The sequence below is a fragment of the Prosopis cineraria genome, unplaced genomic scaffold (genome assembly GCF_029017545.1).
Source record: "Prosopis cineraria cultivar Desert tree isolate PC_DT_omini unplaced genomic scaffold, ASM2901754v1 PC6, whole genome shotgun sequence".
NCBI lineage: Eukaryota > Viridiplantae > Streptophyta > Magnoliopsida > Fabales > Fabaceae > Prosopis > Prosopis cineraria.
The window spans coordinates 973,662-1,250,048 of record NW_026555337.1 but is presented as its reverse complement, the minus strand read 5'-3'; the positions used below and the strand labels follow the sequence as shown (position 1 = coordinate 1,250,048).

Genomic DNA, 276,387 nt, shown 5'->3' with positions numbered 1-276,387 from the left:
GGGAAATTCACAAAAAAAATTGAAGTTGAACAGGTCTATATTAGACCAAGAGGTGAGGAGAGAATAATTTATATTAAAAAAAACTTCAATTTTGAAATTATTTTAAAAGAGTCCAAGATCAACTATTTAAATTGCAAAGCAAAATGCTAGTAGTGGCCAGAAAAATAAAATGGTAAAGGTATTGAATTAAATATTGTGGTTGAGTGGTTTTAGTGATTAGCAATTGTATAAGCATGAAGAAAGATAACAAGAGATAAAGGATTGCATTTGGGAATAATGTTGCTTTTCAAATACACTCCAAATCATGGATTGAATCCAAAATATATGATGATGATGATGATCTCATACCGTGTGGGATTTTAATAATAATGACAAGAGAGGAAATATTTGTGTTTTATTTGTTGTGTAAGGTTTTAAAAATCTCCGCAGGCATTTAGGATGATTTTATATTGTGTAAATTAATAAGATTTTACAAGTGTGAGGATCAATTTTGTATACATTAAGCATGAGTTTCAATGGCCCATCATTAAAATTAACTCTCTTTTTATAATTTAAATCAATAAAATATTTAAATCTCATGAGATTTCAAGAATCTTCTTAAATAATTAAATCAAGTGCATTATCATGTGGGATAATAAATTCTCATAGATATCATGATTCTCAATTTATATAATAAATAAATAAATTATTTTGTAAATAAAATAGTAAACTTTTTTAATAATATTAATTAATTAAATTAATAAATTTAAATTATAATCACATTTACTAATGAGATCTTTTGGTCACGTGAGAATTTTGAATCTCTATAGACATCTAAAATAATCATATTATCACGTAATCACGTAAGTTAATAAAACTCCGTAGGTATAATGATTAGGATTTCATATAAAAAATATACATTATGTATACATATATAACAAATCAATTAAACTAAAAATATAATTAAATGAATACTATTTAATCCTTTTATTGTGTGAGACTTTGAATCTTTATAGATATTTAAGATAATCATATTATCGTATAAATCAGTAAAGCTGTGCAGGTATGATGATCAATATGTATATACACGCTTAAAGAAATTATTATTAATACATAAGAATATAAATAAATAAATTAAGTTATTAAAATCTTTTATCATGTGAGATTTCAGAATATTCATAAATATTTAGAATAATTGTATTATCATATAAGCCAATAAGGCTTTGCAGATATAGTAGTTAAATTTTTAATAACAAAAATATAAAAAATATTTTGAACTCTTTTCCTTTTTCTTATCTCAAAATTCAAAAAATAGAAAAAATAATTAAAATTAAATTATTTTTTGTAATTTAAAATGCACATATCAAAACTTCAAAAAATTATTTTATTTGTAAAATGATAAATTATTTTTAATTAATTTCTCTTAAAAAAATTTCACCAACAAACTTTAAATCCCGAACTACGTGGACTTTGATCCCCGTCATAGAGTACGTAGGCCTCAGAATCTGATTCTAAGTCAAATCCTCCCTTGTAAGTAAATAAATATTTTTCATTTAATTATTATCATTTTTATGTCAAACACATGAATAAGGAAGGGATAATTAAAATAAATTTAAAACTATATTAATTTAGCATAACAAACTTTATGTAACCATTCTTACAAATGGGTGTTGTAAGATGCCTAACACTTTTCTAATATTTAATCAACTCCCGAACCTATTCTTTAATTTCATAGACCATCGTTACTTCCTTTAATTTGTTGCTTATGATTTTCTTTAAAATTTTGGTAACGACTCTTGTTGTGCCGATTTTCTCTCCGAAGGTTGAAACCTCCTCCGCTCAAGTGCCGTCTGCGTCTCATTTTCGGGTACGACAATGATAAGTAATCATAATTGATGATGTTTGAAGAGTTTATGATAAGCATGTATATTTGTGATAAAATGCCTGATGACTATGTTTATGTAGATGTTATGTGGTATTTGAAATATAAATTATGAGCCTGAATTAGCTATGGGTTGATTATATGACGAGCCATTATAAACTATGATGTGTGAACTGTGATAACCACGTAATTTCTAGAAATTATGATAATGACGAATTACTACAGTATGCATTAGTTTAGATTCTCATTTGTTCATTGAACTTGCATGATCATAATAGGTGGGAGTTCATCCTAGTATAGTAGAGGAATTACGATGGGCAATCTATATGGTATGGCCTCCATTGAGTTTGTACATAGTGGTTGGTATATTTCATTACTATATGTGTTTAGTATTATAAACAACTAATGAGTACGGCAGGGTCAGGCACAATGCTCAGTATCATTGATCCTAGATTGGACGGTATGGGTCTGAAACTTATAACACCCTAAAATTCGAGTAGGGGGAATTCATGTTCCAAAAGTGAGTGTGGGAGCCTTTGATCAGATGACCCCTTATAATTGGAGAGTGAGGCTAGTCCAGTCACATGGGCTAGACTTATATGAGATAATAGCCCAATGATCTAGTCAAATGATATAAGGAGTGGTATTAGGCGGTTGCATTTGATCATGCAAAGTACATTATAATTATGCATTGTGAATCATGTTGGTTTTCCTTATGTGATATTTGATGCTTAACTGTTGTGAATGTCATACTTTAATATACTTGATTAAATTATTTGGTTACTCTGAATTACTTATCTCACTCCTGTAATTACAAGCGAGGGTCAAGCTAATAGAAAAGGAGAGGTCGTTGAAGCTAGAAATTGAGTAGTTAATTGTAATGTCTCTAGTTTCATCATTTATGTGTAATTTAAATATAATATTTTTCAACTAAGGGTCTTTCATATTGACTTATGTTTATTTGAAGTCCACTTGCATTTGTAGTTTTAAACATCAAATTTAGGCATTTTTGTTGTTGTTTTGGCCATGATAAGGTCTAAACCCCTAATCTAACTGTGATAGTGTGTTAAAATAGTTTGAATAAGTATATTTTGACAAGTTAAATGATTTTTGTATGATTTGGATGATTATTTAACTTGAACGCAAAGAGTTGCATTTTCACCCCCTCTTTATGTGCGTTATGGTGATTAGGTGGTTAAATCTTGAATTATGATTTGTTTGATGTATGTGATTGTTTAGACAAGTATATTAAGACTTATTGAGTCTAGTTCAAGCCCTTGTGTGGGCTAATGGCTTATGATGTAAGATTTGGACACTTGATTGATTATTTTAGAGACAAAAATGTAAAATTATGGCCTCGAGTATCCAAATTCTTTGTTTGATGTTAGACTAACATGAGATCAAAATCATTAGCTAGATTATAAAACTATTGATGTGTGGTGCTTCAATCACCTCCATCGAAGATCCAAATTAAAAGTTATGCACACCAAAAGTTCGTAGTTGGTAGCTGATATGATAGCTTTGGCCGCGGCTTATAGATTATTGGCTATAGCCAAAGGAGTTTTTGAGACCATTTGGCCATAGCCAAATCTTTATTGAAAGAATTGGTTGTGACTTAATGTTCTCTAGCCACAGTCAAGTACCCCTATTAAGAAAAAATGACTAATTTTTTCTCATTTTGACTTATTTTCAACTGTAATTAATTTTCATGCCTTCCAAATACTTTTACTTTGATTTGTTGTGGTTAAATGACTTCTAAAACTCCATTTTGAGATTAAATAATTTATGGGATCCTATCTCTGTAGGGTTTTCTTACTTAGCCTTTTGAGTTTTTATATAGCTAAAGTTGACCTTTTTTCCTTCCATGATATCTTCTATTATTAATTAAATTGATTGTAATTACCATTGTAATTCTACCTTAGGTCAAATGGGTGCTAATTATGTGTTTAAGTAGAGGTTTTACACACTACACAGAGGAGGCCATGGCATGACAGGATACATGTAAGCCGCGGTAGGAGCTCCTATGATTGAAAATTGTCATTTTAATTTCTCTTTTAAACTTATGTTTTTGAACATATTAGTATCTGATGTTTCTAAAAGCTTTCAACTCTGATTTATATTTGTGCAGGTGTTTTGTCATGTATTAATTAAATTGACATCTTGGGATCCTAATAATTTGCATTTGCATTGTTTGATTTTAAATTTTATATTTGTTTTAAATAATCATAGTAGACTTTGAACCCGGGTCTTTTTTTTCCTACTATAGCTAGTTTTACTTAACTACTATCGTTTTTTTTTTTTTTACTATGATAAGGTGATTAGGATGATTATTTTCCTAATTACCATAGTAATTTAGTGGTTTTTATGGTTAAGTCTTGTGGTAAATTAGGCAAATTTTACATCTTGCGTTCTAAGGTTTTCGCTCTGCTGGTATCATACTAGGGGCTCGTACTCGAAGGCAGTGGATTTCTCTGTGGCTTTCATCTTCTTGTGGTCCGTCAATACTCAATAGACCCACTTCGGGTGAGGGCATTCTGCTCATTAATAAGCAAAATCAATATACGATAGAACAAAGATCTCTTTTACCAACCAATAATGTGTGAATGGGAACATTATTATCTTGCTAGTCCATTTGGTTACATCCCTCTATATCTGCTTCTCTCTGGATCAATCATGATTGACAAAGTTTTTAGTTATTCTACATCTCAAAATTAATTTTCATCTTCTTGATGTTAATGGACCTTAAATATCTAAGGTATTTTCAATCCCCCTCTTAATGAAGCAGATTGATAGCCACACCACAAAGTGAGAATGCAATCATGTAGAAGTGTGAGAAACTAGATTCTTGCTGGAACTAATATCTTAAGCCTTATTATAGGCGTCTCATGGTCTACTTCAAATAGAAAGTACTCAGGGATTACTGCTTTGATTTTGATAGGGTAAATTAAGGAAGGGATAGGAAAACGCAGTAAAAAGGCTCTCTAAAACTTCAACTTAAGGCCTTGAAGAGTTCAAAAATGAGGTCTCACTTAACAGCAAAAGTGCAACACGTCAATTTAGTTAGATCGTTTCCTCTTCGATATATGTCCCCTATTATCTGTTTTTTCATTTCCAGCTTTTGCTTTGCAAGCTAAAATTGCTTTGCCTGATGCTGAGGGTTCAATCTGCAACTGAACTCAATTAAATATTAAATTTGAAATTGTTGCAAAATTCATTGTTTTCTTCAGCTACACATTTGAGTAACTAATAATTCAGAAATTGATCTTGATATGCATATATAACATAGAATTTGTGTATATTGATTTATTGTCATGTGAGTTTTGCATGCTTTTACCTTAATTCTTTTGTAGGTATTGATTAAGCACCTCTAATGTTCATTGTCATTGAAGAATTTATGTTCTACTCACTTTTTATTGTTGTTTTTTTTCTTGTACAAATTAAGGATCAACATAATGAAAACTGTTGTTAAGGGACTAAAGATAAATGGAGATGATTTTTGGATTAGAGGGTAACAACTATGACTAGAATGGAGAAGCAAGCTCATCTCTAAGCCCATCAAATTCCAAGATATTTGATCACTTTGTTGGAATGAGATTTTAAAAAAAAAAATAGTTCCAAAAGTAATTCAAGAAAATGGGAAAGAAAATGACATTAGACTTTTTTACTTCTACCATGAAAATGTTGCATTTACACTTAAAGGTGTTTGGCAAATAGTATCTAGATTCTTTTATTATCTTATTGTAATGAAATATAATTTATGTTGTTAAAGGATATGAAAACATGTTATTATTTGATGATAAATGAATTTATTGGTATTCAATTGTTGTTTTTCATACTTTAAGATGGTGTGATTAAGCTTTACATATAACAATAGTGACCATAAGAATATCCTTTGATATTTTTTATGAAAAATGAGTATATTTTCACAATAAACATTTGTATTTTTAGAATATTCATAGATATTTTCATGAAAAATAAAAAAAATTAAAATAATCATTTACATTTTTAAAATATCCATACTTGTTTTCATAAAAAATTAGTAAATTTTAAAAATAATTATTTACATTTTCAAAATATCCATATGTATTTTTAAAATATTCATAGATATTTTTATAAAAAATAAGTAAATTTTTAAAATAATCATTGACATTTTTAAAATATTCTGACATTTTCATAAAAAAAAAATCAAAATATTCATTTGTGAATTGTGATATTCAAATAAGTTTAAAAATTTTAAAATATTAAAAAATATTATCTAGATAAATAAAAGTTTCCTTACACGTAATTAAAATTTAAATATATATAGTAAAAGAATCGCTATATATGACTAAAAATTCTAACTTTTAATATTTTAAAATGTTTTAAGTTAATAATTTTTATAATATTAAAAATTATTATTTAAATAAATAAAATTTTTTATATATAAATGAAGTTTAAGTGTATATAATTTTTTTATTATTTTAAATTGATATATTAACACACAAAAATTTTATATTAAACGTTGACATAAAATTATTAATAATAAAAAATTTATAATATATTGAAGCGAAAAATCTTTTTTGAAATACTGACAACTAAAAATCTTGCTCAACTTTTACTTCCACTTCTCATCAATAAAGGCATTTTTGTCATTTTATCCTCAACAATTATTGCCAACCAAGAACCTCAATTCTAAATCTCTCCCAACTCATTTTCCGCAATTAATTTGATAGTTAAGTCTTTTATGGCAATTTTCCCTAGTAATTAGTCACACAAACTTAGCAACAATTACTTAAATAATTATAACAGTCTCAAAATTTGAAGAAAATACAATGCCGGTAGCAAAACTACATAGGCCATTCAAAGTATAGTTTTGAAGCGAAGGGCTACACAAAATTTAGTTCGTCCTCGGCGTGGCCCATTCAACTCTAAGGATCAGGTTGTCATAACCGTATCCATTCAGTTTGCTAATCGCTCGCTGGGCGTCTTCCCTGTTCACAAAGTTGACAAAGCCAAATCCTCTGCTAATGCCTGTCTTTTGATCAACAGCAACATAGACCCTGCTTACAGCACCAAAAGGGCGGAAAAGTTCAAGCAAGTCAGGCTCTCTCGTATCTTCAGAGAGATTGGTGACCCGTACAGAATTTTCATCATTCCTTCGTCGCATATCTGATCCAGTTCTCTCTGCACCTGCTCTTAGACCAGGAGGAACATATGCTCCCTTGGTTGGACCAGAAGCAGCAGTCGCAGCTTCTGAAGCAGCAGGCTTATCAATAAAAGATTCTATTGGCTGGGCAAGATCCTTGTATGGACACCTTGAAGTCCAATGGTCACCCTTCTTCCCACAAGTTCTACAAACCATGAGAACAGCACCCTTTTGGAATTGAGCCAACGGGTCTCCAGCAACCTTTGGTTCTTCTGGTTTGCTACCTGTTAACAATGGTATTGTTAGAGTTGATGGATCACAGCTCTATCAAGGCAGGATAACAATACAAACAATATGCAATAACCACACAGATTTCAATGTAACACCACTTCTCAAACGGATCAAATTCACACAAAATCAATATATCAGAAGCATAAATTCAAGACTAATAAAGTTCACACATATAGAATTGCATCCTTTTCTTTGAACCAAAAGAATGTAAAGCCCATGTCACGTATGGTCACTTGTACTTGCAGGTGCATCAAAATTTCTAGGGTCCCCATGGCTTTACATATCAGGTTATATGCTCACAGATACATTTTGTATGCACTTTAAAAAAATATCAATGCCAAGAAAGGCAGAAGCTAATGACAATAGGAGATCACAAGTGACATTGGGAATTCAAAGGGATTCCCAAATTTGCTTGATATTGAACTGTGAACTGAATCAAGCACACAAGCCATTTAAATAGAAGGAAGAGTCCTCTGAGAAGTTCCCGAGTTATGGGATAAAGTTAAAGGAAGTGCCATCTGAGCAGTTCCCAAGTTATGGGATAAAGTAAAGCTGTTGACGCACCTGTATTTAGCAATCTCCCCACAAACCTCCGAAACCCCAACACAAGCTAGGGAAAAATACATCAAATGATCCAAGCTAGAGATTGGCATGCTGAACAACACACGCAACTTACGTATAGTCATTAGTTTACCACTCAAAAGATCAAATGTCCAACTTCATAGCAATCAAATAAGGGATGGATGGTGAAGGATTGACCAAGCTACCAATTAATACAATGTACACAATTTTTTAGACTACAAGATTAGAGAAAACACCATTGCAAGGAGAACATACTCTCTAATTTTCTTCAATTTTTCCCAAGGATACCTGAATGAGGGAAGCTACTTTGATTGGAAATGTTTTTGTATGCTCTTTCTCCAATCCATTATTTACCAATCAAAAGAAACTCAAAATAAAGGATGTAAAAACTTGTACGCTTAAAGTTTTACAAGTATATTCTATATGACAAGAAGACTCAGAATCAGCAATATATTTTCTTATTGTCCAGCGAAATTCATCTAATGTTGATTAGAAAAGGGACTTTGAAAAAGGGGGAGGACATAACCAACTTAAAACTCACAATCAATCATGATTCTCTGTAAAAATATTATGTTCAGCAGGAGAGAAAATATGCTTAGTAATGTATTATAAGATGAGCTTACGATGTGTCAAGCACTTTACATTCCATTCTCTCGATCTCAGAGTATCGCTATTTCATGTCTCAATATGTAATTAGAAGCCAACGCATGGGCACACAAGCGTAATAAATGCCTTACAAAACAAAATGAAACTGATGCAGTGTCCCACCTTAATCCTCATCAAACAGAATTTGACGCAAAAAAGGAGAAAGGAAAGAGGAAAGGAAATAAATTTAATCACTAAACAACCAAGCATATGAAAGCAGAAACAAACCCGGAGCCCTAGGTCGCTCGAGGAGAATCTCTTCGGTGGACACCATAGTGAGCCTGCTGCCAACATCCTCGTGAACGGCATCGCCGAACTTAGCCCAGGATCGCCTCTCAACGGCCCGCTTACTGAGGCGAGCGTTAGCAAGCTTACGAGTACGAGTGGTAGTAGTGATCTTCACCTTATTCCCATCTTCGTTGAATTTGTACTCGATCACCTTCTTTATGCCGTTCTCGTCGGGGCCTATCACCTGTCGCGGCGGCAGCAAGAAATCAAGATCCTCGCCGTCGTCCTCATCTAGTTCGCCCCACCGTAGTTTCGCCGGTTGAGAAGGATTTTGGGCCGCCTGGACGGGACCTACCGTTTTCGGGAACGCCATGAACCTCCAACAGAACAGAAACGGGAGCGATGGGTGCTAGGGCTTGGAAATTGAAAATCACAATGCGTCTAGATCCTCCAGGTGGGAAAAATCACCGATGCTGTTGTGTTGATCGAGGCCGTTCAATTCATATGAGCTGTGATGCGGAACGTATTCCTAGGGCATGCCACGTGATGTATAACATTTTGGGCTTAACCCAAAGCCATAGATCGGGCCAGATAGAGGTTAGCCCGGAAGGTTTCATGCCATGAGTTTTTCTTTTTTTAAAAAAAGTAAATAAATTCAATTTTTTAAAAAATCATAATATAATTTCTCTTGTAGAGTAAATAAATTTTATTTATGTAATGTAGTTAATTATTTTAAATTATTTGCACGTTATGACACGAACTTAAATGAATTATTGAATTTTAATTTTTTATTGTGGTATAGTTTTATTATGTAAGCTTGTATTTTTATTTTTTATTTTTTATTTCGCTAGTGTGTGGCTTGCAAAATCAGCACATGTCTTCAAGTCCATAGAATTCAAAAAAGTCTTCGCCCTTCGTTTCTACACCCGTCCAGCCAGCAGTGCCAGGTCAACATCGAAAGGCATCGCAGTCATTGCCATGGAGAGTGGCATGCATGGCAATCGGCAAATTTAATTCGTAACTTGATTAGGTGTCACGGGACTGGTTTCTCAGATGCAGAGTTGATAGGGTTACACCTTTCGTGGATGAGATTGTCTGCAGCTCAATATCAAGAACATTATTTTGGATGCAGCAAGCAAGCAGTCGATAACATATCGAAGAAAAGCTTCTAATGGAAACTCTGATTCGGTAAGATCCTTGGGCCCCGTTCCTGCAAGTTCAAAATTCTGTTTTCCTCTGATTTTTTATCCTGTCCGTTCCAAATTGGAAGGAAAGATAACCAAATAGGATTCAGTGAGAAGAGAGGCGACAATAACAGCACCACAACAGATTATGAATATACAATGAACGAACAAACAAACAAACACCACACACACACACACACACAAACTCTGTCTCTACTGAATGTAATAATATCACAGAGCAGAAGCAACAGAAGGAAGACCATTAGAATGCAAAACTTTGTTGCTTTATGATATTCTGCTCCTCACTTATCAAACAAAACCGTGGGAATGGGATGCCGTCAGTGAATTCCTCGAAACCCCAGGCTGTCCACATTAAGGGGATTAATTAACAGAGACATATGACAACACGCCTCCCTTGATAGCAACGCGAAATAGAATAGCAGAATACCACCAGGAAAATAACATAATTTCACGATCACCCGCCACCATCACCACCACCATAGTCACCCCCGTGACCATGAGAACTGCCACCTTCATCCGCACTAATTGCTGACATGTGTGCTGCACTCACTCCAGCAGCAGTCACTCCGGCACCAGCAGTGCCATCGGTTGTGGTGGCTCCGGGAACGCTACCATCAGCATCGTCAACCGGAGTAGCAGAGGCGTGCCCTCTGCTTTTTCCCTTCTTCCGGGACTTGGGATGATGATCGGATGTTTTTTGCTCGGAAAGCTTCTCTGCATCTCCCAGCTCGTTTTCCTTACTCTTTTGGCTCCGGATTTGGATGCAGAAACAGATGTTTTTGCTTTTCATGATTGAAAATTCGAAAGGTCGCTGAACTACGCACATTGATGGGCTTGATTGCGCTCTGTTATAAAGGGTTAGTGAAGCTAGCATAGGCGGGGAAAAAAGAGGCATGATTGACGAGGTCCTATCCCATCATGTTTTATTCTGTCCTTTTCTTCTTTACTTTCTTTCTAAGTTAGGGGCACTAAGCATCATTGCTTGGTTGATAAGTATTCTCGTCGTTAATTATGGAATTTTACCATCGTCCCCCTCTAAGGGAGATGTTTCAGAACTTGAGCTTCACCGATTCTTTCCGAGGTTGGTCCAAAGTATTAAAGTGATTCCCCAGCCTTAAATCAAGTGCAAGTTTGGTTTGAATTTTCGAAAGGTTTAACCGGTACGGCCAAGAATAAAGAGAGCACAGACCCTGTGAATGATGCTTTCAAAATATTGAAATGGCCCATATAATTATAAATCAAAGGCATGAGCGTTGGCGGAGAGTTATGTATTGGGCAGAAATAGGTGGATGTTAATGATAGGCGACATGGTGTCTGTAACAGTTCGTTTTTATCGTTTTATGTTTTCACTGATAGGGTGTCGGCTAGATTTAGCCGTGAAAATTTGTGCTTTTTGAGATCGTATTTTATTGTAAGCCGCATTAATTTTTTTTTTCTGCCCCACATTATTTATAAATGAGTTAGTTTGCTTTTTGGCCGTGAAAATATTGTGCTTTTTCAATGCCATTTCAAAAGGAATTACTTGTAGTATTAATATTGTTATCACATACAAGTTGGATAATTTATTTTACAAGGGATTTTTTTTTTGGGGGGGGGGGCTGAGAAAGGGAGGTTGAGAGTTGAGACACTGTTGATTTTCATAATGTTTACCTTCTCGTTTAGGTAAATAGCGAGATATTCTGCTTGGATACCCGGAGTAATGTATTATAAAATGAGTCTTTGGACCAACAATGTGGTTAATACAAGATTATCGTCATTATGATCTTTAATAAACCTCGATGCTCTGATTCTTGTTCTTTACCCGTTAATGATGGTGCAGAAAAAATGCCATACGCTTTACTAGTACACGCCTACGACTCCAGAAGGGATAGTTCTCACGCGCGACTCCGCGTGACAAATGGTTCTCATCCCGAGTATCATTAACAAAAAAGGGGGGCTCCCGGCCATCATCGCACAGCTAGAGAACCATCTTGCTTCATTTTTATAAGACAACTTTCAATGTGGCGCAGCACCGGCTTATAGCTGCAATATTCATAGATCATATTTAAAAAAGATACACTCGGACAACAGAGAGTAAGCTTCAGTCATTGCCTGGGAAGAGAGGAACTTACAAGCGTGCAAGACCATCATATGCTTGTTTGACTTGTTCAAGTTGCACAGAAAGCCGCATGACTTGTGCGGATAGTGCCTCGGCTCTGCTCTGTTCTTTCACAAGTTGGCCCTTTCAAAGTAAAAAGGAAGGGGAGGGGGGTTAAAATTCCGTCAAAGCATAGAGAAGAGAACTGTAATCCAATAATAGCCCTTGGGGGAAAAAAGATTACTCTCGTAAGCTCAATAATTTATTTCTCCCGTTGTTGTGCTAGATAACATGAAACGTGGAGGAACAATGCGCCATGCGCCGCTTAAGCTACCAACCTTTAAGGACACCATTTCTGCTGTAGATGCTGAGGAAACAACCGCATGTGCCCCATCGCTAGATGAGTGAGGTAAGCCCCTAGCGTGTTCCATTCTCAATTTATCTAGAATCCCACGGAGCTCTTCATTTTGCTTAAGACACTCCTTCACCTAAAGGATTGCACGTAAGCACACAATCATTAATGAAAAAACGGAAAACTTCATAGTCTGGCACCATCAACGCCTTATAATACAGGTCATCACGGACTCAACACAGAACAGATGCCAGCATACAAAATGAAATACTTGGCACGAATGAAATCACTGATTATTATCTGATAACTATATAATTCTCTCCAAAAGAGAAAAGATGTGAAGGTGATGGTCTCCGGTTCAGAACCAAGTTTTTTCGTCAATTTTAGATAGCGAAGAGATGAACAGGCTCAGTGCCTATGGCCCGTAATTTTATTGAAAATAAAGACTTACAATAAAACTTGGTTAACAAAGATGATACCCTAAACCAGTAACCACACACCATATCTTGTCAAATGCCTGGCCATTGATTGTTACCTGATTTTCCCATCTCATTGCGGCACCAATCGCTTCTTCATAAGAACTTGAGATGTTAGAGTTTTCCTCAAAAAGCCTCTCTATTTCAGTAGATTGTGAGTCAATCTGCCAACATAACAAACCAGCTACCCCATCAGACTATTAATAAAGGGTTAAGGTGCAATTTTACTCTTAAACAATTCTCAGAGGAATAATGTTACTCTTAAACTATTCATCATAGTAATGTTACCCCTAAACTAATCAAATTGAAGCAATGTTGCCCATGCCGTTAAAACATCCGTTACGGTAGCTAGTGGGACCTACATTTTATGAGCTAAGGTACAATTTTACCCCTAAATTATTCTTAGAAGAGCAATGTTGCCCTCACGGTTTAAAAATCATAAAATTAAATAAAAATAAAATTATAATAATATTGAATAAAAGAATATTAAATGTATATATAAAAATAAAATTATAATCATGTTAAATAAAAATAATATTAAATGTATATATAAAATAAATATAAGAAAAAATATAAATTATAATTTTATAACTTGTCAAATATAAGTGGATCTTGATTAAATTAGAAATAAGTAAACTCAAAAGTACTTACATTTGCACCTATAACTATCGACATCTTTATAAAAAAAAAAAATCTCAAATCCTATTTTATACGTATGAATTGTTCGAAAAATAAAATTGGCTTTTAGTATGATCTAATTTTTAAGCTTTTTTTAATATTATATTTAAAACTATTCGGTTTTCTAAAAACCGCTCTGGTTCCCACTTCAACTTCAGTTTTCAACTTAATAGTCGCTTAACTCTTGTCTAATCTAACTCAATCATGAAGACAATTCGGTCCAAATCGAGTCATTAATGACAACTTCGCTCGATAATTATTGATACAAATGCAAATACTTTTAAGTCTACTCGTATCTAATTTAACCAAGATCCACTTATATTTGATAAGTTATAAAATCCTAATTTATAATATTATTAATTTATGACATTTTATTAATATACTATAAATTTTTTTCTTATATTTATTTTACATATATATTTAACATTATTTTTGTTTAATATTATTATAATTTTATTTTTATTTATTTTTATGATTTTTAAACTGTGAGGGCAACATTATTCCTCTAAAATTAGTTTAGGGGTAAAATTACACTTTAACTCATCAAAAGTGCGCCCCACTAGCTATAATAACAAACGTTTTAACGGCAAGGACAATATTGCTCCGATTTAATTAGTTTACGGACAACATTACTATGATGAATAGTTTAAAAGCAACATTACTCTTCCGAGAATAGTTTAGGGATAAAATTACACCTTAACCCATTAATAAAATCAAAACTACTTCATTGGATGGGATATACATGACAAAGTAGCTAATCTATGTCCACATAGAAAATACCTCCATTAAGAGCTTCTGCCTACTGCTTTCCAACCTCTCAACAGCTAAAGCCATATCATGCAGCTGATTCTCTAGTTTCAGCCTGTCTTCCTGAAATTAGAATATTCCAACAAAGAAAGATTAAGAACGGAACAATACAAATTTCCAATTCACTCATCATTTGATCAATATAAGAAAGAGATTAGATGAGCAGTACACAATAATTATGAGAAGGACGAGATTTAGATGAAGTTGCTTGGGTTAACGCTATGAGATTTCCAAGAAAACATATACAAATATTGACCATACGTAATCACCCCAAGAACAAGTCTCAAAATAAATTCAAGGTCACCACCTAGGACTTAAGAAGTTCACTAACCACGGAAAATTTCTTCTCCCCTACTTTTTCTGGGACTTCTGCATCGAAACAAACTAGGGTCAGCATCATCACACGGCATGCCAATTCAACAAGAAATGTTAAAGAGAGAAAAAGAGGAGATGATGACAGTGATGAATTCTTTAAGGAACTAGCAATCATGACTCTGATGAAGAATCTATGGAACTTATACAAGGAAAACGTGAATCTACATGATTCAGAGTTGGGGGGGGGGGGGGAGGAGATTGAGTCAAGCAAGTATTATATTTGGATTTCTTGACAAGAACAAGTCAACAAACTAGCATTTCCAACCCCCGCCCACACTTTTTCTTTCACAAAAACAACATAGTGGCAGTACCAAAGAATTGATCAGCAAAAGAACATAGTGTTTTGATCAATCTCTTCTGTAGCTTCTGAGGAAATTAAAATGCAGCAATGGCACAAAACACCCAAGAGCAGCCGCATGCTAAACAATTACATTAATGAAACAGCATCCACAGTTTTGTTACCTGCGGCTTTTCTAGAAATGGAGTTAAATTTCTCCTCCAGCTCCTGCTTTTCAGAGATCAGTGCTGCAATGCGGGCTTGCTCTATGGCTAGTTGTTGCTGTTCCTGCTGCCTCAACAGCGATTCTCGCTGAAGATTGGAAACACCATTAGAAAACCAAAAATAAACTAAAGAAAAAGGACCGAAGATGTCAATAACATAAATTAACCTGCCACTCTGATCTCAAAATTGCCAACTCATTTTCTAATCTTTGAATTTGTTCTGGAGGAATGCCAGGTAGTGAAATTGTACCACCCGTGCTAGTCATTGCTTGTTGCTGAATCAAGTTTAATTCTGCTCTCAGAGCAGCTGCATCTTCCTCTGCCTAGAACAAGATAAGCAATAAAATATTAAGAAGAAATGTCCAGCATTTCATAGTTCTTCAGGAAAGTAAGACTCCCATACACGATATTGTTCGTCTTCGGCTTCCTTTAAGTGTTTCTTCAGTGTACGAAGCTGGGCTGAAAGATCCTCCTGCAATATAGAATCATATGGAACATATTTAAAATTTAAAAAAAAGGAGGGAGGGGCAACAAAATATTTAGACATAAAAATTACCCGTGCAACAACTGCAGCATCTTTCTCCATTGCAACATCCTTGAGAGCTTTCCTTAGAGATGGCAAAGTGCTTTGCTCCTGTTGACCAAATAATTGGCTTTAGAACTAAAATACAGAATCAGTGAATGGCAGAATATCTGTACAACCAAAACACAGCATAAAAATTCAAACTACCAAGAACAGAGGCGACATCACAAATAAAGCATAACACAGTTTCTGATAATAATAGCAGGGCGACCAATGTGGCTTAGCTATTTTCCAAATCTACAGACTGGAGCTTGCAATGCAATCAATCAAACCAACTAAGCAGCATGGTAGGTTTGGGTTTAGGAGGTAATCTGCAGTATCATACATGCAAATCAAATAAAAAAATCATACAATGCTTTTGACTTACTAAGTCATTCAGCTGCTTTTGCATTGCACTGTAGTCAATTTCCATTGTTTGAAGCTGCAAAATGAGACGAATATATCACTAAACACGTTCGTCTTTTAGTGCAATTATAGTTGTAATTCAATAAGTTTACCTTTAAAGTTATTTTCTTGTTTTCTTCCTCCAAATCAAAGTTCTTTTTCTGCAGGTCTTTTAGTTGTGATAGTAAAGAACTAATATCCGTCTGTAAGCAATTGTTCAATATAGATTATTAAAGAGTAAGAAAGAAAGATGAGGAGATGAAGACATGTGAATAGAAATGTTTATTACATCGGAAAGTTTATTTGTGCTCTCCGACTTCTTCATTCCCGCAATTTCTAAGGACAAAAGGGAAAAGGAAAGCGATTTCATTCCACAAAATATACAATTGAATGGTAACAGATGCACATCGAAAGATAGACGTAAGAGATTCTTTTCCCCAACAACACAGACCAGCGGGGTTCGGGATTTTGCTCAGATCTTGTCCCGAAGAAGTTTTGCTTAATCTATCAGCTGCCCTTTTTTGACGAATCTCTTCCAACTGTAGGATTGGCATTCAATTCAATTAAAAGCGAACAATAAGCATAAATTGATATAGAAATCACCACGCTGAATCTGACAAGGTGAAAAATAAAAATTGATGATGACTTGAAAAAGACAGGACCAGTTTCCAGTATACCGAAGGCGATGCGTAAAAGAGCAGCGTGGATATCAAGAAAGACAAGGATGAACTATTTACCGTACGTCGACCCAGGGACGCATGACGTGCATCCATTATTTCAGATTTTCAGTCGTTCGATCTTCGTCCAGGCTCTCGCAGCAGCCCTGGTGGTTTTCTTTGTAAGGATGAAAAACAAAATGATTTCATAATAAAATAAATAATTGAGATCACATTTCGTCGTTGTCTGGGTGGTGTAGTTGGTTATCACGCTAGTCTCACACACTAGAGGTCCCCGGTTCGAACCCGGGCTCAGACAACTTATTTTGCAATCCGCCTGCTTGTGTATTCTTCCATCGTCAAAGCTTCTCCTCACTCAACCTCAATGACATTAGAATTATGTTTTTGAACAATACTAGTTTATTTTAAACATTAATTTTATCACTTAAAAAAATGTGCTATTGTTTTTCCCTTTTCTCGTCAATATGTCTCAAGCTATAGCACAAAAAATTAATAATTTCATCTCTAACCAATTGAAATTGAAGAAAGGTAATTGAATCAATAACTTAATATAAATTGACTAAAAAAATAACTTAATTTTAAAAAAATAAAATTTTCATTTTAGCTGTATAAAAAAATAAATTTGCATAGCATTTTTCATTGATAATTTATTTGAAAAGGGTAATATTGGAAAATTTTGACTAATACCCCATTAAGTGACTATCTCATAAAAAGTGCCTTCTGATAATAATTGAAAAGAGTATAGTAGAAAATGTTAAGTTTCAAGGATCAGATGTAACTTCCTAATTTTTAAGTTATAAATTAATCGTGCAAATTGAGGTTTCAATTGAGGATGTATAATTAGGGTTGATGTTATTTTGAGGTTTGATTTGGGGAATAAATTGTAATTAAGGTCAATCATGTATTTGGGTATCAAACTATGACTTAAAACAGGCCTAGAATGATATATTTGGGCTAAATGAAGTCTAAGATAGGTATTAGGTTGGACTGGACCTAAATAATTGGGCTTAAATAAAGTACTATGTTTCTGTTTTATATGTCACAATATATGATGTGTTTGTTGTGACACATGACCCAAAAATTCTATTAAGTGTTTGTTAGTTGAACAAATGTTAGAGGGAGAGAATTTTGAGTGTTTTTGGGTGATTTTTAGGGTTTTGGAGTTCTTAACCCTAAGGTGCATCTTTGAGGCTTAAATCACTCAAGATAACATTTCTAAACCTTCTATCATCTTTTGTTCTCTTCTTTAAAAGGGTTTAAATGATCCTTGAGGTAAGGGTTTTCATTTCTGATAATGACAGCCCTTAGGTCCAACTTAAATGAGTGTTTTGAGGATATATATATATATATATATAAGTGTTATTTAGATGATATTTAAGGTTGTTTAAGGTAATAGGATGATTAAATTTGAAACCCTAGAAATTGTTAGGTGATTTTAATGACAATTTAGATATGTAAGGGCTAAATAAGTTATGAGTGGGTATAATGATAATGATTATAAGTGTCTTAGGAGGTTTGAATGGTTGGGGACAGTTATGGATTAGTTAGACTAATTAAAATTTAGGATCAAGATGTGACTAGTATATTAACACTTTGATTATCCATTGTTAGCATGGTATTGATTATAATTAGTGTCACATTATTTGTAAATCATAATATTGGCACTGTTAGAGATGAAAAACCACTTGTTCTAGAAGCTCTATTTTCAAGGAGAAAAAGTAACCACTATTAATGTGTGATTCTATGTGTTTTGTGATTTGCTACGTGTGATTTTGATATGTTTGGAAAGCATATTTGGTGTTTGGAGAATTAATTGTTGATTGGGATACTATATATATATATACATACATATATTTATATATTGTTCAGTATAAAATCTTGTGTTCAAAAGCATGAAAAAGTGTTCAATTATGTTTTTTCTTGTTTAGATATATGTTAAATATGCATGACTCATCAAGTTTGAAATGTGTTAGGGATTTTGTTTGAAGGTTATTTACCACTTGGTATGCCCTTATTCAACCTAACAAGCGGTACTTAGCTTAAACTGACTTACCTTTAAGTAGATTTATTGGTTACAGGCATGATGTATGGAGTGATATAATGTGTAGTCAAGCATCTTGTTTAAATTATTGAATATTTTGTGTTTGGAAACATGTTTTAATATACCCACTTAGTAAACGTATAGTTAATTGCATCACATCTATCATCGTATATTAAATTTGATTATTGGGACCTTTGTGTCTCATCCTTGTGATTAATATTTTTATAAAAAAGAGTCCAATCGAAGAAGCATCGGGAGAGTAGTTGGTGTGTATGGACACTACTTGGCCTAGTAAGCCTTTATTTCCTTAAGTTGCCATGTAATTGCCAACCTTAAGGCATATGTCATGTAGTTGAGCATGTAACTCCTATATTTTTTATTAATCTCTTATTGAATGCCATAAAATGGGTTTTTGTGACATTCATGGCCTTATTTGGTTAGAATTAAATGAATTACAAAGTATTTGAAGTAGATAACTTTATTTATGCTCATTTATAATGTTTTTTCATATTAATCGTATTGGATAATTGTAATCAAACTATAAAGATTGCATGCAATGTAAATGAATGCTTGTGTTTAAGGTGTTGTATGACATGTTCTATGAGTGGTCAACTATAACATCCTCAAATTGAAGAACTTAAAATCTTGAGGATTTCATAGGGGTAAAATAAAGCATTTATTGAATTAATGGTGTTTCCAAACTACTAATAGGTTTGTTGGATCTTTGAACAACCTTACAAGCAGAATACGATTGAGTTTATGCTGACTGAGCTTAAAAGCAAGACTAAATTTTGAGTTAGCCTCACTGTGCCATCTGTCATGACCTATAGACCATACACTCAACAGACAAGACAAATTTCAATTAAATGTATCACCAGTGTAGCATGAAAATAGAGAGGAGGAGAAAGAAATGAGTGAAGGATGATCAAAAGAGAGCTTTGATTGTTAGGGCTTTAGTATTTGACTACTTTGGAGGTATTCTAAACTAGAGCATCCATTGGGTAAGTTTCATATTCTTCCCCCTCTGGCCTATTCAAATTTTTTAGGGTTTTAGATAAGTTTAGGTGTTGAATCCATCTCCCCTTGAGTAATGCTCGAACCTACTAAGTTCTTTGAATTTATAGGAAGTTAATTAAAGCTTCTATATTCAAGTTTGATGATTATATGGTGATTTGAAGCTTTGAGCTAAGGTTTGGACAAATCCTAGACTTAAAATGGAGGATAGGAAGTAATATGGGTATTAATTTAATATTGTATAAGCTTATAGATGTTAAATAAAGTTGATGGATTGTTCTTAGAGTGTTGGTTGGCCTAATGATGAATTTTGGAAAGTGAAGGCAATCTATCTTAACTTAAAAGTGTATTTATAAGAGTTGTGATTTGATGATTAGTATTTAATCTTGCAGAAAAATTATGGTGCGGACATTTTTGAGCTAGTGGAAGCTAAGGGAGTAGATAACTGTGTAACATCCCAATTTAAATTTTAATAGTTAATTTGGGTTAATAGAAATTTAAAAAAAAATAATTTAGAATTATATCCTAAGTTAGATTTAATAATCATCTCCTACTAATTTGCTTACCTCTAAATATTTTTTTAAAATTTCTATTAACCCAAACTAACTATTAAAATTTAAATTGGGATGTTACAATTCTCCCCTCCTTTTAAAAATTTTGTCCTCAAAATTTGAAGTTAGTAACTATTAACTACTTATTTAATCAAAAAGATGAGGATAATCACGTCGCATACTGTCCTCAGTCTCCCACGTAGCATCACCTGAAGTTGTGCCCTTCCAGATTACTTTAACCAATCTAATGGTCTTGTTTCTTAATTGCTTGTCCTTATAATCCACAATCTCTTTCGGTTCAGCTCTGAATGTTAAATTCTCCCTGAGTTCAATCTCCTCGAGTTCAATTATATGGGAAGGATCTGGTTGATACTTCTTCAGTTGTGATACATAGAATACATTATGTATACCAGCAATTTGGGGTGGTAATGCTACTTGATACGCTACTGGTGCAACTCGTTTTAAGATCTCAAAAGGCCCCATAAACCTTGGTGTCAACTTCTTAGCCTTAATAACTCTTCTAACACCAGTTACCGGAGAAATTTGCAAAAATACATGGTCACCTACTTCAAATTCAAACGAATACCCATGGCTTCCTGTAATGACTTCCAAAAGTTTGATGTGAACCTTGGATCACAATCAGATACGATATTTGTCGACACTCCATGCAATCTCACCACTTTTCTTATGTAGATTTTAGTTAATTTTTCAAGAGAATACGTGATATTGGTAGCAAGAAAATGAGCTGATTTGGTGAGTCGATCTACGATTACCTATATAGTGTCATGACCAGAAGATGTTCTAGGCAATCCTGTAATGAAGTCTATAGAAATGTTATCTCATTTTCACTTTGGAATATTAAGAGACTGTAGCATTCTGGCTGGTTTTTGATGCTCAATTTTGACTTTCTGGCAAGTCAAACAAAGAGTTATATGTTCAGTTACATCTCTCTTCATCCTTGGCCACCACTAACCACGTCTTAAGTCATGATACATCTTAGTTGCTTCTGGGTGAATGGTATATCTACTCTGATGAGCCTCCTCAAGTAGGATATTTTTCAATCGAGCATCATTAGGCACACACACTTTACCTTTATATCTTACGACATCATCATCGGTCACATCAAAATGTTTAGCCTTTCCAGCCCCAATCTCTACCCTAATCTTATTCAAATCATCGTCCTTCTGCCGCGCAATTCTAATTTCTTCCCAAAAATTATTCTCAAATTCAGTAATGTGTAGAGCAGCCAAACAATTCTCGACTACTTCTACATTTACTACATGAAAACTACTCCATAATTCATGTTCTCTAACCATCATGTGAGCAATATGTACAAGCTTCCTGCTCAGAGTATCGGCGACTACGTTAGCTTTCCCTGGATGATACTTCAACTCAAAGTCATAATCCTTCAAAAACTCAATCCATCTGCGCTGTCTCATGTTGAGTTCCTTTTGATCAAACAAATATTTTAAACTTTTATGATCACTAAAGACTTCAAAGGAAGAACCATAAAGATAGTGCCTCCAAATCTTCAAGGCAAACACCACAGCAGCAAGCTCCAAGTCATGGGTAGGATAATTTTCCTCTTGAGGCCTCAACTATTGAGAGGCATAAGCCACTACTCGATCCTCCTACATTAATACACAACCTAAACCTTTCTTAGAAGCATCAGTATACAAGGTATAAGGAGCAATTGGAACAGGTAAGATGAGCACAGTGTAGTGGTCAACCTCTTTTTTAGCTCCTAAAAGGAAACTTCACACTCGTTCGTCCAAATAAATGAAACATCTTTCTAATCAACTTAGTCAAGGGCATTGCAATTTGTGAAAAACCCTTAATGAAACGACGATAGTAGCCTGCAAGACCTAAGAAACTCCTAATTTCTGTCACACTTCAAGGTTGTTCCCATTTCATCACTGCATCTATCTTACTGGGGTCCACTGCTACCCCTTCTTCTGAAACAACATGGCCTAAGAACTTAACTTCTTTAAGCCAAAAATCACATTTGCTCAGCTTAGCATAGAGCTTGTGCTCTCTTAATATCTTCAAAATAATTTTAAGATGTCTAGCATGGTCTACCTCATCCCGAGAATAAATAAGTATATCATCAATAAAAACTACAACAAATTCATCGAGATAAGGCCTGAAGATTTGATTCATATAATCCATGAAGACAGCTGGGGCATTTGTTAACCCAAACGGCATCACCAGGAACTCGTAGGGCCCATATCTAGTCCTAAAAGCAGTTTTAGGGATATTCTCTGTTCTAACCCTCAATTGATGATACCCTGATCTTAGATCAATCTTAGAAAACACCGCTGAATTGACTAATTGGTCTAACAAATCATCAATTCGAGGTAAGGGGTACTTGTTCTTGATAGTTATCTTATTCAATTGTCTATAATCAATACACAATCTAAGGCTTCCATCTTTCTTTTTCACAAACAGTACCGGTGACCCCCATGGCGATATACTCGGTTTGATAAACCCCTTCTCTAACAACTCTTCAATTTGTCTCTTCAGCTCAGCTAACTCCGATGGAGACATCTTATAGGGTGCCTTAGAAATAGGCCCCGTACCAGGTATGAGCTTAATCGAGAACTCAACGTCTCGTTCTGGAGGCAAACCGATCACTTCAGTAGGAAAGATGTCAGGGAATTCTCTCACTGCTGGAATCTGATCTACACCTTCTTCAATCTCTGCCTTGATTGAGAAGAAAATCATAAAAGCTTGATAGCCCTTTCTTATACACTGTTCTACTTGAGCTGCAGACAACAACATAGGACTTTGGGACTCTACAGGGGTTACAGTAAGAGCTGAGAGTGATACACTCTTTTTCTGACAATTAAGTACAGCTCCATTTGCAGATAACCAATCTATCCCTACAATAACATCAATCCCAGACAAAGACAAACAAATGAGGTCTATGGTGGTCTTTTGACCCTCTTACTCAACCTCTACATTTAAACATGCCTAGCAGTCCTTACAGTCAAACCAGCAGGAGTAGAAATCTTCACATCAAAAGGTAAGGTGCACACAGGCAATTTACATCTTTTCATACATTCATCAGACACAAAAGAGTGTGTAGCACCCAAATCAAACAAAGCACAAACATCATTATCAAGGATTCGGATTATACCTCGAATAGCATTAGGGTTGTTAGCAGCCTCTGGCCCAGAGAGGGCATACACTCGTGCTGGCACTGTAGGTCTCTGATCATTACCCCTATTCTGATTTTGATAGCAGAATCGAGCAATATAACCAGGCTTCTGACAGATGTAACAAACCCAACAATCACCAGAATGAAACTTCCCACACTTACTGCATGCTTGATTACTAGCAGCACCGGAAGTAGGAGTAGAGGTTGCTGGGCTCCTGTAGGACCCTTGACTCCCACTCTAATTCCCTCTGTAGCTCTGGCCCTTATGGTAGTAGCCCTTCTTCTTTTGATTTTCAAAGCCTCCAAAAACTTGGCTGCTCCTCTTCCCTACTCCACCAATGGGTCTAGGGTGGATAGGGGGCTTCCCATTAGATTCTTTCCTCTTCTCTCTATCAGCTTCTAATCGAGCTTCTCTCTTCCTCCGGGAGACTATCCGAAGCTTATTGCACATTTCACTAAATGTTTTGATCTCAAAAGGGGCTAACTGTTCCCTTAGATCAGGCCTCGCCTTCTCTAGCAATCGTTCAGCCATCCACTCTGTATCTTCATGTTTCTGAAGGTAAATCGAGTATTTAGATAATTTTAAGAATTGTTCAATAAATTCATCCTCATCTAGATCACCTTGGCAGAATGCATGAAACTCGGCCTCCTTTTCTGCTCTTAGTGCAGTAGGAAAATAATTCTCGAACAATATGGCTTTAAAATCTTCCCAAGTAAGAGAGGAATCATCATTTGGTCCTGATGTTTCCCACCATTTCTTAGCACTCTTCTGTAGTAGGAATATTGCCAGCTGCACTTTCTGATTAGAAATGCATACAACCATACAAATAATAATCTCCAATTGATCTATCCATTCTTCAACCACCGCTGGCTTAAGATTTCCATCAAAAGTAGGAGGATTAAACTTACGAAAGTACTCCAGATCTTTGTGATCGTGGATGTCTGTTGCTTAGAGTGGAGACTCACATTCTTCAAGCTAGACTCATGGTGAGAATAGGAAGGTGAGCCTTCATCAGCAGATTGGCTCACATTGTATATCTTGGTACGGCTTCCTTCTTGTTGGCCATTTCCCTCTCGATTGGCATTTTCCTTATATTGTCTTAAAGCGGCCAACTCTTCTTCTTGCCTTTTCATACGGTCATTAAGATTTTGCAGTAGATCCATCATTTGCCTTATGGTTGGCTCATCTTGCTTGAGTTGTGACTGTATGGGCTTGCCCTACCCCATTTGTTATTGTGTGGGCTCTGGTTATGACAGTAAAGGTATGTCATTTCCTATTGGCTCTATAGAATCACCGGCAATTTCGCCACCTCTTCTAGTTTTGGACACCATCTCTCCCTCCTAAAGGATGGAAGTCACATAATTAAGTCAACACTAATCTCAAGACAAGAAAAATAATGGAGAAGCATTATGATTTAATAATGTATATTGCCAATAAACTAGGTTAATATATAACAACTTCATAATTTATAAAAATCTTGAAACATGTAGCTCTGATACCAAGATTGTAACACACCAAATATTTTTTTTTAAATAATTTAACTCAACCATAGTGGGTTACAACCACCCAACACATTTTTATATTAATAATTTTAATATAAAATATTTTATAATTGGCTTCAACTCACACAATATAACATTTTAGATAAATTTTTACCTCCCACATGCCACTAGGCTAAATCATATTTGTCCATCCTTATACTCCCAATAAGAAAAATAAACAATTTAGTTAATTTTCAACACAAGCTAGTTATTTGGCCTCATAATCATGTCATTTTAACAATCCAAAGTAAACTAAATATTAAAATTACAGTCATCCAAATTGTAACAAAAATAAAAATAGTTTGAAAGGCATGATTACATTTATATATTCATATAATTGTTAATAAACAAAAAGCCCTAATATTTGCAATATAACACATTATAAATCATAAATCAAATACCCAAAAGAGACAGTGGATCTATGCCACTAAGCCTCTGGAACTCCTCCACGTGTCACTCGTGGCTCTCCTCCTGAAAATTGTTAACCACATAATGAGACTCAAAAGTCTCAGTAACCAAAGCCAATTTATAATAGTGTGTACAAACAGTTAAGTGTGTGCTTACTAAGTGGGAACCAAAAAAATACAATTCCAACAAAATATAAAAAATATTATAATACACACAAACAACCATCCTTATATCCCTCCATTAACCTCGAGTCGTAACTCTCACTCGATGCTAAATTACCTGGTTAAAGGTAGATTAGCCCGAGTCCTTACAAGCCACCTATTGAGCTCCAATAGGGGCGTACCACGTGGCATATAAATACAACAATAACAAATCTCCCAACATCTCCCACAATAATCAAACAAAATTCATAACAATATCACACAATTATATAATATTACAAAATTCATAATTTTTCAATAATCACCCAATTAACATGAAGTAACACTAATCACAAATTAAAAGCATGGTTACCTTGTGGCTTTTTCAATAAATTATTCCTTATAATTTCTCTCCCACCACAATCTTCACCAATAACACAATCTACAAATAATATATTATTTATAAATATTAGTTTCAATTATTGAAACTAATAAAATAATTCTAATAATAGAATTAAAAAATATAACATAATTCCTAATCTCAATCTTAATACAAATTTAGAGTTAATACTATTAAATAAAATTTTTAACTCCTCTTTTACTCACCAATAAACATTAATAATCTAAAAATCAAATTTTAAACTAATTTCTATTATCAAAATTTTCTTTTTATTTTATAAATTCGCACTAAAATACTCAAAAATTAAAAATTGAGTCTCTAGCTTAGAATCATAATCCTATAGCCATAATAATTCATTTCTCATCCCAAATAATCATCTAAATCTCAATAAATCAACATATATTTTCAAATCTAGTTTAGAATTTGATCCATAAGCCACAAATTCAAATATCATCAATAAATTTATACTCTAAAACATTTATTATACTACTAACAACCTCAAAAATTATATTTATTCAATATAAATTCATCCCTCTTCCAAATCCTAAATTTTTTACCACCACAAACTCAGAAACCAAAGAGGAAGGATCACTAAAAAAATTTTTAGAACGCATACTTAATCTTAAAAAGCTTGAAATCACACCCTAAATATCTTATTAAAAACTCTTACCTTAAAACCCAGCACCAGCGAACTTGTTATGTAGGAGAGGTTGGAGGATCGAACTTGGGGAGGCTCTCTGAAAGGGAAATAATCCGTATACTACTGTGGGAAAACCTTTGTCTCCTGATGATCACCGAAAGGGGTGGGGTCGCCCTGTTGTAGGGCCTGGAGGGAGAGTGTCCAGCCCCGTAAAAGACCTCGAGAAGGCGGGGTGAGCGGAGGGCTGTTACAAACTATTATTGGTAACCCTTTTGTCACAAGAAAGTCGAGATGATTGAATAATTTAATCCTTTTACTTATTTGTCTATTTGTGATTTTAGAAACTTATGTGAAGTAGGATATATTTAAAATGATGCATTTATACCAAAAATATGTTTTATATTTTAGCCTAAAATGACAAATGTTATGAAAATTATTGTGAGAGACCGAAATATTAGTGCAATTGTTAAGATGAAATTATGCTTTTACCACTTGTTTAATGCTAATTTAGAGTTTGATGGCCATTTTGCATTAAAAATGGTTGTATGAGTGTTTATTTGTTCAATCAGGTACATTATGGTCCATATGAGTTGGTTTAAGTGATTCTTAAGTTATTGGCACATAGTTAGTAGTTTTGACTACCCTTGTGCCTATTTTAAAGAGAAAATGTGACTTATTGCATATAGGTGTCTAATTTGTAAACATTGATGTATTTTGTTGTGAAACTAGTGTCAATAATTAGGTGGCTTAATTAACTACATGTTGACATTTAAATTGCTCAAATTAAATGTCAGATGGGGCAACGTGCTCCGAAAGTTAGTCCCAAAGAGCTATCATTACATCTCAATGTAGTCATGACAGCAAGGTGCGTCGCGGCATATAGCATAGCAAAAGGGCTTTTTCCTCCTATGTTATTATTGTTACAGGTGACACTTGCACTACGGCAGATGGAGTAATTTAGAAAGAATGCCTAATTTGCCCTTGTTGACATCTTTTGGTTGTCTTTCTTGTTTGTCATACTTTTGTGACTTCTTAAATGATAATTTAAACTTATGTTTAAGCCTAAAGTCCCAAACACTTTCAAAAAGGGTTTTTCTAAGTTCCTAATCTTTAAAGTTAATTCTAGTAGCTTAATATAAGGAATTGCTCAATCCTAATTACCATGATAGCACTATGCGGAGTGTCTTGATAATGTCAAGTTGGACATTATAAAGTTGTCTACACTTAGTTTATGACTTTAGATTTGGAAGTATAAGTGTTTGGAAAAAGTGTGTTCGGATCCACCATGAGAATCAGTGAATAAAATCTTTATTTGAAAGAATTTATGTACTAAACTAAAGCTAGTAGATAGTTCTTTTCATAAGCTTTGTGTGGATGCTTAAATCACATAAATCGAATATGTATGCTATAAATTATGCACGTTTGAAGTTTGATTTTACTATGAAATATGTCATGTGCTATCACAAGGTTGTGGGCGCCTATGCATGTGCATTTGCCATGGCATATGGCACAAAGAAGGAATTCCTTCTTATTTTAGGTGTTACGGCACATGGCATATCTTTAGTAGAAATGCCTCTATCATCCTTTTTTTTAATTGCTAGAATGATCTCTATTTAAATTATTTTTGGACAAATAAATCCTTGGAAACCATGATTCACTTTTAATTACCTTTTTTATCATTTTATTGATTCTATGTTATTGGTTTTCAATGTGATTTCATTAGGTATAAACTAATTAACTTAATTTTCCATTTATTATTGCTAATTTATGTTACTTACTTCTTAAATTATCATGGTAGATTTATTTTATTTTGTTGAATCTTTTCTACCATGGTAATCCAACTTGAGAAATTCTTTTAACAAGCAAAGCTCTTTTTACCATGGTAAATTTTTATAAGATGATTTGGGTTCTTAATTACTATGGTGGCATCTTTTCTATCATGATTGGTCTTTGAAATGATATCTAAAGTATTTTCTATTATGGTAAACTTTTAATTATCATGGTAGATGTTTTGAAAAGTTTATTGTAAAATGATATATAGATTATGCTAAAAATCAGTGAAAATTTTAGAATGTTATAGTGGATAAGTGCCAGAAAGAAATTAGGATAACATAGATCATGAAATTAAATTTCTATATGTAAAAAAGATTAGGTAGTATTTATAATAATAAAAGATGTTTGACAAAATTTGAGCATACACAAGCAACATTGTCATAAGCACTAATAAAAGGAATTATTGTCATTAGTCTTTAAAGCAAGGTAGATAGAGCTAAAAAAATAAGAGGTGAGTTGGTTAGCTAACTCATCAACAATGTACATTTTTACCTCGATCCCATCACTTACTCACCTATATTTCTTTGCCTTTATCCATGTTCATTTCACATTTGCCTCACTCTCTCAAGCTCGTGTTCTTCCGTTTCTCTATTTAAATTAGGCTCTCATGCTAGCTTTCTCCCCTTGAGGTTTTTTTATTTTATTTTCGCTTCTTCCTTTTCCATGTTGCATCTTCTATGGCTTCTCCTTTCTGTACTTGGTTAGTGGCTGCTTGTATGTCACTCAACTATAAGAGTAACTATTCTAGAAGCCCATACCTACTTTAGTGTTCAAGGAAAATGATCAGCTACTTTCATTAAAGGAAACTTGTGTCCAAATGTGCTGATAGAAGTTTTGAATTCAATTAGGGAACAATTTCTTCTTCTAACGAACCCATCATTTAAGGTCTACTGAACTCTTGTCTCACCTTTAAATACTGTGATGAGAACAATAGCTCCAAAAGTTTTCCTTCTTTAGGTTTATTTGGTGACAAGGGGTTTTCTTCATTGCTCAGATTGAAGATTTGTTATATCAATCACAGATAAAGGTGTTTCTATCAAACAGTCCAATCTGATAATTTTGTTTATTTAAAAAATATGAGCAGGCTAGCTTGCCAACTAATAAATTACCCTATTATGAATTAAGGTTATGCAGTGCGAGCCATAATAGACCCACATCTAAATGAACCTCATTTTACCAACTCAACTCACCACTTTTTTAAAGTAGAAAGAGACTAAAATCAAATTCACATTATTGAATGGAATTTCTTAATTGATATAACATCTAAAGAAATTGCAAGTTTAAACTTGTTTCAAGTTTACTTGTTATTATATATTTTTAAAATAAATAATTGATTATTAACTATAAAATATTGATACTTCAAATTGATTGATGTATTCATGTTGGTATCCGATACAATATTGATATATGTTGATACTTTTTCAATGTGTATATGAATAATGTCAAAATATGTCTTTTATTTTTTTTAAAAAAATTATTATGTAGCTAATACTTCTAGCAAACAACATTTCAAGATTATTCTTCAAAATCATTTCTTGCAAATTAAATTTTGTTAAAGATTATTATCGCACTCGAAAAATGCGACGCAGACGACGCGAGAGCGGAGGTTTCAACCTTCGGAAAGAAGACTAAAGAAATGGAGGTTGCCGCCAAAATTTGGAGAAAAATCTTGGAAAACCGTTTAAAGGAGGATAAGGGTAGTCTGCAAAAGCAGAAAATAAGTTTGGGAGTCGATTGAGTGTGAGAAAGATGTTAGGCATCTTATAACACCCGTTCATAAGAACGGTTACCTAAAGTTTGCTGTGCTATATAAATATAATTTTAAAATTATTTTAATTATTTTTTTTTATATTCATGTGTTTGATATAAAAATAATAAGAATTAAGTGAGAAATATTTATTTACTTACGATGGAGAACTTGACTCAAAATCTGACTCTAAGGCCTACGTACCCTGTGATGAGGATCAAAGTCCACGTAGTTCGGGCTTAAAAATTGTTAGTGAAAATATTTATTGAAGAGAAATTAATTAAAAATAATTCACCATTTTGTAAATAAAATAATTTTTTAAATTTTGATGTGTATATTTTAAATTGCAAAAAGTGATTTAATTTTAATTATTTTCTCTATTTTTAAATTTTTAGAATAAGAAAAAGGTAAAAGGTTTAAATTATTATTTTATTTTTTTATATTTTATAATTGAAAATTTAACTGCTATACTTGCAGAGTTTTATTGGCTCATTAATACAATTATTCTATATATCTGCGGAGAATCCAAATTCTCACACAATAAAAGAATTTAACAACTTAGTTTATTTACTTAAATTTTTAAATATTAATAATATCATTATTTTTTAGTACATTCATACATATATACTTTTTTAAAAAAAATCTTAATCATCATACCTGCAAAGCCTTATTGACTTTTACGGTAATATAATTATCCTAAATATCTGCGGAGATTCAAAATCCTCACACAATAAAGGAATATATATTTTAAATATATTTTAATGTGTAATTATACAATTTACATTTTTAAACATAGAAATTTTAATCGCTATACTTACGAAGTCTTATTGACTTTTATGGTAAGATGATTGTTCTAGAAGTCTATGAATATTCAAAAATCTCATATGACCAAAAGGTTGAATACCTTAATTTGATTAATTAATTTTATTAAAAACGTTTATAATTTTATTTATAAAAATTATTTATTTATTTACTATATATACAAAGTGATAATCACATCATCTGCAAGGATTTATTACCCCACATGATAATATATTTAATTTAAATATCTACAAAAATTTTTGAAATCTCTCATTAGACTTAAATATTTTATTGATTTAAATTATATATATGTATATATATATATATATATATATAAAGAGTTAATTTTAATGATGGGTTTTGAAACCTGTATTAATATATACAAGTTGGATCTTCATACCTGTAAAATTTTATTAATTTACATGATAGGGGATCATTTTATAGGTATTCTAATTTTCTCTTACGATGTTAGTTATTCAAGAATATCCTTATTATGCTGCCTATCATCTAAAATTTATTGTATTTGATTCTACAAAGGAACTCTAAAAATCTTGTAAATTTTATACATTAAATTGTACATGTAGAGAAATATAGATAAAAAAAATTTAGCTCAAAAGTGCCTTCGTACAAGAAGCAAAAAGTTCACCAATTAAGTTGTAAAATTAACATGAGGTTAATCGACAAACTCTTAGAAACCAATGTAATTGAATAGATAAATGAGATCTAAAAATTTTAAGAATTTTATGTCTCAAACAATAATTAGAGAGTGTCATGGATACAAAATTTTGGACTAATTTCACCTCTGTATCAGCACATAAAAACGCATTACTCAGGCTATAACAAACTGATAGAGGAAAAATTTTCATGATCAGTTCCAAAACCAACATATTTGACCTTGCAAATGGGCTCCAAAAGTCATGAAAATTTTATACATCAAACAAAACAAGAAGATAAATGTTTATGCAAAATTTCGTGCAAGGATTACCTAGGTATAGTTGGAGAAAAATCAACAAAGTGAGCTATTAGGATGACAGAAAATTTCTCAACCAGCCTTTAAAACATAGTATACTTAACAAGGAAAACTAGATCTAAAAATCAAGAAAATTTTATGCCTCAAACCAGACTTTAAGGAGAGGTTGGGTACAAAATTTTAGGTCAAAATAATATCTACAACAGTACATAAAAATCCATGAAGGCAAGAAATAGAATTAAGAAATGAAGATAAGTAAATCTAGGAATCAAGGCAAAGACTTTCATACTCATAACAGTAGTAACCTCATTAGAGAAATCATGGCCACATAAATGCTCTTTATCTTAAGCTATAACAATTTCAAGAATGGCTGATTCCAAAAAACTAAAATTTCAAGAATGACAGGTACACATAATTCATCAAAATCCAGAGCAATATGTACCTAACAATCATCAATCCACAGCAAACAACTTTGATAAATATCAAAGGAAATGTGTTTTCAACCTCCTAATTCATATATCCATTCAAATTCATGATCGAAAAAGAACAAAGGGATTTCTATATTTAGGCAACATCTGTACAGATCCATTTGTGCATCTCAACATCAACATGAACTCTATGAAATAAGATATAGAGATAGTCTAAAAATTGAAATGTTAATTAAATTAGACTCAAGATTGGCTTCGAACCTTTTAACAGAGATGGACATATTCAATTGTTCCTTCTCCCCTATTGAACGTTTGGTCTTTCCCTCTGCCATGTTCTGCTTCCTTCCTCTAGCTCTCAATCATCCTCTTGCCTTCAACTCTTTCTGCCTCAAATTCTCCTGTGCTCTCTTAGTTTTCTCTCTCTCAAAGCTCTCAAAACTCTGCTCTTCTCCCCCAAAATCACTCCCACCTCTGTCTCCTCTTTATATTAAGACCAGAAGGGAAAATAAATAAATACCTGGGTAGTGTGAATCTGTAGACTCTGACTCGATTCTGCTTCTCCTTCCTCACATGGCACCGGATTTCCTCTGCAACGCCACCCTTCTTTAACGTGCGAATCTGGTCTTTTTCTTCTTCCTTAACTTCACCGTTTTCCAAAAAGTAGAAGCAGGGAAGTACACTTCTGAAGCTTGTGTGTTCCCTTTCTCTCTAGTCTTCTGTGCTTCTGCTCTTCTTCTACGTACGTCTCTGCATTTCTTTTCTTCTTCTGCGTGCATCTTTGCATTTCTTTTTGGCGTGCGTGTGTTTGCAGCATGAACTGAAAAACCTTCATCTTTCGGTGCCTTTTTTCTTTTTTTATAACCCTTTTCTTTTTTAAAAAAATGAAATACTATATATATATATTACTTTAATTTAAAATGAGAATATTTAATATGAAGGATCTGTTATTTCAAACCTAAATTTTTCATTAAAATTTAAAGGAAATTTTTATTTAATTAATTTTTAGGATTTTGTTAGGTTTGTTTTAACTACCATTTTTAAATTTTGATTTATTCTTTTATTTTTTTAAAACGAAAGATCATCTAAAAAAAATATTTTCTTAATCCTAAATTTTCTTAATTGATAAAATTTAAGATAAAATATTTTTTAAAATTTTTAATTTTTTTAAACTAATTGTTTTAACTAATTAAACAAAATAGAATCTTAGTTAACAGAAGATTACCTAGGCTAAAATAAAATCAAATCCTATTAATTAATTTTTTATTTTAAAAATATAATCCTAAAAAGAATTAAATCTTATTTTTTGTATTTTTATATTTTTGACTGAATTTAAAAAATGCCTGGATAAAATACAGTATTCAAAATTATTATGATGTTTAAATTCTCATTGCTATAATAGTTTACTCTTTCAGATTACCTTTCACTATAATTATAAATTTTTACCAAGGAGTTACTAAAACGTGAGACATTATAGAAAATGCATTAGTTTTTTTTAATGGTATTGAATGTTTTGGAGTGCTAAACAAATGTTTTGATAAATCAAACATAAGAGCTATTCTCTCTCTCTCTCTCTCTCTCTCTCTCTAAATCAAACATAATAGGTTTGAAAGGGGACATACATGCAACACTCATATACTTGACATGCAGCATGCAATGCCTACATGTACCCACATACACTTTCACCAAATTCTTTTTTAAATCCCTCACATATAGGGTCACTTGGAATAGAATTTAAAGTTCCTTACTTTGAAAAGAGAGTTAATACCATTGAACTAAATGGTTATTGGCAAAGTTGTTCCTTTTTATACATGAACATTCGGGAGAGGAGACTACTAGTCTATCACTGTTCCTACTAGCCAACACTGAGAAATAAGTAATAAGGGATTGATCATGTTAAAAATATGGTTATGTATTTTTTTTTTTTGTTGGTGCTCAATAAAATAACTTATAATCACACTCACATTTTGGATTGTTTGGATTGCAGTTGTATGATTGATTTTTTTTTTAAATATAAAGAGTATAATATCAATCTAATAATTAATTTCTATAAATATTTATACATATATAGTATCTTACATTTTTTTAAAAAAAAAAGGCATCGACATATTGAATATATGTATTCCATTCACTTATGATATATTGATTGTTAATATAACATGAAAAGATCAAGATATGATAAAAGGAACTAACACTTATTGTGGATAAGAATTGTTATTGTTGGTAAGTAATTTAATCTCCTCACCATAACTCTCTTATGACTCATGATAATCATAAAAAGACCTGATCTTCTTGGGTTTTTCTTTTTTTTTTATTTATCTTTTAGGTCATACTTTTGGCAGCGATATTATTCACTAATTTGTTGAAGATTACATTACATATCTATAAACCAAGTAGTGATATATCGCAATAATTGCCTTAGCCAAGGGAATTCCAGGCACTCCATGATCTGCAGGTGAATTTTTTCTGAGATCTATGAGAGCCTTTTTTTCTTTATATTTATTTATATTTTTGCTTAATTTGCTATTTTTAGCAACGTTTTCTGCGCTGCCGGCCTGTCCCTCTTCTCGAGTCCGAGATAATGTCTCAGCTATTTACGTCCGCGATTATGGGGTCGTCGCTCTTTCACTCTCGCGAGATCGACACTCCGTTTTCCCAAACCCTAATCCCCCATTTCCTGCTCGTGACATCAGCTAATTCTTTCTCTTGCTCTCATCTTCAGGTACCTTCTTCCATGCCAACTAATTTGTTCGATTTCTTCTTTGTCTTCGTTAGTCTTCACATTACTCTCTTGATCTTGTTAGGACCTCGGAACAATTTTCCTTTTTTTTCCCCCTTTTGTTAGGATTTCTTCTTTGTCTTCGTTAGTCTACACATTCCCTTTTCCCCCCTTCTTATTATTATCCTAGAACTTTCATTCTTTTTTAGTTGGTTAGATAAGGACAAAACTCTAGTTACCCTTTTCAGTTCTTATCAGGCTGATCACGCGGGTCTCTTATATCAGTGTACGGCCTACGAATATTTTCCAGACGCAACTAAAACCAGATAAACATATCATAATTTTTAATTTTGTCAGTTCTGATTACTTCTCTTTTTCCCTGCTGAAATGATTTTAGCCGATTACCATGTCGCTTCGAACTTCACAGCCATGATTCAACAACAAATTTTTTGTGTTGCTGTTAGCTGCCTTCTCGTTCGTTCTATCTGAAATTGTCAACCCCGTCGGTAACCTATCCACCTTAATTTAAACATTTTTACCCCGCGTCGCCAAGTTGACGTGGTCAAACTTGTCCACATTCCGCCATCCATCACTGATTTAATTTTGCGTAAACTCAGTCTAATGTATGAAAATTGGCTCTCAATGACTAAACAGATGATGCTGATATATAAGCGCTAGGTTCTAATGACTCCTGTTGGATTCGTTTTCCGGAGTAAATGACCAGGTTGTTGAAGCAAATGGAACACGAAAAAAATCCTGTCCTAGAAGCAAGTTCCATGCAGGAGATAGAGATAACGGTTGCCTCTGAAAAAATTGATCTTCTTCCCGTAGCAACTGAGTCATCTTGCAGTTCTCTTTGCCCTTTTTCCAAACGAGAACATAGCCTTCAGGCATCCGAAGAGTCATCAAAGTCGGCAAAGAAACTTTGTGGACTCATAGTTTTCTATGCTATGGTTATGCTTGTAGAAGCTGTTGGTGGCTTGAAAGCCAACAGCCTTGCTATTATCAGTGATGCTGCGCATTTGCTTTCGGATACTGCTGGATTCTCTATCTCTCTATTTGCGGTGTGGGCATCAGGTTGGGAGGCAACACCACAACAGTCTTTTGGATACAATCGGCTTGAGGTTCTGGGTGCTCTTTTTTCTGTTCAGTTAATCTGGCTAATATCTGGCTTTTTGATGTATGAAGCTGTGGGGAGACTTTTTTACAGAAAGGCCAGGGTGAATGGCATGCTCATGCTTTCAATTGCAGCACTTGGATTTTCTCTTAACTTAATTATGGTTTTATGGCTTGGTCATGATCACAGTCACCACCACCACCACCATAGCTGTGGAGACTTAAATCATGATCATGGAAAGGAGGAGCTGCATAATAACATGACTGATGAAAAGGAGCTTAGTCTAGTCTCGAGTAGTCCTAGAAAAAGAAATGTACTGAACATAAATTTGCAGGGGGCCTATCTGCATGTCATGGCTGATCTGATCCAATCTGTCGGGGTGATGATTGCTGGAGCTGTAATATGGGCTAAACCAGATTGGTTAGTGGTTGACCTGATTTGTACTCTAATATTCTGTGTTATATCTCTGGGAACTACAGTGCCAACGCTCAGTAACATTTACAGCATTCTGATGGAGAGGACACCAAGTGAGATCAATATCACGAAGCTGGAAAGTGACCTCAAGGGTATGAAGGGAGTGGAAGACATCCGCGACTTGCACATCTGGGCCATTACTGTTGGGAAAAATGTTCTTTCTTGTCATGTAGTTGCTGAGCCTGGGATCGGTTCCACTGATTTACTCAACAGGATTAGGCATTACTGTGAAAAAGCACACAAAATTCATCATGTAACCGTACAAATTGAGTAGGGATGCGGCGTCTCCCCTTTCTACTTTACTACGGTTGTGGTTGTTTAGCAAAAGCTTAAGTTCATTCAAAAGCTGATATCTGACACCCTAAACTATGGATTTTGTATGATTCGATCCCACCGGCAGCCTTTACACTTCTGACAATAGCAAGTCCATTTATTTGTGGCTTCTCACCCCGCTAAGAGAAGCACATGCCTTTCAAAATCGAGCAATTTCACCCGTCTCCACAACTTAGGGCACGAAAGGGTGGATGCTCTATGCATCGTATTATTTTCTTCAGCTCAGCCACGACAAAGGAAAACGTTAATAAGAAAGATGACATCTAGCTGCGTGTTTTCTTGAACTCTTTTCCTCTTTTTTCTTGAATACCTTCAAATTATCCTGTTAGTATGACCTGAATACTGATTCAATGAGATCAGTAAAAGGAAAAAAGAAGTCATTCAAGATTAACTGATTTGCACTGTAGTTTTGCTCTATCGAATAAGATCTTATTGGCAAGGCAATTTGATAACATTAGAAGTAGTGCACGTTAAACCAACTTGAACTGATGGAGGGAAAAAAAGAACCAGGCTGAAAGTCGTAGACCCTTATTTTTCTCCTTTGATTTGTTTTAGACCTCTATAAAGAGTCACGTTTACTGTATTCTTGGTCCTCAGTCCTCACAAGAAACCTAAGCACTTTTCCCCTCTTTTTGCAAAGTTTTCGTGGTATATAATATTTTTTCTATTGCTGTTTAACGTTGTTTGGTAGGATATATATTTGTTAGGCTGCTATGAAAACAAGCAGTGATAAAAATAGGAAAATTTTGGGTTTATTAAAAATAAATGATATTTTGATCCGATCAATGTTCTACCTAAACTAGTGAAAAAAGATGTAATCGAACGATTTTTTGTAAAATAGTATGAATGGACTTTATTCCAAAAAAAATAACGCTGTTCACAAATATTGCAATGAACTGCCTTGTTATAAACATGAAATTTAAAAGTTATAATCAAATTTTTGAAGAAAAAAGTTTATTGAAAAAAAAAATGAATGGACATGAATTGGGAAGTTAAAATTCCATGCATTTCAACTTATATCTCCATCTTCTTCAGCACCACTTTAATATTAATTAATCAAATTAAATTAAAAAATAGAGAAGTGAAATTAAAAGATTTTAATTCTTCTTCCTCTTGATTTAAATATCCTTTTTATTAAAATTTCATAACTTCATTAATCTATTTTTTAGAACCATTGATTTTCATTAAAATTTCCAGTCCCCCACCTCTGACTAATCAAGGAGTCAATGGATGGAAATGCAAGGCTTTGAATTTCTAATAAATTTTCAAATATTACTTCCCTTATTGAAAAATATAAATTATTTTTAACCGAATTTTTAATAAAATAATTACTTATTTTTAAATTAACATTTTTTATATTTACCTTCATTTAATAAAATATTTTACTTTAAAATAAATATAAAATAATTTATTTATTATGAATGCTTTTGAAAAACACATGCTAATTACACATTCAAATATTAAAAATATTTTATATTTTTTAACATCTAAGTTTCTCAACAAATATTCATGGAAAGAGTATATGGTAAAAAGAGAACGAAAAACCGAAAAAGGCTTCCAATGTTTACATTCAAGATTCATTTGGTACATCATGATAATGAAAAAGAGAACGGTAATGGGATGACTCTCCCTTAAAAACACTAGAAACTCTATTTAAAACATCACTTTGTCATTTACCGAGTCTAGAAAATAACTCACTTGAAGGTAAAGAAAAAAAGAAAAAAGAAAACAACTTCCCTTTACCTTTGCCTTTCCCTCAATTCAATTTTCATGTACCAAACACAACCTTAAGCCGCTTCATGGTCCCTCCAGAAGTTGCCCCTTGGTTTGGGAACATTGCAACAGAGGTGATCATATGGCACCTCAAATACTTTCAAAGCAGGAATACCAAGACAAATAACTCAACCAAACCCAAGAAGCAAATCCAAACTAACATTGTCGCGATTCCCATTGACCACACTATATCATTTATATCAGCTGGTTCCCATTTCCGATGAATACATGGGAAACTAGCTTAACCTCGAAGTAAACATTCAAAGAAACTAGCAACACTAACTTTTAAAAAGGGAAAAAATTACTGACTCCCTCAAGACAACTCAATATAGTAATAAATGCACCCATGTTTCTCGCCTATTTAGAAGGAAAAATAAATGGGAAAGGAGAGGTGAAAATAGAATTGAACCCAAAAAAATATCTACTAGCAACTTCTTTCATTCCTTAAATGACGAATTAGGTGGAACAGCAACTTCTTTTGGCACTCCCCGATGCATCTGCAACATTGATCGTGGTTCCTTGTCCAGGAAGAGTGGTGTTCGCTGCCGCTTCCTGAGCCGCCAGTGCCTTTTTGCTCACAATATGATAGATCTCTGTCAAAATGGTTTGGAACGCCTTTTCAACATTGGTTGCATCCAGAGCAGATGTCTCCAGAAATGAAAGACCTTCCTTCTCTGACAATGCTTGGCCATCATCCTCTGAAACAGCTCTAAGGTTGTTTAAATCAGATTTATTTCCAGCCATCATGATTACTATATTAGAATCTGCATGGTCCCTCAATTCACGGAGCCACCTTTGAACATTATCGAATGTCTGTCGCTTAGTTATGTCATATACGAGGAGTGCACCAACAGCCCCTCTATAGTAAGCACTGGTGATGGCACGGTACCGCTCCTGACCTGCTGTGTCCCAGATTTGTGCCTTGACAGTCTTTCCTTCCACCTGTTGAGTAAAATAAAGCTATAGGATCGGTATATCAAAAGAAGTTGTCCCAAAATACTCTCATTGTGGTGTTCGAATGATCAATGATTCAATATAACATAACAATTGACTACCAGTTTCCACTGACATGAGTTTAAGATCAATTTATCTTCTCTTAACCCTCTTCAGCAATGTATAATTTTTTTTTTAAAATACAAATTAGCCTAAGTTCTCCACCAAACTACTCAGAAGTCAAATCTGTCGTTACTGGACAACACCTACAGGTTTTCCTCGTTGTCACTTCTACCCCTGCATATTCACAATAATATACTGAGAGAAAAGAGAAGTATGATCTACCGCCCCATAACGTAACATTCCATAATATTTCAAACCCATCAAAAAGGTGTTTGGGCGTAGAATCCAAATTTTTTATCTGTGAAATTATTCACCTGAAACTTCACCAATTACCATACATGATACACAGTCCTTTTTCATTAAATCCCACCAACGAGGAAAACACGCTCAACAATTACGGAAAAAATAGGGCTGCATTGAAACTGTTTTTACTATTTTCACAAATTGTAAATTTGTCACAAAGCTCTTCCTGTTTATTCTGTATTAACAAAGAGGCGAAGGTAAACAAGACACGTGATCTTGTATTGTTGCTTCCACTTCAGTCGATGCTCGTCACCTGATTACTAGCATAAAGACCTTGGTCGTTGAGTTCAATTAGATGAAATATCGGCCATCTACCACAAAGCATGCACACTCTATGATTTATTTGTTCTAAAGCATACACCATAAATAACTCATCACGAGATCCTTGTCAGTAAAGAGCAAAAGATATACATCTGAGTCCAAACCCATGGATTACAGTGTTTGAGACTTCAAAGTAGAAAATCGGGATAGAGGAAGCACCTGAAGAGTTCGCGTAGCGAACTCAACCCCAATCGTAGATTTGGAGTCCAAGCAAAATTCGTTTCGAGTAAACCTGGAAAGAATATTGGATTTGCCCACGCCAGAGTCCCCAATCAAAACGATCTTGAAGAGATAGTCATACTCTTGGTCTACCCTATGCGCCATAGTCCTGTTCTCGTCCCTGGCGTCTCAAACACATCAGATCGAACCCGGATCAATCTCGAACACAAATCGAGCATCAATTCAGAAGGAGCGAAACACGATTGGGACGAAACAACTTACCCTGAGGCGGATTGATCGAGAGAATGGATGTCGTGCTTGGGCGAGTTGTCAGTCTTCGGGTAAGATAAACTAGAAAATTGGGAGAAAGGTTGGGTCACCGAACGAACCGCACGGAGCAGCAGAGGAGAGCAGGCGACTTCAGGAGAAGGGGGCCAATGAAAGAAGACAGAAATACCAATGACAGAGAGAGAGAGAGAGGAAGGAGATACTCCTTGTCGCTACCAATCTTATCAATGTTATACATATACGCACGGAAATGAGAGGAAAAAATATATATAAAATTTTTATATATCATTATATAATAAATTTTAAAAATAATGTTACATTATTATTTTATTTTATGAAAGATCATTTTTAAAATATTATTTAAAAAGTTATATCATAATTTATAAATATAATTAAATAATTTTATGTAATGTGCTTTATAGATATGATTAGGGAACACAAAATAAAATAAAAATATTTTATAAATTTTATTTGCCAAAGAACAGGGTCGCGTTGGAGAATGGGACAACCTCTTGCGAGGCATTGAGCTGGCTCTTACTGTTACACGCACGCAGCCTGGTGGCGTACTGTCCCTGCTTCTTTTATTCAATGTAATTAAGTTAAGTCATTAAAACATGATATATTTTTTTAAAAAAATATAATTTTTAATTCATGTATTTAACTCATAATCCTCACACTTCATTTTGATATTCTGAATTTTTATATTTTTATTTTTATCATTTTAAATTTTTTCAAGATTCCTACACTTTATTCATTTAAAAATTTAAAATATTAAAAAATAAAAATTAAAAAATTAAAACCCAAAAAAAATACAGCGATTTATTAGAAAATATATAGACTAAAAATTATGGTTTTTTAAATTACTTACCAAACAAAATATGTACCAGTACTTTTAATTACATGACCTTGGGAACAATACAGGGTCTTCTAAGCTGCCATGTTGATTTGTGAGCGTATTTCATCACACTGTTCAGGTCTTCCAGACAGTTGGGACCGGGGAGACTCCGCCAACGTTGGTAAAGCAATTATGGTTATACATAATTGATTGTTAAAATATTATAGTTTTTATTTGAAAAGTTCAAACTCAAATCTCATACCTTTCTGGTAGCTTTGCCCTGGTCAGAACAATCGTTTGTTTTGTTTTTTTTTTTTTGTGGGGGGGGGGGGGGGAATGTTAGCTCAAATTTCAAAGTGAATGAACAAAACAACCATTAATCCGTTAACGCTGTAGATAGATGCAGATGCTTTATCGGAGAGCATATCCCAAGTTAGAGCTCGATCAGCCTACATGGACATTATTAAGCATCGGTCTGCAGCTCGGGGGGCTTCCAACTGCCCCGTTGACGTGGTTCCTTCCCAAGTCTAATAATAATGCTTTGATATGGCGGCTTGGTGCGTTGAAACTATGAGCAAAATATTGAGAAAAATTAGAGGTAGTTTTCCCCTCTTGAGCAGAGAAAATGAAAAGCTTGTATCTTTTCTTTGTTCTTTTGATACTGGTTTCGTTTTGGTAAATATAATTTGACAGTAATGGCCTAATTCGTTGGAATATTATTTATAAATTAGCATTAATTAATAAGTTTAATAAATTAGTCTTTATGATCTTGTATGGACCGTAATAGGTGAACCACACAAGTGAGCCCAATAGACAGAAGCCCAACCCACAATTCAGTAGCCGTCAGTTATTTTCTATTTTTTAATTGACTGAATCAGAGATAATATATAATATACTTATTTAATTATTTAATAAGGCGGTTACATATCTGATATATATAAGACGATTAGTCGATAACCGCAAACACACGACTCATTTTCTTCTACTTTATTATCTCTAAACTTTCCTAAGGTTTTGGAAACCTGTGAGTTGTGTACCTGTTTATACTCGAGGTAATCGAGCTTTTTCAAGCACTCATGGATTCTTCAGATACGCATATATCACCTTACTTAATTATATATGAATTGAGATATCAAATTTAACACGTGGCATCATAGCCTGGTTAAGGATTATATGATCTGTAGTGTATCAATTTCTTTTTGTTTAGGTTATATGATATCTCATGTAAATGATGGCATTTGCAACTCTTGTGATTTATAATTTTATTTGTTTAAACGAGAATATATATGTATATATATATATATAAATCTAGTCTTTTTCGTCCAAAACCAATTGTCTCTTGCTGGGAAATTACCATTTGGTTTTCTTGAAAAGATATTCAAGATGAACATTATATTCATATACACACACTTGAGATCGCCGATGTTCTTCAGTTGGATATGGCTGCTGCTGATGTCGCCATTATCACAGTCGTTGAAAGTCACTGCTAGTTCACGGTGTCATGGTCATGAACTACTCATATAATCGCCAGGAGTTGCTAGTTCGCGGCAATAGGAGGTTGCTGTGATCATAGCTGTCAAGTCACCGGAATCTCCCAGCTGCTATGTTCTGGTCTGCAGAGTCGTTTGCCCAGGAAACCGGGTCGCACCACTCACCCGAATCGGGTTTTAGGGATCCGAATAAGTGAGGAAGAAGAAGCCTATGTTCTGGGCCATTAAACCTTCTAGGCCCAGCACTTGTTTGGTGCACAACATCCAAAAAAAAGTGTAAAAGGAAATGGGCCACGTTCACTTGAGGAAATTAGTTCTGGGCCCAAAACGTATTAGCCCCCAGTATAGTACAAAAAAAAAATTTATTGTTTCAGTTAATTGCATTTCAGCCTCAATTTAAATTACCTCTAATGGCCCATAATTTCTTGAATTTATCTATAGACCCCACAAATTTTTTGAGAATTATAATAAGTCCCTTAACTTTCAAAAATTTCAATTTTGACCTAAATCTCTTACAGAATTACTCATTTACCCCTAATCACCTTTTAAAATTTCACTTAAATCCTAAATTTGTTCCTTAATTCCCAAAAAATTCCAAGGACTTTGAAATTATTTTGTTTTATCTTAAAGTCATAAAATTTGTGACTTTATGAATTATTGATGATATTTAGGATCTTGTAACATTGATAATGGACCATACCCCATAGGTGTGACATTATTAATGTGTTTTTTATGGTTAGTTTTGAGGATAGGCTAATAACACTCCTTTAATGTGTTAGATATTTGTTGAATATTTAATGCATTATTTTGTATGAACTTTTGTATAAGCTAAATTTTTATGGTATATGAGCCTTTTTGATATATGATTATAGTTGCATAATTGATAATCGCTTATTGAGAAATTTGTTTTATAATTATGTTATGTACGCATAATTAATATTTCTCAATTTTTGTTTTGTGATTTCAGTTTCTGCTTTTATACAACTATCATTTGTGAAGGCTCTCAATGAGACTAACTATGATAATTGAAAAGAGTCCCTTAATATGTATATGACCATTTTTAAGAAAGATTTAGCTCTAAGAGAGCCCAAGCCTGCGGATCTCTCTTCTAAGTTCAATGCTTCTAAAATAGCTTTCCATAAACAATGGAGTGAGTCCAACCGAATCTGTCTAGCAATCATCAAGTACACAATTGAAAAGGAAATTAAGGATAGCATTCCTGAAAATGATACTGCAGTAAGTACTTGATTGGTAACAAATACAAGAAGTTTGACAAGACTTAAAAGAATTATTATCTGTCACTTCTTGACAGTACTCGATATGACGGAGTTTTTGGTGTTAGGGAACATATTCTAAAGCTTGTTCATTACTATAATAAATTTAAATCATATGAAATTGATTTGAATGAAAGTATTTTAGTTTACCGTATTTTTCAATCACTGTTAGGACACGGAGGAGGGATGACATGCATATCGGGAAACGATCGTATTTCTATACTTTGGAAGGAGAGCTTCTTTCGTTACTGTCAATTGGGATAATGCTATTTCCCAGCACATCTTCTTTGCAATTTTAGTTGCTTAGTTTTTAAAAAACGTGTTCAGTAAAATTAGAAGGGAAAAACAAACATTTTAACGGTGAGTGAGTTCTTAAGAATTGGACAATTAAATATATTTTTTTTAAAAAAAAACTGAAATCTAAACCAGACATGGTGATGGTGAAAGCAGCACCCCCTAGTATCAACAAAAGATCCATTTCCACATTTCTAAGTTTTTCTTAACGTTTTGAATTTTGGCAAATGTTTTTTTGGGTCAAAAGATAATGACAGCAATTATTAATTGCTCTTTATTGTGGCATTTATTCACCATCCATTCTTCCATTTTATTGTAAAACTGGACGGATCGGAAGTCATATGCTTGCATGAAATTGGGAAAATGAGCTCTATTATTCTTACCGGCCTTCTCAATAATTTGGCAGCTTATGAATTGTGTACTGATTATTTATATAATATATGAAAACAATAAATAACTAAATATGACACCCAACCCAAAGTCTTCAATCCTCTAGGCAAGGTGCAAAAATAATTGCGGTTTAGCACAACTCCAGCAGAATAGCTTTTCAAAATTTTGCAATGACTGGCAGAAACTTCTCCGGACCAGACAGTCCTGCTCAGCACGATAGAAGAGATGAGCTTGAACATTGAAGAGATGACGAGATGTTGAGATGGGCATGAGAAGCTTGAACACTAAATAAAAAGCCCTGGCCTTGCTCTTGGAGATGGAAATGATTGCTGTTTTCAACGATCCTGAGCACTAGCAGGGGAGTTTGTTATAAAATAGACTAGAATCGAGACTCAATCATGCGATTATTAATTATTAAGCAGATAAGGCCATGTGCGTCATTTGTATGACAACTCTGTTGTATTTGCTCCCTCCCTCTACACATGGACGGACCTATTTGTAACATAAACGAGGCAATTGCCCATGCAAGCTTAGAACAAAATGCGTGAAGTGATTTTAAATATTTCATTTGCCTCCATTCAAAATTTTCAATTACCCTTACCCCTTAAAAAAAAAAATTCATGTGACCATAAAAAATTTCACTAATTTTCTAAAATATTTATTTAACCAAGATCTCATTTATGTATTTTAACATTAAATAGAAAGAGTTTTAAAAAGAAGGAAATGATAGTTTAGAAAATAGTTTTCTTTAATTGTTTAAATTGAAAATTTTATTACACCCATCTTCATTAGTCAAAACTTAAAAGAGTTTAGTTTATATGAGAGAGATTTTAGGAGATTATGAACTAAATACTTATAAATCAAACCCATCCTTATTGGTCAAAACTTAAAAGAGTTAAATTTTATTAATTAAAATAAAAGGTAGAATTCTAATAGATACTATATAATTGTTATGTTATTGTAATTTTATATTTTATGTATAGTTCTTTAATAGCATTTAATTTTAATAAATTTTATACTTAATATAATTTAATAAAAATTAGTTTATTGATAATATTAATATTTATCTTATGTACGATTTTTCTGAGCGAGTCACTGCCTCTATGTATTTGTATTGATGACTTTGCTGTAACCACACTGTACCGCATAAATGAAGGACGGGAGACAGACTCTGGGTCAAGGCTCGAGCTATTTTACAATCCTGCGCGGGTGTGCCTGATCTTCAATCTGAGTTGCATTGTATCTCATGGATTGGTGTCTCTTTGTTTTTACGACTACTATTTTACTTTCATCTTTCTATTTTCACCTAGTTAACAGAATTCGTCTGGTCTTCTATTTTAATATTGGGCACATCAGACATCAATTTCTGTCCCTTGCTGTCGCGTACTCATATTGCATTAGCGGTTCGTTTGCGAAGTTAAAGGGAAAAAAAAATATGCACCCTCACTATTTTTCGGCTATAATTATAATTTCAATGAAATGATTCACTTTGCCACGTTCTTTCATGATGCTTCGATTTCTTGAGTGTTTCAAAAACTAAACGCAAACTTGAGGGCTAGGAAGTAATCCATTCCGGATGTTTCAGGCGATGCAACAACAACGATTAGTTCGAGCACCATGTCTAACCTTGCAAGTTACAAAGACTTGATTATTGCAGTGGTAAGAGATTTAAACTTATGGACGAAGTAATGCAATTATGGAAACGAGTGAACCACATCAGTGCTTCCTCCGGATGCAATGAACAGATATGCGGGCATGAAGAATTCTCCAGATCCTCCACAGGAACTGACATTCAGAATTTTGTTTAAAGGACATGTACCATATCCTATTTTGAGCAGCATAAGGGAAACAAGATTTTTTTGAGACCTCTCTCCGGAGGAGAACAACATCGATCTGATCCTGCTACGGGATATATGACGTCATGGTTTGCTCCTTTGAAAAAATTAAGGTGGTAATGATTTTCAAGGTATTTATAGGCATATCAGACAACTAAATTTATTTGAATGCAAGAGGTGGTTGGTTGGTTGAATTCATTTTGATCTGCTGTTTTCAACAGTGATCGGCATTGAACACATCAGCGGCACCGACTGAGGACAATAAGAAAGAGATGAACTGGAAGATGAAGCAGCGGAGATATGAAAATTCAGATTCACCATGGGTATTAATGCTGAGCCTTAGAACCACTACAAAATCCATTACTAATTTAAACCCAGTCTGTCGGACCATCGTAGTTACCAGTTGAAAGTTATACTAGTATATACATAATCGACCATCAGATGCTACCTGTTCTTTCCTTTGAGTTTGGAAATTTGCTCCAGAACATCGCAAAAAGGCGCAATAAACACGGAAGGAATTTCTCTGGAAATCCTCAGCGAGAAAAGGCGTAGAGCACGAGAACGATGTAGATGACAAGTGCCATGGGAACGAGAAAGAGCAGGGGACCAACAGCAGCAAAAGTGTAGTGACTCCCACAACCCAGAGTTCCCAACTTGATCTGCACAAGATTCACCAGAGCCATGACCAAGAACCCACATCCAAAAACCGATCCAATGGCCGAAACGAGGATCCCCGTCCTGAGAGCCAAAATGTCAACTTTGACGACGAAGCTCAAGGCGTCATTGCGCACACCAGCAACGCCCAGAGCATCGGCTTCCTCCACACCCTTGCTGATGTTGATGGCCTGTTTGAGAGCCATGGCGATGAGGCTGGAGAAGAGGAAGCAGCTGAAGGAGTAGACGTGGTAAGTAATAAGGCCTTCGGCAACGGAGGGTCCGGCTGCGCAGGTGGTGTCGGCATCGACGAGGGTGGAATTGATGTTGGTAGATGTGATGCCGAGGAAGAGCGCCAAGGTGAAGAGTGAGTTTACGTTGACGATGCCATCTAAGGCCATTATGTGGATGCTTGTCCTGGTTATTCTGCGGCGTAACACGGCGGACATTTCTTGAGAGCCGGTGGAGGAAGAGGTGGAGGCAGGAAAAGGAGGAGGATCAACATTTTTTTGCTTTTCAGAGGGGGATTTTGCGTCTTGAAGAGTGTTTGCTTGTAATAAGTTTGATGGTGGCGTGGAAGATAGAATCTAGGATCCAATAACTTGCTTGGCCCGGCAAGGAAGCTGCACGAACTCGAAGCGCGCGGAAGGTTATAAAATTAAAAACTAAAAAGAAATTTAAAATAGAAAGTGAGAATGGGGTGGAGGATAATAGAAAAACGCCGTTGCCGGGGATCGAACCCGGGTCGCCCGCGTGACAGGCGGGAATACTCACCACTATACTACGACGACATGGTATTAAAAGCTTATAATTTAATAATTAGACAGCAATCAGGACTAATCATCTGCAACCCATAGTGCCGACTAGAGGCGAGGCTTCTTGGTGGGCGGGCAACCCTAAATAGAGCTAGCACTAGAATTGAAAGGGACTCGATATGAATGCAGCAAAGTATGCCTGAAGTGGTGTTTATTCCTCCTGACTTCTTAGGACTAACGTGTAAATCAATTCATCAAAAATTACCTGTGCTTATTCACATTGGGAATCTAATTATGGGGTCTATCATCATTCTTGAGAAAGTAGATGAGACATGGAAAAACAATCCCCTACCACTGAAAGATCCTCGAGATGAAGCCAAGGCCTCATTTTAGACTGAAACCCTGTATGAAACATATCAAGGTATTGAATACTTAATTTAGAAGAATTGGCTTCAAAATACTGTACTATTTGTTTTTATTTTGGGTTTGTAGTTGGTTTGCTAATGGAAACAAGGCCATATTTTGACGCAGGAATGAGTTGTTGAAAATGCGAAACAACGTGCTTGGGGAAAAGAATTTATCTGAATTCAAAGATAATGCTATTGGTTATTCAAACATTGTACTGTTCCCTTTATTTTCCAAATGAGTTGCAAAGTTGAGTACTATTGACATCTTCAATCAGTACTGTGCGAAGATGAAAAGGAATCGAATAATACACTATATTGAAATAAGCCTCTTGGGCTGAAGAGAAAAACACCTAATATGGGCAAAAGCCACACATGGTTCAATTAACCTAAACAGGCTTCAAGACAACATATATAGCCTATATCTAAAACAAGAAAAGAAAAACAAGAGTGAAACCTCAAAATAACTCAATGCAGCCCATAGCTCAAGCCCAGATAAAATAACCAACCTACTACACGGACTAAACTTTAATTCTCAACTAAGTATTGTCCCCTCTAAAAGCATGTCTGGATTACAGGCAACTCCACCATCAAGCTTCCCATTCTGCATCCAAACAGAGATACATGAAATTGCCAACAAAGGCAGGTTCTGGACTCAACCATCAAAATCAATTCCACCTACAATTTAAAAATAAACTTCTCAAGTTTTGAGTTTGGTAGATGTGAGTCTCCGATTAATGCACATGCCTTATCAAACATATTTTTGAATCGTATATTTTTTATTTAAGGCTGAATTATTTACTATTGGCTGAGTAAATTGAAAATTCTCCATCAAAGTTTATCGGGGCGGTCATTTCATATTGACTTGTCACAAATTAAATCCGTGTGTTAGGCTTTTAACCCAAAACAAAACAATGTTGAAACTTAAGTCTTGAACTTTATCCACTCAGTCCATCCATTATGGATCCCATCTTCGGTCAACACCACTCTGAGGGTTTAACGTTGACTTTGATTTTGGTCGGGCGGTTCTGGCATTTATCTATGAGAAGTTGCATAACTTTCTCTTGAAATTGAAACATAACAGATGTATTTAAAAATAAAGTGAAGTAGATGTATAGACTGCGCGCGAGTGCTGCAAACTTGTAGTTGTAGCTGTAAAACGGAAATTAGTATGTTAAGAAGGTTAAGAAGTGGAATAAGTTAAGCGAGCTGTGGTTGCTTGGGATTTGGTTGAATGTTAGATGGAGCTTCACCAGTCTTATCTGAACTACCATCATTTTTTGTTTGCCATTGTACCTGGGGTGTCTGTCGCCACTCGCGTGAATCATTCTCTATCAGCTACTGAACCATGTACTAAAGTCACGAATCTCACTCTTGAAACTTAAAAGTTATCCGTATTATAGTACGTGGTCAATTGTTAAATTTAAATATGTCCTTGTTTCATATTAATTTAACCCTTCTGCGGAGTGGCCGGCGAGTACGGATAGGTAGCGAGTCATCTTTCGATATAGCATTAAGAATGATTTGGCGGGGTGTGGTCTTGGGGGATGGTGGGCAATTAGTTGTGAAGGTTTGACAAAGATCCACCATGATATGTGGAAAACTCGAAGTTATACCCGTTCCCATCTTTGCTTCTGAATATTCAAGAAGCAGGGGCAGCTTTGGGTTTTATGGGACAGTTGTTTTTAATAATTATTAGATTAGATTAAAGTGGGAAGGCAATATGCATTCAGTGGCTCGCACCTAATCAACAATCAGCTGACTTTATTGACTTTGAAGAACACACGCATGGCATGAACGCCAAATTTAACAGCTAAAACCATCAAAACTAGAGACGAAACCCTATTTCTGGTTATACAAATAAGTGCACACCCCCCATGTCCCTTGTCATGTCTTCTTGTCACTTGGAATTTTCTCTCCGTGCTTAACAACTCCTATTTTTCCATACATTGGCTACAAAACATATATTTACATCCCGAGACACTTCTTGTCGAAGACCTAGACTTGCAATTTTTTTTTTAAATAAGACTTGGTTTAAATTAAAAATTTATTTAACTTGATTAAAAGACGTGACTTGGGAACATTAGCATCCGCAAAAGGACTTCCTTTCTTCTCGTCCCATTAAAAAAAAAAAAAAAAACAGAACTGTGCCAACAAACGTCTGGATTTCAACTACGCATTATTGTTTCCCATCTACCTCATAGGCTCATACATCGAAATGAATGCAGTTAAATAAACACGAGAAATCCACGAGGACGGTTATGGCACTAGTGTTTTCGATTAGAATCAGAATAACTGGGCCTCGTGTTTCTATATTTTAGTTGGTAGGGTATTCTGGAGGAAATATGAGTGGAATTACTCTGCCGGGGGTGGCCTCAGATGCAACTTCAGATGCCAAGCCTTGTAACAGATGGCAGGTGAGGCGAGTCGGACAGCTGTGAACTGTACGGCCCAACTACTAAAGCCGATCCCTGCCTCTCTCAAACCAACTGACTCACTCTCTCTCTCACAGAGACATTACCGCTGGCCCCACCCTAGCCTCGCCCCTTCATCACCGACTCCATCTCCTCTCATCCGTCCCGTCCCTCCTCTTTCGGCTTTATGCTCAATTGCCTCCCTTCAAAATCCAACGTTTTTCTAAATTCACCCAGAGCCAGCCACCATCCTTCCAGTCCTCCTCCTCTTCCCTTCCAGCTCTCGCGGAAATCAACTACTTATTGTAGCTTCTACGACCAGTGACAACCATTATTCCCAATCATCCATCCCCTCTGGCTTCCACCATAACCCCGCTTCCCTTTTCATGATGGCTGTTGACCTACAGTCTGGAGAATCGACGCTTCCTTCTCACTTTCTTCCTGACCAGGATCATCATGTTCTCTCTGCATACCCAACATTCTCCGACCACACACGCTCTGCTTTCGACCCCCACGAGTTTGGATTCCATATATCTTCTCCCGTTCCTACTGCCGCCGCGCAGAGCAGCGACGACAAGGATGACGATTTCATCTTCGAGTTGACACGCGAGATGGCTCACTTCATGTTTCAGGACGACGACCAGTCCCACTTATCTGGCACTGGCTCTAGCGATTTGGAGATGGTACTGTTTTTAAATTCATCCCCTCTGCTCATATATCCAACAGGAAAATATCAATTTATTTCTTGCTTTTATGTTCCTTCTTTGGCAGCTCATCGTAATCTGTAGCACTTAATTCTTTTTCTTTTTTGTCCTGTCGTCTCCTTCCTTATTCTCAAGTCATGGGATTCCACTGATTCGTCCCAGTCTACTCTCTGGTCGCCGTTGGGCTCGAACCAAGGGAGCCCGGAAGGCCCTTCTCTGGAACCAACGCCGCCGGCTACGCCCTGTGATGGCAAAGACTCTTGTCGGGAGACCGCACACGACGTCGTCGGGATGCTTGAGAAGATGAACCTCGACGGAAGAGGGCATTCAAAATACCTCCACGGTTATGGGAATTGCAGCTTCAACCAAGCTCTCATTGACCAACAAATTCGAGCTGTTCAGGTAAGAACACACCGTCATATCCTTATGTTCTTGCTTGGAATATTGAAAATTACTCAGCGTTGTAGTGATAACTCCCTTCGTCAAATGGTTTATTTACCTGAAGCAGTTATCCCGCCTAAATCAACAGCAGATTATGAAGCGAGCACTCGCTGACTATCCGGCAAGCCAGGCCCAAACTGAACCCGGCGAACAGATTCAGCAAGTCCAGAAGAAAGGTAAAGGCAGCAGCGTCGGGTTGGGTAATGCACGTAGGAATCGCCCGCTACCTTTGTTTACTTCGAACAACCAAGCGGCTCCCCTGCAGGAGCCACAAAACCAGCAGCAAGCATCCGGATCGGGCACGCGAGCAGTTTTTCGTGGAGGGTCGGGTTCGAGAACCGGGTCCTGTGGGACCGGCGTGTTCTTGCCTCGCGTGAACACTGCTCCGCCTGAATCGCGCAAGAAGTCAGGTAATACGAAGATATGAATTTGGTTGGTTGAGTTGCTTCAAGATTTGGTTGTCCATTCTTTAGTTCTGTAGTCGTTGAAGTAGTTGGCCCTGAAATGGAATATCAACCGTCTTAAATTATAATTTAACCGTTTATCGCGAGTTTTGGTCCGAATTTGTTTTCTTCCCCCTTGAAAGATGCGTTTTAACCTGGAATCCCGACCGTCTGCGGGAGATGGAATATTCTATTAAATGCAGCACATGCATGCTCGATTCAAAAAGTTAGATTCTTTGGGCATCATAAGAGAAGAAAAATAAAAAAGAAAAAGATTTTAATTTTATGGCAGAAATATAAGATGGGGTTTGGATATTTGCATCTAAAAAGGTGATGCATACATGTCAGGTTGCTCCACTGTATTGATACCGGCCAGAGTGGTGCAGGCATTACAACTCCACTTTGACCAAATGGCCGCCACGGCCGGACCCAAAGCCGGCGGATTCCCTCCCTTGCAAGGTACCCAACTTGTTACCTGCCATCACAATCTGTTATTTATTATTTAACCACTCATATTGGCCTTCATTGAAAGTCCCTTGAGGGAAAAGCCAGCTCAGATTAGAAAAACTGGGGAGCAGTCTCAGAAGAGTGAAAGAGTGAAACTAATACGCTCAAGATGTGGCTACCGTTTGACTAACAATTGGTTTTGGGATCACGTTATTTGCAGAAGTTCTGGTGAGTAACAAGGACGGCATGTTTTCGTTGCAGAAGCGACAATCACGGAAGGAGCCAGCAAGTTTGCAGAACGAGACGAGGCTGCCTCAAGAATGGACCTATTGAGGGGCGTGGCCATGTGACGTGGAGGCGACTGCTTGAAGGATTTCATGATGCTGTTTTGGCAGTTTTTGACTGAATGAAATCAATACTGTGAGGAAGAGGGGGGAATCTTTTTGGATGGACGCTAGGAAGAATCGAAGTGAATGGTGCTGGATTGAGAATATTTCCTGTTTTTGTTTGGTGGGGTTAGACCCCCAGGTCAGACGGAAGAAAATAAGAGAGAAAAAGGGTGGAATGAATTTGACAGTTAGAGGATGATAATAAAGCTTTGGCATAAAGATGGAAAGAAGGGAAGAGACCAGTGCAGGGCAGTGGTACGGGTAAAGATTGTGGCTTTACAATTAAGGATGCCTTTTAATAATCCTTTGTATTGTGAATAAATAAATAAATAAATATGCTGAGCCTGGCAATCTCGACTTTAATCGTAGTTACACCACTTCAAGTTGCGAGGGGTGGATTTAGCAAACTTAGTTAGCATGCAGACACAGTTATATTTTCTTCCATATAAAAGTAATGACAATGTACACATGGTGGAGTGTGGACGCATGTATTTTTCGCTTGGTTTCTTGTCAATTTATTTTTCATTTTAATGTTTGTTGAGCTTCATGAGCTGAGAAAATTATAAAAGTAAAGAGAGGGGATATTGATAACAAGTCGAGTATTGACTTTGCTTTCATGTATCAACTGTCGTTTTCAAGAGAGAGAAAGTGATAGGAGGAACATGGAGTGGGTTGAAGTCAAACATAGGGTGGGGAGTGGGGAACGAGGGAAAGTGGGTGGAAGTGGGGCGTGGGATTGGTGATCACCGTCGATAAACTCCAAGTCTCCAACTGCTGCTCCTTTCGTTGAATCTTTCCCCACCCCTCCCCATCGTTGTCCATTTTAGGACTATCCTTTGTATACTAACTTCATAATTCATACTTCTTTTTTAATATTTGGAATATGCTATGACACATGAAATCTTTTATTATAAAAAAATTCAGAAAATATTTTGAATAAAATGTATTCCTATAAATTTAAAAATATTATTTATAAATCACATCATTATAATTCTATTAAAAACTATCCTTTTTCTCTTGCATTGAAAGCTTTTAAATCTTTAATTTATGCTGCATACATATCCTGAGCCTGCATCATAAAATCTACCCTCTCTCTCTCTCTCTGTTTTTTTTTTTTGGGTCAAAACACAGCCAACTCAACACTCTCTCTATATGCCCAAATAATACAATTAAATGTAGCTCCTTGCCAAAAACAATTGTAATTACTCCTCATAAACTTTGAGAATTAGGCTACTGATGACCATCATCCATTGAAATCTTAACAACAATTACTAAAATAATCATAAACTTTTATACATCGTTTATTATTAAAATAAAGTTGCAAATACGGAAAGATTTGTTTGAAATATGCAATTATTTGTTGATGTAGAATAATTCAAAATGAAATAATTTAATTGGGCTACACCTCAAGTCAGTACAAAGAGTTTTGGTAAAGCTCAAAAACAACAAGACTTGTTTGGTATGTAGGCCTAAACATAGGAGAATTTGGATTTAAAGTGAAATAGGTATTGAAAATAAAGCTTTAAAATTATGTTTAGTGTGAAATAATAATTTTAGGGAATACTTATCTTTATTTTATTTTACAACTAAACATAAATTATGAAAAAATTATAATATCCCTCATAATTAATAAAAAAATTGTAACCCTAAAACTATTTTCTCTAACAAGATAGAACCTCGACCCTCCCTTCCCCCTGCCAGCTACCCCAACCATCTCCTTATTTGCTTCTCACCAATGTTAGTCTCATTTAAGTTTTCTTATGGCATTAATCTCACCAGTGATCACCCTATTCATCTACCCTTCTCGCTACAGGACCCAATTCTACACTGGCTCATTTAAGAACATTGGCTCCAGGTCACTGACGTCAATCTCGTCCAAGAATGCTGGCCTTTCATTTCAAGTTCTTGTCTACATCAATTCTCCACAAGATTTCAACATGCTCAAGCGACACAAGAAAAAAGGGAACTATGTAAAAAGGAGAAGAATAAAACTATAGAAACTTACAAGCTCGATCTTAGTCATTTGTTGCTTGTTTGTCAATAAGGGAGGAAGTCGTCGCCACGTGTTTGAGAAAATGAGGTGAAGGAGATGAGGACAAGTCCAAGCATTCTTCAAGAGGGTATATTTGTCATGAAAGTTTCAACCCCAAGATTAACTTTACCGCACTATGGGGTGGTAGGTTTGAGTATTCTCACCTAAGGCTGAGCAATCTCAAGTATTTGTGAATTATTCATACTAAATATATCAAAGGTGGTATTACTTTAACATGATTCCAATCCCTACCTTCCAATGCTACATATTAAATAGGGCCTAATTATTTTTGTACCAAGTTGAGAATATTTCCTATACTTGCCCAGCCTTCATTTTGCCAACTAATTGTTACCTAATTAGTGTTCAGTTAAACTTAGCTTTCACTCTAAAAGGTTGTTAATAATCACACCCCAATTGTTCATTTCGTGCTATTCTTGCATTAACAATCCTAATTAGTAGTATTAGTTGAGTATAATTGATTATAACTAGCTAGCTAGCCATCACTGCATTTAGGCCCAAAAAGAAAAAAAAAATTACCCAAACAGACTACTAAAAATTTGTTTGCTCATAAAGACCGAGGAGAGATTCAAATTTGATACCCTTCGCTGACATTAATACAGAGCTTCAAATGACCAAAATATCTTAACCAAATCCTCTCCTCTCTCCTCATCATTGCCCATCGCGATTTTTGACAACGACCTCTACACCACTAGCAACGCATCTTCCTCTCCTTACTCTTTCATCCTTCATCCTTCCTCACCTCCTTCTTACCTGATTATTCTTCCCTATTCTCACCTCTTTCCTCTCCTTCCTCCTCCTCCTCGAATCTAGGCTTGCAGCAGGACCACCAAAGTTGGCCTCTTCAAAGCTACTCTCTGCCCCTCCCTCTCCACATTCCATCTTGCAAGATTCATGTCGGCCTCTTCAAAACTGCAGTTCTATGCTCTAAAGCTGGTAATCAATATTGCTCTAATTACTGGCTTCCTTTTTTATTCTTTTCTATCTTTGAGACATCTACTTTCTAATCATTGCATCTATCTTGCGCCTTTAACTTATGGGAATTATACTTGTTATCAGACAGACGTCTTATAGTACTTGGGGTAGTGGGGGACTGATGCTTCGGATTGTCGAATAGGCATTTACAATTTCCTTAGGTTCCGAGGTTTACTTAAAAAACAATAACCGTACTTTTTCTTTGACAGTTGTATTCTCTACCATTTCTTCAGCTGAGAAGGTAAAGTTATATTTGCAAAGACTATGAGATGTGCAGGTTTACCATTTCGGCTGCTCCTAAGTTGCTTTAATGGTTGAAAAGATTAGATGAGAAGAAGAAGATGATGTTCATCTTAATAAGCACCATCTCGTTCCCTTCCTTCCTTCAAATTTTCTCTCTCAATCTTTTTGTCCACCCGTTTGACCTATCTCAAATTTTCCACCCTTTTCTTTTCCTCCTCTTACTATTCCTTTTATGGACCCTACTAGGGGTTTTTTCTAATCAATTACCCGATCATGTCAAATCAAAACCTCAATAATTGTTACTTGACTTTTGCTTTCATTATTTCAAATTTAAATTAAAAAATTTAATTTAATAAAATCATTATTGTGGGGATTTGAAGGTCACAAAAAATAAAAATATTTTTTTAATTTGAATTATGAAAATATTTTTTATTTTCTCCGTCTCAAATTATAAAACACTTTTAAATAAAATATCACATATTAATAAAGATTATTAAATATACTTTATAATTTTATTTTTTTTAAAAAAATACAAACTTTTAAAATTACATTTATTTAATACTTCATTGATGAAAGATTATTGAAGGGAGAAAATATATGAGAAAATAATATTAAAAAAGTATCATTAATAAAACTTTATTTTTATCAAAGTGTCTTATGTTTTAAAATAATAATTTTTTTTAAAGTGTTTTATAATTTGAGAAAAAAAGAGTATGTTTTATTATAAAAAAAAACCCATTCTTTCATTTTCATTTTATTCATTTAATTTTATTATATTTTTTAATTTATTTTAATTTTACATATAAAAATCCAGATAAAATACAATGTTTACATCCTTTTCAACAATTTTCTAGGGAGAAAGAGAGAGAGATTATCTATACTAGACAGCTAAAGTGTATTTTTTAATCTTCTAACTGTATATAAAATTTTAATTTAGTCATTTAATTTTAAAAAGTATATGTTCCGTTCTCTAACCCTAACACTACTGTTAGTTTTAAATAATTATTTTTTATACACTTAAAAAAATTAAATTAAATATATCAATATTTGATAATGTTTTATCAAAATTTGATAGTTTAATGTACAAATTTTTTGTGATGAAATTAATAATATTAGAATTAAAAAATTAAAAAATGCTTTATAAAAATAAAGAATTAAAATAAAAACTTATATGAAGCTAAAAAAATTAAATATACACTTTAACCGGCGGGCGTGCAAAAGACGTGGTAACGGAAAACTGGGAACCACGCATGTTATTGAATTTAGAAATATCCATGAAAGAGGCAATCATTCGTTCCTCATGAAAAAGGCATGAAAAGGCAAAGGAACAGTAGCGATATGGTTTTTGGAAGAAATAACATCGTTAATTTTGTGAATACCAGGCGGTGCCTTTCGTAAAATTAATTTGTACCAACCTTTCGCATTGATTATTGCTGCACAGAATTAAGAGTCAGAACTGCGCTAGCGAGTTTAATTTCAAAAAATACTCGCAAATGAGAATGTTAGTGTGTTGCTGTTGCGTGACTCATTTTGCACCTCAAAAAACACAATTACGTTTTGCATTCTCACTTCTCAGAGGTGCACCATCCTTATTTTATTTATCACCGAAGAAAAGGCACGGCTTCATTCCATTTCATTTCATGTGCACTACTGTACAGTACTTTATCTATAATACTCAATCGATCCATTGCAGACTCGCTTGTACGTTCGAATGCATACATATATATTTTAAATTTTATCAGACAAGCTTACTTGAGGTTTCAAATTAAAATTTCATTCATGTGTTTTTCTAATCTTCTTGAGAAGCTGTCTCTAATAAAATAAAATCCGAATTAAAAATAGTCATACAAGCCCAGCAAAGATGGTGAAGGTGCGGAGGAGTTAACACATCACCCTGGTGAGTAGGATTACAACATCTAAGGGCATCACGAATTAATTATTATTATTATTATTATTATTCCGATAAAAACTTGAGCGCTGATCCTTCTCGCGGTTTACGTGTGAAGAAACATAATTAATGAGAAATTCATTGGATGCCGGATCAATATTCAAAATCACTTCGCTGTGGCCCTGTGGGCCTCCCTTTCTGAAAAAAGAACCTCCCATCTAACACTGAATGTGAATGTCGGCGTTCCGTGTAAATGTTAACTACCATTTTTTTTTTCAAAGAAAAAAGGAATCAAATTCCTCCACTTCACTTGACGATATGACACAGATCCTTTCTAGTCTGGTGGGTTAGAGGAGTATCTTTTGCAAGAGATTCCACCAATATTTCAAATATTTCGACACGGTTGGTTGGTAATGATCCTGAATGCGATTGATTTGATTCCAGAATTGAAATCAAAAATAAATAAATTAAAGATTGGTAACTCCCAATTGCATGCAATGCAAGGCATGCTATCACAATAATTTGGTTTTGTGGTGTCATCGTGGATTGCGAGAAAACGAAAGGCAATTCATTATTAGAATGTCACGGAGTTGTTTCCTTTGCCATGTGGAATATTATATCCGACAAAATTTATCTACTTAATTAAATTAATACGTAGCTATCATTCATAAATTATTTATTCTATACTGTATTATTGTTATTAATATTACCAATACATTAAAATCTATTTACTTTGATTTAATTGGGTAAAAGTATGTTAAATATACGAGGTTAATATCATATCATATATAATTCAAGTTACTCAGTTTTGATTAAAAAAAAACAGTTAATAAATCATATTCGCTGCCTTGATTAAATGATACGCTTCCTATTTGTCCGCAACCAGAGACCTCATGCTCGAACATATGGATGACATCATGACATATATCCGGATTTAGGTGAATTATTCGAGGGAATGATATTTGACCAACAAAAAGCAAAACTAGTTTCGGGGCAAATATTAAATATTTAAGCTGTCCTTCAAGAGAACACGCAGTCGTTCCTAAAATCGGGAATAAGGGTCGGGCTTGAAGGGCCGCCCGTTTAAGCCCATTTTTATAAGGATTTGGGCTTGAAAAATTAGCTATTTTTTAGGAAATCGGGCTTCTGAGCCCGACCCTTTTAAGCCCTGAAAAAACGAACTCGGGCTCGGGCGGCCCTCCAGGCTCGGTTTCTTTTTTTTTCTCCCCTTCTCCCGGTCTCAGATCAAAACGGTGTTGTGACTCGTGACTCCTAACTCGTGAGATTGACTTCAAGTCTTCAACTCCTGAGTCCTGAAGACGCAACACGCAAGCCAGCAAAACACTCACGCGATCACTTTGTTCACACGACCGAAACAAGTTGTGCCTCAGCATCAACAATCAGCCGTCAGTCCTCACACTGCAAAACCCTAAGCTTCAGATTCAAGTCACCGTCTCGCCGAGATCGCTTATCCTCGTCCTCGTCCAGTCGCAGCTCCCCAGTCGTCCTGTTCGTTGCTCTCATAACTCCTAACCTTCAGATTCAGGTCGCCGAGGTGAGATCGCTCATCATCGTCCAGTCACTGCTCGCCAATCATCCTCTTCTTTGCTCTCATAAACTTCAGATCAGCTTCGGTGGCTCGTTCAGTTGTCCTTTTGCTCTCTTAAGCTTTAGATTCAACTTCGGTGGCTCATCTTCTTGCTCTTCTAAGCTTCAGATTCAGCTTCGGTGGCTCGTCCTCTTGCTCTTCTAAGCTTTAGATTCAGCTTCGGTGGCTCGTCCTCTTGCTCTCCTAAGCTTCAGATTCAGCTTTGGTGGCTCATCCTAAGCTTTGCGCTCACTCAATCACACTCTGACTCCAACAACTTAGGATTCAAGACTCTTCATCAGCCTTCAGGTGCGTCTAGTTATCTGTCTTTCTCTGATTTTGCTTTACATATGAAAAGTAGGTGACACCCCTAAGTTGCTTCAGCCTTAAATTTACATCTAAAAAGCTGTGTTGCTGCGTTATTATTCATGTGTCTGCAATTTGATGTGTTGCTTGAATTTGATGTTAATATTACTGTGGTTGCTGGGTTGCTGACTTGCTGCTATGTTGTTTTATTTTTTATTTTAATTCTGGTATTCATGTGTTGTCTACAGTATGTCATCATCTAGTGCCAAAACTAATGATAAGTCAGTGGATGGGGATGGTAAAAGAGAATTAACTCCCTCCAATTTTACTACATTTAGTCAAAAACCACCTAAGAAAGCTAAAAGTTATACCTCGGATGTTTGGAAGTCTTTTTCTAAGGTGGTTAATGAAGAGGGGGCAACTAAGGCAAAGTGTAATAGTTGTGGCACTTTATTAGCATGTGGTGGAAATCATGGCACTTCACATCTAAGTCGTCATATTAAACAATGTGTAGCTCTTCCAAAGTTTCATAATATTGGCTTGATGATGTTGGATAATGAAGGCAATGTTAGATCTAGACAAATCAATAATCCGCGTATACGGGAGTTGTTGGGGATGTTGATTATTGAACATGATTTGCCATATTCCTTTATTGAATTTCCTCTTTTTAGGCAAGTTCTTAAGGAATGTAATCCCGATGTTAAGATTATAAGTAGAAAAACTGCTGTGTCAGATATTAGGAGGTTTTATGAGCTACAAAAAGACAAGTTGAAGGTGATTTTGTCAAAGAGTCCTAGTAGAATATGTTTGACCTCAGATTGTTGGACTGCTGTAACATCTGAAGGTTATACATGCTTGACAGCACATTTTGTGGATGAAAATTGAAAGCTTAACAGTAAAATACTTTCTTTTTGTAAAATGGAGCCTCCACATTCTGGACATGAATTAGCTAGCAAAATTTTTGAGAGCTTGTGTGATTGGGGGATTGAAAAGAAGATTTTTACTGTTACTTTAGACAATACATCTGCAAATGATTGTATGGTTGAGATCTTGAAAAAGAGGTTGATTTTGCAAAATAACTTGATTTGTGATGGGGAATTCTTTCATGTGAGGTGTTGTGCACATATCTTGAACTTGATAGTTCAAGAAGGTTTGAAGGTGACAAATGTTGCAATAAAAATAAAATTCGAGACAGTTTAAGTATGTTAAGGTGTCTGAGTCCAGGATGAAGATTTTCAGGCAATGTGTTGAGCAAGTTAGTGGTATTGACACGTCGATAGGATTGCAATTAGATGTGCCTACTAGATGGAATCCACTTATGATATGCTTGAAAGTGGAATTAGATATAAAAGAGCCTTTGTTTGCTTGTCTTGTCGTGACACTAATTTTAAGCATTCCTTATCAAATGAAGAGTGGAGGAGAGCAGAGGAAATGTGTTCTTTCTTGCAACCATTTGTAATGATCACAACTTTGATTTCTGGCACATCTTATCCAACCTCAAACATGTATTTTGGACAAATAGCAAAAATTGAGATTTTGTTGAATGATGCCATTAGCAATCGTGATCCTGTGATTTCTAATATGGCAACTAGAATGAAAGAGAAATTTGACAAGTATTGGAGTGACTATAGTGTGATCTTATCAATTAGAAGCGTTTTTGATCCACGAGCAAAGCTTGAAGCAATCAAGTTTTCTTACTCATTGATTGATCCTGTGAATTACTACATGAAAGTTGATCACATCAAGCAAAAGTTGTATTATATATTTGATCAATACAAAGATATGGGTAGATCTTCCAATAATCGTACATCAAGTTCAACTCCAACACCAAGTCAACCAAGCTCAAGCACAAGTGGAAGGATGGTAGAGAAGAAGAAGGAGCCGGCCATGTCTTGGACTTAGCTTTATGGTGTAAGTTCTTATTTGTTTAATACACATTATCTTATTTTTATTGGTTTAAAATTCTTTGTTTGATATGTTTTGTTTTATTTTGTAAATATAGGATTTTCTTAATTTCAAGAGTAGGGATGTTTCTTTCGTTGGTAAATCTGAATTAGACTATTATTTGGAAGAAGCTTCCCTTGATGGTCACCAGTTTCCAGAGTTGGATGTGTTGCAATGGTGGAAGACCAATCAGCAACGATTTCCCAACCTTTCAAGGATGGCATGTGATATTTTAAGTATTTCGATCACTACAGTAGCTAGTGAATCGGCTTTTAGCATAGGCTCTCGTGTTTTGACAAAGTATCATTCTAGCCTCCTTCCAGACAATGTGCAAGCTTTAATTTGTACCCGCAATTGGTTACATGGTTTTGTGCCCCCATTATATGGTAATTGTAACACCCTCAAATTTACAAACTGATTTTTTGCAAATTATTAACTCAACAAATCATTTTTTTTCTTTTTTTCATTGAACCTTTATCATACCCTTGTCATGGTAGAAAAATTTCTACCATGATACATCCAAGACAATATACCACAGGTCTTAAAATATCTCAAAAAGCAATTAGAACCATGAGGGACAGACATGATCCTCATAGCATGTTATTCAAATTAGGTCATGAATCAAAAGGGACAGACATAATCCTCTTGGACATATAAATGTATTTAGTAAAAAGGATTAGAGTTTACATGCTCCACACACAAGATATGTCCTAAGTTGGCACAAGATACATTGTATAATCCAAAATAAGAGGCAACGTAAAAGATGGTGTCTCATACACCATAATTACACCTCTGATGCTTTCTCGGCCGGATTCGCTCCTGTAAAAATATTAACCACGGGGAATGAGACTTAAAAGTCCCAGTAACCAAAAATTAATATGTAATAATGCATGCAGATGTAACTAATCATGCGATTGCTAAGTGGGCACACAAAACATTTAACTGAATAATATTTTCAAACAAACCGAACAAGTATTTAATTGCATGACTGCACCTTATATCCTCCTTTCACCATGTTCGGACGCCAAATCACCCGGTCAAAGGTGAGTTGGACCAAGCGACACGCCACTCATTGGGTCCAATGAGGGCTTACCACGTGGTAATAATTAATCGAACAAAAATTTTCATTAACACCATACATTAAAATACCCTGATAAGTCATGCATCATTCAAATATCCAAACAGGAATATATCTGAACAATAATATCTCATCATGATAAACAAAAATAAATTTTTAACCCATTTGGCAATGATTTCACAGAAGTATATAACAGTATTTATTTTCAATAATTCATAATTTTTCCAAACAATAAAATAACACATAACCATTCACAAACACACCCATCACAACACATTAATAATGGTTACCTTGTGTCTTGAATAACAAGTTCCCCTTCACAACTCCTCTTTCACCACTATCTTTGTCAACACAATCTACATAGTTATTTCATAATACTATGTATTAATTTTACATTAAAATACATAACTCTAATTTAAAGAGTTAGAAAGTCTTAGATCTATAATCCATATTAACACTAATTTAAGATTTATGCCTCATTTAACTTCTCAAATTCTTTTCTAAAATTCTCGTACCCTAATAAACTATTTTTAAGCCTCAAATTACTTCTAATATCACAATTTCATCCTTCTATATTCTAAAAATTCACCCAAAAATAAATTAAAAATTTTAGAATTATCCTGAAGCCTCAAATCACCTTTCTATAACCTCAAAAATACCTATTCATACTTAAATAAATATTTAATAATCAGAGGTTCATCCCTACATCTCAGATTCCACATAAATTCGACCATATAGATCTAGATTTTAACTTAAAAATTCTTAAACATGAGTTTCAACCTCAAGAAAGTATTCTATAATATTTATTATATTCCTAAGAGTTTTAACCTATATTTTTAATCCATCATATCATCAGATTAACTATCCTATAGAAAAAAAATCCTAATCAGAATATTTACTCTATCTTATCATATCACTAGAAAGCTAATATTATTTAGAAAATAACTATAAAATTAATTTTATAATTAAATAAATTTTTAAATGCTACATACCTGAAGAAAATGATCCCCTCTTGCGAGAAAAACGCCGAGCAACGTGAGAGGAAGAGAGAAAAATAATATAAAAATGGGATTGTGGTCCCAAAATTATATTAAAAAAAACTATAGGTTCGAATTTAATTATTCAAACCTTTGGGCCAAAAGTTATAATTTTTTCTAAATTGTATCTTAGCCTCTCATGCTTCCTAATGCACACACCCCCTCCTTTTTATACATGAAGGCACCTCTTCTCTTCCCTCATCTAACCAATGTGGGACTTAGAAACAACAACCTTCCACCTCCCCTTTTTTTTGTTCCTTCTACCTTCTCTTTTTTTTTAACACACAATAAAAAATTATTTATGTATTATATCTTAACTAAATATTGCTTATGTGATTTTAAATTTAAATTTTTAAATTTATAATTAAATACCTAACCATAATATCATTTCTAAATAACCTCAAATAATATAAATTTCTATTATTATCATTTTTTTCCTCAAAACCTAAATTTCATAATTTATTTATTATATAAAAATCAGGATGTTACAGTAATTGTATATTTTGTCTTGTAATAAATATATATATATATATATATTCGATAATGATATAGTTTGGTTAATGTTTATTGTAGGTGAAGAAGAAGTGGTTGAAGAGTATATTGCCATTGAACCTCCTCCACCTTCATCAAGTGGACCAACTTCCGAGGGTTCTAATATTTTGTTTATAGACAATGATGAGGATGTAGATTTAGATTTAGATTGACGGGTGTTTGAATTTATTTAGTCTTTTAAATATGTGGTGTTTAAGTTCTTGAACATTATGTATATCTTGATTTATTTTATTTTGAATTTTAAAATATTTTTAAGTAATTTATTATGTTTAATTTTAAATTTTTTTTAATTTTTTTGAAGTAGGGCTTATGGGCTCAGCCCTGAGCCCTAAAAATAAGGACCGAGCCTCAAGAAATGGCTCAAAAATGAAAAACCGGGCTTATGGGCCTAGGCTCTTATGGGCTGGGCCCATAAGGACCGAACCCATATAAGCCAGGCCTGCCCATTTTCCGGCTCTAGACTCGTTCCTCTTTGAAAACAAATAACATAAATATAATAAAAACCAAAACCGTTTAATTGGCACAATTTATGATTGAATAGAACCTTTTTTTTTTTTTTTTTAATAAGCGAATGTGAAGTTTTATATTGGTATAAAAATATCAAGCCTCATACAAGCGGAAAATACGTGTATTATACTATGCCAAATCCATGTCAACGTGTGCTGCTTCGTTGATTCCGCGTGGATTACGTGTTTTGATGTGATTTGGGCAGCAGAGAACGTTGAATTGGAGATGGCAGTATGGTAATGGGGAGGTTATTGATGGGTGAAACTGTAGGGCTGTGCAAAAGTCTTCCAGTCCTGTCTGGTCCAGTCCAACCCGAGATGGTCTCAATCTTGTTCGGTCTGTATAGTCACTGGTCCTTCAGGACCAAAAGGACTAAAAAGACCAGACTATTTTTTCGGGTTGGACTGGACAAGAGACCAGGCATCGGGACCACTTGGTCCAGTCCAGTCCTATTAATTTTTTTATTATAATTATAATTAATTTATTTTTGACAAATGTTTAAAGTGTAATTGATGCTAAGGAGATGATTGCATAAAGATTTATTAAGTTTGTTTCTAAATTGTTATTGTAATATAGTGTTGTTGAATTTTGTTGAGTACTATTTTTGTTAAAGTTCATAAATTTAAATAATTTAGACTATAACAAAAATATTTTTTTTCTTATTGTTAGAAATTATTATGGATTTATTATTATTATAAGTGTTTTTACTATCTTAATTGAGTTTATTATGTTGGAATGGATTATTGCCTCTCATAGAATAAAAAGAGGGAAAAAAAGCTAAGTGAGTACTGGACTGACAGGACCAGTCTCCCAGTCCTATGGACCAAGTCCGGTCCTATTAATCTTCGGGTTATCACTGGATAAGACTAGATTACGGGTTGCCTAACCCAGTTTTTTTCATGAAAAAGACCGGACTTCGGGTTAGGGTGAAGTCCAGTGCCGTCCTGTATTTTGTGCAGCCCTAGGTGAAAGTAATAAGACGGGGGGGATGACGCATGGAGATCTGGGTGGATGTGGCCCGTAACCAAAAGGGCAAAAGCCCAGACTCATTCGGGCTTTTACTCAGAAAACACTCAATCGCCGCCGAAGCCTCTCCCAGTAATGCCCTTCGCCCATTTCTTCAACTTCATCCTCCCTTTTTGTTAAAAAAAAAAAAAAAACTTAGTCCTCCTTTTCGTATGTGATCATGCCCATGAATGGGAAAAAATTCACGAGGCTGTAGTTTTTGTAAAACGACAATGAGCAGATGGATTGAATTTTGTAAACCCAGTGCCCAAGCTTTTGATTTTATTTTAATATGACAATAAACATATAATCACTCAATCTGATATTCAAAGCACTCCCTCCACTTCTTTTTATTAATCATTTTCAACATTTTTATTGGAAAAAATAAAAAGTTTAAATTTCATCAATTATGTCTAAAATTCTAACAACTTTTACAACTTTACATCTATTAAATATATATATTTTAGTCACCAATATATATATATATGTATATATTTTAAAAATAAAATATCTAACATTTAATAAAAACAAAAAAGGTAAAAACAGACACAACAATCATTGAGTTGTCTTATAAATATGACTATTTTCTGCCCTATAAATTGTATGTGAAAATATTATTATTATAGATCAAATACATTGCATGAGCTATTATTTAATGATGATCCAGAGCCTTTAAATGGAGGTTCACCACAAAGTTTCGTACATGCATGGCAGTTCATCCAAGTCAAAATGGGTAAAATGGAGCCAGTGTAGTTTTTTTGGAAAAAAATAAAACGAGAGTATTTTAATAAAATAGCATTAGATTTTACTCAAATCTAAACCACTTAAAAACTCAAACAAAACATTTACTTTGAAATGAAGACCGAGTGTGTGCACATGTATAGATGTATCTATAGGTCAAATTTTGGGAAAAATCCTTTTGCCCAATAAATGGCTGTGCTTACGGGTTCGGTAAGCTTTTCTTCATACGTTGGCAAAAAAAAAAAAAAAAGTAAGCTTTTCTGCATACAATAACGCCCATACAATTTCGATCCTCTATTCACCTCTCACCTGTCAATCCCACTCCCATCATATATGACAATTTATTTTCTCTGCATGATCTTTGCCTCCAGCATGTTCTTCACAGTTAAACACAGACAAATTGAGTTCGATGGGCACAGAATGGACTCAAATATCCACACTATGAATAACCAAGATTCAAAGTCATTTCAACTGCAGAGGAATCAAAGTCATACTTCATGGGAAAACCGATATAGCAATACAGGATTAGCTTTAATTAACGAGTGACGGGAGAAAGACCAAATTGATTCTGGCAGCCGAATGCATGAAAAACCCCTCTTACAAAGAAAAAGAAGCCGACGGCGTGACATGCAACGGCAGCCAAGAAGACGGGGACGTTGAAGGACACGAGGGCGAGCATGACCAAATGAGCGAGGCCAACCTTGAGGGCGTGGAGGAGGGTCCGAAGCAAAAGCCGGAGGCGAGGCGGCAATGGGAGAGGCACTTGACGAGAAGGGCAGTGAAGAACACGGAGAGCAAGGCCAGGATGAACATGGAACGTCATCCCCAGGCCAACAGGGGAATAAAATTTCAACCTTGTGGCCCCAATAAAGGGTCATGTGCAACGTCATCTTGTGTCGCATATCGACGACACCATTCATGGAGGCCGATGACGATGACGGTGATAGAGGGGGCGTCAATGCGTCATTGACATGCCTTGACTCCTCTAACGAGAATCTGCCTTGAAAGCAGAAATATAAAGAGCCGGCTATTGGGGAATAATACGGTGCAAGCAAAAGCCCCCGCAAACCCAAAACTACATACCCCTTTTAATGTTTTTCCATAAAATATTAAAATATGAAAGTACGTTTTCGGCTTTAGTTTTCTTTCTTCTTTTTAAAAAAATCTATTTTGTAAATTTTATAATAATTTATTACATTTTTTAAAATAATCAAAATATTTTTGATTATTTTAAAAAATTATAAAATAACTAAATAATAAATTATTTTTTGTAAATAGAGATCTACGTAGACATTATAAAATTTAAAAATAATTGAATCTAATGTGTGTTTGCTTAAGCTTTATTTAAGAAAATCATTCATAATAATTGAAGATGTTTATTTTAAGCTTTTCAAAATAATAAGAATTTTGCCCCAAAAAAAAGCATATGTTTGGTTATTTTGAAGGGTTATTTTGAGTAGTTTTTAAAAAGTAATTAATTTAATATCATAAAAATGCAGAGATACATGATATTAAAAAAATGCAAGGATATATGAATATATTATAAATTTTTTAAATAATTAAATGATAAAATATTTTTTTATAAAATAGATGTTCATCAATTTGTAATAAAATTTGTTGGCAAAAAAAAAGTAATAAAATTTAAAAATATATAACTAATAATCAATTTTTATGATGATAGCCACGCATCTGTTTTTCACAAAATAAATTACTTCTTTTAAAATACCAAAATTATTCAAAAAATTTATTTTTTAATTTTAAACAAATTGCTTAAAGTACATTTCAAATTGAAGACGACAAAATACCAACTCATGATGTATTCAATGCCCGGGAAATGAGAACATGCAACTTTCTATACGTGCGCGCGCGCGTTCCCCTCAGCTCGTGTACGATATCATGTCTTGTTGATTATAGCTACATCTTTTTTACCGAGTTGTTACTTGTTGATTTGAAAGCTTTTAATTGTCATAATTTTTTTTTTTTTAACTTTTCCTGATTCCTCACTATACACTTGTTGATTTGAAAGCTTTTAATTGTCATAATTTTTTTTTTTTAAACTTTTGCTGGTTCCTCTCATAATAGACAGGGCATTAGTTAATATGTTACTGTTGCTACTGTTTTTTTTTTGTTTTTGTTTTTGTGAGTTATATGTTAAGTTGTATTTTAAGTTTTTTTGAGTGTAATTTTTTTTTTCACATCGACTATTAGTGATTGTAATATTTTTTAGTGATTTATAAAATTGGCTTTTTTTAGCCAAAAAAAGAAATAGTACTGCATTAGGTTTTAGTACTCTATCTTTATCTTATTTACTTCATGCCACGTATGTAATCGTAGGTTCGATACGAGCAATTCTCAAAATTCCTGAATTTATAAATTACTCTCTATGATATTTTCTATAAATTTATTATGTCTTTAAATAAAAAATTATCATGATATTTTTAAATAACTAAACAATTTTGCTTTTATCTTAAAAGAAAAGAGATATTAACTATATAATTTACTTGTGATCACCATGATATTAATTGATATTATTAGGTAAAATTAAAAAATTATTGTGATTTAATATAATTTTAGCTAGACAATAAATTTTTATTAATATAAATAATTCAATTAAAAATATTTTATATATAGAAATAGATAGAGTCTAATGAGTTCACTCATGACTCAGGAAAAATAAAGAGAAAGAAAAAATGTTGCAAAAAGTACATTGAGGTTCTATAAAAGAAAGTTTATTATTTAAAGGCCTCATAAATTTTATAAACTATTTTTAAGTTTTAAATCTTACACATTGACAACTTGACTAAAGGTATTGGTAATTGAGCAACAATCATTTATAACTTATAAAAGAAAATGATAACTTATAATAATAAGTTCTAAATGATCGTTGTTCAATTGTCAAGACCCTTAATTAAGTTATTAATCTATAAGATTTGAGACTTGAGAATATTTTACAAAATTTATAATTTAAATAATAAACTTTCAAGTGTGTTCCCAAAGTTTGTTAAAGGGATCTGTAATGCATGTAGATGGATAGGGATAAAAACAAATTAAGTCTTATTTAAATAAGCCCGAGCCTATAATAAATCATAAGAATTATAAGAATTTTTAACTAGTTTAATTATATACTCTCCAATAATTAATTAACACATTCAAAATTGTATTTTAATTAGTAAACCTTATTAATTATACTATTTAATTAAAAATATTTTTTTAAAAAAATTATTAATTATATATATTCAAAACACCTTGTATTATTCAACATAATATTTCAAAACAAAGTGTCTAGCTAGGGAGTGAGGGAGTGTCTGTAAATGTTGATTACACAGAGCCCCGAGCCTTGCAGTTGCAGACGGAAGGAGGATGGAAAAGCAGAGACAAGAGAAAAGACGATGCTTGGTGCTGGTAGCAGCTCCTTTTCAAGGTCACTTGACCCCAATGCTTCAATAATTAGGTTCCATCCTTCATTCCAACGGCTTCTCCATCACCGTAGCTCACACCCCTTCCATTCTCCAAATGCTTCCATTCACCTCCCTTCTCCGATGGCTTATCTCATGCCCATTCCATGATCGGCGGCTATAATGCTCCCAAAATCGATCGGAAAATCAAGAGGTTTTTACAGGCGGCTGAACCGGGTTGGGGTTTGGTAAAAGACATGAGACGTCTGAGAAGAAGAACGAGAATATGGCTGTGTTTTTACCTTGCATGGTTGGTTTAGGTGAATAAAGACAAAAACTTTGGATGTTTCAATAGGCTGAGAGGCGTGGCCTGCTGACGGTGAGAAATAGAGAGAGCCAGGGTAACGAGAATATGAATGTCACAGCAAGTGAGAGAGGGAGCGAGTCAGACTTCTTATCTTGGTCAAGTTTTTCTGATTTCTAATTTACAGTTTTTGACAATCGAAAACGGCTTCCCATTCTCCAATATTTTCAACAGTCCGATCAATTATCAAATAGTGAGTAATTGTTGCCTGGATAATTCTGCTTTTGTTTTTCTAAACCTATCACTCCACTCCCTTTATCTACCAAATCAAAACTAGGTGTTAATGGTGGGAAAGATTGGTATGTACGGTTTTGCCTTGGATTCATTGCTATATATTCCCTCTGGTCTTATTTATAAATTATATGTACCAACCTCATCAATACCAATACAACAACAATAAAAAGAATAATTATAAATAAAATTTCAGAAGATACATCCTTCAAAAGAGGAGAGAAAAAGAAAACAAAACAAAAGAAACAAAAACATATGGGACCACCAATTGCTTCAGCCTTCCACCATGGAAAATTGCTGCACATCTTGTGATTTAAATGCTCTAGCTAAGGAAGATGGTGGGGACGAGGACAACATTTTCTTGAACTTAAATGCTCCTCCTATGTGTAAGAATGTCTATCTAAACAACAATCAAAGTGAAAATCAACATGCAATCAATAAAGAAAGAAATGGTAAGGATATCTATCCTTATGAAACTTAGAATATTCCTATGTAAAATTTAACTCTCTAGTATTTATATTCAGTTACTGAGAAGAATAAAACTATCCAAATATAATGTGTTTAGAGTAATAATCACCTTTCATACATTTTAAACATTTTAAGGCCCCTTAATAATACCTCAGCTAACCTATCATATTGGAAGCAATGCATAAACATCAATCTACATAAACCTACTCAATCATGACCTCACTTACACCTATTATTTTGCCTAGATATGGCTTTGCAATGTGCTTTTGATTGCATTGTTAACATTGCAATCATATTTTACAAGAAGCAACGCCTACTGAGATTTCAGCATCTTTCATTTCGAACTCGAAGACCATATTGTACCAACCTCACACCATAGATTAAAAGAAAATAAAAATAAAAACATAATTGCCACAAAGGAAAAAGCTTTTGATGGACTAATAGTTTACCAATACTTGATTTTTTTTGAAGAATGGGGGAAGAATGCACAAACTTACAATTATTGCTTAGCTAAATACACCAGCACTCACATAAGCCCATGTCCCAGGAAGCATTCCTAGCCAATTGCATCAAAATTGTTGATTATTTTAGTACTAAACTAGAAATACACAAAAAGTAAAAATGTTTAAATCAAAATGAGTAACTGATTTAAAAACTAAACTTTTTGCATCTCTAAAAGCATTTCCTTCATTTGTTATAGGAGAACTACATAGGAGAATTATTCCTTTCAATCTTATACATAGGAGAACTCCTAACTTCAACCTGAATCAATAAGAAAGCAACCATCTTGGATTAGAAACTAAAATCAATAAGAAAGCAACCATCTTGGATTAGAAACTAAGAGATACAGATATTGAATGAAGAAATTAGTACTCGTATAGACTTTTGAAATCATGAAATCTACTTGTTTGGGTTAGCCATTTCAACCACCAATTGTAGTGACAAAGGAATTAGAACTATTCCTTTCCATCTACCATTGCTATCTCTATTTCCTATCATAAAGGAATTATTAGAGGGGGCAAATTCAAGTTTTAGAAAAGGAAAAACTAAGGTAAAAGACAAAAAGAAACAATGAGGAGTTATCAAGAAAAGAGGGCCTCTAATACCTTTTCATCCTTGATCTTCATTTCATTGATCTCCTTAGGGAGTTTATCAATAATCATGGAATCACCACCAGCTATTCCAACAGCTAAAGCCATACAAGCTCAACTATCCCAGAATTAGACCTTTTAGTTTATCAAAACCTTTATATTGGCAATGTATATCAGCACCATAACCTGCAAAATAGGAAGGAGAGCATTCAATCAGACCTTATAAAACTATAATAATTACCAGGTATAACAGATGATATAATTAAGGATTATAGAAGAATAATCACCAAGCACAACAAAGACATGAAGAACTCCCTATAAGCTAAAAGTGAAATTTAAACTTGCAATCAAATTGGAATGCAAATCATTGATGGCGTAACTAGCAACACGAGTACTAACTTCTTTATTGAATATTAGAGTAAGCATGTATAAACTTTTGATATTTAGTTATGCACACACAATTTGATATTTTATATAGAAGGTAGGGTAGACATAAACAAACTTTTAAAATCTAATATCAATAAAATCTTGAAACAAAGACAAATATGGGAGGTAATACAATTGAATCACCAAGGCAATCACTATGTAAAAGAAGGTTCTTATTAAATGAAGAACGTGTAGTCATTTGTAAGATTTTGTTACACTCAAGCTGTCAAGGTAAATTGAGCAATATTACAATAAGAGAGATGGTTTTAGCATACTCAGTTTCAATGAGAGTGATTCAACGCATTTGGCATCAAGTTAAGGAATAGGGGATGTAACTTATAGAAAGACAATCAGGTGTGGAAGAAAGGGACCTCATGTGAACATGGAACAAGTCATAGCAATTCCTGTACAATAAAGAACTACTTATAGGTCTCTTGTAAGTGTGCTAGGGGTTAACAAGACATCACTTATCAAACTTAAAAAAAGGAGTTTTATGGTGCCACACTAGTGTAATTAAACCACTTTTGAAGGAGAAAAACATGCTTGCTAGATTGAGGTGATGTTTTTTCATGCTAGAACAAGAAAGTAAGTCAAATGATCTAACTTTTCAATCTATGCATATCATAATCCATATTGATGAAAAATGGTTTTACACGACAAAGAAATCCCATACCTACTACTTAGCAATAGGGGAAAAGCTGCCACATTGAACATGTAAAAACAAGAATTATGTTGGTAAGGTTATGTTCTCAGTTGCTATGGCTAGGTCTAGATTTGATACACAAGAAAATGAAATTTTTTTAGGAAGATTGAGTTGTTTCCATTTGTTACAAAAGAGGCAGCAAGGAGAAGGAGTGTGGACAGAAATAGAGGCATAATGGAAACAAAACCAGCTACCTCAATTACAAAAGAAGTGATGAAATATTTCTTAATTGATAAAGTGTTACTAGAAATCAAAGCCAAATGGCCAACAAGTCATGTAAGTGAAATCATTTTTGTTCAACAAGATAATTCTCCTTGTCACATTCATGATAGTGATGTGAATTTTTGTATGATAGCAAGTGATGGTGGGTTTGATTTTTGCTTGATTTCTTAACCCCTAAATTCCCATGATTTAAACATTTTAGATCTTGGTTATTTTAGAACAATTCAAGCACTACAATACCAAGAAGCACCTAAAACTATAGATGACCTTATCAAGGCTGTGGAGAAGTCATTTGAAGTTTATAGATCTAAGCAATTGAATATGATCTTCCTAACACTACAAGCTACTATGATCAACATTATGAAGGATAAAGGTTCAAACAAGTATAAGCAAAGCCATTTGAAGAAGGATATAATAGAAAGAAGAGGTGGCTTGCCTAATCAACTTAAGTGTGATCCCTACCTAATTGAAGAAGTATTGGAGCACTTAGCACAAGTAAATGAATGATTGAGATTAAGGAGTAGATATTTTTGTGAATCCTCTATGTTTTGGTGATTAATATTTTGTGTTACAATTTGTTGTGTAAATTGCAACATATAATATTAACAGTTAATATTTTGTAATAGATGCTATTGACAATAAAAAATTTATTTTCTAATACATGTTAAACAAAGAAGAGAAAGGAAAAAACTAATCAAAGTGATGAAAATCTGAACCAAGTGACGTAAGAGAAATTAATTCATGAAATGAATTAAGTTGATTTAATAAATAGGAGAAAATCTGAACAAGTGTATTAATTAGGGACAATATTAAAAACATAATTGAGATTCAAGGGCTTAGACAAGAATTCAAGGTAGGAACAAATTGCTGAGGTTAAACTAAATCTAGTATGGAACAAATTGTTCTCAATTGTAAATTAAGAAGAATGAGCTCAATTTAAACTTGTATTATCATAAGTTTTAAAACAGAATTGATATTTAACAACTCGAACAAGATTTCAACATATGAACAAATTCAAGTATCAACTTCACTATAACATATTCAAGTGCAATGATACATTTAAATATCATCATCCATCACATTAAGGGAACAGAGACACAGAGAGAGTAGAAGTAGATTAACAGAATAGAAAATCATCATCCATCAGACTAACAGACCGTGAGCTTAACATCTATCATTGATTAGCATAAGCTTAAATTCTAAAGTAACCAAAATTACACAAAAGGCATAGAAATTTGAGACAAATCAAAGCATATAATGCAAAAGGTCATACATAAATAGCTTACAATCCTTCTTTTCTGTAATTAGATGTGCATAGTCTTTCTTTGGGAATGGAAACTTGTTCAAGTCGAAAGGGTAGACAATCTCTGTCTTTTCACTTGCTTTCATGAACGCCAAAACTACATCGTCGCTGCACATTTCTTCACCATCCTCGATTGAATCTTCATTCAAATCAAATGAGTGAGCTTTCTTCTCACACACGACCTCAACGAAGTTAGAAGATGTGAAGAAAGAATCATGCGGATAAGGAGCCTTCAAAATCTTTTGATTCAAAGAGGTTACCTCGCCAAAGAGCTCGAGCGGGTGTGAATCTTCTTCCCTAGCAAGAGAATCATAGACTACGCATGCCGTTAGTTGATCCCATGACAGACTCTCAAAACGCTCTTCTATCGGACTTGAATAGCAAGACCCAGTGATATTTCAAACCACAAAATAATTAGCGACACTTGTGCGAATAATAATAGAAGAAGAATTATGACAATGGAAAGATGAGCTCAATGGCAAAGGATTAACAAAAAGCGAGCAAAGTTGGTGAGAGAACAAGAAGAAGAGAGAATGAGAGAAAGAGAGCACGCCAACTGATAGACAAAGACAGTGAACAATGTAAAGTGGGATGGGCATTTTAGGAATTTTGTTTTGAAATGCAAAGTCCTAATCTGTCGGTGACTAATATTGTGGATTGGATATACCTTCTAGAAATGGACTAATAACGCGAACCAAAGGGAGTATTATTTAAATAACACGATATTCATATTATTTTTATCAATATTACTCTCCTCTTTATCATCCTTTTATTTTTTAAATGTATAGTATAAACCTATCACTACTAATTGACTGAAAAAATGTTCTTTATATTCTTATTTTTTTTCCTTTTTCATTTAAAATATTTATTAAATTTTTAAAATTATATTTTTTTAATTAGGTTGTATATTAACTCGTTTTTAAAATTTTATGATTCTTGTACATTTGTTATTATTATTTATTTAATATATTAAACATATTATAATTAAAAATATTGCGTCCAAAGCCAGACCATGCACAAAAATATGAAAATAAGGCTTAATTAGTGATATAAAATGGAGTGATTTTCAGTTTTAGCGAAGAATCTGAGTTTGAATATTAAGAGTCTGAGTTTGAAGTTATGTCCAATCTAGCTAGCTAAAGCATCGAAGAGCCCAAATAACAAGAAATTAAATATTACATAGATATTATTTTTTCCAAGAACATATGTGAGAGAAGCAAGACAAAATTCATACGCGATTATCAGGTATCTTCAGTTCAAATTAATTTTGCTTGTAGTAAATGAATGGAATCTGTGTGGGTGCAGATGAAAGAGTGTTGCCAGAACGGGAGCCGTTGCGATACAAAGATATACCAACTTTCATTTCGACAAATTCGGATACTTTGCTAAATCAAATGAGCAGCGTATGTCTCGGTATAAAGTCTTCTTCAGGCGTGATCTTCAACCCAGTGGACTGCCTCGAAGGGCAACGTGTTGATGAGCTCAGGCAAATTCGCCATAGCCGCCTTTCACAGCATGGCTCCAGGATCGTAGCCGCACAGTGTGCCTGGACGAGCAAGCCCCTAGATCAGTGGTGAACGTGAGTCTGGGAAGCATAATGATGTGGGACCAAAAAAAGCCATCAGAGATGGCTGACGGGCTGGCCAATGGCTAGCAGAAATTCCTGTAAATGGGCCATAAGTTGGGTTCTGTGAAGATGCTAGTGTCATTTATTAGTAGCTAAATTATGTCCACATTTTAATATGTAGTAAAAATATTAATTAGAACAAATCACGAAAAGAGCATGCTTGGAGGACATTATACAGCATAAATATACTAGTGAAAACAATACGCATCTGGAGGTTATTATGATGCCAAGGATTGTAAATTAAAATTTGCCCATATTCTCTTTTCTACTCGTAATTTAGGTGGGGGCGTCACCGATGTCGGGCTCAATCCAAAACCTCTCCCAGTTGCAGTTAGGCCAATGGGAGGGGTGAGTAGGGCTCGCTCCTAGCTCTTTTTAAAATCATTTTCTGATTCTGAGAAATTCAATAAAACACACAACAGACCTGATCAGCTCAACTTTAATACCAAACTGAACATATAAAGCTCCGTGGGAAATTGGACTTCGTTCCAGACATCAAATGCCCGACATGTTTTTTTGTCAATTCTTTCATGGTCCAAAGTCCTTGAATTTTGCTATCTGAAGGGTGAAACCGGGAGTATCATATCCGTCGATTAAATCAAGTCACAGAATTATGCCATGCAAGTATTGAGACGCCGTGTTCTAGAGGGGTTTCTTTATGCTGTCGTCTACCTTGCGGAAAACAAGACCACCGCTACCGTAGTATTATTCGTTAACTGTGATGCCACCGCAATGGACAAATTCTGCCTCTGCCCTTCTCATTTTAATATGCTTGTGTGGTGAATTATTCAAAATTTTGAAATAACAAAATCTGTAGGGGAAACCTATGATAATGACTTCTACATGGTTTTATTTCTAGATGATGGGAGAATACAATCTGCAAAAGATTTCGATATGTACTTTAGAGATGGTCAATGCCTTCCTACTACTTGTTGAATGTGTCTGGTTCACGAAAGGAAAAATTAGAAGCATTTTGCTGCCAAAAATTTTGTATTAAAACCACTCCCATCCATCTAAAACACAGCTTTTCAATTACTGCGTGACATGATTTAATCGACAGCTGTAATGCTCCGAACTTCACCAAACTCCAGACCGCAAAATTCAACCATTTTGATCCATCTTTTATTTATGCACCTGGAAATTAACATCATATATTTTCGACATATGCCATTAATTTTTTTTTTCAACTTTTTCCTATTCAGCTTGATACTATCAGAGTCTGCTATCCAATTTCATCATAAAAAATAATGCTGAGGACTTCATCCGTGAGTTTGGCCACCGATAAGGGGAATACAAAAATTGACAGTTGTTTCCCAGAATCAAAATTTATATGATATTGTAATCATATAAATCATGAATCCATTATCTCCGTTAGAAATCCGTAACATAATCATTGTTTTATAATGCTCATTTCATAATTGAAGCCGATACAGGGTGTAACTGTATATATATCTCATAAAAAATGTTTCTCAACTCAAAAAAATCAGCTGTTCCGAACTGGCAAAAAACTTCATGGTACCCCCAATTTCGATTTTCCTATTTCTTTGTTCCCAGATTAAATATTCTCCAAAATGATTATTTGGGGAGATGGAAGACACTACCGAACAGACAAAAAAGAAATGTACAGTAGACAATGCATGGTCAAAGACCATCCTTGTGAGTGAAATAGATTGTAGGTGATTGCTTTTGCAATTGCACCAGATTAATATGGTAATAAAATCTTGAAATATTCCAGGTATCTTATCCAAAGGAAAGCAGTTATCTTTGTTGTTTTAACAAAACAATTACTAATTATAAAAGGAATTTGTTTAGAGAGGATTAATTAAACATGAGATAAACAAACGTAATAATTAATTCAACCAATCAAAAAAAATTAGGAATCAAATTTCACCTAACAAGACTCTCCTGCTTTTACTCAAATGAGACTCCTGAGCAATTTAAACAACGAACGTTACTAAAATATCTTACTTATCTCTTGATAAATTAAGGTGTGCCTAATTAAACACAATAATTGAATAAGCTCTCGCTAAATCTCAAAACATCTAATTAAACCCATTAAACTATGATCAAAGTACCATAAACACTTAGATTATCTCTAATTCAATTATTTCTGTCCATTCTCTTAAGTCTAAATTCACTTTTCTTCTCTTGATTCATCAAGTGAATCCATAAATAGAACACAAGATGGCCAACCAAACATTCCATAATGAAAGTAAAGAGAAAATTGCATTAAATCATAAACATAAGTCTTTCAATAACAACAGGAATAAAAAACACAGCAAGTAAAGAGTAAATTCATCCCGGTCGGGTTACGTCCTACCCTGACACAAGATTTAGAAACGCATAATCATAATAAAATCAGCAAATCCCATAAGCAAAGACGACATCTGATGAAAAATAAAGAAAGGGAATAAAAAAGCAACTCCTAGATTAGAACGATAGTGCTCTTGCTTAGTCTCCCACTATCTCTTGCTCCAATGCGTGATTAGATGCCTCCTCAAGAATCCTAACTCTCCTTTTAAAACCCCGTTTGGTTGGGAGGGAGGGGAGGGGAGGGGCTCCTCTTCCCTCCCGTCATTTGGTTAGGAGGAGGGGAGGGGAAATTTTTAAAATTTTCCCTCCCCTCCCCTCCAAAGCCTCCCCTCCAAATTGGGGGGGAGCTCCCCTCCTCTCCCCTCCCTCGAACCAAATAGACCCTAAGTGTTTCCCTCAGCTATTCCCTAAAATCTTACTCTAGATCACGCCTCCTCTTATTTAATTTGCCCTAATTTAGCTTCAGCATTTTAAAATAGTTCTACCACGTGTTTTTGTCCTCAATTGCAGATGATAGTGGCCTTTGCATCCTCGTACTGCGGACTGCCGTGAAATGAACACTTCATCTCACTTGTGACCTTGATTCGCGGGTGGGCGAAAACTTACTTCGTCTCTTGACCGCGGACATTCAAGACTCATGTTATCCTTAGCCACGAATGGTTTCACGCAGAGAGTTCAAACTTGCTTTAGGATCCTTCAGCCGCGGACGGTGGAGATTTCTTCACAATAAAACTGTGGATGGTTTGGTACAGAAACTCCTTTGCTCTTCCAGGGGTCTAATCCGCGAATTGGTAGGGACATTTTCAAGCTCATCCGCGAACTGTAGAGTTTGGGCCTGTTGTACATTCTTGGCCCACTTTATTCCAACTGTTCTTGATCTTCTCTCATTTTAGCTTCTTTTTTCCCTAATCACCATAGATGAGCCACAAGTGAGACTATAAAACATTTTTTTTTTTCAATTTCAATGCTATAATGCTTCAATTTATTCAATAATAAGTGTCCAAAATACAGTTAAAATGGTAGCTCATCGGTAGGTTTAATCCTACATGTTATTGTTACCTTCGGCATTTTGCTATTCCCTCATAAAAAAAGAAATATATTATAAAAGCAAAAAATTGTATATATAATTTATGATGGGAATTAGAATACTGAATATCACTAGGAGTCCTGAAACACACACTCGTATATATGTATAGACACACGCACGCACACACACCTAAGGATGGATAATATGGATATATTTTTCTGAAAACTAATATAAAAACAATCCTGAATTATGCCTGAAGAAAGGGGAAAAAAAATCAGAGGAACATTCGTAGAAGTGTGCACATCTTAAACGTATTCGTGTATGGAAATTGGAAAGCCGAAACTCGACGTTGCTTTATGATAGAGTCAGGATCACAATGAGTGTATAATCTGGTTGGATCAACAACGTATGATGTTGCAAGATTGTCGTGCTGGCATGATCTCTTATAAAGCGAAAATAGCTGAGCATCATCGGGGATTTTGGATCTCAGTTCTAATAATGATGTCCTGCTTTTATCGCCAATTTCTTCTTCCTCTTATAATGCACGCCCGTCGTATCATCTCTTTCCAGTCTTCATCATAGTATAATTTTCATCTCCTTATTTTCTAAGCAGCTTTTTGAGAATTGAGATGGCGCTCTAAAGCAACAACCACTTTAACAACGATCAAGCCCGCTCTCAAAAGGATATACAACTTTTGCCCCACTTCTTTGATAAATCTTTACAAATTTACAATCATGCGATTTTCGGCTAAAACGTTAAATCGATTAAACACGAGTTATTACTGTGATGCAACGCAAGAGAAGAAGAATGAAGCTGCACCTGCAAAATATGCCCCATGGTGTCCAGAATCAAAATATGAAGCTAAAGTGCCAAAACCCCCAGTTGTCGTGGTTTTTTTTTTAGAGGCTAAATATTTAAAAATACAAAATATTTTTAATATTTAAAACATAATTAATGTGTTTTTTTTTTAAAGTTCATACCAAATAAATTGTTTTATTTTAATTTTAAAATAAAATATCATATTAAATAAGGATATATATAAAGAAATAATATTAATTTAAAAATAATTAATTATTTTATTAAAAAATAAAATTTGACTAAAAAATAATTAAAAAGTGTTAAAATATCTTAAAAGTTTTATAAAAAAATAAAAAATATTTTTATCTTTTAATCAAAACAATTTTATTTTAAAATTTTAAAAATAAAATAATTTCACCTCATAATTAATTTTTACTAACATTTGATTGTTAAATGTTAAAGTGTGGCTCTTCATCTTCCTATCTTTCCTCCACGTGCGCTACCGCCCTCCCTCCAATACCACCGCCATTCCAGATCTACTCCTCTACTTCTTCTTCCTCTTCGTCTCGAGCAAATGGATCCTTGCAAAAAGTTATATTTTCTTTTGAGATCTGCACCCTAGCCCTATGAATCTGTTGCATTGGAGTGGAAAAGCGAAGCCATGGGTCCAATTGGATGCTGACAGACCTTTCCCCTTGGATGCACTCTGGGCACCTTACGATCATATTTTCTCCCTGTTCCAGGCTATTGATTATCCGAAGTTTACGGTGCCAAGTAACAATCAAGCACATTCTTGCAATTAATCATTTGTTCATTTTGGTCAAAATACTGGGCATATTCTTGATTTCCCAGAATGGCAAGGCAAACCAAGTTATGGCAATTACATTACTAGAAGATAAAAATCAGCCTTATGACAGGAAAGCGTAAAGAACTGTGGAAAATTGCACTCAAGAATTGGTTGAGTTCTAGTCATAGATGCTGAGGGCATTTTACTCATGCTAACCCACTTGCTCTGAAGAACCAAATCTTCACCGGCTTGTCTTTCCATGGCCCTAATCCTGTTGGCCTTCAAAAGCCTCATCGATGAAAACCCCCCAAAATAAGTCACTGAAATCAAAACCATGAGTCCCACCACATAACCAATCACCCAAATGTACCATCATCGCCGCTTCTTCTTCTCCAAAGGTACAAGAATTGAGAAGTGAACTTCCTCTCTGGAGTGACACACGAGTTCTGGAAATGACTTGAAATTGAACGGTTCCGAAGCAAAAGCCATGACTTTCTCGACTGCGCGCATCTTACTGGGCGAAAAAAAGATTCTTTCACCTACTGTCACCATAGAAAATCACAGCCACCAAAGCCACCCCAGCCAAGGCTGTGAATTGCCGTCAAGGAAGACCGCGCGTCGCTGCCTCGACCATTAACAAGAACCGATGAGGGTCGTCGACGGAGAAAAATTACATGGATATTTACACAATATATTTTAAAGATGAGATTCCCATCTTTTTGTCCTTGGCCTCCCCTGAAGCTTTATAATCTTCAGTGGCTCAAAAAATGTTTGATTTACTATCTTAGCAATTCTTTCAAATACACAGATCTCATTCTTGCTGCTTGTCTCTCTCCTATTCTCGTCTAACAATAACCCTCTTCATACCCCAAAAGCCAAGAGAAATAAATCAGTATTCTTCTGCAAATGTTGAGATGATGAAAGGAAGTGAAAAGTGAATTATCGTAGCAACAGGTTAAACTAATAATTAACCAAATAAGCATGCTAAAAATAACCTACAGATTAAATATAAAGGAGACACTGTTCTTTGCATCATCAATAAAGCCAACTTATGATTTATTTTGTAGGCATGAGTAAGGGTAGCGAGAGAGGGAAAGAGAGAAATCTTATTAAAGTTATGAACAAAAGCTTGTATTCATCCAGAGGAGGCTCCTCCGATATTGTTCTTTAAATGGCTACTGATAAACAACACAAGAGACCCACTGAAGTTGTCACCAAAAGATCCCAACACACCTAGAGCCATCAAAAACCAATACTAGGAATCGGCATGCATGAAAAGGGATTGAATACACCCCTGCTTCAATTCTTTCTCCTGACCTCAGTCTTGCTATTCAAACCCCAACCCACTACCATCCTAGCTTTTTATTTTATTTTATTTCTTGTTGTTCATTATGCACGAATGCCTCTCTCTTTTTTTTCGTTCTTTCCTTTTAATTCCGTCAGGATGAACGGGTCTTTTCACTTGCAAAACTTATTCACATATAAAGATTAAGGGACTGCAGATTATTTTTGTCATTCAGTGGGACTTGGTAATAGTTATATTTGTCTTGGGAAACTAAGCGTGATTTTTACTAATATTTAACCATCTAAGATTAACAGGGATAAAATTATTATTTTTTAATTTTGAGATAACATTATGTTAATTAAAAAGTAAAAATTTTTAGTGCTTGAGACATTTTTATCCTAAAATCTATTAAAAAATTTACTTTTTTAAGCGGAGATATTTTAATTATTTAAAAATTTAAAATATTTTTAACTAAATTTTATTTCTCAACAATTACTTATTTTTAAATTAATATATATATATATATATATATCTATTTAATAGAGTATCTTATTTTAAAATAAGTATAAAATAATTTAATAGAGTATTTATTAAAAATAATTTTTAAAAATGTAATGATTATATCTTCAAATATTAAAATGTTTTATACTCCCTTCATTTAAAATATAAGACATTTTTTAAGAAGTTGAATATTAAAAGATGTAAAATATTTTTAATCTTTCAAGGTTTAATAATTATTATTATTTTAATATACTCCTATTAATTTTATATTTATTGTAAGGTATTTAATAAAAATAAATATAAAAAATAAAATTAATTTAAAAATAAATAATTATTTTAGTGAGAGGTAATATTTAATTAAACCTACTTTATATTTTAAAATGAAAAAAATAATTTTTAACATTTTTTTCGTTGCAAAATATTTAATATTTTTAAATGAAAAAATAGTAAATATTAAAAGGAGGGACGGCAGAAAGCAGAAAACGACAAGAGGACTGATCGAGTCATCAAATCGAAGGAGCCCACCATTTAATCAAAAGTCTACTACGGTAAGGATCCATAGAGGATCACCTAAGAAAGCCAATAAAATAACGCTTAATGTGGGGCTCCCGGCTCCGCATTATGATGTCACCATCCTATTTCTACTACTGGTATTGTTTATTTTCCCCCATTTTCCCTGGTTGTCTGGTGAAAACGATAGGCTCCCAGCTCTCCTCTCTCTCTCTCTCTCACGCACACATCTTTGAACGGTTAGTTTCGAAGCTAATCAGCCCTCACTTCCACTTCACCCCAGAAACTCACGCGGCTTCTCCATATACGCTCTTTGTACTTTGTAGTCTGTGCTCGTCTGCAGCTCGCGTCCTCTTCTTCCCCTGTATATTCTATCAGGCTTTGGAGCTTGAAGCACGAAATTGAGGGCATTGGTTTTCGAGGCCATTAATTATCTTCCTCCCCTTCGGTCTTTGTCACCCATCCTCTTTTTTCTATTCCTGGCGGGGCACCGACACTCGTTTTGGTTCGTATCCAAGCCAGACCTTCTTCATTTATTGCTTCTCTCGCTTCCAACGCGCCTTTCTCTTCGGCCATCCGGTATGCATTTTCTGTTTTCTTTCTACTTTTCTTTTTCTTTCTTTCTTAGTTTAAAAAATCTCTGTTTTAGCTTTCTGCCGTACACTATACAGAATTTCGCTTGTTTGTGCTTATACGTTTGACCCTGATTTGGCATCGGTGCTGGAGGGAGAGAGTGGGATTCTCTTTTCTTTAGAATGGCATATTTCCCCCATCTGCTCCACTTAGTGCTTGGGAGATGGTAAACGCGAAGAAAAAAAGAAAGAAAGAAAGGAGACTGCTCTTAAAAGTGCTTCCTATTTCTCTCAGTAAATTAAGTTTATCGTTTCTTTTCAAGTTCGAAACGAAATAAGGCCTTCTTGTTCAGTAACTTGAATGATGATTGATGAGGGGCCTATTGCTTTTGAGTAGCTGGTTATTTTTGTCTCTTTCGCTAGTTGCTGCAAAAGATTTGATTCGGATCAAGACGGTTCATTGCGCCTTATCTTTTACACATTCAAAATAGTTTTGCATGGACCACTTCCTGTTGGGTGTCACTGCCAATTTGCTCGTCCGACCTTGGTGACATCACTCCTTGTTTCCGCTCATTTGATTTAAAGTTTTAACACGGTAACCTTTATTGATCATGAGATCTCATTCACTTGGGCTTAAATATTTCGGACTGTTCAATCTGTTGTACAGCAACCCTGGCTTTTGTAATCTTGAGCTGTGTAAATGTAAGTCATCTCATTCACATGCCATCTAATTAGGAGTCCATGAAAGTCAAATGATAATTTATTGCCGTAAATAACAACATTTTAGCTAGAACCTTGACGGTTGCCATTCAATCAGGCCAGGAGTTGGGGCAGGGGCTATTGTCGGAAAGATGTCCTTTCTGTTGAATTCTTAGCATTATCTGGGCTTTTTCTCACTTGAAGTAACCTGGTTTGATCTTTTTATTCTCCTATCCATGCAAATAAAGTTGAAAGTGGGTGAGAATTTTGGTATTTTCCTGCAATTATTGTGCGGATTGTTAGTTTTGCATTTGGCTGACATGATGGTTAGCGGGAGGTATAGGACATACTAATTCATATAGTTTTGAAAGGTTTTCCGAACTGTGATTGTTCTTTCTACATAAGCAATCATTCATTTAGTTTGATTTTCTAAATGTAATTCAATCCTTCCTGCAGCTGAAAAACAAATAGGTGAATTTTCCTTATTGCAATCTCTTTCAAAAACAAGGTGGTGGACTGTTTCAGAGCTGGAGCCTGGAATGTCCATCCAGCCCATAGATTAGTTGTCACATCTCAAAAGGGACTCAAGGAAACCAACAATCAGCATGAGCAGAAAGCTGTATGACAAGCCAAAACCAGAAAAAACTGTTTTGGCATATGCTGATCTCCAAAGTGTGGAGCACTGCACTTTAAAATTTTCCAGGCATCATCAAAAGCAAGCAAATTTCAGTGGGGCAAGTGAAGACGATGAGCTTATTAAGTACATGTCTAATTTGCCAGGTTATTTGGAAAGGGGAAAAAATATTCATGAGAAAGTTTTAAATGTTGGGGTCCTTGATTGGTCCTGTCTAGAACAATGGCAACATAGACATAAACATATACCCCAGAAAGGTAAGAGGACTTTAAGATCCTCCAGTGACAGTAATCCATCCTCTTCTGTTCCAGCTGAGGGATTATCTGATCATTCTGGCGGTGGTCGTAGTCAGTCTCCTTGTCAAAGATTAAGTCGTCCATCTCTGCAATCTTACTTTATGGCATCTACGATGAAAGACCACTCCTTGGGTGACAAGTCCTCTGGAGAAAATGTTGGAAATTGTCATAATCTTAGAGGCAGCCCTGGAAACAGTAATGCCCAGAGCAAATTAGTCAGAGCAGATGAGTATCTTTCCCAAAACCTTCATGTCAGGAGACTGAAAGCACGCAGCAAGAAGGATTTGTATCCAAACATTAATACCGAGAATAAAATCTTGCCAAGTGACAAAAAATGTGGGGGAGCATCGTGTGCAAAGTTAGAAAAGGGCATTCAAGACGGTGAATTGGGGAAAAGAATGGAGACTTTGCAAGAAGCAAATTTAAAAGCTGTTGAGCAAGGTGCAACTGGGAAAAGCAAGCCTATTGATCTTCCTTTGCCAAACAAGATTCCCCAAAATAGTCATTTTGGAGTTTCTGATACGAGAACATCTTTTGGTCAAAAGTCAGGTACTACTAAAAGAACAAGCTTTTCAGAAAAATCTAAAGAACTTTTCCTTAAAGATTTCAACTGTGATATTTCACACTCATGCCTACTACCGGACGAAATTGAGGCTAAGCATTCTAAGGCAGAAGGGTCCAGTTCCTTGGATGCAGGAAATATCAGAATTCCCACGGCCACCTCCTCAGCTCCCCTGTCATCTAAAATGGGAACAAGTCCATCAAGATCTAGAAAAGGTGAAGAAAGGAAACAAACTGGAGCTGCCGTTTCATCTGCTAATGGACCTCCTCAGGGACTAGGCCAGAAAGGTAAGCCTGAAAAGTTACTAAGCTCTTCCTCGTTTGGCCGATTTGGCATCAGTATGGGTTATTCAAGCAAAGGTTCTAGCTGCAAAGAGAGTTTATATGTACCACATAAGAACTCCATGCCATCTGTTGGATCTAGTTCAGAAACTGCGAGAGGTTCTACTAGCTCATGCGCTTCAGGCAGAAATAACTCCCTTGATGCTGTCAGAAGCAGGACAAGCCCTTTGAGGAGGTTATTGGATCCGTTATTGAAACCAAAGGAAGCAAACGGCCGTCTCTCAATGGAGTTATCTCAGAAAGAGTCGGGATTCATAAATAACGCTGATATTGACTATCCCCATCTGCAGCCACGGAAAGAATTGAACAGGGACCGTAGAGTCAGTTGTAGCTCAATTAATACACGTGATTCTTCTAGGGAAAAGAAGCTTGTATCTTCAACAGTTCGAGCTCTTCTAAGAATTGCAGTGAAAAATGGCCATCCCTTCTTCACATTTGCAGTTGACAATGATAACAATATTCTTGCAGCTACTGTGAAGACTTTAAGTACCCCAGGGAAAGATGACTGCTGTTGTATCTATACATTTTTCTCCTTCAGGGAAGTTAAGAAGAAGAATGGCAGTTGGATGAATCAAGCAGGCAAAAGCAAAGGCCCAAACTATATTCACCAAGTCGTTGCTCAAATGAAGGTTTCCAATTCTCATTCGTATGATTTAACAGGTCAGAATTGCGTGGACTTCTCGACTGTGAAAGAGTTCGTGTTGTTTTCTGTTGAACTGAAGCAGGGTAATGGCGAGGCCTTTGATTATCAGCCAAATGATGAGCTTGCTGCCATTGTTCTCAAAATACCCAAAGCTACCAGTTTCTTCAACAACTTGCATCAGGGGAGTTGCCGCAATGATACTCGACTTGTTCATGCAACGGTTGTGCTTCCAAGTGGCGTTCATAGTCTTCCAAGTAGAGGGGGACCTTCGTCCCTGATCGAACGCTGGAAATCAGGCGGATCATGTGACTGTGGTGGTTGGGACTTGGGTTGCAAACTGAAAATCCTTGAAAATGGAAATGAATCCTGTAGGAATTCAAAGCCTTCCAAAGCTTATTTGGCAGAACAATTTGAGCTATTCTTACAGGTACTTTTTGTGCTTAGGTTAATGTGATTCTCTCTCGTATTCCTGTAATAATTTTTCTTAATGGTCTTTAACTTGCATTGCTACCCAGCAGGTGAACGGACAAGACCACGTGCCTGGTTTCAGTCTGATCCCCATAACGCATGGAATATACTCTGTTGCTTTTGACTCGTCACTCTCACTCTTGCAAGCATTCTCCATCTGCATCGCGTTAATGGACAGTAAGATGCCACATGAACTTTCTGGATCGAGAAATCCTGTTGAAGGAAAAACTCCAAGAGAAACCCTATCGATGCAAAATGATGGGATAAAGGTTTTGCGGAAATTGGAGGATATTCCTGCAATTTATATCTCGTATCCACCGCTTTCACCAGTTGGCAGGGTCTAAATTAGCAAGCGTATGGAAGACAGACATGTCTCCTTGCAATTTGATGCAGTATCTGTAATTAGGCATGACTTGTATGCTCGCATGAATCCGTATATTTTGTTCATGTCTGCTGCATAAGAGTTAAATTTCTCAGAAGTCCCCTTGCAAGCACCCTCGTGGCAAGGATAAAAATATGAGAGATTGGGGGCCGCGGGATGGATGTGCTTCTCGTGACTTCTCTTTATTCCTTCTGTTTTGGTTTGTTTTTACAGCAGAAGCAATGTTGAATATGCAAGTGTAACACGAGATAAACAATGATTATCAATTAATTAAAGTGTGAATAGTGTGGTTTGTTATGTCTTGGGCCAATAGATTATATAAATCATTTCCTGATGTTTTCGCGCTTATTAGTCATCATCACCGATACGTGCTTAGAAGACAAGTGTTTTTTGATGTGCCGAGCTCGTCATTTGTCGTGCCCTCAGGTGCCCCCTGCTGAAGCCGTTAAGGTCTCACACTCACTTTCATTTGGGGTTGCCAGACTAGGGGTGATCGACAACAGTGTGTCCCTATTTTATGATACATACTATCTAGCAGAAAATTTTTAAAATGGTCCTGGGATTTATATTTTCAGATGAATACAGAGGGAGAGACATTGAGTCCACCTGTCATCTGATAACCTCTGACTTAATTTCAAGAATTTAATAATAAAAGCGATATGAACAAAATAACTTGAATGAAAATTAAGCATCCAAGTCAAATTCAATTTTAATATTGTAACGCAAAATAAATTGAAAAATGGGATTTCAAATACGTTGCGAGCCATACTGATGTAACATAAATAATGTAAGGTGGAATGGACTAACTGCCATTTTGATAAGTGTAAGCCCAAGGCCTTGGCTAACAACTCCTTACAACAGCTGCTTTCTTGTTTCTCCCAACCTCGATGCTTCACTATCTAAAACTAATGTCGTGGCGATTCCCCAGACCCACCGGCCCAAAAAAAGAAAAAAAACAGAAACACACTGTTGCATTATGTTTAGCATCATATAAACTCACATTATAGCTCAAGGTGAACATAGCTGGGCTGCGAACATTGGTCATCGTTGAGTTGAAAAAATGTTTGAAATTCATGGCCCGTTCTCTTTTTCAGTATTGATATTGATAAACATACAGATTCATGGACTCGAATTTTAGAAGAAGTTGAAAACCAGCGAATATATATATATATATATATGTTCCATGCAACCACTATGCCTATGACTGATTACCAGATTAAACCCCGTGGGCGGGGAAACAAGGGAAAAGAGAATAAAAGAAAAATCCAGCACACTCCCAACTGGATCCCAATGAGCTCACGCAACGCAACGCAAATAAACGCTAGGGATGTGGAATCTGTAATATTTTAAAAAGAAGAAAGAAACGAGGCGTTGGGGTTGTGTTCTTTCCCCCAGAGTTGAAAAAAAGAAAAGAAAAGAGCTGTTCGGCTTTTCTCTGTTAACTTCATTAATTGCAGGTAAGCGGACGACGAAGGCACGTGATTCCTCCTTGAGCCAATTGATGTTAACATGAGGCAAATTATTAATTAATAATAATGCTTCTTGTGCAACGTGCCTTTCTCTGCCTCCCTCCCTCTCATTTCATGCTCTACCTCGAGTGATAATTAAGATTTTAACCGGCAGACACAATCTCAATGTTTTGGATTCAAGCTTTTAAAGATTAAATCGGTCATTAAATCAAACTAATCACTAATTCACAATTTATTAATTAAATTGTAGTTGAATCAATTAACATAAAATTAATATATTTTAAATTTATACATTATAATTAAATAAAAAATATATGTACATATTTATATTTTTTAAAAAAATATTAATAACTGCTTGGTAAAATGATATATTATTGATGAATATATAATTAATTTTAATTAATTTTTAAATTAATTTTTAAAATTTTTAAATAATTTAGATTAGTTTTTTAAGGAAAATGGTATAGTTTTCAATTAATTTTTTTATTTTGACTGATTTTTTTTGTCATTGGCTGATTTTTTTATGGGTTAGTTTTAAAAGGTCAATCGAGTTGGATCAAAAATTAATTCCTGATTGAACCGATTGAATTGGCCAGTTTAATTTAATTTTTAAATCATTGATTGAATTTTTTTATTCTACTTTTTTTTACTGGAAATCCAAATTATTCAAATTATATTTTTATTTTTAAAAATTATTAAATTTGAATTTTTAAATTTAACCTAACGATTCAAGTATCCTTCTTTACAAAGGACAAAATCCAACTTCAATCTCTTCCAAAATAAAGAACTCCTCTCAATAAGCTGTTAAACTTTTAACTTTTATAATTTTTTTCGTGACTGAAAATTTTGATTTGACATTATTTTTTTCTGAATTACTATTATTTTTAGTTATTTTCGCTGACATTCTCCTGTAAGTTGTAACATCAGGGACGTTTCATAGGTAGCTTTCCTATGAAAAGGAGGCCTTTTTCACTGGCAACACGCAAGGTTAATCAGCCGCTGCCTCCTCTACATCTTGCTTCTCTTCGTCGCCGTCACATCATCAGCTGCTCTTCTTTTCCTTCTTGTGAAACTCAACAATTAATTAAATAAATTAAAGTTCTGGATAAATAATACCGCTCATCTTTGCAGCAACTGAACAAGGCGTTAAACAAGTGTGTTTGCAGAGACTAAAGTGGGAAGGTGTAAAGCTGAGGAATGACATCGAAGGACGGACGAAAGGGTGCATGGTGAGATGGGTGATGGAGTCATGTTGGAGATTTGGGTGGCAGATCCCTCCGAGTCTGCTCAAATCTTGGAAAATTTTAATTAATAGTATATCTACAAACTGTAGTGTTTTATTTTTTTTGGATGGATACAGTAATAAATAAAAAAAAAAAAAGGGATGCGGGATGGATGGGGTTCGTGTTGTATTGTGAGTTGAAAAAGTGCAGAACAAAAAGACGTGTATATGAATGACCGATTGAGGAAAATGGGATCATGGCTTGAAAAAAGGCTGTGGTGAGGATGTGCGTTATTATTCGTTCCACTTTCCCTTCTCATAATTGTTGCTCCCAGTGTCTCTCGTTCTTGTTCTCTAGTACAAAATAAAAAATGAGTTCCGCCGCTCCTCATTTCTAAACTTATCATGCACTCCCTTCTTTTTAAATTATAAAATAAATTTAAATAAAATCTCACACATTAACAAATTTAATTAAATATATTTAATAATTTTATTTTTTTAAAATAAAAATATAAACTTATAAAAATATTCATCATTTAATATATTAAAAAAATATAAATTAATTATAAAAAGAGAAAAATAATATTAAAATTAATATATTTAATAAAACTTTAATTTATTTAAAATGTTTTACAGGATGGAACAGCATCAATATACATTCATAGAGTCACGCTTTTTATTCTGTATTATATACTCCGCATCCACATCAATTCAGAGTCAGGCTTTCGGAAAACATTAGGGCCATGTTTGGTATGATGGAAGAGTTTTTAATGGAATCGAAATTGAAATTGGAATTGGAATGGAATTGGATTTAAAAGTGTGTTTGGTATAATGATGGAATCCTGATATAATTTTAATAAAATATAAGTATTTAAAATAAGAAAAGACTAAAGTGTCCTTTTTAAAATTAAAAAAAATTATATTGGAGGAGAGAGAAGGGACAAATTGGAGAAAAGGAACTATGAAATTGGATTCCATGATGCATATGATGGAATTGGATTCCATCAAATTTCCTTGAATTCTGATTCCAAAGAATCATAATTATTGCATACCAAACACACATGTTAATAGATTCCATATCTAATTTCATTTCTTTCTTCATGATTTCAAACTACCGAACGGGGCCTAGTTTCCTTAATCTTCACTCTTGGTATCTCCATTTGACTGCGTATTTATTTTGTTATCCGTAATAAAGTGCATGTCTTACCCGTGACTTGATAGCATACACACCGTATTTATTGTATAGATTTACTCGAAATTTTGTACATGATTTTAAAAATAAAAAAATAAAATATTTCGACAACGCGAACTCTCCACATGCTCTGTTTGGTGGGCAAGTGATACCGAGAAGTGAGAACAGATAATTAGAAAGGCGAAACAGCAAAAAGGACGAGGGAGAGCCAGATTGTCAACACCACCCCCACCTCGTGGCATATATTGTCAGTGGTGGGCTCAGAGGCGAGCGTGGGAATGGAATGGGATGTCTTGCCGAGGCATTATCAAGCCAGAAAAAAAAAATTAAAAAAACAAACAGCAAACAAATAATTAATGAATCTATATATATATATATATTTTTTTTTTTTCCCCCCTCAAAATGGATATAGTGGAGTGGCAAAGAGCTCAGAGCGCAGGCTACAGGAAAAAAGGAAAGCTGGAAGAAAAGGGAATGAATGATGAAGAGGTGGTGTGCTCGGGGTGACTCTTAAGATCCGGCACGAACCCTTGGATCTCAAAAGAGGATTCTTTTTCATCAGCATTCTCTTCTCCAAGCATACCCGACTTTCCCTCTCTTATTCACTTCCCATCTCTTCATCATTTTCCATTCCACCTTATCCCTATTCTTCTCTGCACTCCAGTCTCCCCCAAAAAGTTATTGAGGAATTGCTATTCACCAATGGGAGGTCGTTGCTCGAAATTCTCACTGTGCTGGTGGTCCTCTAATATCAAATCAAATCTTCATGACCTGTCTGACAATGGTGAGGTTTTCTCACTGTTCATTTTCTGGAGAAAAACCAAAAATGCTTGCTGGTTTTGCCTCTTTTCCTTTCACTTAAATCTCGAACTGGGTTGCAGATGATGGGAACAAGAATGAGAAGCCTGGAATCATAGAATATAGCTTGGATCAACTAAGAAGTGCCACTTCAGGATTTTCACCCGACAACATCGTGTCAGAGCACGGTGAGAAAGCTCCCAATGTTGTCTATAAAGGGAAGCTTGAAGATGACGGGTGGGTAGCTGTGAAGCGCTTCAACAAGTCGGCTTGGCCTGATTCTCGACAATTCCTAGTTCGTGCCTTTTGCTTTCACCCGTGTTTTTATGGTTTAGAACTTCTCTCATGTTGGACCATGCATGTATACGGATGGCATAAGCTATCTGTGATTGCGAGCGGTAGTTCATGGTTGCTGTGGCTGGTTTAACTTGCAGGAGGAAGCACGATCAGTGGGGCAGCTGCGGAATGAGCGATTAGCCAACTTGATTGGGTGTTGCTGTGAAGGGGAAGAAAGACTGCTTGTTGCTGAGTTCATGCCCAATGAAACTCTCTCCAAACACCTTTTTCATTGTAAGTTTTATTATTTGTTTCATATTTATCTCTTAAGTTGCTCTTCTCTTGTAACAGTTGTTTAAAATGGAAGTTTGGCTTACTGGTTTAGTTTTATTGGATGCTATAATTGCTCATCAGAAGCCAATTGTAGGGGGGAAATCCAATCTAACAATAATTAACTAGGTAACGCAAGTTATTAGGAAGATAATTAAGCATCTTGAGATAATAATTGACTAGTATCAGGCATTTTTTTTAGGAAGCAAAGAGAGAAACCAATTTAAGTAATCTTCGTCCTCCATTGATTCCTGTTTAGTTGAGTTAGTTTCTGAAGTATTCTCGTTGTTGCGAATCCCTCGTTTGTAATTTGAATGAACTCCTTTGATAGGGGAGACCCAGCCCATGAAATGGGCAATGAGGCTGAGAGTGGCCTTTTACTTAGCACAAGCTTTAGAATACTGCAGTAGCAGAGGAAGGGCATTGTACCATGATCTTAATGCTTATAGAATTCTGTTTGATCAGGTACTTAAGCTTTTTTTTAACCATGATCGTTTAAATCATTATTTTTTGTCAACTATTTCTTACCTGGGATCAATTGTGGACAGCATGGCAATCCCAGACTCTCCTGTTTTGGACTCATGAAGAACAGCAGAGATGGCAAGAGTTATAGTACAAACTTAGCCTTCACCCCTCCAGAGTACTTGAGGACAGGTAACAACTGACAAATAAAAGCTTCTAGATGATCTTGTACTGTGTTATCTCGAGATGTTTATGCATTTGGGATTGTGATCCCAAGTTGAGGATAATGGGCATGCCCAATGAAATTTTTGCGGGCATTCAGACTATAATTATTTAACTGAGCTAAACATGTGTTCCAATTTGGCAGGAAGGATTACCCCAGAAAGTGTTATATACAGTTTTGGCACCCTTTTGCTTGATCTTCTCAGTGGCAAACATATTCCACCCAGTCATGTATGCATCTTCTATTTTCTTTTCTTTTCGATACAATTTGGTTCTTTCCTTAGTTTTGACTTGAGATTGGATTTTACTGCATTTGCAATTATATGGATTTGGCTCATTCGACATCTGATGATGAATTTGGCAAATGATCGTAGCTCACTGTTAAAATGCTTATATCTAAACTAGGAGACATAATCCTTTTACATGCAGGCACTTGATCTTATACGAGGGAAAAATTTTTTGTTGCTCATTGATTCATGTTTGGAAGCCCATTTTTCAAGTGACGATGGAACTGAATTAGTGAGATTAGCTTCACGTTGTTTACAGTATGAACCTCGTGAGAGGCCTAATGCCAAGTCACTCGTAACTGCTCTAGCTCCTCTTCAGAAAGAAACTTCAGTAAGCTTTTCCTTCTACTCTCCCTTGTTTTGTAGTCTCAAGCTCTTCTATTGCAAGTGATTCAAGGTTCAGGTTTACTTTATAGACCTGTACATGATGGTGGTGCCTATGAAAGTATGGAAATGTATATAATTTACATCAGGTGCTATTTACCAGGAACCATCAAAAGTTTTGATGGGCATACCAGATGGGATTGCATCTACAAGGGAAACAGTTTCATTGACACCTTTTGGTGAAGCTTGTTCTAGAAGAGACTTCACTGCAATGCATGAAATTTTGGAAAAGGTTGGGTACAAGGATGATGAAGATGTTGCAAATGAGGTACTCACTGGTTTCTTTGGATTTCTATTTATTTTGTATAATTTTATCACGAGACTGCTTAGTGGCTTTTCTTTTCTTTTCCCTTGTTAATGATTAATTCTTTGGCTACACTAACAGAAAGTGTTCTTGGTGCCAAATGTACTGCTTATCAGTTGCCAGTCCTTTTTACAAGATATCTGTACTGCACCTATTTGTGCTTCTTTTATAGGGATGGTTATGGATAGAATACTATAGTCTCCATCTTTAGGCCATATTTAATGGGTAAAAATATTCCCCATCCCTGATGAATTCTTCTATTCTTGAGACCCATTTTCCTCTAAACTTTAAAATGATAAATTTTTCTCAAGTTGGGATTTATTTACGTAAAAATGTTCGCATAAGAAATCACTCACTAAAAAGACAGAGTAATATGACTCAAACCACAACTAATATTATTTAAAACCCATACACACAGTATGAGTGATCTGGAGGTGAGGATGCATTAATTCTACCGGAAGCCAAACCCTTACAATATCCTTAAGAATTCCTGTACTCAGATATATTCAAGTAAATTTTATTGGTAACTTGGTACAAAGCCTTGAAATATCCTTAAGAATTCCTATACTAAGATACAAGCAAATAAACGTTATAGGTACTACTGGTCTGGGCATTTTGTCCAATCCAACTCTTAAACATGTGATATAACCAAATTTTGATTTTCTTTTCAGCGTTGATATTTGATGAATTGTCGGATATTCTTTCTTCATATGATGAATAATTTATTCAACATCATCTTTGTTTGGTTATAGCCTTGGCATGTGCTTTAAGAGAACAAGAATTACTGAAGAAATGGTATCACTATGTTATTCACGACAACTTTAATGTCAATCAATTATCTTCATCAAGTTATGCGGACTTGCCATTTTTCATCCAAGTCTATGCTTGCCCAAATTTGTTGCTCTAAGCTTTGGTTTCATTCTCATTCAATTTCTATCCTTTTTTCTGGATCACAGCTTTCATTCCAAATGTGGACTAATCAAATACAAGAAACTCTGAATTCTAAGAAGCAAGGAGATTCTGCTTTTCGTGCCAAAGACTTCTCTACAGCCGTTGACTACTATACACAAGTAAGATATGATGCAAGGAAGTCAAAATTTCAGCGCTCATAAATGAAGGAAACTTTCAGATTTTAATTTTAATTCTGGATTTAAAAGGAAAAAAGTGAGAACGCTTGACATGATTATCGTTTATGAAATTTGATGAAATTCTTCATGCCATGGAAAACTGATTCCATCATTTTACTAAATTGCGCTTTTTGAGGAGTGGGTTTAGTTAGCATGGTTAATGAATTAAGATGTGATCACATTTTACTTCCCCCTGACCTAAAATAGAAATGTTGATGCATGTTTTGGGTGTAGTTCATCGATGTAGGGACTATGGTATCGCCAACTGTTTATGCCAGGCGCTGCTTATGTTACTTGATGAACGACATGGCTCAAGAAGCTCTTGGAGATGCCATGCAAGCCCAATCAGTGTCACCCACGTGGCACACTGCCTTCTATCTTCAAGCAGCTGCTCTCTTCAGCCTTGGAATGGACAGTGATGCACAGGAAAGTCTTAAAGATGGCACAATGCTGGAAACCAGAAAGCATAGAGATTGAAAGTGTATAGTCGTTTCCCTTTCTTCACGTTCCCCTTATTTATCAAGGAAAATTTACAAGTATTAATTGTATGTATGCATCTTTCTGGTAGCCTCTACAATTTGCAACACCCCCTTGGCTCCACCAAGTTATCACTTCATTGGTGCATTTTATATATATATATATATATATATATAAAAAGCAGCTTTTTTGATTCTCAAAGTGCTCATGTTCTTCAGAAGCTATCTCGTTTTCCAGATCAAGCCGATTCTTTGGTAGGTAGGTCATTTTGCTTCAGTTCTAGCTCGATTCAAGTTCATCGATTTGTGATAATTTTCTTGCTTGAATACTGCAAGTTTCAATTTCCAATTGAGACAATCGTTTGAAGCGGTGATTGCAGCCAAGCCAAATCGATGGTCAATTGACTCGACATCTGGTAGTTATGATTTTGTTGTCAACAAAAGCTTGGTAGAAAGATGTATGACAGGATCAAGCCAAAAATTCGTTTCAAAATAAATTGGACTGATACAAAAATAAATTGAACTTTTGATAAATAAATTTTTACGAAACTTAAAGCCGAGTGATTGGCCCAAAGCCCTAGAGAGATTGGTGCTAAACGGCCATCTTAATTGTGTTAGGGTTGGGGGGGCCGTCAAGTGGCAGGAGATTGTACAAGTGACTGGTCATCTTGCCCCAGATTTTAGATGATCCGATGTTGTGTTGGTCACTAATGTTTTGGGCCTTGAGAATTCCTTTTCGGCCCACTGAGTCTAAAGAGTTCTTGGCACTGCTTGCACTTTTTTGTTTTGATGGACTACGGATTTGGACGAAGTGTTAACCAATATGTTATGATGATACAAGTAATAGTAATTTATATAGAAGATTGTTTACAGGTCACAGACAGTGAATTCATTTTTTTAAATTTTATATTATGCATAAAAATGTCTTAATTCAGATTATTTTTCAAACAAATTGAAAAATATGTCAGTGATGGATTAATGGGCCCCAGACACTCCATCCGGGTCAACATGGGCGATCTGAAGTAATTTATTTTCCCCATGAGCCTAGTTTTCAAGCTCAATTTTCCGCATTCCCTTCTACTACAGTACTACCTGATATCTTATTTGTTTTCTGGATATCCACGAGAATTTACCATGCCAGACACACAAACCCCATATTTGTTTGGGGAAATAAATCTTACCTCCAGGACCGAAATGACATTGATTGGAACGACTTCAATTTCATATTTCGACAGATCCATATACATTGTTTTCGTTACAAGACGCCACTGAGCCGATGAAAATATTTGTGATCCTAAAAGATCAAAAAAATGCATAAACATCAGCATTGTTGCAGAATCAATGGATGCCCCCAACTGTAGTCTCTAGAGCAAAAGGAACTTATCAGCTTGCTAGGGTTTCAACTTTTAGGCCACTTTCTGCTGAACCTGTTGAGTTTGCTGAGCTTTCTGAAGATTTAACTAAATTTTTAATGCATCTCCAGCAGCGCTTGTGAACTCCGCTGATTTTCTTTGGAGCGTCAGCTGCAGGCAAGCCTGCAAAATGTTGTAACATATCAGAAAAGCCCAACGAGACAGACAAGATTTCAAGAAGCACATCACAATCATTGTGTCTTTACACTTCCCACTACCTTATTCCGCCAAAGATTTCGGAAATTGAATCCTAAAGGGACACACTCTTGTACAAAAACAAGCCGGCTTCGATGCAATTCGAACATTGAAGCGTATTACTCCCGTCTTCCCATATTGAATTGCCAGCGATTGCTCCCTTTTTTAGATAGAATAACCAGACATTACTCTTGCCACCCTTTTCAGCAAAAGTACAAAACATTCACCTAATATGCTCAGTAGAAGAAAAGTATCTTGAACTATCTCCGTGCTCAGACTCATAAGCAAAAGTCATAAACTCAAGTAAGCATCGATTCAATCATTTAGACAACAATAATAGATTCAATATTAAGTTCGGATGAATAATTCATAAGAAGTGTGAAACGGCATTAATAACGAATGTTAGCCAAAGGAATTCAATAGTTATATATTGATTATCCATTTAGTTATTTATCTGTGGTTTATATATTCCACTAAAGATATCGAGAGGGGATATCGCTAATAGTTCGAATTGTAAAGACAACCATATAGCAATAAAAACTATAAAAGGAACAAAAGTTAAGACACGTTATACAAATGCGACCAAATTCTTATATATTCCCCCAGTCCTAACAATATCTCAGCGAAAAAGCAGGCGTAGAGTCATAATCACTAACGATGAGACAATTCATCCATCAGAAATGCAATCTTGACCCATAGTCCCACTGAAGAATAATACTGCAGCATATAATCACTGCCATCAACGATTGTCCGGATCCGCTTGTACACTGGCAGAGATAATCCTTTTAACGGTACGACAGGGGAAACTAAAATTACGATAGAGCTGGGGGAGGAGGTGGGGTGGGGGGCAGAAACTGTATGAAAGAAAGTGCTGGCAGGAAACTAAGGACTGACCATTTTTATGAACTATGCCCCATGCCTTCCATCCTGCAAAGCAGTAGAGATCTAAAATGAATGCATTTCTTTGAACGAAGCAATGCAAAATTGCCATTGGTGGAGAAGGGTAAATTCAAGGAGAGAAAAAGACCTTGTAGAGATTGATTTTGGTTATTTCGCAGGAGACGTCAGTCCAGTGACTCTTGGCCATGTGGTACCCGATTCCCCAGTGAGGCAAGAACTGAGCGACCTCGAACAAGTTCTTCTTTCTTGCAGTGGATTTCTCAGAGGTGGTAGAGTTGGTCTGAGAAGAAGAAGAAGAAGAAGAAGAGGAAGCCGAGGACAAAGCAGAGGTGAAGTGTCTGAAGAGGTTGAATGAGAATCTGAAGAAATGAGAGATTGGGGTGTGAAGGCGAGAGCAGCCCCCATTCCGGTGCTTCCCCTTCTGCCCAGCTGAAATCAAATCACTCCTCTCCTGCCTTCGGCGGCTGCTGGCTGTTGCCCACACTCAACTTTCTTTCCCGGACTTGATTCTCTGCGCGGAGCTCCAGGCACCAAGAGTGGCTAACCAAACGCCTGCGTTTTAAACACACAATATACTGGCCGCTTTGCACCCGTCTTCAATATAAGCCTTAATTCCAGGGTATGTTTTGATGCTAAACACAGGATTTCGTTAAAAGTGACACATTTTTCACACAATAATAATGAATAATCAATTCAACCAATTTTTTTTTTAATTTCTATGAATTTGTTAACTAGTTCTATATCTAGGATGTTAGTTAACTAGATAACATTTAAATTTTAATAAATAAAGAAGTATAGTTAATCCATGTCTTTCTATTTTAAAAACTAAACCCAATTTTTATTTGCTCTCAAAGAACACGTTAAATTAAATAAATTGTGGATGAGATGGATATTTGATCGTTAAGAATATTTCAATCCATGTCTTTCAAACATGATTGTTGTGAAATCATTTTTTAATGTTAATACCATAGCATTAAGTAGACAGGCTCCTGTAAAACACTTCAACATACATACACATTACATGATGGAACAGTTCTATTCCCATTACATAATGCTGAGGAATAAATGGGGGAAAAAGAACGATTTCACTTTGGGCATGTGAAAGTGGAGGTCCAAAAGCATACATGGAATGATAATATAACCTTCAACAAGGGCATGACTGAACTTGAATTCTTTTCGGTCACTCAAAATACAATGACAACAAGAAGTGGGGGAACACAGGGAACCCCACTTGGATAAATACCGCTCGTTTCTTTCTCTACTTATTCTATTATCTCCTCAGTGTCCCCTCGAGGGGATTCAATTCAAATACACAACTGACAAATATGATGGAGCATTATGGTTACTCAGCCTCCCCACCATGGCAAATCTTAGGGCAGCAGGTTGCTTCCCACCCAACCATGGTGAAAACACACGTTGTGTCTTGCTTCCTTGTCACACCCTTCGCTTAACTTACTCTCCACTGGCATTCTAAAGACCGTCGGAGGAGTCAACTTTTAGGCTTTTAGCATACTCACATGAATTCCAGTAGCCCGAGAAAACGAAGATAAATTTGCACCGCCCAATGCCCAAAACAAGCAAGATTCCTCATTCAACGCCCTTGCAAAAAATCGTTTCCCAACTTTAAAATAATTATGTTAGCCCTGAATATACAAAGGAATAATACCTCGTCCATGAGCCATGAGGGGCCACACCTTCACCTGAGAACTATTCTTTTTTTTGTCATCAAAACTCGTTTTGGCCATACCTTGACTTACGCTGCGATAACATAATGCTCCTTAAAACTCATGTTCCAACCAAATATTTAGCTAGACTTGTACGGCTGACAAAATCCTATCTATCATCAATTTCAACTTTTCAAACGATTCATTCTAGAGTAAAAATTGATATAATTCCCTTAAATTGTCTTCTAAATTGCTTTCCCACCGCCAAGGACCTTATAATATACCTTCGTGACACTACCGATTTTCATAAATATCAAGGGATTATTTATTTGCTAAACTTGGCCAGTCTGCTACATGCACACTTTTTACCGAGGAGGAAAAAATGTTCTCTAGTTATGCAATAATTTTGAATTAGACGTTCATAAAACTTGTTTCTTGCTCGGATAACGATAGCTGGTGGCAAGTATATACAAATTCATACGCATGTAGAACTTAAATACAAATTTCTCTGCAACTATTTGTCTAACATCTGAAACCCTGACATCCCCATAGCAACAGATGGTGCTATCATTTCCCTTTTGTCCATTGCTTCCAAGTATCAAGCATTTCAGCTATTTCTAAAGTTTTTAATCACTACCACAAGGCTCTCAGATGGGCTCAATGTTACTCTCTCTCTCAGGTCTCTACTTTGAGGAGGCATGAAATAACAGTAAAAGCAATTCTTCTAGCTATTAGCCAATTTCTAACACTTTGACCTCTTACTAAGACTAATTCCAGATTTACAGGGCGAGTTATTCTAAAGCCAAGCCTAACTCAAGGTAATGCTTAATTTCAGAACCTTATAAAGCTAACATGGGCTTTTCATTGATTTTAGAATATAACCTTTGCTTCTGAGTTAGTAAAAATAATTGCAAAATCATGGTAAAGTTGCAAGGAAAAAGAACTTTGATCCAGTCTGAAGCGAAAAATAAAACTTGGGCACTCTGCACTAACATTAGACTGCACAACTTGGGCAGTCAACAAATTATATACTCTAAACATTTGAACCAATGGGCCAAGGAAAGAATCCCACCCAAGCACACATTTCCCAAAGGCAACAGGATTTTTGTTTTTGTTTTTTTTCAAATGGAGTCTACTAACAAAGATTAAGTATTGAAAAGCACAAACCTGAATAAAAAAAATACATGGCGAGGCAGAGATTGAAGCCCAGAATTGCAAATAAGCATACCTCACATTCAGAGCCAAAAAGATAATGATTCAAAGATGATACAAAATCTTCACTAGCAAAATAAGATTTTTAGGAACTAGTACTGAAATTCAACAGCATAGGAATAATGGGGGTCAAATTTTAATGATTGCATTTTATCAAAAAATACAATCAGGATATATTCTCTCCGAGTCAAAAGAGCTAGCTGACACCCAAAGTGTCATTTCCAATATTAGCATGAAAAACAAAATGTAGAACATAACATCACATCAAACCAATACAAAGGTCATCAAAACAAATCATGTCAAAACCACAATATAGAGCCATAAAACATAAATCATGACTCACTCCCATTGCAAAAACTCAATAAGTAGTCGAAACATCAGTTCCAGAAGGCCAAAAATAGCAAACTTGCTTGTATGTAGCTGAATTGTGTTAAGGAGCATCAAAGTAATTAAACCAAAGCATTAGCTCAACAACTAGTGAACAAGAGCCTGATTCATCAAATAGTTTAATGTTGATCCTAATTTTTCAGAATCCAAATATTCAGAATCAGAACCTAATAGAAGCAGCAGCTCTGGCTTTTCACAAAATCAGACCTCCAGAAATCATGATTCACACCAACAATGTGTGCAAAGCTCCTCTTCTGTTCAGCATTCAACAAATGAACGAGAGGAATGAAATAGATTAGCCTCCAGAACTGTACCAGGTACATGTCAACCTTGTAATAGTTCAGATTTGCCTCACAGCAGCCCCGGGAATGTTCCTATGGATCTTCACCTTATGGCTACTTGCTCCAATTCAGGAAATTGAAAGGGTATTCGAAGAACAGAACCTAACTCTATTGTTGAGGCTCTCAATACTCCTCAGTTATAGAAAGCTATGGAAGAAGTGTATAGAACTAACAAACAAGGGAACCAAGTAACTAGTAAATTTAGCACCTGGAAGAGAAGCAATAGGATGTACAAGGGTGCTTGAAGTCGAGAGAAATGTTGATGGCTCTATTACTACACATAAAGTTCGTGTTTAGAAATCAATTGGTTTTTGTCAAAATCACATTTTGATTAAAGTAATGTGGAAGTGACTTTGAAGGGGCTCGTCCAGTAACTTGGAGGATTTAATAATTCGTGAAAAAGAACAAAATTTGTCATCCTATCGAAGGATATGTGATAGTGAGATAAAGGAAGCTCTCAAGAAAATGGTAAATGGTAAAGCCAATGGATCTAATTGTATCTCTATTGAAATGTGAAAATGTTTAGGTAAAGAGGGGCTGCAATAGCTAACTAAGTTATTTAATGAAATCTTATGGTCCAAGAAAATACCTGACGAACAGAGGAGAACTTTTGTTCATAGTTACAAAAAGGGAATATTTAGAATTGTGCAAACTATAGAAGAATTAAGTTTGTAACTTATACTATGAAATTGCGGGAAATAGTGATCGAGCGTAGGTTGAGATTGGAGACTAGAATTTTTGAGAATCAATTTCGCTTCATGTCAGGTAGAGTAATTACAAAAGTGATTTATCTACCAAGGGGATTAATGGAAAAATACCGAAGCAAAAGTAAAGATTTACACATGGTTTTCATTTATTTGAAAAAATTTTAAGACCACGTACCAAAAGAAATATTTTGGAAAGCTTTGTAAAAGAAAGGAGCCTAGGTTGCCAATATTAGATCCATACAATATATGTATGAGGAGACATCAACCAATATAAGAACGTTTAGCAATAAAACAAAGGACTTTCTTAAAAGGATTGCACTACATCAGAGATCATCTTTGAGTCCTCATTTGATTGACTTCATTTTAAATCTTTTGACTAAGCATATTTAAGAGGAAATTCCCAAATGTATGCTTTTCGCAAATGATATAGTTCTAATTGCAAAAGCAAGAAAATAAATTAATTGCATACTTGAGTTATGGAGGAAGACCTTGAAGTTGAAAAGTTTCCGTTTAAGTAGCAATAAGAATATTTGCATTGTAATTTTGACAAAAGATCAATCAATAGTAATTTGGAAGTAAGGTTGAGAGATCAAACTATACCTCAAATGGAGAAGTAAAAGATATTTAATAGTTATTATTTAACATGGTGGGAAAACTAATGAGAAGAGTGGAACATATAACTTTGAGTTCGATTAAGAGAGGTAGAGGAAGGCCTAAGAGAACACTCTTGGAAATTGTTGAACGTGATCTCTTAATTAATAATATTTCTAAAAGCTTAATAAATGATAGAGCACAATGGCGTCTTGCAATCCATGTAGCCGACCCCACCTAGTGGGATAAAGGCTTGTTGTTGTTGTTGTTGTATTTAACATGGTGGGAAAACTAATGAGAATGTTGCACATCAAATACAAACCGGGTGGTTTAATTGAACAAAAGCTAAAGGAGTTATGTGTGATTGAAAAATACCTAATAAACTTAAAAGAGTTTTATTGAACTACTATAAGACCAATTATGCCATATGGTAGTAAATGTTGGGCTTTAAAGGAACAGCAAGAATATAAAGTTAAATCAATGATGATAATATTGAGATAAATGTGCGGGCATATATGAAAAGATAAAATCCGAAATAAACATATATGAGAAAAGGTGGGCGTGGCATCTTTTTAGGAGAAAATGGTAAAAAATCGTTTGAGATAATTTGAACATGTACAGAGAAAACTGTTGAAGGCACCAGTGAGGAGAGTGTAATAGATAATCTTAACCCTGTAAAGAGAGGTAAAGGAAAACCAAAGTGAACACTTATGAAAATTGTCGAACAAGAGCTCTTTGTTAACAACATCTCTAAAAGCTTCGTTAATGAAAGAGTACAACAGACTCATGCAATCCACATAGCTAACCTCACCTAGTGAGATAAGACTTGTTATTTTTGTTATTATAACGCGGGAGTGACTGTCTCAAGATGCAAAACCTGTTATAAATGGGAAACCAAACATACTAAAAGCATGCTTGGTTGCTGAAGGTTTTCACCAAAGAAAGGGTTTGATTACATAGCAACATCGAGTCCAGTTATTTAGTCAGTAACAATTTAAGTGGTCTTATTGTTATAGCTCAGCTAGAGGCTGGCATATTCACTACATTGATGTGAATAATGCTTTCCTCAAAGGACTGTTGCAAGAGGAAGATTGTAGCAACATGAACCAGGTTTTGAAAGCAGCAAATCAATGTGTCCAGACTCAACAGCTATATATGGCCTAAAACAAGCCATGGGCCTTAATTAAACAAATGTGACCCTTCATTGTTCATTAGAGTTCCCCCTACAAATGCAACTCATGTTTTGGTTTAAGTGGATGACATGCTTATCACAGGTTCATCAAATAAGTGAATTAAAGATTTAATTGAAAGGGTGGGCAGGGGAATTTCATAGAAAATCTTGGCTCTCTAGGCTATTTTTAAGGTCTTGAATAAAGACCATCAAGGATAGCTCAATTAAGTTGTTACAGAAAAGGTATGTGAAAGACCTTCTGAAAGGGCTAACAAGAAAATACAAAGGGCATTTCAACTCCTATGGCTTCTGGGTTGAAGCCAAGAAAGGAAGGTTTTGATTTGTTGGCTCTCATCTGTACAGGTCTGTAGTTGGTGCATCACAATATGTAACAACCAAGCACTATTCTTGATGAACTCAGAACTCATGTAGGTGCATTAGAGTGGTAGAAGAGTTCTTGGAATTGACAGGTGCCGGAGGAATTTAAGTCTGCTACACTGTTATGTTTTGTCATAAGTTAAGATTAGATCGTCTATTATGTTTCACCATTCTATATAAAGGACCCTGTACAACTTCCAATTCATCGAGAATGAACCCATACACTTTCAGTCCACTCACTCCCCCCACCCCCAAACCTTTTTATTTCTCTGATAAAATCCCATCCATCTTTGTTTGATTACTAACCAAAGCAAGTTCAGACTAGAGATATTAGCCCACTTTCAATCATTAACAGCTCATTTAGTGACACTTCTCGGAGATTGTTAATTAGCCCACTTAATCATTAAAACCAATTTTTTCTGCCAGACTTAAGATTTGGCTAAGACCTATGCGTTCATTTAAGCTAATTTACATTCCAAACACGTATAATATTACTAGAAAACCACATAAGTATTATTTTGTTCTTGCAGTCTTCATAAGTAATACTAATATCAGGCTCTCAACTGCAGCAAATTAAACTTGAGTGCAAACTAAGCAATAACTTGTTCAAAAACAGACATATGAATAGTGCCAAAAATTTTCACCAATCTAAGAATTCAACACTAGGTTGTAAGTTGGCTACCAGCAAAATCTTACCACATCACAGACAAAGACGACCAGGTTAATCGTTCCACAGAAGTTGCAGCCTTTTGATGTCTGCTTCCCCAGCCAAAGACAGGATGAATTCAAAATCTATTATAGAAAAGAAATTTTACCACAAATAAAAAAAAATTTACTTATATCACATCAAAAAGCTTAGCTAACTTTGAAATTTTGGTATGCAATTCAAATTAAATAAAGGACAGATATGCACTAAAGGCAAATTTTACTAGGGGAAAGCATCCTATTTTGATCAGTATTGATGTTTCATTTTCTTCCCAATATTGTTAGAAAAGATGATCATCATGATAATTATTAAAAAAAAAAAGGACTTCTCCAAACTTAACCAAAATTAATGTAATTTGTAACATCATTCACAACTATACTTACCAAAGAACCATCAAAAGCTAACAACTGAACTCACGTTGAATTAAAGACCGACAGGTCCAAGTCTCTTTGTTAACAAAGGTATTAAAACCAATTAATTCACCAGCCACTATTCTATTTGAACTCCTCTTTAAACTAAGCATCAGAATGTATTGCTCTACAACAATGCTGCACCAATATACAAGAAAAATAGTTCATATTGCTCAAATGCAACCAATATTCCAAAACTTAAGGCGCACAATTCTTCTACTTCATGCCTCAAACAAGCAATCAAGACATTTCATAACTGTTTACTCCAAATTGGCCAATTACTACTTCAAAACCCTCACCACAGCTGATAGAGGTACTACTAAATGGCACTCCAATCCAACATACTGCAACACCATTCTCTTTAGCAACAAGAATACTATGATTAGTCTTGTTATTGATAACAATATCAGACAGAATTGTTGGCAGTAGAACTACAACACCAAGGCCCAAGTAACAGAGTCCAAAATCATTGAAATATGCATTGTTCAACAATTCTAAACCTTCAGCTAAATATTGGTGTCCAGTTGAAAACCTACACAGACTCATGATAAGGTCTAGCCTATAGAAGGGAATTAAAATCTAGCAAAGCTTAGAAGCTTTGAATGGGAGGGCATGAAATGAAAAGGTAGCAAATAATAGGGAATGGAAAAGGGAAAACTTCTAGTTGGATGGCTAATCAGGAATAACATAGAAGGGTAGGTTCAAAATTTTAAAAATACTACTCATAAACTTCTGATACTCAGTTTGGTATAGAACAGTTAATTATGAGATTTAAAAAAAGAAAAAAAAAAATCAGTCTTCAACCCCAATAATTAGGAGGGGCATTAAAGAATAAAGTGATCATATTACATCAAGAATAAGAAAACAGTCGCATCTCTCAAAAAAGGGGGCAGCGCTTATCTCATCGCTGGGAGGGGGGAGTCTCTAGATAAACTTAGTTGATGTGTTTTTTTCTATGAAAACAGGGGCAAAGATTGATTCCTCCTGAAATTATGATCCAGGTTTCAGTTTATCCCCACCTAAGCATGTTTATCAAGTTTCCCCTGTATATATAAGCTGAGAGCTATAAGGGCATGGACAAAATTTCTGGGAAGATTTCAGGCAGAAATTTGCTGTTAATTGGCATGTTTCTATAGAATTCAAGTGGTCAAATCTTGTTCCTTTCAAGTCACCAAGGAAATCCCTCTCCTTAGAAAACAAATAAATTTTAAAATTTTGGATTCCTTCTTTTCTTTTTTTACATGTGTTAAGTAGACTTTAGCTGAAAATATCAGATGTTTTATCTATAGCCAACAGTTGAGTTTAACTAAAGTGAGTAAGGAACTGATTCTAACTTTGCAATTATGCAGCTCACAATGGAAATTTTGTTAATCAGAATTCCAAAGCAAATTTGCACCATCAAATTTATTCCCCATACAATCTGGTGGACGAATTCAGATTACATGACAGGTTTCCAAAGCTAAAATTTCACAATTATGATAACTGAAGAACCCATTATGAATGTGCTTACTGCAGACTACAACAGGGTAATACTCTCTTATCAGATACTCAATTACTCAAAATTGTACATGCTACAGACATAAGCATAGAAGATCTGGAGATTCAAACTTCTGTATCAAGGAACAATACAACCTAGACTAGAATATTCAGTTACAATAAATGTGAAATATCATGGGGCAGCTTTAAAGATTAGGGCAAAATTGCTATCTAGAGAAATTGTACCTCATTATATGCATAATGAGAAGATAGAAACTCTTTGCTATAACAAGATTGAGAAAATTATCCTAGTTTCAAATAATGGATTTCAAATTCAAAAGCCATTAAACTTAACTGCCACAGTACTTCAGATCCAAAAACCATCCCCATTAACATGGCAGCCACCTGAAATAACAAAAGTAACATAAACCACCTCAAGTAGAAAAATGGCATAGAAAGGTAAGTATTGCTAAATGCAATAATGCCACAGGAACATCTTTTGATGAGAATTGCACGAGTGAGACACAAGACTAGAGTTGCAGCAAACCACTACTGTTCAGTGCTTTTTCCCACTGCCCTCAAAGCTAGTATTTCTTGACTTGCTCCCATCTTCAATTGAGGATTGTTCACTGGGTGTTCAACAAAAATAAATAAATCACATTATAAAGCAATAAAGGGGTTTAACTTCCCAGGGAAAAATAAAGTTTTCTAGAAGAATCAAAAAATTCATTGTCTCCAAAATGAAAAACTGTCACAGATTATTTTAGTTATTACTTTCTAACAACCGTAAAAATAAACTTACAACTTTTGTTTTTTGGCATTCTGTTTGATGCTTTTAACCATATCCATGGCCATCCTCTGGTGCTCCATTGTTTGAGAATGCAAGTCCAAGCCTTCAACAGTGTCACAGTCAACTTTACATATCCGACACCACCCCATGCTTGCCTTCCTTCTCTTCAGATTATCAAAGGACCCAATATCTCCCTGAAAAGCACACACAAAAATAAAAACACACATAAAAATAGCAAGGGGGGAAATCTTAAAGTTACAAAAATATAAAAACTTAAATTGACTCAACTTCAAAGCTTCAGAGATAACTATTTATCAAGTATAATGGGCAGAAAATAAATATATAACGAACCAACACTTAACTGTTAAAAGTCCATCATTAGAAAACCCTGGACGGGAAAAGCTGCTCCTAAACCCTGGCTCACCAAGTCGTGAATGACCTGGTCTGTTACCTCTATTGAAAGATTCAAAACTCTGAGGACCACCAAGTTCAGCTGCTTGCACATGACCAGCATGGGCACCAAAACCAAGAGGCTCCCCCAATGGCAAATGTCTAGGCAAGTTATGAGGACCGAAATGATCACCCCTCCGGAAATGGCCAGCAAAGTCATCTTGACCAATGAATTCACCCCTTGGATGTTCACCAATTCGCATACTACCAGGACCCTCAAGCTCAGCTCTGTGAAAATGGCTTGGCAAATGAGAAAATCTACTATCACGGAATGCAGTGCCAAATGAATCACCAAAATGACAAGGATGTCTTCCATCAAAGTCATATGCACTTGACCTACTAGAAATACCACCAGAATGGAGCCCAGCTCTCCCCAAATACATTTCAGCATGTTCACCAACTGGACTTCGTGAAGTTCGACCATCCATGTGATGCCGCCCATGTCTTGAGCCTATTCCAAGATAATCAGTGCGATGAGCTGTATCTGATTTCACCATGGCATCATCATGTAAAGCAACTGGTCTCTCTCCAGTGTCACTTAAAGAATAAGAGGGAGGAAACAATCTTGAGGTAACAGCACCTGCCCCAGGATTCAACTTTGAACCACTGCTGTAGTTAAACCCATGGGAACCTCTATTATGTGGACCTAATGAATGGCCCCCATATTTTGAAATGTGCTCAGCATCAGCATAAGGTGCAGGAAACCTCTTGAGATCATCTTCAAACTCTCTTCGTTCAATATTTTGTTGACCTGGGACTGGGAAAGGCTTGAACCTTTCTTCTTGTGAACCAAAACCATGGGGACCATTCAAGTAACCAGGCCTGTGATGCAGGTGGGATTCAGAAGCATGTGGTGGTAAATTTGTTGTTCCACCATGCATATCTCCAGTACCAAACTGTGGCCTTTCACCAGATTCAACACTTGGCAAATTGGATGCACTGGGATGAAAAGGTGCTTGACCTTGGTTGTATCGACTTAGGATTGCAAAACTTTGCCCTGCAAAACTATGATACTTTCCCTGATCAGCAAGGGAAGCTGGGCAAGAAAGCTGAGATCCACTGGACTGGCCATGACTGAGTGAAGCCATATTTCTGTATTCATTGACCCCAGGACCTTGAGAAGTATCAAGGGTTTGGGTGACAGCTGAGGCAGTATTATCAGCTTCTAAAGGAGGCTTTGAAGTAGGCCTATCATCATTCTGCGGCTTACCAGGTTGTGAATCTGAAATTTCTGTCCCTAGCAATGAAGAATTTTTCAGCTGATGATCATGCTGAATTTCCTTGTCTTTCATACCAGAATGCTCATTGACAGTATTATTTTGAACCCCAGCTACTGTATCACCTGATTTATCTCCAATTGAAGGCTGCCAAGTACTTCCAGCAGCCTCTTCTTTCACAGAATTCTTATTCAACACATTACCATTTTCTAGCGCACTGGTATTCATATCTATCGTCTGCAAAGACTGCAGACCTTCACCTTTTATCTCATTCCCAATTTCATCTTGCCTGATATCTTTTTCATTTTTTACCTCTGATTCTGATACAAGCACTTTATCCATATCCTTAGCACTTTTACCAGGCATTCCAGAAGCAGAATCAGATTTTTTCCCAATAAGAGCACCTTGTTTGCCATACGGATCTGATGCTCTGGACTGCAGATCCAAAGATGCTTGTGCTTGATTATTGGGCCCAACCATCGTATTCTGATTTCCATGCAAATGGCTAGCACCAGCATGCATTGGCCTAACAAGGGAGGCATTAGCAGTTTGAGCAAATGTTTGTGGTGGCATTTTATGATTGGGCATCAAAGGCCTTCCCCCAGCATTTAGAGACTGACTGGACTGAGGAATATGTGATAATGCAACATTTGTAAGTTGCTGTTGGTAAGTTTGAGCATGTTCAGGAAATGCAGGAGGTGGACCTTGGGGACGTAGATGAGATGGCATTGACTGTTGTACAAAAGACTGTGGAGGCAATGGCTGTTGAGCTGCCTGTGTAACAGGACGATGGTTGGCTTGGGCAGGTTGTTGACCAGGACCATAAAGTTGTTGCTGTTGAGGGGGAACATTTTGGCCCTGAACAGGTGCAGGAAACATAGCAGGCAGTTGCTGGTTTGGAAAGATAGCATGAGATTGATGGGGACGCATCATTGGAAATTGCTGAGGAAACTGATTCTGCATCTGGCCATGCTGCTGAGAATGGGGTAAAGGCCCACCTTGAGGATGCATATTCATAGGACGTTGAGGGGCTCCCATCTGCATATTCTGATGAGCCTGAAGTTGAGGATAAGAGTGATGACCTGTCACTGCATGTGCTGATGTATTTTGCGTTTGAGGCTGAAGATTAAGAGTCCCGGGGAGGTGGGGCTGTTGTGGATGCATCTGGGACTGGGGAATATGTTGAACTGGAGCATGAGGCTGCAAATGTTGATGTGCTTGAGGTTGAGAAATTGGAAAATTCTGAGCTGGCTGTTGAACTTGAGGCTGTGACTGTTGCATCTGAGGATGAGGCTGCTGATAATGAGGTATATGCAAAGGTTGTTGGGATTGAGGCTGAGAAGTGTTAGGTTGACTTTGAAGATATGGATAAGGCTGAGACTGAGGGAGGCTATGGACTGATGGGTTCCCCAGTGACTGAATCTGACTATGCTGCTGTACAGTAAGCTGAAGTTGCTGCTGTTGGCTAACTTGCATCTGGTTCTGAGGTTGTAGCGCCACAGGTGCATGAGAAACAGGTTGAGAATATCCCTGTGCCTGAGGCTGTGATTGAGGCTGTGGTTGAGGTTGTGGCTGAGCTTGAGTTAGAGCCTGAGGCTGGGGCTGTGATTGAGATGGAGGCTGGGGCTGTGTTTGAGATTGAAGTTGGGGCTGGCCATAAGCCTGCATGTACTGCTGGTACTGTGGAACCACAGTCGATTGATAGGGATACTGATGTTGATACTGCTGTTGATATGGGTCATATCCAGAGTATTGCTGGTAGTACTGTTGATATGGCTGCTGTTGATACCATTGCTCTGCATTTGGCTGCATGACAGTCGGAACTGAGGGTTGAGCCTGAGAAGTTGTGTTGGCTAGCATACTCAAATCCTGCCCAGGAGCACTTGCTGCAGCCACAGTCTGAGAAGTAAGAGCTTGAGAAGCCGTTGCTCCAACCTGAGCAGCAGTCTGGGTTGGATCAGTAGAAGCAACAGCACCACTGGCTGAAGGGTTCTGTGCAGCCTCTGACTGTTGCACCTGAGTTTGCACACCCTGGTAATCAAAATGCCCAAAAATCAACCCTAATAAAAATAAATGCAAAACAGGATTTTTATAATCAACTATCAATAAATAAGATTAACAAATGGCACTCACGGGACAGTTTTGTGCATGTTCCTGTACTTGACGATGCACTATTTGGATCCCACACCTGTTGCAAACAACAGGAGAATTGCCAAAAGGACATCCAGAACAGTGAGATGTACACTCAGACAAAGACCCTTGCCACGTGCATCCACTCCTGTGATACAGACAATGAACTGCTACCTTTCCAATAGTTTCAGCAAGTGTATTATTTGACTCTGTAAGAGGCTGTAATGAGGAGTTATACATAAGCACAAGTATAACAAATAAGCTAGTTCGCAGAGGAGCACTTTGGAAAGCATAGAAGGAAAACCTTGGAATCTACTTCAGTCACTAGGTATCCATCATAAGGGCAAGCCCTTGTAGTGCTCACGATGTAGGTCAAGCATGGCTTGCAGTATAAATGAGTACATTGAGATTGCAACGCTTCATTTGGATATACAAGAAGCCGACAAACAGGACAGAAGTATTCTCCAGCAAGGGATTGAATGTTCACTATGCACTCGTTATCAAATCCCATGTTGACCTATAAATGTGGATTCAGCTCCAAGCATGCATAAAACCTGAACACATTAGGGCGAGTATGTCACTTATAACATAAACCAATCGAAATGGAAAATGACATGGGGATGAAAAGACATCAAGGCATTAATAAGAGCACCTAAGTACGAAACAAACTTAAAGAAATTCACTTGACATTGTTTAACGCGATAGACGGGGCGCTTCAAATATTGGAAAAAGAAGGTTCAGTAAAATACTAGCCTCAAATACCATGAACTAACCCGCACCCATCTCATTAATCATGCCCACATGAAGGTAAGAAAACAAGAACTACTAATATTTCTGCTGCAGGAATGGATCACTTCCAATTTCGAACATGCAACAGCATAAAAAAGGGGGGCTAATTTGCCCAAAAGTCGGTGAAGCATCGGTTTTCACACAAAGAAAGGGCCAAGATCAGCGCACAGAATTCTAAAAGAAATTGGGATGAAGAAAAACGGAATGGGGATTCAGTCCGAGCGTGCATGAAATGAAGAGAACTGCGCCGATTATTTCTCTGATGCGTCGGCAACCAAAAAGCGCAACATGGCGAAAAGATGTAACCTTTAAGCTTTCCCAAGAGATCCGGTACCTGAATATAACGACAACGGTGTTCGATTCGGTTCGAAAGCTTAAACCCCCAATCAAGAAATGACCAGCTGAAAACAGAAAATAAAGAATTCCCCAAGTTATCGAAGACCATGTCACTTGTTATATGGTAGCAGAAAACCTGAGTTGAGGAAATGTACCTTGAACCTCAAGATCCCAGGGTTCAACGGGATGTCCGCAATGGCAAAGATCACGTTTAGCGAAAAGGCGATGGGCGGAGGGGTTATATTTGAAGATGGAGCACGAAGAGAGTGCGACACATGTTTTATACGATTAGCGAGAGACGGCAAAGCAAGGCGCTCGCCCCCGTCAAACGACAACGTTTTTTAACGGACTGGACACAGAAGGGTGAGGTCACTGAGGTATTTTATTCTGCCCTTTTTTTCTCTTCCTTTTGCCCCTGGCCCTTTTACTCAAGTCAAGTCAAGTTTTTTAGTAAAATTATTTAATATTTAGTATTATTAATTTATTAATTTAAATGTAAGTATTATTAAATTTAATAGTAATAGTTATTGTTATTACAGTATTTCTTTTCATTTATAACTCATAATGTTACTTTTTAATTTTCTTATAGTTTTTTATTTAAGCATATTTAGTCTAATAAGTGCTAAGAACGAGAATATAAATTATGTGTGTCTTGAGAAAATGATTTCTCTACTAATTTGTTTCTTTAGGGTATAATTTTGCATACTTTTAGATTCGGTAGTAGTTATATAAACCCTTGGCATGCAAAAATTTATTTGTGCCTCAATATTTTAATTAAATATGTAGAAGATTACCACACTTTACTAATTATTTGATTGATAGGTGTAATCTGTTTTAGTTTCTTTGTATCACTTCCCATTCAAAAAAATATATATATTTGATTGATAGTACTTTAATCATAAATATTCAAATTTTTTTTTTCTTGGGGCCAAAACAAAGGATTGATTGTGGATGATTTATGGGATAAGGATTAGAGTCAGGAAAACAGGTTGAGCTTACGAGCTAGCCTGTTTAACCCGCACAATTTGCTTGATTGGGTTGAAAAAATTGATCTATTTTTTAAAACGAGCCGGGTTAGCCCAACTCGTAAAATTAACAGGCTAAAATGGGCTGGCCCGCAAGCTAGCATATTTTAAAAAAATAATTTTTTATTTTAAAATTATATTATATCTTTTTACAAATCTATAATAATGATAATATTTCTTAAATATATAATTTATGACCCCAAATATGTTCTTTACATTTGAAATATAGTGTAAATTCTTTTTACAATTTACAAATAAATTTTTTGTTATAATTTATTTTTTATAGAAATATTTTGAATATATATTATTTATTAATCTCATAAGATTTATTGATTGAAATTATAAATATGAATTCACTGAGAAAAATAATTAATTTATATTTAAAGTTTCTTTCTCAGTGACAAAGATAACACACCTAGATGATTGATAATAAAAATCTAGCAAGATAAATTTGCTTGGTTGAATTTTATATTTATTTTATTTATTTAAAAATTTTTTAATTGTTAATTTGCTTTAAAATATGAAATAAATATATATTGAAAAATTTTGATAATTTTTCGCGGGTTAGCTAGCCCGCAAGAAAATGAATTAGGTTAAATTTTTTAATCCATTTTATTTAGTGGACTGGCCCAATCTAACCCACAGAAATGCCAGCCCGACGAACTAACCCGTAACCTGTTTGCCTAATGTTAATATGGACTTGTATAGAATTGGGTCCAATGTAGTTACTGCGCCTTGAATTGAACAACCCAGACCCATGATACATACTTTGACCCGCTGTCTCACACTCAACATAACAACATCCCTCGTACCAAGGAAAAATAAGGTGCGGACTCGGTGACATCAACGACCTTGAACCTCATGAGCTTGATCATATATTTCATAAATCTCTCTAAGGCATAGTTGGGGTCATTTCTGTACATATTCTCCAGGATGAGCAGATTATTCCAGTGTACATGGCACGATTCCTTCAAAAGAATACACCTGATACATTACACAACCCCAGAAAACTTTCGTGCCCAAGGGGGTCATGTATCAAGCTGTGATGATGGAACCTTCAGCTCCTAAGGAAGCCCCAAGGCCCTGATCCCGTTCCAATCCTGCACCAATAATAGGTCTTGAATATATTGAACTTGAAGATGACCAATTTAGTGGAAAGACAAGAAGAATTTGAAGAGAAAATGAAGAGATTAGAAAAAGAAAGTCCTTGAGAATAACTACCTCAAGAAGCCAGCAAATGCCCTGAGACTCATATAAAGGGTCAAAGCAACCCAGATACCAATGAAGCCACCAGCAGAGGACAACATGAGTAGAAAACCGATGCTGACAATTGCCACCACAACCTGAGAGTCAAAGAAGATTGCAACGGAATAAATCAACTTCTATTTTTAAGGGATACTTCCCTGGTTACTTTACTAGTAAAATACACATCCTCTGCAAAAGCAGTGAATAGGGACAGCAGATTTCCTTGCTAGAGTGTTCAAAAGCATTTTTTTGGTTGCTTGTTTGAGTAGCATATAAATAAGACTGCTTCATTTTTATGGCATGAAAGAAATGAAGAAAATGCCCACCATTGAGAAGGCTGAATAGGCAAAGTCAGAAGCCCCAAAGTTAACTCCATCAGATACAAACGCCAAAGAATTGATGGGTTGAGTGGCCACAACAAACTGATGAGAAATTCATATATTTGTAATTCCTCCATTTTTATAGAGATACAGATCGATATAATATCCAAGTTGAACATAAATAAAGTACCGGAGTTCCAATGCTGATAAGGTGGAGGACATTAATATCTTTCGTAAATAGTTTAGCTCCAAAATGCAGCCCTGTTCCGAGGAAAATTGCAAGCCCCAATCCCAGAACCAAGCCCATCTGCAGGGTAATTGTTCTTTACATCAACCAACTTTGCCTTGGAGGAAATGTGGGGAAAAATATAGCCCTAGGTTATTCTATGTTGGCAGACTTCATTGTTTTGATATTTAGAGAATTAATTTCAGCCATTCTCTCCTTTCTTCTTTCCCCTCCATCTTCCTTCCCCTGTTCTACATCAATTGTATTAAATATTCATTGTAAATCACCTGTAGCACTCGGGTTGCAGTTGCTATAGCCCTGTCGTGATCCTTATTAGCAAATGCACCAGCAAGGATTGCCTGAAACCCAACTAACATTACAGATTTGTTAAACAAGAACAGCTTAATAGTGAAATGAAGCATCTTTCTATATCATGCATAATATTCTCTTGGCTTCTATTTTGTTATTTCGTTCTTTTTTACTAGTTTCTATAGTGAGATAGGTCTAGATAATCAATCAAACTTTCAAGTGTATGCAATTAGTGGACCTACTGTGGAGCTCATGATGAAGGACATAATACCAGATAACTGAGGGGTGAATGCATCCCAAGATAAGATAAAGAACTAAGGGAGAATCACAGTTCAAGATGTAAGAAGTCCTAGTAAGAAATAATTTCAATTTAGGAAAATGAACCAACAGATAGTTAATCATGTTCAAACGCATTAACTCACATTACTTATTTGACCATTCATTGTTCAGTGTTCCTATATTCAAAGTATATTCCCTAGGATTTCTGAAATGGAGCTATATGACCTAATTCCACCGCACAGATGATTTTAATATTTTAATGCGTTTGAAAGTTTAACGCTTTCCATGGTTCTACGACATGTTAGCACAAGTGTTGTCAAACAAGATGAACCAGATATTTTAAGGAATACTTTGAAATGATGGAGTTCAAAAGTTAAGTTAATCATAACAAACCTGCCCAGCAACGGCCAGACCATCAGCAAGAAGAGATGTTGACAACCAAACCTGCAAGCAGACTTGAAATGCAGCCATGGATGTTGACCCTTGCCGTGCAGCTAGTGATGCAGAAAGTGTCACACAGAATGTAACAGCAATGACTCTCATTAATAATAGAAAACCTGAATTACAAAAACAAAACACAAAGCAACAAATTTCCGTCAACAATAAATTTCTAATTAATTTAGTACCCAACTCCAAGGAAACTGTCAACCTGAACCCAAAAGGGGAAAAGAAAATAATTTATTCAACTACTGTTTATTTCTATAATAATCTTGAGCACCATATCTCTAGTCCACAAGTTCAGGCATAACTCGATGGATAAAAGCATTAATAATGAATGAATCATTAGGTCAAGCAAGATGAACCCTGACCGTTTTTAAGAAATCGATCAAACTGTAGATGCTTCATGGAAGGAGGGATAAGATCAACTTGTCCAATCAATCTCCACAGGAGTATGACTGAAATTAGGTACCTACATTTGCAGACATTTAAACAATAAGTAAAGAAGACCATAAAAAAATAATAATAATAAGGAAAGAAAAAGATGACTAGCAAGATAGAAACTAAATGAAACATACTGAGATATAACATGGGCAATTGCTGCACCACTGACACCCAGGCGGAATACAAACATGAATATAGGATCTAGTGCTATGTTGGTAAGATCTCCAGCCACTGGATTACATCAGAAAAATTAATTAAAATCGAATGATAGCAAGAGATTGTGACACTAGCATTGTGATCGCATATTAAGGCAAACCTGTAGCAAATAAAGGAGTTCTAGTGTCTTTAAATCCTCGAAAGACTCCCTGCATAGCTAATGAAAGAAGCACAGCAGGAGCACCAAGGGACCTCAATGTCAGGTACTGCTGAGCTGGGTTTAGCATAGGGGAGTCCTGTACAAATAATCCGTATTACATACCAATCATTCCATGTTGGTACGAGAGGAACACAATAAAATAAATGAAGAAGTGTGACGTTAAACATAATTTAACTATCCCCAAAAGTACTTACGGATTTTACTCCCATGAAATTCATCAAAGGTTTTGCAGCAGAAATGAGGAATATTGCTTGGATAATGCCAAGAACGCCACCAATAACAAGAGCTGATGAAGCTGAAGGGATATTCCTTCTCTTATGCTCTGCTTTAACTATATTAAAGCTGCCACCAACCAAATCTGAGTCATGAACATCTGCACATGTATCTGACCAAGAAAAGGGAAAGGGTGTGAGTATGCTAAGCTGAAAACTTACACTCATAACCCAATGGAGCAATAAATTGTTATTCTAAAGAATAAGTGGAACCCCAGAAAACCTGGATGACACTCAACAGCTCTATCTATTTAATTCAAAAGAATGGGAGAAGGGTACCTTTTTGTGGTATAAACTCTTTGGTTTCAGCATCCATAGGTGCACCTTCTTCCAAGTTATCATTTTCCACATGAGAACTCACCCCACCGAGAGTATCTTCCTCAGCCACAAAAGAAGTCGTGACACTGACAAGTGGGAATATCGCAATCCTTGATACTTGGTTGAATAATGCTATGGAAACACCTACAGCAGCGAGCTCCACAGGACCTTCATGGACACGAAGATTTCATCCCACGTGCATCGCAACAAAGTTTACAAACATAGGAGATCTAGCTTGACAACATAACCCAAGTCTTTGAGAAACTTGAGAACGAATTAACTTCAATTTCATACCCAAAAGACAGTGTTTATCATTATGGATACTCCCTCTCCAATTTTCAAGTGGATCAAATAAGCTTTATCCTGTTTGTGGATGTTATTTTTTCCAAAGGACTATCCTCACAGTAGTAAGTGTTTTCATCAAGCCGCAAGTAAATAAACTAATGACATGAAAATACCTATTTGGCCAATAAATGCAGTATCAACCAGTGAAGCAATAGGGTCTGCTGTCAAAGCCAGGGCTGCAGGCAATGCGATGGACGATATTTCTCGACCAAGATTGTCAGATTTGAAAACTAGTCTGCGGTCAGTGAAATCAGAAACATGTAGGTATATCGTGGAAGGAGAAACACATTTGATATGAACACCAGCTGAAAATAGAATTGAACTCAAACAGAACAAGGCATACAGATGTCCTCTGTCCAATTTATAAGACTATCATATATATACACAATACATACATGTGTGTGTGTGTGTGTGTTTCCCCGCTGGGCACCTATAATTGTAATTTGAAATTTTCTTTTATATGCAAACTATTCTCATTAGACAACCTAATACTAAACACTTAAGTAACTTAACCTAAATATAACCACTGTTAATAACTCAGGCAATCAGCAATCAGCATCACGTGAGAAGGAAGCGTACGAGGAAATTATGAACGGTTTTATCACCGCACGTTGAAACTATACTAGACGAAAATTTTCAGCCGAGAGACGTCTTAAACATAGCAAGTCATTCCGGTTTAGGCTCTCAAGCATGGAACTTCCAAATAAATACTATTATATCATACCTGGCATCCTTGAAGAAATTGAAAATTAGCATTCTCCTCCCATCTCCAGGCGAAAATAAGTTACCCCTCTCATCCATATCCAAAAGGCGATGTTCACTGTTTTGCTTTTATTAGGAGTAGGTGATAACACGCAGGGTTATTGGATCCCCGTTGGCAAATGAAAGGAACACAAACTCAATTCCTGCCAACGCAATGGCCACATGATGAATGCTAAACACTTGAATAAGAGATTATAGGCCTGATTATATTCCCCGTATTTGTGTCGTGAAACACCCGCCAGGGGAAAAAAACCAAAGCATGATCGAATATGTCAAAGAATAGTTTATTAACAGTAGCAGAGAAAGTTGGGACAAAAAAGGAGGCGCATTTATTCACCCTGCTTAGAAAAGCATAGAATCTATCTCGAGGGGAAGAAAAAAGATTACGTGTCTCGCTTTCAAAGGAAGCTCATAGGAAATTCTGCTTAAAAGCTTTCGAGGTCAAGGCTGCCCTGCCCCACTTCAGGAACTTCGATATAGTATACTGTCGAACTGGGAAGGGAATATCAAGGTGGGAATTTTCAACTCTCAAAAGCAGAGACGCCCTTTGAATGCATGCGTCTCCGAACATTTAATTCTGAAGTTCTTGAAAAGGGGAGCGACTTTGAAACGAGTTAGAACACGCCCGTCTCACGAACCATGTGTGGCAGGTAAAACACGTAGTCGAAAACGTTTTGAGGTTATAACCTGTAAATAAGCAAAAAGCATGACTTTTTTTTCTGGCGAAAGGGGTTTCCATGGGAGGGAGGGCCACAAAATTCAGGAGGGGGCGATGAAAAGAAGCTTACTTATAATTTATTTGGAATGAAACGCAAAACATGCGGCAGTCAGAGGTTCGAAAGCATGAGTAGTGGCAGTGACTGCATGTTTGGTGTCCAAGTGTCCATACGGCTGCATCGTTACGCTCAAGCCCAGCAAATCCTGTCCAGGCTGTCTCCTGAGCGAAATGCTCAAGTCAAGTCATTTTCTAGCATAGTCTGACGCACCATTTGAATATTCCACTTTTCACGTGTCAAGGTATGAAAAATTATTTAAGTGTAGTTTAATAAGATTAAATGTGCTTTTTAAAAAAGAATTAGGATAAACTAAATGTATTTTTTTAAACTCTATTTTATTACTTTTAAAAAGTGAATTTAAAAAATAAAATTTTATTTGACCATAATGTTTTGAATTTAATCTCTTATTTTTTTATTTAAAAAATAATTAATTTATTAAAAATATAATTATCATTTAAATAATAATAATTAGATATTAAGTTTTTAACATTATAAATTAAATAATTAATTATATTAATTTTTAGCATTGATGTATAATAAAAATTATAAATTTTTATCACATTTTTTAAAATTATAAATTAAAAAAAGTATAAATAATTAGAGATCAATTTGTTAACATTACAGATCAAATTTTATATTATTTAAAATCTTTATCATATTTTTTAAATATTTTAAATATATTACATTTACATAATAAAAGTTACAAATTAGCATAAATCAATGTTTGTTTTAATAATTATACTTTCAAAGGCACATTTCATTATCATAATACAAACAACATTCAGTATACCAAATTGATTTTTAAAAAAATGTATTCAAATAAAAATTTCATTAATAACATTAAAAGAGATAATAACGCTACTTTATTGGGTGCAAAAGTGATAAATTCATTTATTCCCTCTAACATTGGTTAATTTGATATGTTAAATGCTTAATTGGCATGTCACCTGTCATGTTGATTATTCTTATACTTATATGGAGGGTTTTGGTGTAGCATTTACTCGTGGAGGGTTTTGGTATAGCATTTACTCGTGGCCATTAAAAGAAATAAATTTCCCACCTACCATAATTGATTCACAATTTTATCATAGAAGAACGAGGGCTTTGGCGTAGCATCGTCTTCATCATCTTCACTCTTACATCACAACCCAATGGCATGGTCTTCATCGTTGACCCCCGAAAGCAGCAGAAGGAGGGTGAAGTGCATCAAATGAACTCGGCATAAGGAAGAAGATGAAATTCCAGTGAGGCTTTGCCACTTGGGCTTGGTTGCTTCAAAATGGACAACATGGAAGGGTGTTAACCCAAGGAGAAGATTTCATAGGCGTCCAAGGTATCACCGTGTAACATGATTTGAAATTATTTGCTTCCTAATCTCTTTAATTGATGCCTAATGTTGACGTTAAACTTCACAAGGGGTGGGTTGGCAATGACAATATTGTTATTATCACAAATATTCCTTTTGTTTTGTTACAAGAAGGGTTGTGTAAATTGATATGGTTCTTGTGTATAACATGGAAATTTGTAATGGTTAAATTTATCCTCTATCATGATGCTAAATTTGTCCCTTCTCATGAAGTCATTCAATTTCAATTTACAATGTGGCTAAAATTATAGTTGAATTTGTCCCTTATTATGATGCTAAATTCGTGCCCTTCTAAATGTTGGCATAATGAGAAAAAATGGAATATTAATTTAAACTGAGGCAATTTAACTAGAATGAATATTGGCAATAGAACAAAAATGAATATAGAGATGCTTGTTGAAGTAATACTAGCAATTAAACCAAGTGTGCAATTTTATTAAGTTTCCTGTTGATTTTGATCATCCATTCAACAAAGAAAAATAGGTGAAATACATGAACACCTAGTATATGATTTATATCACTATTAGTGTAACAAAATAATAGGGAAAAAATGTTAACACAGTGGCCAAAATATCTTATCAAACTACTTAATATTGACAACCTAACAAACTATTACACAAACTATATGACAACCCTCCCTAAGTTGGCCTTAGTCTTCTCAATTATCTTCTCTTTCTCTAGCAAGAGCTTTGATGTCGTGCCACATGCTTTGCCCTTTCACTTCAGACCAAAAGGATTGATTGACAACTGTAAGGCCATGTTTGGTACAGTAAAACATGGGGTAATGGAACGGGAATAAGAGTAAAAATAGCCTATAGCCATATTTGGTGCATGGGAGAGTTCATTCAAATGGAATGGCCCATTACCTTATTTGAGGTAATCCTTATCCCATTAATAAACCATAGGAATGAGTCGATTCCTTGGGAATGAATTTTTAGATGACCAAATTATTCTTGATTATAGAATTTTCAGACAATCTTACCATTAGTTTGGGTTCTCATCTCTTATTCAACAAACCAATTTAAGTTTGACTTCTCTCCTCTATCTTGCACTTGGGAAGTATGTGTTTGTCATTGTTGATAATCATTGATCGTTAGTCAAAGTCACTGCCTAGTTGGTCGCTGCCACTCCAGCTTTACCTTCATCTCTCCAACTCTATCACTATCGCTGGTCGAAGTTACTGTTCGACTCATCACTGCCCCTCTAGCTTCACTACCACCATCATTGTTTCTTCTTCCTTCTCTCTGCTGCTTCAAACTTGCAGATCACTTTGTAGCAAGTGGGAGGAGAAGAACTTTGATTGTGCACCAAGGAACAAACTATAGGCATGTGATGGATCCTATGGAGTTGGACTGCATGCTGGAGATAAGGAACTCAATGGATAAAGATGGTGATTAATCTTGTCACATCATCGAAAGAGACAATGGATTACTCTTGAAGTTGGGAATGTAATTGTGCTACTAGGGGAATGAAAATCAAGTCTTCCTTTTTGGTCAGAGATGAGGCTCCATCTTGTCATGATTTTTTTTTAACAAATTAAAAGATCTTTTTTATATAAAAGGCAAAGTTGTTAAGGTACTATTTGTATTCCCATTCCATCAAAAATCATTTCTTCATACCAAATGAGGCTTAAAGGTTGTGACATAAATGTCCCTTCACCAATTAATGGTATTTTTCCTGACCTCTCCCCAACCCTGAAAGTTTGACTCCTAGATTTCCTCACCTCTTTCTCGTTAAGTATAAGGAAGAGTGTGTGTGTGTGTGTCTCTCTCTCTCTCTCTCTCTCTCTCTCTCAATTAAAGGGATAAGCACTAATGATTTACGGTTACAAGCGAGATCAAACCCGCAACCTCTCACTTATAGGGAAATTTCCATGCCATTAGATTACTAGGCCACTGGCTAAGAAAATGTGCCTTTAAGTCAGCATATTGTTTTTAAATATTTAAATGGTATTCTTCTCCTCCCCTTAAAAGTAGGCTTGTAATAAGAATTCGAGAGAGTATATGTAAAATTTGATATTTCATTATAGAAGAATTATGAAAAGTTTGTATTAAATTCCCAATCAATTTAAAAGAAGTTTGTTTCAGTTGTAATGTTTTTATATAGTTTACAAGAATAAAACCACAATTTTCACTGATCATACACTTATAATTCATCATATCACTAGCCATTGACACAGGGCATAAAAGGCTTGACTTTTGGATTGAAAAATGGTTATTGCACGCCTATTTCCAAAACAATTGAAAAATGAAAAAAATTACGCAATGATATCAAAAAATATACAGGAAAATATAACAGACAATGAAAAAAAATTACGTTCCCCTGTATGACATTGTTCCCTTATTAAAAAGTATTCATATAAAACTCTACGCGCTCCTCTCGCATATTTCTAATCGCACTGCCTTTTCATTGTTTAAATTATTAGATCGTGGGCGTTAAAACGATTATGTTGCGAAACAACCTAAAGTAGAATTGTGAACATCGTATTTTGTCCAGACATTTTTTTTAATTTAATAATAAATAACCAAAAAATATATATAAAAATACAAAATGAAATTTAATCCTTTTTTAGGATTATATTTAAGAAAAACTAATTTTAACAAAATCAAAAAAAAATCTTAAGTCTTTTAAAAATCTCTCTTAAATTATCCCAACCATTTAAAATATTGAGAATTAATTCTTTGAGACTCAGCTATTTCTAAATTTCTCTCCTCAAATTTTATTTTCATATATATATATATATATATATATCTATGTATGTATGTATATCTATGTATGTATGTATTAATCAGAATTATTAATAAAAAAGAAGAAGAGAGGAATAAGCTGGACAAAACGCTGATAGAATCAGCATTTTATCACAGCTCAAGGAATAGCAGAAACAGAGACACAGAACAGCAGTAAAGAAGCACGCATGAAGCACAGACCACAGAGAAAAGCACAGAAACACGCAAGAAAACAAAAAGCAGAGTAGACACATTCACGCGAGCAAAAAACTGGAGAGCATGCATACGTGAAACACACAGAAATAAAGCAACTCTAAGAAGACTCATACAGTGATACAGAATGTAGAAAAAAAAAGCAAAAGCAGAGTAGAAATGCAACGTGCACACAAGAAGAAAATCTCGAGCTTTAATGATAAAGAGCAGGAGAAATAGTAAAAAAGGTGGAGAGGAGAGAGAGATTGAAAAAGAAGAACAGAGGCAGAGGAGAGAGTCCGAGAGAGGTTGGAGAATGAGAAGGAGACAAAGAGTGAGAGATGAGAGAGAGACTGAAAAAGAGGAAAAACAGAGCATAAGAGATGGATCCAAGACGGAGAGAAAGAGAGAGAACTGAGGAAATGGGAGAAGCTTGAACAGAGCATGAAGAAGGAGCAAAAAAAAAAGGAAGAGAAAGAAGAAGAGAAAAAATGAGAAGGAGATCGAGAGAACACGAAGAAAGATGGACGAGAAACAGGGGAGAAAATCGAGAAGGAGGCTGAGAGAACACGAAGAAATCTGGACGAGAAAAATGAAAAAAAATAGAGCTCTACCTCTGGCCTCTCTCCAAGCCTCAATCCTTTTTCACATTCGCATCAGCCTCCTCTATTCCTCCAATATCATCTCCAAGGTCCAAAAGGATCAGCACGTACATTCGGCATATGAGGACTGCCTGGAGCTCCTTGAGGATTCCATCAACGTGATCCATCTCTCCCTAGTTTCAGTCGTGCCATCCCTACTCAAAGGCTGCAATGAGGCTACCAATGATGTGTTCACATGTCTTAGTGTCACCTTGTTGGATCAAGACAGAGGTAGTAAAGGTTATGCAGGGAGGTAACGGTTAAAAGGTAGGGTTTGATTGAATAATAATGTTATCTTTTCTCCTTTTCTTTCCAATATCGTATGCATGAAGGACATAAGTTTGCATGACTTCTTAACTAGTTATTTATAAAATATCTTGCATAATCTTGTGTCTTTTAATAATTTAAAGGTACAGTTCTATTCAAGTTTTGAGATTCTTAACACTTGAAAATTAATTATCAAGTTCGTCTACTAATTTTGAAAATTTGACGAGTTCTTTATCTTGTGGTTTTGGTGTCTACAAAATAGACTCGTAATAGTTTGTATTATATGATATCTAAGGGGTTTAATTTAAGTATGTTTAGTTTTGCACGTTTGATTCCCAAATTGCCTTTCAATCTTTTGTTACTATATGTAACGTGTGATGGCATGGGTTGATCCTTATATTAATCTTTGTTCTTTTGTGGAAATTTATTCATGCATAATACTTCATGGTGTTTTCTATTTCCATATGTTGTCATGATTTCCTTATAAGAGGCTAAAGTATAAAAAGAAAAGAGAGAGAGAGAGAGAGAGAGAGAGACACACACACACACACACACACATATTTATACTTTATTTGTCGTGTGAGATTTTAAGAATTTCATAGATACTTAGAAGATTTTATACCGTATAAATCAATAAGATTTCACAAGTATGAGGATCAACCTTGTATGTATTTATATGGGTTGCAAAGGCCCATTATTGAAATTAATTCTCTCTTTATAATAAATATTTAAGTCTCATGTGAGATTTTAAGAATCTTCGTAGAAACTTAAATTAATTCACATTATCGTGTAAGATAATAAATCCTCGCAGATATTGTGATTCTCAATTTGTATATATTACATAAATGAATTTTTGTAAATAAGATAATATAATGTTTTATGATTTTAATTAAATTAATAAATTTAAAATATAATCACATTTTCTAATTAAATCTTTTGATCATGTGAGATTTTTAAAATTCCATAGACCTTTAGGATAATCGTACTACCGTGTGAGTCAATAAGGCTTCGCAGGTATAATGATCAAGATTTTTATATTAAAAATATGTGTTAAAATATATTCAAAGTGAATATTATGTAATCTTTTTATCATGTGAGACCTTGTATCTCTGTAGATATTCAGGATAATCTCGTATCGTGTATATCAATAAGGTTTCGCAGTTATGAGAGTAAAACTTATATGTTAATATGGGTTTAAAGGACCCATCATTAAATTTAACTTTCTTTTTTTATAACCCAGATTAATAATTTATTTAAGTCTCATGTGAGATTTCAAAAATCTTCGTAGAGATTTAAATTAATCATATCATCGTGGGGATAATAAGTCCTCGCAGATGTAGTGATTACCAATTTCTATAATAAATAAATAATTTTTATAAATAATCATGTAATACACAATTTAGAAAAATTAATCAATCAAATCAATGAATTTAAGTTGTAATCACATTTATCGATTATATCTTTTAATTATGTGAGATTTTTGAATCTTCGTAGACATCTAAGATAATCGTATTATCGTATGAGTCAATAAGACTATGTAGATATTACGATTAAGTTTTTAAAATATATATAAATTATATATTAAATTAATTAAACTAAATAAGATGTATTTAAATAAATTTAATTCCTTTATCATGTGAGATTTTAGAATCTTCGTAGATATTTAGGATAATCATATTATCGTACAAGTTAATAAGGCTTTGCAGGTATGATGATTAAGAACCTTTAAAACATGTATATACACACTTAAAATATATTTTTAACACTTAAAATATACATAAGAATAAATAAATTAATTAAATTGTCAAACTCTTCTATCATGTGAGATTTCAGAATCTCCGCAGATATTTAGAACAATTGCATTACCGTATGAATCAATAAGGCTCTGCAGCTATAACAGTTAAATTCTCAATCATAAACCATAAAGAAAAATAATTTTAAACCCTTTCCTTTCTTTATTAAATATTCAAAAATGGAGAAAATAATTAAAATTAAATTACCTTTAGTAATTTAAAACACACATATCAAAATTTTAGAAATGGTTTTATTTGTAAAATGGTGAATTATTTCTAATTAATTTCTCTTCAAAAAAATATTTTCATCAACAAACTTTTAAGCCTGAACTATATGAACTTTGATCCCCATCACAGGGTATGTAGGCCTTAGAGTCAGATTTTGAGTCAAGTCCGTCCTCCCTCATAAATAAATAAACATTTCTCACCTAATTCTTATCATTTTTGAAACTCATGAATATAAAAGAGATAATTAAAATAATTATAAAACCATATTAAAAGAGCATAACAAACTTCAGGTAACTGTCCTGACGAACGGGTGTTGTGGGGTGCCTAACACCTTCCCCATACTCAACCGACTCCTGAACCTATTCTCTAATTTTACAGACCACCCTTATCTTCCTTTTAAATGGTTTCTCGAGATTTACCTCAAAATCTTGGTGGTGACTCCTCGTTCGATTCGGTTCCTACCACGAAGGCCGGGACCTCCGCTCGTGCACCGTCCGCGTCGTATTTTTTTGGGTGCGACAAGAATTTTATATGTTTTAATGTTCCTAGTATTGCCTTTATTTATTGTGATATTTTTATGGTAAATGTTCACTCGTTAACTATAGAGTATGACCTTTCATAAACCTGGATGTGTGACACTAGCTGAACTTGCATATTATATAGTCCATGCTCCAAGCATCACACATCATTTTGTAGCATGACTAGAAAAATTCGCGAATGAAATATCTGTAGATATGGGTGAGCAAAACTGAATTAAAATCGAAAATCGAATCGAATCAAATTGAATTTTTTCTATTTGATTCAGTTTATTCAGTTTTTCAGTTCGATTCAATTTTCTTTTAATGAAAATTTTGGTTGATCAGTTCGATTCGGTCTGAGAATTCAAGAATCGAATAAACCGAACCAACTGAATTATCTATATTTTTTCTTTCATATTTTTGAAAATGTAAATAAATTTTCATCTGGGTGAGTTAGAAACAACTTTCTACTGCTTGTAGTAATAGTATTTTTTTTTGGTTTAATGTAATGTTCTAATTTTTTATTTTTATAATTTAGTTTTTAGTACAATAGTACTAAATCTTATTAATTTTCTCATAAATTATGATATAAGATTGTTATCTTTTTATTGGGCTTTCAACATTAAGGAAAAAAATTTGGATAGAAGGATTTATAAACAATTAAATTTCATAGACCCAAATCAAAGCTCATAAATTAAATAGATCGATCGAACCAAATTATTAAAATTCAGTTTGGTTATGTATTTCAATTTGATTCGATCTAAAATTTTTATATAATTTGGTCGATCAGTTTTAGAGAAATTAAAACCAAACTGATTGAATCGATCGAATGCTTACCCCTATTTGTAGCTAGTCATTAACGAACTGTAGCCAATTGTTTTTGCTAGAATTAAAGTTAAGAAACGAACACCACTTCATTCATTGAGAAGAAACTTAATTCATTGAAACATTTGCTATTGTAAGCAAAGAGCATATGTGTATACGTTTAAAGGATGACAATTTACACGAGACAATATACGATCGAAGGCCATAGGTGTATCATGATGTTTAATAGTTGATAGGATTATTTGCATCTTGTAGAACAAATCTATTGGTTAGAGACACGCAATAGCACACTATTTAGCGCCCTCCCTTTCATGCAAAAGAAAAAAAATCACAAAAAAGGGGCACCTTTTCTTTTATACTAAAAATTCTGAAGCTAATATGTTATTGACAGTGACTTCTAAATCTATGTTCGGATGATTCTTTGGAGATAGAGATGCAACGAATGTTTGCTTATAACGGACGGCTAATAAACATTCACGATGTGTTGACCCTTGACTGTTGAGGTCGTAGTCGTGTGGATACGAATGCAGGTGAAGTCGGGCATGCCCCCCGCCAGGTGCAATTTATCACCCCAATAATGGAGGGACAGATGCTCCCACCGTTGATCTAATCAATGCCAATATATATCACGTGGCAGGCGGCCAAAAAGCAACGACTGGCCAAAATCCAAAAAAGAAAAATGTTATTGTTGAAAACTTGGCATAGGTCTCTCTTTCTCCTCTGGAAAGGCTGTGTAAATTGAAAAGGAATATTGATTATTGAATCCCTTAAAAGCATGCATGTATCTTCGAATTTATTTTGCTTTTTTCCCGGACAGGTCGGGATTAGATTAATTATTTAGATGTAATTTTAAGTATTGATCTTCTCAATTTTTAAAATATCCACGACGACATGTTTAATTGCAAGAACAATGAATGTTTCAAGCTCCTATTAATTAAGGATCAAGAATAAAATTTGGGATTAAAATATAGCAGTCTGTGGGTTAAAGCTAAAGATGGGAAAGATAGGAGTGTGGTGATAGGGGTAGTGGCTTGGTGATTAATAATCCACCAAAACAAGTTGGGCATAATGCTACCTCACTCGGCCTCCATGACACGCGCATAGAAATTGCTTGTTTTTATAGATGCTCATACTCGCATGCAAGCTACATTCACTTAGATAACAAGTGAGCCAAATCAAGCAATCATGCGACATATCACGAAAGTGTTCGTTTTGACTCTGATGTCATCCATATTTAGCTCCAAACTTCATTGTTCACCAGCGACGTGTGGATTGGTAGATTTCCTATGGAATGGATGGTGTTAAAAAGAATCTAAATCTTGAAAGTTATTATTCACACCGTATCTTCTGTTTTTATATACAAACCCAATATGATTAAAAGATCTTGAGGCCATCCAAGAAACACAATGGCTCAACCAATTTCATCCTATTAAGTATATTGGTTAATTGGGTAATTCACCATTAAATTATAGGCGTAAGAGCATCTTAAATCTTAAACTTTTTTTTATATAATATTACTTTTATTGTTAATAAAAATTAACTTTAATAATTAGTTAACTAAAAAATTATATAAAAGAACATCAAAAATTATTAAAAAAATAAGAAAATACCAGTAAAGAATTGAAAAAAATTATAAAAAGGGACCATGTAAATTTTTGGGTATTTCTTGTAATTTTTGAAATTATTTTTTATATTTTTTTATCAATTAATAGTCAGGGTTAACATTCATTAAGGGTGGAAGTGATATTACACCATTTTAAAGTGTTGAAAGAAAATATTTCACAAAAAAAAATTTATGATTCCAAAAGATTATAGATTTATAGTTTAAAAACAAATTTATCATTTAATATAGGCATATTAAAATTCTAGGTGAAAGATTTAATATCCAGGTTTAGCTTGTTGCATCTTGTAAACCATTCATTCTTTTGTTCAGGGTTTATACCTTTTGATGTAATTTTTTTCTTGTGGAATTTAATTTCTTTCACCTTTCTTAAAAAAATATGTAAACATAATAAATAATTGCTTGAGACATATAATTTTAAAAATGATTAATTTTCATTGCATTTTTTTATCAAAAGGAATGTAACTTAAATGTTATCAATTTTAGGTTATTTATGAATAAAATTAATTTTTATATTTTAAATTTTAATAAAAATTATCTTCACATCGAGCCAAATTCAATCTAACCCTCTGGGGGCAATTACAATTTTTTTTAAGGGTGGAGCAACTAGATTGGGTTGGGGTAAAACTAAAACCCACGCTGGCCATTGCACACCAATCCTCATCAACTTAATTGGTAGGCCCATCATAAATAGGTGGGACTACCTCTTTGACAACACCTTTTTTGTAATACAAAGGCCATAGTCACATCGTGCAAATTGCGGGGAGGATAGTTAACAAGGTCATTACTAGAATTGAAAATAAGAATCAAACATATAAACCCTATTTAAATAAGGGTTTGAGTTTGAAAATGAAGGGTTTTTAAGGTAATTGAGCTTTTGGGCTTGGCCTTGATAAGTCTTGAAAAAAAATTAACTTAGACCCGGGCGACCCTTTAAATCCTATTATCCTTTTATTTTTGCAATCTATGTAAAAATAATGAATAGAGAAAATATCTAAGGCTTAAACTTCTCTAATTTTTGATCTCTCGATTCTCACTCTTTCTGCCTTCCTTATTTGATCGGATCTCCTACTGTCTCAGTCTAAAGATTGAATATTTCATAGTCACTCACCTGCTCTCTCATCGACCATCGCTTATCTCTACCTTACTCAATATCTCTACCCTACCGTTAAGTGTCGATGATCCCTGCCTCATCTTTGATCCCTGCCTCACTTAGAGTCACTCAATTCTTCCTCCCGCATTTGCTTGCCTTATTGCCCTTTACATCTATCGCATCTTCTCTCTTTCATGCCTCTCACAACTTGCTTTTCCCTTACAACTGTTGTCTTGCCGTAGGTGTTAGGTGACCAATACTTTAATCTTTGATTATCTTAAAAGGGTGCTTTGATTCTCACCAAGTATAACTGAAATAATTATTCTTTTTTGGCCAACTAAAATAATTACCTTAATTTATTTTATGCTTAATTTTAAAATATTGTAATTAAATTATAACATTAATTTTTTTATTTTTATAATCAAGCTTATAAACTTGACCCTAAACTTTTTATATAAGTAATGGCCCTCAAGATTTGGAAAAATTTTGAAAAAGCAAGTTTCAAAACCTGAGCCCTTAAAAACCAAACTCGCCTGTTTTTCAACTTTAATCATTATCAAACATGAAAGATAAAGTCATAAAACTACTCTCATCGACAATACACTCATAATTCATGACAAATCTTCCAAACAAAAAGTAAGTTGTGCAACAGTAGGACACGCTTATCATGCACGCAAGCTATCATCAACGCATATCATATTACGAATAATAAACCGAACAAGTTTTCATGCTCCAAAGAGTGCGAGCATCTACTAGATGGAAATACTGCCATCCCCCATTGATGACAAATGCCAAATATTCCAACCACCAAAACGCAAATTATATTTTTATTGCCTTTCACTTTCTTGCCGCAAAACACATGAAAGGATCAAAGAAAGATTTAAGAAGACAAGAATGTATTTAAGTCCACAACTAGCTCTATCGCGAATACTAACTGGGCTCCTTTTGCGTTCCAGAATAAACTTTATATGTATGAGTTCTACTTTCAGATCTAAATTACGTAATTTTATTCTAGTTCCCAACCTAAATCTCCACCAGAATCACCTGAAGATTATTTCTAAAAAGAATCAAAGGCTAACAGCTTGCGTCAACTGCTAATGGCAAATTGGCAACGAGAGAATGTGCCTCCCTGTGTACAGGAATCGTGAACTAGTAAATTTGGGTCATCAAATTGCCCCTTTACCACAAACCAATGGCCTTCCACCAAACTCCTCCAACTCCAAGCCAGATAATAATATTTATAATGCTAATAAGGAAACCATAACCCCACCATTTGGCAAGAGGAACGTAGTTGGCTCCAAAAAATACAGGTGCTGACCCGATCCCATAGTGGGTAAGGCCACCCATGAGGTTGGATAGGAAAGACAGCACCATGGCTCCGAAGTATGGTGGAGTGCCCAGAGCAGAAGCAACTGACAAGAAGGCCGTAAACATGGCACCAATATGAGCAGCTCCACTTGCAAAGAAGTAATGTGAGTAGAAGTACAGAAGAACCAGAATGCCAAATGATAGCTGCCAAGAGAGACCCAATCCACCCACAAACTGCAAAAACAATGCCATTAGCGAATAATTTCGAGGACATTATCAAGAAATATACCGGATAATTTCCAAAGTAAAATATAAATTTATACGCATATAGTTCATGCTGCACACTCCATTCACATTGGAACTTTAGCTGTATCGGTAAAGATGTATACCAATAATTACAAGGTTAATGTTAAATATATCGTGACGCATAAACAGGAATATATTGGATTAAGGTAATGTACTCATTGCTTTTATCATCAAGTGTAATTGCAGCTTATGATAAAGGCTACCAACACGTCCCATTTTAATTGCATGAAACATAAACCTCGTGCAGAGTCCATTGGATCACCTGCACAGGTCATTGATTTCACAAACTGCCAAAAATACAGTATAGCTTGCATATTTGTGAGTTTTTGTGGGCTGCTGGTAGAAGCAGTCTTCCTGAAAAGCTTTCATGGAATCCTCTGTATCACTGCAACTTGTGCAATGCGAGAAAGTTAAAAAACAAACAGTGGCTAAGGGATCCAAACTCTTCCCCCCCCCCCAAAAAAAAAAATGTTGGACTGGACAAAGATTTCCAAAAATGCCCACATAACACAAATACAACAGGATAAGAATTTTCATTTCCGTTGTAGAGAAATAAATATAAGATGCATATGGAGTCTCTATGCCAAGAACTACTGCATAAACAAGCGGATCAAGTCATGGAACAACTTAATAACAGATAATGCACTCGTTAGAAAGTTGAAAGTTAAATTAGCGTCTGCAGAACATAAAAAGGGTCACACTATCTAATTGAATGGCATATCAGAAGTAAACAGAAAAATCTTGCACAAACCAGACTCAAGGCAAATAAGATTGTCAAGGAACGTTTTATCTGTTATAACATGCTGCCTCACATGAAAGCGTGGAGCCATGAAAATATTTTATCTGTTATAACCCAGCAAACCTTTGGTTACAAAAGGTTCTAATGTAAATCTCAAAAGCTTATGCCATGAATTATTTTATTAATTTTCCAATAAATGGTATATTTTTTTAAAAAAAAGGAATGCCAAGGATGGGCACCATGTTCTCTAGAAATGAGAAAGCAAGTAATATGCAAGAGAAAAGACAGAAGAAAACCTTGACTACGGTTTGACTGAACCAGGAAATAAGACCATATTTGTTCAGATACCCAGCCATTGCTATGAGGGCAGCAAACCACGTGAGGGTATCCCAAGCAACTCCCTCAGCCAAACACTCTTTCCATGTAACAACCCCTGTGACAAGAAGTATAGATAACCCAAGAATGGCAGCAGATACAGCATCTACTTTCAGAGCCCCTCCAAAAATCCAAAGCCCCACCTGATACAACAGAGCCAAAGAATAAATAAGTAGCTAAGACAAATAGAAGATTCTTAGGAATGTAAAATACCACAGATTTATAACCCAAGGGGAAAGGTATAAACTGTAGAGTAATACAGCTGCTCAGTGATTTGTTCGCACAACAGCCGAACATTCCAAATAACTAGAGGATTCACAACTGAATGCAGCATAATGAATTGAAGATGACATGACTTTTAATAACTGATGTCTGATAACTTGCCCAGTCAAATTATTGAAAAGCAAACCCACAAAGGCACATCATGCTTATGATAAGCCCAGCATAACAAAATTGTGTACTCCTACGTGCATTAAGCCCATAAACACACTGCATTTACATTGTTCAATTTTCACCCAAACCTCTGACATCGTTTTACAAGACGTTTGAGAATGATAGCATCTTATATAAAGAGTTATTATGCTGCAAGCAAACAAGAAAAGTAACATAAAATACCGCCACACTAGTCAGGGCGACGATATAATAACCAACATAAACTCCTAGTCCAGTTGAACAAATAACAGGATCAGATTAATGCATAAACACGGTTTTTAATTCAGAAGGGAAATATGGAAGTTGCCGCAATGCTCTAAATAGGTATCATCGTGTAATTTAAAGTTATGTTAGCTATCCATCATAATAACATAACAAGCCTCTCAGTAAGAAGTAAGAACATCGCAGACAGGAAAGGTCAGTTTGGCCGATAAAAAAGAATAAGATCGAAATCTTTGTACCGTAAGAAGTAGAGTGATAGCCATTGTCTTCTCTTCTGTTGTCATTGGTCCCATCTGCTGCAACTTCTCCCTAGCAAGCTTGGGCGCATCTGGGCTGGCCTTTACTGTCGGCGGATAAATCACATACAAAATCAACGGTACCAATACCAATGACACCAAACCGGGGACAATCGCGGCTTTCGCCCAGTCCAACCACCCAATTGTCTGGTTAATAGAATTGGCAGTCAGAGTGGCGCACAGGGGATTCGCTGCCATTGCTGTCAAAAACATTGCCGATGAGATCACCGAAGTTTGAAAGCAGGTCAGCATTAACCACGACCCAAGTCTATTCTCAGTTCCATCGCCCGCGTTGCTACCACAAGCGACGCACAAGGACTTCACCAACGGGAGAAATATTCCACCCGCTCTAGCCGAAACCGAAGGAATCGCCGGTGCCAAAAGGGCCTCGCTAAAAACTAAACTATATCCTAGCCCTAAGGATGAGCTACCAAAAAGAGATACAAATTGATAAGCGATCCGGTTGCCAAGACCAGTCTTAATGAATCCCCTGGCAAAGAAGAAGGCCAGACAAATGAGCCACGGGATGGGATCGCCGAACCCAGAAAATGCTGCGGCAAACGTCAGGGTTTTGGTTAGCACGGAAACTCCCAAACCCAGTATAGCCACAGCTCCCAGGGGCAATGGCTGAGAAATAATGCCAACGATGGTACCCAAGAATATCGCCAACAGTTGCCACGCGTTTTTTGAGACTCCAGCAGGCACGGGAGCGAACCAGAGAAGAACCCCAGTGGCTATGGAAGCTAATAAAGGTTTTACGGCTGCGCCGCGCCATGGCTGAGGCCCCGGAGCCGGAGGTGGAGCCGAAGCGAGAGAAGCGCCCGAAGACGAGGCCTTAACAAAAGGGTATTTCCAATGGGGTTTGACGTTGAAACAGGACTGAGAGAGTCTCAGGGGGGGAATAGATGGAAAAGATGGATTCTGTTTGAGTGGTTTGAAACTGGAAGAGTGCGGGGACCCTGAGGCCGAACAGCATAGCCGCGAAGGTTTGGAAGGAATGAGGTTAGAGGATCGCAATCGGAGAGATGGAAGGGCGGGGAAGGAGGAGGTGTTGGTGGTGAGGGCTACGGTGGCCATCAGTCGGAGGAATCGGATCTGGTGCAGCGGGAAAGAGAGCAGCACCAGGTGGCGGAAGGGGTAAATGAAAGGAATAGAGTGGGAAAGGCATAAGAAGAGTAGGGGAGATCATGGACCGTTCGATGGAGAGCGTGCATCGTCCTCTTCGCTTTGGAAATGCCGTCTTGGGGGTTGAGATGTCCGTCCACGAGGAAGGGGAAGGCAAGCTCGGCTACTGATTACGTGGCGGTCTCTCGTTGGAGGGTCTGCACAACGGATCATTGCCCGGTGGCAGGGGATTTCTGCCGCTCACGTTGCGGCGAGGTAGCTCCACTTTTCCACTTGTCAAACACCATAGTCAAAGCAGCCCCCAGCCCTCAACAGCTATTGGGCTTTGAACGAGCGTGCTGTATTATGTTGTAAAATCGTGCATGTCAATAAAGAGTATTAAATATATTTTATAATTTTTTTGTAAAAATAAATTTGAAAATATTATTAATTTAATATTTTATTTATAAAAAAATTTAAAATATAGAATATAATATGAATGATAATATTAAAAAATTGCTAATGAAATTTTATTTTTTAAATTATCTTATATTTTAAGATATGAGATTTCTCCTGAAAATTTCATACTCCCTCAATTAAAAAATATAATACATTTTTTAAAGAATTGAATATTCAAAAATATAATATTTTTTTAGTCCTTCAAGATGTAATCATTAGTTTTTTTTTAAGTGCCCATGTTAAATAAATTACTTTATATTTATTTTAGGGTAAAACACTTTATTAAATAGGGGTAAATATAGAAAGACAGGGTTAGTTTGAAAACAAGTAACTACTTTATTTAAGAATAAAATTCAATTAAAAATATTTTATAATTTTGAACGGAATGCGTATATATTAAGATAAAGTATAATACTACCAAATTCTAACCATGAGTTACTTTTACCATTTTCACTAAAATTAAGAAAAATCTTAAATTTCATTAACTCTGTTTAAAAATTTAACAAGTTTTCAACTTTACCCCTATTGTATATATGTTAACCTCTAGAATTTCATGCTATTTCACAACATTTTTCTTAAATTTTGATATATTTTATCTTAATTATATATATTTTGATCGCCTAAATTAAAAAAATATGTATCTTGTTTAGGTTTACATATTTGCTTTAATTTGGTATTTCTGAACTTTTGTTGATGCTTTAAGAAGGCTTTTGGATGAAGAAATTAGGTGCATAAAGATTAAGTTTTGTTAATAGCAAAAACAATGTAAAATTATCAAAGTCATCTCAAAGTTACAACTTTCACCACTGTTGACAAAACATTCCCTTTTATTTATCTAGAAATACCTAGGTATGATGTATATATGATATGAGCTAGACCTAAAAAGCATTCTACACACTTAAAGATACTTTGAGAGTTTTGTTATGCTATTAAGCTCTAGATAAGTTGGATTTAAGAGTTGAAACTTTGAAAACATTTGAAACTTCATTTTTTTAGTTCCTTTGTTTCTTCTTCATTTCCCTCTTTGTAATCTGACATGGCTATGAATATTTTATATATTTATAGCTTTTTGATGTTTATGAGTAGTTAAACTCTTCGTTCTATGATTATTTTGAATGCTTGTATAAATTAACACTAAATTTCTCCTCTCCTTTTGTGATCAATAATGTGTGTGTGTGTGTGTGTGTTTATTTTACTCTTTCTTAATACTTCTAAGTGATTAGCTACCATTTAAATGTTTGATTCATTTAATCGATACTTGAGGGGCCAAAATGAGTATAGAATTGGGTCAAATAATGCAAAAACTTAATATTTGCATTTTCAATGGATATTTTTGCTAGTAAAATAAAGATATACTTGCTAGCCTTGCACAGCCACATTAGAGTTGGTATTTAAAATTGAGTTTTATTAATTATAATAAGAGATTGAGCAATTAATTTAGCTAAACACTTATTCATAACTTAAAAAAGCTTGTTCAAGTATTTTAGAACCCTAAATTATCACTTATTTTTATTAAAAACATTTATGATAAGAGGCAATTTTGGTATTATGAGAGCTTGTTCAGGTATTTTTAGAACCCTAAATTATCACTTATTTTCATTAAAAATATTTATGAGAAGAGATAATTTTGGTATTATAAAATACAAGGGAGATAAATAATTTTAGGTCTCAATTTATACTTAAAATTTTTCAATTAGTTATTTTTATTTATTTTTTATTGTCAATTTAGTTTACAAAATATTCTTCACCTAATTATATTTTGGCTCAACCTAATTGAATTCTCTTAATCTTTTACTTGACCATTATTTTTAAATAAATATATGTGAAAACGATTCTTTATTCTCATGACATTACTTGTTATGACTCATGCACAACAATATGTATATTTTAAAAGCATAATATTTATTATAAATCTGCTGCCCTATGAGTATGAGTAAAACAAATACTCTCAATAAATATGAGTAAAATGATAAAAATAAATACAATAATTATGAGGTGTCCTGTAAATATGAGGGAAACAAATACTCTTTTTCTACCATATAAACAGGACTAAAGGAGTATAGAGATATATATTATAATTTTTTAATTAAATAATTTATTTTCAATTACTTTTTTTAAGAATCTAATATTGATAATTTATACATCTTGTTCCAATAAAAAATTTCTAATTTGAAAATAATATTTTCTTTACCAAAATTAATATGTCAGATTGAAACACTATTTTAAATTTCATTTAATTTCACCTAAATTTATAAATTTTCTTTTCCTTAGAGTGCATCTTTAAATCTTTTTTTTTTGGTAAATTTTATTTATTCATCTAATTACATGATAAATTCTAATTATCATGAAATCCCATCTTAATGTTATTTAAATATTAAGAATAAAAATTAAGATGTTATAGCTAATGCTTTTTCTTTTAGTTTTTCTTCTTTTATTTGCTTTAACTTTTTTTTTCATTATCAATATCATAATTATTCTCACCGTGCAAGTATCACACATTTCTCTATCTTTATTCTTCCATTCCCTTTACGTTTAAGTACTTATATTTGAAAAAATTGTGGTAAAGAACCTTGAAAACTCACTGTTAGATTTTAGAAGTCAGGGACATCATACCTTTTGAGGACATGCTTCTTTAGCGTGCCTGCGTAAAAAACTACTAAAAATAATTTTGGCGTGCCTAATGTGACCCTTGTAAGTGTACCAATAGCATTACCACGAGTCAAATGTTTTGAATATGAGGATGATTCTCTAAACTTGATGACTTAGAGGATTGTCTTGAGTACTAGTCTCCCCAAGACCTAGCAATATAGGAACTAGAGTGCTTAGAGATCCACTCATGGAATACCGCCCATAAAGAGCTAAAGATCCATGCTCTAGCAGAGTTAGGAATTGATGTACCCTTAGAATTAGAGTATTGGGTTCCTTGAGAGCTATCAATCTTGAAACTAAGATACCTAAAGATCTACTCATAGATCACTACTTATGAAGATCTAGTGATCCACACTCCAACAAAAGTATAGATCTACAAACCCCCAAAGTTAGAGTACTAGGCTTCTAAAGAGCCAGCAATTTGGGAACCAGAGTACCTAGAGATCTACTTATATGTCACCACCTATGTAAATTTATTAATCCATATACTGGAGAAGTCAAGGATCGAAGCACCCCTAGAATTAGAGTACTAAGCTCCCCAAGAGTCAGTGATTTAGGAACTAGAATACTTAAAGTGTTGGATAGAGAGGCGCAGCGAAATATTAAAATTTTAAAGTCCCTATCTTGATATGAACCGAACAAACTCGTTTAAGTCAAGATGAATAGAATAGCTACCTTTTGATTCTTCGAACTTAGTGTGTGTTCTCTTCAAGAGGTTGGATCTTAGAAACTGACAACGTAGATCTACTCTCTCTATTGGTATCCACATGAATAGTCTCTAACTCGAATAGCGTGCTAACGCTTCCACCATTTGTTCTTCTTTAAATGTTAGTCTTCCTTTCTATAAGGTATTTCATAGCTCTCAAAGTGTTTTTTTACCTATAGAACTTTTCTAACTTTCTCTTCATAAAGCACGTTCCTAACTATATAGTATATGGATTAGAGTTTTCATCTTCCACTTAAAGAGCCCACAAAATTTAATTAAATTTATTTCATAAATTTAATCCACGATATCATATCTAATTTGAATTTATCTTATAAATTTAAATCATAAAACTAACACAATATTCTCTCATATCATGTTAGTTATTAAATTTAATCTATCATATAAAATTAAATCTAAACATAACATAGTATAATATAATATAATATAATATGTATATTATATTATATATATATATATGACTATATATACACATATATATATATTTTGAATATATATAATTATATTTTGTATTTTATATTTCATATAAATATATATAAATATTTATCAAATAAATACTCAAAAAAAATATATATATATATAATTCATTCACCATATATTACATTTATTAAATCTAGACATATTTTATATTCAATGAACTTAGATATTATAGCTTAAGTTGGGTTGTTTTTGTATGCGACCCTATAAGCCCATATGAGGTTGGCAATAGGCTAATTATGTTATTAGCCCACAAGTCACAAGTGATTTCCAACAAGACATTGCAAATACCCAATTCACATAAGGATCAATCATCCGGTTTAACCTATTATGCAACAGTATCACATCCCTTTTGTCACGCAATATTTCAGTCAAGTATGAGATGTGAAATTGTCATTCTCCTTTACTTGAATGTTACTTTCTCGATCTCTAACTGGACTAACTATAGCCAATGGAAAAACTTTTTTCATTATAGTATGGCCATACATTTTTTTAGTCTTACTCGTCAAAATGCTCAGTAATATCTCTCACTTAATGCGAGGGATAAATTCTATCTTGATCACGTATATTCCTTTACATGAATATCACTAACTCAATCATAGCCTTTATGATCACCCGATCAAAGGTGACTTTTGACTAGGTCAAAGTTTAGTGGTCATCATGTAAGAATCCATAATGATCTCAGGTCAAAGGGCTTACTAATATAGTTACATATGATATAAGCTTATGATTTGTATCATGCAACTTTCTTATAATAGGTCGGTCCAGCACCTTGTATTCTTTCAAGTGACTATGACTTTGATTTATATCTCTATAATTAATCAAAGTCATACTATTCTTATTTCATTTATGATCCTTCATAAATGACCGACCAGGAACATTTAAGACAATCACTATAGTTTGTCTAAAGAAACAATTATCATAGTGAACATACAATTGATATGATAACAAAAGAGAAATTTATTAAATAATAATGTGCATAGTATAATGATTGACCATAGGGCATAATGTCCAACATAGAGATCCACTTATAGATCACCACCTATGGAGAGCCAGAGATCCACACCTATAGAGAATCAGAGATCCACCCTTTGTAAGAGTCATGGATCCAGCCAGAACAAAACCATGTCTTTGTGGAACCTATATGGAATCACACCCTTAAATTGAAAAATAACAGTAAAAATTATATTAGATCTCAGGATCTAGAATGTGATATTGCAAGCACAGTACACTTGTCAACTCTTACAATCCAACAATGAGCATGGTGAACAAAGCTTTGAATTATAGGCCAATTATCTAGCCGCACATTAGAGCCCTAAATAGATATTAGGAGCCTTATGGTGCGGTATAGAGCATCGAGTAGATATCTTAGAGCCTTTAAGGAAATGTATCATTACATACCTTGAGTCTATCAAGAGCATATTTGAAGAGCTCGGGGGCACCCTTCTGACAACTCCAATGACAAGCTATATAAGGATGATAAGTTAGAAGCTAACTCATGGCCTTTGGAACCAAACTTATCTGAAGAGCTTAGGGGTACCTTCTTATAGCTTTAAGGATGAGCTTAATGAAGATGGTGAGCTAGATGCCAACTCATGGCCTTTAGAACTAATTACAGATGAAGAGCTCAGGGACAACTACCTGAGAGTACCTAACTATCTTAAGTTGATGAACCAAAGGTGAACTCTTGCTTTTAGGATCAAATGTAGAGCAAGATTCACACACCCAGAGACCTTTATTGAAAGCGAGCCATCTCATCAAGCATAACATGCTAAAACCTTGATTAAAAAGAGCTAGCTTCCCAAGTTTTACACCACATATATAAGGAATGCATGGAGAATAGAACAATTCAAATATCTATAGAAAGTCAACTTATGACAAACTTAGTCAAATTTATATTTAAGGAGCATTATTTGGGTGAGCCCAATTATTTTGGCTAAAAATGATGATTTTAGCTCAAGCCTATGTGAGTCTTCGAGAAGAAAGGTGATTGTTTGCAATGAAAATGAATTGACACGCCAATTCAAAAAATGGTAAAAGAGTGGAGGAAGTTATGAAAGAAATTACAGCTAGTAACCTAAACAATGTGGAGCATGGATCCATGAGAAAACTACCACGTTGTGCCTATAAAAGGAAAGCCACCACACACGTATAGATTCCTCTTAAACCCTTCAACTCTCCATACATCATAAGACGATCTCTCATGAGTAAGGGTGAAAATAGGTTTGGTTAAGTTAGAATTTGACTAAATAGGCTTGAACTTAAAATGAAGAAACTTTACTGTTCAGCAACCTTATCCTTAAATGGTTTTGAACTTCAGTGACTCATCTTTCATTGTTTAAATTCGATAGCACCAGAGATCTTCTTAGCAATTTATGTTCACAGTTTGCTACAGTGGATCTATAACTTCTTACAAAATTTTCAAGACTCTTCTATTCAGCTTGGAGATTAGGTGCTAAAAATCAACAAGGAAAATTTATTTCCTCTTTAGGTCAAAGTACAGTTTATCAAGACATAAAGCAGATTCTCTAACTTTTTTCACATGTGCCTTTCCTAAAACGTGGTTCTAGCAAAAAAAGGGATGCTTGGGCACCAAAATGAAGGATACTTCCTAAAAAAAAAAGGACATGTATGATGGCTGAAATATCCACGTATATAAAAAATAATTGTTGGAATATTAGATTATTAATATGTGATTAGTATTTATCACATTAATTAGTTGTGGACCCTAAGTTCTATATAAAAGGTGCTACATTGTGTTTAGAGGTTAGGAGGTTAAAATTATATCTCAAAGGAAAGGTTAACTTGGTCTTTAGCCTATTGTCTCACCTTATAATTTGAGTTGTATTTTCACCCTTGGATGAAGGGATGGATTGTTGTTGTTAATCCTTCAAGTGAAGGATTGTATTATTATAATGTTTAATCATAATCATCAAGAATGTGTTCATTTTTCCTTCCATAGTCAAATCTTAACAGTAATTGATTGTATTTAATAGTCGTGCATGAAAATTTTATAACTAACAAATAATTTCCATCACACATGACCAATATATAGAGAGAGAGATGTTCTATCAAACAATAAATGTAAATAAGAGTTTCCCATGCGCCAAGTCCAAAAGGTAAAATTATGCAATCCTCTTAGATATGGAAGACATTGTGCATGCCATTAAATTTAATTTGTGTTTGATTTTTTAGTTGTCAAAAGTTTATCTGTTAAAAATTCTTTAAGCAAAAGTTAATTATTGTAATAAAATTTGTATTTAAATATATTTTTTTAAAAGCTGGTTTGGTAAACTGAAAATCATTTAGATTAAATATGACTTATATTTTTAAAATATGCTTTTGAATATACAATAATCAAAAAGGATATTGATTTATAATAATTTATAATTTTTGTTATTTAAATATAATATATTAGAAATGTTTAAAAAATTTAAAATAACATAAAATATAATGTTACATAATAAGAATATAAAATATAAAAAGTCATATCATAAATAGTCTAACATACATTAATATTGAAAATTAACATGATTCAAAAAATATACATGATGTGTTTTTTCATTAAAAAAAAACTAACTGGGCAAATTTTTGTTGGTTGATACAAATTGTAAATAACATAAAATTTGATATATTAAAAAATAAAAGTATAAAACATAAAATTTGATTTATTGGGCAAAAATTTCATAAATAGTTAAATATAAATCATTGCTAAAAATTAAAATGATTAATTGTTTAATGTATAATGATAAAAACTTGAGCTCTAATTATTATTATTTAAATAATTATTACATTTTAAATGAATTAATAATATTTTTTAAATAAAAGAATAATAGGTTATACTTTGGATATCAGGATCAAATTATACCGCACATTTCAAATTCACTTTTCCAAAATTTCATCATCTTTACATTCACCAAATGTACTTTCAATAACATTCTCAAAGTATTTTTAAGATGCATTTTTATTTCTTTATTTTTTTCAAACAACATTTCATATCTCAAAAGTGGAAAAGTACTTTTCAAATGTCAATTACCTAAACACACCCTTAATTGTATGCATTAATCGTGAAGATTTTTAAAGCAGAAGAAAAGAATACTATACCAGAGTCAACAAATTCAAGCGAGCTAGATTTATTTGGGTTGGATTTAAAGCATCTTGCCCTCCTTAAAAAAAGCTCATATAGCCAAGCTTAACCCTACTTTTTTTTGGATGAGTTCAGGTTGACTTGTCAGGCTTGACCTAAATTATCGGCTTTATATTGCACAAGACAAAGGCAATTGATCACAAATTTTGATGGGTAGGGAACTTCCATGATGCAAAATGGGCCTAAAAGTGTAAAGTCAAATTTTAAATAGAAGTATTTATTCTGGAGTAAAGAGTTACTGTCGTTATAACATGAGATAATTTTAAACAGGGAGAATCACATCTAAAGACTTCTTAAAAAAATTATTTACAGGTAAAGATTAACAATAAGTCTCATTTTAAAAAACAAGTCATATTTCTATTTTAACAACAACACGTTTCATATTGATTATTGTTTGTGAATAATTTTTTTTGAGGGATCCTTGGATGTGATTCTCCATTTTAAATAAGGATTAGAGATGTGACATAATTACTAGTAGATCCCTTCCATTATCCTTAGAGTCTCAATTTATACCGAGTTTAAAACACCTGAACATATAAAAAATTTATAATCAAGCCTGAATCTTAACACCTTTAGCTTTTAGATTTATTTAGGCTGGTTTAATTACCTCAAATTATTAAAAATTATTTTATTTTACTTTTTTTATTGAGTCCATACACTGCTTCTTTGAATATCTTTTCTGATCAATTTGTATATTTAATTTTTTTAAAATTTATAAATAAATACATTTAAATAATAAAAACTAATTTTTTGGTAATTTAAATGATTTTTGAAAAATATTTATATTTAGATAAAGGTATTTTAGTTTAGTACACATGACTTAATATTCAACTAATGGTTATGTGAATGCAAATAAAATCTTAAAAATAAAAAGAGAGCTTGTATTTTAAAACTATCCATATTAAATAATGTTCTTATGAGTTTTAAAAAAATAAAAGAGATGTGTCATTAATTAAGGTAGTGCTTGGTTGGAGTGAAGGAAAAATTTTAAAAAATTCCCCTCTCTATCTTACCAAACAAGAGAGGTCCAAACAAGAGGATGATAACTCCTTCAAAGTCTCCCCCCAAATTGAGGGAATCCCTCTCCCCTCCATTCCCTTTCCTTCCCTCCCCTCCAATCAAACAAAGTCTAAGATAAGATAAAAATATATAAAAATATTTTTTTCATTTTTAAGTATAAGTTTCATGTCAATAATAAATTTTTTATAAATCTCACATATACCTCTTTTACAAAAAGGACCACATTATTCTTTTCTTTTTTATTTACTATATCATATTAAAAAAGTTAACAAATAAAAATAAAAAAATTGTATGTACATTTGTACAATACCATAAAAAAAAGTTACTCATCCGTTGCAATTTTTTTTAAAAAAAATGAAAAAGCTCGATGATACTGTGACGGTAACACATTTTCAAAAACATAAACGGTGAGATAGTACTGTAGATTTAAAATACCGTCCGATAAAAACCAAAAAAAAAAAAATGGAGGCATTTTGAATAAAATATTGTTTGTTCACTGTTCTCACAAACATCCCAAATTTATATTGACATAGACTCTCCCTTATAATGTTGACAAAATCTGAAGTCCCTCTTTCATCACTGTGTTTGCTTGCATCATAACAAATTTAATAATATTAAAAATAATTTTATTAATAATTTAATCTTAAAAATAATATTTTTATGATAATTTACACAATTGAAATAAATTTTTAAAAATAATATTTAAATAAATTGTGTTATAATATATATAATAAATTATAATTAAAATCAATCATATTAATTAATTATTTTTTATAATTAATTATATCCAATCTTATAAATGGGTGGGCAGTGGTCGTCAGTTCATGGGCCTGGATTGCGTGTTCGTGGGGGTGCCAGGTACAGACCCTAAGGCCCTACCTCCTTAACGTCAAATATTGGCTAGTGTTATAATGTCGTGATAATGTTGGTTACTGTATGTTTCACCGTAAATTAACAGTAATAATAAGTTGGCATCTTTCTATTGGTTATGGTGCATTTAATTATTTTGTAAATATTTTATCACAGGACCTGGTTTAATTAACGTGTTGTTTGGGCTTGACTTTGAATTCTGTTTTCAGTTGTCATCTTTCTATTTATGTTTAATTAATGCGTTGTTTATTTTGTAAACATTCATGTACTTCTCCCATTTCAAAATATAAAATATTTTTAATTAAATTTTATTTTTAATAAAATAATTATTTAATTTTAAGTTAATCATATCTTTTTTATAATAAGTATTTTACCTTTAAATAAATATAAAATAATTTATTCAATATGAACATTTTTATAATAAAAGTAATGATTATATTTAGAAAGATTAACATATAACCCTAAAAAATGGCTTATATTTTTAAACGAAGAGGATATTGTTTTTTGCCTTTTGGCCTTGACATTGTTTTGGAAGAATTTCAGTTAAGGATTATTGTAGAGACTTAATTTAAGATAAATCCAAAAAAATTTTAAAATTTTAGTTCACTTCAAGAGAAAAAAGTAAAAATAATTTCAAAGATGAAAAAAAATCAAATTACCCTTTACTTATTATACAAAATCACTAGTTGTTAATTTTTTTTACCGCATTTATTAATTTATCAATATCACTTATAAATTACATCCATATGTTAAACAATTAGTAATATTAGTTGTTAATTTGATAACATCAGTTGTAAATTATAAAATTTGTCAATAATTTACAATTGATGCTGAAAAATTAACAAGTAATGTTAATAATTTAACAAATGATGTTGTTGTTTATGATTGAATAATTGATATGAAATCTTATATAATTATTAGCATGTCAACTAATATAATTTGTAACTCATATTTGAAAAATAATAAGTGGAGTAGAAAAATTAATAACTGGTGATTCTACATAACAAATAAAGGGTATTTTAGTCTTTTTATTATTGATTTTTTTTTTTTACTTTTATGCCTCAGATTGAATTAAAATTTTTTTAAAAAAATTTAAACCTACCTTAAATTAAGTATCTACTATGATTCGTAACTGAAATTCCTTGTTGATTCTGTTTTATGATGTGGACGTGGCCTTCAAGTATTTTTAAGACAGACTTTTCTTTTTCCCTTGTTTTGTTTATCATTTTTAAATTTATATTTTATTTTTTTAAGGGTTAAGTATCAATTTTGTCTTTAAATTATATGCACAAGTTCATAAATATTTTTAAATTTAATTATAAATTAGTTTTATTTTTTACGTTAAAAGATCCCTTCCCTCCTACCTCGACGTTACTTCCGTTAACTTTAGTGTGTGGGCCCCACATTTTTAATATTTTTTATAATAAAACATTAAATGTGGGCCCCACATCCTCTTTCAGCCCCCCCCTCTCGTTCCTGCATGCATAAGGCCGATTCTATTAAAGTAGTTCGGTTCAAGTTCATCATGTTTGTTTAGGCCTGAAGCAAATAGAGTCAATATGCTAGAAGCAAATTTATTCACCCAATAAGCCAAAAGAAATATTAGCCCAAAACATTTCTAGAAGTTGATTTCATTTTCTCTCTTGAATACATGACCATAATGTTACTAAGAACGAAATGGAGAAGGAGGAGGCAGCTCATTAGGATAGATGTTGATGATAGTGAGAGGTCCAACTCTAAATGATTCTTACCTCGATCCTCTTCCTTGATCCGTGTAAGCCATGGCGGATCTTCCTTATTGGAGAACCTCAAGTTCACATGATAGGCTCTTGCTCATCATAATTAACGCCCACTAATTAATTACCCTCGTACAGTGGGCTGTAGAAGGATTTAGAGCAATACGAACCTTGTTTAGCAGCCAAAGCAATTTTAGTGTCTGATATATTCGTCAACACCTGCAGCAAAACCTCCTCTTACTTGGCGCAGCCGCTCAGCACAGGAATAAAGGATTAGAATTTGAAAGAAACTAGAGAGAGAAGCTTGTTGAATACATAACAGAGAGGTGGATGGAGAGTCATACCTGCTAGCACTCCAAGGGTCTCTCAATCCATTGAAGAAGATAATGTTGCTAGCAGCTGTTCTCAGAACCCTGTGGATGACTTGCTCCGACCAACACAACAACATAATTCATTGATAGAAGTGAAAACAGTTTGAATGAAAAAGGGAAGTAGAGACCTAGCAAGGCTGCTAAATTGAGTGGTGATCCAATGTGGCCTGGGCTCTATGCTGAAGATACCTTCATAGAAAGCAACTTCACTCGTGAATGAATGGTGTCTTTGAGTTGGTTCCCTCGAGCACAAGTATGCTCTGTTTTTGAGCAATAAAACAAAGGTCTCCGAACATCTCTCTAAGCTTACTCACTAAGGCAGGTCTAACTCACAGGGGGGAGAGTGAGCTAGACGAGGAGAGCGAGTTGGATGAGGAAAGATGGAATGGAAGAGAGGGGCGACTGAATTGGCCACGTGCATGGAGCTCGACTTGCAGTCTGCATATGGTGGGGGGGGGGGGAGATCGAGAGAGAGGAAGAGGAGAGAGAGGAGAGAGGGGGTGAAAGAGGATGTGAGGCCCACATTTAATATTTTATTATAAAACATATAAAAAATGTGGACCCACACACTAAAGTTAACGGAAATCAATAAAATTAACATCAAAGGCATGAAATTTGTTAAGTGAAAGAATAAAGTTGATTCATAATTAAATTTATAAATTTTTATATATAGTTTAAAAATAAAAATTATCTTTAATTTTTTGTTTGAAGTAATTGTATCTTTCAATTGGAGATTTACTTTAATGGTTCGTGTGAAGCTTTGCAATTTTGTTGGCTTTGCATTTTTTTTAGGTTATAATTTTGGTTATATGGCGTTAAATAATACATGAAAACAACCTACTGAAATTGAAATCTTATACAGCATACTAAAAATGATAATGATAATAATTAAGATGTTAAAAAAAGAGAATATTAGATTAAAGAAAATATTTCTAAGATGAACATGTATTTGGTTATATTTTTATTCAAGCCAGTTTATACATTTGATTCCAAAAATTAGAAACTATAAATATACCTCGATGGTATAATATTCATAAACAGAGTCGAGAAGTTTTTAAATCAATCTAGCAAAAGCTATTTAAACAGAGTCGAGAAGTTTTTAAATCAATCTAGCAAAAGCTATTTAAATTTTGATAAATGCATATTTTATAATTGAATATGTATATATTTTAGTTTAAATTTAAGTATATTTATTAAGATTTTATATCCATTTAATTAATATTTATATATTTTTTCAATCACTTAATTATAAGACAAAAAATAATTTTGATACAAAATCTATCCATATATCTCTTTGTTTTTATAATTTGTAGAAAAAAAAATTAAAGGAGAGAATGAAAGGAGAAATATAAACACATACATACATACATATTAAAGTTCCATATCAATAAGAAATAAAGGAATGAGTTTTCACTTTAACTATAGATACTTCTTTCATCAAAAGGAAAGGTATTCAATCACTTATCTAAATATATCAAGAACTTTTTTTGAGATATTTGGAGCCCATAGAAGTATTTTGAATGCTGAAAGCGAGATTATTGAAGAGTTTTATAAATCATAATTATTTTTTTTATTTTTTAATTTTCTCTGTGATCGTTGCTCATGATTAGAGATTTTAAAATGGTGTTATTTAATTATATTATGTATTTTCAAATTACTCAATTGCGATAGGGATGTAGCCTAATTAGGAAGTTGGTTTTTTATTTATTTTGTTTTGACTATTTGCTTTTATATTAATGAATATTTTTTTTCAATTTTATTTATTCCTTTTGTTCTTCATATTAATTTTATAATTGGCTACTATTTAATTAAATCTACAAGCAATATTGATGGATTGAGAAGTAAAAAAAGAACCTAAATATAGAGAAATAGACATAAATAATTAGGTTAGGGATAGTTTTAAAAATTTATCGTGACTTAAACTATAATTTCACTATTTAATTAGTTTTTTGGGTGTTATGGGAATGATTTTAATGCTAATTAAAAATAGATTAATAATTTCAAAGAATATTATGATATTTTAGGAATAGTTATCATTATGATTGATTAAAGAATTAATTCAAAAGATAGAGACTAGTAATTTATAGAATGAACTCTAATTCCCAACGCTTTAAATAATTGTATTTTTCTCATTATTATATTCTTACTTTATTTTTATTATTTATATTTTCATCAAATAATTTATTTTACTTATTTTTCTCAAACTACTAATTATTTAAATTAATAAAAACGTAACTTTTTTGTGAGTTCGATACTTGAAATATTATAAATAATTTATTATTATGATCTCATAAACTATAACTATCAATAATTCTTGCATTTAATGCATTATTCAAATTACACTAAACAATTATAAGTAGTTTACTTTCATTATATTTGATACTCCCATGTTTTAAAATATTTTTTGACAGCTCTACATCAAATAATAATAAATAATAAATAATAAATAATCTACAAAATAAATTATTCTCAAAAAATACAAATATAAAACATTTACACGATTGATTTGATGAATTCGTAAATTTCTTGTGCTATGTTTGGGATCAAATTCTAGTTATAATCAGTCACGAACAAAATGTCGCTTTGGCCGAGTGGTTAAGGCGTGTGCCTGCTAAGTACATGGGGTTTCCCCGCGAGAGTTCGAATCTCTCAGGCGACGAGTTTTCATTTTACCTTTTTTCATGTCAGTTTTATCAGGTGACCAATTTGTTTGACTTTTACTTTTCTTTCCAACATGCCAACTATCTAGTCGCTGCGGTGCAAATGCAAATTGGTCATTATATTTTTGTCCAAGAATTATTCTCTTCTCAATCATAATTTCTCTAAAGTAAGAATTTTCAAATTTAATTACCCCCTATTTTTTAATTTAAATTATAATTTTCCACTTGTATAATTCATAATTATCGTTTTTTAAACATCATTAATTTCAGGTGTTGAAGAACCGCGACGCGATTTCATTGGTTACCGACCACGAAATATCTTAGAAACTAGATTATTAATTTACCCTTGAAACAGTTAAGAAACGCATGTTATTTATGCCGCGGGGCGTTTAAAATTGCTACCAGAAAATGAGATCAAGTTGGCCACCCTGTCATTTCATACAAAAGCACTTCCCTTCTAGCAATTTAATTATCTAGTCTCGCAAGTTAATTACATTAGTTGGCCACCTTGTCATTTCATATTAAGTTGCTTTATATTCACTTCTTATAAATATCCCATACACTATGGCATATTTCTCGCTGCACTACTGATCAATTCGTCAATATATGATAATTATTTTCAGCTATCTAGATTTGAAATCAAAGCCCATGTTATAATTACTCCTACAAGATCCAACCACTAAGCTTAACTAACAAATATATAATATCAGAGGAAAATCCCCAACCCCATCAAAAGCAATCCAACCAAGCGTTTGGTTCACCGTGATTCACTGAATTCTCCTCCCAAGTGGACAAACTCGAATGATTAAAGCCCTCAAAGTACACGTGATCAATTGATGATCATGAGCACTAACCTACATGAATTGCCTTCCGAGAATTCGAAGACTAGCATTTAACAATGTAATCTGTATTATTAGAAGCTAAATGACAATTTGGGCGGCGGATGAAGAGGGAAAATTTTACGCCCAACAATAATGTGGAACATTCCAACATTGCTTTGTACAACTTAGTTGAGCTATTAATTATAATATATCACAGAATTTGACCCAAAAAATAATGTATAACTATTTGTATTCACAAGTATATATGACAGTTTATTGTAGCTACATGGTTTCCGAGATACAAATTAAAGCTACCTGGATCAAATGCTCTATGATTATACACAAATACGATCACCGCGAGTATACCCAGGTATGATATATGACCTTTATTTCAGACCTAGTTACCGAGACTACAGTAATCTTTGAATCTGACCTGTGCCTGACGTACGGCATATTGGCAAAAACACAAACATTACAAGGTTTGAGAAGAGATCTGTCCATGCCAATAGGATACTAATCACGGGTCTGGCAGTTTTGAAGAAGGTTCAGCTTGAAAAATCAAGAAAGGGAAAGGATGAAACATCTTTCATCAAGTCCTCTAAGTCCCACTCTCCCAAGGTTAACTCTTCCTGAAATAGATCCTCCACCCCACCTCTATTATTGTTGCAGTTATTAACGATGCTGTTTATGTTATCGAAGTAACTATTAACGTTAGTGTCTCTATTCTCCAGTTTCTGCAGGTTATCAGTTATAGGGTTATTAACACTCTCCAGAGGAGGCACAAACAGCTCCCCTTCTGCTCCAATATTTACACTCCCAATCCCGAAGACTCCATTTTCTACGTAGAAACCATTATTGATGTTAGGGTCAGCTCCGTTTTGTGGGAAGCAAGGCCCTCCATTGCTGTTGAAGAATCCGTCAGAAGCTACTTGCGCGTTTAGTCCATTCTCAATCATAGGCAATCTCTCAATTATGTTATTGTTGAACATAGGCATGAAACCTCCCATGACATTGTTGAGGTCTTTGATATTAGGCTCAGATAATATGGAAGAGGACTCGCTTGCATTTTGTGAGCCGGTGGTGGTGGATGACATGAGCTTGAGCCTTTTCTTTATTGTGGAGTTCCAGAAATTCTTGATTTCGTTGTCGGTTCGCCCGGGCAAGCGCGCCGCTATTTGGGACCATCTTTCAAGGGGGAAAACATTTATGAAACAAGTCAGCTTCATTAATAGTAAAAACTTAATTAAGGTAGGTGGTGATGTCGAAAATAACAAGTCAGCTTCATTAATAATAAAAATTTAATAAGGAATGCTTTGCATGGACGCTAATAAAAAATCTTAATCATGCAAATATGTGGAGTATGTTCAACTCGATCGAAGTGGAGACACAGGCAAATGAAATGCTTAGGCTATAGTTTTCAGTCCTTGGTCTCGCTACAAGGAGCCGCTTTATACCTTATGTTTCAATACATGTGGAATCAAAAGATATCTATCATTTTCAATTGTTCTGTTGCTTATTAGTTAGTGAGTGGCATATATATTTAACTACATGGGCATATTGTTAGGTGAGCACAAGCAAAGCGTGTATGTTGTGACTGGTTTACATATATATTCTCTGTGTATGTATTTAAAACATAAAGCTCGCTTCTTTTTCCGGTAGAAACTTTTATAAAAAGCTACCCATTCAAAATATAGTGAAAAAGCCACATTTTCCTCTTTTGCGAAGATTAACATTTATCATCTTGACATCACAGACCTTTCAGATATAGATGACCATCACCCATATTACGTACTCAATTAATAACGATATTTTAATCGCTTCAGAATTCTTCTTCATGTATGGATAAAAATTAAGCAGACATACAACACCAAGAAAAAATTCAGATAATTTTTAGTCTCTATCATTGATTTTTCTTTTCTTATAATAACCATATATCGCATATCTATGATTGGATCTGACGAGAATGTTCTTGACATAAATCATATATGTTTGTGAAATTAAAAAGCCGGAGATGGACCTGTTGCCAAGAAGGGAATGCAGATGGATGATAAGCTGTTCCTCCTGGGGAGAGAAAGCACCACGTTTGAGATCAGGCCTCAAGTAATTGATCCAGCGAAGGCGACAACTTTTGCCACATCTTTGCAAGCCAGCGTTCCTGGCGACATCACTCCAACAACCTTGTCCATTGTTTAGCATGTAGTTCATGAGCTTGTCATCTTCTTCCGGTGACCACAGCCCCTTCCTAAGCTTGTTATTGTTGTTGTTTTTTCCAGACTCGGGCTTCCTCATGCTGTACTACGCAACACAAACAACACTTTCCCGTTATAATCCAACTAGTGTGATGTATGTAAATAAGAGAAAGATTTATAGAGAGAGGAAAACGATGAGATTAGAAAGAAGCTTCATGGGGTGGGAATGATGATGATGGTGATGGTTGTGGGCTTTGCTTACAAAATAGGGAAGAGTGAGAGAGAAAGGGTTGGTTGATGAGTCCAGTAGAAAACGGTTTGGAGAGGGATTGGTGGTCGTCTTGTCTTTGACTCCATGGCCTTGTTTTTTCCCGATCTCTCTTTTTTTTCTTCACTCACAAGGTAATCATCACTCATGACTCATAGGCTTGCCAGAAACAAAACAAAACAATAAAAAAAGAAAAATCCTACATTCATATTTATTTTTCATATGCGAGCTTGTTGCCTTGTTTTATAACCAAGCCAAGCTATTTGCTTCCATTTCACATAATCTCCCCCTTCTCTCCTATCCCACACGTGTAGTTCAAGACATGAAGGATACTTGTAAAGCTATGGCGGCACTCATCAACAATTTAGATCACCGTGCCCTTTTCTTTTCCAAATTTATCATTGGCCACAAGATCCGCATGCTTAACCTTCACCTTAATTAAAAAAGATTAAGCAAAACAGACTTCATTAACTCTCATATTTCAACCCTGAAAAATGACAAAAGAAAACCTTTGGAGCTTTCTGTGTCTTCGCAATTATACTTCTCGATGTATGGAGGGAAAACAATTGTGGCCGTACGAATTAATACAATAGATCATCATGTGCTCATCTGAATATTAGAGATTCTGAATCCCGGCCATAGGCTGTAGAGTTCATGATAACCTGATTTTGAAAGCAATCCCGACCGTTGGAAGACCTGAGAGTGACCAGCACGATTACATGAACTGTTGCTTTTACCGTTAGTATTGTTGGTTTAATGAAACAAGTGGGTTAACTAACCCTATAAGGCCAGATACGTATGAAGTTGAAATGGCTTAGCTTATAAAAGAGTTGAATAAATTGTGATTGAAGGAATTGATTGGACTCTAGCCTTCTCTGTTTTGTCATGCTTGTTCTTTTCCAAACAAAGGTGAATCATGCGAGAAAAAGAAGAAAGAAATGGTGCACCTGATCATTGATTTCTCAAACATCATTATAGAGCCAATTACGACAGTCGCTTAAGTTTGTGTACAGTTTTCTGACATAAGCAGCTGAACAAATATAATCTGCAAAACATGGATTGAATTGGAGATACCAAAGTATCTCTTTCTCTCTTCCTCTTCGCTTTTTTTTTTTTTTTTTTCCAACATAATAATTTTGGCGGCTATAATTCATGTTGCTGACGCATAATTTTTGCCACATGATCAGCACAGCCTTGTTTCTAGAATTAATGTGGCTAGCTACTTGTCCTGATTTGCAAATCAGCTTCAGCCTCGAGGCCTGGGGCAGTCAGCTACAGGAGGCTCAGTGGTAGTTAAGGTGGTGAATGAAAGAGCCAGAACACTTTCCAAAAGCACATTGGATCATTGGAATAACTATAAGATGACACTCCACTGCTGCAGGATTGGTAAAAGCACTAGTTTGGAATATAATGATGGTTGCCCTGAAACATAAAAAAATAATCTTTGTTACAGGCGCGAAATATGCTCCTTTTCTTAGTTATTCTGGGGATATTTATGGCTTCACTGAAGCCCAATCGAATCTACAGGCTCCGAAAGGTTAAATGACTCGTCAAAAAGTTGCAACACAGTAAGGAAAAGTAAAAAGAAAGAGAGAGTCAGAGAATAATGTAAATGAAGAGGAGAAGGTGGATGATTCATTCAGGCATCAAATCATGTAGTTATGGAACTATGAATGTGGCAATGCAGGATTTGCTTGAGGATATCAACTTGTCAATTGACCATTTGCTTAGGTGTAGGTAGAACAGGGAAAGTTAAGAGAGTTTAAGTTAAAGGAATTAAGAAGGAAGTAGAAATACTACCGTTCGGCCACCTCAGAGTTCCAATTCATGTCGTTAGCCGGTGCATCATATTGCCTTGACTTCAAATTATATAATGATTAATCAGAGTCTTGGCAGATATTATGGGTTCTGCAAATAAAGTGAAAGCAAATTCATGTCCACAAATAATAAATAAAAGCATCCCAAGTAGCTTGCACAAATTCAGTCTCAGAATTAAACCTTTTTGAAGTTTGCTTCCAAATGCATCCTCGATTAAAAACAAACCAGAGATATTTGCCGCGCACTCAAATATATATAGCCAAGCGCATAGTGTAATTATCTAAATAAAAACATAGACGTCCATTTTTCAGAATAAGAAATATACTTGATATATATGTGATTATAGCATTTTTTTTTCTGGGTGATGTGATTATAAAATTAGGAAAACATAGGTTTTAATACCTAGAGTTATGTACTTTAACTTGAGTCAATATCCTTGTTTTTTTTTTTTTAAATTAAGGAATCAATCTCAAAACTGTAGTCAACTTTAATCAAAGTCTCTAAAAATGATATGTCGTTGATGTAGTGATGATGTATCTTGATGTAACCATGATATTTGGTAACGGTAAAAACTTTGATCTAAGTTGATTATCACTTCAATGATTGATTCTTCAACGAAAAATTATAGGGATGTTTTGATTCAAGTTGGTCAAAATTTCAGGGATTAAAAACCAGGTTTTTTGTATAAAATATCTGAATATGTTTTCGAATGCATTTATAAAAGATATAAGTCATCAGAATTTAGAGTATTGAGGTCTGAGGAGCTTCAAGGCTGGAGACATTTGGCATACTTTCTCTGTTCTGTTCTCTTGCCAAAGCTTAGCTCCGGCGGAGTTGATTACCTCAGAAATAAGCAAGCATGACTTTAGTTAGATGAGATGGGCCCTACCGACCAGAACCTTTTCATTCCAAACCTAGTAAACCAAAAGAAAGTGCAACCACCAGAGTAACGGCCTATCTTTCATATTGAATAGCCGGAGGCACATGAGGCATACTTTCATTGCATACATCATTCAGATAGAAACTGAAACTTGTACAAAAATGGCATAAAACAAATCAGATGATGTTGGCAGTGAATAAGGAATCTGTGCTGGTCTCGTGGATTAATTTGGGCAAAGTCAGGCTTTCCTTGCCGTACGAAAGCAATGGGGAAGTCTCGAATAGTAGCTGTGAAGGAAAAGGAAGTGATAGAGAGTAACTAACTTGGCGGTAGAATTTGAAGATACAACCTCATTTTTCCCATTCAGGATGTAACGACAGTTGAATTCTGTTCTAATACTAGTTTCTTTCTTTTGTCTGAACAATCCTCTCTCGTCATTTAAGAACGTGTTTCTTGTAGAAACTTCAAAGCACCATTAAATTCTGCTCTGCTTCCATTTTTCAATAAAAATTTGGGGCCAAGGTGATGTTATATGAGCAGCATTGACATGCAAAAGGAAATAAGGTGAGAAAAGGAAAAAAATATTGTTACATGAAACCGTCTTTTTCATACCCCATAAATAAAAATTAGGGTAAATTATGCAACATTTTACTAAACTTTAAATCATAAAAACATAATCTTCTTAACCTTTAAAACTTGATAATAAACCTCTTTGAGTCTTTAGATTTATGCAAATAACCTTTAACTATTAATTATTTACGTGCTTAAATTTTATTTTTGTGTGCATTTAAGTCCTCAAACTTTAATTGATACACAGATAACCCTCTAAATTTTAAATTATGTACAGATAGTTAATATATAAAATTAATTATATAAAATTATTTGTATAAATATAAGAGCTAAGAAGGGTTCATTATAAAGTTTTAAAGGTTAAAAAAATTATATGTACGTGGTTCAAAAATTAAGGGAGTAATGTATAATTTAACCTAAAAAATAATAATGAAAAACAACTGATAAATAATATATATATATATATATATATGTATATATAATTTTTGACCATGACAATGGAATGCTTGTACCAAACAGCAAACACCCCCCGGGGCCTTACTTGCCATGAGAAAAATTAGGCCTTAAAATAAGCTCACTTAGTCATTGCCTCATTGGCTAGTTAGGACAAGGGCCAAAAATATAAAAAAAAAACCTTTAGAAATACCACTACATCCATGTTACAGACTCTTTGATTGTCATAAATCTCATCTATAGAGGAGTTGCTCATAACCATCTTTTTTATGATGAGATTTTGGTAACACAAGACTTCTTGTGGACTTATCAAGATATCAGACTTTTCTATAAGTCTCGTGAGATAAATTCCTATATAGATTATTTGGCTAAGATGGCACACTCATGCCAAAAAAATCTCAAGCTACTTTATACAATTCTTGAAAAGTATGAACCTCTTCTTTTGTATGACAATAGTGGGTATAGACCCTACTTGAACTGATTTTTTATTTTTTATTTTTTGCTTTTTTCTTCCTAGCTTACAACTAGCCCTTTTACTATCAATCCAAAAAAAAAAATCTTATTTTATTCCTCTTTTATTCATATAGTATTACTTTTATTTCAATAAATATAAAATTTCAAAGATAAACTTGTAAACGAGTGGTGGGATGAACATACGAGCTCAGTTACATCGGATTCAATGTTTGTTTGCTCAACTGCATTTGACGGCTATAGCCTATAGATTTGGTTGATAATCATAATACGTCTCTCCTTTTTTTATTCTTTCTTTTGAATTGAGAGACAGACACTAACATCCTAAGGCATGATACCTCAATTCTCCATAACTATAACAAACGCTGTGTTTGAGAAATGAGTGAGAGTGTTTGAGAGAAAGGGTGTGGACTCGATTTCGACGGTAACAAGTATATCTCCGGACAATGATGAGGGAGATGATCTGTTCAAGGAAGATGAAGATATGGCTGCAAGGAATATAAAAAAGATGAGTACGGATACAGAGATGAAAGATAAAGATGAGAAAGAAGAAAATGGGCCTGATGAGAAAATGAAAGATGCTGAAACTGATCACCCATTGACGAATCAACCATACTCTAGTTGGGGGCTAAAGGTGGGTTTAAGACGCCCATTTCCTACAAAGAAAAACTGGTGGGTAAAGAAGAATAGAAATATGAACAGTACTTTGAGGCTCAAATGAAGGGATGGTTGAAACAGGAAGAAGATATAACCCCGGTACTTACGGAGGAACAAAAGAAGATAGTGGAGTCTCTACCTAAGATCGATATTCCAGATGATAGGCTAGGGCAACTCTGCCTCCCGTGGAAGGACGCTTTGGTGCTAATGGTTGTTGATATGAGTGTAAACTTAAGCAAGATGAAGGACAGAGCGTTCTGGATGCTAAAAACACAGAACTGGGAGCTCATAGACTTGGAAAACAACCACTATGTTTTCAGATCAGAGGATAAAGAACTCTATGGAAGATTACCTTTTGACGGACCTTGGATGATTCAGGGTCATTATTTGGCTATTCAATGTTGGAGCCCAAACTTGAATCCATTTTGCAAGATAGTAAGGAAGCTTGCTGTTTGGGTAAGGGTTCCAGCACTGCCTATGCATTGCTATTCTGAAGCTTTTATGTTTGAGCTGGGAAACATGATCAGAAAGGCATTAAGAGTCAACTCGAATACCCTAGCTCAAAGCTAGAATAATAATAGAACTGTGGAATGTGAAAGATTTGCACGAGTGAGCGTGAAGATCGATATTAACAAACGACTTCAATCACATTTTGTTGTCAGAAGGAAGGTATTTACGGTGCAATATGATGGTTTGGAAGTTATTTAATTCAAATGTGGAAAATAGTGGCATGCGTGAGAATATTGTCCGCTGAATGATGCTACCTCAACACATAGCCCCGAAGCAAATGGTCCACTGGAGCAATCGCAGGCTGCCGAAGATGGACTAGACCAATAAACATCCTTTGTTTAGCTTTCTCCGTGTGTTTGTTGAGGACCCGTACGGAGGTTGGATGCTGCCCAAAAGAACCTTCAAAAAATCACAACTTTTTATTAATAATTTTCTTTAAAGTCTAACTAATTTTATATTATTTATAAGTTTAATATAAATATTTACAAGTTTGATTTTATTAATGATTAACACGATTTGAGAACTCACAAGTTTTGATCTGCGATCTTCTTGCATTAGCAAGTTTCGAACAGCAAAACTTATGAGATTCTTATTGAAGAATAGGTCAAGAAGGACTAATGCTACATTCAAGAGAAGCCTACTTCATCAACGCCACTTTAACTGCTTCACCTTCCAGTTCCAACAACTGTGCCGGCCAAACAGATGAGAGAAGGAATACTGAGAATGGTGTTATAGAGTACTGCGAGCAGTAATAATTATACCGCTCTGAGAAGATCTTGCTGCTGCTATACAGTGTTATCGATGCCTCTCTGGACTTTGTACTGCAACGGGAAGAAGCAAGGCTATGCATTTAAAACGCAAGGGTAAAAATGCCACTTCATTTTAAAACTGATTGAAAGATAAGTTCTGAGACTTAAAAGGGATTATTTCATTTTACAAGATAAAATTGTCATTTCCCTATTTATGAGTGGATTTTTCTATCATTTTTCTATTTTTTTTAATTTCAAATTTCAATATAAGGTATGTTAATATGGTCAATTACCCTATACATCAATTAAGAGTAAAGTCAAAAAATTTAATGTTTTAACTAACAACTTCTATTGTTACTGCTGAGGATATCAAGTAAAAATGCCTTGTACTTAATCTTGAATCTCTATTATAAAATATCTCCAATCACATAATAGAAAGAAAATTATTAATAGTTTTCACATTTGTATTACATTTTTTTCAGAAATAATAATTTTAAACATGAATGATATTTAAAAAGCTTAATTGAATAACCCATCAAACGAATTATAATAACCAGCACCACCACCTATAACAAGGATCCGAGGCAATACGTTGGAGGAGACGCCTTTGTTAATTTCACAAATTTGTCACCACAAAATTTTAACCGCGGTGGGGCCATAGTCATTATTACATGGTCTGCAAAATTGTACCAAGCAAACAAGAAAGGGGGAAAAAAAGCAGCGTAAAATTGCACGGGATTACAAGACTTCCCCCAAGAATCTTACACCAGAGAATTTGATGCTATTGCTAGAATCACTCGACCTTCAGCAAGTCAATTCGAAAACAAACTAGGCATCAGTCACAAGCCATTCCCAGAATCGGAATACTGTCTCCAAGAAGCCTAAATCAACCTTCACTGCAGAAAATTGTGAACAAAAGTTACTCAGAAAAATAGTGAATGATTTAAATTCTGACTAAAGGAGGGGAAAAAAAAAAAAACTACTGATGCAACTCCCTTCATAGAAATGCGGAGGAAAATCAACTATAGTGATAAATTTCATTTCAAGCCCATGCCTGATGCTTGGAAAATTGGTCATCAAGTGCTACACAAGAATGTAATTAAACACATGCTCGGGAAAGTCAGATTATCAATGACCCAGAATGACTAATGGGAGGGAACTTTGTACATTAAAATGAAGCAATCACGCAATATTGACAGAACAAAAACATAATAAATCCCATTACTTACTATCTCTTTCACCGTCTTTGGGTTTTTCCAATAGAGCGCTTCCCAGAAAACAAGTGTTTGGGCTTCAGAGTAGGAATAACTCTATCAGCTTCTCCACGACGAGCATCCTTGTTCCTCTTCTTGACAGATTTCTTTGCAAGTTTTACTGCCTTGATCTTTTGAGCAGAATCCTTCAAGCCCTCACCAGGCACAAATTCAGTTGGCGGACGTGAAACTGACCTGGACCTTGATCTAGATCTAGTACGCAACTTCTTGCTGGATGAGTCTACATCCATATCCATCACATCTGCACCATCAGCACCTCTTCTTTCGGGAGATCTTTCCCTTTTCCTACCTCTCCTAGAAACAGATCTGCTGCGAGCTCTGTCAATTGCCAAAGAGGGATCAAGCCCCAAAGATGACAGCTGCCTTCCCATTCTTTTTGTGGTAAACTTCCTGTCCTTGTCATATTTTCTCGGAACAACTGGCCTGCTCTCTGCAGTACTCTTTTTCTTTCTATGCTCTTGGATGAGCAAGCTTTTCTTTTTTCTTATTGCAGCTAAAGCTTCCTGTTCCTCTGGAGTCAACTCATTTCCATCAATCTCAAAATCATCATCTAACTCCTCAGCCTGTCTTAGACCGTCTTCCCTTTCCAATTCTTCAAGCCTATGCAAGATATCAGGATCAATGAAATCATACACATTATGTCCATCCAAAATTTCCGGCAGTATATCTTCTTTCCATTCATCATTAGCTAAAATGTAGTTCTTTCGCAAGTTTGCTGAGTATACACCTGCACCACCATTCTCGTCTTCCAGATTCTTTTCCGTTTTTCTCTTCTCCTTTTCTGCAGCTTGCCTGGCCTTGGCTTCTAAGACTGCTGGAGGAATACATGGTGGCCTTTCCTTCTGGTCACGTGGTTTTGGCACTGCAACATGAAATCTGTTCAAGCAGTCATTCATCTTTTTGGACTTCATCTTTATCTCCACCCTTTGATTTAACAATCTTTCACACGCTGCATTTTTTACAGCAATTACCCCATCTTCAGTCAAAGTGCTCATGGTCAACAACACACCTTCATCATTTGTAGCCTCCCCTCCTTGACCAACCAGAGTCTTCAAGGCTTCAGCTTTCATACCCATGATCAACTTCTTGTCTTCCTCCGATACCCCTTCCATTGGCTGCAAATCAGTTTTATTGCAGACTACTATTAACGGCTTGTTCATAAATAGAGACTTAATACCGTGAAATAGAGCTGCCTGTTGTGCAATACTATAACCACAAGATCCAGATATGTCCAAGAAAAACAATATAGCAGCTCGCAAATGAGCAAGGGCAGTAATGCTGCACATCTCAATAATGTTTCGATCTTCAAAAGGCCGGTCCAGAATCCCTGGCGTATCAATTACTTGGTACCTTAGGTATTTGTAGTCTGTATGACCAACAAAAAGTGACTTAGTAGTGAAAGCATAGGGCTGCACATCCACATCAGCTCTTGTAATTTTGTTAATGAATGAGCTCTTGCCAACATTAGGGTAACCACAAATCAAGATGGTCCTCGTATTTGGATCTATAGACGGGAGTCTTGCCATGTGCTGTCTCACCTGCTCAAGATAAGCCAAACTTGGGCCAATCCTCTTAATCACAGTGCACATGCGGCCAAGAGCAGCAACCTTCAGACATTTGCATCTATACAGTGAATCACCATACTTCAGTAACTTCACGTAGTCCTTACAAATCTTCCCAATAAGGTTTCTAGCAGTATTGACTTGTCCAAGCGCAAGCTTGTAATGGTCCTTGTTGTAGAGTACATGAAGGAGATCACCATAGAAGGGGTGAATATCATCAAGCCGAGGGAACTCATCAATGATAGTAGAGAGTTTTTCATGGAAATTTTGCTGGGTATACTTTACTTTGCGCATGTAAAATTGACGGAGGCGGGAAATCTTATATCCTTTATGCACAACAGTTGGTGTTTGACGTTGAGTGCGAGAGAGAATAATGTCAATGAAGTCCTTCCCATTAGGCACCACAGTTATTTTCTTGAAGTTATATTGCACCATCTTTGTGTAGTAGCCTGAATAAGAAACAACAATCAAGTTGATTTCTTTTCAAGGGAAAAGCATTGGAATTAAAAATAAAGGACAGATATCACAAGCATCATCCTTTAACATTAACCATTATTTATAACGGAAGCAGCACCCATATAGAAAGAAGGAAAGAACTGCAAAATTTAAATCTAAGTAAGATTCTAGGGTGCATATGGGGTGCAACCAGAGTGGTGAAAAAAACTGAGAAATGGAGTGCGATTGACATTTTCCTATTAGGATCCCACCACCAAGCAGTATTTCTCAAATTATATGTCAGCTTTAATTAGTACAGCGCTTTCTGGAAAAGTGAATAGAAATTAGCATCTATATAGGTTGTCAGGTAACAAAATACAGAATTTTCACACTATTGATACAATACATCAGCCGTGGCCTGATGCTATAAAATGTCATCATGAGGAACAGGTAAAAACTCATCAAAACCGTTCCTGAGTTGATGCTCTACTCCTCAGGGAACGTTATACAAGAGGTCAAGCAAAACGGAGAAAAAGAAGAAATTAAAGAATCAGGTTAAGCTAAGGTAGGTTCCGAATCGAGGAGGACAGAGCAGAGTGGAAGTAAGTAGTTGATTTAATTAAAGGGGCAAGTTTCGAAATAAAAGGTTAAGCACGGTCACCTGGTAATTTGGCAGGACAGTTCGATACGAGATCTTTGCAAGACACTTATGCAGGCCACTAGAGTTTGTAGGCTATACCGCAAAAGAGTGAATTCACTTGCAGAGAAGGAGACGGGATCTGGGAGGCGGCAGCATACCACTCCAAACCGACTTGGGAGGGAAGGGGGATAGCAGAGGGTTTATGTATATCGCGTCTCACGGGCTATGATTTTTAAGCCCAATAGCCCAGTTTTCTCAGAACGGCCACCGGCATGCTTACCCGACCCAATTAAAGTTTTGTAAAATTATAGTAGAAAAAATTACCGTCAGATCTCACACAAAAAAATTAATTACTGCAAGATCTATTAGTAAATGAACTAAACTATATTAATAACTGATTATGTTGTTAATATGATTTAATTCAATTATTAATGGACTTACAGTAATTAATTTTCTTATTTAAGATTTTAATGTAATTGTCTCAATTATAATTATTTGCTGATCAATTCAATTATTCAACACACACATTCAACAGTGCATCAATGCTGTTCCCAGCATAGCATTCATCTATTTTACTAATCCACTTTTTCTTTCTACCCTATCAACGCGGGATGAATAATTGCCTCTCTCAATAAGAGTTAGTAATTTGAGGGTAGACTTATTTGAACTTGGGTTGATCCAACCAAATCTGAACTTGATAGGCCCAAACTTTTTAAATAGTAAGCTTGGGGTTGGCCCAAATACCAAGATGATCAATTTTTATTTTAAAATTAATTTTAATTTAGTTTTTTACTTTAATGTTAATTATTTTTGTTTTATAAAAAATATAAAAATATATTTTTTGAAATACTTAAGTAATGCAGAAGACTCAAAATTTTTTCAAAAATATGTGGGTCTTATAATTTAAAAATAAATATTGAAATATATTTAAAATATTATTTCGATATATTTTATATAGTTAAATAATAAAAATATAACAGTATAAACATTTTTAATTATTTTTAAAATATCTGTAACAATTACTCAAGTATATGGTACCTTGGCATAAAATAACCTAGAATTAAAAAAATTCATCAATATTTACTACATTACAATATTTTTTAAAAATAATTTTTTATATTTAAGTATTTGGGCTAAGTCTGACCCTGACAAGACTTGACTTAAATTTTTTTAAGCTAACTTGAACATTAAAACAGTTTAATTTCATTAAACTTGATTTTATTTTATTTTTCTCGATTAGCTTGTCAGGTTTAACTTGAATTACTTGCTTTACTACTCTTAACTATTATTTTTCGATAGTGACCTTAGGGATTTAACATACCCAAGCCTCCCACTCCTTGAGTCATTGATTGGTTATTCCATAAGATTAAAACTATTAAAATTTGGTCTAGACTGAAAATAAGAATTGTTAGATTGGATGTCAACGGTTGTGTGAGAAATGAATTTAGCAAATGCGGAGTGTGGTTAGAGAGTGTGATGCTCATTAGACATATGGTTTTAACATTTGTGTTGGTAATTATCCTGTTGTTATGATTGAATTACTAGCAATTGTTCACGGTCTTCTTTTGCGTCGGGAGAAAGGAATGCAGAATATCAACGTTTTCACCAACTGTGTAGCTGCATTGGATCTACTTTTTCATTGCGACAATGATGAACATCCATTTTTGATATTATTTCCTAGGCTCAAATACTTCTATGAAGGGACTAGGTTATTTACTTGAATCTTTTGTATAAAGAAGCCAATTTTCAAACCCACTTTTTGGCTGAGTATACTTGTAATAAAGCAAGTGAAATCCGTACTTTTGATCAACAACCATTTTTTTATATAGAGGTGGTGGATGATGAAAAAAAAAAATGTCTGGATAGTTTTTATTTTTACTGCTTTTGTTTTTTAGTTCAACTTTGTAATTCAAAAAAGAAAAAAAAAATACTATCAAATTAAGCAATACAATTTTTTTTAATGCAAAAAGTTTAGATAAGTTTGACTGACTCTTGAAGGTAAACTTTACCTTAGCAAGCGTCTTCGATTAGTCTCTCCAACTTATGATATTTACATTATCTTTGGAAGGAAGCCCATAAGTCATTTTATAAATTTAATTTTGTCACTTAAAAAATAATTTTAAGAAAAACGAAGTTCATATTTTTAAACAAAAAGTTAGTAAGTATTTAACTAATCAATCTTTTTTTTTTTCGGGGCCTAATCAATCAATCTATTAATTTATTTGATTTGATTTACGCCAAATCACAAGACTCACAATTGTGAATAATACAATTCAGTCCTTCAATTTATAGGAGACCCCACGTTTAAAAATGTCGGGGGGAAAATGCACTTCACATTTATTCCTAACCGCGAGCCTCACCAACACCCCATCTGTATGGATAGAAGCATTTATTTTTGTATGTCTGTTATGTCCTTTCTGTACAGCATGTCAGCATTTATTTGGTTGCCCGTGATAACCATTGCAACCAAATCAAATTAAAATCAAGGTAAAAACAAAAAAACAGTTATAGGGAAGGGGGTGGGGGGGGGGGGGAAGACTGGAATGCTAAAGTGATTTAAACACCCATAGCATTTTGTGAAATGTGCATAATTTCTTGATTTAGGCAGCAATGTCTTCTTGAGAATTGTAATTATATATACATATATATATATATACTTGTTAATATATTTTAAATAAAAATTGTTATTTTCACAGGTGATATGCATGAGCATTAGGAAAATGCGTTGGGTGTTGCGTCATACCATGCAAAAATCATACTTTTTTGTTTTTGGCCAGAGGCAAAAATCATTCTTAAGATATATAAAAACATCGTCTAATGTCACACAAAAGAGCAACCCACGGTGCGAAAAATGTAGTCTCTTATTTGGTTCAAAGGAATTCACGTACCAAATATTCCAAAATACAACATGAAAAATATAGTCTTATTTTTATAGCAATATATACTAGGGTAACAAATTAATATAGATTGATGTTTTTTTAATAGAGCGTATGTGACCAATAAATTATGCCACAATACATCTCTATGAAAAATGTCCTATTTTTTTTCTTTAAAAACAAACTGTATATTTGATATCAAAAGCCACATTGAATTCTTTGATCACTCTTCCCCTCTGTTCGTTCCCTTGGGTAAGCATTTGGAAGCTTAAACTCCCACACAAATATTGCTTATTCTTTTTTGGAAGTTTCTACATGAAACAATTCCAACATCTGATGTTCTATTCAAGGATCATTTGTCTTCTTCAAATGGATGTGCTTTTGGGTGCCAGGAAGAAGAAACGATATCTGATCTCTTCTTTTCTTGCCTGGTCTCTAAAGCTATTTTTTTTGGTGGCCTTAACTTGAGATCAGATGCCCTGACTTCCCCCAACATTATAGGTTCAATCAAATCCTTTGTTAAGGATCTCACCGATCGCTCTGAGGAAAATCTGGCGCGAGATTTCATCATAATTTTAAATTTAACCTGGGATTAAAGCAGTGCACGAAGGCCGGAAGCCGAGAATCTCAGTCATTATTAAGGAATTTCAGCGTGCAAAAACTTTTCTGGATAATATCTGTACCTGCCAAAATCCAGATCTGGAAGTTCATTCAGATTCGAAGCGAGTCAATCATCAACTACATAATCGTGGTATCCCTCAGCAGATGGAAGGCTGGATCATTTCATGTCTGAAAAAGAAAACCAAGGATTCAATTGTTTTCCAGATCAAGATTCTCTTTGGTTCTGAAACTTTCATTAATCTAGAGTGGAAGAAAAGGAAATCTATGAACAAACCCTTGCTCATCTTTGAATGCATCAGATCTGCACTTCTCTGGATTAAAACAGTGGAAATTAATGGAATTTGCAATAGCGGGACTTTGATCATTGTTGGAAATCTTGTGAACAAACTTAACCTTTGCAGGGATCTGAGATGCGCAATTAAGGAGGATATTTGCAAACTCATGGCCGGGTTCAAGGAGGTCAATATGATTACATTAAACTCTTTGCTCGAGAGTGCAACAAAGGACCCAACGTGCTGGTGTCCAGCTATTAGCATGTTTAACATTCCTTTTATTATCTTTTTTTAATTATTACACTCATCTTTTGTACTATAGACTATTATTCAAAAGAAGAAGCTACAATGAATTGTAACTAATTTGAATTAGAGCCAAATAATCAGGTCCCACTTAAGAGGTAGTTTTTTTAAAAGTGTTTTTTATATTCACTCAAACTGGAGCTTAAAATCTTGTACTTAAATGATTATCCATTATTCTATTTAAAAATATTTGATTTTGAGAATATTTATTTATTATCATAAAAGTATAACTTCATATTACGCTGGTAAAAAAAATTGCATTCCTCTGCATCCTGAGATTAAAAAGAAAAGGACAAGGCAATACGAAGAGGACAACTTTCGAGGGAGGGTAATAAATATTTGCTATAAGATTATATGCAACGAGGTGGTTTGTGAAGGGATTTGAATCTCTTAAACAAGCGATGCCGGTAGAATGTGTGGAGGATGATGGGAAAGAAGAAGCCAAAGATTGGCAAAGAGAGAGGGAAGAGAATAATAAACTACGAGACTTATGCATACTGTGTCTTATTTCAAGTGTTAGATCTCAGGCATGACAAGTCACTTTTGTGAAGGAAAGGTCAAACAAATCAAGCCGAAAGGAGGAAATGAAAGCCAAGCTGACCTCTCATCCACTCTTATTTCTCTTAATCAGATCACATCCACAGCAATGTCGGCCAATGCTGAAATAAATAGAGGTACGTACCGGGGAGAGGAAGAGAAGCGAGGGGGCCATCGATCAGAAATTAAAGATGGAGAGAGAAGTGGAGAGCGTGAGGGAGTACTATGGCACTGGCAAGACTAAAGAAGCTTCTTGGAGAACGTCACAGCTTCAAGGCTTGCGTGCCTTCCTCATCCACGACCAACATGACATCTTCCACGCTCTCATGCAAGATCTTGGCAAGCATCGTCTCGAGTCTTTCCGTGATGAGGTCCGTCACAGCCTTCTCGCATTCTCTTTCTTCTAACTTGTATATTTCCACTACTTCTGTCTCTTTATGCTCACTGCAGATAGGAACGCTGATCAAGTCCCTAAATTTCGCTTTGAAGCATTTGAAAGAGTGGATGTCACCCAGAAAGGTAACTATATACTGCTGCGTAGGTACCTTCCAAGCGTGAAAATTTTTCAGGATTAAATCGACTGTTCCTAATTATTGCTGTTGTGGTGATGGTAGGCTAAATTGCCACGAATAGCACTCCTTACAAGTGCAGAAATCGTAGCAGAGCCATTGGGTCTGGTGCTCATCATGTCATCTTGGAATTTCCCCTTTGGTGAGCATGACCTACTTAATTACAACCAAAATCAAGTTCAAGGCGGGCCTTCTCCAAGTTATACATGTCAAATGAAACTTAACTTTTTTCTTTTGAAAAACAGGACTGTCCCTGGAGCCACTGATAGGAGCATTAGCTGCCGGAAACACAGCAGTCATAAAGCCTTCAGAGCTATCCCCTGCGAGTGCTTCTCTGCTAGCCTCTGCCCTCCCGAATTACTTGGACAATGAAGCCATCAAGGTCATCCAAGGAGGCCCAGAAGTGGCCAGGCAGTTACTCCTCCGAAAATGGGACAAAATCTTCTTCACTGGTAACCCATAATTGACACGCACTCGTCATCATCCTGACTCTTCTCTTTCTCTTTCATCTTGCTCTGGTGCTGTATGCAGGAAGTCCACGTGTGGGACAAATTGTGATGTCGGCAGCAGCGAGACACCTGACACCGGTGACGTTGGAGTTGGGTGGAAAATGCCCTGCTGTTGTCGATTCCCTATCCTCTTCTTGGGACAGAGAAGTAAGTATCTCGCAAGTTCAATCATGTTAGTATTGACAACTATTGCTCTTAATCGACAGCACTGGACTTATTGGAAGTTACTGTTGCTTTCTGTTAAACCACTGATAAGGTGGCTGTAAAACGAATTGTTGTGGGAAAATTTGGGACTTGTGCTGGTCAAGCGTGCATAGCAATCGATTATATTCTAGTTGAAAAGGAATTTGCTTCCACCTTGGTACGTTTCCCCGGCAAGATTCTGCAATTCAGCTGCAAATTTCACCGCTGTGTGTATATTCACTCGATATCTTGGTTTCCTTAGGTGGAACTGATGAAGGTCTGGATCAAGAAGATGTTCGGAGAGAAACCCTTAGAATCCAACACCATTGCCAGGATAATTAATAGACAACACTTCTTCAGACTCCAGAATCTTCTTTCGGATCCAAGGGTCAAAGAATCAGTAATTTATGGCGGCTCAATGGACGAAGACAACTTGTAATTGATCCTCTCTGCTCTCTCCCTTATTGTCTGGGACCAATTAAGTTGTTTCTCACTGAATCTTCTCTGCCAAGAAAAAAATTGATGTGCACAGATCATTTGCAGATTTATCGAACCAACAATCTTGATGGATCCCCCACTTGAAGCGGCGGTGATGTCAGAAGAAATTTTTGGTCCGTTGCTTCCAATTATTACGGTAAGATATGAACGTGTGAATACGCCATACCATTTCCACAGTGTGACATTAATTAGCGGTCCAAGAAAAATGGTGGATGATATATCTGTTTTTCGTCATCATGATCTGCAGCTGGAGAAGATTGAAGACAGCATCAAATTCATAAACTCAAGGCCTAAGCCTCTTGCCTTCTACGCGTTCACCAAAAACCAAGCCCTTCAGGGAAGAATGGTGTCCGAAACATCATCTGGAAGTGTGACGTTCAACGATGCAATTCTTCAAGTATGTATATATATGTATGCTGCTGCTCAATTATCTTTATGACTCGTGAAGTATTGACAATGGATGTTGAATTTTGATTGAGAGAAGTGATCTTTTGATGTTGTTTGTGCGTTGCAGTATGCGGCGGATAGCTTGCCATTCGGAGGAGTAGGGGAAAGTGGGTTCGGGAACTACCATGGGAAGTTCTCATTCGATACATTCAGCCACCAGAAGGGCATTTTGAGGAGAAGCTTCCTCACTGATTTCTGGTTTAGGTATCCTCCGTGGACGATTACTAAGTTTCAGGAACTGGAGACCTCTTACAATTATGACTATCTTGGATTGTTTCTCGTCCTGCTCGGCTTAAAAGCGTCCCCAACACGTCTGTGACCTCATCCTGCCATCCTCAATCCTCTCTTCTTGTTTCATCACTTCTCAGGCTGTTTATAAGCCGTTTTACCATTATTCCTAATTTGCTCTTTTCTGTGTCTTCTCAAGTGTTGCATATTGTAAAAGTTAATCCATTAATGACACTTTGGATGCTCTAGAATTGTAAACGTGCATGGTTATAACTATTTCTCAAGTTACTCCCACATGCATCCTTGCTACTTTTTCTCGATAGCATCATAAAGTTGATTTTTTTTTATCAATTTTAAAATGATTTTTACTTAAAGTATATATTTTTAATTGGAGCATAGTCGTCCTCTTTCATTTTCAGCAGACGAATAACTAATATTTTAACTGTTTGACCCTTTACTCGGTCATAAATAAATTTAAGGAGAATTTCATTAAAGTGGCCACATTTATTTAAATTTAAAGTTCCTAAATGTCTGAAAATTTGCAGCAATTTAAGGATACCGATGACAAAATAGCCCCTCATTTAAATTTATATTAAAAGTGCCATGTTTCACTTATTTATTTAGTTATGAAATGTAATTAATTATCTTATTTTACTTATTTATTTCTCTCAAAGAAAATTAAGTAAAAGTCTGACAATAAACAAGTAAAATACGGCAATGAACAAGTGCATATGGCAATAAACAATAATTTGTAAGTAAATGAACAACATATAATATAGAAATTAACAAATTATCTTAAGATGATTTAAATATTTAAAATAAAAATCAGTTAAATAGGACAATTAACAACATTTCGTAAGTAAATTAATATATGAAGTAGGGAAGTTTTAATATTAATTTAAATGAGAGATAATTTTGTCATTTTTTTTTCAAAAATTTAATATAAAATCAGTACCCCTAAGCTATAGTGTAATTTTAAAAATTTAAAAGCTTTAAATTTAAATAAATGCAATTAATAGGTTTTTATTGAAATTCTCTCATAAATTTATAAATGATCACTTTTACTTTGTTGGAACTAAAAGAAATCCCACTATTTCAGTCAATTATAAAATTAAGTGCATGTTTTGTTTTTTTTAGCTAAAAGTCAGTTTGTCAAAAGTTCATAGACAAAAGTTAATTTAGTAAAAGTAAAATAAAATTTATATTTAGATATATTTTTTAAAAAATTAATTTGATAAACTGAAAGATGTTTGGATCATATACAGTGAAATATGCTTTTAAATATAAAATTAAAAAAATAAAATTAATTTATGATGATTTGTAATTTTTTTATACAAATATAATAATATTAGAAATGTTAAAAAATGTGATAAAAATTTTAAATAACATAAAATTTGGTATGTTAAATAATAACAACAAATTTGATATGTTAAAGAATAATAATATTTTAGATTTAATGTATATTTCTTAAAGTTAATTTCTAAAAAATTTAATAGTTATTCATTTATATAAATTTTTAAATTTAACATATAATAGAATATTGGTAGTTTAATAGAATTTTTTAAAGAAAAAATATAACTTTAAATTTTTGCATTGTTAGTTTTATTTTAGGTCCTTATACTTTTTTTTTTGATATTTTAAATCCCTCTTCTTTTATTTTTGGTGTTCTAAATCCCTTAATGAGTGATATTATAGGGACCTAAAATATTAAAAAATATAAGTATAGAGATCTATAATATAAAAAAAGTGCAATGAATTATAGCAAAACTCGAGCAAATTATAGGGACCTAAAATTATATTTTTTTAAATAAAAAGTATGGACAAGTCATAAAAAATAAAAGGATAAATATAAGTTTTGATTCCTATATTTTACTTACATTTTGCTTTTGATTCCTATACTTTTTTTAGTGTTTTAAATCCCTGCACTTTTATTTTTTATTGTTTTGGGTCCTTCCAAAATCTTTATCCTTTAATCATAGATGGATCGAAAATAATAAAAAACGAAAGTGTAGGACCTAAAACATAAAAAAATATATATATAGAGACCAAAAGCAAAATGTGAGTAAAGTACATAGATCAAAAATTATGTTTATTCAAAATAAAAATTTCATATGTCTAATATTCTTTTGTGCCAAATGGGATTAGTTAATTTGACTTATCAATAGTTTTAATATTTAAACTCAAAATATTTCATTTATTTTTGGTTTCGTATTTTATTGTTTTCTTAAGATCATTTATTTATTTTAGTGTAATTAACAATTCAGGTTGTATTAACTGGTCATAATTAATTAGCATCCTATTTATTTCACACTTAAAGAGGAGGAGGAGGAGGGCTTGGTGGCTCCCGCAAATACACGGGATTGCAAAAACAAATTATCCAAAATATTTCAGTCTTTTTTTTTTTTCCACAGCCGAAATATGTCAGTGTTACTTACGAGAGGGAAAAATTTTTGTTATTTCAATTAATTTTAATGTAAAAAAAAAGATTGAGAAAAAAGATTTGAATCAATAACTAAATAAAAAAACAACAATTAACAAAAATCAATAATAAATATATAAAGAGTATTTGATCAATTCAAGTATTGGGGTTTAGGATTTACCCTATGAGTCACTAATTTTTATCCTTTAAATTAATTATTTATTAATTATGATGACAATTGTTTCTATAGTGTTCTGATTACCTCTCAATTAATTAATTTAATCGATCAATTTCACTGGCTGTCATGTGGCCGTTCTTTCAATCAAAATATATATATATATATTTAATAGCTTATTTTCTTCTTTTCTTTTTTATTTCTTTTTATGTTTTGCCTGAGAAATATCAAGAAATTAATAATTATATGAGTTGATTTTTAACAAAATTTCTTTTTATCTTATAATTTAATGATAAAAGAAAAATACGTGAAAAGTAATTCAATATATATAAAATATTAATAAATTTAATGTAAATCAAAACCCTATTTAACTATAAAATATATATACGTAGTTTAAGAGTGATGAATAGAATTTTTTAAAGTTTTAAAAATCAGACCGATTATTAAAAATTCACGATTCATTAGTTCAATTGTAGTCAAATTGGTTGACATTAAATTAATATATTTTTAATTTATGTATCATAATTAAATAAAAAATATATGCAAGTATTTATATTTTTTTAAAAAATATTAATAAATGCTTGGTAAAATGATATATTATTGATGAATACATGATTAATATTAATTATTCTTGACTATTCTTTATTTAAATTAATTTTTTAAATAATTCAAACTGATTTTTAAGAGGACCAGTCTGATTTTCAATTAATTTTTGACTAATTTTTTCGATCGTTGATTGATTTTTTTATAAACAGTTCTAAAAGGTTAACTGAACCAAACTACAAGTCGATTCTCGATTCAACTGGTCGGTTCAGTTTGATTTTTAGAACATTAGAATTTTCTAAGTTATCCAAACAAAGAAAAATATAAGGATGGATCATTTATGATTTTCCCTGACAGAACCGGCCCTCAGCAGCTCGCATCATGTTAATTATACCTTGCCTTCATATCCATCAAAGCAATTGATCCTTCTTGTCCCCATGCAAGCCTCAGTCCCAGATGCCACAGTTTCCAAAGTGTTCTAATTACCTCCCATTAAATTTCCTTGACCAGCGGATAGTGATTGAATTGGATTGTGCTGTGCCTTGTCATATAGTAATTGAGTCCAAAAGGATTACAAGCTGTGACTCCATAAACTCCCTTTCTCCCTAATCTCTCGACAGCGGAATTCACTGGTAGATTGGCTGGCTGATCTGTCATGCTTCAAAGGGAGCGCGCCCTATATACGGGCTGCTTCTTAGACCTCTGCAGCCAATTTCCCTTTCGTGCTTGTACGCCCACCTGTTACTTTACTTAATTAATTGAACTGGTTACCAAAAAAAGAAGTTAATTGATAGAACACACCTTCATTTTGATGTGATACTTTTTAGACTTGCAAAAATTTATATTATTACTTATTTAAAAATCAATAACAAGATAGCCTCTTATTAAACTCGCATGAGTGTTGTAATTGTTTGGCAACATGAGCGTTGTAATTGTTGGAAGTGTGCATACATATTAAGGAATAAAATGAGCTAGTAAATAAGCTTGGAAGAGAAGTGAACTCACGCACATGAAATTAATCTACACATGGCAATATCAATTGAAAACAGCCAATTCACCTCCCTGTGTACGAGTTAAAGAGGCATTGGATTCTTTTTGCGGATTTAATTTTGTAAAAATCAAAAATTAATTTTGTATCATATGCTTATTCAAAAATCTTTGAATTTGACACTTCAAAGTTTAAAAACCTAAACCGTGTTTTGAATGCCATTTATCGGAGGCTATTTGAATTTAAAAAGACAAAACTAATTTCTTAAATGTCTTAATGTGCCAATGTTCAATAAGTCTCTAATTAAATCGCATTATGTGACTTTGTAATTCTGAAACTGATCCTTAATTGTGTGTTGAGACTGACTGAAGGTGCAGCCACCTTGAGACTGATCCTTAAACGTGTCTGGATATGCATATAATATATGTGTTGTCGTCAATTAATTAACCGCGTAATCTTTTCCTCATCATTTGTTCATTTTATTAAGCTTATTATTATTATTATTCATCAGATAAGGGTGAAACGACAATGCTTCTGATGTGAAATCTCTCTCCAAATGACATCCATTATATTTCTGGGTTTTAATTTAATAATGAACCTAAGCATTTCATCCAATTTATAGGCAGCCCAACTCTCTGGACTATGAAATTGGATGAAGTGATTGGTGGGTTAAAAAAAAAAAAAAAACTGGCTTAACCTATTACACAAGGCGCGTCACTTGGCCTAACCAACATATCTTGTAAGTTGTAACTGAAGAAAAAGTCAAGGCAATGATAAAATTACATTTTTTCGACTCTCTTTACAATAAGAATCCCTGCAACATATTATACCCGTATTAGAACAAATTTTTGCAGCTGGGACGTCTTTGTTTTTTTTTTTTTTAATTAGACTCGCACGAGGTGCATGTTCGTCTTCTCCATGATTAAGATGAGAAATGACAAAAGCTCGGCCGTATTGTTTAGAGTTTAGACATTAGACGTATTTCAGCTGCTCATCTAAATGTTGTTGTCATGAATTGGCCAAATAGTACTTGTGGGGCCCAAGATGAATACGTGGCTTGGGAGGTGGTGCTTCTACATGATGCTGTCACTAGTAATTGAATGGGAAAGACACCTCAACGATGTGAAGACAAGGCAACATATGAGGCGAGATTGTTTGTAAAAGGGGTGTGGAATTTGTGATTATGCTTCTCCTCTCCGTTGCTTCTTTATCTCTGAGCCTTCTCTTGTATTTGTCTTCTGATCTGCACCTCGTCTTCTTCTTATAATTCCTTTTTGCAACTTATGAAATCCCCTGTGAATAACTCTTGATTAAGAATACCTTGAGTTTGTCAGTGACGTCTTTGAGTTCTTGTTCTGCTTATTTTGTTGAGCATGTGACAGTTGTTACCTAAATTAAAATATTGTTTAAAATTAGTATAGTCGGTGTCGGTTTTCTATGACTTCTTCTTCTTCTTCTTGTGCAGAAAATACTCGCTAAAAAAATCTTAGCTGATCCATCGAAAGCTGTTCCTATCCACATTTTCTTGAATAATAACGTTGTTCTATGTATTTGCAAGTTAACGTCAGCAGATATAGAAAAATAAAATCCAACAAAGTTAAAAATTTCACTGTCCGGAAGAGTTTACTCTTGTCCCATTAGGTGGAATCGATGAATGTCTGTATCAAAAATCGAATATAATGGTGGTGTCAAAATTTCTTCTTTGAAGGTGGTTTACGATCGATCATATAAATAATTCGCTATATTTATTTATCGAACCTACAAATTTGGTTCGAGGAACATGCTTCAATTATTTTACAGCAACTACATATATATATATATTCACCAAAAACCGGTCACTGATAATAAAAGTGGTGTCTGAAACATCATCTGAAAGTGTGACGTTCATCTTCGTCCGTCTAAAGTCTTCACATTTCGCTGTTCATCCATAAGGACGGCAAATTTAATTGTCCTTGTACACAATCAAATGAAGCAACCCACCAGAAGGCCATTTTCGTTGCCAAAATATATGAAGATTATATATATAGCATTCTCGATTCAGAAATATTTTCAAGAAATTTAGGAACTCGACTTTATAATTTTTCATGGAATTAACTATATATAGTAGGAGCTGTTTTTGTGCTAACATACTCATATTCTTGGACACACCATAATTTTAAATTGATTATGAATATTATAGATATTAAGTATTGTCAAGTGCAAACTAATATTTATTTATTTGAATAGATCATTACTATTGATAATAAGAGCTCCCTCTAATCCTTATTATAAGACACCTTTAACTACTTTATTGGAATTAATGAGAGTTGATTAAATCTTTAACTTTATTCTAAATAGAAAAAAATTTTAATTTTATCTCTATTTAAATGAAAGTTTTTTAAATTTATATTACTTTTCAAAAAAATAAGGCAATTTATATCTTTTCCCAAGAAAATATGGTAATTTATTTCTTAAACGTGTGTTTCTTTTCCAAAATTTAATTATTCTATATTTTGAGGAATTAACGTTGGTGGATATGAGAATTTGCTTTGACGAATTTTTATCAATTAATTTGTTTTAAAAAAATTATGATAGGCCCCATGCTGCCGGGCTGGGGAAATTTATGAAGGTGGGGTTGGCTCACATACCCGTAACCATAGTCCCATTTTTCACGTGTTTGTGCAACTATAATTTTGCTCTTTCGATATTTCTCCTCGCAATTTATTTTCTATCCAGAGAAGAAAAAACAACAAAACCAATTCATAAATTACGATCCTTCTCAATAATGTAAAGCAGATCCGGAAGGGGCGTCGTCACTCATCAGCATATGGTTCCGTGAGCACATATTTTAAAATTTTAATAGTTAGACATTAGAATTTAAAACCATAAATATAACTGAGTAAAATTTTATGTAATTATTTCTCCAGTGTATTGTTTGGGAAAAGATATCCAGAGAAGCACTGATTTATTATTTCTTCATACGCAAGTTTAAGCTATCATTTTTCAGAAATCCCGTCTCCTTGTAAATATTAAAATTTGACATGTAAATATAGATATTTAATTTATAAATGGATTGAAAAAAATTAATTTTTTATCCAGAGCCTGATTGTTATTCTCCCTATAATTTTCGGATTCAGTCTTATATACTGGAAAAGTACTTATCCGATATACATGTGATGACAGATTTTGTAATACTTAGCAAATGAACTAAAATAAGTGTAAAATTCCTGCAGGCGTGCAATACACTGGTTGCTGAGGTAATTGAGGGCAAATGATTTTAATTATATAAAAACTTCCAGTTTCATACATGGTACGTAAAATGATTTTACCGTAAACTATACACAAATAATAATGCATACAATATAATTAATATTATAAATATCATGTTATGGATGTCCATAACTCATAATCTTTAGGATTTTTTTATCTTTAATGTCCTCGTGAGTGACATGAAAGAAGTTTCTGATTCTTAATAGCTTATAACCTTCAAAGTTTATACAATGCATTATTATTTGTCTCATTATATCTTTGTAACATTAGATAGAACTTGAATGGTTGAAAGCCTATAAATTAAGGTCATGTTCAAAATATATGTACACTAGTAACAATAATTCTCTTTCATTGTTTTCTCTCCATTTCTTGTATTGTCTTATCTTTCTCTACTTTTCATATTGACTATATTTTACAACAATCAGTTAATAAAAATGTTTTCATAATTACATCTATTAGTTGCACACATATAAACATGTATAACATTCGATATTCAAAATAATATAGATCATATATGTTGGATAAAAGCAACAATATTATATTAGAATAAGTGAGTTTTAAATTTTACAAATAATTAAAAGTGTTAATAATAAAAGTTAAAAATTGTCTTATCTTTCTCTACTTTTCATATTGACTATATTTTACAACAATCAGTTAATAAAAATGTTTTCATAATTACATCTATTAGTTGCACACATATAAACATGTATAACTTCCGATATTCAAAATAATATAGATCATATATGTTGGATAAAAGCAACAATATTATATTAGAATAAGTGAGTTTTAAATTTTAAAAATAATTAAAAGTGTTAATAATAAAAGTTAAAAATTGAGTAAGTCATTAATAAAAAAATGCATTTTATTTTGATTATAAAAAATTGTATTAAATACATAAACTTAAGTATCTAATTTTTCTTTCAAAATTATGGTTGATTTATTAAACTACAAATCCCCCCAATACCAAAACCACTTGAACACAGGTTGCCTTGTGTTCATGTGGAGAGACCAAGACCAAATTCTCAAAACATGCTAAAGCCCAAAACAATGTATGAGATATTTCTTTTACAGAACTCAATAAGGCGATTAGAAAATTAATATTAGCCTTAAACTCGGAAAATGTAAACTTTTGTTGCACAACATACACTAGAGCCATGGAGAATGAAGAGGATAACATATTAACAACACAGTGGTATTATAAAATTTTTCTTCAATCATTTAGAATAACGGGTTGATTACTCTCCACTCAAATTTTAATTTCATGACTCAATCTCGCAGGGAAGGGATCACAATAGAATGAAGGTGACAAAATTATGTTTGATACAAAAATTCATGAAACCAAAGCTCTAAATTTCATTAGGAAGTAATGCAAAATATAAAAGGGGTTACGTGGCGATTAAAGATAGCCGGCTAACATAGTGTAAACAATATTACTCATGAACATCATGCAAATAAAATAGAAACAATACATTTGACAATTTTATTCAAACAATTCAAATCAACTAGATTAAAGAAATCTTAATAAACTTTTGGAGGTGAAGGTGAGTTGTAGAGGTAAGGATATGATGAATTACTGAGGTAAGGATGAGGTGGACACTTAAATATGTAAGGAGAGGGTGTGGGAACTAGTAGACATATGGAGGAGGAGGTGCTGGAGATGATAGGGGTAGAGGCTCGTAGTTTGCAGGATGTGAAGGAGAAGGTGGAGACTTGTAGACATGAGGTGGAAGAGGTGATAGAGATGGTGGTGGAGGAAACTTATGAACGTATGGAGATGGTAGAGAATGTGATGAAGGAGGTGGGAACTTGTAAACATGCAGTGGTGGAGGTGATGGAATAGGTGGAGGAGGAGACTTGTAAACACGTGGTGGAGAAGTTGGTGGAGGTGGAGACTTATGGGCATATGGAGGCGGTGAAAAATGTAAAGGAGGAGGTGATGGAGATAGTGAAGGTGGAGACTTATGAGAGTATGGAGGTGGCAAAAAATGTGAAGGGGGAGGTGGGGACTTGTAAACATGCGGAGGAGGAGGTGATGGAGTAGGTGGAGGAGAGGACTTATAGACATATGGAGGCAATGGAGAACATGAAGGGGGAGGTAACTTGTATACACGCAGAGGAGGAGGTGATGGAGAAGGTAAAGGAGGGGATTTAAAGGCATATGGAGGTAGTGAAGAATGTGAAGGGGAAGGTGGGGACTTGTAGACTTGTGAAGGAGTTGATGCAGATGGTAGGGGAGGAGACTTATGGGTATATGAAGGTGGTGAAAAATGTGAAGAGGGAGGAGGGGACTTATAAACAAGCGATGGGGGAGGTGATGGAGGAGGAGACTTATGGGCATATAGAGGCGATGGAGAATGTGAAGGGGGAGGTGGGGACTTGTACACATGCGGAGGAGGAGGTGATGGAGATGATGGAGGAGGGGACTTAAGGGCTTATGAAGGTGGTGGAGAATGCGAAAGGGGACGAGGGGACTTGTAAACACATGGTGGGGGAGGTGATGGAGGAGGAGATTTATGGGCAGATAAAGGGGGTGGAGAATGTGAAAAGAGAGGTGGGGACTTGTACACACGCAGAGGATGAGGTGATGAAGAAGGTAGAGGAGGGGATTTAATGACATATGGAGGTAGTGGAGAATATGAAGGGGAAGGTGGGGACTTGTAGACATGTGGAGGAGGTGATGGAGATGGTAAAGGAGGAGACTTATGGGTATATGAAGGTGGTGAAAAATGTAAAAAGGGAGGAGGGGGCTTGTAAACACACAATAGGGGAGGTGATGGAGGAGGAGATTTATGGGCATATGGAGGTGGTGAAGAATGTGAAAGGGGAGGTGGGGACTTGTAGACTTGCGGAGGAGGTGACAGAGGAGGGGAGTTATGGTCATATGGAGGTTATGGAGAATGTGAAAGGGAAGGTGGGGACTTGTAAACATACAATGGAGGAGGTGATAGTGATGATGAGGGCAAAGACTTATGGATGTATGGACGTTGTGCAGAATGTGAAGGAGGTGGTGACTTGTATATGCTTGGAGGTAATTTAAAATGTGAAGGAGGTGGTGGGGATTTGTAAACTTGTGGAAGAGGTGATGACTTGTATATACTTGGTGATGGTGGGAAATCTGAAGGAGGGGATGGGGGATTATAAACTTGAGGTGGAGGTGAAGGAGACTTGTAAACATATGGTGGAAGAGGTGGTGAAGGTGAAAGCAGAGGGGGTGAATTAAAGATATATGGTGGAGTAGGCGATGGAGATGGTGGTGGAGGGGATTTGTAGGCATAAGAAGGTGGAGGTGAAGGAGACCGTGGCGGTGGAGATTTGTACTTGTGAGATTTGTGTGGTGGGTGGGGATTAGGGTGTGGTGGGTGGGGTTTGTGATGAGATTTGTCATCAGCAGCACTAACGCTAATGGCTAAGCAAAATGTTGCTGCCAACATGAGTAGAGGCCGCTGCGTCGGCCCTTTCCAAGTTCCCATCTTCTTTTGTGTATCTCCACTACTCTCTACTTGCTTCCCACAATGTGGATCCAACCCTTTATATAGTTGAAGCCCTCCGCCATGCCTGACTAGATTTCTTAGTTCAACGCATTGACAGCCTGGAATCTTCAACATCCCAAAGTCTCCCATTCATTTGATACTTCGTACAATATGGGCTTTGATCTAAGTCAGAAGAGAGAGTTGGCGAGGGCGTGACTGGATGAGGCCTATGTGGATATGTTAAATTATTGCAGAAGCGTGTTTGTGCAGTTAGTTTTGATTTTTTCCTTTGCATTTTTGACACCTCAGCTGCCTTTGAGATGTTTTAGAAGTGTGACACATACATATTTACCACGTCAAGCTAAACACTAGTGTTTCTTTACTTGATTTTCGTAATGGTACATAGTTTTTGGACAGCAACACAAACTTTTAGCACAATAATTCTATTAGCGAATGAATTGCTTCTTCAGCTTACCAGACGTCTTTGTCAATATGCATGCTAAACAGAAAATGATTAGGAAAACGTTAAATCAGTCTCTATCTTACAAAACGCCTGCATGTATTCAGCTTTATTGGGGTATATTATCCATTAGGAGATCATTCTTCTATTTTGTTGACGTGCATCGGTTAATGAGCATTAATTTGATGGTGTCCCTCATACAAACGGTAGAAGTACTGGAAATGAGCTCGTTAGTTCAAGATTAAGGAGGAGCTCATGATCTATATACGTCATTGTAATTCAAAACTGGGCCACATGACCTGATACAGTGTATGTACTCATCCCTCCCAAAAACGAGTGGCAAACAGAAGACTCCTGATGAATTATTGAATTAAAGAAGAAAAGAACAGGAGAAGGAAGGAGAGCTGCAAGCTTTTGATCGATTTGAAGACGTTTGCAGATAATTATAAGGCTCTAATACGACGAGCGTTTCACCCTCCACCTCATTACTCTTTCTTAATGGACATTTTAATCTGTGTTCAACATTGTCTTGTGCAATTTAAACTGTTCTTATGATCATAGAGTCAATTCATCAAATGAAACGTCTTTTCACATGAATTCATACCATATAATATGATTGCGTCAATTCGGAGTTGGAGCACCATCTATACTTCAATTTTATAGAGCCTAACGTAATGTTCTGACATGTTACTTTCGTTGACTTCCCTTTGATTATCCTGCCCACAAAATGAAACGAAAAAAATGAAGTCTCCCTTCCACATGTTGTCTACTTTCTGGGATACATCTGGGCTCGCTCCATCACGGCAACAATATGCTCTAGTCTACATATTAAAATTTTGTTAAAAAAACCGTCACTTGGTGCTTCTGTTATCGCAGCTTTTTGCCCTCAGAGTTCGATTGCAAAAAAGTTTGGCTTCCTATCATTCAATAAAAAAGCCAAAAAAAAAAAATTTAATTCTCCAACTTTTAATTTACTTATAACTCAGTCCTTCCACTATGATTTGTTGTGATTCAATTCCTCAACTCTGACTCGCTTATAACTTAGTCCCTCAATTTTTAATTTACTTAATTCAATCATTATTTTTTAATTTTTTTAAAAATTTCCTTATCAAATAAAAGGGATAAAAAATGCTCATATATTGTTTTAAAATACCCTCCTTTTGCTCTTTGATATGAGATCTAAACTAATGTAAGAAAAAAGAATTAATAAAAGTTGAGAGACTAAATTATAATTAAGTTAAAAGTTGAAAGATTGAGTTATAAACGAGTCATAATTCTTACAATAAGTTATAGTTGAGGGACTGAGTTATAAATAAATTAAAAGTTGGAGGACTAAAAAATTAATTTTTTCAAAAAACAATTACAAGTTTACAGCGTCTGGAACTCCTCAGTGCAGTTTTAAAATTCTATTTCAGATCTCCCATCAATGTGTAGATAATTGTTTCTTACTAAGAAAGCCTGCAATTTGTTGTAGATATATGAGCTCACATGTGCAAGCAATGGGTTCGTCTTCTCCGCGACAGAGATAATTAGAGAGAGAGAGAGAGGAAGTTGTGGAGTACTACATCTATATTGGAATATATTTCAGGCGGTGATCTTTCATACCCTAATATTCCTTCAGATTTTTGTTTAGGGATATCTTGAATTGTCGGTTGGCCGGCTTTCATCATATCATACAGCGTACAGTTAATATTGGTTAGAATAATTTTAACTTGCAGTTGTTTCTTTGCACATTTCCCTCATCTCAAGGCACACAGTTCACATAGCATCCTGTGTTACTGCTCAATTGAAATGGAAACCAAAAACTTGAAGAACTGAAAGGTGATTTTTGCCTTCAGTCACGGTGAGTTTTGGAGTCCACAGCTTTATAACTTGTGATTAACTTTCTTCAGGGATCTCTTGCTTCACGCATTGCCATAATGAATTGTCTTGCTCACCAATAGAAAAGAGGTAAACACAACTAATAGTGTATGTTATTTAAATTTCCCAAAACTTGGCCTAAAATTCAACTATAGTATACGCCATGCAAGTGATTTTATTTTTTTCTTTTTTTAAACGCCAGTAAAAAATATAAATTATGTAACAACATAAATCATAAATAGTACGACTTATTTTGAAATTCTATACGATGCAATACTCACGTTAATTTATTTATTAAAATAATACCATTTGAATGCTTTAATTACATTGACATATTGTCATTTTGACGAAGTCATCAATCATTCCATTAAAATAATAAGTATGCAATAATTATCGCATGCTCTTATTGACATTGGTGGTATTCTTCTGCTCCTTTTTATAAACACTTAAAAAGTTTTATAATTAATCGAGGATAAGGATAATAGGTGAAAAAAATTAACGCCTTGAACAAGACATATTTACTTAGAAAACACGCTAGAAGTCCTTGTAATAAGGATTGGAGGAAGTAGCATTTATAATTCTTATTAGTACAACCCTACAGACTGGTTTGATTTGTTATAACCAAATTCCATTAAAAAATTTTCTAGAAAGTAACTATTTATCAATTTAATCATTTAAATATAAAGACTTAATGATAGTACTTTCGGCATCTGAGATCCGGAATTGGAAGCATAAACATGAGTTGTACGCAAATCTTAAACGGAGGTTGCTTTTTGAATCAGTGCATTGCACAATTAGATCATTTGTATCTTTCAAGACAGCAATTATCAAGGATGCATTTTAGTGTGCACTGTGCTTCTCTGGCTCTGCACTAATTTTGATCCTTCAGCTAATCAGCTTGATCCCGTGTATAGACCAACTTGATATCCTTCAAAAAATTACATGACTTTTTACACGATGTTGTAACTTACCTGTCTTTAAGCATATAACAACCTTGTAAATGACTGCCACACCACGTATGATGATTTCAGTTAGTTCATTGTCACTAAGTTCATGCAAAACATCTCCTATAGGATAAATTATGACAACTTAGCCTTCAAGGAAGCTTCAGACCTAATCTTAGCACAACAGAGACATGTTATTGAAGGTTTCCGTTAAAATAGCCTGCAGTTGTGGCAAACATGTCGAGTTGACATGTGATACAGGTGAAATGAAGGCACACTTTATAAAAATATGAAAATAAAATAAATCCAGCCTCTCCAACACAACTATGATGCATTCTCATGGAATTTTCTTTTTCCCCCTAAAGTTAACCCACGTTATAGCTCTCATGTGAAGTAGATTCAAGAAACCCCACTAGATAATACCTGTCTAGGAAAGAAAGAAACAAATAATTTTGTATCTATCTAGATACCCAAACTCAAAAGGAAAACGCGAATGGATGCAGATCTCTTGAATTCACTGGCAGGTGATCATTTGCGTTTTGACGTATCAGAAAACACCTCTGTGTAACATATAGGGCAAGCCTTGAACAGGAAAACATTGAACACAAGCAAGAAGATAAAAGGTTAGCTATTTCAGCAGATAACAATTGTACACTGCTAGAACGGGGAGAGTACTTGACAAGTATGAACTCCTTGTCTTACCTTGTTGATGCTAAGCCATGTTGTTGCGCACCCAGCATGATATACATGTTTGCAAGGTAAGGTGATCCGTTTTTCCCCTCTTGCATATTCCATCTGGCAAATCACACATCTAAACCAGAAGACAAATTAGATCAACAAATTAAGCTAATGGAACCAAGACAAGATCTAGATACTTGAACTAATCCTCTGCCACATATATAATAGATGCGAGAAGGAATCAAAGAACTGCTCTAAATCATATCCCAAGCATATATCCTAAGGGTTCAAGTGTCATACTCAGTCCCTTTGTTACTTAACATTGGTAAGAAGTGCGCGCGTGGAGTATAGATAATAAGACATCCTATTATTTAGATACCACCTAGGTGGTTCTCCCATTTGATGTTGGTCAAAAACAAATTATTGACGTGGCATGAATATTTTTGTGCTAAATTTTGGTGGGAGTGGCTGTTGTATGGCCAAGGCCCTGCTCTCATTAAGAGTAGGGTTAATTCCCCACATCCGTGAGAATTGTACATGCGCACTCGTAGACAAATAGAACATTCCATTATTGGGGCACCACTCACATTTGATGCCTTTTCATTTAGTGTGGGTTTCAATTAATGCCAGTCCACAATAAAAAAGAAATCAAGAAGATGAGCATGAAATAAAGAAAGAGAAAAAAGATCCCAATTTTAAATCACACAAAAGAACCAATGACTGTATGATCATAAAAAGTTACCGATCCTATCTATCCTGGCTATCCAGTTAAATGTGAAAAGTTTGTTCTGATTTACAGCTTATGTCGAACAAAACTTACACCTTCGCCAATTGAAAGACTACTTTAGACCAGATTAGAACTGTAAATCGATGGTAAAATTGTTTATTCCCTAAAAATCGTCTGAGCCTAGAAGAATTTATCCTGCAGATTTTCTTTCCACTCCACTTTATTCTTCTTTAATTTGTAGTAATTTCCACACGCACTGCCGAACCAAGTATTTCAGCAAAGCTAGCTAGACATAAACTTAATTACTAAAGATAAACTCTGAAAGCAGAATTTTTAATCCTTACAACTAACTCTAGCATCATAAGAAATCAAATTGTTTAAAAACAATTAGCATGCAGTATATTAGTGATGAACTTTCAAAATTAGAAGCAAAACATTGGTAGATCCAGGAAGAAAAGATTAACAGAAAACGTTTGAATAGAAATTAAAAGAAAAATGAAAAATAGCACCGAAGAAGGAAAATTGCAAGCCTAAAATTACCTCTCATCCCGTGATTTTTTGCGTAAGAAAAACCCGCACTTGTACTTTGAAACTGGAAGCAGAGAAATCTGTTCTTGGGAGAGACCACGGCTTTGAGTTCCCACAGTCTCACCTAACTCAAGTAATTCCTGAAAAGGTAATATGTTATTAATATGTGAGAAGAAAGTTAAAGAATTAAGCAAGGTCTAAAGAGTCAAAAGTCCTTTTAAGAAACTTTCTAATGCAAATGGCAAACGTTTCCTTATTAACCGTTCTACTTAAGGCAATCTAGAGATAACTGTTAGAAGAAGCATCTTGGATTTTAAAGTTGAAATTTAGCTAGTAAGGAGATATAATAAGAATGTCAGGTTATTTGTGAAGTGATTTGACCCAACAATATTGTCTCAGGAGTAATTATCTCCATGTGGCACAATGATTAGTGCAAGAGGGTAAGGTTTTCTACTGTTAGTGAAGCATAACACAACAACCAAGGTAACATTAAATAAGTAATCACAAAAGTAGGCTCATATAATTAATTAGTTTATCTTGCAAGACTAAGTGTGTGTCTGGAACTTTGGCTTTGCACTCCAAAAAATAAGGCATCTAACAGCTCTAATTTGAGGAAGAGAAATATAAAGACTTATAACACAAGAATTTTGAGCCTCCCACTCCAACCTCATAGGACATGTTGTCAGGATCAATATTGTCTTGCCAAGTGACCTGCAAAGTATTAAAAAATGGCTCAGATCATCTTGTATTGTGCTTCCCATCGATGGATAAGCTATGGGTAACTGAAACAAACTACTTAAATATTCAATGCAATTAATAATTTTATGAACCAGACTTTCGGATGAAATACCTGATAGTCATGGGAATTATGACGTCTTCTTGGGCCTGGAATCAAAGAAAATAAGTTATTTAGTTTAAACCAAAGCACTTATACAATATGTAGAATCAAAGTGACAAATGGCAAGGTGACAAGAAATTCTATTGCCATTTCTCTACCAAAAAGGAAAAAAACTCAAAAAGGTTAAGGGTCCTGCAAGAATTAAGATAAATAAACACTTTTATATGGACTGACTACCATAATAGGACTCTGCATTTATCAAAGTCATTTTAATCTTGTTTCTCTTTTTCAGTAATTGAAAGATAATAAATGTCAAAACAAATCAATTTCATCCTTTCATAGAAAAACTAACGAGTTCTCATAAATGTTTAGCATTTATTTCCTTAGCAATGATTGGTGAAGACATACATAGGATAACAATTAAACAAGTTGTCTACTTTTTAAGTTTTTATACCAGTATAGTGTAACAGAAAGATAAGATAATTTACAAGACAACAGGAGTTTCAATCTTACAAAAACGTTGCAAAACATAGAAGAGATACCAGACTAATTGAAGACATTTTACTTCCTCAATATGAATAAAAGCTCTGTAGTTCAGCTAGTAGTTTCAAGAAGATACTTCCATGTGCAGGAAGCTGTACTCTTAAAAATACTGATGTGGATAAAAATCAGTGAACGGGATGCTTAATTCTCCTACATCAGATTTCACCACATTGTTATGTTCGCGCAGGAATGAACACTAAAGAAACTTACGTACCCTAAAATACAGTAATGGGAGTATAAACTGCAAATGCCATGCACTTTCTGAGGAATGCATACGTGGTCAAAACACATTGAATGAACAAAACTAGCTTACATTTGGTAACCCCACAGATGACTATAATTGTAGTTATAACATGCTAAACTGGTCGTTTTGTTGTTTTAATAATGCTGCTAGTGCGATGGCCTTCTGTATATCAAGAAAATCATCTCCAGATGAAAATTAAGAACTTACATTCAACAGAATTGTCTCGTGCAGGGTTGTTTACACCCTCACCCCATTCTGCACTTGCTGCTGCAGCATGTTCACTAAATATTGCTGTGTTCTCGGAAGGCCTTCTGTGTTCATCCATCAGTGGATCATGATTATTCACCGCATAACCATCACTGTAACGAGAGTATGATGTATTCTCAGGCTCAAATGGGCCAAACTTGTACAAACTTGTAGTTGATGGGTACAAGCTCTCCTGTGAATATTAAAGTAGATTTTTAATACTTCAGTTCTATTAAAGTTTCAGGTTGCATTCCATTCATAACAGAAGAACATTAAGAAAAATTACAAATACAGATAAGTATGCAGTGGTCTGTTCTATTATGTATACATAAAGAAATTTTGTCGGTTTAATATGGCAAATTGGGCAAGGATGCAGCATATATCAAAGTAAGCAAAGTCTTCCCAACAAGTCCACATAGACAAAATCAGAAAGATAAGAGTGCAATAGTTTCCATCAATCAGAAAAGATAATTTCTCAAATAGAATCTAGGTTATGTCTTTGTGGGCACCTGAGCATGTGAAGCACCAGAAAAAATGAAATTGACATGTTCGTAGGTTAGACCTTCAAAATATTCAATAAAGCTTCCTGCTGTATTGTAGGGATAGCTGATATTGTTGTATTGGACCTCCATGTGTGTGCTCCAACTCATTTTGAATTCTTTCAGTCAGACAATTGCTCTGCAGCGTGAAATTTACAGTCAAGTACAATAATATGCATGTTAGTGCAAAGGCAATGGGGCGCACATAAAGAAATACAAAAAGGCTTCTGTTCAAACATATATTTGCATCAAATATGGGAATCTGATTCATGGATTATTCAACAAACTTCCTGAAATTCACTTAAACAAGATTTAGTGTCCCACTATTGAGCTAATCCAAAAATCTAAACCCGCATAATTTAAATCGATAGGGATAGTCAGTGCATAGCGTACAGTGAGAAGCCAAAGCCGTTTTGATAGTTAAAGGCTTACAGCTTTAAGACCGCTTATTTACGTCAACCTCAAGCATCATAATACATCGTCAAGCATGCCTAATCATTCATTCGGCATCAAGAACTTCCGAATCAACCAAGGAAAACACTGGTACCACTGCGTATTTTAGACCCAAAATCTTCCCAATCAATCCAAAAAATCCATACGAAATGTGTTCTGTTTTGCTGCTCAGAAAATGCAGTACAATATCAAATTAAGTATAAATATTTAATCTTTTAAGACAAAAAATATTAAATAAGGTCCAGAAAAAAATCAAGCGACACTGTGACATGTGTGACTCATCAATCGAGATTTCGCTATTCAGTGCTGTGCACTTTCCAAAGAAACAATCTAGAAAACAGAAACCACAGGAGTACCTTATTAGACTCTAGCGCTCTCGAACATCAAAGATTATTCCAACTGGACTATCCAGGCAGAAAAATCTCGGTGCTTCCAGATTCTATTGCAAAATCATCGGTAAGTAACAAGCGAGGTTAGTCCCGAGAGTGAATGGATCGTAAACAGAAAAGTAGGAAGGAACAACAATGACAAGCATCAAAAAATTCGGATGAGATGAAGAGCAGGAAAGCTCGATTTGATACCAAAGCTATATGGATTGGTATTAAAGTGCCGACAACGGTCACTTTCGCAGATACCTTCTCTCTCACAGACAACAGCGCATGAGAATGAGAATGAGAGCGTCTTTGTTAAAGAATGGCTCTGTTTTGTAGCGCGCCCCCCCCCCCTTCTCTCTCTCTCTCTCTCTCTGTGGCTTTTCTCAGTGGTTTCAGGAACACGCGAACTTCGTTAGATAGATTATGATCAGCTGCATCGCACCTCTTTCTTCAACTGTTACTGTTTTCATTTTCCATTTTTCTTTTTCGAGAAAGAGGCAGAGAGAGACACTCAAAGAAAGTTTGCTCTTTTATGAAAATTATGCTTGATACCTCTGGAATAGAAGTTGGGGGTTAAACTACTTTTATGTAATTTTCTTATTTCCAGCAATTATGAAATTATACGAATGCTGCATAAGAAATATAAACTGCAGGCGGCAGTTGTTTTTCTATTATTAAGATGATGGCAAGTGGACCCCATCAATAATTTTGCCCAACAATATGCATGCACAGAGATTAAATGGGACTCTCACCGTTAATTCCCCCTCCCCCCCAAAAAAAAACCCACCCACCCACCCACACACACACACACACACACACACACACACACACACACTAGATTCTCTGTGGAGACACCTGGTGGTTGGCCGGTGTTCGGAAATTGAATTCTGAGAGATAAATGTGGTTAAAAGGTGGTGACCAAACAAAACCATCCCAACCAATTTGTTACGAGTCAAGCTTCCCTTTGGCATTCAACCATTTCTTTTTTTGTTTTCAAAAACAAAACAAAACAAAACAAAAACTGCTTTAATCAACCAAGCCCTATGATTCTTGTAAGTCATAACTAAGAGCTACGCTTGTTCCCTTTCCTCAAAATGGAAAAGCATCTTGAATGTGCCAGGCCATGGCCACGAAAATATAGCCCAACAGCCCAACTCATTTTACCAGCTTCAAATTTCTGTGTAGAATAAAAATTATCAGGCTGAAAGGAGCTTGTGAATTTTGATGGCAATGAAATATAATGAAAATGTGCGTGTACAGTTTGATAAAATTTGGAGAAGTTTATGTGAATTTTGATTTATTATGTTAATTAAAATGTGAATGTCGGATCATGGCATCTACGTGGAAGGGCATAGGAAAGAAAGGACATCTGAATCTGATATTGTGAGAGAAGAATGAAAAGGGCTTTGAAGCGTGGCATGCATGTGCGAGAAGATGGATCAATAATATAAATAAGGGGGCACGAGAATGAAACAAAAAGCATGGCGTGCAAGCCAAGTGAACCCCCCCGGACACATCATTTTATTCTCTTCTCATTCTTTTTGTCCGCAACGCCACACAGACAAAATGCCCAGTTGGCCATTACTACTTCCATACCCACTCACGCATGATACTCGCTCCGACGACAACTCACTCTGTTTAACAATGGTCGCATCTTTCTACCAAAATCCCACAAAGAAAATTATAGAGAGAGTTCATGTTCAGAAGTAAAGTATCACGCTTGTAAAAGCTTATCATTCGAGATTGCCACCTGTAGGGTAATCGCGATTGCTTATTATTGTTATTCTTCATCCATAAGCAATGATTAAATCTCAAGGTACGAAACTTAATAGACCAAATTACATATGATATTCCTAATCATAAATCACCATCGCGACCTCGGTCTGCACGGTGATGTACGTCATGTCCAAGAAATAAATACCCCACCGAAAGAATCTCCCGCCCTCGAATCATTCTTGATAATTTGAGCCAATGCTTATGAATGATGATGGTCCCTGCCTTAAGGTTTGCCTTGACGGTGCAGTTTTTTCTGACTTCTTTGAAACTTTAACATTACTGCCATATATAGCGGATAGTTTTAACAACCGTTTCATTAATTGAAGAAAATTAACCAAAGTAGGCTACAGCGATCTGGAGATCAAAATCTAAGTTTTTTTTTTTTTCCCGGGGGGTTGGGGGGGGGGACAGTGATGATGATCTCACCAAAATATGGATTCGGAAATTCATGTTTCTTGATCATACAAGGCAGAAAAGGGACAATTTTTCAAAAGTTTCAAGGGTTTCTCAAGTATGGAACGAGACTGTGGAGGCTATGAAGTATATCACGTAGTCGTTTTTTTCCTCTACAAAACAAAGGTGAAGCAGCAGGTCATCAAATAGGCTGTTGATTGATGAACTCGTCAGCCAAAAATGAAAAACTAAAACGAAGTTGAAAGCGTGCATTTTTAGTCAGTAGAGCATTCACGCGTGATGAATGGGCCTTATATTGAGCCATGGAGCACTTTTTGTTAATGGGCCAGAGGCTTATGACAGAAGACTAAGGGTTTATAATCGGTCCCAAGGTGCCAGTGTGCGGTGTGAAGAATTTGTGTTGTCTTCTCTCTCTGATATGCTTCGACTTCTTTCCTTTCTGTGAAGCTTCTTCCTCTTCTCTCTGTGGTTGTTGCAACTTCCCCATCTTACTTCTTTCCTTCTTATGTTTTCTATATCAGTGTTCTTGATTTTGTTTGAGACCATAACAATTGCGCTTTCATTGCCTTCCTGCTCTACACCGATGGAAGATGATGCTGAGGTTGAAGCTGTTTACCTTGGTATTCGGCGCAATCGCGATTGACTGGAGCCAAATCGACGTCACAATTTTCCTCACCTTGACCGTATTGATGCTCGGCTTGCTGTTATCAATCGTCGCTTGGGAATTGAAGACGAGCGTTTATCCGCATTGATTGGGGTTCCACCTCAGCTTCCACCGCCATCTTTAACGATGTTGACGCTACTCATAGTGTCTCTGTTCCTCACACACCTGTATCATCTTCATTTGACCACAACCAGATTGCTCTTGTTGATTTTAAAATTTCTACCCTCACCGATGTCTCTGAAGACATTGAAGATGTCGACCATGACCTTGGCCATTCCTTCTCGATTGGAGGTTTGTCTTCTCATATCGGTCCTCTGGGTGTGGGACCCATGGACCTTGTGTTACCCTCAATGTTGCCTTCACCCGCTGTGATGCACTCATTCTCTAACAACGTTGAGGCTGTTAACAATGACCTAACCAAACCTTAGACGAGGTGGCACTTATCGATGATTGTTGCAAGATTGTCTAATCCATTGATTCTGATAATTCAAGCTTTAATGACGTTTTTGTGCCAATTTCGTGGGTGATTGGTATTCTTCCCCCTTTTGTCGCATGTCAACCACAAATCTTCTGTGACAGATTTAAGGTGCGCCTCTGTTGACTGTGTTTGACACCCCAAGTCATTTTCCAAGTTTGCAGCATGACAATGCTAATAATGGTCCTCTACCCAACTATTGTCATACTGATACGAGGGATTTATTGGGGGTTGTTACTAGCATGCAAATGAGATTAGTCTTTGATCCTGGTAGCTAGTGTAATTTCAAATCCGTTGATGCATTTCATTATTACCGTCGCCTAATTCGTTGCTACCTTGAGCTGCATCCATGGTGTTTAACATATTCACTTTTTAAGGAGTTTTTTTATTTCAAAATATAAAATATTTTGAATAGATTAAAATTTTATTAAATACATTAATTCTTATATTACTTTTTTTCTCTTTATAATTAATTTTTGTCTTTTCTCTTTTTAATATATTAAATGAGTATTTTTGAAAATTTATATTTTTATTTGGGAAAGATAAGGTTGATAAGTATATTTAATGAATTTTATTGATATGTGAAATTTTATCTAAACATATCTTATAATTTGAGATGGAGGAAGTAATATTCACTTAAATTATTGACTTCTGTCTTAGTCTTCCAACCTTGAACTTATTCTTCACTGTGATGCTTGAGCTTCAAAATGCTAAAGGATATTGGTATTTGACTTTTCATGTTAAAGGCCATTTGCCATCTTTAGTTTTAGTAACGACAGATTTTGTTCAAGCTTTACGTCATGCATGGAGGAGGACTTACGCTGCTCTAAAGGTTCCTCTTAACTATTTTCATGCTTAAGCTCTTCCTTTTTAATTTTGATCCTCGAGCATTGAAGGTCAAGTTGCCACTTAAAGGGTCCAAAGCAAACACTTCTGGGTATGGAGAAGGTAATAACCTTTCCTCTCTACTAGTTGCTCAGTTTTCTATTCCCAGAGACTCCTTCAAGTCATTGCAGATTTATAAGACGGCATTTGGAAATGTTGTTGGTTCTGCTTTCTCCTCTTTAGCTACTTATTAGAGCATGAACAAGTCTAAGAGGCACTTGCAAGAATTAGTGAATATCAAAAGATTGATTTTGATGATTTGGATCACAAATACTTTTCTAACAATATTCTTCACGTGAATTATGAATGAGTGCCCATGGAGCTAAGTGCAGAAAATAAGTGGATAATTATAGAAGCTACTGATCTAGATAGCATTGCATAGGTTTCACAATTATTGGATACTTTTATTTGTTGCTTCTGTTTTTAAATTTGATGAAGGTAGTTGATGATACCTTGAAGACGATGCACCCTGGATTGGCATAACACTTTCCTTCTCACATCTTGTTTGGGAATGGCTGAAGTTTTTAGTTCTTGTCATCATTTGTTATTACTCTCTTGGCATCGCTTACAGATCTTACAAGCAACGAATTAGTTCTAACTTTACTTGGTCTTGACATTTTTTACCCTAATGATGAAAGGGCTCTTATTGCCAAAGCTCCATTTACTATAATTTGATGACACCTTGTTACACGAATATGTTTTGATTGGGCCTGCGGTCTTGACAATTGGAGTCATAAAAGATGGAGTCAACTCATTTATTCACTTCAGAATTTATTGGGTCTCTTCCATTTTAGCCTATTGGCATGGTTTGGATAAATCCTTTTAGACAAGTCCTATTTAATGAAACCGCTTGCATTTGAGGGGCTTTAATGCGCACTTATCTAAGGCTCTAAGCAATTCAACAAGACAAATGCTCTATAATTATCATGGTAGAGAAATTTTCATATAGACCCAATATATTATGTCATTTATAAATTATCCAATAAAAATATGCCATGTCATATGGCTATAAGATACCCTATTCCAAAAATCAAATTATTAGAAATAATGATATATAAGATTTCATTTTATTGAAATGGTGCAATTTTATTAGATTGTTTGCAAATGACATAGCATATTGGATCTATATGTTTCTCATCATTGTATTATTTCATTTATGTTACATTTCATCCCATTATTTTTTTTATAAAAAAGTTTAGGTGAGATGAATTTCAAGAACTCATTAAACTAAAGATATCTCCAAACTCAAATAACACTTACAAATATATTTAAAAATTATTAATAATGTCACCACATAATGATTTCACACTGTATCTTTACTAGGGTAGGCTTCTCTCCTCTGCCTTTTTTTTTCTATTGTCTCTCTTCTATAAATCTGGATCATTCAAATTAAACATGTATTTTTAAAAATTATTAAATTTAAATTTTTAAATCTATTTTAACGATTCAAATTTGTACTAATTTTTCCTTTTTTTCTTGTTTGCAAAGGAGAAATTTTAGCTCCATCTTTACTACCCTATTTGGTACATGGAAGTGATTTCAATGAAAGTGGAAATAGAAGTTGAGTTAGAAATGAAAACAAAATTTAAAAGTATGTTTGGTATGTAAGTGAAAGTGAGATAAAATATTATTTAAAAAATATATTTATATTTTGAAATGGCCAATATACCTATAAAATTTATAAAAAAAAAGAAAAAGAAGAAAGTCTCCATCTTCTTTGCATCGCTATACAAGACATGAACTTTATCAAAATTTATGAATGCCAGCAAACATAAACTTCCAACGACCAACAAACTCAAAACAACAATTTACTTCATCATTTACAACCAAGATTCATTGAAGAGTATGAATCAAATTTTAGAAAAATCCAAAAAAAAATTATGAACTCAATTGTTCACATAGCAATTGCACAAAAAAAATCCAAAAATGTAGATCTACACCAAAAAAAAACAATAGCAACCTATATTTGTATCAATGGAATCCAGACCTCTCCTCCTCATTGTTCCTTAATGATGCCTCACACTATAGTTTCCTTCTTTTATCATTGTCATCGAGCTCGCCTTCTCTACTCCCCCTATTTCTCTGATCTCTATTGCCGTTGCTCCTTACTTCCCAACTCTATTTTCTTCACTCCTATTGAACAAAATTGACGTTCGATATCATCATAGAAGATGTGGACATAGCTAAGATCATTGTTGATGAGGCAGTCAATTGAGGATGTTGAGGAATCAAGTTCTTTGAAAAGGTAGCCATGGTTTGAGGTCTGAGGAGAAGGAGATAGATGACAGAGGACCAAGAGAGAAGCCATATTTTGAGGACTGTGGTCATGATAGTGAAATTGCTCAAGTAACACGATGGGCTAAAGAAAAGGGTGGGTGACAACAGATAATCAATGATTTAGGGTGAAAATGAGAAAGGTATAAGTTGTTAATAAATTAAATTGTCATGGGTATGAGTGTCAAGAAAATTTAAGTTCCATGGAAGTGAACCACTTCTTTAGGTAGTTTGATGGAACCAAATTCTATTAGATTTGATAGAATTGGGTTCTTTTAGGAACTAGGATTTTGCCTACCAAGCAGTTAACAAAATGACTTTCACTTCCACTTCCCTCTTTCTAATGCCATGCTACCAAACGCAACATACATCCTTATTAATTGAACTAAGTTGTTTCCATTAATTGCATTTATTATTACTATATTAGGTGGGATTATGTGAAGGGGCTCTAACTATGTCCTGTCATTTTTCCATACAAAGGAATGACAAAACTGTCAATAATTTTTTTTGTAATAAATACTTAAAAATCTTCATTCAAAACGAAAGAAAACAAGGACAAAAAGTTCGAACGAGAACAAGAAGCCAAGCAAGAAAACAAAGACCAAAAGCCACACAAAACTATCTAAAGGCAAGCAAGAAAACAAAGACCAAAAGCCACACAAAACTATCTAATAGGTGGTTGGTCGAAAAGAATAAAAAAAAAGAAAGTCTATGAGCAAGCTTGGCCAGATGATCTGCCATGCGCTTCTCCTCTCTATACACAAAATGTAAAAAATCATTAATGAAATTTTGATAAAAAGAGAAAAGTGGGGGTGCAGGAGTAACACGTGCACCCAATAATAACTTCCCACGTCATCCCAAGAGTCTAATCAGATTCAATAAAAGGGGGAGGAGGGCCTCTCTCTCTCTCTTCCTTTACTTTTTCCATCTTAATCATTCAATAAAAATGGTCATTAGCAGAAAAAGAAAGCCCTCTTTCTCCCTCACCTTTGCCTTCAATGCTCATTAAGTAATAAGTATTTAAATTATTCAATTTTTAATTTAAATAATCTAAAATTGAATTTTTTTATTATAAAAATTTAATAAATTTATTTTATTATTAATCTAAACAATACTTTAATTTAATATTTATTTTTTATAATTTTTATAACTTAACTATTCAAATATATTTTGAACATTTTATATTTAATATTAAAAGTTTTCAAAAATTTTATTAAATTTTATTTAATAAATATACTAAAAAACAAAAGTAATTTTTAAACTTTCACTTTAAAAAATTAATAAAATTATAATTTAAAAATTATAAAAATATTTAATATTGAATTGGATTTAGATTAAATTTGTTTAATTTAAAAATTATAAAAATATTTAATATTGAATCGGATTTAGATTAAATTTATTTAGTCTAAATTAATAATAGAATAGATTTGTTATAATTTATATTTTTTATTTTAATGTATACAAATAAAATATAAAAATAAAACTTTTAATTGGACCGTCAAATTGCTTATCACTATCACCCGATGAGGATCGAAATCGAACTCCCCTCCCTCTCGCCTAGCTCTTTCCTCGGCTCTGCCCTCTCTCCTTATCGGTCCAAAATCTCCAAGGGCTAGCGTTTCGTTCTTGTTATTTATTTTCTACTTTTTATCATCTTTTTCTTGTTCCGTTATGTTTTTTGATTTTTAATAATTCATTTTCGTTCGGTGTTTCATTTGGTTAATTCAGGACTCATCCAATGCGACGCTGAGCCTATAGATCGGTCTCAAGGTTTCATTTCCCGCGATTTCCTTTTTCTTCCTGCCCAACAGGTTAGATTATGGCTCGCAATACTTTACTGGATGGCTCTAGCTTCATAATGTTGTCGTCTAGTTTTAATTGTCTGTTTTATATGTTGTTAGATGGAAAATTGGAAATACAAAGTTGTATGCAGGTTCGAAGAAAATATTAAATATTGGGGACAGGGCCTCCGCTCACGTGGCATGCTGCCATATTGATTTTTCTATAAATTGTAAATTAAAAATTTTCGGCGCACGGACCCAATTGCATGTTTTCGTTTGATGTTTCAGTTCAGAGCCCTGTTATCTGATAATACGCATAAATGTTCTGGCAATAGTATATAAACTTGCCTGACTACTACTCAATAGTTTTTTGATTTTGTTGCTATTTTCCACTTTGATTCAGTGGCTTTGACTGCTGGTGTTGTTTGTATGTTGATCCACAGTTGATATTCGTTGTCTTCACACTTTCCTTAATCAAAACGTTTTAATTCTCGAATAGATGGTGGGTTTCAATGGATATTCTATTTTGTTAATTCAAAGGAGGATGGAATTTTTTTTTAAAAATATACTGTATATGACCTTAAAAGGCTTGTGATCTGACACGCCCATCAAACAGGTCATAAGCACAATTGTGAGCTGAAGAATCATATATGCACCGGAAAAAATGGAGCTTTGTTGAATATTAGACTCGCTAAGAAGTCTTAGGATGCTGCTATCTGAATATTATATTTCCTTCAGCTCTGCTTTTCAATGCATTACGCTCTAGTTTTTATAACAGAAATAAGGTCAATACATAAGCCGGAAGGAATGTGGCAGTTTACTTTGATACTTCTTCAGCTGATGTAGGAGAACTATTGCCTTTACTTGTGCACCATGCAAGTTGTGCACCAGAACAATGAGACCATGCAGTTGGTTTGATGTGTTTAGATTTCACTTCCAGCCTGTAAAATTAATCAAGTTAACTCACTATTCCCTTTGGTCTGGTTGCTAATTTACATAACACCCATGGTTGATGCATGAGTCTCTCCCCCTTGTATGGTCTATGATGTTGGGATAGATATGCCGCGAACACCAATTTTTTGGGTGAAAGATACAATCATTTTGCTACTGTATGTCATGTGCATGACCGATTCTGCGTAGGTGGTGGTGGAAACTTATCATTATTTGCTCTTCGTTTTGATCTTGATCAATGTAGTTAAAGGAGCTTGCCTTTGTGCCTTATGCGCTAAGGCAAGGCATCAAAGACCCTTAGTGCCTCAGCCTCTCATGCTATAGGGGTGTTGAGTTAAGTCAGGCACCAAAGATAAGTGCTGGGTTAAGAAGTAAGACATTAACAAAAGGTCTGAGTCGTGGTTGACTCTAAGAAGATGCAAGATTCGGGTACCAGTTAATGTGTAATTTTTTAAACACTGAAGAGAGTTGGAGCCTTGGTGAACTTGGTTTGGAGCTGTTATGTTGGACTTTTCTTGAGGTTTGGTTCCAGCATGTAAAACAAATCAAGTCAACTTGGTGTTCCCTTTGGTCTGGTGGACTGTTAACGTGATGCATATTGTTGATGATACAGGGTTCTCTAGCTTTTGTGTAGTTCATGGCGTTGAAATAGATAAGCTGCTGAAACCTTTTTTGGGTGGAAGCTACAACCATTTTACTATGCATATCATGCTAACGAGCAATTCCAAGTAGTTGGGGTTGGAATTTTATCAGTAGTTTGCATTTCTTTTTGAGCGTTATGTATGGTGCTGGAACTATGTATTTTCATTTGCCACTTCATTTGTGTGCAGTGTTTGATGATAACTTGCACTTCTCGACTTTTTTTTTTTTTTTTGAGGTTATTTGATTCACCTGTTATCACTTTATAATATATGGTGACTCTATCTTGGTTAACTACCAAGATCAAAGTATTGAACTTTGGGCTTTATGTTTTTCGATCTTGCATTTGCATGATTGGAAAATGTGAATACAGGGAAAAACAAGTCCAACTCCGAGTGAAATATATCTATTGTTGAGACAGTGATTTGATGAATTGATTTTGGATGTTTAAACATGTAAATTTCTATTTCTTTGGTGTAGGGAAAGTTGAGAAAAGATGGACCATGGCAAGACTGGATGTCAAACTCCTCCAGAAGGTCCTATATTGTGCATCAATAACTGTGGATTTCTTGGAAGTGCTGCCACCATGAACATGTGTTCTAAGTGCCATAAAGATATGATGTTGAAACAGGAGCAGGCGCTTGCGGCATCGTCCATTGGGAATATTATGAATGGGTCATCAAGCAGCAGTGGAAATGAACCTTTTGTTTCTGCGAATGTGAATACCCCAGTCAATTCAGTAGAGCCTAAAACTACATCTGAAGAACCTTGTTTGGCTTCAGGCTCAAAGGAGAGTGGTGAGGCAAAGCCGAAGGATGGACCCAAACGCTGCAATAGCTGCAATAAGCGGGTTGGTTTGACAGGGTTCAGTTGTCGATGTGGTAACCTTTTCTGCGCCGCACACCGCTACTCGGACAAGCATGATTGCTCCTTTGATTACCGCACTGCTGCAAGGGATGCCATATCTAAAGCAAACCCAATTGTTAAGGCTGAAAAGCTTGGTAAGATTTAGGCCTGGTGTATTGAAGTTTTTCCCTAGTTGATGTTATGCTCGATTTCATCGTGAGATGACCCAAGTTTCCTGCTTTTTTTAATGTTGTTGTTGTATGTGGTGGGGAGTTTAGAATTGTAGGACACATCTGCAGTTTGAGGCACTATTTCATGTGATCGGAGAAAAAAATATATGCTGGTCCAATTGTTTGAAGTCTTTAAATCTGTGCTGGTTTGGTGCAAGTTGGTTTATTAGCGCTGTAGTGCGCCTATTCTATCATGGCATCTGTGTACCATGTGGAATTTGCTGGGCACTGTAAATTATTATGGTTTCATATATGCATTGTTTGGGCTCGCTAGTTTCCACATGCCAGAGAATATAAAGAGGCTTGCATGATTTTAACCAAAAGAAAAAAAATAATAAGATACCATATTTGGAAAAACACGATATTTTCACATCATTGTTATACTGATGTTATAAAAACACGGTGCAACATATCGCTGGTAGTCTTGAAAAACGCAGGAAGAATCACAGGAATGAGTATGATGCGAGGAACAAGAAATTGGATTGAAGTTGGACGATGATTCAGAACATACGGTTTCAGGAGAAATAGGCAAATAAATTAGAAAGTTGAATGCGTACTTGAAAAGAGAAATGTGGCTAAAAATAGTTAAATTGGAAGGCTCTATCTGAAGACAGAAGATCGCATGGACTCAATGAGGACCAAAGAAACGGCTGTATTGAGGTTGAAATATATGCGTTACATAACCGCCTTCATGAAGAGAATCCGGCGGAAGCAAGTGATGAAGCAATGGGTGGGAAAAGATTGGAATACGGCAATGATCCACAATTACACATCACGCGGGAGGCAAACGCTGACCCGTGCAGGGGTCAATGGCAATCATATGACCTCTATTTTTGACGAGGCTTCCTGGGAACCCTTGTGTAGAATGATTTACGAGCCCCCTTCCATTATCCACAAAAGGAAAGGGGGATCTAATCTACTGCACTGAACTAGTCACCATGAACATAGACTCGTGCGCTCACGGTTCTAAACGACAACATCAAGAGACGTCTCAAATTCTCTTGACAACATCTTACATCAATCTTAACGGGCAGGAAACGCAACAAACCTCCACTCACACGATATCGCTTGTCCAAAAATTGCTTCTTTTGCCGTATCAAAGTTCGGTTAACAGACCCGAGACCCGCCTTCTCTGCATAACTCTAACGCGATTCTCTCATTTATTGTAAATCTAATACCCGAAATAAAATCATCAAGGTGCAATTACAGAGCAAGGCCACTAGACTCTGCTTCAAGATATTTACATATCCTCTCCATAACCTCTCTTCCCTTGGCACTATTCTGAAGGAACCTCTCAGCACATCGCTGCTCCACTTTTTCCGCCATGGATGCCAGTGTTGACAGTGGTTTAATACGGATGCGAGTCTCCTGCTGGCAAATTGTCCACCCACTGGGATTGTCAGGATGAGGATCATATCGAATCTTCTCCTCCACTTCCACAAACTTCTGGAGGCTGATATTGCGTGTAGTTAACTGCATTGACCGCGTCTGTGCATCCACAACTGTTGATTCAACACAGTGGCAAATATCCTGACCAACAATTTTGCGGACAAACCATGGTCCTGGACAATGGATCGTGATAGCTCGGGTGGTATAAAGCTTCCCAGATGGGGGGTCAAGCCTGCGGTTCAACGTGTCAACTTCTAAAATATGGGATAATATACGCTTGTTCTCGGGGTCAGCGAACTTGCGCCAAGATGCGCAAGTTACCCGTTCCCATGGGTGCCTGTAAGTGTACTCCTGCGTGTATGCTTTCACCATAACTCTCCTTCACCATCAAAAAGTAACAGAAAATCAGTCAACTCGTGAGATTCGATTTATCTCGTGCATTTAAAAAATACGCACCATAGCTTACTACACATGATCAAATTTTAAATGGTATCTATCTAACATATTAGACACCAGATAAAGCAATACACTAAATGAAATATTTTCTACAATTGAAGGAAATAATTACTTCAAGTTCAGATGCCAGATTTAAGACTTTCATGCCCTTCTCTACGAAGTATGAAATAAAGATAATTCAATCAACTAAAGCTGAATCAATGAAAACCCAGATAAATCATCATTTACTTCAGGCAAGGCAACCTACAGGGAAATGGTTCATTAAAAACCTAAAATTCCACTAATTCATGCCGTTTACGATTACATTAGCATCCTGAGAGCGCGGTTTGCATGTTCAACAAATGGTACATGAAGTGATCGGTTGTCCTCCCAGAAACTATGAAGGAGAGGGGCGGGGGAAAAAAAAAACACACACACACACTCTCTCACGGAGAGGTAACGAAGTGTTGATTTGATAGATATCGAGAGAAACAGCCTTCAAGTAACAAAGTTGGAGCCGGCTAACAGAAAGTATGGGGATTTGCATAGAATTCCTTAAAATGGAAAAGGAATTTGGGCGGGGAGCGCATGAAAAGGGAGATAAGACGAAAGAGAAGATTGGAGAAGGAAAAGAATCAGAGAAGAGAAGGCAATACCTTGAACAAAATCGTCGAAGGCTGGAAGATCCCAGATGGAGAGAGGGAGAGGCTCGGAGAAGGAGGACGAGAAAATAATATCCGATCCGAATACTACAGCCCACAGGGAGCAAAGGAAAGTGCTGGGAAGAACAAAAAGACCATCTATGTTTGATTGGATTATGGCCCATTAAAAACAGTTGGGCTCAGATAGCAAAAAAATTGGGCCGGCAATGGAATGAAATGGGATTTCTTCCTGGCCCCCTCATAACACAAATAATTTCTTCCTTCTGAATTTTGACTACAATTTTGGAGACTTTATCAAACGAAATTGTGGGGACATAAAATTTGGCTTTTTCAGAAAAAAATTTATTCTCGCTAATATTTTAGATCTATTTATTTAAGATTAAAAAATAATTAATTTTTAGATGGTTTAGAGATTTTATAAAAAGAGATTTATTTTACAGAGATTTTATAAAAAGCAAACATTATTTTATATTTAATTATAATAATAAAAAAGTAATTATTTGTTGGTTATTTTTAAATTTTATGATATATTTTTTGATTTTTGTTTTATGAAAATAATTTATTATTAATGTATTTTAAAACTTTATGATATATTCATGTGTCCCTCATCTTTAAAACACTCATACTTCTCTACTGCATTAAATTATTTTCAGAAGTTATTTAAAGAAATTTTTTAAAATAATAAGAAATATTTTTTTTAGATTTTGGTTATTTTTAAAAATTTAAATAAACATTATAAAAAATCACAAAATAATTTTTTTAAAAAAATCAAATATTTTTTCACGAAGTAAGTTGAAACAAACAAGCCTTTATGCTTCATAAATCATAGTCAGCGCATCAATATTTATATAAGGGTATGCAAATGTAAGAATAAAATAAAATTTATAATAATATATGTTATATATACTCCCTCTATTTAAAAATATAAAGTATTTTTAATTGAATCTCACCTGCTAATAAAATAATTATTTATTTTTAAATTGATCATACCTTTTTATATATATCTCTATTAAATACCTTATAATAAATATAAAGTCATTCATTAATGGGAGTATTTTTTTTTTAAAAAGCAATAATTACACCTTGAAAAACTAAAAATATCTTATATTTTTAAACATTCAACTTCTCAAAAAATACCTTATATTTACAAATGGAGGAAGTATAAGTTATGAATGATATAATTCATTTTAAATTCCAAATATATATAAAGGAACGACCGCTAAATTTAAATCGTAACAAACGATTTGATCCCATATTTTATGGTTTATGAATAATATACAGTGCTCTCCAATTCTCCAAACCATGAGTCTAGTTCTAATTCTGGTAAGTCCAGTTCAAGTAGCATTATACTAACTAACTTGTTGATGTACATGATGATCACTGACATATATAATACAAATGAGCCTCAATCAAAATAAGCAAATTCTAGCTTATGATATTTTGCTGCACAGGACGACAATATCAACACCTTGGCTCTTACAACCTCATCATCATTTTTCAGTCTCCGCAACTCGCAAGTTTCATTTTCAGGATCCTTACATTTTTTTATTAATACAAAAATCAATTTCTAAAACAATTAAAAATAATTATCTAAATCAGTTTGAATAAGATCGGTTTAAATATGTGAGGCAAATATATACAACCAATTTAGAATAAACTTATTCTAAACCAGTTGTTAAACTGATTTAGAAACAACCAGTTTAAATAAATATTCAAAACATAAATTATTAATTTTGTCCTTAAAAAAAGTTCATTTCTAAACTGGTCATAGTCTATTTACATATATTATATCTAAATTGATTATAATCATAACTGATTAAAAAAATTGTATTCTACAAAAAAAAAATTCATTTTTGCATTTACCCTAGCTATAATAGGCTATAGTTTTAGTACTAAAAAAAAAAATTAATCCATTACTAATAAGCAAAATCCATCACTAATTTTAGCTTTAGTGGCATCATTAATTTCTGTCACAAATATGATATTACTAATTTAATGATAGAAACAGATCTGTCACTAATTTAGTGATGAAAAATATTTGTTATTAATTAACAAACTTTCATCATTAATTTTTCTATAATTAATTTTTTTTTGAGAATTCAATCACTATCAGTCACCTCTCATGCCACCTCATCAGTGCACATTATTGCCATTTGAACCTCCACATCACATCATTACCATGTCAACAATTTTATTTAAATGTGCAGTTATCTTATTTCAAACCCAAGACTGTTTCATTTTTGTATGTGTACCTTCTCCCAGTTGAGTTGTGATGATTCATTCTTAATACGCAAAATTTAACATAAAATTAATAAGCATCCAAACCTTAAAATATTACTCAAATAACATATAATGGACCCTAAACTATTAAAATAAGCAAAAAATTTCATTAACTTGTAAAGCAAATTACCCCCACCATTTATCCGTGCAATGTTCACCATTGTGTAACTTAATTGACATGTCACCTGTCAATAGAGGATTAGTGCCACAATAGCCTTTGACTTGAACCTATAAAGTCAAAAGTAACATCAATTACATATAACTTAATAGGGGGTAATTTGTTTAAAATTTATAAGTTAAGGGTAATTTATTTGAAATTTGTAAATTGAGAAGAGTTTTTGCTCATTTTAAGAGTTTAGGGTTCAAAGTACTATTGAAATAATAATTTAGGGTCAAGCATTTTCATCAACCCTTTAATATATAAATATATATGTATATATGTATGTATGTATGCATGTATGTATTACTCAATTGAACACAAATATTTAACTTAATGTATTTTTATATATTTAATATAATATTATTTAAATATGTCAATAATATATATTATCATATATACATACATTAACACATATAAATATATAATTCAATATTTATGATTAGTTGATAAATAAATTATTTAATATCAATTAATATATATTATAAAAATAAATATTTGTGTCTATCATTTTATTCATCTATGTTATAATTAAAATATTTTAATATAATAAAATTTTTATTTTAAATTTAAATTTACATAATAAAATAAAAATTATTTTTTCATATCATTTCATATTATATATTTTATTCATAAAAAGAGAAAAATTATTTGTGAAAGTATTTAATTTTATAACATTAAAGATTTTTTTATGTGAATCTCTCTCTGTATGTTATAAAATCTTCTTTTTATAATATATTTAAGCTCATTTTACTATTTTTTAATTAAAAATATTTGTCACTATTATAAAGATTTAATGATGATGAAAATTAGTGACTGATTTAAATTTTTCACACCTCAAAATTTAAGTATTACTGGCTCAAGATATACACAAGAACTCACATCTCTTGAGCCTTAGTACCATCTCATATAATTTAATTATAACATGTTCATAGTATTAAGTGGGGTTCCTTATTTAATTTTATTTTATTTAAAACAAAAGTCATAAATTCTTTATGGGAATTTACTATAGAACCTCCTAAAATTTTACAACAACAATTTCAACCTAAACAACAATAAGAAATTTTGTTTTTATCAATAGACAAACAAATAATAGTTAATCAATATAAGGATCCTAACTATAATTTATGTGAAACATTTAAAATAAAATTTTATAAATTACATAGTATAGTATATAAATTCAAGTTTGACAACAAATAGAAATTTATTCAAATTAATGCTATAACTTCAATTTGGAAATATATCCTTCAATGATCCTCTGGAGGTCCATAACTGTCTACAATATTTGAGACTAATTTTTTTTCAGTAAATAACATCTCAATAATAAAATTAAAAGCTTCAAGATAAATAAATTCATCAAATAAATTAGTGCACAATTAAAAGAGAACATCAATATAACACAATAATTGAATTTGGAGATTAAGAGATTCTATATAACTTTAAAAGTTTGAACCAATAAATTTACAATGACAAAACCTTAGTACTTGATCTTGTAAAATAAAATAAATTAAGTAAATAAAAATAGTAACAATCACTGTTTAAAATTAATAAAGGGTGTATATATATTCACAAATCAATTAACTAAACCTTAGAATAGATAACAAACGTAGACACACAATTCACAAGAATAAATAACTAAACGTGACTTACGCCATGAAAATAAATGCAAACACACAATTTATAAGGATAGATAACTAAATATAGCAAAAGCAATGAAACAAATATTAACACACAGTTCACCAGGGTGATACTAATCGAATGCAACTTGAAGTCACAAAAACAAACACAAGTACAAGACCTATAAGTAACAAATATAAGTGCAATGCCCACAAATATCAAACATGAGAGCTATGCCCACAAGTACCAAGCTAGCTAGGTTTCACCATGGCACTAAGGACTAATGGAGTTACTGTTAACAACCAGTGTTCTGCGTATGATCCTTTAAAAGTAAAATTTTCAAACATGAAAAAAATTAATTATTTTTAAAATAAAATTTTATATTCTTAATATCAAACTCGCATGAGAATTTCAAAATCTCAATTCTTTTCAATATAAAATTCTTCACTTATTTCACGTTTGCCTTCATCAAATAAAAAAAGTAATACTTGAGCTAGTAAAACTTTTTCATCAACCTTCAAGATATGCTTTATAATGAATATATATATATATATATATATATATTACTATTGTAACACACCAAATTTTTTTTTTAAATAATTTAACTCAACCATAGTTGGGTTACAGCCACCCAACACATTTTTATATCAATAATTTCGATATAAAATATTTTATAATTGGCTTCAACTCACACACTATAACATTTCAGATAAATTTTTACCTCCCACATGCCATTAGGCTAAATCACATTTGTCCATCCTTATACTCCCAACAAGTAAACTAAATCACATTTGTCCATCCTTATACTCCCAACAAGTAAAATAAACAATTTAGTCAGTTTTCAACACAAGCCAGTTATTTGGCCTTATAATCATGCCATTTTAACCAATCCAAAGTAAACCAAATATTAAAATTACAGTCATCCAAATTGTACCAAAAATAGAAATAGTTTGAAAGACATGATTACATTTATATATTCATATAATTGACAATAAACAAAAAGCCCTAATATTGGCAATATAACACATTATAAATCATAAATTAAATACCCAAAAGAGACAGTGGATCTATACCACTAAGCCTCTGGGACTCCTCCACGTGTCACTCGTGGCTCTTCTCCTGAAAATTGTTAACCACATAATGAGACTCAAAAGTCCCAGTAACCAAAGCCAATTTATGATAGTGTATACAAACAGTTAAGTGTGTGCTTACTAAGTGAGAATTAAAAATAATATAATTCCAACAAATATAAGAAATATTATAATACACACAAACAACCATCCTTATATCCCTCCATTAACCTCGAGCCGTAGCCCTCACTCGGTGCTAAATTACCCGGCCAAAGGTAGATTAGCCCGAGCCCTTACAAGCCACCTATTGAGCTCCAATAGGGGCGTACCACGTGGCACATAAATACAACAATAATAGCAAGTCTCCCAACACCTCCCACAATAATTAAACAAATTCATAATAATATTGCACAATTATACAATATTACAAAATTCATAATTTTCTCAATAATCACCCAATTAACAAGAAGTAACACTAATCATAAATTAAAAGCATGGTTACCTTGTGGCTTTTTCAATAAATTATTCCTTAAAATTTCTCTCTCACCACAATCTTCACCAGTAATACAATCTACAAATAACATATTATTTATAAATATTAGTTTCAATTTTTGAAACTAATAAAATAATTCTAATAATAGAATTAAAAATATAACATAATTCCTAATCTCAATCTTAATACAAATCTATAGTTAATACTATTAAGTATAATTTTTAACTCCTCTTTTAATTATCAATAAACATTAATAATCTAAAAATCAACTTCTAAACTAATTTCTATTATCAAAATTTTTTTTTATTTCATAAATTCGTACCTAAAATACTCAAAAATTAAAAATTAAGTCTCTAGCTTAGAATCATAATCCTATAACCATAATAATTCATTTCTCATCCCAAATAATCATCTAAACCTCAATAAATCAACATATATTTTCAGATCTAGTTTAGAATTTGATCCATAAGCCACAGATTCAAAGATCATCAATAAATTTATACTCTAGAACATTTATTATACTACTGACAACCTCAAAAACCATATTTATTCAACATAAATTCATCCCTCTTCAGATCTTAAATTTTCTACCACTACAAACTCAGAAACTAAAGAAGAAGGATGACTAAGAAAAATTTTTAGAACACTTACTTAGTCTTGAAAAGCTTAAAATCACACCCTAAATATCCTATTAAAAACTCTTACCTTAAAAATTTAGATATTTCGCACCGGCAACTCGCTTCTCTCCGCCTCAGCTCGCGCGCAGAATGAATGAGGAAATGAAGGAAGGTGAGTTTTTATAAAAATTCAGTGGGTCCCACACATTTTTTTTTATTATTATTTCTTCTTCTCTCTCTTCCCCCCTTTTTTTTTATTATTATTTTATACTTACTATTCATGCGGCGCCGAAAGCAAATTCGTTTTCTCTTCTTCTTCCTTTTTTTTTTTTGGCATACCTTTTTCCCTTTTTTTTTATTATAATAATAATTTAATAATTAATTTTTTTAATTAATTTTTTTAATAAATTTATTTATTTTATTTTTTTTTAAATTTAGAATTATATCCTAAATTAGATTTAATAATCATTTTCTACTAATTTTCTTACCTCTAAATATTATTATTATTTTTTTTAAAAAAAATTTCTATTAACCTAAATTAACTATTAAAATTTAAATTGGGATGTTACAATTCTCCCCTCCTTTTAGAAATTTTGTCCTCAAAATTTAAAATTAATAACTATTAACTACTCACTTAATCAAAAAGACGAGGATAATCACGTCGCATACTGTCCTCGGTCTCCCACGTAGCATCACCTGGAGTTGTGCTCTTCCAGATTACTTTAACCAATCTAATGGTCTTGTTTCTTAATTGCTTGTCCTTATAATCCACAATCCTTTCTGGTTCAGCTTTGAATGTTAAATTCTCCCTGAGTTCAATTTCCTCGGGTTCAATTATATGGGAAGGATCTGGTTGATACTTTTTCAGTTGTGACACATGGAATACGTTGTGTATTCCAGCAATTTGGGGTGGTAATGCTACTTGGTACGCTACTGGTCCAACTCGTTTTAAGATCTCAAAAGGCCCCATAAACCTTGGTGTCAACTTCTTAGCCTTAATAGCTCTTCCAACACCAGTTACCGGAGAGATTTTCAAAAATATATGGTCACCTACTTCAAACTCAAGCGGTCTTCTCCTCTTATCCGCATAACTCTTTTGTCTACTTTGAGCTGTGAGTAATTTTTGCTTGATTAAAGCAATCTTTTGGGTAGTCTCATCAACAATGTCTGGCCCCAAAACAGTTCTCTCACTTAATTCTGTCCAACACAGTGGCGATCTACATTTTCTTCCATACAATGCCTCATAAGGTGCCATCTGAATGCTAGAATGAAAACTATTATTGTAGGCAAATTCAGCTAATGGCAAGTGACTATCCCAATTACCTCTAAGCTCAATGGCACAAGCTCTTAACATGTCTTCAAGAGTTTGTATGGTTCGTTCCGTTTGCCCATCGGTCTGGGGGTGGTAAGCTGTGCTAAAACTCAGACGAGTACCCATGGCTTCCTGTAATGACTTCCAAAAGTTTGATGTGAATCTCGGATCACGATCAGATACAATATTTGTCGGCACTCCATGCAATCTCACCACTTCTCTTATGTAGATTTCAGTTAATTTTTCGAGAGAATACTTGATATTAGTAGCCAGAAAATGAGCTGATTTGGTGAGTCGATCTACGATTACCCATATAGTGTCATGACCAGAAGATGTTCTAGGCAATCCTGTAATGAAGTCCATAGAAATGCTGTCCCATTTCCACTCTGGAATATCAAGAGACTGTAGCATCCCGGCTGGTTTCTGATGCTCAATTTTGACTTTCTGACAAGTCAAACAACGAGTTACATGTTCAGTTACATCTCTCTTCATCCTTGGCCACCACCAACCACGTCTTAAGTCATGATACATCTTAGTTGCTCCTGGGTGAATGGTATATTTACTCTGATGAGCCTCCTCAAGTAGGATATTTTTCAATCGAGTATCATTAGGCACACACACTCTACCTTTATATCTTACGACATCATCATCGGTCACATCAAAATGTTCAGCCTTTCCAGCCCCAATCTCTACCCTAATCTTATTCAAATAATCATCCTTCTGTTGCGCAATTCTAATTTCTTCCCAAAAATTATTCTCAAATTCAGTAATATGTAGAGCAGCCAAACGATTTTCGACTACTTCTACATTTACTGCATGAAAACTACTCCATAATTCATGTTCTCTGACCATCATGTGAGCAGTATGTACAAGCTTCCTGCTCAGAGCGTCGGCGACTACGTTAGCTTTCCCTGGATGATACTTCAACTCAAAGTCATAATCCTTCAAAAACTCAATCCATCTGCGCTGTCTCATGTTGAGCTCCTTTTGATCAAACAAATATTTTAAACTTTTATGATCACTGAAGACCTCAAAAGAAGAACCATAAAGATAGTGCCTCCAAATCTTCAAGGCAAATACCACAGCAGCAAGCTCCAAGTCATGAGTAGGGTAATTTTCCTCATGAGGTCTCAACTGTCGAGAGGCATAAGCCACTACTCGATCCTCCTGCATCAATACACAACCTAAACCTTTCTTAGAAGCATCAGTATATAAGGTATAAGGAGCAGTTGGAACAGGTAAGGTGAGCACCGGTGTGGTGGTCAACCTCTTTTTCAGCTCCTGGAAGGCAACTTCACACTCGTTCGTCCAAATAAATGGAGCATCTTTCCTGGTCAACTTAGTCAAGGGCATTGCAATTTGTGAAAAACCCTTAATGAAACGACGATAGTAGCCTGCAAGACCCAAGAAACTCCTAATCTCTGTCACACTTCGAGGTTGCTCCCATTTCATCACTGCATCTATCTTACTAGGGTCCACTGCTACCCCTTCTTCTGAAACAACATGGCCTAAGAATTTAACTTCTTTAAGCCAAAAATCACATTTGCTCAACTTGGCATAGAGCTTGTGCTCTCTTAATATCTCCAAAACAATTTTAAGATGTCTAGCATGGTCCACCTCATCTCGAGAATAAATAAGTATGTCATCAATAAAGACTACAACAAATTCATCGAGATAAGGCCTGAAGATTCGATTCATATAATCCATGAAGACAGCTGGGGCATTTGTTAACCCAAACGGCATCACTAGGAACTCATAGTGCCCATATCTAGTCCTAAAAGCAGTTTTAGGGATATCCTCTGCTCTAACCCTCAATTGATGATACCCTGATCTTAGATCAATCTTAGAAAACACTGCTGAATTGACTAATTGGTCTAACAAATCATCAATTCGAGGTAAGGGGTACTTGTTCTTGATGGTTACCTTATTCAATTGTCTATAATCAATACACAATCTAAGGCTTCCATCTTTCTTTTTCACAAACAGTACCGGTGACCCCCATGGTGATACACTCGGTCTGATAAACCCCTTCTCTAACAACTCTTCAATTTGTCTCTTCAATTCAGCTAACTCCGATGGAGACATCCTATAGGGTGCCTTAGAAATAGGCCCCGTACCAGGTACGAGTTCAATCGAGAACTCAACCTCTCGTTCTGGAGGCAAACCGATCACTTCAGTAGGAAAGACGTCAGGGAATTCTCTCACTACTGGAATCTGATCTACACCTTCTTCAATCTCTGCCTTGATTGAGAAGAAAATCATAAAAGCTTGACAGCCCTTTCTTATACACTGTTCTACTTGAGCTGCAGACAACAACATAGGACTTTGGGACTCTACAGGGGTTACAGTAAGAGCTGAGAGTGACACACTCTTTTTCTGACAATCAAGTACAGCTCCATTTGCAGACAACCAATCCATCCCCACAATAACATCAATCCCAGACAAAGACAAACAAATGAGGTCTATGGTGGTCTTTCGACCCTCATACTCAACCTCTACATTTAGACATGCCTTAGCAGTCCTTACAGTCAAACCAGCAGGAGTAGAAATCTTCACATCAAAAGGTAAGGTACACACAGGCAATTTACATCTTTTCATACATTCATCAGACACAAAAGAGTGTGTAGCACCCGAATCAAACAAAGCACAAACATCATTATCAAGGATTCGGATTATACCTCGGATAGCATTAGGGTTGTTAGCAGCCTCTGGCCCAGAGAGGGCATACACTCGTGCTGGTACTGTAGGTCTCTGATCATTACCCCTATTTTGGTTTTGATAGCAGAATCTAGCAATATGACCAGGCTTCTGACAGATGTAACAAACCCAACAATCACCAGAATGAAACTTCCCACACTTACTGCATGCTTGATTACTAGCAGCACTAGGAGTAGGATTAAAGGTAGCTGGGCTCCTATAGGACCCTTGACTTCCACTCTGATTCCCTCTGTAGCTCTGGCCCTTATGATAGTAGCCCTTCTTCTTCTGATTTCTAAAGCCTCCAAAGATTTGACTGCTCCTCTTCTCTACTCCACCAATGGGTCGGGTGTGGATAGGGGGCTTCCCATGAGGTTCTTTCCTCCTCTCTCTATCAGCTTCTAATCTAGCCTCTCTCTTCCTCCGAGAAACTATTCGAAGCTTATTGCACATCTCACTGAATGTCTTGATCTCAAAAGGGGCTAACTGTTCCCTTAGATCAGGCCTCGCCTTCTCTAGTAATCGTTCAGCCATCCACTCCGTGTCTTCATGTTTCTGGAGGTAAGTAGAGTATTTAGATAATTCTGAGAATTGTTCAATAAATTCATCCTCATCTAAATCACCCTGACGAAATGCATGAAACTCAGCCTCCTTTTCTGCTCTCAGTGCAGTAGGAAAATAATTCTCGAACAATATGGCTTTAAAATCTTCCCAAGTAAGAGAGGAATCATCCTTCGGTCCTGATGTTTCCCACCATTTCTTAGCACTCTTCTGTAGTAAGAATATTGCCAGCTGCACCTTTTGATTAGAAGTGCACACAACCATACGAAAAATACTCTCCAATTGATCTATCCATTCTTCAACCACCGCCGGCTTAAGATTTCCATCGAAAGTAGGAGGATTAAACTTACGAAAAGTACTCCAGATCTTTGTGATCGTGGATGTCTGTTGCTCAGAGTGGAGACTCACATTCTTCGGACTAGTCTCATGGTGAGAATAAGGAGGTAAGCCTTCATCAGCAGATTGGCTCGCATTGAATACCTTGGTATGGCTTCCTTCTTGTTGGCCATTTCCCTCTCGGTTGTCATTCTCCTTATATTGTCTTAAAGCGGCCAACTCTTCTTCTTGTCTCTTCATGCGGTCACTAAGATTATATAGTAGATCCATCATTTGCCTCATAGTTGGCTCATCCTGCCTTAGTTGTGACTGTATGGGCTCGCCCTGCCCAATTTGTTGCTGTGTGGGCTCCGGTTGTGGCAGTGAAGGTATGTCATTTCCTATTGGCTCTATAGAATCACCGGTAATTTCGCCACCTCTCCTAGTTTTGGACACCATCTCTCCCCTCCTAAAGGATGGAAGTCACATAATTAAGTTAACACTAATCTCAAGACAAGAAAAATAATGGAGAAGCATTATGATTTAATAATGTATATTGCCAATAAACTAGGTTAATGTATAACAATTTCATAATTTATAAGAATTGGAACCATGAGCTCTGATACCAAAATTTGTAACACACCAAATTTTTTTTTTTAAATAATTTAACTCAACCATAGTTGGGTTACAGCCACCCAACACATTTTTATATCAATAATTTCGATATAAAATATTTTATAATTGGCTTCAACTCACACACTATAACATTTCAGATAAATTTTTACCTCCCACATGCCATTAGGCTAAATCACATTTGTCCATCCTTATACTCCCAACAAGTAAACTAAATCACATTTGTCCATCCTTATACTCCCAACAAGTAAAATAAACAATTTAGTCAATTTTCAACACAAGCCAGTTATTTGGCCTTATAATCATGCCATTTTAACCAATCCAAAGTAAACCAAATATTAAAATTACAGTCATCCAAATTGTACCAAAAATAGAAATAGTTTGAAAGGCATGATTACATTTATATATTCATATAATTGACAATAAACAAAAAGCCCTAATATTGGCAATATAACACATTATAAATCATAAATTAAATACCCAAAAGAGACAGTGGATCTATACCACTAAGCCTCTGGGACTCCTCCACGTGTCACTCGTGGCTCTTCTCCTGAAAATTGTTAACCACATAATGAGACTCAAAAGTCCCAGTAACCAAAGCCAATTTATGATAGTGTATACAAACAGTTAAGTGTGTGCTTACTAAGTGAGAATTAAAAATAATATAATTCCAACAAATATAAGAAATATTATAATACACACAAACAACCATCCTTATATCCCTCCATTAACCTCGAGCCGTAGCCCTCACTCGGTGCTAAATTACCCGGCCAAAGGTAGATTAGCCCGAGCCCTTACAAGCCACCTATTGAGCTCCAATAGGGGCGTACCACGTGGCACATAAATACAACAATAATAGCAAGTCTCCCAACACCTCCCACAATAATTAAACAAATTCATAATAATATTGCACAATTATACAATATTACAAAATTCATAATTTTCTCAATAATCACCCAATTAACAAGAAGTAACACTAATCATAAATTAAAAGCATGGTTACCTTGTGGCTTTTTCAATAAATTATTCCTTAAAATTTCTCTCTCACCACAATCTTCACCAGTAATACAATCTACAAATAACATATTATTTATAAATATTAGTTTCAATTTTTGAAACTAATAAAATAATTCTAATAATAGAATTAAAAATATAACATAATTCCTAATCTCAATCTTAATACAAATCTATAGTTAATACTATTAAGTATAATTTTTAACTCCTCTTTTAATTATCAATAAACATTAATAATCTAAAAATCAACTTCTAAACTAATTTCTATTATCAAAATTTTTTTTTATTTCATAAATTCGTACCTAAAATACTCAAAAATTAAAAATTAAGTCTCTAGCTTAGAATCATAATCCTATAACCATAATAATTCATTTCTCATCCCAAATAATCATCTAAACCTCAATAAATCAACATATATTTTCAGATCTAGTTTAGAATTTGATCCATAAGCCACAGATTCAAAGATCATCAATAAATTTATACTCTAGAACATTTATTATACTACTGACAACCTCAAAAACATATTTATTCAACATAAATTCATCCCTCTTTCAGATCTTAAATTTTCTACCACTACAAACTCAGAAACTAAAGAAGAAGGATGACTAAGAAAAATTTTTAGAACACTTACTTAGTCTTGAAAAGCTTAAAATCACACCCTAAATATCCTATTAAAAACTCTTACCTTAAAAATTTAGATATTTCGCACCGGCAACTCGCTTCTCTCCGCCTCAGCTCGCGCGCAGAATGAATGAGGAAATGAAGGAAGGTGAGTTTTTATAAAAATTCAGTGGGTCCCACACATTTTTTTTTATTATTATTTCTTCTTCTCTCTCTTCCCCCCCTTTTTTTTTATTATTATTTTATACTTACTATTCATGCGGCGCCGAAAGCAAATTCGTTTTCTCTTCTTCTTCCTTTTTTTTTTTGTTTTGGCATACCTTTTTCCCTTTTTTTTTTATATAATAATAATTTAATAATTAATTTTTTTAATTAATTTTTTTAATAATTTATTTATTTTATTTTTTTTAAATTTAGAATTATATCCTAAATTAGATTTAATAATCATTTTCTACTAATTTTCTTACCTCTAAATATTATTATTATTTTTTTTAAAAAAAATTTCTATTAACCTAAATTAACTATTAAAATTTAAATTGGGATGTTACAATTATTCCACTACTCTTCACCAGTTACAACTTCAAGAGTTAAAGCTTTATAATTAATTGGGCTCAAAAAGCTTTATAATTAACAAAATATTCAACATTTGAAATAGTGCTATATGAAATATATTTAAGAAAAAAATAATATTTCAATGAAAAGAAATTTGTTAGCAAATTTATTGAGATGTTATCCACTTATTTAAAGTAATCCCAACATTAAAATTTACCTCTTTAACATTCCTCACAAGGTTTATTTCTGAAATGTCTAATATAATAATAATTGAACCTCTAAAATTTTGTAACATCCATACTTATTTTCATTCTAATTATATTATACCAGTCTTTTAGTTTTCATTCTAAAGAAATTTACATCCTCCACTTTCCAATCTAGTGCGCAAATCATAATAATTCACTAACACATTTTAACTAAACAATAATATTGTTTACATTTGCACTCTTCCCACAACATTATAACTTGAAACCATGAAATTCTATTTATTATATTTGAAGGTTTAAATGAATACAATAAGCTATAAGTCCAAAATAAATAATTAAATAAAACAGTGTCCGTTGAGTCCATAGCACCTCCTAACACTTGCGTGTAAATAAAGTTCTTGATTTCAAGTTCCTATATAATTTCTATGCAAATATTTAGTCAACAATTCATTACTCATACTTAGTTATTCAATTAAATCCAAACAATTTCTCTTCCCACATTTCATCAAAACATCTTATATGCATTCTAAAATTAAATTATACATGAATACTAAAATTTATAAATTGTCAACCATACAATCCTCAAGCGTCAACAAGTTCTTTATAAAAATTTTTAAGTTCAATTTGATCACAAGATTCAACTTCCCATGAGAACAAAACATAATTCTAAATTTAAATGTTAGTCCTCAATACAACTATAATCAATTTGAATAATTTAATGTTGCTCCAAACATAATCATTTATATCACAATTTCTTCATAATATTATAGCCGTAACTAATTACTCCATTGAGACATGATTCTCTTTCAAACCTTATATCAAACACTTTGTGTGCACAACTCTTGAACCATTCAATAAATCTATTTCAGCTTCAATCTTTTAACCAACAAATTTCATGCATTCATAATTAAATTCATCAGCCTTTTTCGACCCAATTCCCCATCAAAAATCAATTTAAGTTCAGAAAAATCCAATTCCAAACAACATATTTACAGCCAAATAGGTAAACAAGGAAGACTAATATATATGTCTAACAAAGACCATCAGGGACAAAGAAAGGAAGGACCAAAGCCCCTTAAAATCAGATGCACACATTTATAGCAAAGAGGAAGAGAAACTTAAGCTTACATAATCAGCATCCAAAAGAGAAGAGGAACGACGATGCTTTATCACCATCACACCAAACAACAGCACTAAATGAAACAAAGAAGGAAGACTCACAAACCAAGCGGCAACTGACAGCAACGATGAACTGTGTTTCTTCACACAGGTACATTGACATCAGATCGGACAGAGCATCAAACAGAGTAGGGGAAGCTGCAGATCGAACATGGGGGAAGAAGAAGAATGTCCGACACACCCCACAACCAGTATAGAGGAGGAAGAGAACCTCCAGCAATGGTAGACGAGTGTACCAAGGTCGTCGGCAACAACAAGACTGACGGAGGGAAGGCATAATGGAGGGAAAGACCAAGCTCGCTCACTCTGGCTTAGTTCTCGAACCCTCTAAGAATGAGAAGGAGAAGGAAATAAAATGTGATATGCCTTTTTTTTTTTTTGTTCTAATCTTTTGATTTTTTTAACAAAGGTCATGACAATAATTTTATAAAGGCTAAAACAAAAATGAAAGCAAAGGTGCTCAGAGGATTCGAACACGTGATCTTTGGATGCACATTACTTGCAGTTGCCAGGTAAGTCAGCTCCAAAATTTATAAATATAGACTTAAATTACCTTACCATAAATTTTAATTGCCTTGAATTTCTGAGTTATTACAAAATCTATCATTAAATTTATAAAAATTGATCAAAATGTGATGATATCCTATATCTATCACTAATTCATTGCTAATTTATGTAATTAGTGATAGATTTCAATCTATGACAAAATTTTCATTACTAATATCTATAACTAGTGATGGATTTCCAATCCATCACTAAATGGTTATCACTAATTAATTTTAATTTTTCTAGTAATGTTTAAAACCTACAACTTAAAACCAATCTATACATTCAGTTAGCCAAAATGCAATGTAATTTAATCAAATCAAAATCAAATAAATTGTAAAATATTTACAATTTCATTTAACATTCAATATCCAAATAAGTTCAATCTTTCTTGCAATTCAACCACACCTATCCTAAATTCACTCTTTCGATGGATTATTGTCATGAAAATCTAACATGAACAATCCTCAATGTTGTCTAATTTCTTGGACCTTTGATTGAGGAAATGGAGATGGATAGTTGTGCATCTAAAAAAGATTAAAGACAAAGAAATTAACTTAGCAATTCTAAGTAAATAAAAAATAGTTTACACCTCTAAAATTAGATTCACCCTTTAGATGAACTTAGTCAAGCAAGCTGTAATAATATTGTATACATGTCTTAATACATAAAAGTTACACAAGTTGGAAGGGGGTTGATGACGGCTTTTTAAAATAATACAACATTGTTAAAACTATATTTAAATGAAGCTCTATCATCAAAATTATATAAAATAAAAACATGTATTTACTTTTGATGTTATCTATGTATAATCTTTGACATTACATGGGGCCTTGCACAACATGACTCGTTGGGCAATCCTCATAGCCTTATTATTAACACTTCATGTTTAGTAACTCAATCACAAAAAATAATATATTGTGAAAACACACTTACTACTCATGTGACTTCTTCATTGCCAAATTGAGTTTATAATGCAAAAAACATAAAAAGATGATAAAATTGCTCTTCCTTAAAAAATTGTCAATTGCCAATGTGTACATTGAAAAAATAAAGTTGCATACAATGCTTAATGGCCTCAAGCATCCTTTACCAGCACTCCACCAGCGTGCAAAAAATAAATCAATCATGCAGTTACAACAATTTAATTCACAATAATTCAATATTAAAAAGTAGGAAGCAAGCATGCTAACATGATTTATGTAGGTTAAAGGCATGCTAACACCATGAAAATCATATAAACCAACACTAACAATATAAAACAAAATCATATAAACCAACACTAACAATTTCAATCAATCATAGCCAATATATATACTTTCAAGAAGTATGCTAACAAGTTTGACTTAATTTAGATAGAGTTTTCTCTAAAAGTTAGACTTCTCAAAAGTTGTTCAATTGCAAAGTGTTTAATTTTTGTACCTAGGATCAATCACATCTTGCAAATTTAGAGTTCAAAATTGTAAAATTAATCATGCTCTAAAATTTGAACTTGCCACATCATAAACAATCTTCAGACATCATACAACACCACAATCTAAGCTTTTATGGGCAATAATTTAAGCTCACGGTTTTTAGAAATTCTCCCTAATTAATATTTTGACCTAGTAATGGAATAAAGCAATCGATTCAATGCAAGACTTGAAGTTTTTTTAAATTGTTAATAACACAAAAATTCATATTTACAACCATTATTCCATTATTTCATATTCAAAGACAAAGTTCAAAAATTCAAGTACTCAATTCTAAGATAAAATTATATAATCCAAGAAGCATTTTGTGCAAGAAATGAACTAAACAAAAAAAAAAAGAACGAATACAATACAAGGAAGCCAGAATTAGAGAAACACAGCGAGAAAGTCATAAAATCATGGATTACCCAATTCAAGAAAAAATCATGGCACGACCTGCAAAACACGAGCTTAGAACTCAAAAAGTAAAAAGCAAAAATTAGAAGAAAAAATACTGGGCAGTAGCTGAGCACATGAATAACATGAGCATGAGGGTTTGAAGCTTTGGTTTTAATGCATGAGCATGGGATTCAGGGTTTGAAGCTCTGGGTTTATAGGTTTTCAAATTTTTCATTTCAAACGAACTTAAAGACAAATAACAAAGGGAAAAGATGAAGAACATGAGCACGAGAATTGATTTTGGGTTAGGGCATGAGCGCGGAACAAGACAAATAACTGATTTTGAGTGGTGATGAATTGATTCTGGGTAGTCGTTTACGTTGCGCACTTTCAGGTGCGAATGGTAATGAACTGATAGAAGAGGGTTTTCTGAAATTTAAAAGCATATCTAAACAGGTGTGTGTGTACATATTAGAAAAAAAAAATTTAAAAAAAATTTAAACACATCTAAACCAGTTACATAGTTATGTTAAAAACAATTTAAAAAAATTAAAAATTAATACATGAACCTATTATATTTAATAACCAGTTTAAATGTCTCTCCAAAAATTTTAAAAAATTCAAAATACAATAAATAAATAAACCTGTTATATATTATAATCGATTTAGATATTAATTTTTAAACCTGTTATACAAGGAACTGATTTATATATCATTTCAGTCTCCTATTTATTTATAACATTAACATGGCCTTCACTTTTAAAATCATATACATATGAATTGGTTTAGAAATGAGGGTTTAAAAAGGCTATTTTGTCAGTGTTTTATGCAGGCCATTTAATGACTAAATAAATCATAGCAAAATGAATATAAGCATAACAAACTCAACAATAATATGACTTGGAAATTTGAAATGTGAGAAGTTAGGAATTGTGACATATCGTATATGAAACATAGTGTCGCATTACAACATTTATCGACATATCGACGTTTCAAGCATTGAATCCATAAATGATAAATAAAATGTTCATACCACGTTGCTTCTTCGTTTATCCGTCTCGTTTTAACCATTCCCCAATAGTTCATTGCCATGGCTGGGATCTTTGAAAATAACGCGTCCGAATAATTAGGTATTGAAACGGACTTACGTGCCGTGCCGTGCACCAACACATTCCATGCATATTTCAGCTCTTAAAATTTTTTCTTTTTATTTCCAATGTTTATTGCAGAATGAATATAGCTTAAACTACACCAATTGAGGCTTCTCCTGTAATATTTATATTCGTATATACTGATGAAATCCTTTAATGATTTTTCTACAACTGCGTCATATAGAATGCATATTTTGATATTTTCATGTAAAATCAAGTAACTCGATCTCTCTCTCTCTCTCTCTCTCTCTCTCTCTCTCTGTCTCGTGTATATTCTCCCCTCAACTGATTCTATTCGTTACGTTGTGATGATCTGAATTTAAAACAATGGAGACATATGTAGGTCGAAAGATTCACACATACCCCAGAAGGTCTAATTTGGCGAGCTCATCGAATATTTTTCAGCCTAAATCAAATAAATCATCCTGGAAACTATATCCGGCAATAAAGGCATGGTTTCTTAATTAAATTAATTGTCCAAATTAATCAAAACAATAAACCTTTAATATGGTTGCTTTGAGAGAATGTATGTTAAGAGGCACAAATAAACTTTTAAACAAGTAGAAGAATAAAATTAAAAAACGAATTAACTATATATAAAACTAAGATAACATAGAACTTACCTTTCAAATTAAGCCGTGCAGTGATTTTGGCGGTACATCAGGGCTTATTAATGAAAAATTGGTTACTTTGCTGAAAAGGCCCGTGTATCCTGACCATTTTATGAAGAATATATATATATATATATATATATATCCAAGAGAAAGTATTAACTATTACCAGCTAAAATGAACAACTGATATTTGTTAACCTCATAATAACCTCTCACAGATAGGAAGAGCAAAAATGCTGGGTTTCTCTAATAATAAATTCTGACAAATATTCATCTTTACTTCTTTCGACTAATTAATTTCAATGTATCTACCAAGAGTACGCGAAGAGGTTCTGCAACTAAAAAAATATAACGAAGATTATAATTTAAGCCGTTATAGAATGTGAGCCGTCTGCATACAAAATTTGGGTGATAGTTCATACCCATATATTGCACGACTGACCCATCCCTGCTTGTCGTATATAAGTCAGTGCTTGGCTACCAAGAGACCTAAATCAAGCGAAAGACTGCAACTTGGTACAATACCAGATTGAAGATCATTGCGTCCTCCCCGGTCATCTCGTTCAAAATAAATTCCTATTTTTCATAATTTCTTCCGGTCGCGAGAATGATAAGAAACTAAGAGTTAAAAAAAAAAAAATTGGCAAAAGAAGAAAAGTGTCTGGTAGTTAATGAGGTTGGACCCGTCCTCCACTCCCCTCACGAATCAGTCATTCCACATAGTAAAGAGAGCAGCATTTGATCCCTGCATGGACTCCGACGGCCAGCCGCCGTAAGCCCCAGACGGCATGTTGTAATTCTCAACCTTCACCAGCGCCAGCTCCTCCGCAGATCCCCCCGACGTCGTATTGGAAGCCATCCCCATAAACCCTCCTCCACTGTAACTCCCACTAGACCCTCCATCATTGTCCATCACAGAAGAAGAACAAGAACCCATGTTCATCAAACCCTGAAGCAGAGCCGGGTGGTTCTGAAGATAGCTATTGTACAATTGAGCGTTGTTGCTCGGTGATTGGTGAAAGTTATAGCTGGAAGAACCGGTTTGGTGGTGCAACTGAAGCTGGGTCTGGATATAACTGGGATGATGAAGTGACGAGTACTGAGATATCTCCTGGTTCTGCAGGCTTAACAATGGCTGCGTCTGATCCAACTGCATCAGTGGGTAGGCTTGTAGTTGCAGCCTGCTAGAGCTGCTTCCGCTGCCGCTGCCGTATTGAAAGCTCGATCCCAGTGCTATCATTTCCTCTCTTTTTCTCGAACATTCCAGAGCTTGAGCTTCCTTCAGTCGTTTTGCAGCTCCTCCTCCGATTGGAAGCGTGTTGCTTTCAAGTATGGCTTTCACGTCGTACCGGCTCATGTCGAAGTTTGTCACTGCGTTTAGCCCTCTGAACTTGATCGCCGCTATGTCGTATGCTTCTGCAGCTTCTTCCTCAGTACCTGGAATTCATTCAGATCATATTCAAATTTCTTGTATTCCAATGTGTGTTATGTCCATGCAACTTTCATAAATGGTGGCTTACTGAAAGTTCCCAAGTAAAGATCTTTGTTTCCCGCAACTCTACCGATCCTTGCCTGCCATCTACCGTGTTGGTGATGCCTGCAATAAAATGTTGCACAAGTTACTACCAGGTCAAAAATAAAAACAAAACAGGGAAAACCAAAAAAAAAAAAAAGGACGAGATATATAGTAAGGAATGACACAAAAAGCCCGAAGGCACAATTGGATGCATTATCGTACCTGGTGACACCGCGATACATTGACGCACCCCTAGAGAACCCACTGCTCTTCCTGGAAAGTATAACCAACACAAGTTGAATTAGTTAGCGACGTCGAAAAACACCACGTCGATATGGGCACGGTACGTAACGGAAGAAAAAAAAAATACTGCCAATTATATTATTGACTGACTAATAATTAATTAGTCAGTGCATGCTAATTGCTAGCTTTCACCTTCGTATGGCGGCCACAAATTCTTGTCTTGTCATGTGTTTCATGTCCTCCAATTCCTTCTCATAGTTACTGATCTGCAACATCACCAAAAAGCCTCTTTTAAACCTGATCGAGTACTAGTATGCTGGAACCTCTCTACAAAGTGGGGTTATTTACAACTTACTGGAAAGTTGGTAGTTGTGGATGTTCCCCAGTACTTTAGTGCCGCTAAATCATAGGCCCTAGCTGCTTTCTCTTCTTTGTCATACCCACCTGCCAAAAAGGGGCGAACACTTGTTTGTGTAAATTATTCCCAAGCTAGGTAAAAAGTTTGAAAATAATTGGCAAGGGAGACACACTTACCCAAATATACTACAAGAACTCGACCGATCAGAAACAAGACAGCCAAAGAGAACAAAAGGAACAATCAAAATGTTAGCTTAAAATGGAAATGGTTAGCTATAAATTTCAAATTAGGGTGAAGGAAAGAATGAAGAAACATTAGAAGCTGTTTGGATATGTATTTACCTTGGCGTCCCTTTCGTGATTGTCCTTCCCTTCTACAACTATTATCCCAAAGATGAGCCTCGTACCTTCCGGTCCATCTATGTCTACATATAGTTTTTGTCATAGTTACGCTCACCGCCACCAGCAACAAAATAAGTATTCCAGCAAGTACATTTAAATTTGTAGTTTTGCGCTACACAGTAGATTATTGATCGAACCAAACAATTAAAGTAGAACTAACAAGATGCTACCTGGTTACACCTCGATAGATTGATGTTCTCTGACCGAATGTATCTAAAGTTCTTCTAGGCGCAGCAGCTTCGACAGCAGTATTAGTACTATTGTCACCACTAGTTTCACAGGTAGAATCCTTGCCGCTACCCATGGATAATGTCAAAGACTGCAGGTTAGTGTTAGCATTGTTTTCTTGATACTCGAAGTTCCCAGATGTGGCCACCACTGAGCTTTGCATCGGCACCAGACTGCTGTTTGTGAATAGGTAACCCGAATCATTTGACTGAATTTCATTAAAGGCTGTAAGATCCGACTGATTCTCAGACTTCCCCACTCCTAGAAAATCTGCTACCTTCGGAACTTCATTGACATTGCTGCCGTGTGTATTCATCAGATTCCAATCTGCTCATTCAAATAATATGTGGCGAAAAAATCCAACTTAGAGAGAGAGAGAGAGAGAGAGAGAAGAGAAGAAGAAGAAGAAGAAAAACAGGTCGACTTCCACACTGATTGCAGTTCGCTCTAGTTGAAACAAGTTATCTGAACTCTAAATTATCTATTCAACCCTAAAGAAGAGAGAGATAAATAGAGAGAGAGAGAGAGAGGAGGGCATTACCGTGGTTTTGGAATGGGTTTTCCATGGAATCATTGACTAAGCCAAGAGAAAACTGATGGGATTGAGAGGCTTGGAGTTGTGGAGGTAGGGAAGACTGAGTAGGGGAAAGAGGGAAGGAAAGCCAGTTGTTTGAGTTCATTGAGCCCATAGCTTCAGGAAAAATCAAGAATCACCTGCATCTAGAACTTGAAATATTGAGATCAGATATGGAAGTAATAAGAAAGGAATCAAAGCAAGTGATGAGAAGAGAGTAGAGGGTCGAGAGTTGAACAGTTTACCCGGGGGGGCAGAGGGAGAAGGGTTTGAAGCAGTGAAAGCGAAAGCCTTAGTTTCTTTTGTGTTTCAAACTTCGAAATTTTGAAGCTTAAGATAAAGGAGGAGTGGGAGGGGGCTGAAAAGAAAAGAAAACATTTTGAAGAGAGGCACATAATATTTAAAGGGCACCCCTCTCTCCTATGCCTCTATCCTATCTCTCAGTAACAATTTAATTAAACCATCAGGCTACTGTGCCAACCTTTTTTCAGTGGTCATTTTTGGACTCGGACGCTTTTCCCATCGGTTCCCAAGATTCAAAAAACAAAGTTATAATCTGCCCACAATGATTATTAAATAATATTTACGTTGGAGGATATTTATAAAGGAGGACACGAGTGTCATGCTAAACTATGACTCGAACCCCTTCAGTCTTTGTACAGAGACAAACCCACCATTCCAACTGGAAAAATCCAATCTCTCTCTCTCTCTCTCTCTTCCCCCACTTGGGTGCATTGGAACTCACGTCCTCGTTCCGTGAAATAAATGACTCCCGAAGGCCCAGCATTCCCACACTCTGCAAATCATCTCCCACTCTTAGAATCCACTCTATACGTAAAGTTAGACTGCCGACCTCTCCCCCCACCCCCCAAAACCAAAAAAAAAAAAAAAAAAAAAAACTTCTCTCTTTCTCCCTCTCCCCATATTTATGTACCAGTATATGCGCGCGCGCGCGCCATACATATTCTAGCGTCTGCATTAAACTAATTAAGGCTATCCCTTTGATTAAAAATCTTCCTTTTTGTTTTTTTATTTTGTATCTAGTTAGTATATTTTATCTTCCTACGTACTACAATAATTAATATCATATCATTTTCACTCACCATGAAATATATCTATCCATCATCATCATCAAATTAAGACAATAGTAGACCACGTATTAAGTTAATTAAAATTTTTTATGACTGAACATACAATCGTTTAAGAAGGCAAAAAGTAATCAAATTCACCAAGTAAATAATGAAGATAAAAATCCAAAAGCGAACAATAAAAAAGAAAGCACCAGTCCATACTTTGGTGGAGAAGATGAGGAAATAGGTTTCTACCAAAGAAACCCCAGGTTGTGGATCCTAGAGTGATGCATGTGTTAAAGATGATTGTGTACGGACATGAAGTATTATATGAGAAAAATATAACATATTAAATAATAAAAGTACTGAAAGAAAGAGTAAGAATTACTCCTGTTCAAAATAAGACCACCCCTGTTGATATATCAATATTAATTTATGAACGTGACTCGATTAAATCGCAATTAACAAATATAATATATAATTCTCAGGATTTCCTTTGGTTATGCCCCCAAGTAGAAATCTGTTGACCACCTAATCGGTTTTCGCACCCGTCAAAAGGGCCCGTGGAAATTAATAGGTTCAAATTTAAAAAGAGAAGCTCATCAGGTTCATTTCCAATTCCTATCCATACTCGAAGCTTGTAATCTTCGGTGTTTCCGGTTCATCCTGTTAGGGCCAAATCTGGGATTCGTAAACATAAGATCTTTTTAACCATTCTCTATGCAGAGTTAAACTTCCTCCCTCGTAGCATTTTTGACCTAGTGTATCTTCGTATCCAAAAGAAATGATTACAGAACATGGTAGGAAACTTAAACTTCGTCAGTATTCTGAAGTACACACATCCCGGGTTATTGAAATAAATTGCAAATTTGATATAGTTGTTGCTCTTACTAATTTAATTAATAATATAGTGTCCTAAAGTTAATAGCTGCAACATATTTGAAAATCTCGTTACACTCGACGAGTAAACAACACCCACATAACCACAAATGTACATATACAAACCTGTCAATAAAAACCTATCTACCTTTTATTTTTTTGGATAAAACGATAAATATAAATTTTGTTAATAAATTCTTAAAATAAACATGTCCCCTGATGTGTTAGCCGCATGTTTCCCTAGCTATTTCCCAATCGGATTAATTATGGAAAATGAAACCAACAGGTCATATTTCCCTATTTCACTAAGCATTGGTTATATATATATATATATATAATAATTGACCATTTTTCCCCTTCATGTATGCGTATTATAATTGAGGTGTGAGTGTTGAATTTTATGTACTATGTCAGCAAATATTTCTCCTACAAATAGAACATATATATCCTACTGAATTGTAGTGGTTTAAAAAAGAAAACCACATATAAGAGGACCCGCCGAATGATTTGAGAATTAATTCCAGATTCGACTTTATGTTGTTATATATACGTACAAATACAATAGTTGGACAGAAAGAAAGAAATGGGTCCTCTTATGTTATATAACTTTATGTTATATATCAAATATCGATATACACATACATATGTTTGTATGTGTTACTTAGTTGCTGTCAAAAAGTGTCCTGTAAACCAAACTTATTTATATATTCTTTTACATGGAAGATATGTAAAGTGTTTACATTACTAGCATACAAATATTTCCTATTATAGCTAGTTGCCAAATAATCCATATATATAACGTGTAAAGCAAAATTGGACATATATATATATATATATATATATGAGGATGTGATCTAATGCCTGCAGGAATGGATCACATTTTTGTCATGCATAGATGTCACCTTTATTTGTTTGTTTATTTATTTTAAATGTTACTTGAGAGGATGAAGTGAGAGAGAAGACTAAAAGTGCCGTTATTTATAAATGCGTGTGTGTGAAGAAGAGAATGAAGCATTCCTAGCTTTTCAATATTTTCTGGGAATACAGTTCTGAAGAGGGGCCGGTAAATCCATGTTTGTAAGATTTATAAAGTGATATATATAGCTCGCTGAGCAGTTCAGACTTCAGAGAGCGGAAAGCCATCTCCAACGTTGGAACCGAGGCAACAAGAATCTAAACTGATTAACTATCGTTTATACTTGGACTGCACCAGTATTAATTAATGATAATAATAAGAGCGGGATTAATTAAAAAATTGATAGTACCTGTCATTGTTGATGACGAACTGTTGCAGCCAAATTCTTGCACTTAAAGAAAAGGCTATTTTGACCGGAGTGCACCACAATAAGGGAGCAAAACCCCACGTCTCTCGCTGTCTTCGATTCCAAACTCGCTTTATTTTTTTGATTAGTTTATTCAGTTTTTGCGGAATGAAAATCTCCACAGACTAGCTAGAAGTTCCAAACAATGAAAGTCTCTGAATCTAATTAAACCTCTGAAACGCATGAGCGCATGGCTACTGATGCACGGGAAAGCAAATAAAAAAGAGAAGAGGGGAAGCAAAAGGCCAAAACCCTTTTGTCCGCGAAGAAGAAGAAATACAACATGTGAAAAGAAGCTAGGAAGAGAATAAAAAAGAAAAAGAAAGAAGAAAAGGGAATTGAAAAGAACAGGAAGAATCTATTTCTCTCTCTGTCGGGCGCTCTCTTTGGAAAATGTGGAAAGGGAAGCAGGGAAGAGGAAGAGGAAGAGGAAGATGAAGGGGGGTGGGGAGGGGAGGGCGATTGGGCGTCGGCCTTATTGGGTCAACCAGGGACGAATCAGGTCGTCGCGCCGTTTCAGAGGAATGTGACTGACACGTGTCGGTTGTCGTTTCATGCTTTTGGGCTTTTGCTTTTAAAGTTGGTGCCAGAGGGGCCAATTATCCGGTGTGCATGCCTGCTCTGCAAAACACTTCTCACCAAAACAGCGTTGACCGCTCTGTGACCGCCGTAATTACGTCGCTACCCCTCCTTGTCGATTCATATTTCCGCTCCTTTCAACGTTCAATTCCCAGCCTCGCATGCTCATGCAGCCTAACGCTTGAATGTTGATCAAAGCGTGTTTGCATTGGGGGGGTGGAAGGGATATGAGAGTAAATGCATGAAAAGACGGAGGACAGACGGGGAGGGAGGGAGGTGGGCGAGAATCCAGAGAAATGGAAAGAGGTGGGAGGAAACGCCGGGAAAGTGCTCGTGTCGCCTCGAAATGACGCGCTGGAAAAAGGGCATTGCGTGTAGATGATTGGTGGGATGCCTCGTCGACCATGAATGAGTAGGCTTATCAACTTCTTTTAAACCCTAACCCTAACCCTAATTTTGGTTAGCCTAGGATTAGGTCTGTTCCTTCCTTCATCGCTTGCTTCCGCAGGCCGGGTGATGCATTTACTGCTATCATTCAAAACAAACAAACAAACAAACAGCCCTCTTTTTGTGGGCTCTTATCTCGTGCATGTGTTCCTTCGTACTGGGATTTGGAATGCATAGAAGTTTGAGTTTTTTAGCATTTCGCAATTGGCCTTCCTCTTGCTTGGAGTGCGCACACTTGGAATTCCTCTCCGATCCGCTTTGCCCTTCTTCCTTTTCATATTATTTCTCTTTCTGTTGTGTTTTATCTATGACTACCTTCTTAATTATTTTCTTTTATTTTTATTGAAACTACTCCCTCCAGATCTCCAATCCTTTTTATAAGTTATTTTGACATAGATTTTTCGTTATATCTTTTCCATACTCTATTGTACTATTGGTTCATAGTTTCTAAATTTGTCTCTTTGGCTTCAGATGTTGGATTTTATAAAGTTAAAGTTGAACCAATAATTAAGCCCTCATTTTGATTTTGGCGAAAATGCTTGGAAATAAAAGGAACTACTTGGCACTTGAATCAACTAATGAAGAGTTAGTCCAGCTTAACCAAAGATATGCCTCCAAAATTTAAGAGGTGCCAAGCGATTTCTGAGTCAAAAACTCTGGAAAAAAAGAACTTGTAAAAAGACAGGGAAAGTAGCGGGGATCCTGTGTGTTGCACTAATTGCACCCAGCTTGTTACTGAGTTTTTATATTATATTTTATAAATAATTATAAAATAAATAAAAGGTTATCATGAATATGTCATAATATTAAAGCAATTATTATGAATATTATATGATTATATGAGTGAATGTCCATAACTCCTAATGCTTAAGATTCTTTATCTCCCATAACTTCACAATGAATGATTTAGAAGGAGTTTTCCAAGGTTAGTGTATTATAACCTTTAAAGCTTACATACTATATATGCTATTATGCTATTATGTTCTTCTTTATTTATTTGTAGTACTAAGGTTAGGCTTAAATAGTTGAAGGTCCATAAATAAAGGGAATGTACAAAGCATTGGGTATTCAGTTGAATGAATTATACTCTATTATTTTCTCTCTTAATTCTTCTTGCCTTGCTATTCTCTTTTCTTCCCCTCTTTCTTCTTATTTTCATAACAGGAACAGAATTCATATTATTCTGGTGAGTCCGGAGATACGCGTGCTGGGTAGAACCAAGCTCGATTTTGACTTGGTGGTTAGGATGGTGCAACTGGGCGGGGCTGGTGGCCAAATTGTGCAAACCCTTCTTAATATCTTTGTCGTCATTGTTAATTGGATTTGGATGAAGATATCATCAATTGCATAAAAAAATCCCAACGTCAAAGAGTTGACGTAAGGAATGATGCGAATTCATTTCAATATCGGTACGAACGACTAAAATGATAATTGGACGTTAAACAACGGAAAAAGGTGTTGACCCAGGAACGCACGAGGCCAGGGAGAACCAGAAAGATGGAAGGCCTCGTTATAAAATATGGCCCTTCTGATAGGTTTTCCAGACCTAAAAGCAAAGCATAAGGATGGGAAGCCCCACAAAGCCCAATAGGACAACCTTGGGCCTTTACCCACATCGAAAGAGATATCGACAAGAACAACGAAGTTCCCGATAAAATGTTCTCTAAACCTGAGTACATGCTAAAAATACGGGGGTGGGGATCGTCGAGCAGGGAACGTGTTTATCCAGTAATTTATTTCGTACAGAAATAGTTAAATACCCATGTCGCTTCTTCATCACATGAACTGGACTGGGAAGGCGAACCATTTCCTACGAAGTCCCTGGACTCAAAGAAACATGAATTCATTATTAGTTTCCCCGCATGAACATGTTACTCTCAACTTCCTCGCCTTTACCTTCACTCCATCATTATATTCCCGCGCAATAACATACATACCTATCTTATCAATAATGTACGCATTATTGTCATATCAGCATCCTAATATGAAAGTACCACCACCCTCTAGCTTGTAACTTTTGATTATAGCAAAAGCAAAATGAGAATTTACTTATACCGTCATAATTTTCATGCGTATAATGTCATTTTGCCATAACCAAGAATCTGCAATCTCCTCAACCACTTGGTAATGATGTTATACTTGAATTTCGTTTTTTTGTGATCAATGGCCACAATAATAAGGACGATATGAAGGGCCCAATCCCCAAAAGCCTTATAAAAAAAAAACAAAGAAAGAAAGCTGAATACAAGAACGAAAAAGCAAACTTCTCTCTCGTGGCAGAGCTAGTGCTATAATGCAATGGTTTATCTTCTCCCGTTCATCATGAAGAATTGAAAACGTATTTCTTAGGGATCCAGGTGGATGCAACCATATTACCCTCGCCAAAAGCAACTGCATATATGCTATGATGCTAAAATAACTGAACTCGATTCTATATGTCTCTTTTCTTCTTTTCGGAGGAAAAGTAAAGGCCCACGTTGATCCAATTCAGTATATGTGCATCCAAACCTAATAATTAGGGTTTATGCCGAGAAAAACCCAGGGGTGAAGGGAATACAAAAACTTCCCTGGAGGAAAGGTTAATGATAATGCTCCGTGCGTAACTGCTATATATTTGAAAATAACAGCTAGTAATAATATAACCTATGATATCAACCCGGTGCATTCGTGTGGGGTCATTGAAACTGAAATTTTAAGCACCACGTACTGCAAGCAATATACCCAAAATATAGACCAATATAAATGCGCAGTTCCCAACTTTAAACTGTTATTCCTCCATTTCTACATGTAAAATATTTTTAATTAAATTTTATATATCAATAAGGGTTTGTTATTTAGTTGAACTCACATAAAAATATAATAATTTTCTAATTTTATCCCTAATAATATCATAATTAATATCATGATTGTGGCATAGAAAATATACAATTAATGATCTATTTTTTTTAAACAAGGGTAAAATTATCTAATTATTTAAAAATATTATTGTTACCTTTTATATTTAAAAACAAAATAAACTTATAAAAAACATTTATATAGAGGGGAGGTAGTATCAAAGTTTGACACGTACCCCCAAAAAATTAAACACCTCAATTCCTACCCCATGAACATATTACATCATCAATTTCTTGATCCTCACTCAGCAAGTACTGTGTGTTTGTACGCAGGCGCATGAATGTTAAACACCCGAGGCCCCCCCCCCCCCAAAAAAAAAACTATGGATAAGTTAGTTTGTGTAATTAGTTAGAGTATATAGTAATGCCATTTATATATATATATATATATATATATTTCACAAATCAAATTTTAAACTGCCAAATTAGAATAGCGTTGGGAAGATGTGGCCGACAAAGGCGGGGCATCAACAAAAGTATAAAGTGGTCTCTTTTTCTTTAAAGTACAAATATGTTGCAAACTTTGACATGGGTGGAGGAATATAATTAGTACAGTTTCAATTTCTTACACAGATGTCTTAGGTGGAAGGCTCACATTTTCTCCTACCAAATCATGACCGACCAGAACACAGAGGGTGAAACTTCAAAGGTAATGAGAAGCCTTTTTCTTAAAATTTTAGAAGTGGGGTTTCCATGTTTCCAAGTCCACCATGTAATAGTCCCAAAACAAATTACTAGTAAACGTCCATCTAACCCTCAACTTGTATTATATATATAAAATGACAACTTGGGATATGCGCATCCTTTTTCCAAGGCCAACAAGTCCTTTAGCTTCCCTCTGTCTCCTTTGATAGTCTGGCTGTGCCTGGGGTGCCATAAAATCTACAGCCCATGAAATACTTTCTATTTTGCTGTTTTTTTTTTTTTTAAATTTCAGTTAATCGTCAAGCTTCGCTCACAATTACTCACATGTAGTAGCTGATATTTAGTTATGTTTACAGCAGAACTGTGCGCTTTTGCATGCTTGCCTACTGCACGTGGCAAAACTTGGCTAGCTCTATCTTTCTATGAAACAAATAAGAAACTATGCAGCATTGCAGCCATCCTCGATCTTACCAGAGATTTCCCACGCACTACAGTACGATATTCCATTTTACTCCAAAGGCATTTTATGCTCAGAAGCTGTTCTCGATCGATGCGACGCGATATTCTCAGGAAGCCATTCAGGGCACTGTTATTTTATCTCAGCATATGAGATATTTCTTGATAATTAATATAATAATTATATCTAGCAAACTAGTACAGTAGTATTAATTAAAACATGCTTTGAGGACATTCAAAACATGTAAAAGGAGTATTTTACATATCATGCTTATTTATGGTAGTGGACCGCGGTAGAAGCAAATCATAAAGGAATTTCCCATTCCGTGAATGAATTCTAGCTAGGTAGGAGAAAAAGATGGGCGATTGATTATAACTTGGCGTTTTATAGGATGAGAAAGTCGTAGGATGCTGTAGGAGCCCTACCCTACCAAATCGAATAATGGTTTCACGGCTATAATATGTAGAGTGATTAATGAGGCACCAGCTGTTAAATGTATCCTAAATCATGATTAATCCTCTACACCATCAAAGATTCGTGTCACTCGGCATTACAATAATAGGTTGATCAATCCTCCAGGACTCACACGTGAGTAGCACTTACAAAATGAGTAGCACTTAATCGTTCACTGTATGTACCGACTTTTTTTGGGGGAACAATATTTTTTAAATGAGATTGCTATTATGTTGTGAAGCAACCAACAGAAAAGGAACTAAAGAAATAAGGAGAATAATATTAGAAAGATCTTGATCATTTTTTAGAGATTGAATGAAGATACATATGATGGAGCAAACTTCATTGGATTTGTGTGGTGGCGAAGATGAAGTCAGGATTACAGGGTGTGCGTGTGCGTGCGTGTAAATGATAGCTAACAAAGAGTAAAACCTCATGATATCCTGAAAGAGAGATGGGTAATTAATATAGTAGAAACTTGGCTCTATATTGATGGGGTGCGAGAGTAAAAGATAGTCATAAGGACACCCCGCCCCCCATGTATTGGATCGGATGTGAGTTTCGGTTTAAAAAAAAAAAAATCGGACATATGTGAGTAATATCACATGGAAGGGAGCCTCACCACATGTTTCTGAGATGTTGCTATCAAACAACCCTTGCAATATAATGCTCCAGCTTCATGTGATGCTCCGTCTACATGCATGTGTGACATGTGCATCCATATTCCATTCCCTTAGCTTTATTATTCCTCTTTTATCTTTTCTTCCCTGATCATTCCCGGCTTTATCTTGCTTTTCTCTCCTTTCTTTTTGTCTTTTATTCCATGCGCCTTTATCTTTTAAATTCCCACAGATTATTTTCTTTTTTACTTCTCACAAATAATAAATGTAAATATTCATGTAGATACAGCTGGCAGCTGATTACTATTAAAAATCTGACGACGACATGTATGGCCAGCGAGAGAATTTATAGAACCCAGAGCACTCAATACGTTAAGAAAATAATAATCATATAATTCGATCGTCCCGTGTTCATACATAATACAGTGTCATCTACAGTTATTCGCACGCAACTTTAACAGAAGGATTTGATCAACCGCACCATCACCAAACATGCATGTGACCAGATCACTATATGTATTTTTCCACATTATTTCCAAATTCAGGATTTTTTTAAGGTAACACTTTTCAAGCGGAAGATTATGCTCTCACAATATTTATTTGTCAAATGTCAATTCTTTTGTTGGGGGGGGGGGGAGGAGTGAGCATAATGATTATGTCACCACTCGGTGTTCCCCAACAAGAAGAGCTCGAGTTTATTTAACCTAACTAATCACACTTTATAACAAATGTTATTTATATTCCCTTCGTATCTTTTTATGTTGCCATAAAGCCCGGGTCTTTTCCCATCAACCCGCCACCTATTGATGCAAGCATACCGTCTACCCAATTGGCCACCACCGCCAGGCCACCACCTTCAAACTTTGAGAGATTAAAATGTACTGTTTAAAAATATAAAATATTTTTTAAAGAGTTGGATATTAAAAAATGTAAGGTATTTTTAATCTTTTGTGATATAATCATTATATTTTTTTTAAAAGTGTTTTTATTAATAATAATTTTATATTTATTGTAGAGTGTTTAATAAAAATAAATATAAAAAAATAAGATTAATTAAAAAGTAGATAACTATTTTATTGAGGAATGAGATTCGATTAAAAATGTATTATATTTTTTAACAGAGTGAGTATAAGCCTGAATTGTTAAGTTAACTTTATTGGGTGATTTTCTTTTTCTTCTTCTTTTAATTTAAAAAATCACAATGGACTTCCAACTTGGCAGCATGGCGTGGCTCCAATACGGGGTGCATTTAAAACTGCATTAATCCGATTAAAAGACACTTTTTTTAAAATGGGCGCGTGATAAATTTATAATGTGATTTTTAATGAGTTTAATATAAAGAATAATCTCTCACAACGTCGTAAATTAAAGTTCAAGTCCTTACTGAAAAAAGTATTCATATTTAATACTTAATTATGTTTTAAATTAGATTATATCACTGCTCAATTTGAAAAGAAGAAGAGGGTATTATATAAATGTATATAGAGTTTTGTGATATACATGTTAACTTTATTAGAAAAGCATGACATAACTATAGTTTTGTGTGGAGCCGAAAAATGGGCAGGCTGAGCCTTTATAGGCTCAATCCATTATTCTAGTTATCTCAAAATTGATCATTTCTTGAAGTCTAACCATTATTTTAAAGGCTTAGTCTAATGCATAAACACATTTTTATTTTTTATTATTTTTTAAAAATTAAAAATTTTGATTATAATATTTCATTTTTTTAAAATACAAATCATAATATTCAAAAATTTAAAATAAATAATAAAAATTTTAATTTTAAAGTATAAACATACTTTAAAGTTTAAATTTAATTTATCTTTTAGGGGTAAAGCAAAAAAGGCATGATAAAATAGCTACTCGAGTCCAAATCCATATTTTGAGTCTATAAAGGTTGAGTTTCAAAACCCAGTTTTATTAAAAAATATCATTTTTTTCCAACACAAACTCTTATAAAAATAAGTTTAAATAGGTAATTCACCATGCTCGACCCAGCTCTTATTTTTTGCCCTAGTTTTGTAAAGTTGAATTTGTTTTTTTTTTTAAATGTGAGACTCATATTTACTATCTAGGACAATGTCATGATATAGTAACAAGCTACTTCGTGCTATGAAGAGTGTTTAAATTGAGAGAGCAAAATTCAATGAAATCAATAATTCATTCATGATGGAACAATATAAAAAACGAAGACGCCTATCAAAATCCTATTGCGTGGTCTATCATTAGAAGACAAGCCAATTCAAGCCAGTATGCCAAGCTCATTTAGGCAAATAGGGTGGATCTAATTTTTTTTAGCATGATATATAGACCGGCCTGTTTATAGATACAAATACATATGATGAAAATATTCCTTAAAGCTCAAAATATAGGAACATTTTCTCCCAATTAATCTTAATTGAAAATATAAGTAATTTAGTTTTAAAAAAAATCCATATTATCCTTATGTTTATCAATCTAAATTATTTTGTTTTTGAATTTATGACATTTATTATTCATCATAAATTGAAACTAATCAAGAGTAAAAGAAAGAAAACAATATATCTTTTCATGAAAGAAAGGATTTTATTGATATGTGGATTATTGTTAAAGGCTACTTATATTTTGAATCGAATGGAGTATATATAAATCTGATTCAAATTGTATAAATGTTTGTGTTGTTTATATGTTTATTATATTTAAACTAAAAAGGCAACTTTGCCAGCCCAAATCTTAGGCTTAGAAAATTGGAAAAAATTCAATCCAAATCCCTTAACCAAGCATAATGAAAAAGAGAACCCCTTAAAATATAAAATTTCACTACAAACCAATGGTAGTGAAATGAAATTAAAATGTTGAGGGAAGTGGCAAAATTAACCCTTTGATTTTGTGATGTTATGTGCACAAACAACTCCTATGGGAAAAATAATCACTTCAGTATGGGCAATGGATTCAAACAACTACATTATGGGAAATTTGCAACAACTTTTATCATGATAACAATACTAAAAATAAAATCAAGTGAAAATATGACCACAAACAACTTTGGTAGAAAAATTAATCACTTCAATATATAAAAAATAAATAATTTTATTATAAAAAATTTATGAATGTTTTAAACAGGCTTAGGCTGTAATGACTTTCGTCATTAACCACATTTAACCTCACTGACTCATAATCCTTAGCTTTAAGGATCAACTATGGTTTTAAAGTTTAATACTAGTAATAAAAGCCAACTTTAAAATTGGAATCCCAAAAATATTCAAAAAGATTATTATAATAATTTTCAGGAACCAAAGTGTTTGAAAATGTATGTGAAAACATGGAATACAACACTTATCATTGAGAATTGGACGCTTAAGGACAAAATAGTCATTCAAAAAAAATGTACCAATTTGCCCTGGCCAACTACGAGTTAACATACTCGCCGCAACTTATTGCACGTTCGCCACAGACCACGACTTTACTTGCTGCAACTAACACCTCCTTACATCCTCATCATGGCCAAGATCATTGTTAGAGCTAGAAATTTGAGTGGTTCGAGCTTAATACAGGCTAGGCTTATTCGGATCAAACTAAATATTCTATCTTTTTAAAAAAATCCTACAGTCATACCTAATTCTAACCTTTTTTAGGTGAGTTTAGGCTGACTTGTGCTTAGCCTGAATTACCCACTCTATATACACATAGAGCTAGTAATTCCAACTACCAAGCTTATTTAGGCAGGCTTAAAATATCTTACCTTTTAAAAAAACTCATATAGTCAAATCTGACTCTAACTTTTTTCGAAAGGGTTTATGTTTAGCTTGAATTATTGACTCTAATCAAGGATGAATCTAGAAATCAATACACGAAGGGCCAAAAATGAAAAATTACAAGAAGTAGGGGGCCAAAATTAATTTTCACATGGGTTATAAGTAAAATTAAACCCATTTTAAAAAGAAGCATTATATCATGGGGGCAACGCCTTGCTTGCCCCCATGTATCAATCCCTAGCTCTAATCTTTGTTCATTGTGATGAACCTTGCATTATTAGCATAATAAATAGCACATATAAATTAACTCTTAAAATACCTACTAAGTCACTCAAACCCTTAATCAAGATCATCCAAGCACTCACGTGAAGCTAATTTAACAAAATATAATATGGCACTAATTACAACACATTCCAATGCTCAATAAAGATTTGGAATACGCAATGCCAAAGCGAGCCTTTATGCTTCAAGCACTTGCACAAGTGTCTCCCTTCTTAAATCAATTGGCAATACAGATTCAATTGTAAAAACAATCATGCATGGTAATCATATTTTCAAATAAAACAAGGTATAGTCAAACAATAATTCAAAATTATCCACACATTTGCATTTTGGCCTATCCTTAACACACTAGGCCCACTCATAAAAAATGCTCGAGTTCACAAACAGGGCTTACATGCAGATAATTCAAAATTCACATACATAAAGTATGCATAAATCATGATGTTGGCAAAAACATGATCTAGTTCTTTGGTGTTGATACCTCCCCTTTTCCCTTTACCTTATCATCACCTGAAAAACATTAAGTAATGAAAATGAGATTAAAAAATTTTAGTAATCAAGAATCTAACTAAAACATATTAAAATGTAACAATCATATTTATAAAGTCAATTTATAACATATAATTGAACTCATAGCATAAATACAAGTATCCATGCATCTTCCTTATATCATCTAACTAAAACTATAGACTATTACTCATATAGAACTAATCCATATGACTGGATTAGTCATACTCTCTAATTGTGAGAGGTTGCCTAGCTAAAAGCTCCTACATTCACTCTCAAACCATGAATTCTCCTTGCTCAAATTTTAAGATGTCATAAATGTCCGACCCATACTATCCAGTCTAGGATCAGTGATATTAAGTATTGTGCTCGACCTATACTGCATTTGAAGGTTGTTGATAATACAAAACATATTAGTAATGCAATATACTAACCACTGTACACAAACTCAGTGGAGGCCCCACTATATAGATTTTACTAATATTGCCTTTTGCCATTCTGGGGTGAATTACCACCCATCATGCTCATGCAAGCTCAACTCAATATATAAAATTTATCTCATACGTATCATAGTAAGTTAACATTCTCATTACCAATATAACCTACATGTAATCCTAACACATATAACTACCAATCATCCAGTGACAACATACTCATGTTAACTACAGATAAAGTCAATCCAAGCATACATCCATCATAACATAGCAACAATCCATAGCAAGTCCAAGCCTACACTCTATATCTCATATCACATAGCATTCGACTCATATTGTCATCAAGCACTTAATTATTATTGGGTATGCTTATCATTAATGACAATTGAAGTTCATAGAAACCTTAGCAAATCCATGCTACTCATTCCAAGTCATTCATTACATGGTAAATAATAATAGTTGCAGGCAAAGTGATATGCAATAATTAAATTCCTAGTTACCTATACTCTTAGACTACCACCCCAAGAATCAAATTTGAATTTCTTGAGAGAGCTCTTTCAAATGCAAGCTCCTAGCACAATTAGTATACAACCAAATTCACAAAAAGGTATTGATGACTAATCATTATTAATTAACTATTAACCATGATTAAGGGCTAATCCCTCACTAAGCATGATTAAGCATATCCAGCCCCTAAAACTAATTTTCATTAGTTGATTTAACTCCCATTAGGATTAATAATCACTGTCATTAACTTTTATTTAAACTTAATTATTTAATATTAGGTTACTTTAAACCCCTCATTAATGGCATTTAATGTTTCCAACCATTAAAACTTAGATGTAGAAGCATTTAATAACATTCCATAGACTTCATTTAAGTCATACAGATGGCTGGAAATCAACCTTAATTTCGGACATGGCTTTCACAGAACCCAAGAATTAAAAGGAAAAAAAACACTAGAGGAGATGGAAGAAGAGTAGTTAAGGCTTACCCAATCATTTGGAGGCTCCAAAACGCTCCAAACATGATCCCTCATGAAACCCTAACACAGCCATTGCCTCCCTTCTAGATCTCTCTAAAAATCCTCAAAATCTATCATCATAGATGATAGAATCGGGCTTTAAAATTTCACAACGCTTGTCGCGGCAAACAGCTCAAAACAAGCAGCTTCACTTCAACCCAAAAATCTAGGCTTGACTCAGTCCAAAACCCCAATAAGCCTCATTCTAAATCCACTAGAGAGTTCAATAGGCCAAAATAGCCATCCAAATCATAACATTAACTCCTAAATTACCCTAATCAATTAATCAAGCCACTTAATTAATTAATGAAATTTTGGAATTAGGGACAATCTGATAATTTTTAAATTTTAGTTTGCATTGTAATTTCATTTAATTATCCTTAGTCTGTAGCGAAATTGTAAATTTTGGAGGCTCTCTTTTTCATTATGTTTGGTTAGTGATTTAAATTTTAATCCTTACTCTGCATACTGGAGACTTGATGGAGGCTGATGACCTGCCATGGAGAGTCAAGTATAATTAATCAAGACCTGGTTTAATTTAACATACAAAAAAAAAAGGTGGAGTTTGTGGGAATGTAGACGGGAGTAGTGAGGGAAGGGATATGGTAAAGTAGGGAGCGGGGGAGAATGAGGAACAAGCAGCACGGGGCAGTGCATGAGATTGCCTGATGGGAGGAGAGCAAGTCCGTGCACGAGCCTGAGGGGACTGTACGTGTTTTGTCCATATATAGCAGCAGAGACGCGTGTGTCATCAATCAAACCAAGGCTCTGATTTGGGGATATGTACACATACAGTTGAAAAGAGCCAAGCATGAAACTGAAAGCAATTACAATCAGATTCATTGGCGGCTTCCACACATGCCATTGCCAATGGCGCATCTCTCCCCCACACTGTTTCCCCCCTTCTTTTCTCATTGTTCCAAACAAATACAAATACTTCCTCTCATCCTATTTGCTACCCACACTCTATAAGGTTTTTTTTTTTTTAGTGTAAGTCACTTTTCTTTAATTTTTAATGCATAATTCTGAAAATGCTGCTGGGCAAATTATATTCAAAAAAATATTTAATATTTTAATTTTCAAGAACACTCGTCTCATATATTAAATCACTTTTTAAAACAAATTTAGGGAGAAGATTTGAAAATAATTTATTCTTAAGATAATTTTATTATTCTAACCAATTAGTTTTGATGAATTAATTAAAAGTGAGTTAAGTCCTAATTCCATTCCGATCGCTCTGCTTTTTAACTTTTCTGCATCGCACGTGCGTCCCACCCTCAAGCATAGTTCGTCGTGGGTCAGTCTGAGTCGCACGACGTTCCCAGCCACATACATAGCAATAGCATGCATCCATGCATCTCTAGCCCCGTACATCCCTTCTGTAGCCACGCATCTCAGTCAAAAGCCTCCATTATTGTTCTTCCCCCTTTTTGTACAACCCGCTCTTCCCTTCACTTTCACCCCCTCTCTCCCAAAATAACTATTGTTCTTTCTAAATTTTCGTGTTATTTGTCACATTTTTCATTTACAAAGTACATATCTTTAAACCATATATTATTCTCTCCCTTTTTATATTACACATTTTAAAAATATCAATTAATTATAGTAATTATATTTAAAATAAAAAATAAATTAAAATACTCTTATATTTAATTAAAATAAAATTACATTAATTGTTTCTCAAAAATAAAGATTGTGAGTTTACGAGAGGTGATTTAAAAAAATTATAGTAACTATTTATTGAGATACATAACTTTATTTATAAATAAAAACCAAATAAGTACAATTTCTGTTATATATGGATACGGAAAGAGTACTTCTTACTTTTAATTATTAATACTCTTTGTGATTTGTTATCCATTATAATGCCTTCTCTCTTTCTTTGTATAGATGCCTTATCTATTACAAGTTAAATTGGTGAGCTTAATTCCGAGTAACAGATATGTAATATTAAACTCATAATTAGATAGAAAATTCTCCCTAAGTGAATGATTTGTGGGAAACTACATCAGGTTATCGTGATAAAATGAGGTGCAACTTTTCATAGATACGACAGTTTTCAAAAGACCAAAAAAAAAAAAGGAAAGAATACTCGTGAGTTTTGAGAAATATAATGAAGGAAGAACTCCCCCAAGGAGATCAAAACTTTAAAAGGACCGAATGAATACTATGTGAATGTTGTTGATATCTTATCTCCAGCATGACTTAAGCTTTCAAAATCCATATAGTTAGAAACGATTTCAAGCTACATATATAAAACAAGGGAGTAAGCTGAGCAAGCCTGTGGCAAAGGTAAAAGAAAAGAGAGGGAGAGAGAAAAAGAAAAAGAAGAAAAAACGAGGACCTATAAAAAAAACCAAATCTAAAAACCAATGAAATGAAAAAAAAAAAAAACGAAAAAAAAGTCCTATAAAAAGCCAAATCTAAAAACTATCTGAGTCTCAAAACGCCGATCCTCCGTCAGTCGACCCGAGACGTATGGAATCTTCCGCTCCACCCTCGCCGGAGCTCCGTCTCGACAACCTCAGATCACTCAAAGTCCTCGGTAAGGGTGGCATGGGCACTGTCTTCCTCGTCCACGACGCCTTGGCCGATCCCTCTGCCCGCTCTCCTTTCGCTCTCAAGGTCCTCGACAAATCCTCCATTAATTCCCACCACACCAACCTCGACGCCGACCGCCGTGCCCGTTGGGAAATCCAAGTCCTCGCTCGCTTGTGCCACCCCTTCCTCCCTTCCCTTCTCGGCACCGTCGAGTCCGACCAGCTTCTCGGTTGGGCTGTTCCTTATTGCCCCGGTGGTGATCTCCACGTCCTCCTTCACCGCCAAGTTGATCGGGTTTTCTCTCCCCCCGTCATTCGCTTCTATTTGGCAGAGATCCTCTGCGCCCTCGACCATCTTCACAGCATTGGCATCGCCTACCGCGATTTGAAGCCCGAGAACGTCCTCATTCAGCAGTCAGGCCACGTCACTCTGACCGACTTCGATCTCTCTCATAAGCTCAAACCCAAGTCTATCAGAACGGCTATTTCGTCAGCACCAGCTCAAGACAATTTCCCCGAAACCCGCAGTAAAAATCGCCGGAATTTGACGCGGTGGTTCCCTGCCGCATCGGAGAACAAGAAAGGGTTGAAGAAGGCGAAGTCGGCTCGAGTTAGCCCGGTGAGTCGACGGAAACTGAGTTTCTCCAACGGTGAGAAGTCTAACTCGTTCGTGGGCACAGAAGAGTACGTAGCGCCGGAGGTAGTGCGCGGCGACGGTCACGAGTTTGCTGTTGATTGGTGGGCCTTGGGAATATTAGCTTACGAGATGTTATACGGTACGACGCCGTTCAAGGGGAGTAACCGGAAGGAAACTTTTCGGAATGTCCTGTTGAAAACACCGGAATTCATAGGAAAGCGGACGGTACTAACGGATTTGATCGAGCGGTTACTGGAGAAGGATCCCACGAAGCGGTTGGGTTACGTGCGAGGCGCGTGCGAGATCAGGGAGCACGAGTTCTTCAGAGGGGTACGGTGGGACCTACTGACGGAGGTGGTGAGGCCGCCGTTCATTCCACCGAGAGAGGACGGCGGCGACTTGACAGCCAGCGGTAAGGACATAGCCGATTACCTCTGTAGCCTGAAATCGCCTCCGCCGTTCCCTGCCTCGCCGTCTTCTGAGTATCAGAGGAACGTCTCGTACGGAGAATTTTGAGGCGCGGAGGAACTAGTCATTCTTTTTTGCATTCTAGTAATATCTGTGTACATAGAATTACAATAGAACGCCATCAAAATAATAATAAAAAAGAAGGCGTTGGAGAAGTTAAACAAATATTAACAATTTAGCCAGGGGGGGTGAGAGTTGTATCATGTATCATATGGTTGATTATACTTTGAAGTCCTTTTGATGCGCTTCAAATGTTCATTGTGCAAGAACTAAGAAGAGTGAAAACAAATATTTGTTTTCATTTGGGTAAATAATCTGAAAATGTGTTGAGTTTCCGGGCTCATAACAGAGCGATCAGGTCATAGAATTAGAAGGGCTCCAAATGAAGGTGCATAGAGACGACGGAACCTTAAATGACTGGTGCGAGAACGCTCAAGAATGTAACAGTTTCAATTTTCAAGGTGGGAATTGTTGAATATTGAAGCCAGTGCAGTACAATTCTCGTCGACAAAGAAAATAATAAAGACAAGAAACATTTAGAGATGTTCTGGGGAGTTTTGATGAATGAATCCGCGGAAAGTAACAGCCAGAGCAGCAATTGTAAGTAGAGGACGACGACAGCAACACTAATTTTAATTTTCCGTGAATGGTGATTTAATAATCCGGGCTTTTAATTTACACCTAAATATATAAACGGAGGATGATGACGAGGGACAACTTCGTTTACATGCTCCAACAAGGCTGGGGCTAGTTTGCACCAGATTAATTTAATTTGATGAAAAGTCGTGAAAAATGATCAGAGCTCCTGGGGGTCTGGAATTAGGGGGATATGGGAGGGTGGTGATGATATATGGGAGATGGAGCAAATTGAAGGGCGTGAGTGCCAAGGCACGTTGCAAATGAAATTCCTACGTTTCCGACAAAGCAATGCGTGGTTTATCTCCTATGCTTATCTCTGCCCCCTCGATTTCTGTCATGACAACAAATATGAGAACAAGTGTATCAGCGCCCATCAAGCCAGATGGCTCTAACATTTTGCCTTTCGGACCAATTTAGAAGACCAATAATTGATATATCTTATTCGAAGACTGTTATGCCCCTGGGACTGGGAGTACAATCCCGACTTATTCCCACTCTGCGTCATGAATAAGAAGCCAATTCACGTGAATAATTAAAAGCCAGTTTTAGAGCACCTGGATAGGGTATTATTGGAGTAGTGCATGAATGGAACAAATAAATCGTATTTCGTCTCTACGATACTGTATGACATTAGATATGCAAAAAGATGCCATCTTTTCCTTTCTCATTAAGATGTAGCGTCTCATTTGACGAGCCTACATTCAATTCAAGGATGCAAAAACTGGTCACCTGCTGCCGAAAGTTATGGGCATGATTGTATATAGTTATAAGCGGGGAGAATTTATACCTTCGCATAGATATAACGAAGAGCAAGTAACAAAGTTTAACATTTTAGGCCAAACATAAAAACTATAAACCGTGAATCAGTTTAACGTTGGACGTGGATATGTGAAAGTGACGGGAAAAAGCGATGAATTAATGAATGGTGAAAAGCGAGGAAGTTGAATGGTCTGGCTTTCAAGTCAAAACGCAACACAAACTGATTAACCTATCTAACATGTACGCATTTAGGTTTTTTTTATAAATTATTTTTATCAATCTTATTAATATTAATATAAAAAATAAAAATATTTAAAATTTTAAATATATCTATATAATAAATTTAAAAATAAATATCATGTTACCTTTTCTTGCTCTCATAAATAATTTTAAAAATATTTTTTAAATACTATTTAAAAAGTAATACCATAACTTTTATAAATGAGATTAAATAAATTTGTTAAAATTTGTCAAACAAATGGAACAAAAAAGGGGCTACGTCCCTCAAGGTCATGCGACCGAGTGACACTTTCGATATACCTTGCGGCTTTTCTGACCATGACCACGAGACCCCTTTGAATTGGTAGCGAATATTTCTTGACCGAGGAAGCATCCAATTACTGGGCCATGCTTCCAAAGGCACCGCATATACCCAATGTCTTGGGCTTTTACACTGTACATCGTGTCGTTGTAAGACTTGATCCTCCCGCCGCAGCACACTATTCATCTCCCGTTTTTATCAAATTTATGGTGCACTCCTCTATCAACTTTCCTTTTTCTCTGACAATAATTAATATATATAATGTAGTTAAAATAACATTTTTTTTTTGAAACAGATGTCATGAACATGATTAGAGTTGGGTTCGGGATGGAGTTTTTGCGATGATGGGAGCACAGGGCGCAAATAGGCCAACCTGATTTATGGCAAAGCAACATAAATGGTTCCGTGCTCACGTTTTCCTTTCTGTTGGTCAAAGTACACATGTTTATATCACATTGGTCTCTTGATGTTTACTCCAAAATATACTAGCTAGGTTTCTGTTAACAGCAAGAAGAAATACACGACGACAGCGTTCCTTTTCTGATATCACTGACTCGTTACTTTTGTACCGTTCTCCTTTGTATGTCAATTACTCATCGGATGAAGTGGAAAAAACAAGAAGCCGAATTTTAAAATCCATCAAACAGCTTCAACCCAATGATGGGCCCGTCATTTTTAGATAATTTAGATATTTTATAAAAATAATTATTTTATAGAGATTTTATTAAAAAATATATTATTTTATGTTTACTTATAATAATAAAAAAAGAGATTATCAAGTTTATTATTTTAAAATTTTATGATGTCTTCTTTATTTTTCTATAAAAATAATTTATTATTTAATTATTTTGATATTTTATAATATCTTCAAGTAGTTTGCAATTTTAAAATACTCTCTTTCATTTATCACATCAGATTATTTTTAAAAGCTAGTCAAATTAGTTTTTTAAAATAATTAAAAATACATTTTTTCATATTTTAATTATTTTTAAATGTTCAAACAAACAATGTAAAAATTTACAAAATAGATTCTTTTTTAAAAAATAAGTGATTTTGTCATAAAAGAATTAATTATATTATGAACTTCTGAATAAACGGGCCCCTAATCTATTATTATGAATAAATTCCCGACTCGTTAATAAGATTATCTAAGTGCAAAACAAGATCTAGCCAAAGGATTGTGCAGGGAGGGAGCTATTTTTAAACAAATATCTTCGACTCCTTTAAAATTATAACTGATTCCATGATCTGTTCCCATTTTGGATAATATCACAAACATACTAATTGTTACATCAAATCAAATATCTGGTACGATGGACTTATCAACTTATATATAGTTTATGGTTTTTAATTATTAAATTTTATCGTGCACTTCTCCAAACTCAATTTTCTTTTTTTTTAATATGACAATAATTAATATATCACATGATTTAAATAATATTTTTAAAACTGGTTTTGTGAAAATAATTAGAGTTGGCAATTTGGAATGGCATTTTCCATGACGGGCAGAAAGGGCGCGGAAAGCCAAGGCGTGTGGTAAGTTGCCTTTGATGACAAAGCGATATAAATGGTTCTAGAGAAATTTTTAAATAGACTATGTGCATCATGTTATCATGTTATCCATAATTTATTCAATAAAAATATAACATTCAAATGAATATAATATTCAAATGACATTAATTTAAATGTGAATTGATTTTCAAATAATTTTAAGTAATAACACATAACATTTTATTTGATTGAATTTGTATAATTTTATTGATATGATGAGGTGGAATAATAATTAAGAAGCCGAATCTTAGAGTAACTTCAAATTATTTATTGGACATAATTAACGCTATTTATAGATCAAGTGGATCTTGTTTTTGGAATAAATTCATATATGAGTCCATGTTTATCCGTTTGTTCATTTGAAGATTTCGAGGATAAATAAATATATAAAGAGTATTCGTGAATAAATGAACAATATATAAACTAATATAAATAATAAATAAATTATGGTAAGATTAGTAATAAATCACTAATAATTAGACTATCTAAGCAGAATGTTAAGTCTAGGTAAAAGATTACGCGGAATCTATTTTCATAACAAACTCCTGAGTCATTCAAGATTATAAATGATTTCACTATCTTCATGAATTTGCCATAATATCGCAAAATAATAATTGTTAAGTGAGTTGATCAGGTATATAATAGTTGACGTGAGGCAGGGGATCGGTGATCAAGAGGATGAGGACGACGAAGAGTGGTGTAGTGCTAATAGCGGCGGTAGTTTTCGCAATATGGGTTTGTGCTGTGGCTAAGGACTGTAACAACGTTTCTCCGCCGCAGGCATCGCACACCTACCGATATCACATGCAGATATCAAAAAATGATTCGTGGAAACAAGAAATGACTGCAAATTACCACCAAACACATGTCACCCCTACAGATGAATCCGCTTGGGTCAGCTTGCTTCCCAGGGCCAGAAAAACTCTGAAAGATCCCTCCCCATACGAGTGGGAAGCGGTCTATAGAAGACTCAAGAAGCAGGGTGACTTTTCCCCTCCCCAAGGTTTTCTCAAACCCGTGTCTCTGCACGATGTCAGGCTGCATAACGACTCAGATCATCATTCTGCCCAGAACACTAACCTCCAATACCTCCTGATGCTTGACATCGATCGACTGATCTGGAGCTTCAGGAAAACTGCTGGTTTGCCCACTCCTGGGCACCCTTATGCCGGCTGGGAGGCCCCTTCTGTTGAGCTCCGGGGTCATTTTGTCGGTCAGTTCTCTCTACTATTCTTGTTTGTTAATCAGTAGCACTTGAGTTGATGATATATTGACATGTGTCATCAGGTCATTATTTGAGTGCATCTGCTCAAATGTGGGCCAGCACTCACGATCAAGTTCTGTGGGACAAGATGTTGGCGGTTGTTGGCAATCTGTCGCTATGTCAGAAGAAAATTAATACTGGCTATCTCTCTGCGTTTCCAGTCGACTTCTTTGATCGTCTTGAGAGCGGCAAATTCGTGTGGGCTCCGTATTACACCATTCATAAGGTACTCGCCTATTCTCACCCGGCAAGTCTTAATTAGTCGAACTTTTAGACCCTGATAGTTAATTATGAATGTCGTTGAACTTTATACAGATCATGGCGGGGCTGGTGGATCAGTACGCATTCGCGGGGAACGATGAAGCTCTGAAGATGGCGACGTGGATGGCCGATTACTTCTATAACCGTGTCACCAATTTTGTCGGGAACCACACCCTGCCCAGCTTCTATGATCTGCTGAATGAAGAATTTGGAGGAATGAATGATGTCCTTTACAGGATATACAACATCACCGGGGACTCCAAGTATCAGACCTTGGCTCACTTGTTCGATAAACCTTGCTTTATGGGCTTACTGGCAACGCAGGTTTCTGATGAATACACTAGTAATTCTTTTTATTCTCGAGTTTCTTGGAGTTTCGCCGAGTTATAAATGTTATCATCAATTCAATTTGTAGTCCGGTGATATATCCGATCTTCATTCAAATACTCATATCCCGATCGTTGTTGGAGCTCAAATGCGGTTTGAAATTGTGGGCGACCCGCTTTATCAGGTAAATTTCTGTGCATGTCTCAAGATTATTTTTATGTTTACTACAAATAATATTTTACGCGCTGGGTCATATCGTTTGTGGGTTCTCTTCCTCAGGAAATTAGCAAACTAGCGGTTCTGGTCCTTAATTTGGTTAAGTTTCACTGTTACTTCATTCTATCTATGTCATAGTTTTGTCTTTCCGTTTGCTCCCATGCATCAACAAAAAATGTTTAAATATATAAACTGATACACACACATATATGCGCGCGTCTGTATGCATCTGTGTTTTTTGTTTTTTGATACATCGGAAAGCATGTGTATATATGTGCATTATGATGAATGTATTTTAGTTTCAAATAAAATAAAATCGATATTAGAATGTTAGATCATAATTAATTTATTTTAACACTTTATTAACGAAAAGAAAGTAGCATTTAATACTTTCTTTTATATGTCAGGCGAATTTCTTTCTTTCTTTTTTTTACTAAACTGTTCTGACAATATTTATATGAAGTAATGAATGATCATAAAAAAATGAGTATAGTTGCATGAATAAATTAATAAATTTATTTTTCATGCAATTTTTTAATATCATATAATTATTTAAAAAATTATTTATAGTAAATAATATTAAAATTAAGAATAAATTGGCATATCCAGACAAAATGAGTATGAAATTAACTCACAATTTCTTCGTGGTCTCTCACATCTGTGCCTTTTATAATATACTAGGAAATAGCAACATACTTTTTGGATCTCGTTAACTCTTCACACGCATATGCAACTGGAGGAACTTCGGTATCTGAGTTTTGGTATTTGACGTCATTCATTCTCAGATCTACTTTACAGATATTCATTACATAAATAATTTTGAATTAAATTCTTTAGTGCGATATATTTTTAATGGACAAATTTTAAATCTGTCAGGAAATTGCCGGATAGAATGGCCGAAGTTCTAGGCACTGAAAATGAAGAATCCTGCGCATCGTACAACATGTTGAAGGTACGCGGATATGCCCCCATTCATGTGTCATGTTCCCCCCCCCCCCCCCAAAAAAAAACAAACAAACAAATAAAGAAAGAGTCACAGGTAGCTGGTATGCTCAATTAGATCACCTTGGAATGATATCAATATTCAGGTTGCTCGCAATCTATATAGATGGACAAAAGATGTATCATATGCTGACTATTACGAGCGTACATTGACGAATGGAGTGCTGGGCATACAAAGAGGAACAGAACCTGGAATTATGATATATTTTCTCCCACAAGGTCGTGGTGTTTCCAAGGCCAGATCAGTTCATGGTTGGGGCAATCAATTTGACTCCTTCTGGTGCTGCTACGGCACCGGAGCTGAATCTTTCTCTAAATTAGGAGATTCTATTTATTTTGAAGAAGTAGCCAGAGATCCCACTCTTTACGTCGCTCAATACATATCTAGTACTTTAAACTGGAAGGCTGCCAACTTGGAACTCGATCAAATTGTTGCTCCTTATTCTTCATCGGATCCTTTCTTGCGCGTCACCTTCACATTTTCTCCCCGTCAGGTATTTTATCTATATCTCTTATCATTCATAATGTATGTTCTTAAACACGCTAGCTTTTGTAGGGAAAAGTCCCGTCTTCTACATTGAACCTCCGAATACCGACATGGACGCACGCGAATGGCTCTAATGCCTTACTTAACGGCAAGCCTTTATTAAACCAGCAAGTTAATGGAGGTGAATAGAGTTTGGTTCTGCACAATAATTATCCGTGGATATTCAAATATGATATCCAATGCTTTCGTTAATCTCTCTGCAGGGTCATATTTGTCGGTGACGAGAAAGTGGAGCGCTGGTGACAGTCTCACCCTTAGTTGGCCCATCACCCTGAGATCAGAACACGTGAAAGGTATTGTGTGGTGATGGATTTATTATATAAACTTACTGTTTAGCTGGTCCATTCACAACCCCAACACTGACAGGGTTGAATTGTTTGACATGTGATGACGAGTAAATTCAGATAACAGTCCGCAGTATAGTTCAGTTCATGCGATTCTTTATGGCCCATTCCTGCTAGTGGGTCATACCATTATGGATCAATGGGATCTCAAAGTTGGGCCGAATAAGGAACCAGAGGATTACATGACTGCAATCCCCGCCACTAACAACAGCCACCTGTTCACGTTCGCTCAAGACTCGAGGAAATCACGTTTCGTATTGACGAATCTGAACCTGGGTGCCAACGTGTCCCTGACAATGGAGAAAGTACCTGAAGCCGGCGCCATTAATGCCACCCATTCGACCTATAGACTGGTGTTGCTGGACAAAGGCCCGTTTGCAAGTCTCGCGGATGTCATTAACAAACGCGTCCTGATCGAACCGGTTCATCTTCCCGGGCAGCGCTTGATGCATCAAGGACCAGAAAACACTTTTGAGATTGTGGACTCCTCTACTGGTCTGGCATCTTCAGTGTTCCGAGTGGTTCCAGGATTGGACAGACGTAATGGCACCGTATCCATAGAGTCCGTCAACGAAGAGGGTTGCTATTTGTACAGCGGCGTCGACTATAATGAAGGTCAAGACGTGACGCTGAGATGCAAGTCTGGTTCATCTCATCACAGTACTACCTTTAACCAGGCTGCCTCTTTCGTCGCTGTCAAGGGCCTCAAGGAGTACCATCCCATTAGCTTTATTGCTAATGGCTTCAACAGGAACTACCTCATGGAGCCCATTCACTCCTTTAGAGATGAACTTTACACCTCCTACCTCAATATTTATCCTTAGCTTGATTAGGATTCTAGCCGTGGTCCATAGATAAAATTGTAGTTTGTTTTATTTAGGTTTCTGTTTGGATAAAATTTATTTGATGTTTTCAAGAGTTTTTTAACAAAACAAAATAAATAAATGAACTAGTAAATGGATTCTTTTATTCTTTTATGACTTGTAATTGTGAACTGTTGTTTGGGTTCTCGTAAATACATATGCTCTTTATTTTACATGTTGGCCCGATTTGAGCCTGCTTTGCACTTTGCGGCGAAAGAAAGAGTAAGGAGGCCCCAAAAAAGTAAAAGGAAAGAACCGTAAGATATGCCATTTCAGAGTTTTACCATTCCATATGCCCCAATTATTGGCATTGTTTTGTTAATTATAATTGTCTTCCATTTCATAATTTTTAGGAAATTAAATTCAAATATTTCCTGTCTCTGAAAATTGCAGATCTAGTAAACACATCATATGGAATTTGGTCGTGTTGTATAAATGCCTAAATGGTGTCTGCTCGGTAATATATGGGCGAAGAAGTTTAACGCTCCGGATACTGAGGAAGATCCCAAAATGAACTGGCCAATAAAAATAAAAGCCATCCCAAAATGAAACTATAAGGCTCACAGCGTAATATGAAAGGAGAAAAAATTGACGACGGACCTTTTTCAGAAATTGATTAATTAGGAAATGAAAGTGAAATAGTAAGTTAGAAAACTTAGATGATAGTAAAAAATAAAAATTGAAAAGAAATCTAAGGGAGTGTTGCAAAAGCACAAAGTAATTAAGTGAGAGATGTAATCCAAAGTCGAGCAAAGGGAACAAAGTTGAACATGGATGAATACACAGTAACACAGCAGAGAGGCAAAGCAAGCACAGATGACAAGAAAATGGGGGAGAAATGGATCAGCAAGGTTTGAAGGGGCTTCCACAGAGACAGAGATTGTTATGGAAGGAGGAGGCATCGAGGTGGTTAAAAGGTGAACCACTGGGAATGCGCCCGCAAAGACGGTTGTGACTCAAATCCAAGCGACCCATATACTGGGCCGACTTCATCGACTTGGGGATACTGCCCCTCAATTTGTTGTGCGATAAATCCAGATTTATAAAATACGTTCCTTCGCGAAACACGTCCGCTATATGCCCCACTAGCTCGTTTCTGCTCAAATCTATTTGACTCATTCTCGACCTCAGCAAACTCGCCGGCACACCCCCTCTTATCCTATTATACTTCAACTTCAGCGTATCCAGAACCGCCATTTCACCCAGCGCCTCCGGAATCCTCCCCGATATCCGATTCAGCGACAGGTCCAAATCCGCGAGCCGATATATTCTCGATATCCGCCAGGGGATCCGGCCGGTGATCCGGTTGCGGCTCAACAAAGCCCGATTCAGCATTCGGAGCCTGTCGATGTCCCGCGGAATGGGACCCCCCAGCGCGTTGTTCCTGAGGTCAAGGTGCGTTAAACTGGAGAGATTCACCAGACTGCCAGGGATGCTCCCGGAGAGATGATTATCAGCGAGGTTAAGCATGGCGAGCTGGCGGAGCCGCCCAATGTCGCGGGGAATGTCGCCGGACAGCATGTTGCCAGAGAGATCAAGGATTCGAAGGAGAGGCAGGGAGGAAGGGATGCAGCGAGGGAGGGGGCCGGAAATGGCCTTCCAGTCGGAGACTGAAAGAGTGGAGAGTTGGGTGAGGTTGCAGACGGAAGGGGAGATGGAACCGGACATGTAGCCGGTGCGATTGACGTGCCGGAAGACAGGGTCGTCGAGGAGGCCGCGGAGGGTGATGTCGACGACGCGGCGAGTGGCGGGGTCGCAGCGGACGCCGTACCAGCGGTAGCAACAGTTGGTGCCTCTCCAGGAACGGAAGAGGCCGACGCGGGGCTCATTCAAAGAAGCCTTGAAGGCCATGAGAGCCGCCCATTCGGACGGAGGGCAGGACTGCACGAGGGAGCAAAGTGAGAGTGCAGTGACTATGATGAGCACAGAAACTGCAGTCATGGTGCTTCAATAAACGATATAGGAGCAAGGTGGAAAATAGAGTGCGGGGATGCATGGAATTTGCGAGAGTGAGGCCACTGAATTTATAAGCGGCAGGGAAGCTTGTCCGGGGTGCCGATGATATAAGGGTGCAGCAAGCAAGGAATTTTGTAAATGCTCACTTGGATGGTGACGGAGGATGTGGAATTAGATGATTTGACGTGTCAGATGGGAAAGCCAAGTGGGTGAAGGAGTCGCAACAAGAAAGGAGAGATCAAGAACCGCACTTTGCCAGTTCAGGGGAGGTGGCAGCGTCTGAGCTAATGCAATAGTGACAAAGCGATTCATGAGCAAGCAGAAGTGGAGGAGTACAGTGGAAGGAGGTTGGAGCAGGAAAGCAGCGTGGAGCACGAACGCCCCCGTTGTAAGTCTTTTTGATACTTAGCTTGCGAGGCCACGTCCCTCGGCTGGCAACCCCCACTCTTTTCCCTGTTCTTTCTCACTTTTGCATTGTCGATCATGGCTCAAATCATCACGTGGTTCCACGTTTGGGATTTTGCTCTCGTGCAAGGCCCGTGACTCAGACACGGAAGTACTGGTTGGTGAGTTTGTTTTAAAAGGACAAAATCTTGACTTTCTTCGCCCCGCACACTCATCCATCATCTATCCATACGCCCAAGTCCCAACACTTGATTCTTTGACCCTCCCACACTGATTTATTCCTCCGTCGGATTTACGAGCTGGCCAACTTGGGAAAAAAAAAAAAAAACCCGGTTATTAGTGTATGGGAGCCTCCCAGGCAAGCAGGCTCCTCTTAAGGATTTGGTCAGTTTTCTGTTTTCGGCCACCAAACCTACTCAACGGTTCAACCATGTTCATGTGATCCTTCCTCAATCTCTGTCTTCATCATTTTTATCCGACGAGCAGCAGGAATGTCCCCCAGAACCATTTTGGTGGTATATTGAATTCCCTAACACTTCATTTACCGGGCAATTTATGGTTGATTATTCCTGATCTATCCACCTCAATGGGACCGCCCTCCCTCGACTTCCTTTCGCTCTCATTAAAATAAGTAGCTTGAGCACATGTTAGGTGCGGGGTCCATTCACAAATAAATATTTAGATATGCATGTTCCGGTTAAAATCATCAAACTCAGAGTTAGGATCATTTTAACTGCGTCAGCCTGAAGATTACCCCTTCCGCAATTCCAGACGAGATCTGTGTGAGATGCGACTTCATGTGCATGATTTTTAATTCCTTAAAAAAAAAAAAACTGACTCATTTTCCACTCGGTTGCCAAAAGTGATCGCGCTAATCATCTCATACTTGTATATGGATTCGGCATATAATTAATTAAACAATTAACGTTTTGTTCGGATAGAATGTCTTATTATGTTCATGTCACGGATCCGAAATTCTTCCAGTGAGGGCACTGATCTCATGTTGTGAGAAGTGTGCGGTACACACTTACACTATTTAGGTATGAATGAGAGACCTTGACTTGTAGCGAGGTGGGTGGTGCAATTAATGTAACTGGGGGGAGAAAGCACGTGGCCACAATGGAATTGGTTGGCAAGTATAATTTATAATGTTTGCTTTGCCTGGTTGGCCTCAACCATGACCCTTTTCAAATCCTCGGCATTGCCTTATTAAGCCCCACGGCCTCGCCCCCTTCGGAGACAGTCTCGTTTGCACTTCCAAACATATGCATAACTCCCTTGCCCCATTTTCTCTTCATGCAGCGGCAAAGAATGGATTCAATGAATCACGAATTTATGACACGGCCCCAACCTTCATAAGGGCCATGGTTCATAATGATATTTTGGGATTAAATTCCCACATACTGTAATTTTGGCCTAGTTCTCTCCTTTTATATAAAAAAATTTCATATTTTTTCAATTTTATTTTATTTATAAGTCAATTTTAACAAATTTCATTAAAATTTAGAGAAACTTTTTTTATACAATTATCCATTATTCATAGACCGAGCCAACTACGACTTCATTAGTAGTAAAGATTTCCCAACAAGTATTTAACATAGCTACACACTCAAGATTTGAATTCAAAACCACTTGTTAAATTAGTATAATTCCTTATTAGTTGAGCTATGTGATTGTTGGTAAACTTTGAAAAAACTTTAAGGTAATGTTTGAGAGTTTTTTTTAAAGGGTAACATTTATGCACTTAACTTTATATATTTAAAATATTTATATCCAGTTAAATTATGAGAAGTGAATCTTTTAAGAGGGCATAATATTTTAAGCCTGATTCGAATAAGTTCGACTTGAATTGAGCCTTGTAACTCCAGCTCACTTAAGCACCACAATTATCAACTCAACAAGTAATCAAGGGATTAAGCTCACAAGAATTATCAAGTTTTCATAATTCACAATTAGGAGGAATAAGTTTTTCAAAATTTCAGTGGAAGAAACAATTCACAAAATACCGATAAAGGGATCCCACACTTTCAACAATTAAATTTCTCCCATAAACTCTTACATTGTTCAAATCAGAATTTTAAAGAAATGTGAAAGCCTGAAAATTATATAGGATCCAAATCATTGAGTTTCAAAACTCAAAGTAGTGAAATTATTAGAAAAACGTGTCATGCGTCGCGGCTAAGTGTTAGTGCACCGTGGCCCACTGGCTTTTATGCCATGTGCCGCAATGCATTACACGTAATTTGATAGCAAACAGGTATTGTCATTTGACAGCAGCAGGAGTAAATTTTTGATGCGTCCCAAATCTCCGTCCACATTCAATTGAGGTGATTTCAGTATCTATACAGAGCTTTCTCCTAGCTCCAGCTAATAACACAAGTTTCACACTCAAAATTATTTTCTACAAAGAGTTGGACACCAAAACTTATTTTTTCACTTTTTCACATAAAACTTACAACAATAGTTTTTCAACTTAACTACAAGTACTAAAAGCCTATACCGACTATCTGACCACTATCAATGGACTCTCAAGGACTCGTGCAATGCAGTACACTCAACCAAATATGCATATAACGTAAAATTATCACTCAACCCCAAATTCATAAAACACAAGGGGGAGGAAAACTTTGCACAAAACAACCATTTTCATTCTAAATCATTCAAAATACACATGTTCCTACTTATACAAGTATTTTAGCCCTATCTAAGGTTTACAACCAAAACTCACTAACCCAGGATATAAAATACACAAATGAGACACAAAACTAATGCAAATAGCTCAAATTAATGACATATGACTTAGTTGGAAATTTTACAACATAAATACACATAAACAAAGTAGAAAGGCATGAAAGTAGGATTTTCACCACAATCCTAATATGCCTTCCCTGAACTAGATCCGATGAGCTTGGCCCTGAAAATTTTGAGAATTGAGTGGTGAGTATAACTATTTAATAATCAAGTTTACCTAATTTATACAGTTGCATATTAATTGAAAATAGATGCAAATAGGCAAAAATATACAAATATAGCATGTGTGATGAGCATAGCCACAGCCCACAAGATTGATAACCATGTGGCCCGACTTTAAGCACAAATAATCATATTAAATGATAATGCACATGTTAGGGTCACAATGACGCCAACCATATGCCCCTAACTCATGCCAGACCATAAGAATAACAATCATGTGGTCAGATTTAAATGCATGATCAAATATCAACATTATACCCTCCTGTTATCTCTGACATGAAACCGATGGCTATTATATGACTACATCCTTTATGGACTAACAAAACCTTTCACTTATGAGGGCTACCAGGCCAGGGTTAACTCACTCACTTATGTAAATTGATTTTTTCAATACTAATAGTCGTGGGGTGTCGTACCCCTAATTTAGCCTCCTCATGAATTGTGGAGACTAATTAGACTCAAGTCCCTCATAGAATAAGTGAAACAGTCCCGAATCAACCATAAGATAAGGGCTGCCTCTTGATTCCAATGATTGATGCCAAGGTAAGTTCTCGATTCCAACAATTACCGCCTATACCACGTGAATTTAACCATCTACTCCTCTCTTTTGGTGAATTCCTGCCAATGATCATGCGATGCATGTATATCACATATTTATGCAACTCAATCATCAATCACATGACATGGATTCACATATCCATAATTACATATTCAACTTACTTCACATGCCAAATACCATATTTTATCACTTTCTTAATGACAAATCATTAATCAAAATCATTGCTCATTATATACAAACATATATAAAGTTCTCCATTTTTTCAAAATCATTTCTCACCAATTCATCAATTTATCATAATTCCAAACATGTTAAATTTGCATCAAGAGTTTAGAAATATCAATCATATTTCAAATCAATCAATTCAACAATTAATCAATTAATATTTAACTATACAAGTTAGATTTCTCCCAATTACCTCAAATCTTTGACAAGTCAAAGGTTTGACTCTTACACTAATCACTTTCAAAGCTTCTCCCAAACTTAAATGGTGCCAAAAGAGTCACTCTATAAATACTCTACAAAGTTGTCGTCATTATCATCTCATTCTTGAGAATTTATCCACATTAAACTCCACATTCTTACTCTATCAATTCCGTAATTTACTTTCCATTCATTCCCAATAGATTCCCTAGTTTCATTAACTCACATTATCACTATTGAGTAATTAAACCACCATTAATGAGCCATAAACACCTATAATAACCTCATTTATGATGAATTTTGGATATTAATGGCTCCCATGAATTAACCACTTTAAAAATCATTAATGTTAAGTTTAAATACCCTAAACTATTCCCATTATATTCATTTTAACTAATGGGATCGGACCCATAGCTCTTATAGACCGAAAATTACTCTCTCAATTTAAACCCTAGCTTAAATTCTCATAAATATGGAAGGGAAGGGAAAAAAGGAAGTTTATTATACTTACCTTAAGTGTTAGGAAGCCTCAAGATATCTTCAAGGGTCCTAATGGACGTGCCTTAGCAAAGCTAAGTCATGCTCTTGTGTTTTCTCCTTCCTTCTCTTTTAATTTCGCACACAGAATATGAACTAATAAAGTCATATTTTTTGCCATCGTCGTCGCGCACACAGCCTCCCACCATGGTGCGTGGCATAAAGAGGACCATATCACACCCGGTTGCCTCTATGCGTCGTGGCAAATTGTCCACACACCGCCGCATGTGGTGCAAAGGACTTTTCTTAACTTTTTCTTCCTCTTTCCTTGCCTAGATGGCCCATCTTCAATTCGGACCCACATCTTGGGCTGAAATCAAAGCCAAACCCACTAATTCCTTTGGCTACACACTTCATCAATTTTTTAATCACACTTATTAAGTTAATTAATTATAATTAAATTTCTCAAATGTTACAAGCCCGACTTAAATAAACCCAACCACTGAAATTCCTTACTCTATGTGTATATAAAGTTGGTAATTTTGATAAAGTCCAATAGGCCAGCCTAAACCTAGGAAAAAAGTTAGGAACGGCCTAAATTGAGCCTGACTTAAATAAACACGACTCAGCTAAATTATCAGCTCTACTTCCTTCCTTAGCAAAATAAAATAAAAGGCAATATCCCTTTTTACGTATTGCACGACACAGTAACTGGACCCTTCAGTTTTAGTGAGGCTTTTATTTATCCAGTTAATTTCAACAAAATCATGAATGAGTAGATATAATAAAACAAAATTTATACTACCCTGTTCAATAATATCAATATCGAATAACAGAGCATGAGGGGTGAAAATGTCTAAATTATTTTCTGGTTTCTATTTTAAGTAGGTATTAACTTAGTACCTTCTAATCATTATTTCTACCTTGAAAATACCCATTTATGAGCTTGGAAGAAAATCTTAACAGTGTTTTTCAATCCCACATTTTATCTTTTAAGACTCATAAATTCATCTATAAGCTCATAAATTTAAGCTTCTCTTACTCTAAGTATTCCACAGCTTTGAGTTTCTAGACTTTATCTCCTTAAGCTCCTTACTTTAAAATCTAGGAATCTCCATGAACCATTAGGTTTAATTGAAAGCTTGAATTAAGTAGGTTCGAAATCTGAATTTGCATGTAAGATTTAAGCTAAAATGATGGGTATTTGGTTGAGGTAAACTCTCTCTCTCTACACTTAGTCAAACGCCATAAAAGATGAAAGCAATGTTCTCTCTCTCTCTCTCTCTCAGACGCTGATGTTTGAAAATGAAGACAAAGTAGCTGTTGGATCAAATTACAACAATACTCCTCGCACACTCTTTCTCTCTCCAAGTGTCCTCACACTTTCCATGTTGCTTTCTCCTCCTCCTCTTCTTCTTTTTTTAATACCCAGAAAAAATAAACTCAATCTAATAAATCCTACCCATTTTTATATAAGCAAGACTTACATCTGATAGGCTTAATTTAGGTATTTTTAATCACTAATATTATTATAATTCTTATTTATTAACCCTTTACTTATGAGTCTCCTCGTCCAAATAAATACTCTCAATATCTTCTAAAAATCATCTATTATATTTGACTAATATCATTATTTAAATAGTATTCCTAAATTCTCCATTAACAAGTATATAAAATTTTTGGACATGACACAACACTTTATTGAATTCCATATCATAATACATCATTGAACTCCACAAAACTAACCTTTCATTGAACTCTACTTACAAGCACTCACTAAATTCCACATATTACACATACATTGAACTCCAAAAGCATTCATATCATTGAACTCCACAAACATTATTTTATAGAACTTCACACAAATTATATCCTTGAACTCCACAATTCATAACATTTGATTTTTAAATATTTTATGCCACACTTGCATTTAAATAATTTCACATATCTCAATTATAATGTTTAAATCAATAAATCAATCAACACATAAACACACAAAAAAGATTTCTATTGGTTAACTCAAACTTTTGAGAGATCAAATATTTACCCCTCAATTATTCACTTTCAAAACTTTCATGAAGCTTGCATGGTACCAAATGTGCTCACTTTACATTTAACCATAATATTAATCATCAATATCCTTTTTGGAAAGTTTTCACTATCTAGTTCAACACTTCTACACTTCAAAAATTCAATCTTTTCATATACCAAGGTATCCATAAGGTTTATTAGCTTCTTCTAATTTTCATTAACTTCATTGAACTCCTAAACAACTATTAATGAAGCCACATTACTCCATCTACATCATTTATGAAGGATTTTCATGCATTTATGACTCCCAACTATAAAAAACACATAGAGCCATATGTGCTAGGTTTAAATAACCGAAGCAACTCTTATTAACTCTATTTAAATTAATGGGTTCAGGCCTATAACCTTTACAGACTGAAAATTATCTTTCTCAATTAAACCCTAACTTTTAAATTCAAGGAAATCTAAGAGGAAGAGAGGGAAAGAGCTTAGGAGTCTTGCCTTTAGTGTTTAGAAGCTTTAAAATACTTCTAATGTCTTCAAATTCTAAGCCCGAGCAGAGGTTTCCATGAGTTCCTTACATTTTCTTCATTTTCTTTCCCTCTTTTTATGTTTTTCTAACTCTTATATGCTCTTATTTTCGTAGATTCATCACCATGCATTACCATATGATATGGAGAAGGGATCTTCATGCTTTGATGGCCCGTGCACTGTGGCATGCCATGCACACATCATGGCATGTGGTACAGAGTTATTCCCCTTTGTATTCTCACTTTCGATGTTCAGATTGCCTGACTTTGCTTTGGACTCAATCCTGAGACTGAAATTATAACTCAAAACACCCGTTAAATCTTTATAACCACACACAACATTAATTTATTTAATTAACCTCATTTATTTAGTTAATTAAGGGTTAAATTCTTTCAAATGTTATGCCATCATAAACCCATTTTTCTTGGGGGGTCAACAATAGAATGATATAATATAAATAATATTATTACAAAATTACTCTCATCCTTCTTACCCCTTTCTCATTCTTTCATTTCCTCTTACCATAAAATGGAAAAATATGATTATATCTAATTCAAATGTATTGATTTTATAATTATACATATGTAATGATTAAATAAAATCATTTATTCCTTTAATAAAACTCTCAAACAATGAAATGTTTCATTTCATTTTACTCCATCTTACTCCACTACACTCCATTCCATTAATGACAATTTCTTTCCGGTCTATCATATATTCTTGAACGTACCATAAAGCTAATTAGTTTTGTCTAAGAATTTAATAAGCTTTTGATTTTATCTTTATTGAATATATATATTTTAATAATGTATTTTCTCTAATTAATACTGTTTAAGAGGATAAAAATAAAGATTGCAATAAAAAATTAATGACATGCAGCCTTGTAAACTGCATAAAAAAATTCTAAATGCCTAATTACAAATAGGAGTAGGGAGAGCATTCTTCAATTTCAGTATACTGGCTCCCCAAATGATATCTTTTAGAAACAGTACTAAATTGCTGTTGAATTTGGATTTATTAAGACATGCTAAAATGATGATTATGAAATTTAATAAAAGTATCGTGATATAATTATTGTATTTATGTAATGCGTATAAGGTACATAAACCCCACCCGTCTTTTAAATAGTTCTAATTAGTTAATTCGTCTAAATGAGTTGTCCATTTACTGGATGTCTAAATTTACAAATATTCTGGTTAAGATTAATATATATATATATATATACATATATTGATGGGAATCAATAGATGATTCAAAATTTAATATTTAATACCTTTAATTTATTCTAGGGTATTGGAGGATCAATTATTAAATTTAGAGCCAACAAGACGAAAAAAGCCTTAAATTTATTAATTAAAAATGCCCTACATAATCAAAGAGTTATAAGGGCAAATAGAATTCTACAAGACCCTAGAAAGATTTTTGGCATATTAAGCCTAACATAAAGTACTAAAGCTCATTAATTCAAATGGTTTAGTAAGTATTCTTTCTTAAATTTTTAAAAAATTAGTTTATCTTATTTTAATTTTAAATAAAGATAAAATATATTCATTAAGGATATGATTTATCTATTTGAAATTCTAGAGTAACTAAAATGGGGTCATTAATTGTTTTAAAAGTCTATTTAAATAGTTAAATTATACATATTTTTAAGATTTAATTGAATTAATAAATTAATTTTTTTTCAATTGTGAGGCCAGTTCAATTAGTATCATTCTTCATGAGATAATACGGTATAAAATTTTGGATTATTATGAAGTATCATTCAATTTACAAATATCATATATATATATATATATATACACAGTGCATCATAAGAAAGGAATCGTGAAAGAGTGGATTTTAAGGTCTTCGAGCAATTATCAATGGACACAGTAACATGACATGATCGTCCTTCAATCATTTTTGAGATTTTAATAATAATTTCATTTTGGCTGGATATAATCCGTGAGTCGTGGAAATCCAACCGTCAAGCCCCTACACACACGGCAGGAAAGGAGCGCGAGTTACAGGGTGTGCGTCTGTGATGGTTGAAGGGCCTTGTATGTTTCTAAGGCGTCCAACTAAATCGCACTAGAATGAAAAATACGCTGCACTAGTACAAAAATAATGATATATAATGATATTTACTCAATACTTATAATTAAGAATGTTGTCTATGTAGAAGCAGGGAATTTAAAAATACATATTAAATTAAATTATTATTAAAAAAACTGTTTAACATTATAAATCAGTACTCAACAGTTTATTGAAACAACTGTAGAATATATAAATAAATTAATATTTTTATTTCTGAAAAATTTACACAACGGTTAAACTAACAAACTGTTGAGTATTTTATTTAAATACTCAACAGTTATTTAATTTCAATGAATATTTTTTTTTTTTTTAAATATTTACTCAACAGTTAAAACTAAATAACCATTGAGTATTTAATCTAAATACTCAACGTTTCAGTAAGTGTTTATTTATAAAAAAAAAAAACTAGTTATATTCAATGATTATTTTATAATAACAGTTGAATATTAGTTTTTAAAATCTTTTTTCTCTTCACACGCAAGCTGAGAAATGAGTTAAGATATCCCTCTTCTCCTTCATTCTCTTCTCTCCATTTTTGTAGCCAAAAGGGTATTGATAGTTAAAAAAAAATGATTTCTTCTTCCAAATTTCCCATTCCATCTGAAATCCCCTAATCCCTCTTCTCTCTATTTTTGCATTGTGAGGTCATCCCAATCCCTCACTTGACCTCCTCTCCCTCAAATCCGTCGCACCCACACACGTTGTGGGCCTCCCTTGAAGGTTGCCATCGCACCTACTACATAAGCACACACACTCACGGTTCTCTAACCTAGTCCACGCTCATGCTTACTGTTCTCCAAAACACTCGCTCGTGGATCTCGTTCAAGTTTTTTGTGGTTCTCAGGTGCTCAAGTGCCTTGTTTTATAGTGCTTCCTGGTTTACTCATCCCTTATTTCGTGAAGTCCTTCATTATTCACCAGTGGTTTTGTGCAAGTGGCTCCTTGAACTTGATTGGGTCAGTCTGCAATCTTCTCTTGATTTTAAGGTATTCTTCTGTTCTTAATTGTTTGAGCATAGGAATTCGATTGGAACATATATTGAATTGGGCTTGAGATTGTTAGATAGAGGAGTATAGGGGGACAATCTAGAATTCTAAATAGGCTGTCAAGACTGGACTTGGAATGGTTTGCCTATGGCTTGAATTGTTGATTAATTGGGTCTAGATTGATGTTTAGAATTCTAAATATGGTTGAAATTTGGTGAGACTTTGCTATGATAATTTCTTGGGCTAATCTATAGTTAGAATTTCTCAAGTGTAGCAATTGTTGATGATTGCTTGAATGAATTGAGAATATGCTTTTATGCTGTTAAGTTTTATTGACATTAAGGTTGCTCTCATCATTAAAAATTAGTGTTGATATACATTGTGAATGTTTAATCTTTATAATTGTCTATGATGCATCTTTAGTTATATTTTGCAATTAATAGGGACATTTGTGTACAAGTTTGAAATTATTGTTATTTTAATATTAGATTTGTGAAAAGAGGACACTAAGGCCAAGAAGTGCTCAATTTCATACTGTTATTTTGCCAAAAAATTTTCAAATCTTCATTTTGCAATTATGTAGAACAAGTTTGACCTTTCGTTAAAGTAGTTTAAGATTTTTTTTATTAAATTAGTATAAATAAAGAATAAAACTTGAGGAACATCGATTTTGAGCCGTTATGTTGTTAAAATTGCATAAATTTTTTAAATAATTGACTTGTGACCCATTGAATGCTTTTCTATCTTTATGATTGATTATGGTGCATCTTTAGTGATATTTTGCAATTAACAAAGACATGTTTGTTACTCATTGAATACTTTTCTATTTTTATTATCTTGCTTAAACAAGGATATTAATTATGGATAAGGAGTGAATGTCTACCAATTATCTATCCAAAGAATATCAGAATGGGGTGGCAGACTTTGTTAAATTTACAATAAATAATGCAAAAGACTGTGGGCGAATTGTTTGCCCTTGTTTAAGCTGTGATAATGTGAAGTTCGTTTCTCCTGAAATATGCAAATTCCACTTATTTAAGTATAAAATTGACTAGAGTTATAAGTGTTGGGTCAAGTATAGAGAGATACCTAAAGATGTGGATAATGGTAGTTAGGGGCATATGAAAAGTTGTTCATCATCGCCGAATTCACACAAAAGTGCATATGAGGCTAACTACTATTTGAAAGAATTGGCCAATGAGATAAAAGAGGAACTCGAGCATTTTTTAAAGAAGTTGAAAAAGTTTAAAACTGATGCAAAGACACCTTTATATGAAGGTTGTATTGAGTTCACTCTATTATCCACTATGTTAGAATTGTACAATTTGAAAGTTACAAGTAAGTAGAGTGATACAAGTTTTTCAAGCTTGCTCTCTCTTATCAGACTATTGTATATAGCTTATGTGATAATATATAATGTAAATTTCATGTATAAGATAATATTGTTGGCTATTGAAATTCTATTTAAAGTGTGCTGGATATTGTATTTGTAAATGTTTATTGCGGGGGGTTGTTAGAAATGTAAAACATGTATTATAAAAAATTAACTCAAAGTATTAAATGGTTATGATAGAAAACCATTGAATATTATATATTCAACGGTTTTATACAACATTGTTGAATATTACTTATACATTCAATATATAAATAATATACAATGGTTTTTTAAACTGTTGAATATTACCTCGCTGTTATTTTAACAAAATTCCCTCAAACATATGTTTAACTATTTTTGTTAAAAAAAACAACCGTTGAATAAAGTGTAAATATTCAATGGTTAAAAAACATTGAATAAAGACTCAAAGAATATCTAGTGCCTGATTACTCAATAGTTCATAATCGTTGAATATTTGCTAAAATAATTATTGAATATTGTCATTGTTAAAGTAGTGCTTGTTTATAGTTTTCACAGGTATATTTGCAAATGGATATAAACATATGGGCAAAACTTAAATACTTAACTTTATATACTTAATATATTTTTATCCAATCAAATCAAAACAAGTAGATTTTAATATATTATTAATGTTCTAGGTTTTCAACAATACTAGGCGTGTTAGAGATGTGAAGTCTCAATGTCAACAAGAGTCTCCGAATTCTCTTACCATAGTTTGCCCAAATGCAAAGATGTAAGGTAATTGTAAGGAAAAGAGCTTGATTAGCGGTGTAAAAGTTACATAATTATAAGAAATTGAAATAAGAACTAAAATTTTAAGCACATAGCAATGTAAAAGATAACTTAATTAATGACATGTCTGAGTGAGTTGCTTGTTGTTAGTTGCTATAAGAAAGGGGTAGAAAAATCAGAATAGATATCCGAATTTTGGATTTGCATTATTTTTTATTCAGAATTCAGATTGATGAACTAAATCAGATAGTTATATGAGTGAAATAAAACAGCTTCTATTTATTCATTATTAATTGATTTAATATTCTAATATTTGATATCTAAAATATTCTAATTTTAATTATTAATTTAATGAAATTGAAATTCAATATTTATTAATAAAATAAAAAATTAGATGTTTTTAATATATAATATTTATGAATATAATAAATATTGAATATTAATATAAATTAATATAAAATTATTTAGAATTATTAATATTAATTCTAATTATTAATATATAGAATTAATATACTATGATTTGAATTTCATTTGAATTCGCAATAAAAATATTGAGTCTCATTTTCTATGTATAAGAATTAAGTGAAAAAAAAATGATAAGCGGAAGAAAGCGTTTACCCCAAAATTGGTTAATATCAGAATAGTTGATATAGTTCTGATTCAATCGGTTAGGTTTACTTACTTTTTCTTCTGCTGATTTCTAATCTTTCCAATTGATTTTAATTGAAATAATAGAAAATACGAATATCTGGCAATTAAAGGGGATGACTATTTACTATTCATTCTAATGAAATAATAAAAAAATATTTTACTTTCTAACTAGAATTACTATATTCGAATTCATATAGAAAGAAATTTATAAAAAAAGTTATTCAAAATAAAAAAGATGCAAACAAGGTTTAAATAAAATAAGTATACGATTTTGTCTAAAAGTAAAAAAGATTATCAGGAAGAATTGTAAAAAGAAAAAAGAAAAGAGGTCCATCTAAAACATCTTTTTCCTATTTTTCCTAAAAAACTCTTTCTTTAACCTTTTGACTTCCCTCCAATGAATATATTTTTTTTATTGGTTTGGATTTGGATTGTTTTGTTGTATTTTGTTTTGTTCATTCAATTAGAACATTAAGGAGTAGATTATTTAAATTATATAATAAATAAAAAATAATTAATAAATATTAATTAATTAAGAAAATAGAAATTCTATTTATATATTAGATGTACCTTAATTTTTTCTTTAGGATTCTATTTATAATGTTTGTCTGAGATCATTATGTCTACAAAATCAAGAGCCTAGTTGCTTCGTGCCGCAATATTTGCCTTTGTTAGGAACAATCTTACAAGACTCGAGGCACGTTCAAATAACTATCTTCTTGATTCAATTATTTCAAGTTTTAAAGGTTATATTTTCTTCATAACTCGACACTTATTCAATTCAATATGTCTCTTTTTAAAATGGGCTGGGCCCTATCTTAACATGTTACTTATTAGATTTGACATTTACTCTTTTGTACTTCTAATATATAATCAAATGTCATGTTATTTCAAGCTCAAATAGTTAATATTAATAAAAGGGTGTTATAAAATAAATAACTTATAAACAATTGAATGTCTTAATTTAATTAAAAATAAATATTTTAAATATATAAAATTAAGAATATAAGTTTTTTCTAAATATATTATGCGTTCTTTTTCACCCAAATAAAATATGCACAGATTGTGGGGAGCTATGCTGCCCCTTTGTGTACGAAAAGAAATTAATGTGGCTCTTCGTGACAATGACATTTCAGCCTTCAAGGGTACTGTGAAGCAGGACGTACGGATTCGATATATTGTAATAAAATCATCGTGCGATTTTCCTTGTTGTCATCTGAAGTATAATCCCTGTTTTATTTTTCAGTAACATGGCATATGTAACGTGTAATCAGAAAACAAAATAAAATAACGTAACAATTCTGTGTTGTGTGAGTAAGTTGACTTCATCGCCGTTGATTTGACCAAACATAGAACTGGTGACAAGCGCGAAATGGAAAAACTTGCTACTTGGTGGGCTAGTATTTTCCTAACCTGAATTCATCATCAGTAGGTTGATGGGGCCAACCACCAACAATATATTTTTTTTGAATTTGTTCTCTGTTTTTTAAAAATGCAAATCCATTATTTTTATTTTTTATTATAAACAAAATTAATTTTTTAAAAAATTAATTATCTAAATAACAATAAAAATATTTTTAAATTATTAAAGGATGTTAAAAATTTAAAGTATAATTAAATACCTATCACAATCCATAAACACAATAAAAAGGTTTAACTAAACTTAGTGAGAAACTTCAATGTTATGTACTTTGTCTCTGCCATATAGCTTCGCAAACTTCCAACCGATAGAAGAGTAAATTAGCCCATAAATTCAGGTCTAATAGCATCTAAAATGTTAAACTTATTTTTTATATAAGGTTTTCTTTTAATTTTTAAAAATAATATAATTTGATTTTTTTCATTAACAAAAATTAATTTTAATCATTAATTAATCAGAAAATAAAAAAATATTAAAAATTTTAGAATAAGGTAAAAAAATTATGATAAGGATTTAAAAATTATAGACCATGAATTAAAAAATTACATAAGGGCATTTTTTTTGTAATTTTGATATCTTTTTCGTTCAAAAAAAATATTAATTAAATCCTTGCAATGATTTTAGCCTATGTCGAGTTGTTGACAAATTTTTCAAAATCCATGTTATCTACACTTTTCGTAGAGGATGTAACCTGCATGCCTTGGTTTTTGTTTCTTTCAGAAAAGTTATTTTTTCACTTTCTCAGATACAAATAAATTTATCTTCTTCTGTTTCATAGGAAACATTATTTCATTAATCCTAGGAAATAATAGCTTCAACTCCGGAATCATACTTTCATAAATTGTAGTTACAGGGCAATAATGCTCATATCCTGGAAATAAATCATATCCTTGACATTCAAAAACTAGAAAATAAATAATGACCGATCTGCAGAGGCACCGCTCACTGACTCTAATAATGATGACCCTACAACAACTACTCCCCCTCTGTTCTGTCATTTATAAAAATTGCTCCCAGCGTGCTTTATTAAAATTAAGAAAAACGGCCCCCCAATTGTATAATCTTTTGATATAACTAGACCTTAATTTTTTTATATAATTTTTTCATGATCTTGTATTTAAAAAAATTAAAAAAAATTAATTTTGATTAATTTTACCTTAAAATTCAATAAATTTCCACTTCTATTTTTTTAATAAAGATAAAAAAATTATTTTTAATGATTTTTTTAGCATTTAATAAATGCAAGAAGATAAATATGAATATAGAAAATAATGAAGTTCCCTATCAATATAATAAAAATTATACAATACGACATGTGTTTTGCTGACATAAATTTAATTATTATTTTTTTACAAAATAGAGGGTGAAGGAATTAAAGCAAATTCTAATTATAGCTGAGAATTTAATATTGATAATTCTAAGAATTACTGGGTTTAAAGTGTAGCTTTTTGAGTGTGCAAGGCAAGAGGATTAGAGGAGTTAAAATATTAAAATGAAAAAAAAAAAGCCACTACAGTGCTGGCCAAAATAAGCCCGCATCTAAATGAACTTCATTTTTGCCAACTCAATTTGCAAAGTTTTGAGGGAGCTTAAATTCATATTACCAGCTCTGCTCAACATACCAAAAACAAATTGATTTAATGCTATAAAAATCAACACGATCCAATTATATTGTTCCGTAACCAAAAAAAAAAAAAAAACTAAGTAACATATAGTTAGACATTACATGGTAGAAAGCACAAGCCAAGACTATACTCTATTCTGAATGCATTATGATGTAGAGACATGTAGCTGAAGAGAAAGTTCTTGATCCACATGTCTATCACATCTAAGCAGAGGATGTTCACCGTTATAATAAAGGATGGAGTTTTGTTTGCAGGAAGAAGAGGAAATTAAATACAATTATGGGTATATTGATCTTCCGAGAGAGACAACTTGGCCCGCTTACCTGGTCAAAACGTAGATACGTGAATTTTGTGTCCTCTTTTAAAGCATATTATCTCCGTATAGTTTTACTTTGGATAGCGGCCATATTTCGCTGGCCGACTTTTTTCTCTCAAACTGATGATTTAGTTTATGTTTCTTCTCCGTCCGTCGTTCCGCAGGATATTTGTGCTCTCCTAAATAACTTTTAACGAGCCTGCAAATTTATTTTAGGAGCATCAATTGGGAGAAAGACACATGTTTTAGTCGCGCAGCCACATAGACTTCAGCGGGTGCATTTTGGAAAAATTAGTGGGGTGTATAAAATTTATAACCTTGCACTCCTTATTTTTGATATTTTACAGTTTGAATTAAATAAAAAATATTTATGTTTAAAAACTTATTAAATATATAATATTTTAATGATCTAGATAATATATGAATAGCATGTTTATAATAAAATATCATATCAATCTGTTCAATATAATTTTTAAAATAAAAAATGACGATAAAATTATTTATATTATTATAGTCTTAGTCTTAGCATAATTATTATTTTTTTAAAAATATTAAATTTTTATTAAATAATTTCACACCTCTTGACTCTGGATCTGGCTCTGCCTTTTTGTCTACCACATTTCTTTTTTTCTTTTTGATGTTGTTTTGATTTATTTGTTATTTCTCCCTTCTTGTTAGTGAACCTATTTGACTCTCAATCAAAAAAAAAAATTGAGAGACGATGTTCGAATTGGAAATATTGGAACAACTAATAATTAATGAGCAAATGGTAGGGCAAAAGCGTAATGTTTCCTTGCCCCGGGACCACCCTTGATTTTACGTAGCTTTTGCCATTTGCCATTTGCCATTTTTCTTGATTGAGATATTGAATGGAGGGACAGGGGGTATTCCATGAACGGTGATGAATAAACTGATAGAATTCTGATCCAATGATTAAAAAGAGGAAAAGAAAGAAAGAAATAAAAAAAAAAAAAACAAGGAAGAGATCCTCTATCATCAAAACAAGAGTGCTTTACCAGTGCCATTTCTCCTTCATGAATGAAAAAGCTGTAATGAAGTAGCTCGAATTAGTTAATATTAATAAAGCTCGATTTCAAAATATTATTAAAAGTCATTTTTTTGTTGCAATATTAAAAGACATATAATTACTGTTTAAGAAAATCCTTTTGCTGT

At 34.6% G+C, this 276,387-nt stretch overlaps 24 protein-coding genes, 3 long non-coding RNA genes and 3 other non-coding genes across 79 annotated transcripts; 12 read left to right on the top strand and 18 right to left on the bottom strand.

Moving 5' to 3' along the window:
• Nucleotides 1–6,618: 6,618 nt before the first annotated feature.
• On the bottom strand, nucleotides 6,619–9,219 carry LOC129313121 (uncharacterized). The gene is made up of 2 exons (XM_054956027.1): nucleotides 8,733–9,219; nucleotides 6,619–7,270 (listed from the first exon to the last, which is right to left on the bottom strand). The coding sequence occupies exons 1-2, from the start codon at nucleotides 9,103–9,105 to the stop codon at nucleotides 6,738–6,740; spliced, it is 906 nt and encodes a 301-aa protein (XP_054812002.1). The 5' UTR covers nucleotides 9,106–9,219; the 3' UTR covers nucleotides 6,619–6,737.
• Nucleotides 9,220–10,044: 825 nt separating this feature from the next.
• Nucleotides 10,045–10,778, bottom strand: LOC129313123 (uncharacterized). Its single transcript, XM_054956028.1, has one exon. It carries the CDS (start codon nucleotides 10,761–10,763, stop codon nucleotides 10,392–10,394), a length of 372 nt encoding a protein of 123 aa, XP_054812003.1. The 5' UTR covers nucleotides 10,764–10,778; the 3' UTR covers nucleotides 10,045–10,391.
• A 789-nt stretch (nucleotides 10,779–11,567) lies between these two features.
• Nucleotides 11,568–17,033, bottom strand: LOC129313120 (uncharacterized). Of its 2 annotated transcripts, none has more exons than XM_054956025.1 (15): nucleotides 16,908–17,033; nucleotides 16,622–16,709; nucleotides 16,460–16,506; nucleotides 16,284–16,373; nucleotides 16,154–16,207; nucleotides 15,760–15,837; nucleotides 15,607–15,675; nucleotides 15,371–15,526; nucleotides 15,165–15,291; nucleotides 14,659–14,696; nucleotides 14,301–14,390; nucleotides 12,902–13,006; nucleotides 12,353–12,502; nucleotides 12,049–12,158; nucleotides 11,568–11,959 (listed from the first exon to the last, which is right to left on the bottom strand). In XM_054956025.1, exons 1-15 carry the CDS (start codon nucleotides 16,941–16,943, stop codon nucleotides 11,884–11,886), a joined length of 1,314 nt encoding a protein of 437 aa, XP_054812000.1. In that variant the 5' UTR covers nucleotides 16,944–17,033; the 3' UTR covers nucleotides 11,568–11,883. The 2 variants fall into 2 exon arrangements, with proteins under 2 accessions (XP_054812000.1, XP_054812001.1); XM_054956026.1 differs by having other exon boundaries at nucleotides 14,659–14,693.
• Nucleotides 17,034–17,071: 38 nt separating this feature from the next.
• Nucleotides 17,072–17,145, top strand: TRNAV-CAC (transfer RNA valine (anticodon CAC)). The gene has a single exon. It is a non-coding gene; the product is annotated as a tRNA-Val (tRNA).
• Nucleotides 17,146–34,882: 17,737 nt separating this feature from the next.
• LOC129313572 (metal tolerance protein B) lies at nucleotides 34,883–37,249 on the top strand. Of its 3 annotated transcripts, XM_054956811.1 has the most exons (4): nucleotides 34,883–34,974; nucleotides 35,053–35,241; nucleotides 35,893–36,775; nucleotides 36,860–37,249. In XM_054956811.1, the coding sequence occupies exons 3-4, from the start codon at nucleotides 35,955–35,957 to the stop codon at nucleotides 37,101–37,103; spliced, it is 1,065 nt and encodes a 354-aa protein (XP_054812786.1). In that variant the 5' UTR covers nucleotides 34,883–34,974; nucleotides 35,053–35,241; nucleotides 35,893–35,954; the 3' UTR covers nucleotides 37,104–37,249. The 3 variants fall into 3 exon arrangements, with proteins under 3 accessions (XP_054812786.1, XP_054812785.1, XP_054812784.1); XM_054956810.1 differs by lacking the exon at nucleotides 34,883–34,974 and having other exon boundaries at nucleotides 35,963–37,249; XM_054956809.1 differs by lacking the exon at nucleotides 34,883–34,974 and having other exon boundaries at nucleotides 35,893–37,249.
• A 1,455-nt stretch (nucleotides 37,250–38,704) lies between these two features.
• On the bottom strand, nucleotides 38,705–41,262 carry LOC129313576 (ras-related protein Rab11C). The gene is made up of 3 exons (XM_054956816.1): nucleotides 41,057–41,262; nucleotides 40,775–40,955; nucleotides 38,705–39,877 (listed from the first exon to the last, which is right to left on the bottom strand). The coding sequence occupies exons 2-3, from the start codon at nucleotides 40,937–40,939 to the stop codon at nucleotides 39,392–39,394; spliced, it is 651 nt and encodes a 216-aa protein (XP_054812791.1). The 5' UTR covers nucleotides 40,940–40,955; nucleotides 41,057–41,262; the 3' UTR covers nucleotides 38,705–39,391.
• Nucleotides 41,263–46,901: 5,639 nt separating this feature from the next.
• Nucleotides 46,902–48,415, bottom strand: LOC129314682 (uncharacterized). The gene has a single exon (XM_054958189.1). It carries the CDS (start codon nucleotides 48,281–48,283, stop codon nucleotides 47,714–47,716), a length of 570 nt encoding a protein of 189 aa, XP_054814164.1. The 5' UTR covers nucleotides 48,284–48,415; the 3' UTR covers nucleotides 46,902–47,713.
• Nucleotides 48,416–48,553: 138 nt separating this feature from the next.
• TRNAD-GUC (transfer RNA aspartic acid (anticodon GUC)) lies at nucleotides 48,554–48,625 on the bottom strand. Its single transcript has one exon. It is a non-coding gene; the product is annotated as a tRNA-Asp (tRNA).
• A 2,607-nt stretch (nucleotides 48,626–51,232) lies between these two features.
• Nucleotides 51,233–54,362, top strand: LOC129312404 (uncharacterized). Of its 2 annotated transcripts, none has more exons than XM_054954990.1 (5): nucleotides 51,233–52,090; nucleotides 52,247–52,513; nucleotides 52,620–52,962; nucleotides 53,344–53,454; nucleotides 53,704–54,362. In XM_054954990.1, the coding sequence occupies exons 1-5, from the start codon at nucleotides 51,794–51,796 to the stop codon at nucleotides 53,790–53,792; spliced, it is 1,107 nt and encodes a 368-aa protein (XP_054810965.1). In that variant the 5' UTR covers nucleotides 51,233–51,793; the 3' UTR covers nucleotides 53,793–54,362. The 2 variants fall into 2 exon arrangements, with proteins under 2 accessions (XP_054810965.1, XP_054810964.1); XM_054954989.1 differs by having other exon boundaries at nucleotides 51,244–52,090; nucleotides 53,663–54,362.
• A 2,117-nt stretch (nucleotides 54,363–56,479) lies between these two features.
• Nucleotides 56,480–57,416, top strand: LOC129312416 (uncharacterized). Its single transcript, XR_008593556.1, has 2 exons — nucleotides 56,480–56,817; nucleotides 57,066–57,416. It is a non-coding gene; the product is annotated as an uncharacterized LOC129312416 (long non-coding RNA).
• Nucleotides 57,417–84,977: 27,561 nt separating this feature from the next.
• On the top strand, nucleotides 84,978–89,691 carry LOC129313711 (uncharacterized). Of its 2 annotated transcripts, none has more exons than XM_054957030.1 (3): nucleotides 84,978–85,376; nucleotides 86,525–88,971; nucleotides 89,063–89,691. In XM_054957030.1, the coding sequence occupies exons 2-3, from the start codon at nucleotides 86,674–86,676 to the stop codon at nucleotides 89,354–89,356; spliced, it is 2,592 nt and encodes an 863-aa protein (XP_054813005.1). In that variant the 5' UTR covers nucleotides 84,978–85,376; nucleotides 86,525–86,673; the 3' UTR covers nucleotides 89,357–89,691. The 2 variants fall into 2 exon arrangements, with proteins under 2 accessions (XP_054813005.1, XP_054813006.1); XM_054957031.1 differs by lacking the exon at nucleotides 84,978–85,376 and adding an exon at nucleotides 85,959–86,071.
• Nucleotides 89,692–93,686: 3,995 nt separating this feature from the next.
• On the top strand, nucleotides 93,687–98,053 carry LOC129312960 (serine/threonine-protein kinase BSK5). The gene is made up of 10 exons (XM_054955765.1): nucleotides 93,687–94,061; nucleotides 94,159–94,370; nucleotides 94,510–94,645; nucleotides 95,013–95,146; nucleotides 95,230–95,335; nucleotides 95,511–95,596; nucleotides 95,795–95,983; nucleotides 96,140–96,304; nucleotides 97,297–97,410; nucleotides 97,702–98,053. The coding sequence occupies exons 1-10, from the start codon at nucleotides 93,980–93,982 to the stop codon at nucleotides 97,942–97,944; spliced, it is 1,467 nt and encodes a 488-aa protein (XP_054811740.1). The 5' UTR covers nucleotides 93,687–93,979; the 3' UTR covers nucleotides 97,945–98,053.
• A 753-nt stretch (nucleotides 98,054–98,806) lies between these two features.
• Nucleotides 98,807–115,458, bottom strand: LOC129312958 (uncharacterized). 26 transcript variants are annotated; one of them, XR_008593799.1, is made up of 13 exons: nucleotides 115,361–115,451; nucleotides 115,204–115,270; nucleotides 114,385–114,634; nucleotides 114,084–114,299; nucleotides 110,646–113,981; nucleotides 110,296–110,477; nucleotides 110,041–110,122; nucleotides 109,849–109,898; nucleotides 107,598–107,657; nucleotides 100,578–101,082; nucleotides 100,445–100,477; nucleotides 99,574–99,749; nucleotides 98,807–99,478 (listed from the first exon to the last, which is right to left on the bottom strand). XR_008593799.1 is itself a non-coding variant. In XM_054955763.1 (8 exons), exons 3-7 carry the CDS (start codon nucleotides 114,589–114,591, stop codon nucleotides 110,050–110,052), a joined length of 4,014 nt encoding a protein of 1,337 aa, XP_054811738.1. In that variant the 5' UTR covers nucleotides 114,592–114,634; nucleotides 115,204–115,270; nucleotides 115,361–115,451; the 3' UTR covers nucleotides 109,545–109,898; nucleotides 110,041–110,049. The 26 variants fall into 26 exon arrangements, 2 of the variants coding, with proteins under 2 accessions (XP_054811738.1, XP_054811736.1); XR_008593782.1 differs by having other exon boundaries at nucleotides 107,598–107,693; nucleotides 109,849–110,122; XR_008593780.1 differs by having other exon boundaries at nucleotides 100,578–101,002; nucleotides 107,598–107,693; nucleotides 109,849–110,122.
• Nucleotides 115,459–116,914: 1,456 nt separating this feature from the next.
• LOC129312560 (protein DETOXIFICATION 42) lies at nucleotides 116,915–122,490 on the bottom strand. 4 transcript variants are annotated; one of them, XM_054955215.1, is made up of 14 exons: nucleotides 122,353–122,490; nucleotides 121,527–122,251; nucleotides 120,916–121,037; nucleotides 120,419–120,625; nucleotides 120,062–120,252; nucleotides 119,808–119,943; nucleotides 119,626–119,722; nucleotides 119,419–119,519; nucleotides 119,003–119,166; nucleotides 118,309–118,380; nucleotides 117,986–118,102; nucleotides 117,802–117,897; nucleotides 117,452–117,573; nucleotides 116,915–117,330 (listed from the first exon to the last, which is right to left on the bottom strand). In XM_054955215.1, the coding sequence occupies exons 2-14, from the start codon at nucleotides 121,601–121,603 to the stop codon at nucleotides 117,288–117,290; spliced, it is 1,545 nt and encodes a 514-aa protein (XP_054811190.1). In that variant the 5' UTR covers nucleotides 121,604–122,251; nucleotides 122,353–122,490; the 3' UTR covers nucleotides 116,915–117,287. The 4 variants fall into 4 exon arrangements, with proteins under 4 accessions (XP_054811190.1, XP_054811191.1, XP_054811189.1 ...); XM_054955216.1 differs by lacking the exon at nucleotides 122,353–122,490 and having other exon boundaries at nucleotides 121,527–121,707; nucleotides 121,952–122,306; XM_054955214.1 differs by lacking the exon at nucleotides 122,353–122,490 and having other exon boundaries at nucleotides 121,527–122,306.
• Nucleotides 122,491–134,408: 11,918 nt separating this feature from the next.
• On the bottom strand, nucleotides 134,409–138,604 carry LOC129314517 (dicarboxylate transporter 1, chloroplastic-like). The gene is made up of 3 exons (XM_054957967.1): nucleotides 137,232–138,604; nucleotides 136,260–136,481; nucleotides 134,409–135,152 (listed from the first exon to the last, which is right to left on the bottom strand). The coding sequence occupies exons 1-3, from the start codon at nucleotides 138,363–138,365 to the stop codon at nucleotides 134,790–134,792; spliced, it is 1,719 nt and encodes a 572-aa protein (XP_054813942.1). The 5' UTR covers nucleotides 138,366–138,604; the 3' UTR covers nucleotides 134,409–134,789.
• Nucleotides 138,605–153,422: 14,818 nt separating this feature from the next.
• On the top strand, nucleotides 153,423–153,504 carry TRNAS-GCU (transfer RNA serine (anticodon GCU)). Its single transcript has one exon. It is a non-coding gene; the product is annotated as a tRNA-Ser (tRNA).
• A 945-nt stretch (nucleotides 153,505–154,449) lies between these two features.
• Nucleotides 154,450–156,753, bottom strand: LOC129314360 (transcription factor MYB46-like). Its single transcript, XM_054957784.1, has 2 exons — nucleotides 156,344–156,753; nucleotides 154,450–155,511 (listed from the first exon to the last, which is right to left on the bottom strand). The coding sequence occupies exons 1-2, from the start codon at nucleotides 156,613–156,615 to the stop codon at nucleotides 154,872–154,874; spliced, it is 912 nt and encodes a 303-aa protein (XP_054813759.1). The 5' UTR covers nucleotides 156,616–156,753; the 3' UTR covers nucleotides 154,450–154,871.
• A 6,730-nt stretch (nucleotides 156,754–163,483) lies between these two features.
• LOC129314312 (nucleolar GTP-binding protein 1-like) lies at nucleotides 163,484–166,977 on the bottom strand. 2 transcript variants are annotated; one of them, XM_054957714.1, is made up of 3 exons: nucleotides 166,824–166,977; nucleotides 164,121–166,176; nucleotides 163,484–163,787 (listed from the first exon to the last, which is right to left on the bottom strand). In XM_054957714.1, the coding sequence occupies exon 2, from the start codon at nucleotides 166,160–166,162 to the stop codon at nucleotides 164,129–164,131; it is 2,034 nt and encodes a 677-aa protein (XP_054813689.1). In that variant the 5' UTR covers nucleotides 166,163–166,176; nucleotides 166,824–166,977; the 3' UTR covers nucleotides 163,484–163,787; nucleotides 164,121–164,128. The 2 variants fall into 2 exon arrangements, with proteins under 2 accessions (XP_054813689.1, XP_054813691.1); XM_054957716.1 differs by having other exon boundaries at nucleotides 163,484–163,782.
• A 4,293-nt stretch (nucleotides 166,978–171,270) lies between these two features.
• On the top strand, nucleotides 171,271–174,139 carry LOC129314260 (aldehyde dehydrogenase family 3 member F1-like). 2 transcript variants are annotated; one of them, XM_054957636.1, is made up of 10 exons: nucleotides 171,272–171,782; nucleotides 171,862–171,930; nucleotides 172,026–172,122; nucleotides 172,226–172,432; nucleotides 172,512–172,636; nucleotides 172,746–172,850; nucleotides 172,935–173,107; nucleotides 173,216–173,306; nucleotides 173,418–173,567; nucleotides 173,685–174,139. In XM_054957636.1, the coding sequence occupies exons 1-10, from the start codon at nucleotides 171,603–171,605 to the stop codon at nucleotides 173,934–173,936; spliced, it is 1,449 nt and encodes a 482-aa protein (XP_054813611.1). In that variant the 5' UTR covers nucleotides 171,272–171,602; the 3' UTR covers nucleotides 173,937–174,139. The 2 variants fall into 2 exon arrangements, with proteins under 2 accessions (XP_054813610.1, XP_054813611.1); XM_054957635.1 differs by having other exon boundaries at nucleotides 171,271–171,930.
• An 8,705-nt stretch (nucleotides 174,140–182,844) lies between these two features.
• On the bottom strand, nucleotides 182,845–184,839 carry LOC129313185 (extensin-2-like). Its single transcript, XM_054956156.1, has 2 exons — nucleotides 184,317–184,839; nucleotides 182,845–183,650 (listed from the first exon to the last, which is right to left on the bottom strand). Exons 1-2 carry the CDS (start codon nucleotides 184,837–184,839, stop codon nucleotides 182,845–182,847), a joined length of 1,329 nt encoding a protein of 442 aa, XP_054812131.1.
• A 3,306-nt stretch (nucleotides 184,840–188,145) lies between these two features.
• On the bottom strand, nucleotides 188,146–193,671 carry LOC129313741 (E3 ubiquitin-protein ligase BIG BROTHER-like). 8 transcript variants are annotated; one of them, XM_054957094.1, is made up of 10 exons: nucleotides 193,331–193,671; nucleotides 193,106–193,188; nucleotides 192,729–192,913; nucleotides 192,267–192,435; nucleotides 191,719–191,950; nucleotides 190,737–190,771; nucleotides 190,553–190,597; nucleotides 189,899–190,026; nucleotides 188,656–188,764; nucleotides 188,146–188,535 (listed from the first exon to the last, which is right to left on the bottom strand). In XM_054957094.1, exons 4-10 carry the CDS (start codon nucleotides 192,405–192,407, stop codon nucleotides 188,482–188,484), a joined length of 744 nt encoding a protein of 247 aa, XP_054813069.1. In that variant the 5' UTR covers nucleotides 192,408–192,435; nucleotides 192,729–192,913; nucleotides 193,106–193,188; nucleotides 193,331–193,671; the 3' UTR covers nucleotides 188,146–188,481. The 8 variants fall into 8 exon arrangements, with proteins under 8 accessions (XP_054813069.1, XP_054813071.1, XP_054813072.1 ...); XM_054957096.1 differs by having other exon boundaries at nucleotides 192,729–192,845; XM_054957097.1 differs by having other exon boundaries at nucleotides 193,385–193,671.
• A 2,042-nt stretch (nucleotides 193,672–195,713) lies between these two features.
• On the top strand, nucleotides 195,714–198,107 carry LOC129312916 (uncharacterized). Its single transcript, XR_008593770.1, has 2 exons — nucleotides 195,714–197,400; nucleotides 197,776–198,107. It is a non-coding gene; the product is annotated as an uncharacterized LOC129312916 (long non-coding RNA).
• Nucleotides 198,108–201,126: 3,019 nt separating this feature from the next.
• Nucleotides 201,127–204,195, top strand: LOC129312689 (zinc finger A20 and AN1 domain-containing stress-associated protein 8). The gene is made up of 2 exons (XM_054955366.1): nucleotides 201,127–201,422; nucleotides 203,463–204,195. Exon 2 carries the CDS (start codon nucleotides 203,479–203,481, stop codon nucleotides 203,992–203,994), a length of 516 nt encoding a protein of 171 aa, XP_054811341.1. The 5' UTR covers nucleotides 201,127–201,422; nucleotides 203,463–203,478; the 3' UTR covers nucleotides 203,995–204,195.
• A 927-nt stretch (nucleotides 204,196–205,122) lies between these two features.
• Nucleotides 205,123–206,636, bottom strand: LOC129312688 (uncharacterized). Of its 2 annotated transcripts, none has more exons than XM_054955365.1 (2): nucleotides 206,539–206,636; nucleotides 205,123–205,826 (listed from the first exon to the last, which is right to left on the bottom strand). In XM_054955365.1, the coding sequence occupies exon 2, from the start codon at nucleotides 205,817–205,819 to the stop codon at nucleotides 205,262–205,264; it is 558 nt and encodes a 185-aa protein (XP_054811340.1). In that variant the 5' UTR covers nucleotides 205,820–205,826; nucleotides 206,539–206,636; the 3' UTR covers nucleotides 205,123–205,261. The 2 variants fall into 2 exon arrangements, with proteins under 2 accessions (XP_054811340.1, XP_054811339.1); XM_054955364.1 differs by lacking the exon at nucleotides 206,539–206,636 and adding an exon at nucleotides 206,208–206,513.
• A 4,800-nt stretch (nucleotides 206,637–211,436) lies between these two features.
• On the bottom strand, nucleotides 211,437–212,920 carry LOC129312691 (uncharacterized). 2 transcript variants are annotated; one of them, XR_008593678.1, is made up of 3 exons: nucleotides 212,867–212,920; nucleotides 212,171–212,239; nucleotides 211,437–211,717 (listed from the first exon to the last, which is right to left on the bottom strand). It is a non-coding gene; the product is annotated as an uncharacterized LOC129312691 (long non-coding RNA). The 2 variants fall into 2 exon arrangements; XR_008593679.1 differs by lacking the exon at nucleotides 212,171–212,239 and having other exon boundaries at nucleotides 212,867–212,917.
• A 5,521-nt stretch (nucleotides 212,921–218,441) lies between these two features.
• On the bottom strand, nucleotides 218,442–222,173 carry LOC129312690 (uncharacterized). Of its 3 annotated transcripts, XM_054955367.1 has the most exons (3): nucleotides 221,911–222,173; nucleotides 219,300–219,368; nucleotides 218,442–218,846 (listed from the first exon to the last, which is right to left on the bottom strand). In XM_054955367.1, the coding sequence occupies exons 1-3, from the start codon at nucleotides 222,143–222,145 to the stop codon at nucleotides 218,803–218,805; spliced, it is 348 nt and encodes a 115-aa protein (XP_054811342.1). In that variant the 5' UTR covers nucleotides 222,146–222,173; the 3' UTR covers nucleotides 218,442–218,802. The 3 variants fall into 3 exon arrangements, 1 of the variants encoding a protein (XP_054811342.1); XR_008593676.1 differs by lacking the exon at nucleotides 219,300–219,368 and having other exon boundaries at nucleotides 221,818–222,173; XR_008593677.1 differs by lacking the exon at nucleotides 219,300–219,368.
• A 4,185-nt stretch (nucleotides 222,174–226,358) lies between these two features.
• On the bottom strand, nucleotides 226,359–229,889 carry LOC129312687 (AP2-like ethylene-responsive transcription factor PLT1). Of its 4 annotated transcripts, none has more exons than XM_054955363.1 (10): nucleotides 229,594–229,889; nucleotides 229,316–229,500; nucleotides 228,717–229,101; nucleotides 228,487–228,569; nucleotides 228,322–228,330; nucleotides 228,143–228,231; nucleotides 227,980–228,053; nucleotides 227,767–227,817; nucleotides 227,549–227,625; nucleotides 226,359–227,465 (listed from the first exon to the last, which is right to left on the bottom strand). In XM_054955363.1, the coding sequence occupies exons 2-10, from the start codon at nucleotides 229,461–229,463 to the stop codon at nucleotides 226,735–226,737; spliced, it is 1,647 nt and encodes a 548-aa protein (XP_054811338.1). In that variant the 5' UTR covers nucleotides 229,464–229,500; nucleotides 229,594–229,889; the 3' UTR covers nucleotides 226,359–226,734. The 4 variants fall into 4 exon arrangements, with proteins under 4 accessions (XP_054811338.1, XP_054811335.1, XP_054811334.1 ...); XM_054955360.1 differs by having other exon boundaries at nucleotides 229,316–229,488; XM_054955359.1 differs by having other exon boundaries at nucleotides 229,316–229,494; nucleotides 229,594–229,888.
• Nucleotides 229,890–247,131: 17,242 nt separating this feature from the next.
• LOC129313699 (serine/threonine-protein kinase UCN-like) lies at nucleotides 247,132–248,675 on the top strand. The gene has a single exon (XM_054957012.1). It carries the CDS (start codon nucleotides 247,174–247,176, stop codon nucleotides 248,386–248,388), a length of 1,215 nt encoding a protein of 404 aa, XP_054812987.1. The 5' UTR covers nucleotides 247,132–247,173; the 3' UTR covers nucleotides 248,389–248,675.
• Nucleotides 248,676–252,463: 3,788 nt separating this feature from the next.
• On the top strand, nucleotides 252,464–256,781 carry LOC129314454 (uncharacterized). The gene is made up of 10 exons (XM_054957894.1): nucleotides 252,464–253,043; nucleotides 253,118–253,320; nucleotides 253,410–253,679; nucleotides 253,771–253,866; nucleotides 254,580–254,659; nucleotides 254,775–254,850; nucleotides 254,987–255,394; nucleotides 255,457–255,568; nucleotides 255,651–255,740; nucleotides 255,852–256,781. Exons 1-10 carry the CDS (start codon nucleotides 252,509–252,511, stop codon nucleotides 256,613–256,615), a joined length of 2,634 nt encoding a protein of 877 aa, XP_054813869.1. The 5' UTR covers nucleotides 252,464–252,508; the 3' UTR covers nucleotides 256,616–256,781.
• A 591-nt stretch (nucleotides 256,782–257,372) lies between these two features.
• LOC129314250 (DNA damage-repair/toleration protein DRT100-like) lies at nucleotides 257,373–259,156 on the bottom strand. The gene has a single exon (XM_054957625.1). The coding sequence runs from the start codon at nucleotides 258,593–258,595 to the stop codon at nucleotides 257,498–257,500; it is 1,098 nt and encodes a 365-aa protein (XP_054813600.1). The 5' UTR covers nucleotides 258,596–259,156; the 3' UTR covers nucleotides 257,373–257,497.
• Nucleotides 259,157–276,387: the final 17,231 nt, after the last annotated feature.

Coding starts and splice junctions, on each gene's coding strand:
- LOC129313576 (XM_054956816.1), bottom strand. CDS start 40,939: ATGGCGCATAGGGTAGACCAAGAGTATGACTATCTCTTCAAGATCGTT. Junction 39,878..40,774: donor TCGCTACGCGAACTCTTCAG/GTGCTTCCTCTA, acceptor TTTACTCAACAG/GTGGAAGGAAAGACTGTCAA.
- LOC129313121 (XM_054956027.1), bottom strand. CDS start 9,105: ATGGCGTTCCCGAAAACGGTAGGTCCCGTCCAGGCGGCCCAAAATCCT. Junction 7,271..8,732: donor CGAGCGACCTAGGGCTCCGG/GTTTGTTTCTGC, acceptor CATTGTTAACAG/GTAGCAAACCAGAAGAACCA.
- LOC129313185 (XM_054956156.1), bottom strand. CDS start 184,839: ATGGGAGACTTTGGGATGTTGAAGATTCCAGGCTGTCAATGCGTTGAA. Junction 183,651..184,316: donor AGATTTCCCACCATCACCAA/GTATATACAAGT, acceptor CACCTTCATAAG/CCCTTAAGTCCCCTCCTCCA.
- LOC129314260 (XM_054957635.1), top strand. CDS start 171,637: ATGGCACTGGCAAGACTAAAGAAGCTTCTTGGAGAACGTCACAGCTTC. Junction 171,931..172,025: donor AGTGGATGTCACCCAGAAAG/GTAACTATATAC, acceptor TGGTGATGGTAG/GCTAAATTGCCACGAATAGC. Junction 173,108..173,215: donor TCAATGGACGAAGACAACTT/GTAATTGATCCT, acceptor GATCATTTGCAG/ATTTATCGAACCAACAATCT.
- LOC129312404 (XM_054954989.1), top strand. CDS start 51,794: ATGATGGCTGTTGACCTACAGTCTGGAGAATCGACGCTTCCTTCTCAC. Junction 52,091..52,246: donor GCTCTAGCGATTTGGAGATG/GTACTGTTTTTA, acceptor CTTATTCTCAAG/TCATGGGATTCCACTGATTC. Junction 52,963..53,343: donor TGAATCGCGCAAGAAGTCAG/GTAATACGAAGA, acceptor CATACATGTCAG/GTTGCTCCACTGTATTGATA.
- LOC129314250 (XM_054957625.1), bottom strand. CDS start 258,595: ATGACTGCAGTTTCTGTGCTCATCATAGTCACTGCACTCTCACTTTGC.
- LOC129313572 (XM_054956809.1), top strand. CDS start 35,955: ATGACCAGGTTGTTGAAGCAAATGGAACACGAAAAAAATCCTGTCCTA.
- LOC129314682 (XM_054958189.1), bottom strand. CDS start 48,283: ATGTCCGCCGTGTTACGCCGCAGAATAACCAGGACAAGCATCCACATA.
- LOC129313711 (XM_054957030.1), top strand. CDS start 86,674: ATGAGCAGAAAGCTGTATGACAAGCCAAAACCAGAAAAAACTGTTTTG. Junction 88,972..89,062: donor AATTTGAGCTATTCTTACAG/GTACTTTTTGTG, acceptor GCTACCCAGCAG/GTGAACGGACAAGACCACGT.
- LOC129314360 (XM_054957784.1), bottom strand. CDS start 156,615: ATGAGGAAGCCCGAGTCTGGAAAAAACAACAACAATAACAAGCTTAGG. Junction 155,512..156,343: donor CATTCCCTTCTTGGCAACAG/GTCCATCTCCGG, acceptor CCCCCTTGAAAG/ATGGTCCCAAATAGCGGCGC.
- LOC129312960 (XM_054955765.1), top strand. CDS start 93,980: ATGGGAGGTCGTTGCTCGAAATTCTCACTGTGCTGGTGGTCCTCTAAT. Junction 96,305..97,296: donor ATGAAGATGTTGCAAATGAG/GTACTCACTGGT, acceptor TCTGGATCACAG/CTTTCATTCCAAATGTGGAC. Junction 97,411..97,701: donor CCGTTGACTACTATACACAA/GTAAGATATGAT, acceptor TTTTGGGTGTAG/TTCATCGATGTAGGGACTAT.
- LOC129312687 (XM_054955363.1), bottom strand. CDS start 229,463: ATGGGCTCAATGAACTCAAACAACTGGCTTTCCTTCCCTCTTTCCCCT. Junction 229,102..229,315: donor AAACCCATTCCAAAACCACG/GTAATGCCCTCC, acceptor TTGAATGAGCAG/ATTGGAATCTGATGAATACA. Junction 227,466..227,548: donor TCTTTACTTGGGAACTTTCA/GTAAGCCACCAT, acceptor AATGAATTCCAG/GTACTGAGGAAGAAGCTGCA.
- LOC129312560 (XM_054955215.1), bottom strand. CDS start 121,603: ATGGATGAGAGGGGTAACTTATTTTCGCCTGGAGATGGGAGGAGAATG. Junction 120,253..120,418: donor AGAGTTTATACCACAAAAAG/GTACCCTTCTCC, acceptor TTTCTTGGTCAG/ATACATGTGCAGATGTTCAT. Junction 117,898..117,985: donor TTATCAGCATTGGAACTCCG/GTACTTTATTTA, acceptor ATTTCTCATCAG/TTTGTTGTGGCCACTCAACC.
- LOC129313120 (XM_054956025.1), bottom strand. CDS start 16,943: ATGGATGCACGTCATGCGTCCCTGGGTCGACGTACG. Junction 15,838..16,153: donor AAAAGCAGCTGAATGACTTA/GTAAGTCAAAAG, acceptor TTTGGTCAACAG/GAGCAAAGCACTTTGCCATC. Junction 15,527..15,606: donor CCGAAGACGAACAATATCGT/GTATGGGAGTCT, acceptor ATCTTGTTCTAG/GCAGAGGAAGATGCAGCTGC.
- LOC129314312 (XM_054957714.1), bottom strand. CDS start 166,162: ATGGTGCAATATAACTTCAAGAAAATAACTGTGGTGCCTAATGGGAAG.
- LOC129314454 (XM_054957894.1), top strand. CDS start 252,509: ATGAGGACGACGAAGAGTGGTGTAGTGCTAATAGCGGCGGTAGTTTTC. Junction 253,867..254,579: donor TGGGCGACCCGCTTTATCAG/GTAAATTTCTGT, acceptor ATAATATACTAG/GAAATAGCAACATACTTTTT. Junction 255,395..255,456: donor TCACATTTTCTCCCCGTCAG/GTATTTTATCTA, acceptor TAGCTTTTGTAG/GGAAAAGTCCCGTCTTCTAC.
- LOC129313741 (XM_054957093.1), bottom strand. CDS start 192,407: ATGAGTTGGAGCACACACATGGAGGTCCAATACAACAATATCAGCTAT. Junction 190,598..190,736: donor ATAATTCCCATGACTATCAG/GTATTTCATCCG, acceptor AATACTTTGCAG/GTCACTTGGCAAGACAATAT. Junction 190,027..190,552: donor CTGACAACATGTCCTATGAG/GTTGGAGTGGGA, acceptor TTACCTTTTCAG/GAATTACTTGAGTTAGGTGA.
- LOC129312689 (XM_054955366.1), top strand. CDS start 203,479: ATGGACCATGGCAAGACTGGATGTCAAACTCCTCCAGAAGGTCCTATA.
- LOC129312690 (XM_054955367.1), bottom strand. CDS start 222,145: ATGCCTTCCCTCCGTCAGTCTTGTTGTTGCCGACGACCTTGGTACACT. Junction 219,369..221,910: donor TGTCAGTTGCCGCTTGGTTT/GTGAGTCTTCCT, acceptor TGTTATTTGTAG/ATTGTATTACTGGTGAAGAT. Junction 218,847..219,299: donor TTTATTGAAAAAGCCACAAG/GTAACCATGCTT, acceptor AACAATTTTCAG/GAGAAGAGCCACGAGTGACA.
- LOC129313699 (XM_054957012.1), top strand. CDS start 247,174: ATGGAATCTTCCGCTCCACCCTCGCCGGAGCTCCGTCTCGACAACCTC.
- LOC129314517 (XM_054957967.1), bottom strand. CDS start 138,365: ATGGCCACCGTAGCCCTCACCACCAACACCTCCTCCTTCCCCGCCCTT. Junction 136,482..137,231: donor CTATCACTCTACTTCTTACG/GTACAAAGATTT, acceptor CTGTTGTATCAG/GTGGGGCTTTGGATTTTTGG. Junction 135,153..136,259: donor TCAGTCAAACCGTAGTCAAG/GTTTTCTTCTGT, acceptor TTGTTTTTGCAG/TTTGTGGGTGGATTGGGTCT.
- LOC129312958 (XM_054955761.1), bottom strand. CDS start 114,591: ATGGGATTTGATAACGAGTGCATAGTGAACATTCAATCCCTTGCTGGA. Junction 114,300..114,384: donor TGACTGAAGTAGATTCCAAG/GTTTTCCTTCTA, acceptor TCCTCATTACAG/CCTCTTACAGAGTCAAATAA. Junction 110,478..110,645: donor CTAATGATGGACTTTTAACA/GTTAAGTGTTGG, acceptor TGTGCTTTTCAG/GGAGATATTGGGTCCTTTGA.
- LOC129313123 (XM_054956028.1), bottom strand. CDS start 10,763: ATGTGCGTAGTTCAGCGACCTTTCGAATTTTCAATCATGAAAAGCAAA.